The sequence below is a fragment of the Oncorhynchus mykiss genome, chromosome 5 (genome assembly GCF_057628025.1).
Source record: "Oncorhynchus mykiss isolate SJ-2025 chromosome 5, ASM5762802v1, whole genome shotgun sequence".
NCBI lineage: Eukaryota > Metazoa > Chordata > Actinopteri > Salmoniformes > Salmonidae > Oncorhynchus > Oncorhynchus mykiss.
The window spans coordinates 73,291,343-73,524,078 of NC_143026.1; the positions used below are offsets into that span (position 1 = coordinate 73,291,343).

A 232,736-nucleotide genomic window follows, 5' to 3' on the forward strand; every position below is an offset into this window, starting at 1 on the left:
GGAAAAACAATTCCCAGCCTCAGGTAAGAACACACTTCAGTTCTTCAAAGACTGAGACAACCATCCCGTTGTTCAAAGACTTTGTGCGTGAGCTCCAATGCACCTGGAGCAAGCCAAATTACAGAACCCCTGCCATGTCAAGCATATGCACTTGCTTAGCTACAGTTCATGGTGCAGATTAGAATGGTTTTGAGCATTTACCCTGTATGGACAAATAATTTGCTTTGCTTGTTCTGCCTGCTTCTCTCGATCACAGTTCAGACCAAGAGCAGCCTAACAAACGGTGCAGAGCATCTGATCGCTTCCTACGCAGGACACATGAAAGCACTGTTTCAGCCGCTAGGCTTAGCAATTCAGGTGCGACACTGGCCTTCTATCAGAAGGAGCTGCAGAAACGCCTCTGATGCTGAGACCATGAAAGAACTGTCTACATTTACAGACCTGCTCATCCAATGCTTTCAGGGCAATGCTCAGATGTTTGGAAAATATTTGGCAACACAGTGTTGCTCGGTGCCACTTATGGTTGGCGCAGTTCAAGCACCCTGACAAAGAGAAAGTTCCACTCCTAGGTGTACCCATAGCAAATGGCCGGACATTTGGCCCAGCAGTGGCCCTCCTCCTCCAAGTGTCTAAGGAAGAAAGAGAAACACAGATGGCGCTTCAGTACCTCATTCCAAAGCCTAGAACACATCAGCCAGCAAACCATTACTCCCGTACCAGGGCCCCAACTGGGATGCCAAGAAACCAGGCTCAAACTCACGCTGCCCCTGCTCAGGAGTGGAGGAACAGACACTCTGAGACCTACCAAAGAGGTGGAGCGCAGCATCGCCCAAGAAGCAGAAGCGCACCAAATGCAGGCCGTGTGCCGTCTGCACCACAGCACTCAGAGCTTCAGCCCTGATGGAACTGACTCTCTGGATCTACTCAATCTATTTTTTGGTACCAAAAAAAGGGCGGAGGCCTCCATCTGAGCTCTCCCAGACCTACTGCTATATTATCTAGCAGGTGTAATATCCAAGCAGTAAAAACAGCACCATATGATGGAGTAACTCCGTTAAAGAACTCCAAAGTTAATGTCTCAATGTAGTGGAAAGCCCACCACAATACTCTGCAGGGGAAAGAACAAGAGAAAAACCCTGCAGGGTAAATAGCAGAGAACCCGCGCCTTTCGCGCGGGGAACAGCATGTTATAGAAATTCACAATACACACATGCACAACTTGCCGACTGGCTTGTTCTAAGGTAAATTACAGTTTGTGGCAGCAAGAGCCACCATACTAATGGATGCACACGGAGTCGTAGTGTAACGCTAACGAAACACAAGTAGGACAAAACACGGGCGGAAGATACAGATCAACCATGAGCAGCAATTGGAGTACTCAAGAGGAGGGGCTGGCCATTTAGCCAGCTGCTCCAGGCTGCAAACAGCCAGTGAGTATACTTCCACTCAAGACATTACACTTACCAGTGTCTTACTTACCAAGCGAACTTCAGAAAGTTTGTACCTTAAACCATACAGACATCCGCTGAGAAAATGAAAGAGAACGTGTGTTGCGGCCATGGGGTCTATATATAGGGACGGAACCCAGCCGTGACACAGGTGTACATCTGTAAATCCTCCCCTCGGATGTATCCCTCCACCGCGTAACCTTTGTTTACTTGAAGTGCAGGAGGCAAATTAGTTTACGAGTCATCGAGGAACATTTATTGGTTGACGGGAATAACCAAAGTGATGAATTATTGCGGGGGTGAAATACTTGATGAATGTGTATTGTGTGACTTAAAGTTGAAGTTATGGCACAAGTTATTGAAGTGTGTTTATGTAAAACTGTTGTTTATTATTCTAGGGCTCACGAGTGGCGTATGGGTCACGAGTGGCGTAAGGCACTGCATCTCAGTGCTAGAGGCGTCACTACAGATAGTATCACAACTGGCCAAGTCCCATAGGGCGGCACACAATTGGCTGAGTGTCATCTGGGTTTGGCCAGTGTAGGCCGTCATTGTAAATAAGAATTTGTTCTGATCTGACTTGCCTAGTTAAACAAAGATTTAATAAAAATATATATATACAGTGCCTTGCGAAAGTATTCGGCCCCCTTGAACTTTGCGACCTTTTGCCACATTGCAGGCTTCAAACATAAAGATATAAATCTGTATTTTTTTGTGAAGAATCAACAACAAGTGGGACACAATCAAGAAGTGGAACGACATTTATTGGATATTTCAAACTTTTTTAACAAATCCAAAACTGAAAAATTGGGCGTGCAAAATTATTCAGCCCCCTTAAGTTAATACTTTGTAGCGCCACCTTTTGCTGCGATTACAGCTGTAAGTCGCTTGGGGTATGTCTCTATCAGTTTTGCACATCGAGAGACTGAAATTTGAGCTCAAGCTCAGTGAGGTTGGATGGAGAGCATTTGTGAACAGCAGTTTTCAGTTCTTTCCACAGATTCTCGATTTGACTTGGCCATTCTAACACCTGGATATGTTTATTTTTGAACCATTCCATTGTAGATTTTGCTTTATGTTTTGGATCATTGTCTTGCTGGAAGACAAATCTCCGTCCCAGTCTCAGGTCTTTTGCAGACTCCATCAGATTTTCTTCCAGAATGGTCCTGTTTTTGGCTCCATCCATCTTCCCATCAATTTTAACCATCTTCCCTGTCCCTGCTGAAGAAAAGCAGGCCCAAACCATGATGCTGCCACCACCATGTTTGACAGTGGGGATGGTGTGGGGATGGTGTGTTCAGGGTGATGAGCTGTGTTGCTTTTACACCAAACATAACATTTTGCATTGTTGCCAAAAAGTTCAATTTTGGTTTCATCTGACCAGAGCACCTTCTTCCACATGTTTGGTGTGTCTCCCAGGTGGCTTGTGGCAAACTTTAAACAACACTTTTTATGGATATCTTTAAGAAATGGCTTTCTTCTTGCCACTCTTCCATAAAGGCCAGATTTGTGCAATATACGACTGATTGTTGTCCTATGGACAGAGTATCCCACCTCAGCTGTAGATCTCTGCAGTTCATCCAGAGTGATCATGGGCCTCTTGGCTGCATCTCTGATCAGTCTTCTCCTTGTATGAGCTGAAAGTTTAGAGGGATGGCCAGGTCTTGGTAGATTTGCAGTGGTCTGATACTCCTTCCATTTCAATATTATCGCTTGCACAGTGCTCCTTGGGATGTTTAAAGCTTGGGAAATCTTTTTGTATCCAAATCCGGCTTTAAACTTCTTCACAACAGTATCTCGGACCTGCCTGGTGTGTTCCTTGTTCTTCATGCGCTTTTAACGGACCTCTGAGACTATCACAGTGCAGGTGCATTTATACGGAGACTTGATTACACACAGGTGGATTGTATTTATCATCATTAGTCATTTAGGTCAACATTGGATCATTCAGAGATCCCCACTGAACTTCTGGAGAGAGTTTGCTGCACTGAAAGTAAAGGGGCTGAATAATTTTACACGCCCAATTTTTCAGTTTTTGATTTGTTAAAAAAGTTTGAAATATCCAATAAATGTCGTTCCACTTCATGATTGTGTCCCACTTGTTGTTGATTATTCACAAAAAAATACAGTTTTATATCTTTATGTTTGAATCCTGAAATGTGGCAAAAGGTCGCAAAGTTCAAGGGGGCCGAATACTTTCGCAAGGCACTGTATATGTTCATGGGAAATCACACATTTATGGTAGAAATGTTTTTTTGGGGCTATCATGATGGAACATTCCTAGCTTTAGGCAGGTAACAGATTAGCTAGAGTAGTTATAGGTTGGCTAGAGTAGAGTTATACCTGGGAGAGAGCAGGCAGGGCAGGTAACAGGTTGGCTAGAGTAGAGTTATACCTGGGAGAGAGCAGGCAGGGCAGGTAACAGGTTGGCTAGAGTAGAGTTATACCTGAGAGAGAGCAGGCAGGGCAGGTAACAGGTTGGCTAGAGTAGAGTTATACCTGGGAGAGAGCAGGCTGGACAGGTAACACATTAGCTAGAGTAGAGTTATACCTGGGAGAGAGCAGGCTGGACAGGTAACAGGTTGGCTAGAGTAGAGTTATACCTGGGAGAGAGCAGGCTGGACAGGTAACAGGTTGGCTAGAGTCAAGTTATTCCTGGGGGAGAGCAGGCTGGACAGGTAACACATTGGCTAGAGTAGAGTTATACCTGGGAGAGAGCAGGCAGGGCAGGTAACAGGTTGGCTAGAGTAGAGTTAAACCTGGGAGAGAGCAGGCAGGGCAGGTAACAGGTTGGCTAGAGTAGAGTTATACCTGGGAGAGAGCAGGCTGGACAGGTAACAGGTTGGCTAGAGTAGAGTTATACCTGGGGGAGAGCAGGCTGGACAGGTAACAGGTTGGCTAGAGTAGAGTTATACCTGGGAGAGAGCAGGCTGGACAGGTAACAGGTTGGCTAGAGTAGAGTTATACCTGGGAGAGAGCAGGCAGGGCAGGTAACAGGTTGGCTAGAGTAGAGTTATACCTGGGAGAGAGCAGGCTGGACAGGTAACAGGTTGGCTAGAGTAGAGTTATACCTGGGAGAGAGCAGGCAGGGCAGGTAACAGGTTGGCTAGAGTAGAGTTATACCTGGGAGAGAGCAGGCTGGACAGGTAACAGGTTGGCTAGAGTAGAGTTATACCTGGGAGAGAGCAAGCTGGACAGGTAACAGGTTGGCTAGAGTAGAGTTATACCTGGGAGAGAGCAGGCAGGGCAGGTAACAGGTTGGCTAGAGTAGAGTTATACCTGGGAGAGAGCAGGCTGGGCAGGTAACAGGTTGGCTAGAGTAGAGTTATACCTGGGAGAGAGCAGGCTGGACAGGTAACAGGTTGGCTAGAGTCAAGTTATACCTGGGAGAGAGCAGGCTGGACAGGTAACAGGTTGGCTAGAGTAGAGTTATACCTGGGAGAGAGCAGGCAGGGCAGGTAACAGGTTGGCTAGAGTAGAGTTATACCTGAGAGAGAGCAGGCAGGGCAGGTAACAGGTTGGCTAGAGTAGAGTTATACCTGGGAGAGAGCAGGCTGGACAGGTAACACATTAGCTAGAGTAGAGTTATACCTGGGAGAGAGCAGGCTGGACAGGTAACAGGTTGGCTAGAGTAGAGTTATACCTGGGAGAGAGCAGGCTGGACAGGTAACAGGTTGGCTAGAGTAGAGTTATACCTGGGAGAGAGCAGGCAGGGCAGGTAACAGGTTGGCTAGAGTAGAGTTATACCTGAGAGAGAGCAGGCAGGGCAGGTAACAGGTTGGCTAGAGTAGAGTTATACCTGGGAGAGAGCAGGCTGGACAGGTAACACATTAGCTAGAGTAGAGTTATACCTGGGAGAGAGCAGGCTGGACAGGTAACAGGTTGGCTAGAGTAGAGTTATACCTGGGAGAGAGCAGGCTGGACAGGTAACAGGTTGGCTAGAGTCAAGTTATTCCTGGGGGAGAGCAGGCTGGACAGGTAACACATTGGCTAGAGTAGAGTTATACCTGGGAGAGAGCAGGCAGGGCAGGTAACAGGTTGGCTAGAGTAGAGTTAAACCTGGGAGAGAGCAGGCAGGGCAGGTAACAGGTTGGCTAGAGTAGAGTTATACCTGGGAGAGAGCAGGCTGGACAGGTAACAGGTTGGCTAGAGTAGAGTTATACCTGGGGGAGAGCAGGCTGGACAGGTAACAGGTTGGCTAGAGTAGAGTTATACCTGGGAGAGAGCAGGCTGGACAGGTAACAGGTTGGCTAGAGTAGAGTTATACCTGGGAGAGAGCAGGCAGGGCAGGTAACAGGTTGGCTAGAGTAGAGTTATACCTGGGAGAGAGCAGGCTGGACAGGTAACAGGTTGGCTAGAGTAGAGTTATACCTGGGAGAGAGCAGGCAGGGCAGGTAACAGGTTGGCTAGAGTAGAGTTATACCTGGGAGAGAGCAAGCTGGACAGGTAACAGGTTGGCTAGAGTAGAGTTATACCTGGGAGAGAGCAGGCTGGACAGGTAACAGGTTGGCTAGAGTAGAGTTATACCTGGGAGAGAGCAGGCAGGGCAGGTAACAGGTTGGCTAGAGTAGAGTTATACCTGGGAGAGAGCAGGCTGGGCAGGTAACAGGTTGGCTAGAGTAGAGTTATACCTGGGAGAGAGCAGGCTGGACAGGTAACAGGTTGGCTAGAGTCAAGTTATACCTGGGAGAGAGCAGGCTGGACAGGTAACAGGTTGGCTAGAGTAGAGTTATACCTGGGAGAGAGCAGGCAGGGCAGGTAACAGGTTGGCTAGAGTAGAGTTATACCTGAGAGAGAGCAGGCAGGGCAGGTAACAGGTTGGCTAGAGTAGAGTTATACCTGGGAGAGAGCAGGCTGGACAGGTAACACATTAGCTAGAGTAGAGTTATACCTGGGAGAGAGCAGGCTGGACAGGTAACAGGTTGGCTAGAGTAGAGTTATACCTGGGAGAGAGCAGGCTGGACAGGTAACAGGTTGGCTAGAGTAGAGTTATACCTGGGAGAGAGCAGGCTGGACAGGTAACAGGTTGGCTAGAGTAGAGTTATACCTGGGAGAGAGCAGGATGGACAGGTAACAGGTTGGCTAGAGTAGAGTTATACCTGGGAGAGAGCAGGCTGGGCAGGTAACATATTGGCTAGAGTAGAGTTATACCTGGGAGAGAGCAGGTTGGACAGGTAACAGGTTGGCTAGAGTAGAGTTATACCTGGGGGAGAGCAGGCTGGACAGGTAACATATTGGCTAGAGTAGAGTTATACCTGGGAGAGAGCAGGCTGGACAGGTAACAGGTTGGCTAGAGTAGAGTTATACCTGGGAGAGAGCAGGCTAGACAGGTAACAGGTTGGCTAGAGTCAAGTTATTCCTGGGGGAGAGCAGGCTGGACAGGTAACACATTGGCTAGAGTAGAGTTATTCCTGAGTTTTGTTATAGGCAGAGAGTTGTTGCCAGAATAGTTTATACTGAGAATATGTTTGATTTGTCTGTCTTTGTCAGCGACCTGTTAGTGATTTTCTGTGCAAAGTTTATGGGCCAATTAGTCCTGCACCTGTTAATATTGTAAATAAAAGCCTCTAAGAGAGGTGAGTGTCAAGTTAAGGTGAGCATCTAGAGACAGCACAGCACACGGTGTGTCCAGCTGTTGTGCTTCATGTATTACATGCATTGATCAATGAACATTGTCAGCTGCAAGGTGACCTTTCATAAAACCTGACTGGTACATGTGAACTTATCCAACTACTTTTCCATCTGTAACGCCAACACTTTTGATCTTTCCCTTTCTTTGGCAGTAGAGAGATTAATGCAGAGTTAGTGTGCTCATGAAAAAAAACCTGGTTGATGGCCGAATGAATTGACTCCAATAATACTGGTCCTAAAATGCCCCAAAAATGTAGTAACAGTTGAGGTGGAATGCCATCCGGGCCAGGTGATTTACCCTTTTTATCACCTTTCAGTGCTGACTCCAGGTCCTCTAATGAGATGGGTCGGCCTACATCCGCAGATCGCTTCTCATCCAAAACGGGCAAATCAAGATTATCTAAAAACTGTTTGCATTTGTCTGGCTCAAACTGGATAGAAGATTTCTTTAACTCTTGGTAAAAATACTGAAATGTTCCATTAATATCCTGTGGATCAGAAAGTAAGCCTTTAGAAGTGGGTTGAATATATTCTATAGAAGTACAAGATTCCCTTTGTTTACATTTTAAGGCTAGAAGCTTGCTTGGTTTGCCTCACTCTATGCATGATGAACTCAGCTCTCCTCCTTAATAAATCATTCAGTTCCAGTTTAACCAGCCTCAAATCATTGCTGACATTATTTTAGTCATTCCTTTTCAGGTTATGTTCAAGTGATAAAACATTTTTCTCCAATAACTTGATTCTGTGATTCCTGGTTTTATTGAGGTGAAAAATATGTGGTTAGTAGCCATCCATGTAAACTTTGGGTCCTCTACAGAGTCCTTGTTAATTTTCTAATTATTAAAAAAAATATATATATTTCACTTATTTAACCAGGTAGGCCAGTTGAGAACAAGTTCTCATTAACAACTGCGACCTGGCCAAGATAAAGCAAAGCAGTGCGACAAAAATAACAACACAGAGTTACACAAACAAACGTACAGTCAATAACACAATAGAAAAATCTATGTACAGTGTGTGCAAATGTAGAAGAGTAGGGAGGTAAGGCAATAAATAGGCCCTAGAGGCTAAAATAATTACAATTTAGCATTAATACTGGAGTGATAGATGTGCAGATGATGATGTGCAAGTAGAGATACTGGGGTGCAAAAGAGCAAGAGGGTAAGTAATAATATGGGGGTGAGGTAGTCGGGTGTACTATTTACAGATTGGCTGTGTACAGATATCAACCACAAACAATTCGTTTTTGAAGAATGGTTGTATTAAAATGAAAACATTTTGTTTTATTCACCTTAAAGCTCACATCCACGGGTAACCAGTTGATTATGATCTGAAAAGGTCGCAGGCAATATTTGTATTGGCGCGACGCACATACTTGCAAGAATAGAAAACATTCAATTCTACAGTATGATTTGTGATATGCAGAAAAAATGTTAGGATCTTTGATGCCAGAATTCTGAACTAGCCACGCATCAGAGATATTGAGATGTTCATTGCATTCAATGCTAATGGCTCCCGAGTGGCGCAGAGGTCTAAGGCACAGTGGTCCCTGGTTGGAATCCAGGCTGCATCACATCCGACCGTGATTGGGTGGCGCACAATTGGCCCAGCGTTATCCGCGTTTGGCCGGGGTATATCATTATTGTAAATAAGAATGTGTTCTTAACTGACTTACCTGTTAAATACATTTTTAAAAATACGCTGATTATTGGGCATGTGAAAAAGTTTTCGTGGATCTATCAAGCTTGAGATTCCAAACTGCATTTGTATCTGCCCATATGACCAATTCGTACTCTGAAAGTGATAATTATTTGGTAAGCCCAGGGGAAAATCTGTCCTCAGACAGCGGGTGCATAGATAGAGACATGCTCCTTTCTTGTCATATATAGACATGCAAATGTAAACTAGGTGGCGTGAAGTGTCCTTGCTAGTCTTTTCGATAACTTAAGTTAAATTATTTTTAATCAAAATAACCGCGCCTTTGGACTTAGAGGCTCCAATAGTCGAAGCAGAAACGTTAGAAATCTGTAAATTAGAATTATATTCTCCTCGCCAATGGGATTCCTTGATAAATGCAATAGAAATATTTTTTAACGGAGCATTAAGTCTAAACATTTAGATCTCTTAATTTTCACATTCAAACCATGGATATTCAGGCATAAAGGAGACAGCTTAACCATTGTCAAAAACAATCCTGACAATTACGAGTTGAACTGAAAGTGGTTCAGATTTACATCAGATAAGCAGTGACATGTAACTGAGATAAGTATCCTCCCCCCACCCGCGCCAGACACCCCCGCTGTTTCTGAGACGCATGACATCCACACAACGCAGCTCTTGTAGGTCTCCAGAACTCGGGCCTAGTCCCTCCTAAATCAAATATTTTCCAATCAGGTTATACAAACAAAAAAAGTAGAAAGTAGAAAAATTAAAGGCAATATAACCAAGAGGATTGACACTTGTGAAGCTGTGCAACCAAACTTGAAAACAAAACCTGGCTACAGTGGTTTAGGGAAATAGGGACACAATGAAGTGATTAACTTAATCAACCTAAAAGCTAGCAACATCAACACCTACTAATCATGTTCCAACTTCAACACCCTCATTTAAATATAGTTGAAACTATAGGTAGTTGTGATTGCTGCAAATCCATGGGTTCAAACAGTGAAAACATTACCATATTTTTTATAATCCGGTACTAAATAATAATAATGAAATCAAACAAAGCGTCCAAAATAAAGTCAACAGGTTGAACCAGCCTCCAGCTCTGCTAACCAACTAATGTTAATCGTTAGCTCCAACAGAGAAGGAAAGTGTCGTCCATTGTCGGTCCCGGTACTAGGAGAAATTCCTGTCCAAAATAAAGTTAGATAAGAGTTGAGTAGTCAACTAAACGTTAGCTAGCCGGTAGCTGCATCTTTAGCTCTCAGTTGATCCCATTTCACTCTGCGTCTCCTTATCATCCTGCTGTCCGGGCCCTTCGTCGGCATCTGTAAAGGAAAGCACTCTCTTTGTGGGGAGGGGGGGGCTTGTAGACCTGTCGCTGGGGAGACTTCTCCGAAATTCCTCTGCCTCTGTTGCCGAGGTGAAGGAGAGCTGCTCACCATTGACATATAAGTCGCAGGGTGGTGGGATAGATCAGAAAATAGGGTATGCACTGCGAGTACAATTCCCCCTGGGCATCTGAGAATGCTTTCCTTCACTGAATTGTGAAGGCACTGTAGTCCGCATAAAAATGTATGGTTTTCCCGGCATCTTGGACGGGCGCATTCTTCCTTGCTTCACGTGCTCCTTGTAGAATAGCGTTTCGGTCCTGGTATCTGAAAACCTTGAAGACCATGGTCTGGGGGTTGTCGTTCTTTTCATTTTGGTTGTAGACCCTGTGGGCCCTTTCCATTTGAATCGGAGTAGTACCAAGGGACGGAATCCATTTGGGAAGGATATCTTGCAGGAATGCAATTGCATCACCTCTCTCCCGGTTTGGAGCCATATGTTTCTTGACCCCAGACATTTCCTCTGACGTTTAAAACTAGAAAGTATACATTAAGTATAAATTAAGTAAATGTAGAACTAGATAACCTGAATCAAATATAGAATGAGGAAATATCAGCAGGAGCTTCAAAGTCTTCTGACCATTGCGTTTGTAGGTCACCTTCCCAAAGGTTGCAAGTTTGAATCTGGCAATATAACATTGTTGTTTTTTATATTTTTGTTTTAAACATATCCCAAACCTTAACCCTTACCTTAACCATTCAGAGTTAATGGCTAACCTTAAGAATTTGGGATTAATGCCTGAACTTGACACTTACCTTAAAAATGTGGAGTTAATGCATATACTTAACCATAAACACTTAGATTTGACGGTTGGAACGTTTGAGAAAAATGGATGAACGTCTAATTCTGACATGAGACTGTGAGAGCTGGTAGCAGCAACTAGGCCCAATGAATTACCTTTGGAATGATCCTCTTTAAACTGCCAGATCTGAATAAATGGGTTGGATGGATTGATTCGATAGTGCAGCAATTTAATTACAAGTTGTTCATATTGTCATGACATTGGCCTGGGTGGTTGGTTTATGACAGTCATAAATACCTCTTCCCCCCTTTTTCCTCTCTCTACCCTACTAAGGTTACATTTGCAAAACCCCTTGGTTAACATAGATTCTGGGAACATCAGAATGTGGGGGGAAATGAACTACAGTGCCTTGCGAAAGTATTCGGCCCCCTTGAACTTTGCGACCTTTTGCCACATTTCAGGCTTCAAACATAAAGATATAAAACTGTATTTTTTTGTGAAGAATCAACAACAAGTGGGACACAATCATGAAGTGGAACGACATTTATTGGATATTTCAAACCTTTTTAACAAATCAAAAACTGAAAAATTGGGCGTGCAAAACTACCCACCCCACCATTTGGAATTTCATTGAGGCATTGCAACGACAGCAGCAGAGGTAAAATGAGAATGGAGCAGTGACTTGCTGGTGCTCCACCGCCATGGCAACGACCCCGCTACCACAAGCAACAGAAGGATCTGAAGTCACTGGTTGAGAAGTACACCACTCAATGGCCGGAGACTTACCTGAAGAGATTTGCCTACACTTTCAAGTTGAAGTTTTGAATAGTCCAAAATCCATCTGAGAGAAATGAGCACCTAGTCTACTTGGACACTTCTTCGTGACACATCCATTTCTACCCTTTCAATGACTCCAAAATCCGTATGAGACTAGAACAAAAAGCACATTGGAGGATTTGTTTGTAAAGTTTTTTTTCATGGCTGTCACGACAGATTTCCTCCTCTTCCTCTGAAGAGGAGGTGTAGCAAGGATCGGACCAATATGCAGCGTGGTAGGTGTCCATGTTATTTAATAAGAAAACTCAACATGACCACAAATACAAACTAACACCGTGAACTGGCAACAAAACAATCCCGTGGCGCACAGACACAGGAAACAATCACCCACAAAATACCCAAAGAACATGGCTGCCTAAATATGGTTCCCAATCAGAGCCAACGATAAACACCTGCCTCTAATTGAGAACCAATCTAGGCAACCATAGACTTACATAAACACCTAGACTAGAAAACACCCCATAAACATACAAAACCCCTAGGCCAGCCAAAACACAGAAATCCCCCATGTCACACCCTGACCTAACCTAAATAATAAAGAAAACAAAGATAACTAAGGCCAGGGCGTGACAATGGCACTGCATTGTCATTTAGTCTACTCTTATTTTTTTACTTTTTTAATTTGAAATAAATGTTTTAGGCTTACTTATTTTTGATGATACATGTTTTATAGTGAATGATTGGTGTTAATGGATGGTGTCATTTTTTTTATTTTAAGTAAATGTTGTAGGCCTAAACTTTTTGGATAATAAATAAATGTTTTATAGTTAATGGTTGGTGTTAATGGATGGTGTAAAAATGTTTATTTGAAGTAAATGTTTTCGGCCTAAACTTTTTTGTTGATAAATAAATGTTTCATAGTGAATGATTGGTGTTAATAGATGGCGTAAAAACTAGATAAAACAAAAATACATTCTTTAAAACGAGAATACATTGTAGAAACTATACAGATATAGTATAGTCTGTTTTTAGCTTTCAGCCTTTATATAAACATATGAACTAATTTATATACAATATTCAGTCCATATTAACACATTTCCATAGGTCTAGGCTCCAACATCCTTCCCATATGAACACAATTATAACTTAACCAATTTCTGTAGGCTATGTATACAATATTCTGCCCATATGAACTAATGTACACTACATGACCAAAAGTATGTGTACACCTGCTCGTCGAGCATCTCATTCCAAAATCATGGGCATTAATGTGGTGTTGGTCCCTGCTTTGCTGCTAAAACAGCCATGTTATTCTCATGTTACTTTTAGTAGTTATTGTAATTCGTTATTCACTGTGTATTCATTCCCAGTGTCACTATTTCTATTTTGTATTTTATTTTGTATCTTTATCTCAAGCCTATGGAACACCGTTTGGGTCTTCGCGTGTCAAAAAAGATATACATCAAAGAACACTATCTGATATGTAAAATAACACTATTTGACTAGTCAAATAATCTTGTTGACCAATCAGGACTTGAATATGACTGCATGTCACATAATAATTTAACACATTTATAAATTTTTGACGTAGTTTTTACACATTGATTGCACTATCACTCGTATTTCATGTCACAATGATTCACCGATACGTATGCTATGATGGTGGTAAAGTTTTGTCTGGCGCCCATGCTGCTGCTGCACGTGCGCAGACACACTTCCCCGAGCTCTGGACAGCGCTGATCGTAAAAAAGCTAGCTAGCTGATGGATGCAAACAATGTTCTTCCCCAAAAACATAGCAAAACGACATAATCTGTTTCAGTAGCTATAGTCATCTAAAATGCCCCTAATTTATAAGACAGTTCTTATTTGATTAATGGTGATCGAACCCACCTATGTGAAGTTAACCACAATAATGATTACCCACAGTAGTGGCTAAAGCTAGCTAGTTACCCCAGAAGTTGCTGATAACCTCTGTATCAAAGATATTTGCAAACAGTTTTGATCCTGCTCGTTTATCCTGATCTAATTGCCTTTTTACCAACATGCTATTGTACAGCTTTGACAATGATCGTAATGGTGGCACTTGGCTTGCACGTGCAAAATCAGCACACACAACATTCCATACATTTCTATGATGAAATGGCGCCGGAGAAGAAGGCTGACGTTTTACGTGTCCCCAACCGATTGTGTTTTTTTGTTCGTTTATTTGCATTGTTTGTAACTTATTTTGTAACTTATTTTGTACATAATGTTACCGCTACCATCTCTTATGACCGAAAATAACTTTTGGATATCAGGACTGCGATTACTCACCACGGACTTGCAGAATCCTGTTTTTCCTTTAACGAGTCTGACGAGCGCGACATGATTGATATACTACTTTCTCGGGAAAAGGCTCAGATCCCCGTGATTTGTGTGAAGAGGAGGCGGAGAGAAAGGGGCCAGAGGGCGGGCTGCCTTCTGAGAATTCATAGGTGATCGAATAAACCTCCACTTCCTTCCATTCTGCTAGCAAACGTGCAATCTTTGGAGAATAAAATCGATGACCTGCACGGAAGATTAAACTACCAGCGGGACATTCAAAACTATAATATCTTATGCTTCACGGAGTCGTGGCTGAATGATGACACTATCAACATACAGCTGGCTGGTTATACGCTGTACCGGCAGGACAGAAAAGCGGCATCTGGTAAGACAAGGGGCGGCGGACAACGTTATTTTTGAAAATAACAGCTGGTGCACAATATCTAAGGAAGTATCGAGCTATTGCTCGCCTGAGGTAGAGTATCTCATGATAAGCTGTAGACCACAGTATCCACCTAGAGAGTTTTCATCTGTATTTTTCATAGCTGTTTACATACCACCACAGACTGAGGCTGGCACTAAGACAGCATTGAATGAGCTGTATTCGGCCAAAGCAAACAAGAAAACGCTCACCCAGAGGCGATGCTCCTATTAGCCGGGGGCTTTAATGCAAGGAAACTTAAATCCATTTTAACCAAATTTCTATCACCTGAGCTCAATAAGGCTATATCCTATGGAGAACTAGAAACATTGCTAAAGCTTAGCTCTGGATGAGTAAACTGACATGTCTTTCTGGTCTCTGACACCCAAAGTCAGTAAACCTACATTTTAATCAATAAAATGTAGGTTTTCGTATTGATATAGAACAAGACAAAAACAGCAATAAATCTCCCAAGGGCTTAAAACATGCTCAAAGGCATCTGTACTTATTTGTTTTTACCATAAAGAGTTTACGTTATTCCATTATTCTGAAAAAGTGGTGGGAAAAAAATCTAAGTAATTGAAAAAGAAGACCAGAACCTATAATATGAATAATTAAGGGCTTGTGAATGTCTTCAACATATACCGTTTTGAGATGAGTCCCAGATCTCAGAACTTTTTTTGTAATGTCCTCCTCTTTCATGGCTCAATAAGTATATCACCTTACTACATACAATGATTCTTGAGTGACAAACCTGCATTTCCAGAATTACAGCAAACCCATAAAAAAACACACAAAAAATATTCCCAAGAACAAGAAAAACAGAGAAAACTCACGTCACAATAATTGACTGAGCTGAAACCTCTCCCTCACTTCTCTCTCTCCTACGTTACCCCTCCTACTGTAATCTACAGCATGCATAACACTTCCCCACCAAAACCATCTATGGGCTTGCTAGTTTCATGCATAGGCCTCACCATGGTCATTACAACATCAAGCCAGATTATTTTTCTGGAACATTGCAACATTTGAAAATTGTTCACCTCCTTTGAATTCAGGTGTTTACTTAAATCGTTGAAGAGAAAAGAGTGAAACACACAAGCTACAAAAGTTTTGAGCCAGGCAGATATTAAGGTAACAATGGCCTCCATTGCTAATATCTATATATAAACAGTGCCTTCGGAAAGTATTCAGACAACTTTACTTTTTCCACATTTTGTTACGTTACAGCCTTATTCTAAAATGTATTAAATAGATTATTTATCTCGTCAATCTACACACAATAACTCATGATGACAATGCAAAAACAGGTCTTTCGAAATTTTTGCTAATTTATAATAAATTTAAAAAACTGAAATATGACATTTACATAAGTATTCAGACTCTTTACTTGTTGAAACACCTTTTCAGTGATTACAGCATAGATTATTCTTGGCACACCTGTATTTGGGGAGTTTCTCCCTTTCTTCTCTGCAGATCTCCCCAAGCTCTGTCAGGTTGGATGGGAGTGTCGCTACACAGCTATTTTCAGGTCTATCCAGAGATGTTCGATTGGGTTCAAGTCTGTGCTCTGCCTGGGCCACTCAAGGACATTCAGAGACTTGTCCCGAAGCCACTCCTGCGTTGTCTTGGCTGTGTGCTTAGGGTCGTTCTCCTGTTGGACGGTGAATCTTCACCCCAGTCTGAGGACCTGTGCGCTCTGGAGCAGGTTTTCAACAAGGATCTCTTTGTACTTTGCTTCGTTTATTTTTACCTCGTTCCTGACGATTTTCCCAGTCCATACCGCTGAAAAACAACCCCACAGCATGATGCTACCACCACCATGCTTCACCGTAGGGATGGTGCCTGGTTTCCTCCAGACGTGACACTTGGTATTCAGGCCAAATAGTTACATTTTGCTTTCATCAGACCAGAGAATCTTGTTCCTCATGGTCTTGAGAGTCTTTGGTGCCTTTTGGCAGTCTCCAAGTGGGCTGTCATGTGCCTTCTGTCTGGCCACTCTACCATAAAGGCCTGACTGGTGGAGTGCTGCAGAGATGGTTGTCCTTCTGGAAAGTTCCCCCATCTCCACAGAGGAACTCTAGAGCTCTGTCAGAGTGATCATCATGGTCTTGGTCTCCTCCCTGACCAAGGCCCTTCTCCCCGGATTGCTCAGCTTGGCCGGATGGCCAGCACTAGGAAGAGTCCTTGCGTTTCCAAACTTCTTCCATTTAAGAATGATGGAGGCCACTGTGTTCTTGGGGAACTTCAATGCTGTCTAAGAGCTTTACGGACAATTCCTTCAACCTCATGGCTTTGTTTTTGCTCTGACATTCACTGTCAACTGTGGGATCTTATATAGACAGGTGTGTGCCTTTCTAAATGTCCAATCAATTGAATTTACTACAGGTGGACTACAATCATGTTGTAGAAACATCTCAAGGATGATCAATGGAAACAGGATGCACCTGAGCTCAATTTAGAATCTCTTAGCTTAGGGTCTGAATACTTACGTACATAAGGTATTTCTGATTTTTTTTTATTCTACAAACTTGTTTTCACTTTGTCATTATGGGGTATTGTGTGTAGATTGCTGATTATTTTTTATTTATTTACATGCATTTTAGAGTAATGCTGTAACGTAACAAAATGTGGAAAAAGTCAAGGGGCCTGATTACTTTCCGAAGGAACTGTATCTATGCTAATAGTTAATGCTCCAGTGTCGTGCTAAGGTTAGACAGCTTGACACGCTACGGTCTTAGAAAAAGGGTTTCAAAAGGGTTCTTTGTCTGTCCCCATAGGAGAACCCTTTTAGGTTCCAGGTAGAAACTTTTTGGATTCCTTGTAGAATTCTCTGTGAAAAGGGTTCTACATGGACCCCAAAACGGTTCTAGTTGGAATCAAAAGGATTATCCTATGGGGACAGCCAAATAATCATTTTATATTGTGGATCGCACCTGGATAGAGTCTAGTGTCGACTTTCAAGAAAGATTTTATTATCATGAGGGAACGCGCAGTTCAGTCTCTGTACTTCCCCTGCTGTCATCCCACAGAGCTTAATAATTCTATATCTGTTCCTTCTAATTTAGATTCTAAGTGTAGCGAACAAGACTTTTCTTTCATCTAGTGAGAAAATCACAGCAGCTATTATTATCACTCCCTGACCTGACCTGCCCTGCCTGCCCTGATTGCCAAACACTTGCCTTTACCTGACTGACAACTATAAAGGGTTGTTTATATAGTAGTATCACTACAACGAATGAATGAGTGTGCGTACTGTCCTAGACACCCACTCATTACAGTACAAAGCTGATAAACAATCAGCCTGGTGTTCCATCATCATGTCACTGGTTAAATGGCTGTACTATAAAAATAGAGTGTAGTTTTTGTGAAGGCTTGGCTGCTTAGACCTTGCATAGGTGTGGCACACGTCAGGCCCTGGGCAGGCAGCCATGTGTAGCCAGCAATGAAACATTGCTTCATGACAATGATGACGACACACACACATTGCATCACATCCCTGCTGCATTTGAACTTTCACTTTCTGAACCGCCCCTGCAGTGAAACAGACAGTTATGCAATTGTCTCAGGACAAAGTATCACAGAACAAACACCCGGCCTTTGGCTGACAGAAAGACCAGGGCCATGGAAAACGTGAAAACTCAGTACTGATGACAGGGTATTTGATGTGAGGCTGTGCAGAGTTTTCATATTAAATAATTTATTTGATCTTGAAGGCAATGGAAATATTAGATACAAAAATAACCATCTTATTCACAAAATATTTGATTACATTCAATTTGATTACATTTGATCTTAAGAGCATTGGAAATATTCGGAACATTCCCTTTGACAGGAAAAGCACTGGGTTAAAATGATCATCTTATACACAACATATTGACATACAATCCTTTTCCACCATCTCTTTATTACATTCAATATCTTTGTAACTTTATGGTTGATCAATGCATCTTACAAACTAAATATTATAGAAAACAATCAGTTGCCTCTATACCTGTCCACGAACAGGAGATGCTACATCTATTGACAGAAAAATGAAAAACTATGCATGTAATGTACCAGCATACTTTACTGCCTGGTACTTTCAAGCAAACGTTACAATTTTAACAAACTTTTGAGGACTGGATCTCACTCTACTGAGTTTCACTGTTTATATTGGACGTAGACATTGGGTTTCAGTTTCCCAACTCCTCGAGAACCCACAACAGTACATATTATTGTTGTTGCCCTGGACAAACTCACCTGATTCAACTCATTGAGGGCTTGATAAGTTGACACGTTGAATCCGGGTTGCTTGTCCGGGGCTACAACAAAATGTGTGCTGTTGGGGGTACTCGAGGACTGGAGTTGGGAAACACTGGTATAGACAGCACACTAACCACCTGACCCAGCTTATGTGTTATAACAAGGGTCATAACTTTCATCCAGATGTAAACTGTACTGTACTGTACTAGTCTATACAGCCGCAGTATAAAGGAGTTAAACATTTGTTCACAGGTGTTGCTCTCATGGAATGTCATTCATTGAGCACTACAGATAACTTGTGGAATGAAATCTTTAATGCTATCTTACAGTGTGGCTCAACACTTCTAGACTGTACGCTTTTCAGTCCGGTCACTGCTCGACAAGCTCGTAGACTGTGAAAGTGCTCTCTTTCAGGTTGGGTTTGCCCTCGTTGAAGATGAGGTAAACTTCATCACCTTTGACCAACTTCTTCCCTCAGAGGAAATAGACAGAGGAAATACACTTACATTTACCAAGCTGGACACTGGGAAAGTTAAGGACCTGCTCTGATTCAAGGCCTCTTAATTTTTTTTATCCTCATAGTGCAAATTCATATTGGAATAAGTGTCCATGTGTATTGGATACTCAGTTGTTCTTGTCATAACCAGAACATTGCGTCTATTGCTGTGACTACTTATTTTTATTGCATTGAGAGACTGTTAACATACACTTGCATAAAGGATGTACATAAATACTGAGGTTGAGATTACTGTGTGATCTAAAGACCGTAGAAGAATAAAGACAGAAACATTCACCTTGAAGTTTGAAGTTCTGCTTGAATTTCTCTGTGCAATGTGATTGTCCAGTTCCTTAAAGAGTCAGATAGAGAGAACGAGATAAAGAGAGAGAGAGAGACATTGTAAAAGTTGTACACACATTTACAAATACACACACATACACTGGTCCTTACCTGTGTGACTCTCTGGGTGTAGAACCCAATGCAGAAACATGACAACCCCATGAATAAAACCATGATTACAAGCCCCATCACTGTTACACACCTGGACCAGGGACGGATGGCTGTAGGTGAGGGGGGCCCTGGAATGAACACAAGGGCTTCCATCTGTCTGTCTGTTCGTCCATCTGTAAGTTTACCTGTTAGTCTACCTGTATATCTATTATGTTGTGTGTGAGTTGTGTGTCTGTTTGTCTGACTGGCAGTTTTGACTGTGTTCCTTATTGATAAAGGGAGCTCCATATTTGTGACCAATTTCTCCCACACACAGGGATAAGCCAGGGATCCCGAGTCCGGACTCCAGTACACCAGGGGCATGGGTTTGGGCCGGCCCCCAGCCAGCCAGACAGCATGGTCATAGAGACTAGAGGAGAGAACAGAGGGAACCCGGGAATTCTCCCTATCGCCCACAAACTACGCTATAATTCTCCCTCCCTCCCTCCCGCCCGCCCACGCACTACACTTTATACTCTTCTCTTTGGCCCGCCTACAAACTGGCACATGACTGGCACATGCACAAACAAAGAGGAAGGAGTATCAAAATCCTAAGACATTTGTAAATCAGTTTTTTTAAGGGGGTGCAATCACAGATAGAACCTTATGGCTCTGAAATGTCCATCTGGGTTCAACCATAAGGTTTCATCTGGCACAGAATTATTTACATTTTAATAGAAAATAACAGACATGTTATGATGAAATAAAGAGAATACCCTTCCTTCTTTCTAATCACATCATCAAATATATTAATTCATGTTCATCACACATTTGTTAAAGTGATAGTTCCCTAAAACGACATACTGTATACACTGTATCAAATCAAATCAAATGTTATTTGTCACATGTGCAGAATACAACAGTTGTAGACCTTACTATGAAATGCTTACTTACGAGCCCTTAACCAACAATACAGCTCAAGAAATAGAGTTAAGAAAATATTTACTCAGTAAACTAAAGTAAAAAAACGAATACAAAGTAACACAATAACAAGGCTATATCCTATGGAGAACTAGAGACATTGCTAAAGCTTAGCTCTGGATGAGTAAACTCATATGTCTTTCTGGTCTCTGACACCCAAAGTCAGTAAACCTACATTTTAATCAATACAATTTAGGTTTTCGTATTGATATAGAACAAGACAAACCAGCAATAAATCTCCCAAGGGCTTAAAACATGCTCTAAGGCATCTGTACTTATTTGTTTTTACCATAAAGAGTTTACGTTATTCCATTATTCTGAAAAAGTGGTGGGAAAAAATCAAAGTAATTGAAAAAGAAGACCAGAACCTATAATATGAATAATTAAGGGCTTGTGAATGTCTTCAACATATATCGTTTTCAGATGAGTCCCAGATCTCAGAACTTTTTTTGTGATGTCCTCCTCTTTCATGGCTCAATAAGTATATCACCTTACATGCGAATATTCTTGAGTGACAAACCTGCATTTCCAGGATTACAGCAAACCCTTACATTTTTTCTTTTTTTTTCTTTCCCAAGAACAAGAAAAACAGATAAAACTCACGTCACTATAAATGACTGAGCTGAAACATCTCCCTCCCTTCTCAATTCAATTCAAGGGCTTTATTGGCATGGGAAACATGTGTTAACATTGCCAAAGCAAGTGAGGTAGATAATATATAAAGTGAATATATAAAGTGAAATAAACAATAAAAATTAACAGTAAACATTACACATACAGAAGTTTCAAAACAATAAAGACATTACAAATGTCATATTATATACCGTGCCTTGCGAAAGTATTCGGCCCCCTTGAACTTTGCGACCTTTTGCCACATTTCAGGCTTCAAACATAAAGATATAAAACTGTATTTTTTGTGAAGAATTAACAAGTGGGACACAATCATGAAGTGGAACGACATTTATTGGATATTTCAAACTTTTTTAACAAATCAAAAACTGAAAAATTGGGCGTGCAAAATTATTCAGCCCCTTTACTTTCAGTGCAGCAAACTCTCTCCAGAAGTTCAGTGAGGATCTCTGAATGATCCAATGTTGACCTAAATGACTAATGATGATAAATACAATCCACCTGTGTGTAATCAAGTCTCCGTATAAATGCACCTGCACTGTGATAGTCTCAGAGGTCCGTTAAAAGCGCAGAGAGCATCATGAAGAACAAGGAACACACCAGGCAGGTCCGAGATACTGTTGTGAAGAAGTTTAAAGCCGGATTTGGATACAAAAAGATTTCCCAAGCTTTAAACATCCCAAGGAGCACTGTGCAAGCGATAATATTGAAACGGAAGGAGTGTCAGACCACTGCAAATCTACCAAGACCTGGCCGTCCCTCTAAACTTTCAGCTCATACAAGGAGAAGACTGATCAGAGATGCAGCCAAGAGGCCCATGATCACTCTGGATGAACTGCAGAGATCTACAGCTGAGGTGGGAGACTCTGTCCATAGGACAACAATCAGTCGTATATTGCACAAATCTGGCCTTTATGGAAGAGTGGCAAGAAGAAAGCCATTTCTTAAAGATATCCATAAAAAGTGTAGTTTAAAGTTTGCCACAAGCCACCTGGGAGACACACCAAACATGTGGAAGAAGGTGCTCTGGTCAGATGAAACCAAAATTGAACTTTTTGGCAACAATGCAAGACGTTATGTTTGGCGTAAAAGCAACACAGCTCATCACCCTGAACACACCATCCCCACTGTCAAACATGGTGGTGGCAGCATCATGGTTTGGGCCTGCTTTTCTTCAGCAGGGACAGGGAAGATGGTTAAAATTGATGGGAAGATGGATGGAGCCAAATACAGGACCATTCTGGAAGAAAACCTGATGGAGTCTGCAAAAGACCTGAGACTGGGACGGAGATTTGTCTTCCAACAAGACAATGATCCAAAACATAAAGCAAAATCTACAATGGAATGGTTCAAAAATAAACATATCCAGGTGTTAGAATGGCCAAGTCAAAGTCCAGACCTGAATCCAATCGAGAATCTGTGGAAAGAACTGAAAACTGCTGTTCACAAATGCTCTCCATCCAGCCTCACTGAGCTCGAGCTGTTTTGCAAGGAGGAATGGGAAAAAATGTCAGTCTCTCGATGTGCAAAACTGATAGAGACATACCCCAAGCGACTTACAGCTGTAATCGCAGCAAAAGGTGGCGCTACAAAGTATTAACTTAAGGGGGCTGAATAATTTTGCACGCCCAATTTTTCAGTTTTGGATTTGTTAAAAAAGTTTGAAATATCCAATAAATGTCGTTCCACTTCATGATTGTGTCCCACTTGTTGTTGATTCTTCACAAAAAAATACAGTTTTATATCTTTATGTTTGAAGCCTGAAATGTGGCAAAAGGTCGCAAAGTTCAAGGGGGCCGAATACTTTCGCAAGGCACTGTATATACAGTGTTTTAACAATGTACAAATGGTTAAAGGACACAAGATAAAATAAATAAGCATAAATATGGGTTGTATTTACAATGGTGTTTGTTCTTCACTGGTTGCCCTTTTCTCGTGGCAACAGGTCACAAATCTTGCTGCTGTGATGGCACACTGTGGAATTTCACCCAGTAGATATGGGAGTTTATCAAAATTGGATTTGTTTTTGAATTCTTTGTGGATCTGTGTAATCTGAGGGAAATATGTCTCTCTAATATGGTCATACATTGGGCAGGAGGTTAGGAAGTGCAGCTCAGTTTCCACCTCATTTTGTGGACAGTGAGCACATAGCCTGTCTTCTCTTGAGAGCCATGTCTGCCTACGGCGGCCTTTCTCAATAGCAAGGCTATGCTCACTGAGTCTGTACATAGTCATAGCTTTCCTTAATTTTGGGTCAGTCACAGTGGTCAGGTATTCTGCCGCTGTGTACACTCTGTGTAGGGCCAAATAGCATTCTAGTTTGCTCTGTTTTTTTGTTAATTCTTTCCGATGTGTCAAGTAATTATCTTTTTGTTTTCTCATGATTTGGTTGGGTCTAATTGTGCTGCTGTCCTGGGGCTCTGTAGGGTGTGTTTGTGTTTGTGAACAGAGCCCCAGGACCAGCTTGCTTAGGGGACTCTTCTCCAGGTTCATCTCTCTGTAGGTGATGGCTTTGTTATGGAAGGTTTGGGAATCGCTTCCTTTTAGGTGGTTATAGAACTTAACGGCTCTTTTCTGGATTTTGATAATTAGTGGGTATCGGCCTTATTCTGCTCTGCATGCATTATTTGGTGTTCTACGTTGTACACGGAGGATATTTTTGCAAAATTCTGCGTCTCAATTTGGTGTTTGTCCCATTTTGTGAAGTCTTGGTTGATGAGCGGACCCCAGACCTCACAACCATAAAGGGCATAATTGGTATGTTGAAATTTATGTTCCTTTTGATGGCATAGAATGCCCTTCTTGCCTTGTCTCTCAGATCGTTCACAGCTTTGTGGAAGTTACCTGTCAAATACTCATTTTATATTGTGGATCGCACCTGGATAGAGTCTAGTGTCGACTTTCAAGAAAGATTTTATTATCATGAGGGAACGCGCAGTTCAGTCTCTGTACTTCCCCTGCTGTCATCCCACAGAGCTTAATAATTCTATATCTGTTCCTTCTAATTTAGATTCTAAGTGTAGCGAACAAGACTTTTCTTTCATCTAGTGAGAAAATCACAGCAGCTATTATTATCACTCCCTGACCTGACCTGCCCTGCCTGCCCTGATTGCCAAACACTTGCCTTTACCTGACTGACAACTATAAAGGGTTGTTTATATAGTAGTATCACTACAACGAATGAATGAGTGTGCGTACTGTCCTAGACACCCACTCATTACAGTACAAAGCTGATAAACAATCAGCCTGGTGTTCCATCATCATGTCACTGGTTAAATGGCTGTACTATAAAAATAGAGTGTAGTTTTTGTGAAGGCTTGGCTGCTTAGACCTTGCATAGGTGTGGCACACGTCAGGCCCTGGGCAGGCAGCCATGTGTAGCCAGCAATGAAACATTGCTTCATGACAATGATGACGACACACACACATTGCATCACATCCCTGCTGCATTTGAACTTTCACTTTCTGAACCGCCCCTGCAGTGAAACAGACAGTTATGCAATTGTCTCAGGACAAAGTATCACAGAACACACACCCGGCCTTTGGCTGACAGAAAGACCAGGGCCATGGAAAACGTGAAAACTCAGTACTGATGACAGGGTATTTGATGTGAGGCTGTGCAGAGTTTTCATATTAAATAATTTATTTGATCTTGAAGGCAATGGAAATATTAGATACAAAAATAACCATCTTATTCACAAAATATTTGATTACATTCAATTTGATTACATTTGATCTTAATAGCATTGGAAATATTCGGAACATTCCCTTTGACAGGAAAAGCACTGGGTTAAAATGATCATCTTATACACAACATATTGACATACAATCCTTTTCCACCATCTCTTTATTACATTCAATATCTTTGTAACTTTATGGTTGATCAATGCATCTTACAAACTAAATATTATAGAAAACAATCAGTTGCCTCTATACCTGTCCACGAACAGGAGATGTTACATCTATTGACAGAAAAATGAAAAACTATGCATGTAATGTACCAGCATACTTTACTGCCTGGTACTTTCAAGCAAACGTTACAATTTTAACAAACTTTTGAGGACTGGATCTCACTCTACTGAGTTTCACTGTTTATATTGGACGTAGACATTGGGTTTCAGTTTCCCAACTCCTCGAGAACCCACAACAGTACATATTATTGTTGTTGCCCTGGACAAACTCACCTGATTCAACTCATTGAGGGCTTGATAAGTTGACAAGTTGAATCCGGGTTGCTTGTCCGGGGCTACAACAAAATGTGTGCTGTTGGGGGTACTCGAGGACTGGAGTTGGGAAACACTGGTATAGACAGCACACTAACCACCTGACCCAGCTTATGTGTTATAACAAGGGTCATAACTTTCATCCAGATGTAAACTGTACTGTACTGTACTAGTCTATACAGCCGCAGTATAAAGGAGTTCAACATTTGTTCACAGGTGTTGCTCTCATGGAATGTCATTCATTGAGCACTACAGATAACTTGTGGAATGAAATATTTAATGCTATCTTACAGTGTGGCTCAACACTTCTAGACTGTATGCTTTTCAGTCTGGTCACTGCTCGACAAGCTCGTAGACTGTGAAAGTGCTCCTTTTCAGGTTGGGTTTGCCCTCGTTGAAGACGAGGTAGACTTGATCACCTTTGATTAACTTGACCTCAGTAGCGAAGGTGACCTCAGGGCAGGTTCCGTTGATGGTGTTGAAATTATGCCTGCTAATGTGTTTCCAAAACAGGTAGACTTTCCCCTTGCCGTCTGCTCTGTTCACCTGGCCATGGATAAAATAGATGGCGTCCTTCGGTGCGGTGAAGATGTCGTACTGTACTTCGTCTGGTTTTTCTTCTGACTTTCTGCCCTCTGCAGACAGAGGAAATACACTTACATTTACCAAGCTGCACACTAGGAAAGATAATGATCAGCTCTGATTCAAGGCCTTTTGATCCTCACAGTGCAAATTCATATTGGAATAAGTGTCCATGTGTATTGGATACTCAGTTGTTCTTGTCATAACCAGAACATTGCGTCTATTGCTGTGACTACTTCTTTTTATTGCATTGAGAGACTGTTAACATACACTTGCATAAAGGATGTACATAAATACTGAGGTTGAGATTACTGTGTGATCTAAAGACCGTAGAAGAATAAAGACAGAAACATTCACCTTGAAGTTTGAAGTTCTGCTTGAATTTCTCTGTGCAATGTGATTGTCCAGTTCCCTAAAGAGGCAGAGAGAGAGAATGAGATAAAGAGAGAGAGAGATTAGACTTTGTAAAGGTTGTACACACATATACACATACATATACACACACGTACACTGGTCCTTACCTGTGTGACTCTCTGGATGTAGAACCCAATGCAGAAACACAATAACCCCACGAATAGAACCATGATCACAAGCCCCATCACTGCTACACACCTGGACCAGGGGCGGATGGCTGTAGATGAGGGGGGCCCTGGAATGAACACAAGGGCTTCCATCTGTCTGTCTCTCTGTTTTTCCATCTGTAAGTTTACCTGTGAGTCTACCTGTATCACCATTATGTTATGTGTGAGTTGTGTGTCTATTTGTCTGACTGGCAGTTTTGACTGTGTTCCTTATTGATCGAGGGAGCTCTATATTTATAACCAATTTCTCCCACACACGGGGATAAGGCAGGGATCCCGAGTCCGGCCCCCAGCAACATGGTTTTGGGCCGTCCCCCAGCCAGACAGCATGGTCATAGAGACTGGAGGAGAGAACGTAGGGAACCCGGGAATTCTCCCTTCCACCCACGAACTACACTACAATTCTCCCTCCCTCCCTCCCGCCCGCCCACGCACTACACTTTATACTCTTCTCTTTGGCCCGCCTGCAAACTGGCATGACTTGCACATGCACAAACAAAGAGGAAGGAAGAAATGAAACTGATACTGACAGCCAGGGAGCTTACTGTTACAGGTGGTGACAAATCCATGAAAGCATATTTTTACTGCAGTGATGTTAATAAACTCATTAAGAGAACATTTGTTTTCTACTTCTCCAACACTAATATCCTGAAAACTGTATGGCAATATACACTTTCAATAAATGAAGCTGCAGTTTTTCACACACACACACACACACACACACACACACACACACACACACACACACACACACACACACACACACACACACACACACACACACACACACACACACATACGCACACACACTCACCTGTATAAAAGCAAGACTTGTTTTGATATAATTTTTAAAAAGCTTGAGAGGTCAGTGTAATGGGATTAGTGTGGTGTGTGAAGAATCCAATACTTTAACTTGTATGTGGTACAAATCACATTATTGTGGGAGCACCTCCTCTAAGAGTATGAATTAGGCTGTTTGAGAAGGTTTGAATTCGAAGCAACCTGCATACACATTGTTTGACGCACAAAAGACCAACCTAGCTACTGTAGTCGATCAAAGCTGTGTGCTCGAAAAACTTGGTAGAGCATGAGTGGAGTAGGCATTGTGATGCTCATGTGAATTTCCGACCAATGCCTACTTCTCAATGAAACGTTGTTTTTTGTTTTTAATGCCCATGGTTTCTACATAGGAAGGTGATTATGCAACATAAACTGGGTGGTCGAGCCCTGAATGCTGATTGGCTGACATCCATGGTATATTTAAGCAATAAGGCCCGAGTAGGTGTGGTACAGTGGCTTGCGAAAGTATTTACCTCCTTGGCATTTTTCCTATTTTGTTACCTTTCAACCTGGAATTAAAATGGATTATTTGGGGGTTTGTATCATTTGATTTATACGACATGCATACCTGTCACGCCCTGGTTTGGTCAGGGTGTGATTTGGGTGGGCATTCTATATTCCTTTTTCTATGTTTTTGTATTTCTTTGTTTTGGCCGGGTATGGTTCTCAATCAGGGACAGCTGTCTTTTGTTGTCTCTGATTGGGAACCATACTTAGGTAGCTTTTTCCCACATGGTTTTTGTGGGTAGTTGTTTTCTGTTTAGTGTTTTGCACCTGACAGGACTGTTTCGCTTTCGGTTATTCACTTTGTTATTTTTGTTTAGTGTTCAGTTTAAATAAAAAGTAATGAACACTTACCATGCTGCGCTTTGTTCCGATTCCTCTTCTTCAGACGACAAAAATCGTTACAATACCACTTAGAGGATGCAAAATATTTTTTATTATGAAACAAACAAGAAATAAAACAAAAAAACTGAAAACTTGAGCGTGCATAACTACCCCCCCTATAAGCTTGACACATCTAGCCACTGGAATTTCTGCCCATTCTTCAAGGTAAAATTGCTCCAGCTCCTTCAAGTCGGATGGGTTCCGCTGGTATACCGCAATCTTTAAGTCATACTACAGATTCTCAATTGGATTGAGGTCTGGGCTTTGACTAGGCCATTCCAGGACATTTAAATGTTTCTCCTTAAACCACGTGAGTGTTGTTGTAGCAGTATGCTTGGGGTCATTGTCCTGCTGGAAGGTGAACCTCCGACCCAGTCTCAAATCTCTGGAAGACTGAAACAGGTTTCCCTCAAGAATTTCCCTGTATTAAGCGCCATCCATCATTCCTTCAATTCTGACCAGTTTCCCAGTCCCTGCCGATGAAAAACATCCCCACAGCATGACGCTGTCACCACCATGCTTCACGGTGGGGATGGTATTCTTGGGGTGATGAGACATAGCGTTTACTTTGATGGCCAAAAAGCCAAATTTTTGTCTCGTCTGACCAAAGTACCTCCTTCCATATGTTTGGGGAGTCTCTCACATGCCTTTTGGCGAACACCAAACGTGTTTGCTTATTTATTTCTTTAAGCAATGGCTTTTTTTCTGGCTACTCTTCTGTAAAGCCTAGAGTGGAAGGCTTAAAGTGGGCCTATGGACAGATTCTCCAATCTCAGCTGTGGAGCTTTGCAGCTCCTTCGGGGTTATCTTTGGTCTCTGTGTTGCCTCTCTGATTAATGCCCTCCTTGCCTGGTCTGTGAGTTTTGGTGGGCGGCCCACTCTTGGCAGGTTAGTTGTAGTGCCATATTCTTTCCATTTTTTAATAATGTGTTTAATGGTGCTCCATGGAATGTTCAAAGTTTCAGAAATGGTTCGAACCCTGAATGTTGATTGGCTGACAGTCATGGTATATCAGACCGTATACCATGGGTATAACAAAACATTTAGTTTTACTGCTCTAATTACATTGGTAACCAGTTTGTAATAGCAATAAGGCACTTCGCGGGTTTGTGATATATGGCCAATATACCATGGCCAAGGTCTGTGTCCAGGCACTCTGCGTTGCGTTGTGCTAAGAACAGCCCCTAGCTATGCTATATTGGCCATATACCACACCTGTTCGTACAAAATACCATTGAGGGGGTCATAATAGTTTGTAGGCCAAACTGTTCAGACGATTTTGTGAGAAGGACTGCTTACTGTATTGATATTACATGACTTAATGGTTCATAATAGGAGATTTCTTGCAAGTGTTTGGCACATTTCAGTGATTCATTGTTTGCCACCCGTGATTTCATTGATTCAGTGATTGGCACCTGTTATTTTTGTGATTTTGTGTTTTACTAATTTATTTATTTTTACCCCCTTTTTTTCTCCCCAATTTCATGGTATCCATTTGGTAGTAGTTACAGTCTTGTCTCATCACTACAACTCCCGTATGGACTCAGGAGAGGCGAAGGTCAAGAGTCACTCTGAAACACAACCCAACACTGCTTCTTGACACAATGCACATCCAAACCAGAAGCCAGCCGCACCAGTACACCTGGTCAGCGTGCACTGCACCCAGCCTGCCACAGGAGTTACAAGTGTGCGATGAGACAAGGATATCCCTTACCCCTGCCAGCCAAACCCTCTCTAACCTGGATAACGCTGGGCCAATTGTGCGTCGCCCCATGGACCTTCCGGTCGCGGCTGGCTGCGACAGAGCCTGGGCTCGAACCCAGAATCTCTGGTGGCACAGCTAGCATCGCGATGGGAGGCCTTCACTAATTTAATTGACAGAGAATGTAGTAGTAGGACTTTCCTTGTGATGACAGGAAAGAGATCAGTAGTGTAAACTCTATACTGACTCATTCATCTGAGTAATTCATCCCTGCACCTATTCAGCATAAGTTGGAATGATACCAAGCACTCCCACACATGTCCAAACCCACCCTTGTCTTGGTCGCAACCAAACCTTGTCTTGTCGAAACCCAACCTTGTCTTGATTTAAATAGTTGTGGTGACTTCATAGGCTTTGTTTTCATTGGGGTTAGTACAGCTGGACACTTGGGCTAGTAACTGAATTGGGCTAGTAACTGAAAGGTCGCTAGTTTAAGTCTCTGAGCAGAAAAGGTGAAATATCAGTCAATGTGCCCTTGAGCACCCTAATAGCTTGAGGGTCGCCGTTGATAATGCCAGACCCTGGCCGTGACTCCTCTCTCTGAGGGTGTCTCAGAGAGAGTTCAGATATGCAAAACATTTGTTTTCAATTCAATATTAATAGACACTTTTACATGTGTGAATTAGGACCAATTAGGACCAATATAAGCACACACCAAATTATTACACACACACTCACACACACACAGTGAAAAGAGTTGGCCCTGGTCCTGCACATCTCTCTATTGTTCTTTTTCCGCCCATGTATCCCGACCCATGGGTTTGTCTCAATGAGAGGAGAGAGTGTGGGAATTACTCTCTCTAGCTGTGTCTGACTGTCTGTTTGTCTGTCTGTGCAGCAGGGGGATTGGATAGCTTTTCAGTGCTTCCATGATATTGCTTGCACGTATCCAATTCCTTCATCTACAAAGGGGTAAGGCCTTAGGGAAGGAGGGAAGTTAGGGAAGTATTTTATTGATTTTTATTTAAACTTTCATTTTAACAGTGAGGACATAATGCAACCTAGGTCTCTTTTTCAGATGTGCCTTGTATAAAACAACAGAAATATACACATTATAAACAACATATACACTGAATGTACGAAACATTAGGAACACCTGCTCTTTCCATGACATAGACTGACCAGGTGAAAGCTATGATCCCTTATGGATGTCACCTGTTAAATCCACTTCAATCAGTGTAGATGAAGGGGAGGAGACAGGTTAAAGACAGATTTTTAAGCCTTGAGAAATGGATTGTGTGTGTGTGCCATTTCAGATGTTGAATGTACAAGACAAAATATTGAAGTGCCTTTGAACAGGGTATGGTAGTAGGTGACAGGCGCACCGGTTTGAGTTTGTGAAGAACTGTAATGCTGCTGGGTTTTTAACGCTCAACAGTTTCCCATGTGTATGAGGAATGGTCCACCACCAAACGGACATCCAGCCATCTTGACACAACTGCGGGAAGCGTTGGAGTCAACCTGGGCCAGCATCTCTGTAAAATGCTTTGACACCTTGTAAAGTCCATTCCCTGACGAATGAGGCTGTTCTGAGGACAAAATGGGTGCAACTCAATTTTAGAAAGGTGTTCCTAATGTTTTGTACAGTCAGTATGTATATATATATACACACATTAAAATACAAAAATACAGTCACTGGAAGCACAAATCAAACATTACAAATCACCCATGACAATAGTTACATTCCTCCACAAATAAGTCCCCATCAATACATTAAATTGTCCAAATGGCACCAGAACATTAAGATTAAATGTATTTTTTGAATTTTGTTCCAGCAATACGGTTCACTAAAACTAAAATCAGGTTTACCTAGCTCAGTGGAGAGCCTAGGAACCTCAAGAGTTAACCAATACTGTGAATGGGTTAGGCAAATCAAATTAGGGGGTCAGCAAGGAACCCCACAGGAGGTGGGATTGAGGAACCTCTTTAGTTCTTGGGGGTTCTTGCTGTTACCTAACTGCCCAAATTAATTATTTAATTTAAAGGACAGCAGGTGCAGGCACTTAACTGAAAAATGTAAATATCTTCTCAATTTAAGGTAAGGTTTCTCCCTTTATGATCTAAATTTATATTATTTTATGATGATACCATCTGGGTTTTCATATTTGTGCAAATGGCTGTGTTATTTGACACTTTTTAAGAATTCTTACTGAAACAGAAAATGGACACAATTCAATAGATATGAATCAACAAAGAGGTAAGAATATGTAACAATATGTCATACTGTGTATACTTCAACAGAAAAGTTAGATAAGATGGAAGTTTGTAGTATGGAGTAATGTAGAGATCTTCGGGTCTTTAGCAAAGTCCAGCCAACCTTTTGATACAGGATGTATTGATGAGTATCAAAACTGTCACCTGTAACAAAACAAAGGGTGCTATTGTAGATGGCATCCAAAGGTTGAAGAATAGTAGCAGCTGTACTTTGATAAATAAAATCACCATAAGAAAGAGCAGATAAAAAGGTTGACTGAATAATCTGCTTTCTACTGCTGAGAGAAAGGCATGATCTGCTTCTGTAGAAAAAGCCCAATTTAAGTCTTAGCTTCTTAACCAGCTCATATGTATGTTTTTTAAACGTCAAATTGATATCAATCCAAATGCCTAAATATTTATATGCGGTAACATATGCGATTGGAGAACCATCTAAAGAGTTAACATGTACAGTCGTGGCCAAAAGTCCTCTTGAGGATTGACCACACGCTCTCAATGGGATTAATGTCTGGGGAGTTTCCTTGCTATGTTTCCTTGCCAAAATATCAATGTATACCACTTAGTTATCACTTTTGCCTTATGGCAAGGTGCTCCATCATGCTGGAAATGGCATTGTTTGTCACCAAACTGTTCCTGGATGGTTGGGAGAAGTTGCTCTTGGAGGATGTGTTGGTACCATTCTTTATTCAAGGCTGTGTTCTTAGGCAAAATTGTGATTGGGGTAGAAGCAACCCCACACATGAATGGTCTCAGGATGCTTTACTGTTGGCATGACATGCTTTTTCCGGATGCCCCAAACAATCGGAAAGGGGATTCATCAGAGAAAATGACTTTACCCCAGTCCTCAGCAGTCCAATTCCTGTACCTTTTGCAGAATATCTGTCTGTCCCTGATGTTTTTCCTGGAGAGAAGTGGCTTATTTGCTGCCCTTCTTGACACCAGGCCATCCTCCAAAAGTCTTCGCCTCACTGTGCGTGCAGATGCACTCACACCTGCCTGCTGCCATTCCTGAGCAAGCTCTGACCTGGTGGTGCCCCGATCTCGCAGCCTAATCAACTAGGAGACAGTCTTGGCGCTTGCTGGACTTTCTTGGGCGCCCTGAAGTCTTCTTCACAACAATTGAACCGCTCTCCTTGAAGTTCTTGATGATCCGATAAATGGTTGATTTAGGTGCAATCTTACTGGCAGCAATATCCTTGCCTGTGAAGCCCTTTTTGTGCAAAGCAATGATGACGGCACGTGTTTCCTTGCAGGTAACCATGGTTGACAGAGGAAGAACAATGATCCCAAGCACCACCCTCCTTTTGAAGCTTCCAGTCTGTTATTTGAACTCAATCAGCATGACAGAGTGATCTCCAGCCTTGTCCTCGTCAACACTCACACCTGTGTTAACGAGAGAATCGCTGACATAATGTCAGCTGGTCCTTTTATGGCAGGGCTGAAATGCAGTGGAAATGTTTTCTGGGATCCAGTTCATTTGCATGGCAAAGAGGGACTTTGGAATTAATTGCAATTCATCTGATCATTCTTCAAACAAACTGAGGCAGCAGACTTGTGAAAATTAATATTTGTGTCATTATCAAAACTTTTGGCCACGACTGTAGTTCATCTGAAACATTCTTACAAGATTTTAAAAGCAGCATGCATTTCATTTTGCCCGTATTAAGCACAAGTTTTTAAATCAGCAAGGGATTCATGCATAACTATGAAATCTGACTGTAGTTTTAACACAGCCAGATCAACAGCCGGGGCAATAGCATACAGTGGGGAGAACAAGTATTTGATACACTGCCGATTTTGCAGGTTTTCCTACTTACAAAGCATGTAGAGGTCTGTAATATTTATCATAGGTACACTTCAACTATGAGAGACGGAATCTAAAACAAAAATCAAAATGTTTAAGTAATCAATTAGCATTTTATTGCATGACATAAGTATTTGATCACCTACCAACCAGTAAGAATTCAGGCTCTCACAGACCTGTTAGTTTTTCTTTAAGAAGCCTACCAGTTCTCCACACATTACCTGTATTAACTGCACCTGTTTGAACTTGTTACCTGTATAAAAGACACCTGTCCACACACTCAATCAAATAGACTCCAACCTCTCCACAATGGCCAAGACCAGAGAGCTGTGTAAGGACATCAGGGATAAAATTGTAGACCTGCACAAAGCTGGGATGGGCTACAGGACAATAGGCAAGCAGCTTGGTGAGAAGGCAACAACTGTTGGCGCAATTATTAGAAAATGGAAGAAGTTCAAGATGACGGTCAATCACCCTCGGTCTGGGGCTCCATGCAAGATCTCATCTCGTGGGGCATCAATGATCATGAGGAAGGTGAGGGATCAGCCCAGAACTACACGGCAGGACCTGGTCAATGACCTGAAGAGAGCTGGGACCACAGTCTCAAAGAAAACCATTAGTAACACACTACGCCGTCATGGATTAATATCCTGCAGCGCACGCAAGGTCCCCCTGCTCAAGCCAGCGCATGTCCAGGCCCGTCTGAAGTTTGCCAATGACCATCTGGATGATCCAGAGGAGGAATGGGAGAAGGTCATGTGGTCTGATGAGACAAAAATAGAGCTTTTTGGTTTAAACTCCACTCGCCGTGTTTGGAGGAAGAAGGATGAGTACAACCCCAAGAACACCATCCCAACCATGAAGCATGGAGGTGGAAAGATCATTCTTTGGGGATGCTTTTCTGCAAAGGGGACAGGAAGACTGCACCTTATTGAGGGGAGGATGGATGGGGCCATGTATCGCGAGATCTTGTCCAACAACCTCCTTCCCTCAGTAAGAGCATTGAAGATGGGTCGTGGGTGGGTCATCCAGCATGACAACCACACGAAACACACAGCCAGGGCAACTAAGGAGTGGCTCCGTAAGAAGCATCTCAAGGTCCTGGAGTGGCCTAGCCAGTCTCCAGACCTGAACCCAATAGAAAATCTTTGGAGGAAGCTGAAAGTCCGTATTGCCCAGCGACAGCCCCGAAACCTGAAGGATCTGGAGAAGGTCTGTATGGAGGAGTGGGCAGATAGATTACATTTACAATATTTAACAGATTGACTTTTGAGCTATAGCAAATCTAACAGTGGAGTTCAAACAAATGGGTTTTTTGGGAATTTGTTTTTCTTCACATTTTCCACCATCTTGCAATCATATGAGGCAATATGTGTGCTTAAGCTGCACATACAGATGTAGGATCTTAATTTGAGCCAGTTTGCTACAGCAGGAAAAATAAGACTGCAGCAACGGGAACTGTTAATTATGTGGATTGTAATTATTGGAGGGGTTAATTAACAAATATTTCGTAACAAAAATTGAGACTGTCATTTCCACTTTGAAATGACAAACTTCAGAAGCCTTTTTAAACCTCAAATAGACTACAAGTTTTAATTCCCATCATTTCAGGAAAGCTCTCTTGCAACAAGGTGTAACGGCCATTGGTGGAAGAAGGTGAGGACCAAAGCGCAGCGTGGTACGTGTTCGTCATGTTAATTCGAAACTGAACACTAAAATGCAAAACAACAAAAAGTCAACCGAAACAGCTCTGTCAGGTGCAACACACACTAAACAGAAATGAACTACCCACAAAACCCATGTGGGCAAGAGCTACCTAAGTATGGTTCTCAATCAGAGACAACGATAGACAGCTGTCCCTGATTGAGAACCATACCCGGCCAAAAACAAAGAAATACAAAAACATAGAAAAAGGAACCTAGAACGCCCACCCTAGTCACACCTTGGCCTAACCAAAATAGAGGGTGATCAAATTAAGATCCTACATCGGTACCATTTCATCATGTACTACCATGGAACAGCCAGGATAAAACCTAGCCATGATGGCAAAAGTGTCAAGTGATGAAAGATAGTGAGAACCAATTGTGAGAAGCCACACCTGGAAAATGGAAAACCACAAAACAAGAACTGTTTGGAAATTCCTTCTGACACAGGCTTGATTACCTGCAGACAGAGGAAACAGGTAGGGAACCCTGGAAAAACACACCCTCGATGCTATTAACACACATGCCTACAAACCTGCTTCATTTGAAAAGCTGACAGGTCCATGCTAGTGTTCCATTTTGCCCTCAGGCAGGAGAATCCCACGCAAACACTGAAAATACAGTTTCCTGTGTGTATCTCCAGAGTCAGTTACTGACCCACTAGGAAGTGAAGATGAGTAGAACCAAGACTTGTTCTTGGCCATGTGACCTGCCCAGGTAAAACTCCTGGCCCTCTGAGGATCCTCTGTTCTGTTTAAAGGTAATACATTTGTGTGCCGAACATTAACTGATGCCATGTCGATGTGAAAGGATAAGACCTATGATGATGAGGAATTCTGAAACATGGTTTTCTTGAGAATAGCAAATATCAGAACCTCACAAAGCCCACTCATATATAATGTTTCAACTCAATGATTAATATCACTTTAATAATTCAAGGAGACCACTCATGTTTTAGGTTCTTGCCGGTGTATTGCCGACTGAGTCGCTCGCTTTACATTGCCATGGAAGCCTACCACCCAAGCTTGTGGGATTTTATTTGATTAGAATTATATTGTGTAATGTCTATGTCCATAGGGTGAGATGATAGGAGAGTTTGAGTCAGAATTAAGGATCTGAGGGATCATGAGGAGAAGCTGTAAGGTGGTAGATAAACATTGATTGTACTGGAGCATGGGACATCAAATCAAATCAAACTTTATTTGTCACATGTGCCGAAAACAACAAGTGTAGACCTTACAGTGAAATGCTTACTTACAAGCCCGTAACCAACAGTGCAGTTCAAGAAGAGTTAAGAAAACATTTACAGAATAAACTAAAGTAAAAAAATAAATAATAATAATAAAATGTTTTATAAAAAGTAACACAATAAATAACAATGATGAGGTAATATACAGGGGGTACCCGGTACCGAGTCAGTGTGCGGGGGCACAGGTTAGTTAAGGTAATTTGTACATGTAGGTTGGGGTGAAGTGACTATGCATAGATAATAAACAGCGAGTAGCAGCAGTGTACAAACAAATTGAGGGGGGCTCAATCTAATAGTCCGGTGGCCATTAATTAATGAGTGGGCTCTATGAATATCACATGACATATTTGATATTCCCTGGCAAACTGTCTCATCTGTCATGGTAGGCATATCTCCCTTATCTAGAGGTTAGAGCCGCAGGAAAGTAACCAGAGGGTTGTCGGTTCAATTCTCAGGTCCAGTATGAAAAGGTCTGGCAGAATGTAGCATATCCCATGTGACACCCACTTGCATTGTGCCATTGAAATTGTGCAACTACAGCTGTCCAGGCTGACCCGCTCGTGTGTGTGTGTGTGTGTGTGTGTGTGTGTGTGCACTGTAGAACACTCAGCTGAGACATCAGTGAAACAGAGGTTCCATCACCTCATTTTATTTATGAAACAAAAAAGGTACACAAAGGTTTCCCATAAAAAGAGGAGAAGTGCATTAAGCTCACAACAACAACAATCTTAATAGAGTAACAGCACAGTACAGGTTAGACCAGTATGGTCTCTGTTCCACAGTCAGACTCCACCGGCAGCCAAAACCAATAAAAACATTATAGTTGCTTTCAATTTCACAGCAGTCATATGCAATACTACCTGTCTGTACACTGACTGGTGAGAGCAATGGTGACGAAACCCAACAGAGAGAGAGGGAGAAAGAGTTTAAAGTAAACAATAAGGCAAGAATGTAAACTGATACTAATTTACCAGTCAGTGATCAGGTACAGGAAATACAGTAGTACTCTGATGTGACACACATTCTGAAGACATGCAACAATTCTTATCCTCACAATTTACACAGTATGACAATAAAGATAACAAATGCATAACAATATCACTGTCTACATTTCCACCACACACTATACATAAACTATGATTTATTGGCATTAAATAAAATAAATTATTACCATAAAAGTTGCATAAAACTGAAAACCCATGCAACTTATCTACTACTATAGTATCTACTATAAAGACCAATGGAATCATAATTTTCATGAAAGTTCATGACATGTCAGTTGATATCATATCAACGAAAATAAAGATTTGCATCATTTATACATTCATCATCATTCCCTGAATATCATCTTTAAAACAATTCTTACACTTTCTTGTTCAAGCATATATATGTGTGTGTGTGTGTGTGTGTGTGTGTGTGTGTGTGTGTGTGTGTGTGTGTGTGTGTGTGTGTGTGTGTGTGTGTGTGTGTGTGTGTGCTTGTTGTCCCCAGCCCCTCAGTGTTGACATTGCATCCCCAGCATGTAGTGTAGTCCCAGGGTCAGCTTCTTCACCACCAAGTTCTTCTCCTTGCCTTTCGAGGTGAAGTGTAGAGTGGCCTTCTCTCCATTCCTGAGGTACACCGTCTGGTGGAGGAGGAGAGACTCCCTACAGTTCTCCTCTGTGGCCTGTAGGCTGAAGCTGGCCAGCTCCCTTCTCCCCATCCTCAGCTCAAGTGTCCCGTTGCCTGCCTTCCCATCCAGACCCTCACAGCTGACGTCTATATACAGCATGTAAGGACCAATACAGCCGACTTGGATCTCACTCTTCTCGCTGAGACTCATATTATGGCCAACGTCGTTGGCCATAAAATTCACTGGTTCACTTTTTGGCATGACTGGAGAGTCTGAGAGGAAGTGAGAGAGGGGAGAGAGAGTGAGCAATCATATGGCGTATTCAGGATAACTAACCTCTTGCACAACTTTCATGTTATAACATATTTTTCAGCTGCTATAATGCATTATTCAACTGCTATAACACCTCCTCCTACTGTTATAAATGTGTGTATAGATGATGTCCTGTTATAAGGCCTAGTGCAATGAGATACAGTGTGATGAACAGGAGATAACTCACAACTCACTCGCAATAGAGGCAAAGATATAGATCTCACTCTCACTCTTTTCCGGCCTCTCAGACCCCTGGAACTGCAGAACACACATCGTTAGGAAAAAAAACACACACGCGCACACACACACACGCACGTGGTTGTCCGTCCTGCTGTCCTGTTATTAGTGTTTAGTAAGGCAGTGTGTTAGTAAGGGACATCCTTTATGTCTCCCTGACATCCTGTCAGAAAGGTCACAGAGCACTGGGGAGTCCGATGGTCTGTATTGTGGGAGAAAGCTGCCTCAATGCACTGATCTAAGGTCAGCTTAGAGTTTCACCCTTTAATGGTTATGGTTAGGATTGGGGGCGGGTAAGTTGATCCTAGATCTGTGCATAAGGGCAACTATTATCTAGATTGTTGGACAAACCAGTTAAACTCTTGGTGGTTAATGATGATTATGATACCATCCTTCTAACCACAACAGTCCACATAGATGTATACTCCTTATATTCACATATATATAAAAACTGACAGATAAATTATGTTTAACTTGCTATGCTTGCTCGTTTGTGATTAGTTTGTGCTCTCTGCTGTGGTAGTGGTTATAACGACATCTAGCGGTGTTGTTATATTGCTAGATGTCATTATAACCCCTACCACAGCAGAGCACACAAACTAATCACAAATGAGCAAGCATCGTTTGTGGAAATTCTATTCTCCCTAACTTGAAAAGTAAGTAAATAGGCTACTGGCTTAGTTCAACACTAACAGTAGCTTATCAATAGAATGTTCTATTTGTTGGTTATGTGAGATAAAGAGAAGTGCTTTTTATTTTCCCATTGTGTCAAAAAAACAACATTAATCTGCAGTTCAATTTCAGGTGTAGCCTAAGCATTTCACCTTACGGTTACACCTGCTGTGTCCTGTAGGTCCATCCTGGTCACATAAACTAGACAAAACATAGTAAACGTAAATCCAGGACACACAAATTGGTATGATATGTAACCAATATCCTAGCTAACGTTAGCCACCTAACTAGAATTCATAACATATCACACGCTTAGCAAATTCTTAACATATTGTACGTTTTGCAAATTCGTAACATATAACTCGAATTGTAATTTGTAACATTTCATATGAAATCGGTGATGGACATCCACAAATGTATACTTACCATACGAAAAGTAACATATCATACTAAATGGAGTGTGGGATTACAACAGAATAATATGAACTGCTCTGAGACCGGGTTGGTAGACCAGGGGGTTCCCAAACGTTTTTGTGCAGGGACACATTTTTTTCTAACAAATTCATCAGGAACCCCTCATAATATCAGAATAACTCCTACTTTAAAGTGTGATAAAAATAGTGTACAAGCAGTTTTACTATGACTTCTGCAGTTTATGGCCAACATTTTTGGGGAATACAAGAAGTTGAGTTGAAAAAATATATAATTGATGGATAACTGTGGATACCAACATCCCTGCAAGCTTCCCAGGCCCATGTTGTGCATCTAAGGGTTAAGAACATACATTGTGGATTAATAATACTTAAGTTGTTTTGTTTTGCACCCTCTAAACTTTTTCCACATAGGCTTAACCCTTGTCCAAAATTCGTTGAATGTGTTGTTGCTAGCAATATTAATAAAAACATTTAATTGTAAAAAATATTTTGAAATCTGGCAGCGGTACCTCCACGGACCCCACTTTGGGCACCACTTTGGGAACCCCTGGTGCAGGCTAAACGTGACTAATAAACTTTGATTTGATGTCTGTGTGCCGAGGTCTCTGGCACTTTTTGGTTATTAAAACAGATCCCAGATATAAGCCTGCATAAATAAAATCACTGTTGGCTTATAGCTATACTCACACGTCGATGCTCGAGATAGAGGCAGTAGAAGCTTAGAGTCAAACAAACTGCCACGAGCGCGCTCTGAACAGACAGGACCACCGCGAGCCTCCAGCCTCTCCCGGACCTGTGCGCCCGAACGTGAACCTCTCCATCCATTACTTGTTTGTAATGTCTTGATACACTGTATAATATTAAGTTTTAATGTGTCTTCTTTTACCTGTATTTTCCAGTCTAAACTAATATATTACATCGCATTTTATGTAGCCTATATTTATTCTATATACAATAGTGATCATCATGGCGCGGCTGTCAGAATGCTCATTGCGCGTCTCAGTTCTGTGTTTTATAAACCGGCGAGTGGGCACAAGAGAAGTGACTGGAAAACATCCCCCACAGACTAAAAAAACAACACATCAACTCTTCTCATCTGTTTCATGTTTTCAGTTTCTAAAATTGGACTGATCACTGGTGACAGTTTCAGCTCCTAAAATGACCAATACGCGCTTGTGTGTGTGTGTTTGCGCGTGTGTGAAAGTTCGAGCAAACGGAGAGATTAGCTAGGAAACTGATACTCCTGCCCTGCGCCCACATTTATGTCAGGAAAACACTGATGGAGGGTTGGATACCGACCTCTAATATTTTATATGTATATCCCAGAAAGGTAACCAATGTCAGAACCAGAACCATATAAATATATACTCTCTCTCTCTCTCTCTCTCTCTCTCTCTCTCTCTCTCTCTCTCTCTCTCTCTCTGGCGAAACTCCTTGACTAAGATTAGGACTTGATGAGGAAATCTGAAACAGGTGCCTTTCCCCCCCATCTCACTTTCTCTCCCCCTATATCTCACCTTTTCTTTCTCTCTTCTCTCTATCTCTTCTGCAAACCATATCATTCCATCCACCCAATTTCTCCCTCTCTGTTTTTTGTGAACAATTATTTGTATTATTATATTCTGTATAAGGCAATATACAAGCAGTAGCCTACACAGGGGGAGCAATATAAAACATAAAATAAAGAATAAATAAAGAGAAGAATCAAGAAGGAAAAAACAGAACACAAAACAAATACCTCATCTCTCCTCAGATCTTACCTCATCTCTCAGCCCAGCAACAGACCCAGGGTTAATATGACTGTGATAACCTACAGTGTGAGAGTGGAACAGTGGGACTACTGGAATCCTGGTCAGTTTCAAAGGTCACCTAAAGTCACAATATATTAACCTTACATTTACAATGTTATTATCAAAGCAGTTAGTTTCAGTGAAATGTCAAGTGAGGGGGAGGGCAGATAAGGGGAGAGATAAGGCTCTGGGTCTGGGCATCCTACATACAGGGGAATTCCAGACATTACAGTAAAACTGTACTGACCTGTAGATCATTATTGAGAAAGCACAGCAGAAGGGTGTTCTTTCTGAAGCTGAGGGTGCCTTGGACCTGAGCCTGCAGCAGGGTGAGTGAAACTGTAGGAGTAGGGTATTTTAAAGGAGAGGGGGTAGGAGGGGGAGAGAGAGAGAGAATGAGAGAGAGAGAGAGAGAGAGAGAGGCGGGTAGGTGGAGATGAGCCAGTGTGGTGATTCACTGGTTGACCCCAGCTCTAACAAACAAACAGCATTCAAATTCAATCAAATTATTTCTTTCCCTCTCTCTCTTTCCCTACAAGTCCATGGTACTGTTTGTTAGCACAAGGGCCTAGTCGCATTGAGGGTCCTTTATTATTTGGCTGTCATTTCATGTCGATCCTTTAGCTGTCATTTTCTATCTTCGCCTAAGCTGGCTGCAGTTTCATGTTTGACAGGCATATGGTGCCAGAGACTGAGAGACCGAGGAAACATGCTGCATTTCATTATGGATCCCCATTAGCTGCTGATAAGGAAGCAGCTACTCTTCCTGGAGTCCAGCAAATTACAATACAAATTGAACAATACATTAAGGGTGTGCCCTCAGGCCACTACTCTACTACCACTTATCTACAACACAAAATCCATGTGTACGTGTGTGTATAGTGTGTATGTTATCGTGTGTGTCTCTGTATCTGTGTTGTGTCTCTTCACAGTCCCCGCTGTTCCATAAGATGTATTTTTATCTGAGTCATGGATCTATGTGGTACTGTGCACCTCCCATAGTCTGTTCTGGACTTTGGCACTGTCAAGAGGCCACAAGTGGCCTGTCTTGTGGGGTTTGGATGGGTGTCCGAGCTGTGTGCCAGTAGTTCAAACAGACAGCTTGTGCATTCAACATGTCCCTCCTTGTGGCATCTGACAACACGACTGAATATTAGTCCAGGTGCGACAAAACTAGGGCCTGTAGGACATGCCTTTTTGATATTGCTGTTAATAAAGCAGCGCTTTATTATGGATAGACTTCTCCCAATCTTAGCTACAGTTGTATCAATATGTTTTGACCATGACAGTTTACAATCCAGGGATACTCTAAGTAGTTTAGTCACCCCAACTTGCTCAATTTACACATTATTCATTACAAGATTTAATTGAGGTTTAGGGTTTTGTGAATGAATTCTCCGAAATACAGTGCTTTTAGTTTTTTAAATATTTATTCCTTGCCAAACATTCTGAGACTAACTGCAGCTCTTTGTTAAGTGTTGCAGTCATTTCACTCACTGTAGTAACTGACATGTATAGTGTTGAGTTATCTGCAGACATAGAAACACTAACTTTACTCAAAGCCAGTGGCATGTCGTTAGTAAATGTTTAAAACTAGTAAGGGGCCTAGACAGCTGCCCTGGGGAATTCCTGATTCTACCTGGATTATGTTGGTGAGGCTTCCATTAAAGAACACCCTCTTTGTTCTGTTAGAAAGATAACTATTTATCCACAATATAGCAGGGGGTGTAAAGCCATAACAAATATGTTTTCCAGCAGCAGACTATGATTGATCAATAATGTCAAAAGCCACACTGAAGTCTAACAAAACAGCCCCCACTATTTGTTTTAACCTTTATTTAACTAGGCAAGTCAGTTAAGAACAAATTCTTATTTTCAATGATGGCCTAGGAACAGTGGGTTAACTGCCTGTTCAGGGGCAGAACGACAGATTTGTACCTTGTCAGCTCGGGATTTGAACTTGCAACCCGCTACCCTGCCGCCCCACTATCTTTTTGTTACCAATTTCTCTCAGCCAATCATCAGTCATTTGTGTAAGTGCTGTGCTTGTTGAATGTCCTTCCCTATAAGCGTGCTGAAAGTCTGTTGTCAATTTGTTTACTGTAAAATATTATGGCACCGTAGGGGACGGCGCTATATGAAGAAAATGGCACCAATAGAGAGGGCTGCCTTGCTTCTAGCTCTTAGGAAACTTTGCAGTATTTTATTTTTTGATGTGCTATTTCTTACATTATTAGCCCAGAAATGTTTTGGTGTTATTACATACAGCCGGGAAGAACTATTGGATATCAGAGTGGCGGTAACTCACCAGCACTACCAGCATTACGACCAGGAATACGAGTTTCCAGAATCTGATATTTTGTTCATACCCCCCAGGAAAATTGAACTTATTCCAGAGGCCAAACCAAAACCACGCCGGCAAAGGAGAGGTACTCGGAGAGGTCTTCTAGTCCAACTTAGGAGGCGCGCACACCACCCACCGCTTCCGAGTATATTACTTGCTAATGTTTAGTCTCTGGATAATAAAATTACCGAGCTCAGGGTAAGGATTTCTTTCCAGAGAGACATCAGTGATTGTAACATACAGTGGTTCCTCCTTTAAAAGTTGCGAGCTTGCACCATGGGACTTAGAGCTACCCACCAGCTACCCTTCATTGCTCCAGACCACCACAAGGGGGAGTTAGAGCACTCATTATGCATTTGGGTCCCAAGGTAGTGAAGTAGTGAAGACATCACAAATATGAATTAACACTGGTCTCCCACGTACCCTGCATTCTCTAGTACAGACATGGTCTGCTCTCCCTTATGTAAGGAATTAGGCACTTTCCCATGTTTACTATAGTATGTATTGTAAACTGCACAGTAGCCTAATAAACAAATAAACACATTTCGTTAATAAAATAATGATTAAAAAATACTCTTTCAAAATGCAGATCTTGATTGAGTTATGGATCCATAACGAATTGCTATAGGAATAAATGTCACTGATTTACAGAAATATTGGAACAAAGTTGTCTAATGAAGGCAAAAAATTTAGAATCCTCCAATCCTGTAGCCTACTTCCGACAATCACGTTGTACAGCGCCATATTTTCCATTCCATCCTTGAGGGTTTCGTTTTTCATTTTTCTCTGAATAGAAACACCATAATATTAATAAAATTAATTAAGCCACATTTCTTAAAATCAATCCCATATCAATGTATGTATATAGCCCTTCTTAAATCAGCTGATATATCAAAGTGCTGTACAGAAACCCAGCCTAAAACCCCAAACATATACTATGTCATTACAAAAAAGGTTTTACATTTTCTGGTAATGCCAATATGGAATACTATCAAATGCTTCTCAAATATGCCCTCTGGTGGTCAAACTAGCAATAACTTGCAGTAACAGAAATAATGTCTGAGAATTAAAGGACGTGCCACCGAATGCTGCAGCAGCACTCAAGGTGTGCCGCAGTATGACGCAACTTTTAAAAGGAGGAACCACTGTACTCTGTTTCATGGAAACATGGCTCTCTCGGGATATACTGTCTGAGTCTGTCCAGCCAGTTGGGTTCTCAGTTCATCGCTCATTCAGGAATAAATATCTCTCCGGGAAGAAGAGCGGGGTGTATGTTTCATGATTAACAACTCATGGTGGGATTGTGATAACAATCACCTCAAACCCTTTTGTTCACCCAACCTAGAATACCACACAATCAAATGCAGACCGTGTAACCTCCCAAGATAATTCTCTTCGGTTATAGTCAAAGCCGCGTATTTTCCCCCTCAAGCCGATACCACGACGACCCTGAAAGAACTTCACTGAACTTTATGAAAACTCGAAACCACATATCCTGAGGATGCATGTTGTAGCTGGGGATTTTAATAAAGCAAATTTGAGGAAAACACTACCGAAGTTCGACCAACACATTGACTGTAGTACTTGCGCTGCTAAAACAGTCGACCTGATCATGACTCCATTTTGCGCTCCCTGGTACCGTATAGAACAGAAACATTAAGTCATGCTCTGGAATGCGGTACCCCAAAGACATCATACATCTCCTGTCAGTGTTATCTCCCAGAGGCCCACTTTCAGTTCACACAGACAAAATAGAGTTATAAGAACCCTTTATTCTGTTTCATAAAACAACCATTTGAAGCAATACAATTATTTTAAAATACAATCTCTCCCTATCCCAGTCTACTGTCCCCACATGCTTCAAGATGTCCACCATTGTTCCTATACCCGAGAAAGTAAAGTTAAGCAAAGTTCTAAAGTCTAAATGACTATCGCCCGTAGCACTCACTTCTGTCATTATGAAGTGCTTTGAGAAACTAGTCAAGGATCATATCACTTCTACCTTACCTTGCTTCGAGGCAAGCAGCACTGAAGCATGCATGAGAGCACCAGCTGTTCCGGACAAATGTGTGATCACGCTCTCCATAGCCGATGTGAGCAAGAACTTTAAACAGGTCAACATTCACAAAGCCACGGGGCCAGACAGATTTCCAGGATGTGTACTCAAAGCATGCGCTGACCAACTGGCAAGTGTCTTGCCAGCATGCGCTGACCGAGTCTGTAATATCTACATATGTCAAACAGACCACCATAGTCCCTGCTCCCAAGAAAGCGAAGGTAACCTGCCTAAATGATTACTGCCCCGTAGCACTCACATCGGTAGCCATGAAGTGTTTTGAAAGGCTGGTCATGGGTCACATCAACACCATCATGCCAAAAACCCTAGACCCACTCTAATTCGCATACCACCCTAATAGATCCACAGATGACCAATCTCAATTGCACTCCACACTGCCCTATCCCAACTGGACAAAAGGAACACCTATGTGAGAATGCTGTTCATTGACTACAGCTCAGCGTTCAACACCATAGTACCCACAGAGCTCATCACTAAGTTAAGGATCCTGGGACTAAACACTCCCCTCTGTAACTGGATCCTGGATTTCCTGACAGGCCGCACCCAGGTGCTAAGGGTAGGCAACACCACAAGCTTTTTACTATCGTTCTTTATATCATGTATCTTTGTTTCATAGTATAGTTTCTTCTTATTTTTTTCAGTTTAGTCACATGATTTCTCAATTTGTAGTACGTTTGCCAATCGGTTGTACTTCCAGACTTATTTGCCTCATCCCTCTCATCCATACATTTGATTGATTCCTCATCAATCCAAGGGGATTGAACAGTTTATTATTTACATCATCAACATACGAATCACTACAACACTTATTGTATGGCCTCTTTTACACTATATTAGGCCCAGCCTAGATGTGGTTACTATATTGTGATCAATACATCCGATGGATTTGGATACAGCTATAAAGCAAATTTCTGCAGCATTAGTAATGATGTGATCAATACATGTTGATGATTTAATTACTGTGCTGTTTGTTCCCTCCCTACTTCCTTCACAGATCTGACAGGACTGGGTGAAGGTAATACAGTGGACACTAGATGGAGCTATAGCTTATATATACCAATCTCAAATCCATGAGTAAATTAGGTCCATGATTGTGCATTGATTTCAATCGCAGACTTGTAGGGGAGAGTGGGGTAAATTGAGCCATTTTTTACATTCAGCATCACTCTGTCAAGGGAAATATAGTACTCTTTCTAACAAAGACATCTACATATACACTACCATTCAAAAGTTTGAGGTCACTTAGAAATGTCCTTGTTTTTGAAAGAAAAACACATTTTTGTCCATTAAAATAACATAAAACTCACCAGAAATACAGTGTTGATTTTGTTAATGTTATAAATGACTATTGTAGCTGTAAACGGCAGATTTTTTAATGGAATATCTACATAGGCGTACAGAGGCCCATTATCAGAAACCATCACTCCTGTGTTCCAATAGCATGTTGTGTTAGCTAATCCAAGTTTATAATTTAAAAGGCTAATTGATCGTTAGAAAATCATTTTGCAATTATGTTAGCACTGCTGAAAACTGTTGTGCTGGTTAAAATAGCAATACAACTGGCCTTCTTTAGACTAGTTGAGTATCTGGAGCATCAGCATGTGTGGGTTTGATTACAGGGTCAAAATTACCAGAAACAAAGAACTTTCTTCTGAAACTCATCAGTCTATTCTTGTTCTGATAAATGAAGGCTATTCCATGCGAGAAATTGCCAAGAAACTAAAGATCTCGTACAACGCTGTGCACTACTCCCTTCACAGAACAGCGCAAACTGGATCTGACCAGAATAGAAAGAGGAGTATTTCTGATAAATTTTATGTTATTTTAATGGACACATTTTTTTGTTTTCTTTCAAAAGCAAGGACATTTCTAAGTGACTCCAAACTTTTGAACAGTAGTTTATTTCAGGATGTTGTGTATCCCTGGAAATAATCAGAATTCATGTAAACATTACAGTAAAAAAACAACAACATGGTATGGGGTAAATTGAGCCACAGGACAGGGTAAGTTAAGCAGACTACAAATGTTGTATTGAATGAAATATTACCACTACCTTTTTAAAACCATGTTAATATTTATTTCACAAACACATTTCAACACAATCACAATCGCTTTTTTATCTTTTAATAATTTTAAGCATCTTGTAACACAGGTTTAACACCTAAAAAAACGTTGTTGTTACTACATTTTCAAGCGATAATGCTTTGCATTACACCTGGGAAGAAAACACTTACATTTGCCTAACTTGCCATTGGCACAACCATTGGCTCAACTTACCCAAAAGCAAACATATATTAGCCCACACAGCTACAAGGATGCACTTTCATGCTAGGTTTAGGACCTCATATTGAAGCTTATAGAGATCCTAACGGATGTATTAAACAATCTTAAAAGTATCTACTTTGGTTTATATACAAGTATCATGAAACCTCTAACACAATAAATTAATTTGACTTAGTGAAAATCAGTTTTGGTGAAAACCATGAAATGATGAACTCTTCCTAAATATTTGTCAAATGATTCATTTTGTGTATGATTTCCTAGAAACAATGGAGGGTCAACTTACTCCTTTGGCTCAACTTACCCCACTGTCCCCTATGTCAGTGGCAGCATGGCATATAAAAGTGAATTCTTTCAGATGTTTGGTGCTAGCTATAGATCTGAAAACATGTGTTAGCTCACAGAGTTAATGCCTAGGCTTTAGCTCAGAGAGCTACCATGCTCTTTAGGCATGCAGACAACCTGAATTATTAGCCTGTTTGGTCACATCTTCAGCTAGCCTGGTCCCAGATCTGTCTGTGCCATCATGTCAACTCCTGACCATGTCAAGGTGTGGCATGATGGCACAAACAAACTGGTACCCAGGCTCATCTACAGTACAGTGGTGTTTCTGGTATTGATTCCTGCATTGGCAACTTATACTCTGTGTATGTAATGTGTGTGTTAATGTAATAATACTAGTTACATTGGATAAAAGAGTCTATTCAACAAGCTGGTTGATACCACAGGATCAGAATTGAATGTTGTCAGATAGATTGTGTGAGTCTCTGCCTGTCTTACAGCTGATGTTAGAGTACTGTATGAGCCTGTGGTTATCCTCCACTGTGGTAATTTTCCATTGTGGTTATCCTCCACTGTGGTTATCCTTGATATATAAAAATGTTCAGGCTTCATCATTTATAGACAAAAATAAGAGGCCTATCTAGGTGGGCCCATCCCGGTTAGGTATTTACCTAGGTGAGGTGCACTGTAATGAGGTGTTGAATGGGTGTGTGGACATGAAGCTAAGGTTAGGGTTAAGGTTAGGATTATGGCTAGGGTTAGAATTGAACTGGGGTCTGGACATGAAGCTAGGGTTAGGGTTATCCTTGACCTAATACGAAGTTTTCCAATATAATCAATTGCACTGAATTCCATCATGAATAGCAACATGCTCTCTCTCTCCTATGCCTTTGTAGTATCCTGAGTATGATGTATGCTACTGTATATGTGTGTCACGTTCTGACCTTTATTTCCTTTGTTTTGTATTTATTTAGTATGGTCAGGGCGTGAGTTGGGTGGGCAGTCTATGTTTGTTTTTCTATGTTTTGGGGTATTTCTATGTTTCGGCCTAGTATGGTTCTCAATCAGAGGCAGGTGTCATTAGTTGTCTCTGATTGAGAATCATACTTAGGTAGCCTGGGTTTCACTGTGTGTTTGTGGGTGATTGTTCCTGTCTCTGTGATTGCACCAGATAGGACTGTTTAGGTTTTCAAGTTTCTTGTTTTTTGTAGTCAGTTGTTCATGTTTACCTTTACGTATTAAAAGAACCATGGACACTTACCACGCCGCATATTGGTCCTCCGATCCTTTTCGCCTCTCCTCTTCGGAAGAAGAGGAGGAAATCCCTTACAATGTGTTTTACTGTAAAAGCTTGGCCCCTTTGCAACTGCAGTGAGATGAATGCGGAGGCAGTGCTGCAACATTTAAAGGTGCAATATCCAGAAATGCTCCGCCATTTCCTGGTTGCTAAAATTCAAATAGTTTGCCTAATTTCAGTTTATTTGACAAAATACGTGTTTGAAATCATTGTACCATCTAAACCGCTGTGCAATATATTTTCAATGACCAAAAATATAATCTTTTCAGCTGTTTGAAGCTGGTGTACAAAACCGAAAGTAAAAGATGCAAAAAACGTAACTTAAGAACGGGAAGCATAGAAATATAGCAATCGACCGCTTCTTAGACTTGCACATTTGTATGTGAATTCTGAGGGGTCACCCGAAAAGTCACACATTGCAGCTTTAACGTCTGCCTCTCCTGCACTGCGCGCATGCATGCATGTACAAAAACACTGAGGGGTGCATGATGGGCACAGCCAGACCTCAGAGAAGAACAGAGCGTTCCTCTGACGCTGCTCTAACTTCCTGTGTGACTGTCACGGGGGATGGAGTGTGATTTATGGGGGAAGAGAGGGGGGAGAGGAGACTAGGTGGGCCTGTCGGTCCCTGATGCAGATTCAATTCCCCCACACACACACACTTGCATGCATTGACACACATGAGCACCCACACATGCAGATCCAAACACATATTTAAACACACAAGCACACGGACAGTTGCACACATGCTCATTAGTTCACACACTTCTGGATTTTATTTATTTTTATACCTACACTAACTTTTTTCCCCTCTTTACATGAGAAGTTGAGACTCCACTTGGACTCAAACTCAAGTGAGTGTCAGGGTTAGTTTCACACATTGAGAGGTGCAGGTGATGAGAGGCATGGGGATATTATTCAGCACCGACAGACAAGTGTTTTCATCAACCTAACACCTGAGAGACATGTGGTCTGGCAGCTGCAACTAAACGGTCTCTCAGTTCGCATTCAGATATTGTTGCCTCTTTCTATTTAGACAGAAATTTCACCCTATAGTCAAAACTACAGTGCATTCGGAAATAATTCAGACCCCTTGACTTTTTCCACATTTTATAAATTTTATTATGTTTATTATGTTCTAAAATTGATTTTAATTGTTTTTCTCCATTCAATCTACACAGAATACCCCACAATGACAAAGCAAAAACGTTTTTAGAAAAGTTTGCAAATGTATTCAACATAAAAAACAGAAATACCTTATTTACCCTTTGCTATGAGACTCGAAATCAGGTGCATCCTGTTTCCATTGGTCATCCTTGAGATGTTTCTACAGTCGTGGCCAAAGGTTTTGAGAATGACACAAATATACATTTTCACAAAGTCTGCTGCCTCAGTTTGTATGATGGCAATTTGCATATACTCCAGAATGTTATGAAGAGTGATCAGATGAATTGCAATTAAATGCAAAGTCCCTCTTTGCCATGCAAATGAACTGAATCCCCCCAAAACATTTCCACTGCATTTCAGCCCTGCCACAAAAGGACCAGCTGATATCATGTCAGCGATTCTCTCGTTAACACAGGTGTGAGTGTTGACGAGGACGAGGCTGGAGATCACTCTGTCATGCTGATTGAGTTCGAATAACAGACTGGAAGCTTCAATAGGAGGGTGGTGCTTGGAATCATTGTTCTTCCTCTGTCAAACATTGTTACCTGCAAAAAAACACGTGCCGTCATCATTGCTTTGCACAAAAAGGGCTTCACAGGCAAGGATATTGCTGCCAGTAAGATTACACCTAAATCAACTATTTATCGGATCATCAAGAACTTCAAGGAGAGCTGTTCAATTGTTGTGAAGACGGATTCAGGGCACCCAAGAATGTCTAGCAAGCGCCAGGACTGTCTCCTAGTTGATTCAGCTGCGGGATAGGGGCACCACCAGTACGGAGCTTGCTCAGGAATGGCAGCAGGCAGGTGTGAGTGCATCTGCACGCACAGTGAGGCGAAGACTTTTGGAGGATGGCCTGGTGTCAAGAAGGGCAGCAATGAAGCCACTTCTCTCCAAGAAAAACATCAGGGTCAGACTGATATTCTGCAAAAGGAAGAGGGATTGGACTGCTGAGGACTGAGGTAAAGTCATTTTTTCTCTGATGAATCCCCTTTCCGATTGTTTGGGGCATCTGGAAAAAAGCTAGTCCGGTGAAGACAAGGTGAGCTTTACCATCAGTCCTGTGTCATGCCAACAGTAAAGCATCCTGAGACCATTCATGTGTGCTGTTGCTTCTCAGCCAAGGGAGTGGGCTCACTCACAATTTTGCCTAAGAACACACTCATGAATATAGAACGGTACCAACACATCCTCCGAGAGCAACTTCTCCCAACCATCCAGGAACAGTTTGGTGATGAACAATGCCTTTTCCAGCATGATGGGGCACCTTGCCATAAGACAAAAGTGATAACTACGTGGCTCGGGGAACAAAACATTGATATTTTGGGTCCATGGCCAGGAATCTCCCCAGACCTTAATCCCATTGAGAACTTGTGGTCAATCCTGAAGAGGCGGGTGGACAAACAAAAACACACAAATTCCGACAGACTCCAAGCATTGAATATGTAAGAATGGGCTGCCATCAGTCAGGATGTGGCCCAGAAGTTAATTGACAGCATGCCAGGGCGGATTGCAGAGGTCTTGAAAAAGAAGGGTCAACACTGCAAATAATGACTCTTTGCATCAACTTCATGTATTTGTCAATAAAAGCCTTTGACCTGCTTGTAATTATACTTCAGTATTCCATAGTAACATCTGTGTGAACATTTATATTTGTGTCATTCTCAAAACCTTTGGCCACGACTGTACAACTTGATTGGAGTCCACCTGTGGTAAATTCAGTTGATTGGACATGATTTGGAAAAGCACACGCCTGTCCATATAATGTCCCACAGTTGACAGTGCATGTCAGAGCAAAAACAAAGCCATGAGGTCAAAGGAATTGCCCGTAGAGCTCCTAGACAGGACTGTGTCGAGTCACAGTTCTAGGGAGGGGTAACAAAATATTTCTGCAGGATTGAAGGTACCCAAGAACACAGTGGCCTCCATCATTCTTAAATGGAAGAAGTTTGGAACCACCAAGACTCTTCCTAGAGGTGTCCGTCTGGTCAAACTGAGCAATCGAGGGAGAAGGACCCTGGTCAGGGAGGTGACCAAGAACCGATGGTCACTCTGACAGAGCTCCAGAGTTCCTCTATGGAGATGGAGGAACCTTCCAGAAGGACAACCATCTCCGCAGGACTCCACCAATTAGCCCTTTATGGTCGCTGTACATTCCGCTCATCATTCCCTTATGCTATAGTTTGTACATCCCAATTGTCAGTAAAAACCACATTGTTTAGGCAAGTCAGCCATATCAGCTATGTTTTCTAAAAAGGCAGTAAATGAGACTGAATGAACTGTTTCGCTGCCAGACAAGGCTCTGCTGATAGCCAGGTGTAGTGATGGTAAGGATTCACTCTATGGTGCTGAAAAGAAAGCTCTACTGTTGGGACAGCTTTAAGTAGGCCCCAACAGTTTATGGACATCGTTTTTCACCCTAATAGTGCAATTAATGTATTGTTTAGTGTTGCATAAAAAATAAAAATAAACAGTGTGACTGTTTGAGGTTGTGGACAGGTGTCTTTTATACTGATAACAAGTTCAAACAGGTGCCATTAATACATGCCTTGTTTCTGAATGATGTCTGAGTGTCGGAGTGTGCCCCTGGCTATCCGTAAATTTAAAAACATGATCGATTGTGCCATCTTATTTTTTACTTTTTTACCACCTTTTCTGCCCAATTTTGTGATATCCAATTGGTTGTTAAAGTCTTGTCCTATCGCTGCAACTCGGTATGGACTCGGGAGAGGCGATGGAAAAGCAGCCAACAAGTGCTCAGCATATGTGGGAACTCCTTCAAGACTGTTGGAAAAGCATTACAGGTGAACCTGGTTGAGGGAATGCCAAGAGTGTGGCTACTTTGAAATATCTCTAAACACTTTTTTGTTACAACATGATCCCATATGTGTTATTTCATAGTTTTGATGTCTTCACTAGTATTCTTTTTGTAGAAAATAGTAAAAATAAAGAAAAACTCTTGAATGAGTAGATGTGTCCAAACTTTGGACTGGTACTGTACATTGCTAGTTAACTTAACTAGCTCATCAAACTGTATTTTCTTTACTTATTAGAGCCTTGAATCTCATATGGACCTCACTGTCACCGCTGGTGATCTAGCTAGCCACATGGACTAGACTAGAGCTTGCTAGCTAGCTAGAGTGGCTAGCTAATGACAATTGGTGTGGGTCCGCAAAATGTAAATGGTAAATGGTAGGTCTACTAAATTCATGACAAAATCATATTTTGGTTGTTTGTTTCTTGCTCAGTGTAATTGCGAATATTATCTTGTTGGCATTTAACTCTGATTTAACTAGCTACAGTTGAAGTCGGAAGTTTACATACACCTTAGCCAAATACATTTCAACTCAGTTTCCTGACATTTAATCAGTAAAAATTCCCTGTCTTAGGTCAGTTAGGATCACTACTTTATTTTAGTAGAGAGATTGATTTATTTCAGCTTTTATTTATTTCATCACATTCCTTGTGGGTCAGACGTTTACATACACTCAATTAGTATTTGGTAGCATTGCCTTTAAATTGTTTAACTTGGGTCAAATGTTTCGGGTAGCCTTCCAGAAGATTCCCACAATAAGTTGGGTGAACTTTGGCCCGTTCCTCCTGACAGAGCTGGTGTAACTGAGTCAGGTTTGTAGGCCTCCTTGCTTGCACACGCTTTTTCAGTTCTGCCCACAGATTTTCTATAGGATTGAGGTCAGGGCTTTGTGATGGTCACTCCAACACCTTGATTTTGTTGTCCTTAAGACATTTTGCAACAACTTTGGAAGTATGCTTGGGGTCATTGTCCATTTGGAAGACCCATTTGCGACCAAGCTTTAACTTCCTGATTGATGTCTTGAGATGTTGCAACAATATATCCACAAAATGTTCCTGCCTCATGATGGCATCTATTTTGTGAAGTGCACCAGTCCCTCCTGCAGCAAAGCACCCCCACAACATGATGCTGCCACCCTTGTGCTTCACGTTTGGGATGGTGTTCTTCAGCTTGCAAGCATCCCCTTTTTCCTCCAAACATAACAATGGTAATTGTGGCCAAACAGTTCTATTTTTATTTCATCAGACCAGAGGACATTTCTCTAAAAAGTACAATCTTTGTCCCCATGTGCAGTTGCAAACCGTAGTCTGCCTTTTTTTGGGCGATTTTGGAGCAGTGGCTTTTTCCTTGCTGAGCGGCCTTTCAGGTTATGTTGATATAGGACTTGTTTTACTGTGGATATAGATACTTTTGTACCTTTTTCCTCCAGCATCTTCACAAGGCCCTTTGCTGTTGTTCTGGAATTTAATTGCACTTTTCGCACCAAAGTACGTTCATCTCTAGGAGACAGAACGCGTCTCCTTCCTGAGCGGTATGACGGCTGTGTGGTCCCATGGTGTTTATACTTGAATGCTATTGTTTGCACAGAGGAACGTGGTACCTTCAGGCATTTGGAAATTGCTCCCAAGGATGAACCAGACTTGTGGAGGTCTACAAAAATGTTTCTGAGGTCTTGGCTGATTTCTTTTGATTTTCCCATGATGTCAAGCAGAGTTTGAAGGTAGGCCTTGAAATACATCCACAGGTAGGTACACCTCCAATTGACTCAAATTATGTAATTTCGCCTATCAGAAGCTTCTAATGCCATGCCATCATTTTCTGGAATTTTCCAAGCTGTTTAAAGGCACAGTCAACTTAGTGTATGTAACTTGTGATACAATTAATTATAAGTGAAAAAATCTGTCTGTAAATAATTGTTGGAAAAATGACTTGTGCCATGCACAAAGTAGATGTCCTAACCGACTTGCGAAAACTATAGTTTGTTAACATGAAATTTGTGGAGTGGTTGAAAAACGAGTTTTAATGACTCCAACCTAAGTGTATGTAAACTTCCAACTTCAACTGTATGTATTTAATCTGGTTTCAGATCCTGCAAAAATATGCACACTCAGGGATATGGAGCACTGAGGTATAAAAATAACTGGAGACTGGGTCCAAGGGAATCTACTGAGGTTTACATACCCCGATACATATATCCAGGTTGCTTCCAGTATGGATAGCTGCAGCCTAATATGGCAACCGGAGTATGGGCAAGTGGGTGTGTTGAAAAGTGTGGGTGTATAGAAATCGAATCAGCTAATTGGGCAGATTTGTTGCCACTCAAGACTGTTTGGCGTGTCTGATTGGACTGTATGATGAGATAAGCCAGCGACCAGTGCACCAGTGCTTCCTAATGGGTATCACGGTCTTGTTGCCGGTGGTAGCTAACTTGGCCATTTTCTTCTCTCACACAATTTTTTTTCCAAATAGGACAGCAGCCTACACAAGAAATAACTTATAGTGATAACCATCTAGATGTCACCTTGATACAAAACTAACAGTGAAATACAACTCAGACTCATCATCTGGTTTAAAAGCAAAAGTCAAAACTCTCACGGTATGGTAACTCATTGTACAGCAGTCACCTGGTAATGGAAGAAAAACAACACAGCTCAATCTCAACAGTCTAACCAATAACAGAGTGCTTTCGACACAGCCACTCCTGTCCACACACCCACTCCTTTCCACATGCCCACTACTTTCCTTTCTACATACCCACTTGCCCATATTCTGGTTGCCATAATTGGGAGGCAGCTACCCCCTTCTCGGTTTATATGGACCAACATCACATGCGTACCAGCAGTATGTGTGCACAGGGCGCAGCGAGAGCAGAGACTACCTCGTCACCTCATCCAAAAACATGGCAGACATTGATTTTTTAAAAATTATTTAACCAGGCAAGTCAGTTAAGAACACATTCTTATTTACAGCCTACCAAGGAACAGGGTGTTAACTACCTTGTTCAGAGCAGAACAGACTTTCACATTGTCAGCTCAGGGATTTGATCCAGCAATCTTGCAGTTACTGGCCCAATGCTCTAACCACTAGGCTATCTGCCACCCCTATATTGCAGAATATAAAATGTTATTATCTTCGGCTGTGAGTGGTAAAAAAATCTGCCCCAGCGATAATTATTTGCGGAATTTTAATGGATGTTTTGTGTTCAAAGTCGATGACTAAAGTGTCTTATTAGAAAAGTTCAATTCTGCTGCACTGAAAGTAAGGGGGCTGAATAATTTTGCACTCCCAATTTTTCAGTTTTTGATTTGTTAAAAAAGTTTGAAATATCCAATAAATGTTGTTCCACTTCATGATTGTGTCCCACTTGTTGATTCTTCACAAAAAATACAGTTTTATATCTTTATGTTTGAAGCCTGAAATGTGGAAAAGGTCGCAAAGTTCAAGGGGGCCGAATACTTTCGCAAGGCACTGTATATTCCCTTTGTTCCCCCCCCATGTCTTTGTGTGGAATTGTTTTTGTTACGTGTTTTGTGTGATGCGCCAGGCTGGTTTTTCTCCGGGTACCATGTTCAACACATAGTATGTTTAATTGTTAAACATTTTGCATCATGGTGACTTTGTTGAGCTTTTGCTGGACGTTTGTTTGATACAGTTGCGTCTGTCTGTTTGCTTCTGCCAAATAAAGTGTGCGCCTGATCACAACTCTCTGCTCTACGGAACCTGACTTCTACACCAGTAGTGCACAACCTGACAATTACAGGGGAAAGTCTGCTTGCGTTTGTGGGTAAAATGACCCTGACCCCCTTTAGAGTAAAGTGAGCATTGCATTTCATGTCATTCAGGGCCAGACTCCAAGGTGCTCAGCGATAGAAACAATTCCCCACAGTTCTGTATAATCACTGGAAATCAGTTAGCCCTTTTCATATCTCAACCCTACCCTAATCTTAGTTTCATGTCCGCACCGGCTCAACCATAAACTTGGAGGTCTGCAAACTGTGATGAAATATTTAGGCTGTCATTGTAATAAGAATTTGTTCTTAACTGACTTGCCTAGTTAAATAAAGGTTACATTTTAAAAAATACAATTTTAATGAAGCAAGGGAGTAACAGATTGAGAGAACAAAATGTAAGGGACATAACAAAAAACACAAACAATAAAAGAACACTAATCATCCTCCTGTTATACAATCACTTCTGACAAAGATCTCAGTCTGAACTTTAATTTTTTTTAAATACATTTATTAGAATATAAACAATTGGATCCCTGTTGACGGATATAAAATCCCAAACATGCACCTGCAGTTGGAATCAGTGTCAGATCTTTATCATAATAAATACTACTTTTTTCTCCACCATTTTAGTGTTAAGGTTCTCTGAGTGAAATATCAGTTGAAACCAACTCCAGATTTCATCCTTTTTCGCTAGATCTTGTGGAGTCCAAAGAAGTTGGCATGATGAGTGTGGCTGAGCATGGCTGGGTGGGAGACGTTCACATAGACCCAGTCCTGCTTCTCCAGCTGCAATGTGGAGCCCAGGTAACTCCCAGAGGTCCAGACACGCCCATTAGAGCCCGAGCTGCAGTAGCCCTCCCTGTGCGCCTCTATCAAGGTGAGAGGCTTGGAGCTCCAGGGCCTCCTCACAAACACAGAGTGAATCAAGGCATCTGTAGGGGTGCAGTGATTGGCCTCAAACTGCACCCGGGAGTAGATGTGGTAGAGCCCAGTCTCGTTGACCTGCAGACCACCATCCCGATAGACCACGCCTCCCTCAGTGAAGGCCCGCCCTGCCTTGGGCTCCCAATGCAAGGTATTCTGGGAAACATCCTTCTCGATCCGGCCTGAAGGAAACAAAGGGAGACAGCAGGGAGAGTGGGGTTAGATATGAGACTTCACTGGATTTTACAGTCCCTACTCTACATCAGGGGTGCACACCTGATTCAGTTAATCATGGTCCTGATTAGCAGCCGATTACTAGAATCAGGTGTTTGAGAAGGGCTGGAGCAAAAGCCTGCACACCCCATTACTTACCTATGACGTGTGCTGCAGGTCTGCTGGCCTTCTTCCCTGTGTCTGGATCAGACTCTGGAAGGTCACCCCCTAGCTTCTCAGGCGCACAACCTTGGCTCTCAATGTTAACCTGTGAAATAAGAATAAAAAAAGACATCAATGTCACATCACGTTAACATGCACACAGGTTATTTTAAATTACATTTTGGGGTTAAGGGTTATAGAGAAATGTTGCGCTAATGTGCGTTGAACATCAGCTCCTTTCTGAACGTGTTCTTTGATATGAGTCAAGGATATCCTGTAGCAGCGCTGGACTGGTGACCACAATTCTGAACAGATTCCGGTCTTTAAATGTCATTGCTACTTAATAGTCTGAGATGCAGAGGCAGCAATAAAACCTGCACGAAAGTTAAAGTCAAACCTTTTCTCATCTACCCTTTACCTCAGTCTGTTTGTACCACCTACCTCTCACCAGTCTCCCACTCAATTTCCAGTGGTCACAATCATCTCTTTTTAGGTTCAGAGTTTTCAACCGTTGTTGCACGTTGAATTGCATTTTAGGGGAGGGGGGGGAAACAGACTACAGAGCTCGCCAGCTTGTAGTACTAAAAGCCAGAAGTGAATTATGTCTGTTTCGTCCAGCTATTCCTATGGGGGAAATGAATGTTGCCCCTATGGGGGAAATTAAAAATAGGATTTGGGATAAATGCCAAAAATGAGATCTGCGGTTATCACAGTCTTAGGGGATATTATGCATTTTGTTCTAGATAATATCAGTCAGTTAACATGACCTTTATGAATTATGAAGACTTTTTTGTGCTCGTTTTCAGCACATAAATGCTTAAACTCAAAAAGTGACGTTAGCTGATGAAGATGATCAAAAAAACAAAACATAAGATCTCCTAAGCATGTGTTTACCACAGACTATTTTCAGTGTTCATACAAAAACCCCATTCATTTCCCCATAGGAACATTTTTGCCCAGCGAGCCATAGTGGACTTAGTGCCTACAAAAGGTCGCCATTTCTATTGCTTTCTATATGCCTGTTTTCCTCATCAGTAAGTTAAGATGTTCCCAACAACAAAACAATGAAATGCAACAAGATGCTAAATATGAACTACCACAGATTCCTCCCTGCATCCATTTCATTGATATTTTTTTTGCAGAGGAGCAGTGCAGTGTCATTGCAAAGAGAGATGCTCTTATAATATCCTACAGAAAGAGCATTGAGACAGAAGTGACGAGATACTTTGATACAAATAGAAATCAGAGCGCAGACTTGCTCCAGGAGAACCCCACACAAACACTGAGCAAAACCCCTCACCTGTTGTATCCCATCCAGTTGAGTCTGTAACTTGTGTATCTGGTAGGCTCCCAGCCCCAGAGCCCCAAACACCAGCAGCAGCAGAAACAGCAAAGCCACAACCAGGCTCCAGGAGCCAACCCTCCTGCAGCCTCTGGCCCTGCCCTGCTCCCTTACCCTCTCCTGGGCAGGAGGGAAGGACCAGCAAGGTACCAGGCCTGGAGGTTGGACCGACGGCTGTGAACCTCCACTGTAGTCCACTAGAAACATCTGGGGGTATGTATAGCCCTGGGTACCGCTCATGGCGCAGTGTGTGTGAGAGGAGTGTGTGTTGCCTCTGTGTGCAGGAGGTGTGTGGTTCTATATCTGAGCCATGGTCTTAAAAAAATATATATACAAAAAAAATGTATCAAGGCGACTGGAACCCACAGCTTCCACCCCTACGCTGGGTGGGTGTGTGACAAGCCCACACCACCTCGCACTCTCTCGACATCCTCTCTCCTGTCAAAATGAAACTTAGACAGGTGACTGGTGCTCTTGCAGGGCAGGTAGATAATGACCTCAGAGTAGAGAAACTAATTTACACTTTTCGCACAGACTTTCATACATGCATGTGCACATGCGCTCACAGACTTAGAAAATGGAAGTTAAACACGCAGTGATAATTTATTACAGTGTCATTAAACACTGAAAAAGTGTCTCTTTAATATGCTCTCCAAACCACCTCTCCTTAGTGGGGTCTTTGCACAGTGCAAAGCTACAGAGAGAGGACGTGGGGTGTTTAGCTGACCTCCGCCCTTCTCACCACTTTGTTCATCTCATCGTGGGGCCAGACAAAGAGGACAACCTAGAAAGACTTCTTGAGAAAACCCCTCACTTGTACTCACAGCCCCACAGAACTACATGTGACCTATGAGGAAAGTTTGAGCTTTTGGGTAGAGTAGGGGGACTGCTGCACCTATATAATTAAAAATGAAAGTTAGAGAGGATTGTGCATGTATATTTTTTTATTTGTAAGTAGTGATGCAGCAGAAAATGATAGTTTCAGAAGCACACACACTTCTCAGTGGGAAGTAGGAACTGCCACATGAAAAAGCTTACAGCTACTCAGCCTGCTTTCATCAAGAGTCTGCTGCGCTTCGTGAGAACTGTGTTAGTGTGTATGGTGTTTGTGCGGTCTAACCAGGCGAAGGAAGACGTCATATCGACTCAGAACCCCCTAACGTTAACTAACCTGGGTTTACAGGAAAGTGACACTCTTGCACCTCCTCTCTGCACTCAAAGAATTGTATCCAGTAGTGTCTATTGTCCCTTATCTCTGGACAGCCTTTTGGAGGCCCTTAGCAAGATATGGTTGGGGGTTAGAGAGAAAATGCAATTCTACACATTTTCTAACGACTTATGCCATGTTAATTTGATATGAGTGAGAATGACTAACAAAGTTTTTAAATCAAGTTTAGATGGCTGGCTAACCTAACTACCAATCTTAAAATGGTTAACTGACATGGCTAATTGAGTGACTGTCAGTGACTGACAGAAAAACTGCTGATGCACAACTAAACATTTTGAAATGTACCTGGTGTATTCTACTATTCTTACTCTCAATAGTAAGTTGAGTGAGTTCCTAATGTACACAGTGCACAAAACATTAAGAACACCTTCCTAATATTGAGTTACACCCTTTTGCCCTCAGAACAGGTTCAATTGTTGGGGCATGGACTCTACAAGGTGTTGAAAGCGTTCCAGAGATGCTGGCCCATGTTGACTCCAACACTTCCCACAGTTGTGTCAAGTTGGCTGGTTGTCCTTTGTGCGATTGACCATCCTTTATATTTTGCACACACACACACAAAATATAAATGCAACATGCAGCAATTTCAAAGATCTTACTAAATTACATTTCATATAAGGAAATCAGTCAATTGAAATGAATTAATTAGGCAACAATCTACAGATTTTACATGACTGGGAATATAGATAGGCATCTGTTGGTCACAGATAGGGGTGTGGATCAGAAAAACACTCAGTATCCCCTTCTGTAGCTGCGGAGGTTTCAATCAAACGCTTCTGACATTTTCTGCACAAACCAACTTTACTGAAAATCTAAAGGGGAAAATTATTGATATAATATACTGTATGTCAACGGAACATACAGTTGAAGTCGGAAGTTTACATACACCTTAGCCAAATACATTTAAACTCAGTTTTTCACAATCACTGACATTTAATCAGAGTAAAAATTCCCTGTCAGTTAGGATCACCACTTTATTTTAAGAATGTGAAATGGCATAATAGTAGAGAGAATGATTTATTTCAGCTTTTATTTCTTTCATCACATTCCCAGTGGGTCAGAAGTTTACATACACTCAATTAGTATTTGCTAGCATTGCCCTTTAAATTGTTTCACTGGGTCGAATGTTTCGGGTAGGCTTCCACAAGCTTCTCACAATAAGTTAGGTGAATTTTGGCCAATTCTTCCTGACAGAACTGGTGTAACTGAGTCAGGTTTGTAGGCCTCCTTGCTCGCACACGCTTTTTCAGTTCTGCCCACACATTTTTTATAGGATTGAGGTCAGGGCTTTGTGATGGCCACTCCAATACCTTGACTGCTGTCCTTAAGCCATTTTGCCACAACTTTGGAAGTATGCTTGGGGTCATTGTCTGTTTGGAAGATCTGCGACCAAGCTTTAACTTCCTGACTGATGTCTTGAGATGCTGCTTCAATATATCCACATAATTTTCCTGCCTCATGATGGCATCTATTTTGTGAAGTGCACCAGTCCCTCCTGCAGCAAAGCACCCCCACAACATGATGCTGCCACCCCCGTGCATCACGGTTGGGATGGTGTTCTTCGACTTGCAAGCCTCTCCCTTTTTCCTCGAAACATAATGATGGTCATTGTGGCCAAACAGTTCTATTTTTATTTCATCAGACCAGAGGACATTTCTCCAAAAAGTATGATCTTTGTCCCCATGTGCAGTTGCAAACCGTAGTCTGGCTTTTATTTGGCGGTTTTGGAGCAGTGGCTTCTTCCTTGCTGAGTGGCCTTTCAGGTTATGTCGATATAAGACTTGTTTTACTGTGGATATAGATACTTTAGTATCTTTTCCCTCCAGCATCTTCACGAGGTCCTTTGCTGTTGTTTTGGGATTGATTTGCACTTTTTGCACCAGAGTACGTTCATCCCTAGGAGACAGAACGCGTCTCCTTCCTGAGCGGTGTCGTGTCTTTACTATCATTAAATGAAGACTTTCAGTTTTTATCAAAGATTCTCAGTAATTAGTATTACGCGATTAAACTGATTAATCATGTAACTGTAATTAACTAGGAAGTCGGGGCAGCAAGGAAAATATTCAGATTACAAAGTTATAATTTTCCTAATATAACTTTTCAGATATTTTCACATCTGATCAATAGTCTTCTGAATTAATGATTTATTTTACCTCACGTCAGACTCATTCCAAACGTTGTAAATTGTTGGTTATCTGCACGAACCCAGTCTTCACTATGAGCCATCCATACATCAATTGTCTTAAATAATTTATTTATTAACTTTTAATGGCCGCAGGGGCAGTATTGAGTAGCTTGGATGAAAAGGTGCCTGTTGTAAATGGCCAGCTCCCCAGTCTCAGTTGCTAATATATGCATATTATTATTAGTATTTGATAGAAAACACTCTGAAGTTTCTAAAACTGTTTGAATTATGTCTGTGAGTATAACAGAACTCATATTGCAGGAAGAAAAACTGACAGCTCAGCTCTCATTGAAATTACAGCGAGATATGGATGAGTTCACTTCCTACGCCTTCCACTAATGTCAACAGTCAATAGAACTTTGTCTGATGACACTAATGTGAAGGGGGGGGGGGGGGGGGGGTCGAATGAGACAGGAAATAGTCACCACCGCCACGAGTTGACCATGCACGTTCACAGGGGATGGACCTGCGTTCCACTGGTCATCTGAAGTCATTCTAATTCTCCGGTTGGAATGTTATTCAAGATATATGTAAACAACATTCTAAAGATTGATTCAGTACATCGTTTGACATGTTTCTACTGACTGTTACGGAACTTTTGGACATTTCGTCACGTTATAGTGGACGCGCTTTGTGACTTTGGAATTGTTTACCAAATGCGCTAACCAAAGTAGCTAATTGGACATAAATAACGGACATTTTCGAACAAATCAAGCATTTATTGTGGACCTGGGATTCCAGGACTGCATTCTGATGAAGTTCATCAAAGGTAAGGAAACATTTATCATGTATTTTCTGGTTTCTGTTGACTCCAACATGGAGGCTAATTTGGCTACTGTTCTGAGCTCCGTCTCAGATTATTGCATGGGTTTCTTTTTCCGTAAAACCTTTTTTGAAATCTGACACAGCGGTTGTATTAAGGAGAGGTATATCTATAATTCCATGTGTATAACTTGTATTATCATCTACATTTATGATGAGTATTTCTGTTGAAACGATGTGGCTATGCAAAATCACTTGATGTTTTTGGAACTAGTGAATCTAATACGTCAATGTAAACTCAATATTTTTTTATATAAATATGAACTGTATCAAACAAAACATGCATGTATGTATTGTGTAACATGAAGTCTTATGAGTGTCATCTGATGAAGATAATTAAAGGTTAGTGATTAATTTTCTCTATTTCTGCTTTTTGTGAATGCCATATTTCGCTGGAAAATGGCTGTGGTTTGGTGGAGACCTAACAAAATCGTTTGTAGTGCTTTTGCTGAAAAGGATATTTGAAATCGGACACTTTGGTGGGATTAACAACAAGATTAACTTTAAAATGATATAAGACATGTATGTTTTAGGAATTGTAATTATGAGATTTCTGTGGTTTGAATTCGGCACCCTCTATTTTCACTGGTAGTTGTCATATCGATCCCATTTGCAGGATTGCAGCCATAACAAGTTAACTAACTAAACAATCACAGAAGTGCACAAACAAGGTAAATATGGTTACAAGAAATGATAGGGGAATGTGCCCTAGTGGGCTAAACCGGCATGGCAGCTTGTTAGACAAAAGGGAAGTGGGGGTCTCTGTTGAAAAGTTTGTTTCTGTTGGAGAGTTTGTCCGTCCTCTCTGTCGTGGTTAGAATGGATAGTTCAGAGTGACATTCATTCATGTCGTTATGGAGAGATGTTTCTTCCCGTTCAATGATACTGAATTCCTAGCTGCAGTCTAGTAATTAATATCAAAGACTTGTTCTTATTCTGTCGGTATCGTTAGTCTAAGAGTTTAACCACGTGGTATGGTTAAAAGATTCAGCCATCTACTCAAACCTTGGCCCTCTCGTTATCGAGGTAAGCTGGTCTGCAACCTTTGTCCTCTCGTAATTGAGGGAAACATGGTCTGTTGAGAAATTCTCAAAGTGGGGGTTTTATTCGGGAGTTGCATTAAAGGGCCTGTCCCAAGATGCCCAACCCTAACTGGGCTCATGGGCGGTCCTCTGATTTAGTTAAACTCAAAATGGAATTGGAGTTTCCTTCATTAAACAGTCCAAAATCACATTACACAATTTTACAAACAGTATCATCCTCACTCATTCATCTTATACAACAATTAGACGTAAACCTCATATCTGAGGCTATTATATAAACAGCGTTATGGTAATGTGGTCATATTGTCTCCCATGAGTGTCACAAAATGGTACCAAACGGACCAGTTCGTAGCTGGATTCTTCACCTATCTTTCATACCTTCTCCAGAACATAAATGTTGTTCATACCTCAAGTTCTGTGAGGTGGAAGAAATTCCTTTGTTCTCTATGAAAATTCACTGTCTCTATACTGTGGCCATGAGGAGATAATCTCCTCCAGGAATTTACGACCTCTCTCTGACCACAGCAGCCTGGGTGTAGAAGAGAGGGAGAGGGGGATGGGGCTTGCTGTACCCAAAGAGGGCAACGTCGTGACAGCGGAATGACGGCTGCATGGTCCCATGGTGTTTATACTTGCGTACTATTGTTTGTACAGATGAACGTGGTACCTTCAGAAGTTTGGAAATTGCTCCCAAGGATGAACCAGACTTGTGGAGGTCTACAATTGTTTACTGAGGTCTAGGCTGATTTCTTTTGATTTTCCCATGATGTCAAGCAAAGAGGCACTGAGTTTGAAGGTAGGCCTTGAAATACATCCACAGGTACACCGCCAACTGACTCAAATTATGTCAATTAGACTTTCAGAAGCTTCTAAAGCCATGACATCATTTTATGGAATTTTCCAAGCTGTTTAAAGGCACAGTCAACTTAGTGTATGTAAACTTCTGACCCACTGGAATTGTGATACAGTGAAATAATCTGTCTGTAAACAATTGTTGGAATAATTACTTGTGTCATGCACAAAGTAGATGTCCTAACCGACTTGCCAAAACTATAGTTTGTTAACAAGAAATTGGTGGAGTGGTTGAAAAACGAGTTTTCTTGACTCCAACCTAAGTGTATGTAAACTTCTGGCTCTGCGCAATACATTCATTTGTAAGTATTAACCATTATCAATTGTTATGTCTCTTTATGTAATTAAAATCCTCCCCCCATCTCATCTCTACTCTGTGATTCCTGCCATCAAACGATTATCTGACATGTTCTGCATCAAGCAACTTCACTGAAAATGTTAAAATATATAGATTTAGCATATGAAGCTAAGATAATTACTGAAAGGAATAAGTAATTTTTCATTTAAATGGTCTTTCTCCAGTTCCCCTTCACAGCACATGGAATTGGTTTATAGTACACATGTTTGTGATGGTACTCAAAACAACATCCATAGTATAAATCTTAGACATCAAACTCTTTGATCATTATAACTTCTGGAAAAAACAATGCCCTAATCTCTTCTCTACTGTGGTTCTGGAGGTTTCCATGAGACTGCATGTCAGTGCTCAGGGAGGGTCTGAACATCAATGTCAGATCTCAGGGAGGGCCTGATTCCAGTGAAGGAATGAGTAATAGCGGTTACACTGAAACAGTCAGGCAGTGGTTAAACTGAAAGGGCATCACAATCCTCACAGTTCGGTTGACCAGATTAAAATCAACTGAAATTATGATAAATGGTTACGATGGTGGCACTCCTACACACCAGTAAAACTGCAAGCGAGAACCTCAGTAAATGTGCAGTTAGTGGCAGGAAAGTAAAATAAATAAATAAATATATATATATATATATATATATATATATATATATATATATATATATATACATACATACATACATACATACATACATACATACATACATACATACATACATACATACATACATACATACATACATACATACATACATACATACGATGCCTTCAGAAAGTATTCACACCCCTTGACTTTTTCCACATTTAGTTGTTACAGCCTGAATTGTAAATGGATTCAATTGTGATTTTTTTTGTTGTCAAATGCCTACACACAATACCCCATAACGTAAAAGTGGAATTATTAATACAATTTAATGAAATACAAAAAATATTAAATTAATAAAAAATGAAAAGCTAAAATGTATTGAGTCAATAAGTATTCAACCCCTTTGTTATGGCAAGCCTAAATAAATTCAGGAGTAAAGATGTGCTTAACAAGTTGCATGGACTGTGTGCATAACAGTGTTTAACATGATTTTGAATGCCTACCTCATCTCTGTACCCAGTGACTAAGGTCACTCAGTCGAACAGTAAATTTCAAACACAGGGAGATTTTCCAATGCCTCGCAAAGGGCACCTATTGGTAGATGGGTAAAAAATAAAAAAAGCAGACATTGAATATCCCTTTGAGCATGGTGAAGTTATTAATTACACATTGAATGGTGTATCAGTACACCCATTCACTACAAATGTACAGGTGTCCTTAACTGTTGCCGGAGAGGAAGGAAACCATTCTGGTATTTCACCATGAGGCCAATGGTGACTTTAATAAAACAGTTCATTTAATGGCTGTGACAGGAGAAAACTGATTATGGCCCAACAACATTGTAGTTAAATGTTGGAAGCTTGTACAGAATAAATATATTCCAAAACAAAAATTGTGGCAAAGCAAGAATACAGGACAAACGTGTGTTTGGGGCAAATCCAATGTAACACATTTCTGAGTACTACTCTCCATATTTTCAAGCATAGTAGTGGCTGCATCATGTTTTGGGTATGTTTGTAATCTTTAAGGACTGGGATGAAAAATAACTGGGATGGCGCTAAGCACAGGCAAATCCTAGAGGGAAGTCTACTTTTGACCAGACACTGGGAGATGAATTCACCTTTCAGCAGGACAATAACCTAAAACACAGGGCCAAATCTACACTGGAGTTGCTAAACAGGAAGACCATGACTATTCCCGAGTGGCCGAGTTACAGTTGACTTAAATCTACGGCAAGACCTGAAAATGGATGTTCAGCAATGATCGGCAACCAATTTGACAGAGTTTGGAGAATTGTGAAAATAATAATGTGTAGACATGTTGAATTCACGTTGTAACATAAAATGTGGAATAAGTCAGGGAGGAAAATGTTCTGATGGCACTGTAGATTAAGTAACATGGCAACATTGTATTGACTGTGATAATGTTAATGTATACACTGTGTGTTGCAATACAAAGAAAATCTCAGTATAAAACAGGCAATACAGTATGTCTCATATCTCCCGGTAACCAAACCAACTTTTTGCTCACTGACACTTACTAAACCAACAATTAGTCTGCTAATATTTTTGCAATCGCTAAGTCTAGGGGTCTTAGGTCTAGTTAACTGGTCTGTAACCTGATTTGATGTGTGTATTAATATTATAAGTAAGTGTATGTACCCAGGAGATAGCAACCTTACCTTGGTCCAGGGCCAGCTCTTGCTCTCTTGACGTCATGGTCAGCCAGCACAAATGGATTACTGTTGTTCAGTTGGTGGTGTGGGAAATAAATATATTCAAAAAAGAAACCACACACAGGCACGCCCAAATGACATTTTCAAAACCAAAACATGGTCAGCAAACAAACCAACAGCCTCATGGCTCGCCATGCTGAACCCTAATTGACAGCACCTGATGTGCTTATCAAGGCTTCCTGGCAGAGCACAGCCTTTGACCCGGTTGGTGTTGCCACCTCAGGGATGGAGTGTGGAAGTGTATCCTGGTAGTGTTGTCTAACTACCTAACTAACTGACTACAGAAAACCTTAAGTCTGAGATAGACATTCTAGAAAACCAGACAAACCATAAAATTCACTGCTCTGCACAGGAAATGTCTTCCTGCCAAATAGTCTAACTTGAACAAACAAAGGGACCGCTGTGACCCATCTGGTTCTAAATTGAGAGACCAACTTCCTTCACTAGGCCCATGGTCACAAGCAACAAGCTCCATCTGATATGTAGCCAGTGTTAAAAGACTTGGAGCAAACACCACCAGGGAAAAGTGAACATCGACTACAACTTCAGCCAACTCACACCATCCATCTTCCCAAACAACCCTTTTCTCCAGCCCCGAGCACTCACTGGAGGGGAACTGTTTTTTCCTCATATCCTCCTCACTCATCAGACAACCTACTGAGAGTGACAATACTGGTGGATCTGGCTTTTCCATCAAACTCAATTCTTCAAGCTCCTGATTCTCATCGCTAGGCAGCCATGTTACCCTGCAAAACACAGGCTGCGTCTTCCAGAAAATCCTCACAACATGACTGGAAAGTATCTCCTTTCCACAGCTCAGTAAGAAACGTGTCAGCTAAATCAATACCTGACACCCAAACAACCTCATGGTCAGCAATGATCAACAACCAATCTCCTCTACCATGGCAAAGAACGTGTCCCCAAATTGACACCTGAATCAACCTCATCCTCAACCTGCAGAGGGCACACTACATCATTACTCTGCCCAGGTCTCAGCTAGAGACACACAATTAATCACCTTCCTCACAAGGGAGAACCATTTCCTAGGAACCACTGTCTAGTTTGGCCAAGGAATGTTTCCCACACAAAAGTCCCCACACAAATCCTCCTCCTTCCTCATCTGGTTTGCCATCAGCACTTTTCTGAATGTGAGTAATTTCACAAACTGGGGATACCTCACCTCAAAACTCTCCTTGAGACTCCGGGCCCCGATTACACCTGACGTTTCACAAACCAGATCATTTGAGGAAACTAGCTCATCACTGATCACTGGCGGGAAACTGGTTTAGTGACAAGACTGTCTGACTGACTGGCAACACAACATGCAGTCTTCAATTATTCTGCTGTTTCAGCAGTGCCATCTCCTGTATACACCAGAACCGGCGGCAAGAACTCACTCCACTTCTCCCAAAACATCACTGCAACGTCTCACTTGTTAAACTCCTCTGCTATTTCAACCTCCAGCATTTCTGTCACCTGACATAACGATCCCTCATTAGCCTGAGAAAAAACCCAACTATCTCTACAAAACACACTGCCGGCTCAAATGCCCCATAGTCAAAATCAGTAGGCCAAACAGAACCAATAAATCGACTGGCAAAAGTTAGTTAGCCACTAGCTCACAGCTAACTAACCAATACCTGCACATGCTCAAAGCCCAAGAGATAACTCTAAACAAATGCTATAAACCATAGCCACAGTTAGCTACTACTAATATCATTATTTCTTCAACTTCACTAATTTCTTCCACTTTTCTCACCGCCTCCGGATAGGAGACATGCTGGACATTCTTGCCACCTCCGTCTCCTTCACCCTAATAGGACCATTCAGAAATATGGGTGCATTATCACCGCCACAATTGCAGCATTTAGACATAAGATATCCTTCCGTCTACATACACATGACCAAATAATTGCATTTATCACACTGCATGGGTTTGGGCATGAAGGCTGTCACAGGGTATCGCATAAAACCCAAATACATGTAAGAAATGAGAGACTTCATCAAAAAACAATAGAACAGATGGAGTGGGCTTCGGTGTGCACCGACCACTTGATCCAATTCTTCACATACAGTACTAGTCAAAAGTGCACACTCTAGGTATTTTCTCAACCAGCTTCATGAGGAAGTCCCATGAAATACATTTCAATTAATAACAGGCCTTGTTAAAATTTAATTTGTGGAATTTCATTCCTTCTTAATGTGTTTGAGCCAATCAGTTGTGTTGTGACAAGATAGAGGTGGTTTACAGAAGATAGCACTATTTGGTAAAATACCAAGTCCATATTATGGCAAGAACAGCTCAAATAAGCAAGGAGAAATGACAGTCCATCATTACTTGAAGGTCAGTCAATATGGACAATTTCAAGAACTTTGAAAGTTTCTTCAAGTTCTGTCGCAAAAACCATCAAGTCATTTGATGAAACTGGATCTCATGAGGACCGCCACAGGAAAGGAAGACCCAGAGTTACTTCTGCTGCAGAGGATAAGTTGATTAGAGATAACTGCATGTCAGATTGCAGCCCAACACATCTCAACTTCAACTGTTCAGAGGAGATTGCGTGAATCAGGCCTTCATGGTTGAATTGCTGCAAAGAAACCACTACTTAAGGACACCAATAAGAAAAAGAGACTTGCTTGGGCCAAGAAACACGAGCAATGGACATTAGACCGGTGGAAATCTGTCCTTTGGTCTGATGAGTCCAATTTTGAGATGTTTGGTTCCAAATGCTGTGTCTTTGTGAGACGCAGAGTAGGTGAATGGATGATCTCAGCATGTATGGTTCCCACCGTGAAGCATGGAGGAGGTGTGATGGTGTGGGGATGCTTTGCTGGTGACACTTGCTGATTTATTAAGAATTCAAGGCACACTTAACCAGCATTGCTACCACAGCATTCTGCAGTGATTCGCCATCTCATCTGGTTTGCGCTCTTCAACAGGACAATGACCCAACACACTTCCAGGCTGTGTAAGGGCTATTTGACCAAGAAGGAGATTGATGGAGTGCTGCATCAGATGACCTGGCCTCCACAATCACCCGACCTCAACCCAATTGAGATGGTTTGGGGTGAGTTGGACCACAGAGTGAAGGAAAAGCAGCCAACAATTTATTTATTAATTTTTTATTAACCCCTCCACTACCCGCCCTCTTCGGAGGACAAATATCTCAGTTTTTTTACAGCTTTTTTGCATAATATACATACATGTTACATATACAGTGCCTTGCAAAAGTATTCATCCCCCTTGGCGTTTGTCCTATTTTGTTGCATTACAACCTGTAATTTAAATTGATTTTTATTTGGATTTTATGTAATGGACTTACACAAAATAGTCCAAATTGGTAAAGTGAAATGAAAAAAATATGGAAAAGTAGTTTGTGCTTACGTATTCACCACCTTTGCTATGAATCACCAAAATAAGAATTACCTTCAAAGTCACATAATTAGTTAAATAAAGTCTGCCTGTTTGCAATTTAAGTGTCACATGATCTATCACATGATCTCAGTATATATACACCTGTTCTGAAAGGCCCCAGAGGCTGCAACACCACTAAGTAAGGGGCACCACCAAGTAAGCTGCACCATGAAGACCAAGAAGCTCTCCAAAAAGGTCAAGGATGAAGTTGTGGAGAAGTACAGATCAGGGTTGGGTTATAAAAAAATATCTGAAACTTTGAACATCCCACAGATCACCATTAAATCCATTATGAAAAAAATTGAAAGATTATAGCACTACAACAAACCTGCCAAGAGAGGGCCCCCCATCAAAATTACAGACCAGGCAAGGAAGGCATTAATCAGAGAGGCAACACAGAGACCAAAGGTAACCCTGAAGGAGCTGCAAAGCTCCACAGCGGAGATTGGAGTGTCTGTCCATAGGACCACTTTAAGCCATACACTCCACAGAGCTGGGCTTTACGGAAGAGTGGCCAGAAAAAATAAATTTCTTAAAGAAAAAAATAAGCAAACACGTTTGGTGTTCGCCAAAAAGCATTTGGGACACTCCCCAAACATATGGAAGAAGGTACTCTGGTCAGATGAGACTAAAGTTGAGCTTTTTGGAAAACGCTATGTCTGGTGCAAACCCAACAACTCTCATCACCCCAAGGACACCATGCCCACAATGAAGCATGGTGGTGACAGCATCATGCTGTGGGGATGTTTTTCCATCGGCAGGGACTGGGAAACTGGTCAGAATTGAAGGAATGATGGATAGCGCTAAATACAGGGAAATTTTTGAGGGAAACCTGTTTCAGTCTTCCAGAGATTTGAGACTGGGTCGGAGGTTCACCTTCCAACAGGACAATGACCCTAAGCATACTGCTAAAGCAACACTCGAGTGGTTTAAGGGGAAATGTACCTGTCTTGGAACGGCCTATTCAAAGCTTAAAGATTGTGGTACACCAGCGAAACCTATCCAACTTGAAGGAGCTGGAGCAGTTTAAAATGCAAGTGGCTAGATGTGTCAAGCTTATAGAGACATAGCCCAAGAGACTTGCAGCTGTAATTGCTGCAAAAGGTGGCTCTACAAAGTATTGACTTTGGGGGGGGGGGGGGGGAATAGTTATGCATGTTTGTTTCACAATAAGAAATATTTAGCATCTAGTAGACATGTCGTGTAAATCAAATGATACAAACCCCCCAAAAATCTATTTTAATTCCAGGTTGTAAGGCAACAAAAAATGCCAAGGGTGTTGAATACTTTCACAAGCAACTGTACATTTTATACACATTTTGCAACATGGTACTTTTATATAAAGCAATCACATAATAATAATACATTACAAAACATAAGCTATTTAATCCCAACCCTCAGCCACTCTCATCCCATACCACCTATCACATTCCAGACTGTTGGAAAAGCATTCCTCATGAAGCTGGTTGAGAGAATGCCAAGAGTGTGCAAAGCTGTCATCAAGGCAAAGGGTGGCTACTTTGAAGAATCTCAAATATAAAACACTTTTTTGGTTACTACATGATTCCATATGTGTTATTTCATAGTTTTGACATCTTCACGATTATTCTGCAATGTCTAAAATAGTAAAAATGAAACCCCTTGAATGAGCAGGTGTGTCCAAACTTTTGACTGGTACTGTATATTCTTTGCATTTCCTTCTACCGCCACCCCAGATATAACACCTTTGATATGCACCCTGCTTCGAAGATCCACACACCACACATTCCACTCTGATATCTTCTTTAGGCGCAGAGTATGTTCCTCCTGTTCCATAGATACACAACAAAAATTAGAATAAGCCCACTTCTTGTTACTCTCATCAACACTACCTCATCCAGCGCATCCACAATTTGTATAGACACTTCAAACGGATCTCCCAGTTCCAAAACCCTTACTTCGACCAAAATATTGTCAAAATTAGCCTTGGATTTACGAAATTCCACTACCGCTTTACTTCTCTTATTTCCTTTTGCATTCACCACTGTAATCCAATTCTTCTCACACTCATCTCCACTCAACACGCTTTCAGATTCCAACATAACATCCTCTTCCACTATTTTCCTCACTGAGTTTGGCAGCACCTGATGTAGTTATCAAGGCTTCCTGGCAGGGACAGTCCTTGACCCGGTTGGTGGTGTCAGCTGCGGGATGAAGTGTGGAAGTTTATCCTGGTAGAGTATGTTGCGTAACTGTGTGCTAACACTAAACTACCCCCCCCTCCCCCATATAATAACAGCACAAATCTGCAGGTAACAGGTTCTGCAGTAACTGTGCTCTGACTAAAAGGGCACCTCACCACCACCACGTCAGCCCAACCAGAGACACTGTTCTGGTTTCCTAGTTCCTACTCTCTCTGGGTATATAACACGCCTGTTTCCCAGAAGTGCCATGCTGATAGAGGTCCCCACAGAAATGGGGGGGGGGGGGGTTAGGGTCGGCCGTGGGCTGTGCATCGTCAGGGCTGTGAGTTTTTATATGAATAAGCAGTCTGGCTAACATTGAGTCAGCATGTCTTCACAGCGAGGTGTCTGTTGCATAAAGCTGCTGGAAGTGGTGGAGCCTGATTATGCAACAACAGAGACAGAAGCTGCAACCTGAGAGTGACAGCTAATATGTCACCCTGAAATATAGACATCCTATTCTCATCATCGCCTTAGCAGGTCATCTGTTGCACTTATTGTTTCATGTTCTAATCAAACAATCAGAATGGAGTGAAAGTCTGTCCTACTAATTATTAGTGGTTCTTATATTATTTCCAAAGTAGAATTCAGCACCATAATCTCAGAAGGGTCTGTCAGGTCACATTTGTTTTCTCTAGAAAAAGAAAAGCCCTTGAAGTACATTGTATCATTTCCCTTTTTATTGTGTATTTACATAATGTACAATAGGAAAAGAAAGAACCTGTGGTTCACAACAGCTGATTGGAGTTCAGGGCAAACTGGACAAGTACTGGAATGGCAGATTGAGTTCTGAGTAGTGATCAGGGATCACTAATAACAGAGCCATATCATGTGTCGGCTTCTTCGTCTGATGAGGAGTAGCAGCCTAGTCCCAGTACATGCCCTGTGCTCTTTTCATCATTAACGGTGCTATGGGCTCCTCCTGCCCCTGTGCTGTCTTGTCTCTCTCCCCCTGTATTGTCTTTGTCTTGTGAAGGTTGGGTTGCCCAGAGAGCAGCACCCTGGCCAGGCTCTGAGCAGTGGGCAGAAATAAGTTGATGGCAGGGCCAGCAAAAATGTAGTTGGGCCAAAATTTGGGCACTCAAATCATCATTAAATTATCATAAAACCATAGCCTACCCTATACCCTACTGTAACCGACAACAGTGGGTTGTTGTCACACACAACAACCCATCTAACATGTGATTTCACATTACAGACCAAATCATCTTTCAGGCCTACAGTACATAAATCCATGACTCTTGCATTTAACATGCGACTCACATAGACCCACACATAATAAATGAAATTGCAGAGCGCGAAATTCAAAATACAAAAATCGTAATGTTAAACATTCATGAAAATACAAGTGTCATACATCATTTAAAAGCTTAACTTCTAGTTAATCCAACCGCGTTGTCAGATTTCAAAAAGGCTTTCCGGCGAAAGCATACCATGCAATTATCTGAGGACAGCACCCCACATCAAAATACTTTTTCAACCAGCACAGGCATCATAAAATCACAAATAGCGATGAAATAAATCACTTACCTTTGAAGATCTTCCTCTGTTTGCAATCACAAGGGTCCCAGCTACACATTGAATGGTCGTTTTGTTTTATAAAGTCCTTCTTTATATCCCAAAAAGTTTGTTTAGTTTGCGCCAATGATCTCAGTAATCCAATCGTTCAACATGCATACAAACAAATGCAAAATGTTACTGGTAAAGTTCGTCCAAACAAGTAAAACGATGTTTCTAATTAATCCTCAGACACGCTAATATCCAAATAAATGATCATATTTAAGATGGTATGTTCAATAGGGAAGATAAATAACGAAAAGCGCGCACCTCATTCACGCGCCAACAAGACTACTTTTCTAATGAAAGACACCTTGGAAAAACTACAACTACTTGCTTATTTTTCAAAAAACAACCCTGAAAACTTTTCTAAAGACTGTTGACATCTAGTGGAAGCCATAAGAACTGCAATCTGGGTCCTACCTACAGTGGGGCAAAAAAGTGTTTAGTCAGCCACCAATTGTGCAAGTTCTCCCACTTAAAAAGATGAGAGAGGCCTGTAATTTTCATCATAGGTACACTTCAACTATGACAGACAAAATAAGAAAAGAAATCCAGAAAATAACATTGTAGGATTTTTAATGAATTTATTTGCAAATTAAGGTGGAAAATAAGTATTTGGTCACCTACAAACAAGCAAGATTTCTGGCTCTCACAGACCTGTAACTTCTTCTTTAAGAGGCTCCTCTGTCCTCCACTCGTTACCTGTATTAATGTCACCTGTTTGAACTTCAGTATAAACTGTTTGTGGGTGTATAAAAGACACCTGTCCACAACCTCAAACAGTCACACTCCAAACTCCACTATGGCCAAGACCAAAGAGCTGTCAAAGGACACCAGAAACAAAATTGTAGACCTGCATCAGGCTGGGAAGACTGAATCTGCAATAGGTAAGCAGCTTGGTTTGAAGAAATCAACTGTGGGAGCAATTATTAGGAAATGGAAGACATACAAGACCACTGATAATCTCCCTCGATCTGGGGCTCCACGCAAGATCTCACCCCATGGGGTCAAAATGATCACAAGAACGGTGAGCAAAAATCCCAGAACCACACGGGGGGACCTAGTGAATGACCTGCAGAGAGCTGGGACCAAAGTAACAAAGCCTACCATCAGCAAGGGCATTGAAGATGAAACGTGGCTGGGTCTTTCAGCATGATAATGATTCCAAACACACCGCCCGGGCAACAAAGGAGTGGCTTCGTAAGAAGCATTTCAAGGTCCTGGAGTGGCCTAGCCAGTCTCCAGATCTCAACCCCATAGAAAATCTTTGGAGGGAGTTGAAAGTCCGTGTTGCCCAGCAACAGCCCCAAAACATCACTGCTCTAGAGGAGATCTGCATGGAGGAATGGGCCAAAATACCAGAAACGGTGTGTGAAAACCTTGTGAAGACTTACAGAAAACGTTTGACCTCTGTCATTGCCAACAAAGGGTAAATAACAAAGTATTGAGATAAACTTTTGTTATTGACCAAATACTTATTTTCCACCATAATTTGCAAATAAATTCATTAAAAATCCTACAATGTGATTTTCTGGATTTTTTTTCGCATTTTGTCTGTCATAGCTGAAGTGTACCTATGATGAAAATTACAGGTCTCTCTCATCTTTTTAAGTGGGAGAACTTGCACAATTGGTGGCTGACTAAATACTTTTTTGCACCACTGTATTTGTATATCCCGTAGGCTAGCATTGAAATGGCCTGTCACCTAAAAAATAAAATATCCAGATGGATTTTCCTCTGGTTTTCGCCTGCCATATCAGTTCTGTTATACTCACAGACACAAGTTTAACAGTTTTAGAAACTTCAGAGTGTTTTCTATCTAATGCTACCAATGCATATATGCATATCCTAGCTTCTGGGCCTGAGTAACAGGCAGTTTACTTTGGGCACGTCAGTCATCCAAAATTCCGAACAATAACCAGTATGCTAAAGAAGTTAAATAGATTGTCATCATATGCGAACATAGTTTGGAAATATGCACTGGTGGCCAGGGAGGCATCTCTTTGTTTGAATGATGGCCCACATCAACTCTGACTTCTTTACAATAAAATACAATATACTTTGTCCATTAGTTACAGTGAACAATAAAAATATGTCTTCTGCTTTGTTCTCAAACAGCAGGCACAGGTTCAAGCTGAATGCAGTACCCCTGGATGGAGAGCATGTTGTGGGGTTAAGGGCCTTGCTTTTTATCCAGTGCCCAGCTCAAGATTCGAACCGGCCATCTTTTGGCCACAGGTCCAACTCCTTAGCCGCTGAGCTACCTGCTTGACTGGTTCCAGATAAGAAGAAAAAAAGGAGGAAAAACATGAGTTAAACCTCAGAAAAAGCATGAGTTAATCTGCAAAAATGAAGACATACTGTATAAATTATTATGATGTAGAAGAACAACTTACATGCAGTTGTGTTGTCAGCAGCAGCTGAAAGAGATCCTCTGCTGAGCAAAACATAATGTGTTAAAGTCATGTAATGATTAACTAGGCTTATGAATCACCAATACTTATTATACATCATTTATTATAAATAATTTATACAGTAGATGCCTCCTCTCAGTCCGCAACAGTCTTCGAATGGCTTCATGAAACACAAGCTAGTCCCCTCAATTTACTCCACACTGAAATAAAAGAAACAATTAGAATTGCAAATGTCAGGCTGGGTCTTTAGCTTTATTTGGCATACCCCATAATAAAACAATGATGTTTATTTGAAAGAGTTAGCTGGCTAGCCTAGATTTTTCTGTTTAGATAGTTGAGTTAGCTAGCTAAAATTGTAATAACGTTTAAACTTGATTTATCTAGCCTACAGTTTCATATGACTTTAGCTTCATATATTTGAATTAAATAATCAACATTGCTTACCTTAATACACTTAAAATAATGTACTCATTGGTAGCCTACTTGCAAGTTGGTTCAAACTAACTTAATAACCTAATTAAACTCTCGCTAAATAGTAGAAAGCGGATTATTCTGTCGAAGTTCCTATCGGACTATGGCGACATCATCTAAACGAACACAGCTGCCACTTCATTAAAGCCATTAGATGCAGTTTATCATAGCACACTGCACTTTATTACGGGCTACAATTTTAGTAATTACTGTATTCTCTACCAGAAAGTTGGTTGGCCCTCTTTGATGTCAAGTAGGTTGATAGATTGCTATGTTTTCATTTATAAGGCCCTTTAACAAAAAGTCCCACTGAACCTAACATCATTACTAAACTTTAGACATACGAGTTACCACACCAGTCTCAAGGATGGCTAACTCTGGACAATCATGAACTGACTTAGGTAAATCAGCTTTTGGTGTTCAAAATGTTAAATTTGATGTTGTGGTGCCTCTAGGGTAATTCCGAAAGCTGATTGAGGACCTTATTACTGTTTGCTTTTCATGGCAGTGTTTTCTTTCTGCTTATATTTTGATGTGTATTTTCTGTAATTTACAGTACCAGTCAAGTTTGGACACACGTACTCATTGAAGGGTTTTTATTTATTTGTTTACTATTTTCTACATTGTAGAGTAATAGTGAAGACATCAAAACTATTAAATAACACATATGGAATCATATAGTAACCAAAAAAAGTGTTAAACAAATCAAAATATATTTTATATTTTTGATTCTTCAAAGTAGCCACCCTTTTTCTTGACACCTTAGCACACTCTTGGCATTCTCTCAACCAGCATCACCTGGAATGCTGAGCACTTGTTGGCTGCTCCGTTGTCCTGAGTCTGCACAACTCTGCCAGGACCTAGGATCAAGAGAGACACTCAAGTGTTTTAGTACTATATCTCTTGACACAATAATGAAAATAATAATGGCCTCTAAACCTTCAAGCTGCATACTGGACCCTATTCCAACTAAACTACGGAAAGAGCTGCTTCCTGTGCTTGGCCCTCCTATGTTGAACATAATTAACGTCTCTCTATCCACCGGATGTGTACCAAACTCACTAAAAGTGGCAGTAATAAAGCTTCTCTTGAAAAAGTCAAACCTTGACCCAGAAAATATAAAAAACTATCGGCCGATATCGAATCTTCCATTCCTCTCAAAAAATTTAGAAAAGGCTGTTGCGCAGCAACTCACTGCCTTCCTGAAGACAAACAATGTATACGAAATGCTTCAGTCTGGTTTTAGACCCCATCATAGCACTGAGACTGCACTTGTGAAGGTGGTAAATTACCTTTTAATGGCATCAGACCGAGGCTCTGCATCTGTCCTCGTGCTCCTAGACCTTAGTGCTGCTCTTGATACCATTAATTACCATATTCTTTTGGAGAGATTGTAAACCCAAATTGGTCTACAAGTACTGGCCTGGCTTAGATCTTATCTGTCGGAAAGATATCAGTTTGTCTCTGTGAATGGTTTGTCCTCTGACAAATCAACTGTAAATTTCGGTGTTCCTCAAGGTTCCGTTTTAGGACCGTTTTAGGACCATATTGTTTTCACTATATATTTTACCTCTTGGGGATGTCATTCGAAAAGATAATGTTAACTTCCACTGCTATGCAGATGACACACAGCTGTACATTTCAATGAAAATTGGTGAAGCCCCAAAATTGCCCTCGCTAGAAGGAAGTGGATGGCTGCAAACGTTCTACTTTTAAACTCGGACAAAACAGAGATGCTTGTTCTAGGTACCAAGAAACAAAGAGATCTTCTGTTGAATCTGACAATTAATCTTAATGGTTGTCCTGTCATCTCAAATAAAACTGTGAAGGACCATGGCGTTACTCTGGACCCTGATCTCTCTTTGGACGAACATATCAAGACTGTTTCAAGGACAGCTTTTTTCCATCTACGTAACGTTGCAAAAAATGAATCCATGCTTTTGTTACTTCTAGGTTAGACTACTGCAATGCTCTACTTTCCGGCTACCTGGACAAAGCACTAAATAATCTTCAGTTAGTGCTAAATACGGCTGCTAGAATCCTGACTAGAACCAAAAAATGTGATCATATTACTCCAGTGCTAGCCTCCCTACACTGGCATCCTGTTAAAGCAAGGGCTGATTTCAAGGTTTTACTGCTAACCTACAAAGCATTACATGGGCTTGCTCCTACCTATCTCTCTGATTTGGTCCTGCCGTACATACCTACACGTACGCTACGGTCACAAAACGCAGGCCTCCTAAATGTCCCTAGAATTTCTAAGCAAACAGCTGGAGGCAGGGCTTTCTCCTATAGAGCTCAATTTTTATGGAATGGTCTGCCTACCCATGTGAGAGACGCAGACTCGGTCTCAACCTTTAAGTCTTTACTTAAGACTCATCTCTTCAGTGGGTCATATAATTGAGTGTAGTCTGGCCCAGGAGTGTGAAGGTGAACGGAAAGGCTCTGGAGCAATGAACCGCCCTTGCTGTCTCTGCCTGGCCGGTTCCCCTCTTTCCACTGGGATTCTCTGCCTCTAACCCTATTACAGGGGCTGAGTCACTGGCTTACTGGTGCTCTTTCATGCCGTCCCTAGGAGGGGTGTGTCACTTGAGTGGGTTGAGTCACTGATGTGATTTTCCTGTCTGGGTTGGCGCCCCCCCTCCCTTGGGTTGTGCCGTGGCGGAGATCTTTGTGGGCTATACTCGGCCTTGTCTCAGGATGGTAAGTTGGTGGTTGAAGATATCCCTCTAGTGGTGTGGGGGCTGTGCTTTGGCAAAGTGGGTGGGGTTATATCCTTCCTGTTTGGCTCTGTCTGGGGGCATCATCGGATGGGGCCACAGTGTCTCCTGACCCCTCCTGACTCAGCCTCCAGTATTTATGCTGCAGTAGTTTGTGTCGGGGGGCTAGGGTCAGTTTGTTATATCTGGGGTACTTCTCCTGTCTTATCCAGTGTCCTGTGTGAATTTAAGTATGCTCTCTCTAATTCTCTCTTTCTTTCTCTCTCTCGGAGGAGCTGAGCCCTAGGACCATGCCTCAGGACTACCTGGCATGAGGACTGCTTGCTGTCCCCAGTCCAACTGGCCGTGCTGCTGCTCCAGTTTCAACTGTTCTGCCTACGGCTATGGAATCCTGACGTGCTACCTGTCCCAGACCTGCTGTTTTCAACTCTCTAGAGACAGCAGGAGTGGTAGAGAAACTCTTCATGATCGGCTATGAAAAGCCAACTGACATTTACTCCTGAGGTGCTGACTTGCTGCACCCTCGACAACTACTGTGATTATTATTATTTGACCATGCTGGTCATTTATGAACATTTGAACATCTTGGCCATGTTCTGTTATAGTCTCCACCCTGCACAGCCAGAAGAGGACTGGCCACCCCTCATAGCCTGGTTCCTCTCTAGGTTTCTTCCTAGGTTTTGGCCTTTCTAGGGAGTTTTTCCTAGCCACCGTGCTTCTACACCTGCATTGCTTGCTGTTTGTGGTTTTAGGGCCAGGTTTCTATACATCACTTTGAAATATTAGCTGATGTACGAAGGGCTATATAAATAAATTTGATTTCATTGTGGAGGCCAGGTCATCTAATGCAGCACCATCTCTCTCCTTCTAGTGAGCATGGCTACCACAGCCTGGAGGTGTGTTGGGTCATTGTCCTGTTGAAAACCAAATGATAGTCCCACTTAGCGCAAACCAGATGGGATGGCGTATTGCTAAAAAATGCTGTGGTAGCCATGCTGGTTGTGTGCGTAAATAAATCACTGACAGTGTCACCAGCAAAGCATCCCCACACCATCCCACCTCCGCTTCCATACTTCACGGTGGGAACTATACATGCGGAGACCATTCGTTCACCTACACTGCGTCTCACAAAGACACAGCGGTTGGAACTAAAAATCTCAAATTTGGACTCATCAGACCAAAGGACAGATTTCCACCGGTCTAATGTCTATTGCTCGTGTTTCTTGGCCCAAGCAAGTCTCTTCTTCTTATTGGTGTCCTAGTAGTGGTTTCTTTGCAGCAATTCGACCATGAAGGCCCGATTCACGCAGTCTCCTCTGAACAGTTGATGTTGCGATGTGTCTGTTACTTGAACTCTGTGAAGCATTTATTTAGGCTGAAATCTTACTGTAATTACTGTAACTCTAATGAACTTATTCTCTGCAGCAGAGGTAACTATGGGTCTTCCTTTCCTGTGGCGGTCCTCATGAGTCAGTTTCATTGTAGCGGTTCTTGACATTTTCTGGATTGACTGACCTTCCTCGTGTTGTCATGCTGGAATGGATTGGCAGTTGGTTTTTGAATCGGAATGGCAGTTATCATTTTGAATTGAGAGATCCAAAAGGTTCTATATACAGTTAATTCGGAAAGTATTCAGTCCCCTTGACTTTTTCCACATTTTGTTACTTTACAGCCTTATTCTAAAATGGATTAAATACATGTTTTTCCTCATCAATCTACACACAATTCCCCCTAATGATGAAGCGGAAACAGATTTTTTGAAATATTTAAAAATGTATTAAAAATAAAAAAACATAAATACCTTATTTACATAAGTATTCAGACACTTTTCTTTGAGACTCGAAATTGAGATCGGGTGCATCCTGTTTCCATTGATCATCCTTCTACTACTTGATTTGAGTCCTCCAGTCGTACATTTAATTGTTTGGACATGATTTGGAAAGGCACACACCTGTCTATATAAGGTCCCAGTTGACAGTGCATGTCAGAGAAGAAAAAAAACGAGCCATGAGGTCGAAGGAATTGTCTGTAGAGCTCCGAGACAGGATTTTGTCGAGGCACAGATCTGGGGAAGGGTACCAAAACATGTCTGCGGCATTGAAGGTCCCCAAGAACAATGTGGCCTCAAATCATTTTTAAATGGAAGAAGTTAGGAACCACCAAGACTCTTCCTAGATCTGGCCTCCCGGCCAAACTGAGAAATCGGGGGAGAAGGGCCTTGGTTAGGGAGGTGACCAAGAACCCAATGGTGACTCTGATAGAGCTCCAGAATTCCTGTTTAGATGGTTGTCCTTCTGGAAGGTTCTCCCATCTCTGCAGCTCTCTACCAATCAGGCCTTTATGGTAGAGTGGTCAGATGCAAGACACTCCTCAGTAAAAGGCACATGACAGCTCGCTTGGAATTTGCCAAAAGGCACCTAAAGACTCTCAGACCATGAGGAACAAAATTCTCTGGTCTGATGAAACCAAGATTGAACTCTTTGGCCTGAATGCCAAGCGTCACATCTGGAGGACAAGTGTATGCTTTTATTAAAGCCATTCTTTACTCTTGCTTCCATGGGAGCATTTAGTTTGCAACAGCACAGGTTTGTATAAACCTAGCTGTTTGCCACTCAGACCTCTGCAACAATGTTGGAAAATATTCATTAGATCTTCCTCATGCCATAGAGCGAAGTGTCAGACGTCAGCTAGCCATTTTTCTGAACAGGAGAAATCATGCAGCAGCATGATATGGATATACATGTAACAGCTAAAACAAATTAAAAGGGAATGTTAGCTGTCATTTCAGAGTTTGATGTGACTGGGCTAACTTTTGTTAGCTATTGATTTCTAAAATCTCCATTACACTCTGGGGTAGGGATAGAACCCTCAAGGGTATTTGCTTTCACTGGGTATATGTAAGGGATAATCAACAAGGGGCTATGTGTTCTATGGAAAATAATGAATGACGTGGAAGGTGTGTTGCACGACGCGCTAGAGGAGTGGAACTGACCTTTCACAGAATTTCATTATTTTCCAGAGAACACAGAGCCTTGAGTTGATTATCCCTTTTATACCATTGCCAGTAGAAATGTGTTTATTTGCTGGTAGAAATGTGTTCAACGGCCACTGAAGTAGATAGTAATCTTACAGGATATCTACAGTAGTTGCTGTTTTAACCAAACAAACAGACTTGCTAGTTTAGCTAACCAAACCATACGTCCTAGCTTGCTATTCTGAAAATCTAATTCAACAATACCAATAAGGTTATCAATTGGACTTTTGCTTTCAAAAGCAGCTCAAACAAAACATGTAAAAATGTACTATAGCCATTGAATTCTACAGTGCAAATATACAGTGCCCTTCAAGCCAATCAGAAAGGAGTATTCAACAATGCCATGGTAAAAATATATTTATAGAAAGAGTGGGTCTAATCCAGAACTCTGACTGGTTAAAAACGCGTTCCAGACGGTGTCTATTCCACAAGTTACCACTGACTAAATCTATTAAGTTAAAATGCCTATCTGACTGCGCAATCCAGTGTCTCATCAGCCCAGCCAAGCAATTTATAAACTTGATCTCCACTATAAAAAGCATCTAGACATTATCTCACATTTCTTTTAGACTAACATTTAGTTTTCAACAGTGGAGATTTTTATAAACCTTGCTGTCTGTCTAGGGCATTTGCAACATTGTTTCAATATTCAAATTCGATCTCCAGCGGTCCCATAGTAATGAACGTGTCAGGAGTCAGGACAAGACAGACAGGCAGGCGCCATTTTTATGGCGATACAATGCATTCAGAGAGTAATCAGACCCCATGACCTTTTCCACATTTTGTTACATTACAGCCTTATTCTAAAATGGATTAAATATATATATTTTTTCATCAATCAACACACAATACCTCATAGTGACAAAGCAAAATCAGTTTAAAAAAACAAACATTTTTGCAAATGTATAAACAACTGTCCAGTCTGAGGTCCTGAGTGCTCTGGAGCAGGTTTTAATCAAATCAAATTTATTTATATAGCCCTTCGTACATCAGCTGATATCTCAAAGTGCTGTACAGAAACCCAGCCTAAAACCCCAAACAGCAAGCAATGCAGGTGTAGAAGCACGGTGGCTAGGAAAAACTCCCTAGAAAGGCCAAAACCTAGGAAGAAACCTAGAGAGGAACCAGGCTATGTGGGATGGCCAGTCCACTTCTGGCTGTGCCGGGTGGAGATTATAACAGAACATGGCCAAGATGTTCAAATGTTCATAAATGACCAGCATGGTCCAATAATAATAATAAGGCAGAACAGTTGAAACTGGAGCAGCAGCACGGCCAGGTGGACTGGGGACAGCAAGGAGTCATCATGTCAGGTAGTCCTGAGGCATGGTCCTAGGGCTCAGGTCCTCCGAGAGAGAGAAAGAAAGAGAGAATTAGAGAGAGCACACTTAAATTCACACAGGACACCAAATAGGACAGGAGAAGTACTCCAGATATAACAAACTGACCCTAGCCCCCCGACACATAAACTACTGCAGCATAAATACTGGAGGCTGAGACAGGAGGGGTCAGGAGACACTGTGGCCCCATCCGAGGACACCCCGGACAGGGCCAAACAGGAAGGATATAACCCCACCCACTTTGCCAAAGCACACCACTAGAGGGATATCTTCAACCACCAACTTACCATCCTGAGACAAGGCTGAGTATAGCCCACAAAGATCTCCGCCACGGCACAACCCAAGGGGGGGGGGGCGCCAACCCAGACAGGATGATCACATCAGTGACTCAAACCACTCAGGTGACGCATCCCTCCCAGGGACGGTATGAGAGAGCCCCAGTAAGCCAGTGACTCAGCCCCTGTAATAGGGTTAGAGGCAGAGAATCCCAGTGGAAGGAGGGGCACCGGCCAGGCAGAGACAGCAAGGGCGGATCGTTGCTCCAGAGCCTTTCCGCTCACCTTCCCACTCCTGGGCCAGACTACACTCAATCATATGACCCACTGAAGAGATGAGTCTTCAGTAAAGACTTAAAGGTTGAGACCGATTTTGCATTTCTGACATGGGTAGGCAGACCGTTCCATAAAAATGGAGCTCTATAGGAGAAAGCCCTGCCTCCAGCTGTTTGCTTAGAAATTCTAGGGACAATTAGGAGGCCTGCGTCTTGTGACCGTAACGTACGTGTAGGTATGTACGGCAGGACCAAATCAGAGAGATAGGTAGGAGCAAGCCCATGTAATGCTTTGTAGGTTAGCAGTAAAACCTTGAAATCAACCCTTGCTTTGACAGGAAGCCAGTGTAGGGAGGCTAGCACTGGAGTAACATGATCACATTTTTTGGTTCTAGTCAGGATTCTAGCAGTCGTATTTAGCACTAACTGAAGTTTATTTAGTGCTTTATCGGGGTAGCCGGAAAGTAGAGCAAGGATCAAGGATCTCTCTGTACTTTGCTCCGTTCATCTTTCCCTCGATCCTGACTAGTGTCCCAGTCCCTGCTTCTGAAAAACCTCCCCACAGCATGACGCTGCCACCACCATGCTTCAACGTAGGGATGGTGCTCGGGTCTCCTCCAGACGTGATGCTTGGCATTCAGGACAATTGAAAAAAGGTCAAACGAAACAAAGTGAAGATAGTTTGCAGTCTTTCCAGCTTTAGTTTGAAGTGATTGTGTTAGCTGTGTTGATGGATAGCTCCTCCGAACAACAGTGCCCTAATGAGTGAGCAAATTATCTATGCCAGGTGAAATTGCGCCTCATTAGCTCATTGTTATGGATGTATCCAAATAAATGTAACTAGAAAACAGCTTTAAAAAATGCAAATGCGTCTACTTTGCTGTTAATTTGGCTGCACTTTTTGACGTGACAATAAGTTAGCTGTAGTTGGCAAGCTAGCAAGCAACGGATAAGAACGTTGCCGGTCAGTATGGCAATGGAACATATATTTGTAACTAGTTTATAATAGCAATAAGGCACCTCAGGGGTTTGTGGTATATGGCCAATATACATGTGTCCAGGCACTCCAGGCAACATGCATTAGAACAGCCCTTAGCCGTGGTATATTGGCCATATATCACACACCCTCGTGCCTTATTGCCCAGCTCGGGTGGTTGTTGTCATTGATGATCTTTTTGGCCTTCCTGTGACATCGGGTGGTGTAGGTGTCCTGGAGGGCATGTAGTTTGCTCCCGGTGATGCGTTGTGCAGACCTCACTATCCTCTGGAGAGCCTTACAATTGTGGGCGGAGCAGTTGCCGTACCAGGCGGTGATACAGCCCGACAAGATGCTCTCGATCTGTAGAAGTTTGTGAGTGTTTTCGTTGACGAGACAAATTTCTTCAGGCTCCTGAGGTTGAAGAGGCGCTGTTGTGCCTTCTTCACCAAGCTGTCTGTGTGGGTGGACCATTTCAGTTTGTCCGTGATGTGTACGCCGAGGAACTTAAAACGTTCCACCTTCTCCAAACTGTCCCGTCGATGTGGATAGGGGGGTGCTCCCTCTGCTGTTTCCTGAAGTCCACGATCATGAGTCCACGAGTGTCGTCTGCAAACTTGATGATTGAGCTGGAGGCGTGCATGGCCACGCAGTCATGGGTGAACAGGGAGTACAGGAGAGGGCTCTTGTCCAGATGGGTTAGGGGACTGTACAGTGTGATTGCGTCGTCTGTGGACCTATTGGGGCGGTAAGCAAATTGGAGTGGGTCTAGGGTATAAGGTAGGGTGGAGGTGATATGTTCCTTGACTAGTCTCTCAAAGCACTTCATGATGACGGAAGTGAGTGCTACGGGTGATAGTCGTTTAGCTCAGTTACCTTAGCTTTCTTGGGAACAGGATCAATGGTGGCCCATGTGGGAATAGCAGACTGGGATAGGGATTGATTGAATATGTCTGTAAACACACCAGCCAGCTGGTATGCATGCTCTGAGGACGCGGCTATGGATGCCGTCTGGGCCGGCAGCCTTGCGAGGGTTAACACATTTAAATGTTTTACTCACGTTGGCTGCGGTGAAGGAGAGCCCGCATGTTTTGGTAGCAGGCCTTGTCAGTGGCACTGTATTGTCCTCCCCTCGACGGGGCTGGTTTTCTTTTTGTAATCCGTGAATCAAAGTGCATCAAAGCTGGGACCGAGAGACTGAAAAACAGCTTCTATCTCAAGGCCATCAGACTGTTAAACAGCCATTTTTGTATTTTTATTTCACCTTTATTTAACCAGGTGGGCTAGTTGAGAACAAGTTCTAATTTACAACTGCGACCTGGCCAATAATGACAATTTAGCAGATTAACACTGGAGTGATAAATTATCAGATGGTCATGTGCAGGTAGAGATACTGTTGTGCAAAAGAGCAGAAAAGTAAATAAATAAAAACAGTATGGGGATGAGGTAGGTAAATTGGGTGGGCTATTTACCGATGGACTATGTACAGCTGCAGCGATCGGTTAGCTGCTCAGATAGCAGCTGTTTAAAGTTGGTGAGGGAGATAAGTCTCCAACTTCAGCGATTTTTGCAATTCGTTCCAGTCACAGGCAGCAGAGAACTGGAAGGAAAGGTGGCCAAATGAGGTGTTGGCTTTAGGGAAGATCAGTGAGATACACCTGCTGGAGCGCGTGCTACGGGTGGGTGTTGCCATCATGACCAGTGAACTGAAATAAGGCGGAGCTTTACCTAGCATGGACTTGTAGATGACCTGGAGCCAGTGGGTCTGGCGACGAATATGTAGCGAGGGCCAGCCGACTAGAGCATACAGGTCGCAGTGGTGGGTGGTATAAGGTGCTTTAGTAACAAAGTGGATGGCACTGTGATAAACTGCATCCAGTTTGCTGAGTAGAGTATTGGAAGCTATTTTGTAGATGACATCGCCGAAGTCGAGGATCGTTAGGATAGTCAGTTTTACTAGGGTAAGTTTGGCAGCGTGAGTGAAGGAGGCTTTGTTGCGAAATAGAAAGCCGATTCTAGATTTGATTTTGGATTGGAGATGTTTGATATGAGTCTGGAAGGAGAGTTTACAGTCTAGCCAGACACCTAGGTACTTATAGATGTCCACATATTCTAGGTCGGAACCATCCAGGGTGGTGATGCTAGTCGTGCATGCGGGTGCAGGCAGCGAACGGTTGAAAAGCATGCATTTGGTTTTACTAGCGTTGGCCGAGGTTGGAGTAGCCAGGAGGAAGGCATGGCCAGCCGTTGAGAAATGCTTGTTGAAGTTTTCGATTATCATGGGTTTATCGGTGGTGACCGTGTTACCTAGCCTCAGTGCAGTGGGCAGCTGGGAGGAGGTGCTCTTGTTCTCCATGGACTTTACAGTGTTCCAGAACTTTTTGGAGTTAGAGCTACAGGATGCAAATTTCTGCTTGAAAAAGCTGGCCTTTGCTTTCCTGACTGACTGAGTGTATTGGTTCCTGACTTCCCTGAACAGTTGCATATCGCGGGGAGTATTCGATGCTATTGCAGTCCGCCACAGAATGTTTTTGTGCTGGTCGAGGGCAGTCAGGTCTGGGGTGAACCAGGGGCTATATCTGTTCTTATTTCTGCATTTTTTGAACGGAGCATGCTTATCTAAGATGGTGAGGAAGTTACTTTTAAAGAATGACCAGTCATCCTCAACTGACGGGATGAGGTCAATATCCTTCCAGCCATCACTAACATTGAGTGGCTGCTGCCAACATACTGACTCAAATCTCTAGCTACTTGAATAATTAAAAATTGGATGTAATAAATGTATCACTTGTCACTTTAAACAATGCCACTTTATATCACGTTTACATACCCTACACTACTCGTCTCATATGTATACACTGTACTCTATACCATCTACTGCATCTTGCCTATGCTGCACGGCCATCGCTCATCCATATATTTATATGTACATATTCCTATTCATTCCTTTACACTTGTGTATATAAGGTAGTTGTTGTGAAATTGTTAGATTACTTGTTAGATATTACTGCACGGTTGGAACTACAAGCACAGGCATTTCGCTACACTCGCATTAACATCTGCTAACCATGTGTGACCAATAACATTTGATTTGAAATATACAGTAACAGTCAAAAGTTTGTTAACACCTACTCATTCAAGGGTTTTTCTTTCTTTCTTTTTTACTATTTTCTACATTGTAGAATAATAGTGAAGACATCAAAACTATGAAATAACACATGGAATCATGTAGTAACCAAAAAAAGTGTTAAACAAAACAAAATATATTTTAGATTCTTCAAAGTAGCCACTCTTTGCCTTGATGACAGCTTTGCATAAATCATGAGCTGAAATAAAAGATCCCAGAAATGTCTCTCAAATGTTGTGCACAAATTTGTTTACACCCTGTTAGAGAGCATTTCTCCTTTGCCAAGATAATCCATCCACTTGACAGGTGTGGCATATCAAGAATCTGATTAAACAGCATGATCATTACACAGGTGCATCTTGTGCTGGGGACAATAAAAGGCCACTAAATTGTGCAGTTTTGTCACACAACACAACTCCACAGATGTCTCAAGTTGAGTGAGCGTGTACTTGGCATGCTGACTGCAGGAATGTCCACCAGAGCTGCTACCAGATCATTTAATGTTCAATTCTCTACCATAAACTGCCTCCAACGTCGTCGAGAATTTGGATGTATACCCAACCAACCTCACAACCACAGACCATGTTTAACCACGCCAGCCCAGGACCTCCACATCCGGCTTCTTCACCTGCATGATCGTCTGAGACCGACCATCTGATGAAACTGAGGAGAAAAGCCCCTTTGTGGGGAAAAACAAATTATGTTTGGCTGGGCCTGGCTCCTCAGTGGGTGGGCCTGGATCCCAAGTGCGTGGGCCTATGCCCTACCAGGCCTGTCCCATTGCCCAGTCAAATGAAATCCATAGATTAGGGACTAATTTGTTTATTTCAATTCACTGACTTCCCTATATGAACTGTAACTCAGTAAAATCATTGCGTTTATATTATGGTTCAGTATACATTTTTGCAGTGCTTGACTAGGACTGACATTAGTTCTGGTACTCATTTTGGGTGCCAGTATGTTTATATTGAAGTGCAGGAACTCTCGAGCAAATATTCTACAGGAGGTGCAGGAACTAAAGTAAAGCCGGTAATCATTTCCAGTTAGCTCCTAAAGAAATCAAGTACTGTGCTTAGGTAAAATTAAAAATGTCCCGTTTGCTCAATCTGATTTGGTGGGCCTGGCTCCCCAGTGGGTGGGACTGCATCCACCCACCCAGGCCCACCTGTGCCTACGCCCCTGGCTCTGAGTGTGAGATGACTCTGGTTGTACTGGACCTCTGGGTCAAGCTAGAGCCACTGCCAGATGTGTACGATTAAAGGTCAGAGGCTGGTCTTGATCCGGATTAGTGGACTGAGACTGCTAGGCTGGGGTTGGTCAGCTCAACTGGAAATGAGCTGAAGGTCCCTGGTTGGTGAAGGTGTCCATAGTTCTCAGAGGCTGAGGTTGCATCACTTCCTGTTCTTTCAACAACCCAGTTACTCTCTACTCTACCCAACGGACTGCTCAGATCACATGACTGGAGACTGCGTGTTTATTTGGATACAGACGAGAGATACAGTACACGTCATAAGTGAGAAACTCCCCTGACATAAGACTGAAACCAAGAATAGTATATTTGCCCTTTCTCTAGATCTGGGTTTCACAAAATGTTAGTCATGCCTGATATTTTTGGAGCCAAGGCTAAAGACAGGAACCTGGCTGTAATATTGGTTTGGTTTTGTGGGCCACAATACATTTAGGTTGGTTATGACTATGGTCATATTACAAAACTAATTGGGAACCTCTCTTCTTAATAGAAGACAACACATATAGCATATGAAAGCTGATTGTTTATGTTAGAGGTAAGACACCAAAACTGGTTGGAACTAGACAACAGAGCCAAACCCTGTTAAACTGGCTGGTATTGGAGGAGACTGATTATGCAACAGAGACAGAGCTGCAACCTGAGAGTGCCAGCTAATATGTTACCCTGAAATATAGACATCCTATTCTCGTCATCGCCTTAGCAGGTCATCTGTTACACTTATTGTTTTGTGTTATAATCAAACAATCAGAATGGAGTGAATGTCTGTCCCACTAATTATTATTGGTTCTTATATTACTTCTAAAGTAGAATTCAGCACCACAATTTCAGAAGGGTCTGTCTGTCGGGTCACATTTGTTTTCTCAAGAAAAAGAAAAGCCCTTGAAGTATTTTGTATCATTTCCCTTTTTATTGTGTATTTACATAATGTACAATAGGAAAAGAAAGAACCTGTGGTTCACAACAGCTGATTGGAGTTCAGGGCAAACTGGACAAGTACTGAAGCATGGGATGTCCATGAATGGCAGATTGAGTTCTGAGTAGTGATCAGGGATCCAGTGTTAATAACAGAGCCATGTCATGTGTCGGCTTCATCGTCTGAGGATGAGTAGCAGCCTAGTCCCAGTACATGCCCTGTGCTCTTTTCATCATTAACGGTGCTATGGGCTCCTCCTGCCCCTGTGCTGTCTCGTCTCTCTCCCCCTGTATCGTCTCTGTCCTGTGCAGCAATGGCCCTTCCCAGTGGGGAGCTGTGGAGGTTGGGTAGCCCAGAGAGCAGCACCCTGGCCAGGCTCTGAGTGTGAGACGACCCTGGTTGTAATGGGCCTCTGGACCCAGCTAGAACCACCGCCAGACGGGTGCGATCAAAGTTCAGGGGCTGGTCCTGATCTGGATTGGTGGACTCTGTGCTGGGATTAGTCAGATCAACTGGAAATGTGCTGAGGAAAGTCCCTGATTGGTGGAAGTGTACCTTGTTCTCAGAGGCTGAGGTTGCATCACTTCTTTTAACGACCCAGTTACTCTGTGCTCCACCCACCGGCCTGCTCAGATCACATGACTGGAGACCGCGTGGTTTCTTGGCTACAGATGAGAGAAACCAGGAATTACCTTTAAAAAAAAAAGTATTTCCTTTCTCTAGACCAGAGTTTCTCAAAATGTTAGTCATGCCTGATATATTTGGGATCAAGGCTAAAGACGGGAACCTGACTAAAATAGGTTTGGTATTTTTTATGGGCCACAATGTATTTTACGTTGGTTATGACTATGGTCATATTAAAAAACTAAATTGGGAACCTCTCTTCTTAATAGAAGACAACACATATAGCATATGAAAGCTGATTGTTTATGTTAGAGGTAAGACAACAAAACTGGTCAGAACTAGACAACAGAGCCAAACCCTGTTAAACTGACCGGTGTTGGGGGAGATGTGTGTGTCTGCACTCCTCTTGGTGTATGCTCTAGGTGACCAGGGCTGGTGTTTACAGGTCGGGTCCAGGGCTTGCAGTTTACAGATGAAGCGTTTATACTCTTTCTCCAGCCCCTGGATGCTCAACTGGAACTCTGCTATCTTCCTCTCAGGGTAGTGAGACAACTGGGACTGCTGAGAGAGAGGAGAAAAAAATAAAGTGTGCCATACTCACTTTAACATGAAACTTCAGTGTGGGTATCCTTTCTTCACACCCATAAACACACACAAGTCAATAAACAACAGCATTATTACTGTCTCATCACTTCACAAGCCTACCTGCAGATAATACTCGATTTCATTCTTGATGCTTGGGATCCACTTTTTAATGGATGAGGCTGAATTGAGTGTTGACTGTGGAAGAAAAAGAACATAACAGTTCGTAAGTGCAAATCATATTTATCCCCAATAAAGCATGTGTGAATTACTGTCAATTAGATTAAATGTGTAGAACTCACCAGTTTGGGTCTAGGTTCATGAACATCTTTGATACGGCCCTCTGTTTCAGGGCACAGAGAAGGAATTACATTTAGCTACACATTACAGTAATGTTCAACACTGGCTTTTATTCAAGCCCTGCATAACACACTGGATTCAACTGCTCACCCAGATCTGAATAAGTTGAAAGGTGTTTGGTTCTAGCTTTAAATATACTTATTCATGTTACCATACTAGAACTTATAGATTACTTTACATGTATAAGGAAGGTATAGGTTGGGGTCAATGAAGGATGTATAGGAATGTGGTGTATGGAACGTCACATTGCTGAAGATCAAGGCTCCTAAAAAAGGGAGGTAAAAGAAGAACTGTCTGGTTTCCGTCACTGATAAGGTAGGACAGTGGCGGATTAGGGAGTAGAGAGGAATTCGGCCCGAGGTCAGGTCAGATGAAGTGAGAAGAAACAGTCCAATTTCATACGCATACACTTCCACAAAGGTTCTAACATCAGGCAGGGCCATGACTACACCAGTGAAAATATCTAATTAAGTTCCTGCCTAACAACAGAGATGTATTGGCTGTCTAGATGTATAAGGAGTTGACCCCGAATAGTTGGAGGTAATAAATATATGTGCTTGTGTAATCATGCTTAGTCTTTTACAGCTGTATGACCCAGTGGGGTGAACAAACTTGGTTTGAGCTTTTTCTAGTTGTCCGTGAGTTTTTACTCTGTTTGTTCAGAACAGCTGTAACAAAAGTCTCTCCACCCAAGATCGATCTGTAGCTAGCTCTGGTCCAAGGCGTTACTTGCGGCTTAAGCCTTCTTCAACGCCCTGCTGCATCTTCACATGTAACTCTTCATATAGCTGACTAAACTCCATGGTGAAGGAATTGTCTGATGAACTCAAACAACGGAGTTGAGCAGGGACCAGGCTTTGTGGAATTCAGTTCCGACTACATTGATTCGCTCAAGGTCAAATATACACTGCTCAAAAAAATAAAGGGAACACTTAAACAACACAATGTAACTCCAAGTCAATCACACTTCTGTGAAATCAAACTGTCCACTTAGGAAGCAACACTGATTGACAATAAATGTCACATGCTGTTGTGCAAATGGAATAGACAACAGGTGGAAATTATAGGCAATTAGCAAGACACCCCCAATAAAGGAGTGGTTCTGCAGGTGATAACCACAGACCACTTCTCAGTTCCTATGATTCCTGGCTGATGTTTTGGTCACTTTTGAATGCTGGCGGTGCTTTCACTCCAGTGGTAGCATGAGACGGAGTCTACAACCCACACAAGTGGCTCAGGTAGTGCAGCTCATCCAGGATGGCACATCAATGCGAGCTGTGGCAAGAAGGTTTGCTGTGTCTGTCAGCGTAGTGTCCAGAGCATGGAGGCGCTACCAGGAGACAGGCCAGTACATCAGGAGACGTGGAGGAGGCCGTAGGAGGGCAACAACCCAGCAGCAGGACCGCTACCTCCGCCTTTGTGCAAGGAGGAGCAGGAAGAGCACTGCCAGAGCCCTGCAAAATGACCTCCAGCAGGCCACAAATGTGCATGTGTCTGCTCAAACGGTCAGAAACAGACTCCATGAGGGTGGTGAGGGCCCGACATCCACAGGTGGGGGTTGTGCTTACAGCCCAACACCGTGCAAGACGTTTGGCATTTGCCAGAGAACACAAAGATTGGCAAATTTGCCACTGGTGCCCTGTGCTCTTCACAGATGAAAGCAGGTTCACACCGAGCACATGTGACAGACGTGACAGTCTGGAGACGCCGTGGAGAACGTTCTGCTGCCTGCAACATACTCCAGCATGACCGGTTTGGCGGTGGGTGAGTCATGGTGTGGGGTGGCATTTCTTTGGGGGGCCGCACAGCCCTCCATGTGCTCGCCAGAGGTAGCCTGACTGCCATTAGGTACCGAGATGAGATCCTCAGACCCCTTGCTAGACCATATGCTGGTGCGGTTGGCCCTGGGTTCCTCCTAATGCAAGACAATGATAGACTTCATGTGGCTGGAGTGTGTCAGCAGTTCCTGCAAGAGGAAGGCATTGATGCTATGGACTGGCCCGCCCGTTTCCCAGACCTGAATCCAATTGAGCACATCATGTCTCACTCCATCCACCAACGCCACGTTGCACCACAAACTGTCCAGGACTTGGCGGATGCTTTAGTCCAGGTCTGGGAGGAGATCCCTCAGGAGACCATCCGCCACCTCATCAGGAGCATGCCCAGGCGTTGTAGGGAGGTCATACAGGCAGGTGGAGGCCACCCACACTACTGAGCCTCATTTTGACTTGTTTTAAGGACATTACATCGAAGTTGGATCAGCCTGTAGTGTGGTTTTCCACTTTAATTTTGAGTGTGACTCCAAATCCAGACCTCCATGGGTTGATAAATTTGATTTCCATTGATAATTTTTGTGTGATTGTGTTGTCAGCACATTCAACTATGTAAAGAAAGTATTTAATAAGAATATTTCATTCATTCAGATCTAGGATGTGTTATTTTAGTGTTCCCTTAATTTTTTTGAGCAGTGTATATTTTTAGATACATATTTTTTTATTATTATTATTATTATTATTATTATTATTATATAATTTTCCTTATTTCAGGTCAACATTGTGGACAGATTATACATACAGTAGCAGTCAAAAGTTTGGGCACCCCGTCATTCAAGAGTTTCTTTATTTTTACTATTTTCTACATTGTAGAATAATAGTGACGACATCAAAACTATGATAACACAAATGGAATCATGTTGTAAGCAAAAAAGTGTTATTATTCAAAGTAGCCACCCTTTGCCTTGATGACAGCTTTGTATACTCTTGGCATTCTCAACAAGCTTCATGAAGAAAGCTTTTCCAACAGTTTGGAAGGAGTTCCCACATATGCTGAGCACTTGTTGGCTGCTTTTCCTTCACTCTGCGGTCCAACTCATCCCAAACTATCTCAATTGGGTTGAGGTCGGGTGATTGTGGAGGCCAAGTCATCTGATGCAGCACTCCATCACTCTCCTTGGTCAAATAGCCCTTACACAGCCTGGAAGTGTGTTTTGGGTCATTGTCCTGTTGAAAAACAAATGATAGTGGGACTAAGCGCAAACCAGATGGGATGGTGTATCGCTGCAGAATGATGTGGTAGCCATGCTGGTTAAGTGTGCCTTGAATTCTTAATAAATCACTGACAGGGTCACCAGAAGGCACCCCAACACCATCACATCTCCTCCTCTATGAGTCATGGTGGGAACCACACATGCAGAGATCATCCATTCACCTACTCTGCATCTCACAAAGACATGGCGGTTGGAACCAAAAATCTCTAATTTGGACTCATCAGACCAAAGGACAGATTTCCACCGGTCTAATGTCTATTGCTCGTGTTTCTTGGCCCAGGCAGGTCTCTTCTTCTTATTGGTGTCCTTTAGTAGTGGTTTCTTTGCAGCAATTTGAACATGAAGGCCTGATTCACGCAGTCTCCTTTGAACAGTTGATGTTGAGAACAGTTGATGTTAGATATGGCTGTTAAAACATCCCCACAGCATGATGCTGCCACCACCATGCTTCACCGTAGGGATTGTGCCAGCTTTCCTCCAGACGTAATGCTTGGCATTCAGGCCAAAGAGTTCAATCTTGCTTTCATCAGACAAGATCATTTTGTTTCTCATGGTTTGAGAGCCCTTTAGGTGCCTTTTGGCAAACTCCAAGAGTGGCTTCCGGCTGGCTGGTTAAGTGCTGCAGAGATGGATGTCGGGTTGTGTCTGTAGGCTCCCATCTCCATAGAGGACCTCTCTGTCAGAGTGCATAGTGACCACCTGGTTTTGGTCACCACCCTGACCAAGGCCCTTCTCCCCAGATTGCTCAGTTTGGCTGGGCGGTGGTTCCAAACTTCTTCCATTTAAGAATGATGGAGGCCACTGTGTTCTTGGGGACCTTCAATGCTGCAGAAATGATTTGGTACCGTTCCCCAGACATGTGCCTAGACACAATCCTGTCGACCTCATGGCTTGCTTTTTGCGCTGACATGCACTGTCAACCTAACCTTTATTTAACTAGGCAAGTCAGTTAAGAACAAATTCTTATTTTCAATGAATTTGTTCTTAACTGACTTGCCTTGACAGTGCATGTCAGAGCAAAAAGCAAGCCATGAGGTCGAAGGAATTGTAGAGCTCCGCGACAGGATTGTGTCTAGGCACATGTCTGGGGAACGGTACCAAATCATTTCTGCAGCATTGAAGGTCCCCAAGAACACAGTGGGTTAACTGCCTGTTCAGGGGCAGAACGACAGATTTGTACCTTGTCAGCTCGGGGTTTTGAACTTGCAACCTTGCGGTTACTAGTCCAACGCTCTAACCACTAGGCTACCCTGCCGCCCCCAAGTTGTTAAAACATCAAGGATGATCAACGGAAACAGGATGCACCTGATCTCAATTTAATGTCTCAAAGCAAAGCGCCTGGATACTTCTGTAAATAAGGTATGTAAAAAATATATATACTTTTGCAAGAAGAAAAAAAGAAAAAAAACTTTTCGCTCCGTTATTATGGTGTATTGTCTGTAGATTGGTGAGTATTTAAAAAAACAAACATTTAATATATGTTTAAATAAGTCTGTAAAGTCACAAAATGTGGAAAAATGGAAGGGGGTCTGAATACTTTCCGAATGCAAAGGGGCCATCTGGAGAGGATAGAAAAGTCTGGTGAAAAATATTCCTTTTAAATCAGATTCATTCTAATGGCAGATACATCCATCTAGGTCTTCCTACCCCACTCCCCATTTTTATGCTGCTGCTACTTTCTATTTTCCATGTATAGTCTTCTTCCATGTATACTTTACCTCTACCTACATGTACATATTACCTCAATTACCTTGACTAACCGGTGACCCCCCGCACAATGACTCTGTACCGGTACCCCCTGTATATAGCCTCTCTACTGTCATTTTATGGTTTGCTCCTTAATTATTTGTTATTTTTAAAAATATATTTTTTACTTCAGTTTATTTTAGTAAATACTTTAACACTTTTTTCTTAAAACTGCATTGTTGGTTAAGGGCTTGTAAGTAAGCATTTCACTGTAAGGTGAACCTGTTGTAGTCGGCGCAGATTTTTTTTTTACTGTGTAGGACGAGTAAGTGCATGCCTCCATTAGCCTAGCTAGCTTCTCCCGGTTTGATGTAGTCAAGACCGGTTCTAGGTAATCATATTCTATAACGCAAGTCAGCTTGGTTGGTTTCTGTCTCTCCCTCCCTCCTCCCTGTTGCCAGTGTCACTCGCTCAAACTCACAGTAGCCTACAGACACAACCCGAAAGCAGCTAGAGCGCCACTTCGGTCTACCTCACTCTTAAAAGTAGCTAAAAATTTGATTTTTCTGCTGCTTCTCTCACTCTGCGCCGACCAGGTCTATATGGAATGGGTCTGTCTAGTTGTCCTGGGGTCCGTTCGGAACGGGTCTCTATATTGTTATTCATGCATATCAGGTACGGATGGGAAAGCCACATCCATTTCCGAACAGGTCCAACGTTTTGGACCTGTGAAGGCCTTTAACCTGTACTACAAGCTGACAACACATATGCATGGACCAGAGCTAGTTTGGTGGTAAAAATGTGTGTCATGGTGTTTTTAAAACAACTGCAAACTCTGGAAATAATGAGGTCAAATCATAACGTCGGTGATCTTCAGGTCGGAAAGTCAGAGTTCTAGAAAGATGCCTGAGTTTCTGACTTGGAATTCTGATTTGGATGACCATTTAAAATGGTGACCGACCGCCTTGATTCAGTCTTATGCATCAAATTTTGAAATTGTGTGTTTTACATTGGATAAAAGCAGAGAGACAGATCTACAAAATGGTATATCGTATACTGCATTTGAGGAACAATGGAAAAGTAATTTTGCTTTGAAAGTTGATACATTTGTAACCTCACTTTTCAGAAAATGCCCTTTGAATGGTTTGGTACCTACTGGAGAGCTCCTCTTTGCCTACACCCAGTCAGCATTGTTCACACCCTCTTAAGCTTTAGCCCCACCCATCTCTTTAATGGATGATCCGAGGGTTCTGTTCTAACAACGGCATTCAAGTACCCAAGCTAACTGGCTAGCTACTTCCAGACACATATGAGAAAACAGCTCACTGACCATTTTACTCATCCTAGCAGAGCTGGTTAGGCTGTTTTTATGTTATCCGGAGTGTTGGTGACTGCAACTCCAGAGCGTTGGAAACAATTTACGCTTTTCTGCCAACGTTTACTGACACCGGCCATATTCAACGGGTGTTGAGCGTTCGTAAATTCCTCATTTGTTCTGCGCTCTGGCACAGACGAGAGTGCTCTGAAATCAGGGTAGATAGCCAGACAGAATTTACCAGCTACGTCTGTCAACAGTTGTCGCAGTGACATTCTTGAAATGGATACTTACATAGTGGAGTCTTTTGTTAAGACACGTAGGTAGCTAGCTAGCTAAACAATGAACCATAATCCCAACTCATGACTTTACTACCATGCATGAATCTGGTAGCTAACCAACCAGGTTCAATGTTAGCTAGCTAACATTAGGCTATAACTAGCAAAGCAAATGGCTCTGAGATACAAATAATAAGATCATACACATAACATTAGCTAGCGAGCCAGCTAGCTAATGTTAGCTAGCTAACAGTACACTTCAACTTGAAATTAAAACGACTTTGTCAAAATTAGAAAAGTGTCATATCTGAAAATGTTGCTAGCTAGACTACTTTACCTGTATAAATTATGGATGGACACTTCTCCCTGCCACGGATGCCCATACTCTAATTCCACTTATTTCCCTACATACATGTTAGAATGTTTTAACTAGATAAAGCGTTTTTATCAAAAGCAATCACTTTTGCATGGGAAAACACAGAATCCTACTAATTACCACTCATGCTTAATTACGTCACATGGCTCATGCCCGGGAGTCAGTCTGGTTCTAAATCGAATGTAATCAACTTTCAGACACTAACAAGGCCAGGCAAGATAATGCCACGTTCTTGTGCTAGAACTAGAAAACTCATACATTTCCAATTTGCTAATTGTTGAACGCAGCACGTGATTACCTACAACCAATTAGCAAGTTGGAAATGTCCTAGTTTCCTAGTTCCCCTACTAGCAAACTCCCTCAATCTGTCAATTTATGACGTGGAGGGGCATTCCTGCAGATGGCCAAAGGCAGGAATGCTCGAATTGCGGGCTGCAGTGGCACACTATTGATCAAATCGGTGGGAATATAATTTTTGGAGCGATTAATGGAATGCTGCATGGCGTTGAAAAATACTCAAATCGAACATATCATCGTGGACCAGATATATAATGTAACTAGCTAGCTTGTTAAGAACAGGCTAGCTCGCTGATAGCTAAAGGCAGTGTGTGTTTCTAGCTATAGGCTAGTAGCAAGCTTGCCAGAGCGAAATTAACTTGATAGGACGTCTAACTAGTTAGCTAGATAATACTAACAATGTTTGCTAGCACTGCAAAGAGCCATAATTAACGTGTAACTAAAAATACAAACGGAATACTTAATCTACTGAAAGACGATTGATTGCCACTTGCCATCTCTTTCTTTTTGAAGCCATAATCTGTTCAATTTCCCCAGTTGTTTCTCCTCGTTTCTAGCCATTTGGGAGGGACACGCTAATTTACCAGCGACATTCTTCTTCTTTGGGTATATTGGCGAACGTTACACACAAAAAAGTGTATCGTCGTCACCAATTGGGTGGGGGTTAAACAATGAACTAAAGGAAAGTAAATTACACTACAGGGAACATAAACTACTAAATATATAAGTATATATTCCCACTCCTCTGTCATTCGAAACCTTACCAGCAACACATCAACAAAATGTCACATAATTGTCTAGCCAAGTCATGTGACACGATGGACGGACTCGTTCCAGGTTGTCTGCGTTCTAGCCGCACTGTGCATCTCAGATGTTAAAAATGAACAACCACGAACCAGAGTACTCCCTGGTGGGAGCGGCCATTCTTATTGACTTTGTATTTTATTGTATTGTTGTTTAAATAAAACAAATGTAACTATATATGTATATATTAGTTAAAAAAATCGGGGAGGCAGCAGTAATAGTAAACTTCATATTCATATTCAACGTCTTTGCACGCTAAGGAATACAGTACTGAAAACGTTAGATGAATTTAAGGTTAATATAGGCTATGAAACCAACCTTGTTATTGAACAATCCACATTTGTCTCTCATAGTGTCTGTGAAATTGAAAAACAAAATAGATGGCTGCTATGCATACTTATAGACGACACTATGCTACAGTTTGTGACCATCCTGAAAACTGTTATAAGCTGTTATAAGCTTCATAAACATCAGAAATGTCATCCTTTTTAAACAACCTTTTGTGGCCAATTAATAAACCTCATCTTTGCAAGGGTTAATTTAGAAATTGAATAATTGATTGGCCTATTCTTAAATTACTAACTTTTATATATTTAATTCTGCTTAACATTAGATTATATAATTTCACCATGTATTTGGCTCCCGAGTGGCACAGCGGTCTAAGGCACTGCATCTCAGTGCTAGAGGCGTCCAGGCTGTATCACAACCGGCCGTGATTGGGAGTCGCACAATTGGCCTAGCATCGTCTGGGTTAGGGTTTGGCCCGTGTAGGCCGTCATTGTCAATTAGAATTTGTTCTTAACTGACTTGCTTGGTTAAATAAAGGTTATGTCTTTAGTTATTTGCCTTTGAACAAACAAACAACCTGCTTGGAGGACAACGTGCAGTGAACGCTCATTCAAGTGCAACGCAGGATGCTTTGGTCTGTCCCGCGCCAAGATTAGAGAGTAATCTCCACTTCCAGTGAAACACTCATACTTCTTATGAAGATGGGGTGAAACTGGTTCTCCAATAGAAATACCCGATAACGCCTATAGGCGATGTCATGGCGACTTTGGCTATCTAAACTCATGCTCAGAAACACGTCATCGGGTCTAACGTTCGTCTTGCGCCAAACTGCGCATGTGCATGCCGTTAAAATCAAAGCCACTCCACCAATATAACTTTTTTTTTACAAGAATGAAAACGTGTCAGTTTGTCACTTTCACGAGGTTGGAGTAATAACATGTTCAACTACTTAAGACATTGGCTCGGATATTGGTTGTGTCTTTCGATTTCGAGAAAATTAACAACTAAGGAAGAATTGTTCACTTCTCTCACTGACATCTCAAACCCGGCCTGGTCTGCTTTGTCTGTTTCGCAAGCTTTCCCAGAACTGTCACGATGTTGCGCATCTGCGTTTAGAAACTCTTGTGTTTAAAAATGTTTCGACTTGCTAACTAGTTGAACGCAGCACGTGTATAACTACAACAATTTAACAAATCTGAAATGTACGAGTTTCCTAGTTCTGACTAGGACATGAACGCGGCATGTGTGCTTATCTGGCGGGGTGACGTAGGTCTTCCGACCGTACGCTGTCATATCGAACGGACCCCGCGTTCGTAAATTCCCTCTGGCTATCTAATCCGATTTAAGAGCACTCGTCTGAGTTTGCCAGAGCATAGAATAACTGATTAATTTATGAAAAGGCAACACCCGTTGAATGTGAGCACATCGGCAAAAAAAACGTAATTCAGTTGTTGCCAACAGCACAGTGACAAGCACCAACGCGCTAGATAACGTTAAAAGAGCCAAACCAACTCTGCTATGGGAGTAAAATGGTCCGAATGAGATGTAAGCTAAAGCTAGCCAACTTTAGCCAGTTAGCTAGGGTGCTTGACTGTTGTTGTTAGGTCAGAACGCTCAGATCAATCCTACTCCCCTGTCAGAGCGTCCAGTGTGCTCTGAGAGCTACAATTTGAAAATGCTCTGAAATTACGAAAGCCCATAGTGCAGTCTTCCACTCCAGAGTGAATTTACAAACACACCCATGGACAGGTAAGTTCCCCATGTGTTCCAATATGACGTCATATTTTCGCCAAGTTAGGGTAATCAAATTAGAGCAGACTGATAAAAATCAGTTTGAGACTCTGACCCACTCAAATATTGTGTAAATGATTATGTCTGTTTATCTGACTTAAAATACAGGCTCAATGTTCTTCTATAAGACTGTTATTAGTTATACTTTCTCAATTAGGTCTTATAAGTAGCCTACAGAATAAAACCTGAACAGTAATAATAATTTCTATAGCGCTTTTCATAACAATCTCAAAGCGCTTCAAAAGCAAATAATAAACAAGCAATACTCATCATCATGAGTAGCCTGGCTATAGTTAGATCAACCAATAGAGGCCAAGTCTTTGAGTGCATGCATCTTCCAAAGATGGAGAGGTACAGTTCATGGCTTTATCATAGGAAGGTGGTCAGGGAGATGGTTGATGAAGAGTCTGGTGACGATCAGGCCTGAGTCGTGCATCTACTGGACCTCCTTAACAATATGACACCCACTTGAGTGATGCATCAGCAGCTTTGGGTGCCATAAAGGACACCACACACAGTTCAGACTAGTAGTCAGTCATCCTCTCTATGAGCCCTCTCTCTTAGTACTGCATCTCCCATAGAGCCCCACAGTGGAGGTGTCATAATACCCATAAACCTTACGGTCAAACAGGGAAATGGTTCCAATCGTTTTTCCACCATTTATTTTTCCCATAGGGAATTTTAGGAACACTTCAAATAAGGGCTGTGTTTCTTGTGTGTTCATCCTGGCGTGATGTTTTGATAACAATGTACATCTCTCTTGGACAAAGTTACTTTTATCAATATATTTGGCTCTACTTTCTCTCTGATTCGAAAATGCTAATTTCCATCAAACTAAACATCATGCAAAACTACAAATCCTTGCAAGCTCCTGCACGTCATCTCTAGCTGACACCTTTGCTAACAGATATTGTGTCGATATGATATGATTTCAAAAGATCAGGAGCTAGCAGTCAGGTGAAACAAAAAAGCTGGTATAGTATCCAGATCCATCATTTGAACAAAAACAATTAGCCAGCTAAATAGACAAAAGAGTTGATCTGCCAGTCCATCTGCAAATCTGTGGGTCAAAACCACCAGAAATATGCAATAAACTCAATGTCATCAAAAACAAAACAGCTGATAAAAAAACTCAATTAAAAACACTTATTTGTACATTTACATGTTACATATTTAAAGGAGCTCTCTGGTTAGGCTGCTTCTAGGCTGACTATGTATTTTTTTCATGGGATTTTAAATCTTAGTTTGACCTACTTTGTAGTTTGTATATTTGTAGTACATTGTGTAGATATTACGTCTTCTAGATACTTCTAGATATTCCTGTTTTTAATTATAGGGAACTACTTGTTTCTTGAACATCAGAATATTTTCCTCTATGAGTACTGTTGTAATATAAACATGATTTTATTTGTTCTGTATTGTCCTAAACATGGTCTTCATCAGTAATAAACTACAGCCTTGGCCCTGGAGAAAATACCCTGATTTTTTAAAACTGTGCTCATCTCATCGGCAATGTCGCCCTCCTGTGAATATTTCAGAGTCCTACAGGAAATGAGACTTTCTGCTCATACAGTATGTTTTCTTTACTGTTTCTGTATTAGCAGGTGCTCATCTGCCATCTAGCTGGATAGTTATTATTAAAACGTTATGATTATGCTCTTATTTATTACAATTGTATGACTTTGCCCAGTGCCCACCCCTCAATATAACATGTCTACTAGATACAATGTAACCATAGGCCTATACTCAAATGTTTTGTTTGTAAATATGTTTGTTTACATTAGTTACCACCATGTTTCTTCCTGTCGCTTATTCCTCTGGTGTTATTGTTGTTTACAGTGATCCTGCTTGTGATGCTGCGTGAGCAACCCTATAGTCATGTTGACCAGGGCAACAGGAAGTTAAGTTTAGGATACAATATAGGGACAGAACATGTCACCACTACACACAATTCAGCTGTGCTATGAATTTACTAAACACTTTGGCTGCAATGCATTAAAAATAACTTTAGAAATGATTGAAAACGTATTATGATTGAGTAATTGAAGTTATAATCATGATTTACTTTATAGGTCCCTCAACCATAGTAGTGTGTCAGAAGCATTTGCCTTGGAGGCCTGTGAATGTAGACCACTTCAGAACATACAGAGTATCTGTGTTCCTTAAACCTTGTTAGATGGTGAGACTCAAGTGGAGCTGAGGTGTTAGGTGGTCCACTCATGTTGCACTCGAATCTACACTAGAGAGATAGAAGGGTCATTGACTGAAACTCAATCACTAACCTCAGGATCAATAAGGCATTCCCTGCTGTAGAGGTTGTGCCTATAACCACAGGTCTAGGACCAGATTACTCAGTCCCACAGCAATGTCTAACTAGTGTGCTGTAGAGAGATAAAAGGGTCATTGACTGTGAAACATCACTAACCTCAGGATCAATAAGGCATTCATGGTACAGATAACTTGCTTGCTCTCGTAACATGTTGCAACATGTTTCAGTGTACACACACAATACACACCCTTTCACAACACACACAGAGGCATTGTATTCAGTTCACATATGTTTTATTACATTTCTTAAATATTGATTTGTTTCTGAAGTGCTCAGAAAATGAACATACAAAATTATATTGTTTCTTATTACAAATTGTAAATGTAAGTACTCCAAGTCAATCTTATATACAACTAATAACAATGAGTGGAACCCCATTACACAACTTCAGAAAAAAACAAGTAACTAAGCTTTTTTCTAACTTAATTCAATACAATTAAGAATAAACAATACATTGTAACTCAAAAGTTAGGCAGCTTTTGTTAAACGGTTTCATCTGTTTAGACTAGGCTACACGCCTTCTCCTTAAGCGCCAGGAAGTTTTCAAATCTACTGTCTTTGTTTTTTATAATACTGAATCATCACGAAGGTCCATTCATAAAAGCACAGCTTGGTCAACGCCAACAAATGGCCAGTCAATAAAAACAACACGAAACAAAACATCCGTTTGTCTTGTTTGTTGCTGTTTCTTTTCCTTCACACGCTCTGCTCTGTCCGGAGCCCCAACTCCTGTGCGCAACGGTGGCGCGCGAAGCACCCGGTTAGGGGCAGCCAGCCAGTCACGGTTCCCTCCCACCATTCTCGTGCTGTTACTGTCCCATTCTACCTGTCACAATGCCACGGAGCCACGGAACAGCCATCCAGTCACTTATAAACGATCTGTCCTTTTCGTTCAAACTCTCTATTCTTCCCCAAGTGTCATCTCCTCTTCAGAAGGTCTGAAGCTGCTGCGTGAGCATGAGTTGACAGCCGCTGTTAACATGGTTCATCACCTTCTGTTTGAGCTGGGCTACCTGTTCCCTCAGCATGTTGGCTGTGGAAGCCAGGTCGGAGTTCTGAGTCTTCAGGTTCTTCACCTTGTCCTCCAACCGGGAGATGCGCTCTAGCTTCCGCTTCCTGCACTTGGAAGCGGCGACGCGGTTCCTCATGCGCTTCCTCTCGGCTTTGATCCTCTCCTGATTCTCCATGTCGATGGGAGAGAGTGGAGGGGTCTCCCCGAGCATCTCAGGTACCGTCTGGGGCTCCTCTTTCAGGGCTGTGAGCCTGGGGTGGGGGTGAGACTGCTGCCCATAGATGGGGAGCTGAGGCGGGGCAGAGGGGAAGCTCATAGTCGGCACTGAGGTGGTGTAACCCGGGGCTGAGTTGGTGGTGACAGCCGGGGTGAAAGTGTTCAAGTTTTCGTAGACAGGTGACTCAGAGCGCATGGCTACGTTGTTATAAACAGTGCTCCCAGCCACGGAGCAAACAGGTGGGAGTGTGGTCGAGTTGTTGATTCTTGTCTGCCCGGTGGAGGTGACTGGGACCCCAGGTGCGTTGGGCAAGACGTGTTGATGATGGAGCTCAGCCAGAGCTCTAACGAACCCCTCGGCAAAGCCCTCCTGCTCATCAGTCACGTTCCTCGGACAGAGGAACTGCGTCGGGGTAGGTGTGGTGGTGATCAGGCCGTTGCTGGACTGAATGATGAGTCGCTCCAACTCTGGGGAGGCAAGTTTGAGGAGCTGCACATCCGGAGAGGTGAGGATATCGCTGGCTTTAGCCTGGAGGTGAGGTTTGAGTGTGATGGTTGGGTCAGCCAGGTTCAGTGTCATGCTGTGTTTCAGAGCTTTGGGGTTGTATCCGTAGCCCGCGTTCTGCTGCTGGGAGAAAGCGTTATGCGAGTCGTCGTAGAAAGTAGTTTCCATCTTGGTAGACATAGAATATAAACCAAACACTCAGTTTGAAATGTCTCTAGTAGGCTACTCAAACATAAGATATGTGTGTTTCGGTTACCTCTCTCTCGTTCTTTCCGTTGTAAAACTCGGAGAAAAGTGTCATACTGTGTCAGACAATGCTTTCAACCTCCGAAGCCGAGCCAAGAGTCTGGAATAAAATCGTGTCCCGTACACACACTTCTAATTTGTAAGCGCACTCCTTGTCCCGAGAAAAAGTATTCTGTTCAGCTTCACTGATAGTCTGACTCAGAACGCTGTATAAATTCTTCAAACTCGTTCTTTCGCGTCTGTCCACAGTTCTTTGACAGTCTTCGAATGAGACGCGGTAAGTGCTATACGTTCTTATAGTTCAACAGCATTCCTGCTCAAAGCGCGCCTTTCTAGCTCTCTGTGTGTATACTGACTCTTCCAGCGTGGAGGCAAAGCTTATCTGCAGCCACTGCCTCTCTAAAAATACACATGATGTCACCTCTGGAGTCTTCCATTGGCTGCAGGCGTTTGCGGGGCGTTCCCTGTTGCCAGATAAGGCGCGTTGCCTAGACGACCACCCAGAAGATTCTTGGTCTCGCGTTGGCTGATGGGATGAGGTAATGCAAGTGAAGGGGCGCGGTGCATTGTGGAATGACGTGTGGTTTTTGAATATCTAGTTACCCGCGGCTTAGCGCTCACAGAGAGTAATAGCGGGATAGACAGTGTGTATTTGGAAAATTCCCTTGATATGTACAGTTCATAGATGTATGTTATCCAATATATAGGTCTATGCTGCATTATGTATTTTTCCACAGAAAATATACTCCCCATACGTTTTTATAGAGATTCAAATTATTTTCTGCCAGACAGACTTCCCCTGCTTCCAGAAACTTTGCATGATCAGCCCTGAGGTAACGTGTTACTGTTTTATTATCCATGATGCAAATAATGATGTGTTTGAATAATTGTCTTGATGAATGTCGTTGTTTGATTGAATGAATAATAGACTAACATTTGCTTATGAAGTTATACAGGACATCAGTTATTAGACGTTTTATCTGTATCTGTGTGTCTGTTTGAGGACAATGAGAGAAATTATATCCATTCACTACTGTGTTTATGTATTGGCCCAGGGCAGGCCTTTATTTAACCAGGATAGTCCATTCAGCAATAAGCACCGCTGTTTTTTAGGAGTCCTGGGATCCATGAAAACATTAACCTGCAGATGACATGATACGGTTGAAGTTGGAAGTTTACATACACTTAGGTTGGAGTCATTAAAACTTGTTTTTCAACCACTTCACAAATGTAATGTTAACAAGCTATAGTTTTGGCAAGTCGGTTAGGACATCTACTTTGTGCATGACACAAGTCATTTTTCCAACAGTTGTTTACAGACAGAATATTTCACTTATAATTCACTGTATCACAATTCCAGTGGGTCAGAAGTTTACATACACTAAGTTGACTGTGTCTTTAAACAGCTTGAAAATGATGTCATGGCTTTAGAAGCTTCTGGTAGGCTAATTGGAGGTGTACCTGTGGATGTATTTCAAGGCCTACCTTCAAACTCAGTGCCTCTTTGCTTGACATCACGGGGGGAAAAAAAATAATATTTTTTTGTAGACCTCCACAAGTCTGGTTCATCCTTGGGAGCAATTTACAAATGCCTGAAGGGACCATGTTCATTTGTACAAACAATAGTATGCAAGTATAAACACCATGGGACCACGCAGCCGTCATACCGCTCAGGAAGGAGACGTGTTCTGTCTCCTAGAGATGAACTTAATTTGGTGCCAAAAGTGCAAATCAATCCCAGAACAACAGCAAAGGACCTTGTGAAGATACTGGAGGAAACAGGTACAAAAGTATCTACAGTGAGGGAAAAGTATTTGGGGAAAAAAGTATTTGATCCTCTGCTGATTTTGTATGTTTGCCCACTGACAAAGAAATTATCAGTCTATAATTTTAATGCTAGGTTTATTTGAACAGTGAGAGACAGAATAACAAAAAAAACAAACATTTTAATGCATTTTAATGAGCGAAATAAGTATTTGACCCCTCTACAAAACATGACTTAGTACTTGGTGGCAAAACCCTTGTTGGCAATCACAGAGGTCAGACTTTTCTTGTAGTTGGCCACAAACACAGACTTTTATTTACCTGGACACCCAGTAAAACACTGTGATTATATTAGCCTGTGGTTCCCAAACAATTTAACTATACCGTATGGCCCACCTAAAGATTTAGGAGTTTTCTCAGGACCCACCAAGTGGCGAAGGCCAGGGTCTTTAGCCTGACTAAAGTAGGCAGCCCAAAATAATTAGTCACGACCCACCTGCCATAGATGCCCATGGTATAAGAGCTCAAACACTACATCTGGGTGGTCTTCTCTTCAATGGTTCCACACACAGAGGACAGTGTTGTGGTCTTACTGTGTATCTGGGGCACTGGGACACTTGGCTATGTCTATATTTAGATTAAACTGATGAATGATGAACAACTTTGATTTCTTATTCCTGATTTGGGTTAAAATGTTTACATATTCACAATAAACAGCACCACCCTTTCAGACCAAATAGTTAGTGTATTTTAAAATAACTGTCTGTAACCCATCCCACTCAACTATAAAACTAGAGTCTATCTATTCTCATAAAATCCTTTTGTATGCCCAGTGTCATTGCATTAAACATGACACAGAATGTATTTTATCCTTATAACTATACCATCTTGTACTGCTATCTCTCATAAAGTCCCAATGTACCTCTAGCTCTGTGTGTCAGTGTGTGTGTGTGTGTGTGTGTGTGTGTTTGTGTGCGTGTAAGTAATTAGTGGAGTTTAGACCACATCTTCCCCTAACCTCTGGACAGAAATCACTGCTGCTTTAATGACGTAGCTCCTTGATGACCAATTATATATACACACACACACACACACACACACACACACACACACACACACACACACACACACACACACACACACACACACACACACACCTCTCTCACTGCCTGGGTCACTATCTACCCCACCATCTTTACTACCTACTGTCTCCAGCGTGCCAAGCCTAAATCAGTCCCTGGCGCCAAAAGTAAATCAGTCCCCCGGTGCAACATTTAAATCAGGCCCCCAGCATTAGACCTGAGAAGGATGACCTGGGACATAAAAAAGAAAGACTGACTCTTTACAACTCCTGATGTTGTCTTTATGTACTGAGTGTGTCTGATATACTGTCTGCTGAAATAACATCACCCTGCAGGGATCAATAAAGTATCATCTTATACTATCTTTGTCTTCCTTTATGGAGAGAAAGAGGAAGAGAGAAACTATTGTTGATGGAGTTTGTTTGATTCATGTCCCAACACCTTCCTTCCAAGGCATGTGGTCTTCCTGGCAAGGGTTTAGGTTAGTGAGGTCTCAACTAGTTTAATGCTCCATAAAAGCTCTGTTTCAGTGATTTGTGTTGTCATTTTATTTCTCTGTGGCGTCTGTTGGGGATGGTAATGATAATGGTCTGTCTGATCAGTGTGATTAAACTGTTTGATGTCATCAGTAGTTGACTGGAGGTCAGTGCAATGCTTTCACCTGGTCTCAGTGTGTTTTTGATGACGATGATGATGTTGAACCATGGACAAAGTCTTTGAGATGCATGAGAAGGGGGGCTCGGCTGGTCTCTCTTTCTTTCTCTCTCTGTCTTTCTCCCATTCATTTTCTGATCGGTCATACTGTAACTCTTGCTCCAGGAAAAGACCAGAGACAAACCCAATGTTGTTTAGAGGCTTGTGTTTGAAATACTTAAATACTTCACTGAAGTTCTCTGAAAAATGTATCTTGTTTCCTTCATTCATCTGTTCATGGCTTCTTTTCTTCTGATTTAAAACACATTAATTAATGATAAGGTGGTTCTTAAGGAGGTCCAATTGCCAAACTACTGTCTACCTTCCCATTAATTTAATATGTAACAAGGCATCCTCAATAATCCATGTGTACTGTGTCCTTAAAACACATCCATTCCATTCAGAATTGTGCTGTTTTTGAATTAAATCACATTAAATAATCATAACGTTGTCCAAATGGGCACACTACAGTACACATCCTCATTCATAAACAACAAGGCATTCTCAGTCACTCCCTTGTCCTCGTAACAGAGACTGGGGACAACTTTACGCAATAAAGTATGGCTTGAGAGAGAGAGCAGTGGCTATGTGTGAAAAACTGTGATGTTGGGTTCTATCCCCAATCCACCATTCTCCGGTTGGGTTCTAGTCCCCACTCTCAGACTGTGACGTTATAGAGTCTAGTCCCTGTTCTCCCTATACAGCCTGTCTTGGACCTCATACTGTAGCAGTAACTGATGATGTTTAGAAAAGGGGAGTCTGTTTAGAAAAAACACAAATTTACAACCTCATGGTCAGACATGTGGTAGCCAGCGGGTGAAAAGCATGTGTGTGTGTAAAGAGGATACCTAGTCAGTAGCACAACTGAATGCATTCAACTGGAATGTGTCTTCCGGACCTCATTTAACCAGACCCCTCTGAATCAGAGAGGTGCAGGGGGTTGCCTTGACATCATCAGCGCCCAGGAAACAGTTGTTGTGCCTTGATCAATGGCAGAACGTCAGATTTTTCCACTTTGCTGGCTTGGGGATTCGAATACTGGCTCTTTCGGTTACTGGCCCAACGCTCTTAACCGCTAGGCTAACTGCCACCCCGTGTGTGTGTGTGTGTGTGTGTGTGTGTGTGTGTGGGGGGGGGGGGGGGGGGGGGGGGGTGTATTTATTAACCTTCTTCATGAGAGACTAAGTCAACACCACAGTACCACGATTCACGGACACCCACAGCTGAGCTGGCATCAGCCAAATCAGCAGCCAAACCTAGCACCACCTCTGGTCCAATAAACTCCCTGGCCACAGACAGACAGTCACAGGGCATTCAGTTTATGATTCAGCATTCTGAAGTATTGTATTTAGCCATGCTATCTTTGTAGAGGAGCTGGTGTGTGTGTCTGTTTGCATGTTAATCTTTCTGGTTTTATTATACAATTGTCTTTGATCCCATGAAAGCAGTTTTGCTTTGAGTGAAAATATCATCTTCAAGTAATGTTTGGTGTTTCAGAATGCTCAGGGCTCGTGGTTGTCCCACATCTATAGACTGGAGGCACTGGGTTATAAGCTTCATAAGTCTTTCTTTATCTCTAGACTCATGTTTGAACAAAACCCCTCTTTCTAAGGACTATTTCCCCAATGAAGTGCATTTTAGATGTTTGTATTCAGTGTTGCTCAATGTCAGCTTTTTCCTGACTGAAGGTATTGGAAATTCTGCTCCTTCTCTCTTCACTTACCCTTCCTCCATCCTCCACTCATAGATAAGTTCCAAGCTGTAACCAGTGCCTGCAATCTGGTTCAGGTCATCAGTCAACATACCAGGGTATTTACAAACAGAACAGGAACTAACTCATCCATGTGTATTCATCACAGCTTTACTAATGTTGCAGAAATCTGCTCTAAAGCAGTATCCACACCCATCGGATGCAGTGATCATAATATAATAGCCATATCTCGAAAAAACTACGTTTCAAAGACTGGACCCATACAAGATGTTTTGCAATGATTCCTACAGTACAGTTGAAGTCGGACGTTTACATAAACTAGTTTTAATGACTTAAGTGTATTAACCACTCCACAAATTTCTTGTTAACAAACTATACTTTTGGCAAGTCAGTTAGGACATATACTTTGTGCAGGACACAAGTCATTTTTCCAACAATTGTTTACAGACAGATTATTTCACTTATAATTCACTGTATCACAATTCCAGTGGGGCAGAAGTTTACATACACTAAGTTGACTGTGCCTTTAAACAGTTTGGAAAATTTCCAAAATGTATGTCATGGCTTTAGAAGCTTCTGATAGGCTAATTGACATCCTTTGAGTCAATTGGAGGTGTACCTGTGGATGTATTTCAAGGCCTACCTTCAAACTCTGTGCCTCTTTGCTTGACATCATGGGAAAATCTGAAGAAATCCTGACTTCAATCCTATAGAACATTTGTGGGCAGAACTGTAAAATTGTGTGCTAGCAAGGAGGCCTAAAACTCAGTTACACCAGCTCTGTCAGAAGGAATGGGCCAAAATTCATCCAACTTATTGTGGGTAGCTTGTGGAAGACTACCCGAAACGTTTGACCCAAGTTAAACAATTTAAAGGCAATGCTACCAAATACTAATTGAGTGTATGTAAACTTCTGACCCACAGGGAATGTGATGAAAGAAATAAAAGCTGAAATAAATCATTCTCTCTACTATTATTCTGACATTTCACATTCTTAAAATAAAGTGGTGATCCTAACTGACCTAAGACAGGGAATTTTGATTAGGATGAAATGTCAGGAATTGTGAAAAACTGAGTTTGAATGTATTTGGCTAAGGTGTATGTAAACATCCGACTTCAACTGTATGTTCGCATAGCATATTTGTGTGTCTGATGTGTGTAATGAGAAACATCCAGATGCTGCATTAATGAAACTGCTTCTTCCAGTTACTGATAGGCATGCCCCAATCAAGAAACTGACTGTTAAAACTTCCAAATCCCCATGGATAGATGATGAATTGAAAAACTGTATGGCTGAGAGGGATGAGGCAACGGGAAATGCAAATAGGTCTGACAACACAGCGGACAAGCAAACATACAGTAAATTGGGAAATAACGTAACTAAACTAAACAAAAAAAAGAATAAACTATATTATGGAACAAAGATAAATGACATAAAGAACGATTGTAAAAATCTCTGGGATACTTTAAATGAAATTCTAGGCAAAAAGCGAACTCAGCTCCAGCCTTCATTGTGGCAGGTGTCTTGTTAATAACAAAACCCTTTGATATTACCAACAATTGTAATAATTTTTTGTTGACAAGATTAGCTAATTTAGGTATGACATGCAAACAACAAATGCAGAGTCTTCATATTCATGCATAATGGACCAAATAATGAAAGAAAATCACTGTAGTTTTGAGTTCCACACCTACTTTGTGGAAGAGGTCATTATTTTTTGCTATCAATAAATAAGGACAAACCACCTGGTATCGACAACCTGGATTGTAAAATGCTGACGTTGGTTGCGGAATACTTCGTGACTCCTGTTTGCCACATCTTCAATTTAAGCCTAGAAGACAGGTGTGACCTCAAACATTGAGGGAGGCAAAGGTCATTCCACTACCCAAGAAATGCAGAGCACCCTTTAATGGTTCAAGCAGCCGACCAATTAGCCTGTTACAAGTGCTTAGCAAACTTTTGGAAAAAGTGATGTTTGATCAAATACAAAGTTATTGTACAGAAAACAAATTAACAACAGACGTTCAACATACTCAGCACTGATACAAATGACGGATGATTGGCTGAAATAAATTGATAGTAAGAAGATTGTGAAAGCTGTTTTGTTAGACTTCAGTACAGCTTTTGATGTCATTGATCAAAATTGCTGAAAAAAACGTAGGTGTTATGGATTTGCATCCTTTGCCTTATTATGGATTCAGAGTTACCTATCTAATAGAACACAGAGGGTTTTCGTTAATGGAAGCCTCTCTCATGCAAATTCAGTTGGGTGGTGAACCGCAGGGCAGTCAACTAGGGCCATTATTGTTTTCTGTTTTTACAAATGACCCTCCACTGACCTTGAATAAAGTCTGTGTGTCTATGTACGAGGACAACTGAACAGTATACATGTCGGCTGCAACAGTAAAATCGATAACTTAACATAGAGCTCCAGTCAGTTTTAGAATGGTTAACTAGCAATAGGCTGGTGCTAAATATAAAAAAATAAATACAAGTAAAATTTTTGGGGCAAATCACTTGCTCAGCGCTTAACTTCACTTAGCTCTATTTTTGAATAATGTGGCTATTGAGCAAGTTGATGAGACTAAACTTATGGGTGTAACCCTAAATAGCAAGCTGTCATGGTCAAACATATAGACTCAATGGTTGCTAAAATGGGAAGAGGTCTGTCCATGATAGGGCTTTGCTCAGCCTTCTTGACATCACAGTTGACCAGATAGGTCCTACAGACCCCTAGTTTTGTCTCACCTGGACTACTGCACAGCTGTGTGAGGCAAAGAAGGACATAGGTAAATTGCAGTTGGTCCAGAACAAAGCAGCGCGTATCGCACTTAGATGTACACGGAGGGAAATTACCCATAACATGCATGTCAGTCTCTCCTGGCTCAAAGTGAGGAGAAATTGACTGCATCATTAATGGTCTTTGTACGAGGTATTGATGTGTTGAAGATACCGAACTGTCTGTTCAAACAGTTGTCACACTGTTCGGACACTCATAGGTACAACACAAAACATGCTATTGTGTGTATGTACTAATATGTAGGCTGTGTGTGACATTTTACATTTATTTATTTAAGTCTTGACTAATAATGTTCTGTTCTGTGTATTTTGTCATGTTTCATGCGGACCCCAGGAGGAGTAGCTTTTTCAGCAGCTAATGAGGATCATAATAAATACCAAATAAGTACAAAACAACAAATCTCTCTTACCCCTAGCATTTCTCCCTTCCTCCAGCTCTCCCTCCACCTCTTCCTTCATCTGTCTCTCATTGCATCCACCTTTCCATCTCCCATTCCACCTCTTTGTTCCCCCACACCAAACGCGATCACGACACGCAGGTTGAAATACAGTGGGCTCCAAAATTACTGGCACCCCTGACTGGCAATGCACAAACAATACTTAAAAAAATATAAACAATATAATTATGGAGATAAACTCAAAATACCAACATGTGAGAAATACTGTACTTTATTAATGTTTCAATGGAACCCACCAAAATAATACAATTATTTAATACAAAATACATTTCACCAAAATCAAGGTTTCATAATTATTGATACTCCTCATTTAGTACTTTGTGCCACCACCTCTGGCAAGGCTAACATCATGGAGTCTTTTCCTGTAATGTTTGACAAGGTTAAAGAACACATCTGGAGGGATTTTGGACCATTCCTCTATGCAGATCCTTTCAAGATCCTTCACATTCTTGGGTTTGAACTTATCAACTGCCCTCGTCCACTCAGCCCACAGGTTTTCGATTGGATTGAGGTCCGGCGACTGAGAGGGCCATGGCAGAACATTGATTTTGTTGTCCCAGAACCATTTCTGTGTGGATCTTGAGGTATGTTTTGGGTCATTGTCTTGTTGGAAAGTCCACATACGGCCAAGTCCCAGCCTTCTGGCAGAGGCAACCAGATTGTCAGCCATAATTTCCTGATACTTGGTGGAATTCATTATGCCATCAATCTTAACCAGTGCCCCTGGACCTCTGGAATTAAAACATCACTGACCCACCACCATATTTCACCGTGGGCACGAGGTGCCTCTCCTTGTATGCATCTCTGTTTCGACGCAAAACTTGCCGATGCTGTATCTGACCAAAACTTTCAATTCTGGTCTCATCTGAACAGAGCACCTTCTTCCAGTCATAATTTAAATTACGTTTTGAAAACTCGATGTGCTTGCGTCTGTGTCTTGGGGTCAGAAAGGGCTTTCTTCTGGCAATCCTTCCAAAGAGCCTGTGGTTGTGGAGGTGGCGTCTGATGGTGCTTTTTTAAACCTGGTGACCCCAAGACGCCACTAAGGCCTGCAATTATTTCACAGTGATTCTTGGGGATTTTGTTGCTTCTCTCACGATCCTCCTCTCTATCTTGGGGGGGCAAAATGCATTTGCGTCCTCTACCTGTGAGGTTTTCGACTGTTCCGTATCTTTTGCATTTTTTTATAATTGCCCTGACAGTGCTCAGTGGCATAGTCAATCGTTTATGGATCTTCTTGTAGCCATTACCAGATTTATGAAGGTCTACCACCATCTGTCCCTTTTGAACTGCCAGTTCTTTTCTTTTCTTCATGGTGTTAGATGACAAAGGGATATTGCATGCGTGTTACCTCATTTTTATAATCTAGTGAAAAAGGAAGTGATGTAATGGCTCAATATAGTTCTTCAACACTTAAATAAACTTAAATAAGTGGAATTTAATTCATTGTTTAATTTTGGTAGATGTTATTTACAACAACATTTAAGGGTGCCAATAATTGTGAAACCTTGATTTGGAGGACATTGAATTATTTTGGTGGGTTCCATTGAAACATTAATAAAGAACAGTATTTTTCACATGTTGGTATTTTGAGTTTGTCTCTCTAATTATATTGTTTATATTTTTTAAGTGTTGTTTGTGCATTGCCAGTCAGGGGTGCCAGTAATTTTGGATTCCACTGTATAAAAACACATTCTGAACCAATAATATTAGGACGGGGACAGGTTGAAAAGCATTAAACATTTATGTCAATTTAGATAGCTAGCTTGTAGTTGCTAGCTAATATGTCCTATTTAGCTAGCTTGCTGTTGCTAGTTAATTTGTCCTGGGATATAAACGTTGAGGTCCTCTTCTCCGACAATTAATCCACACAAACGTTCAACCGAATCGTTTCTAGTCATCTCTCCTTCTTCCAGACTTTTTCTTCTTTGGACTTTATATGGCGATTGGCATCTAATTTTCATAATAAGGTGTATTACCACAACTGACCGACTGACCTCAGTTCATCTTTCAATCACCCACGTGGGTATAACCAATGAGGAGATGGCATGTAGGTATATGCTTCTATAAACCAATGAGAAGATGGGAGAGGCAGGACTTGCAGCACATTGAGCGTCACAAAAATAACTGACTTATATTTTAGTACTTGGCAACCCAGATGCTAGTTAGTGCGCGAGCAGTGTGGGTGCAATGATTGAATAACATGTATGTGTACATTAATTTTGCAACGCTCGCGCATGTGACGCAAGCGGTGTGGTCAGCATGTCACGCTCCTTCCATTTCTTTGTCTCTCTATCTTCTCTTTGTCTCTCTTTCTTCCTATCAGTGCCGCTGCAGGCAGGATTTCCTCTGCAACGGAAACTCCATTGTGTTGGTAATTCTGTTCCACACACTCACACGTGAGCTAAGTAGTTCTCTTCCTGTGCTCAAAGGCTGCATGGGGCAGAGAGCACACACACAATGAGGAACAGAAAGAAATATACATAAACCTGTGAACGCTCATACAGTACATTCACACACTTTCTCACTTGCACATTATACATACTATAACATATGAAGCAGGATGTGATTAAGAGGTAACTATCCTACCGAATATGAGAATGGCCCTGCTCACATGTGATGTGTGTGAAGGTATTCAAGGGAAAACCTGTGTTGAAAGGCTGGTCATGGCCCATATCAACACAATTATCCCAGAAACCCTAGACCCACCTAATTTGCATACAACAGATCCATAGATGATGCAATCTCTATTGCACACTGTCCTTTCCCACCTGGACAAAAGGAACACCTACGTGAGAACGCTATCCATTGACTACAGCTCAACGTTCAACACCATAGTGCCCTCAAAGCTCATCACTAAGCTAAGGATCCTGGGACTTAACACTTCCCTCTGCTACTGGATCCTGGACTTCCTGACTGGCCGCCCCCAGGTGGTAAGGGTAGGTAACAACACATCTGCCACGCTGATCCTGAACACGGGGGCCCTTCAGGGGTGTGTGCTCAGTACCCTCCTCTACTCCCTGTTCACCCATGACTGCATTGCCAGGCACGACCCCAACACCATTATTACGACACAACAGTGGTAGGCCTGATCACCGACAACGATGAGACAGTCTATAGGGAGGAAGTCAGAGACCTGGCCATGTGGTGCCAGGATAACATTCTCTCCCTCAACGTGACCAAGACAAAGGAGATGATTGTGGACTACAGGAAAAGGAGGACCGAGCACACCCCCATTCTCAACAACAGGGCTATAGTGGAGCAGGTTGAGAGCTTCAAGTTCCGTAGTGTTCACATCACCACCAACAAACTATCATGGTCCAAACACACCAAGGCAGTCGTGATGAAGGCACAACAAAGCTTATTCTCCCTCAGGCAACTGAAAAGATTTGGCATGGGTCCTCAGATCCTCAAAAAGTTATACAGCTGCACCATCGAGAGCACTGGTTGCATCACTGCCTGGTATGCCAACTGCTCGGCCTCCGACCGCAAGGCATTACAGAGGGTAATGCGTACGGCCCAGTACATTACTGGGGCCTAGCTTCCTGCCATTGGAGACCTCTATACCAGGCGGTGTCAGAGGAAGGCCCTATAAATTGTCAAAGACTCCAGCCACCCCAGTCATAGACTGTTTTCTCTGCTCCTCGCACGGCAAGCAGAACTGGAGCATCAAGTCTAGGTCCAAAAGGCTTCTTAACAGCTTCTACCCCCAAGCCATAAGACTCCTGAACAGCTAATCAAATGGTTACCGAGACTATTTGTATTACTACTACTTTACCCTCACTTTTATCTTAAGTATGAGAGAGCGAGAGAGAGAGAGGGCGCTTACTCTGTGTTTTGAGATCGTCTTTCTGACATACTGAACAATCTATTTTCTTTGGCTGAGAGTCAAAATGATGACCAATTACACACACACACACACACACACACACACACACACACACACACACACACACACACACACACACACACACACACACACACACTGTGACAGCAGTTGTTGTTTCAGCTGTTAGAGAGAAAAAACTCCTCTGTAGATTGAGTTGCACACCCGAACCCTCCAAGATCCCCCCACAGTTCCCCAATAGCTGTCTCTCAACCATTTGAGACTCCTTCCAAAGTCCCCCCCACCACGGAAGAAAAAAAATTAAAAATAAAATGAATTTCATTCCCCACCCCCAAGAACGCACCAATGCACCAACAATCAAGAGAATGAACTAAAGAGAAAAAAAGGAAAAGACAGCAAACACCAATGCAATTTAATAATAATAATACATTTAAAACAAAGGACATCAAGTACATTCAAATGTACTTTTATTATGTTTTATTTAGACTTTTTTTCCCTTTATCTTTTGACCATCATTCTCTCACACACAGCAACTCCACTCCCACTTGTCTCCAATTCCACAGACCAACCCCCAGCTTCCCTCAGTCCATCCCATCTATCTCTGCTGGCCACCCACTTCGTGTTTCTACGCAACACATCTCTTCAACTATGCTATGATGTTTAACGAACAATTTCAATCTATCTAACCGAATAGAATCTACAGATTGCGTGTTGAAGATACTTTTACTAAGAGTATTAGTATATTAGTAATTGACTGACCTGGTCTCTCCAGATCTCCTAACGGTACTATTTCTAGGGTCAATTTTAGATCAATGCCATGCATTTTCAGCCATTCCTTAACCTGAGACCAGAAACAGGCTACCTGAAGGCAATACCAAAATAAATGATCTATTGATTCTGTATCCTCACAACAAAATCTGCAGAGCTTCGATGGTTCTATGCCACAAATATTCAACATTTTGTTGGTGGCAAGAATTCTATATGATAATTTTAGCTGAAAAGCACGAAGTCTTGAATCTTGCGTTGTTTTATATATCAACTCATGCACCCTGTAACATGGAATCAGTACATCAAAAATCTCTTCCCAACTATTTTGCAATCTGTATGGCACAGTTGTCAACATCCTGGTCCTCAAATGAAGCTGGTATACTTTCCTATTTATGCTATTTTTATTCCTCCAACAGTTTTGATCCTTTATATTGGGCAGACAGACCAGTTCCCTACCTCCTCCCGCTGCCACCCGCCTCCTCCATTTTTGGGGCAATGCTGTAATCAATTGGTTGTACTCTTGGATTGAGCAGACCTTCCCGTACAATTCTGATAACTCCATGAAGGACATAACTCTACCATTACAATTTGCAATATAATTTAAGAACAAAATACCCTTTTCAAACATCTTTCCCGTAAATACAGGTATTTTATCAACCAGCACATTTGAGTTCAGCCATAATATTTGTTGTAATATTTGTCCTATCTTTTCAGGGGGATGAAATTGAAATTGTAGCCAGCTCTGCAATGCTTGTTTGAAAAAGACAGATACTTAGAAAAAATTAATCGAAAATGAGACATGGCAACCTGCACAAAGGCAAAAACGCAATTTTTAAACAATGGATGAGCTTTTCTTATTATGTAGACCCTGTTATGTGGCAGGGTCTACAGTCAATCACGGATTACAAAAAGAAAACCAGCCCCGTCACGGGCCAGGATGTCTTGATCCCAGGCAGACTAAATAACTTTTTTTGCCCGCTTTGAGGACAATACAGTGCCACTGACATGGCCCGCAACCAAAATATGCGGACTCTCCTTCACTGCAGCCAACGTGAGTAAAACATTTAAACGTGTTAACCCTCGCAAGGCTGCAGGCCCAGACGGCATCCCCAGCCGCGCCCTCAGAGCATGCGCAGACCAGATGGCTGGTGTGTTTACGGACACATTCAATCAATCCTTATCCCAGTCTGCTGTTCCCACATGCTTCAAGAGGGCCACCATTGTTCCTGTTCCCAAGAAAGCTAAGGTAACTAAGCTAAACGACTAAGAGGTAAATATCCTACAGAATATGAGAATGGCCGTGCTCACATGTGATGTGTGTGAAGGTATTCAAGGGAAAACCTGTGTTGAAAAGCTGGTCATGGCCCATATCAACACAATTATCCCAGAAACCGTAGACCCACCTAGCACTCACTTCCGTCATCATGAAGTGCTTTGAGAGACTAGTCAAGGACCATATCACCTCCACCCTACCTGACACCCTAGACCCACTCCAATTTGCTTACCGCCCAAATAGGTCCACAGACGATGCAATCTCAACCACACTGCACACTGCCCTAACCCATCTGGACAAGAGGAATACCTATGTGAGAATGCTGTTCATCGACTACAGCTCAGCATTTAACACCATAGTACCCTCCAAACTCGTCATCAAGCTTGAGACCCTGGGTCTCGACCCCGCCCTGTGCAACTGGGTACTGGACTTCCTGATGGGCCGCCCCCAGGTGGTGAGGGTAGGTAACAACATCTCCACCCCGCTGATCCTCAACACTGGGCCCCCACAAGGGTGCGTTCTGAGCCCTCTCTTGTACTCCCTGTTCACCCACGTCTGCGTGGCCATGCACGCTTCCAACCCAATCATCAAGTTTGCGGACGACACTACAGTGGTAGGCTTGATTACCAACAACGACGAGACGGCCTACAGGGAGGAGGTGAGGGCCCTTGGAGTGTGGTGTCAGGAAAGTAACCTCACACTCAACGTCAACAAAACTAAGGAGATGATTGTGGACTTCAGGAAACAGCAGAAGGAGCACCCCCCTATCCACATCGATGGGACAGTAGTGGAGAGGGTAGTAAGTTTTAAGTTCCTCGGCGTACACATCACAGACAAACGGAATTGGTTCACCCACACAGACAGCATCGTGAAGAAGGCGCAGCAGCGCCTCTTCAACCTCAGGAGGCTGAAGAAATTCGGCTTGTCACCAAGAGCACTCACAAACTTCTACAGATGCACAATCGAGAGCATCCTGTCGGGCTGTATCACCGCCTGGTACGTTAATTGCTCCGCCCACAACCGTAAGGCTCTCCAGAGGGTAGTGAGGTCTGCACAACGCATCACTGGGTGCAAACTACCTGCCCTCCAGGACACCTACACCACCGATGTCACAGGAAGGCCATAAAGATCATCAAGGACAACAACCACCCGAGCCACTGCCTGTTCACCCAGCTATCATCCAGAAGGCGAGGTCAGTACAGGTGCATCAAAGCAGGGACCGAGAGACCGAAAAACAGCTTCTATCTCAAAGCCATCAGACTGTTAAACAGCCACCACTAACATTGAGTGGCTGCTGCCAACACACTGACTTAACTCCAGCCACTTTAATAATGGGAATTGATGGAAATTGATGTAAAATATATCACTAGCCACTTTAAACAATGCTACTTAATATAATGTTTACATACCCTACATTATTCATCTCATATGTATATGTATATACTGTACTCTATATCGTCTACTGCATCGTTATGTAATACATGTATCACTAGCCACTTTAAACTATGCCACTTTGTTTACATACTCTACATTACTTATCTTATATGAATATACTGTACTCGATACCATCTACTGCATCTTGCCTATGCCGTTCTGTACCATCACTCATTCATATATCTTTATGTACATATTCTGTATCCCTTTACACTTGTGTGTATAAGGTAGTAGTTTTGGAATTGTTAGGTTAGATTACTCGTTGGTTATTACTGCATTGTCGGAACTAGAAGCACAAGCATTTCGCTACACTCGCATTAACATCTGCTAACCATGTGTATGTGACAAATACAGTTGATTTGATTTGATTACATGATAACCATTTAGGGTTCAAATAAAACTTTTGAATGAGTGAAGCTTCTAGGTTTAGGTTTAGTGCTTTTATATTTAATAATCTCAACCCACCCAATTTATATTCATTATATGGATAGGCTCGTTTTATTTTGTCAGGTTTAGCTACCCAGATAAAGGAAAATATTTTTTGCTCATATGATTTTAAAAACAAATCATCAGGAGTAGGCAGCACCATAAGTAAGTGAGTAAACCGAGATATGACTAAGGAGTTAATCAGGGCAATTTTTCCATAAATAGACAGGTATTTACCTCTCCATGGTTGCAGGGTCTTGTCTATTTTTACAAATGTTCTATTGAAATTCATTGTGGAGAGCTTATTTATATATTTTGTGATATGAATACCGAGTATGTCTACTTCACCATCAGCCCATTTCATAGGTAAGCTGAAAGCTAATGTAAAAGTTTTTTAAGGATCCAATACGTAATATTGTACACTTATCATAATTAGGTTTTAGTCCAGAGAGTACAGACAAGTTATATAGATCTTTAATGAGACATTGCAGTGATCTAGCTTGTGGACTTAACATAAAACTTGAGTCCTCGGCATACATGGACACCTTTGTTTTTAAGCCTTGGATTTCTAATCCTCTAATGTTGTTATTGGATCTGATTTTAATAGCTAGCATTTCGATGGCCATAACGAATAGATATGGTGACAGCGGACACCCTTGTTTAACTCCTCTTGACAATTCCAAACTCTCTCAGAAGTAGCCGTTATTTACCACATTACACCTGGGGTTGCTATACATATTTTTTACCCATTTTATAAGAGAATTACCGAAATTTTAAAAATCCAGGCATTTTTGAATAAAATCCAGTCTTACTTTATCAAATGCCTTTTCAAAATTCGCTATAAATACCATTCCTGGCTAGATATATGTTCCATGATGTTCTATTATTTCTAGTAGTTGTCATATATTATCTCCAATGTATCGTCCAGAAAAACTTGTATGATCAGGATGAACAATACCTGGTAAAACCCTTTTAATTCTGAGTGCTATGCATTTTGCTATTATTTTTGCATCACAACATTGAAGTGTAAGCGGCCTCCAGTTTTTTTTAGATAGACCGGGTCTTTATACAGTGCCTTGCGAAAGTATTCGGCCCCCTTGAACTTTGCGACCTTTTGCCACATTTCAGGCTTCAAACATAAAGATATAAAACTGTATTTTTTGTGAAGAATCAACAACAAGTGGGACACAATCATGAAGTGGAACGAGATTTATTGGATATTTCAAACTTTTTAACAAATCAAAAACTGAAAAATTGGGCGTGCAAAATTATTCAGCCCCTTTACTTTCAGTGCAGCAAACTCTCTCCAGAAGTTCAGTGAGGATCTCTGAATGATCCAATGTTGACCTAAATGACTAATGATGATAAATACAATCCACCTGTGTGTAATCAAGTCTCCGTATAAATGCACCTGCACTGTGATAGTCTCAGAGGTCCGTTAAAAGCGCAGAGAGCATCATGAAGAACAAGGAACACACCAGGCAGGTCCGAGATACTGTTGTGAAGAAGTTTAAAGCCGGATTTGGATACAAAAAGATTTCCCAAGCTTTAAACATCCCAAGGAGCACTGTGCAAGCGATAATATTGAAATGGAAGGAGTATCAGACCACTGCAAATCTACCAAGACCTGGCCGTCCCTCTAAACTTTCAGCTCATACAAGGAGAAGACTGATCAGAGATGCAGCCAAGAGGCCCATGATCACTCTGGATGAACTGCAGAGATCTACAGCTGAGGTGGGAGACTCTGTCCATAGGACAACAATCAGTCTTATATTGCACAAATCTGGCCTTTATGGAAGAGTGGCAAGAAGAAAGCCATTTCTTAAAGATATCCATAAAAAGTGTAGTTTAAAGTTTGCCACAAGCCACCTGGGAGACACACCAAACATGTGGAAGAAGGTGCTCTGGTCAGATGAAACCAAAATTTAACTTTTTGGCAACAATGCAAAACGTTATGTTTGGCGTAAAAGCAACACAGCTGTACACACCATCCCCACTGTCAAACATGGTGGTGGCAGCATCATGGTTTGGGCCTGCTTTTCTTCAGCAGGGACAGGGAAGATGGTTAAAATTGATGGGAAGATGGATGGAGCCAAATACAGGACCATTCTGGAAGAAAAGATGATGGAGTCTGCAAAAGACCTGAGACTGGGACGGAGATTTGTCTTCCAACAAGACAATGATCCAAAACATAAAGCAAAATCTACAATGGAATGGTTCAAAAATAAACATATCCAGGTGTTAGAATGGCCAAGTCAAAGTCCAGACCTGAATCCAATCGAGAATCTGTGGAAAGAACTGAAAACTGCTGTTCACAAATGCTCTCCATCCAACCTCACTGAGCTCGAGCTGTTTTGCAAGGAGGAATGGGAAAAAATGTCAGTCTCTCGATGTGCAAAACTGATAGAGACATACCTCAAGCGACTTACAGCTGTAATCGCAGCAAAAGGTGGCGCTACAAAGTATTAACTTAAGGGGGCTGAATAATTTTGCACGCCCAATTTTTCAGTTTTTGATTTGTTTAAAAAAGTTTGAAATATCCAATAAATGTCGTTCCACTTCATGATTGTGTCCCACTTGTTGTTGATTCTTCACAAAAAAATACAGTTTTATATCTTTATGTTTGAAGCCTGAAATGTGGCAAAAGGTCGCAAAGTTCAAGGGGGCCGAATACTTTCGCAAGGCACTGTATTTGCCATCTGGGTCTTGTTTTAATAATAGAGAAATCAGACCTTCCTGCTGAGTTCCTGACAGACTACAATTTCTATAGGAGTAGTTAAAACAATATAACAATGGAGCTTTTAGTATATCAAAAAATACTTGATATACCTCTACCGGTATGCCATCAAGCTCTGGGGTTTTTCCAGAATGAAAGGATTTAACAGCCTCAAAAAGTTCCTCTGTAATTTGGCCATCACACTGGTCTTTCTGTACATTTGTTCATTTTCCATTTTTTATATTATTTGGAAAGAATTCCTTTCCGTAATCTTCATTCAGTGGGAGAGGATGAGACGGAAAAGAGAACATCTGCCTAAAATAATTAGCTTCCTCTTTTAAAATATCATTCGGAGAATCATAGATGACTCCGTCTTCAGTAACGAGTTTCTGCAAATCATTTTTGTTAGTGTTCCTGTATCGGAGATTCAGGAAGGATTTTGTGCATTTTTCTCCATCCAGTTTGCTTTATTTTTTGTAATAGATTACATTAGATCGTTCTTGAATAAGTTCCTCAAGTTCTTTTTGTTTTTCCTCTAACTTATTTTGTATCTCTGTAGTATCGTTTTTATTGCTATCTACCTGTACTATTAGTTCATGGATTTCCCTTGTTAGTCTTGTCTCTTTAGCCAGAAACTGCTTTTTTATTATTGATGAATATTGAATTGAATGACCTCTGAAGGTACATTTAAAGGTATCCCAAACAATAAGGGGATTTGCTGAACCTATATTATACTGGAAAAATTCAGTTATAAATTATTTTGTCTTAGTTAAAAATAAGTTGCCCTCCAGTAAACTTTGATTAAATTTCCAATATCCCCGTCCACGTGGAAAATCTATAAGAGTTATATGAATGCCAATTAGATGATGATCCGATCGCATTCTGTCTCCTATTAAAACTTGTTTAACCTTTGATGCAAGAGAGAAAGAGACAAGAAAGTAGTCAAGATGACTAGCTTGATTAAGTCTCCTCCATGTATATCTCACTAGGTCAGTTTTTTTTAGTTTCCAAATATCCACTATTTCTAATGTGTCCATAATATTTGTGATTTCCTTAAGGGCACAGTGATGATAGTTGGTAAAGTGATTACCTTTACGGTCCATTGAGGTACTTAATACTGTGTTATAGTCTCCTACCATAATGATTAGATCATTTGTTGCCTGTAAGTTCAATAAATTGGTATAAATGTTTTCGAAGAAGTGTGGATCATCCTGATTTGGAGTTGGTCCCCCCTTTGCTGCTATAACAGCCTCCTCTCTCCTGGGAAGGCTTCCCTCTAGATGTTGAGACATTGTTGCGGGGACTTGTTTCCATTCAGCCATAAGAGCATTAGTGAGGTTGGGCACTGATGTTTGGCGATTAGGCCTGGCTTGCAGTCGGCGTTCCAATTAATCTCAAAGGTGTTAAGTGGGGTTGAGGTCAAGGCTCTGTGCAGTCCAGTCAAGTTCTTCCACACCGATCTCGACAAACCATTTCTGTATGGAACTTGCTTTGTGCACGGGAGAATTGTCATGCTGAAACAAGAAAGGGCCTTCCCCAAACTGTTGCCACAATCGTCTAGAATGTCATTGTATGCTGTAATGTTAAGATTTCCTTTCACTTGAACTAAGGGGCCTAGCCTGAACTATGAAAAACAGCCCCAGACCATTATACCTCCTCCACCAAACTTTACAGTTGGCACTATGCATTTGGGAAGGTAGTGTTCTCCTGGCATCCGCCAAACCCAGATTCGTCTGTTGGACTGCCAGATGGTGAAGCGTGATTTATCACTTCAGAAAATGCGTTTCCACTGTCCAATGGTGGCAAGCTTTACACAACTCCAGCTGACAGCTCTAGCAGGGCAGATATTTGACGAACTGATTTGTTGGAAAGGTGGCGTCCTATGACGGTGCCACGCTGAAAGTCACTATGCTCTTCAGTAAGACCCTTTTACAGACAATATTTGTCTTGGAGATTGCATGGCTGTGTGCTCGATTTTATACACCTGTCAGCAATGGGTGTGGCTGAAATAGCAGAATCCACTAATTTGAAGGGGTGTCCACACACTTTTGTTTATATAGTGTACACTACCGGTCAAAAGGTTTAGAACACATACCCATTTAAGGTTTTTTCTTTATTTTTACTACATTGTAGAATAATAGTAAAGACATCAAAACTATGAAATAACATATGGGATCATGTAGTAATCAAAAAAGTGTTAAAATCATAATATATTTGAGATTCTTCAAATAGCCACCCTTTTCCTTGATGACAGCTTTGCACACTCTTGGCATTCTCTCAACCAGCTTCATGAGGTAGTCACCTGGAATGCATTTCAGTTAACAGGTGTGACTTCTTAAAAGTTAATTTGTGGAATTTCTTTCCTTCTTAATGCATTTGAGCCAATCAGCTGTGTTGTGAGAAGGTAGAGGGGTATACAGAAGATAGCCCATTTTATGGCAAGAACAGCTCAAATAAGCAACGAGAAACGACAGTCCATCATTACTTTAAGACATGAAGGTCAGTCAATACAGAACATTTCAATAACTTTTGTAGTCGCAAACCCATCAAGCACTAAGATGAAACCGAATCTAATGATGTCCAACACACAGGAATAGAAGACCCAGAGTTACCTCTGCTGCTGAGGATAAGTTCATTAGAGTTACCAGCCTCAGAAATTGCAGCCCAAATAAATGCTTCACAGAGTTCAAGTTACAGACACATCTCAACATCAATTGTTCAGAGGAGACTGTGTGAATCAGGCCTTCATGGTCAAGTTGCTGCAAAGAAACCACTAGTAAAGGACACCAATTGACAGAAGTTGAGTGTAGCTGGTGCATGAAGTCCAGCGCAGGAGAGCAAAATGAGTGAGCAACGTACTTTACTCTAAAAATAAAGGCACAAGGTAAACAAATACACTTGACCAAAATCCCAACTGTAAATATAACGCACGGGTGAACACAGCACCTGTCAAAAAAGAGGGTTAAATACATGAACATGTAATTGGATAATGAAAACCAGGTGTGTAGAAAATAAAGACAAAACCAATGGAAAATGAAAGATGGATCAGCGATGGCTAGAAGACCGGTGACGTTGACCGCCGAACGCCACATGTACAAGGAGAGGGACTTCCTCAGCGGAAGTCGTGACACCAATAATAAGAAGAGACTTTCTTGGGCCAAAAACACGAGCAATGGACATTAGACCAGTGGAAATTTGAAATGTTTTGTTCCAACCGCCATGTCTTTGTGAGACGCTAACGGAGGATGGGTTAATTGTAATGGAGTCAAACGTGGTTTCCATATGTTTGATGTGTTTAATACTGTTCCATTTATTCCATTCCAGCCATTACAATGAGCCTGTCTTCCTATAACTCCTCCCACCAGCTTCCTCTGACACACTCATACAGCAGGTGAACAGGTGGCCTGCCTGAGGTGTGAAAGGCCTCCTTGATGCTCTGTAGTAGGTATGGAAAGCCTCAGCACACTGCCTGACATGTAACAAATAACAAGCCGGCGTGTGTATGTTTGTGTGTGTGTGTTGCTGGGCATAATGATCTATAGCTATTAAACCGCTGGTTCCTGAACCCAGATGGAGCTCTGTGTTTATACAGGTGGGAAACAAGATGGCCGACGCTCTAACCTGATCCACCCCATTTACCTCTGGTGTCGGATAGGGGGAGAGGGAGTTGTCAAGGGTTGTCAAGGGTTGGGGTTGTCTGCTAGTGTTTATATTCTGTGGTTATGCTAGACTGACTTTTCAGAGGCAATAAAACACGAGGGATAAGGGGGGGGGGGTAAAAAGAGGAGGCAGAGGGGAGAAGAGGAGGGGTGGTGGAGGGAGGGAAATAGAGTGTGACAGCAGGACTTGGCTCTTGTTTTAAGCTGACCAGTTGTTTTCTGTCATCTGTGAGGAGAGAGGGAGTGTGTATAGAGAGATGGGGGGAGGAAGAAAGAGGGGAGAGAAGGAGAGTTGAGGCTGTTTTATCTGGATGGAGGTAGAGGGTGTGTGTGGAGCATCACAGGGATTCTATATGACATCCTACCACTGCTGTAAGGGACTACAAAGGCTCTGTGATTTGGGAGAGAGTAAAACAGTACAATACAATCTTAGAGGAATCATACTTTGTGATCAGGCCTCTCTTTGAGCACTCAGATGTACCTCCCTGCATTAGTTATTGAGTGATCAGAACTAGTCTAAGTCGTTAGCCCTCAGCGGAGAGAGAGGGGCTTCTATTGATTTTGTCAATTATTCATGAAGCTATTTGCGTGAGCTAGCATTGGTTTGGCTGGTACCTAGAGCCTTGTGTTGGTGTGTGCAATAAAGACTGTGTAGCTCCGTCTGTGTAGCTAGATAAAGATTTAACACTCCTCCCCTCCATCCCCCCTCGGCATGGCAGCAATGAAACCCGACCACAGATCAATGCTTAGAGGTCTTAGGGGGGAGTAGGGTTGGTTAGGGGGTTTAATACTTGGCCCTGTGTGTGTGTGTGTGTGTGTGTGTGTGTGTGTGTGTGTGTGTGTGTGTGTGTGTGTGTGTGTGTGTGTGTGTGTGTGTGTGTGTGTGTGTGTGTGGACCCAGAGAGATCAGCCAAAGCAGCCTGATCACTCCACTCACACACAGCATGCCAGTACTACACCAGATATTACAGCCTGTTATTTGTGCACATGCTGTGCTTATGCGTGTGTGTGTGCATGTGCTGGTTGTGTGTGTGTGTGTGTGTGGAGAGGCGAGGCAGAGGAAGAGGAATCAGAATAGTTGAGTGACAGTCGTTTGATCTCTAAGCTGTGTCTGCCTGAGAAGAGCTGTCGCTGTGTATGGAAGACTGTGTTTCACAATGCAACGAAACTCCACATCAAATCAAATCAAATTTTGGTGGTCTCATACACATGTTTAGCAGATGTTATTGTGGGTTTGGTGAAATACTTGTGTTCCTTGCTCCAACAGTGCAGCAATATCTAACAATACTCAAAAATACACATAAATCTAAAAGTAAAATAATATATACAGTATATACAGTGCCTTCGGTAAGTATTCAGACCCCTTGACTCAGAAATCTACACACAATACCCCAAATTACATTGTGAAAACAGGTTTTTGTAAATGTTTGCAAATTCATTAAGAACAAAATATAAGAAATGCCTTATTTACACAAGTATTCAGACCCTTTGCTATGAGACTCGAAATGGAGCTCAGGTGCATCCTGTTTCCATTGATCATCCTTGAGATGCTTGTACAACTTGATTGGAGTACACCTGTGGTAAATTCAATTGATTGGACATGATTTGCACCTGACTATATAAGGTCCCACAGTTGACAGTGGATGTCAGAGCAAAAACCAAGCCATGAGGTCAAAAGAATTCTCCATAGAGCTCTGAGACAGGATGGTGTCGAGGAACAGATCTGTGGGGAAGGATGCCAAAACATTTCCACAGTATTGAAGGTCCCCAAGAATACAGTGGCCTCCATCATACTTCATTTTTTACCCCTAATTTAGATATTTTCTCATCGCTGCAACTCTCAAATGTGTCGAGGGAACACAGTTCATCAGACGACCAAGGTCAGCCTGCAGGCGCCTGGCCCACCACAAGGAGACACTAAAGCGTGATGAGCCAAGTAAAGCCCCCTAACCCGGTTGATGCTGGGCCAATTGTGTGCCGCCTTATGGGACTCCCGATCATGGCCGGTTGAGATACAGCCCAGGAACGAACCCGGGTCTGTAGTGACGCCTCTAGCATTGCGATGCAGTGCCTTAGACCACCTTAGGCCACTCAGGAATCCATGGCCTCCATCATTCTTAAATGAAAGAAATTTGGAACCACCAAGACTTCCTTAAGCTGGCCGCCCTGTCAAACTGAGCAATCGGGGGAGAAGGGTCTTGGTCAGGGAGGTGACCAAGAACCCAATGGTCATTCTGACAGAGCTCTAGAGTTCCTCTGTGGAGATAGGATAACCTCCCAGAAGGTCAACCATCTCTGCAGCACTTTATTATTCCTTTATGGTAGAGTGGCCAGATGGGAGCCACTCCTCAGTAAAATGCACATGACAGCCTGCTATGAGGCAGCTAAAGACTCTCAGACCATGTAAAACAAGATTCTCTGTTCGGATGAAACCAAGATTGAACTTTTTGGCCTGAATGCCAAGCGTCACGTCTGGAGGAAACCTGGCACCATCCCTAAGGTGAAGCATGGAGGTGGCAGCATCATGCTGTGGGGAGGTTTTTTCAGCGACAGGTACTGGGAGACTAGTCAGGATCGAGGCAAAGATGAACAGAATAAAGTACAAAAAGATCCTTGATGAAATCCTGCTCCAGAGCACTCAGGACCTCAGACTGGGGTGAAGGTTCACCTTACAACAGGACAACGACCCTAAGCACACATCCAAGACGACGCAGAAGTGGCTTCGGGTCAAGTCTCTGAATGTCCTTGAGTGGCCCCGCCAGGGCACGGACTTGAACCTGATCGAACATCTCTGGAAAGACCTGAAAATAGTTGTGCTAGTGACAGTGACAAAGTTCAGGACAGGGTACTGGGTGTAGGCCGGCTAGCGATGGCTATTTATAGTCTGATGGCCGTGAGATAGCATCTGTTTTTCAGTATCTCGGTCCCGGCTTTGATGCACCTGTACAGACCTCGATGCGTTGGGCTGACCGCAACACCCGGTTGGCCTGCAGTTGCGGATGGTGCAGTTGCCGCAAACGTTTCCCTCTCTCAAAACTGAGCTTGGAACCGCGTTAAGTAGCAATAATATCCTTCGCCACCGTCGTTTTACGACAGATGTCTCAAACCAGTCATGACTTTTCAACAAAACAATAAAACAATACATAATTTTCAAGTTTCTTTCCAGATAATTTCTTAGTTACATAATTGTATAACTAGAAAAGGAGTTTGGAAGTTGAGGGTGCAGTATTTATAAAGTTTGGCAATGAGAACGAAAACTAGCATAGTTCAGCTACCCAGCTAGTTTAGCCAGGGAAAACCGTGGAAAACGAGGTCGGACCTAGTGCGCCAGCGGCGAAAATCTTGATTTAACAATCCAGAGACTGAAATGAATGAATCAGATTACTTATATTTAAGGAGAGCAAATCGATGCCCAATCCCGAAATCAACTGTAACTGTCAATTGTAAAACAAAGCTTAAAACAATGTTTGAGTGAACCCTGTATACAGAAAATGAATGGTGAATTTGCTTCCGGACACGGTAGAATCCTCCTCAGCACTCTATTAAACCCCTTGGCTGCTCCATTGCCTTGACGATGGAAACAACAAATATTTGAAGCTATGTGCCACCTTCCACCAACATTCCAGAACCAAATGTTTTGGAAAGTTCTTCTGTCACTCCTCTCCCTCTCTCTATCATTTTCTATTTCCTCATCCCTCTCTCCCTCCCTTTCAGTCTTCTCTCTCCCTTTCTCTAAATCAATGGTCTCTTTGTATTCCGGTGAAATGAATTTGAAAACCATGTTGAGGGCAGTAATGCGGTCTTAAAACACACACACACACACACACACACACACACACACACACACACACACACACACACACACACACACACACACACACACACACACACACACACACACACACACACACACACACACACACACACACACACACACACACACACATATGGGTGTGTTAGAACAAGGCTGGAGCAAAAGCCTGCACCCAGTAGTTCTCAATGGGGAGCATTGTCTACTCCTACCCTACTGCATTATGTATAATTATAATTATACAGATATGGTATCTTAATTGGATCAGGAAACATGGAGTGTATTCAAGGTTTAAACAGGCTTTTAAAGTTAGTAATTTCAATTACTAATAAAAATGTCAGACTTGACATGCATCAACCCCTAGGAAAATGTCCATGAATTATAATCCACACAATCATTCACATTTCCTTTTGCTGAAGGATTATTTTCCTGCCGTGAGAAACTGGCCAAATTAAGATACTGCAGCTGTAGGTACTGGATATACAGATACTGCTCGTGAGAATATAGTTGGACATCAGTCACCGGCTTCATTAATGTGCATCGATGATGTCATCCCCACAGTGACCGTACAATTTGCAAACTATCATGGATTACAAAGTGGAAACCCAGCTGAAAGCTGCCCAGTGATGAGAGACTAACAGATGAGCTAAATGCCTTCTATGGTAACTTTGAGGCAATCAACACTGAACCATGCATGAGAGCATCAACAGTTCTAGACGACTGTGTGATCACGCTCTCTGTAGCCGATGTGAATAGCCTTTCTTATGTCATTCTCGCTGGCACCAAAAATGTTTAAAAAAGTGTTGATAAGGGATAGAATGTGGTCGGACCATCAACTAATTGGCATATACATTACTCTTACAGAATTTCCATGTGGGCGAGGATATTGGAAATCTAATCCAAGCCAACTTGTTTTTAACATGTTTTTAGCTAGGACAGAAAAATTTAAACATACTTTTTCTGACATAACATACAGTTGAAGTCGGAAGTTTACATACACCTTAGCAAAATACATTTAAACTCAGTTTTTCAAAATTCCTGACAATTAATCCTAGTAAAATTTCCCTGTCTTAGGTCAGTTAGGATCACCACTTTATTTTAAGAATGTGAAATAGTAGTAGTAGAGAGAATTAGTAGAGAGAATTATTTCTTTCAGTTTTTATTTCTTTCATCACATTCCCAGTGGGTCAGAAGTTTACATATACTCAATTAGTATTTGGTAGCATTGCCTTTAAACTGTTTAACTTGGGTCAAACGTTTCGGGTAGCCTTCCACAAGCTTCCCACAATAAGTTGGTTGAATTTTGTCCCATTCCTCCTGACAGAGCTGGTGTAACTGAGTCAGGCTTTGTGATGGGGGGGGGGGGGGGGGTACACAATGCAAATAGTCCGGGTAACAATTTGGTTACCTGTTCAGGAGTTTTATGGCTTGGGGGTAAAAACTGTTGGGAAGCCTTTTTGTCCTAGACTTGGCACTCCGGTACCGCTTGCCATGCGGTAGTAGAGAGAACAGTCTATGACTGGGGTGGCTGGGGTCTTTGACAATTTTTAGGACCTTCCTCTGACACCGCCTGGTGTAGAGGTACTGGATGGCAGGCAGCTTTGCCCCAGTGATGTACTAACCTGCACTAACCTCTGAATTGCCTTGCTGTCGGAGGCCGAGCAATTGCCGTACCAGGCAGTGATGCAACCGGTCAGGATGCTCTCGATGTTGCAGCTGTAGAACCTTTTGAGGATCTCAGGACCCATGCCAAATCTTTTTAGTTTCCTGAGGGGGAATAGGCTTTGCCGTGCCCTCTTCACGACTGTCTTGGTGTGTTTGGACCAATCTAGTTTGTTGTTGATGTGGACACCAAGGAATTTGAAGCTCTCAACCTGCTCCACTACAGCCCCTTCGATGAGAATGGGGATGTGCTTGGTGCTCCTTTTCCTGTAGTCCACAATCATCTCCTTTGTCTTGGTTACGTTGAGGGATAGGTTGTTATTCTGGCTCCACCCGGCCAGGTCTCTGACCTCTTCCCTATAGGCTGTCTCGTCGTTGTCGGTGATCTGTTGTGTCGTCAGCAAACGTAATGATGGTGTTGGAGTCGTGCCTGGCCATGCAGTCGTGGGTGAACAGGGAGTACAGGAGGGGACTGAGCACGCACCCCCGGGGAGCTCCAGTGTTGAGGAGCAGCGTGGCAGATGTGTTTCTACCTACCCTCACCACCTGGGGGCGGCCTGTCAGGAAGTCCAGGATCCAGTAGCAGAGGGAGGTGTTTAGTCCCAGAATCCTTAGCTTGGTGATGAGCTTTGAGGGTACTATGGTGTTGAACGCTGAGCTGTAGTCAATGAACAGCATTCTCACATAGGTGTTCCTTTTGTCCAGGCGGGAAAGGGTAGTGTGGAGTGCAATAGAGATTGCCTCATCTGTGGATCTGTTTGGGCGGTATGCAAATTGTAGTGGGTCTAGGGTTTCTGTGATAATGGTGTTGATGTGAGCCATTACCAGCCTTTCAAAGCACTTCATGGCTACGGACATGAGTGCTATGGGTCTGTAGTCATTTATGCAGGTTGCCTTTGTGTTCTTGGGCACAGGGACTATGGTGGTCTGCTTGAAGCATGTTGGTATTACAGACTCAATCAGGGGCATGTTGAAAATGTCAGGGAAGACACCTGCCAGTTGGTCAGCAGATGCCTGGAGCACACGTCCTGGTAATCCGTCTGGCCCCACAGCCTTGTGTATGTTGACCTGTTTAAAGGTCTTACTCAAGTCGGCTACAGAGAGCATGATCACACAGTCGTCCGGAACAGCTGATGCTCTCATGCATGCCTCAGTGTTGCTTGCCTCGAAGCGAGCATAGAAGTGATTTAGCTCGTCTGGTAGGCTCGTGTCACTGGGCGGCTGTGCTTCCCTTTGTAGTCTGTAATAGTTTACAAGCCCTGCCACATCTGACGAGCATCGGAGCCGGTGTAGTATGATTCAATCTTAGCCCTGTATTGACGCTTTGCCTGTTTGATGGTTCGTCGCATTGCATAGCGGGATTTCTTTTAAGCTTCCGGGTTAGAGTCCCGCACCTTGAAAGCGGCAGCTCTATCCTTTTAGCTCAGTACGAATGTTGCCTGTAATCCATGGCTTCTGGTTGGGGTATGTTCGTACAGTCACTGTGGGGACGACGTCCTCAATGCACTTATTGATGTGGTGTATTCCTCAATGTCATCGGAAGAATCCCGGAACAGGTTCCAGTCTGTGATAACAAAGCAGTCCTGTAGTTTAGCATCTGCTTCATCTAACATGTTTTTAATAGACCGAGTCACTGGTGCTTCCTGCTTTCATTTTTGCTTGTACGTAGGAATCAGGAGGATAGAGTTGTGGTCGGATTTACCAAATGGAGGGCGAGGGAGAGCTTTGTACGAGTCTCTGTGTGTGGAGTACAGTTGATCTAGATTTTTTTCCCTCTGATTGCACGTTTAACATGTTGATAGAGATTTGGTAGAACTGATTTAAGTTTCCATTTAAGTTTCCAAGTTTGCATTAAAGTCTCTGGCCACTAGGTGCGCCACCTCTGGGTGAGTGTTTTCCTGTTTGCTTATTTCCTTATACATCTGACTGAGTTCGGTCTTAGTGCCAGCATCTGTCTGTGGTGGTAAATAAACAGCCACGAAAAGTATAGCTGAGAACTCTCTAGGCAAATAGTGTGGCCTGTAGTTTATCAAAATATACTCCACTTCAGGCGAGCAAAATCTAGAGACTTCCTTAGATTCCGTGCACCAGCTGTTGTTTACAAATATGCACAGACCGCCCACCCTCGTCTTACCGGAGTGTGCTGTTCTATCCTGCCGGTGCAGCATGTATCCCGCTAGCTAAATATCCATGTCGTCATTCAGCCACGATTCCGTGAAGCATAGGATATTACCGTTTTTGATGTCCCATTGGTAGGATATTAATTATCTTACCTCATCTCGTTTATTGTCCAATGATTTCCTGCAGCTTTCCTAGTCTGCAGGTCCGGACGAGTCATCCTGCTCTACGTCCTCTGAGTCGCTTCCTTTTGCAAATCATTGGCATGTCTGCCCTGTGGGTTGTTTGGAGAATATCGTTTGAGTCCTGCTTGTTGTTGTTGTTTTTGAAGAAATCTTTGTCGAATCCGAGGTGAGTGATCACTGTCCTGAAATCCAGAAGCTCTTTTCTTCCATAAGATACTGTTGCAGAAACATTATGAACAAAATAATTTACAAATATCGCGAATAAAACACATAATAGCACAATTGGTTAGGAGACCGTAAAACGGCGGCCATTTCCTCCGGCTGCCACCCCCGTGCTTCACGGTTGGGATGGTGTTCTTCGGCTTGTAAGCCTTCCTCCAAACATAACAATGGTCATTATGGCCAAACAGTTATATTTTTGTTTTATCAGACCAGAGGATAATTCTCCAAAAAGAACGATCTTTGTCCCCATGTGCAGCTGCAAATCGTAGTCTGGCTTTTTTATGGCGGTTTTGGAGCAGTGGCTTCTTCCTTGCTGAGCGGCCATTCAGGTTATGTCAATATAGGACTCGTTCTACTGTGGATATAGATACTTTTGTACCTGTTTCGTCCAGCATCTTCACAAGGTCCCTTGCTGTTGTTCTGGGATTGATTTGCACTTTTCGCACCAGAGTACTTTCATCTCTAGGAGACCTTCCTGAACGGTTTGATGGCTGCGTGGTCCCATGGTGTTTATACTTGCGTACTGTTTGGAAATTGCTTCCAAGGATGAACCAGACTTGTGTAGGTCTACAATTTTTTTTCTGAGGTCTTGGCGATTTCTTTTGATTTTCCCATGACGTCAAGCAAAGAGGCACTGAGTTTGAAGGTAGGCATTGAAATACATCCACAGGTACACCTCCAATTGACTCAAATTATGTCAATTAGCATATCAGAAGCCTCTAAAGCCATGACATAATTTTCTGGAATTTTCTAAGCTGTTTAAAGGCACAGTCAACTTAGTGTATGTAAACTTCTGACCCACTGGAATTGTGATACAGTGAATTATAAGTGAAATAATCTGTCTGTAAATAATTGTTGGAAAAATGACTTGTGTCATGCACAAAGTAAATGTCCTAACCGACATGCCAAAACTATAATTTGTTAACAAGAAATTTGTGGAGTGGTGGATAAACAAGTTTTAATGACTCCAACCTATGTGTATGTAAACCCGACGAGCCGGCTGAGGCGTGGGAGCCTGACGAGCCAGCTGAGGCGTGGGAGCCCGACGAGCCGGCTGAGGCATGACGTGGCGTGGGAGCCTGCCGAGCCAACCGAGGCAAGGAAACCTCTCGAGCCAGCTAAGGCGTGGAAGCCTGACGAGCCAGCTAAGGCGTGGAAGCCTGACGAGCCAGCTGAGGCTCCCCGGTTCCTTCGGCAGTGGCACCCAAGCACAATGTCACCAACTAAAACAAAAAACAAATACCCAATATTGGTGTCAGCATTCTGTAAGGACAGACGCTGGGAGATGAAAAGCAAGTACAGAACATTTAATAAATAACGGACATGAAACTAAACACGGACAGCGTCTAGACAGTGGAAACAAAATGACATTAATGCTGACACCAGGAACAAACTTAAGAACAGACAAAGTGAAGAAGTACAGGTGAGTCCAATGAAGTGCTGATGCTCGTAATGATGGTAACAGGTGTGTGTAATGATGGGCAGTCTGGCGCCCTCGAGCACCAGAGAGGGGGAGCGGGAGCAGGCGTGACAGGCCTAGTTTTTGAAAAGGCTTTTGATAAACTACTACTGGAATTTATAGATAAATTCCTGGAATATTTACATTTTGTATAGTATAGTGACCCCAGGTCTGAAATAGTAAATAATGGATACTTCTCAGAAAGTATTAAACTGTCGAGGAGTAAAACAAGGTTGTCCATCTATTTATTGCGACCATCGAAGTGTTAGCTATTAAAATCAGCCAAATTATGATGAGTGTACTGTATTACGTATTGGATCACAAAAAAAATCAAATTTTACATTACATTGTAGTTTACCAATAAAAGGGTCTACAGTGAAGTGGACATACTTTGCTATCCCGAAAGAAAAAATGATCTCACTACAATACATTTGAATAGAAAGTTAGCAAAAGTAGATAAGATCTTGCTACCATGGAAAGGGAAATACCTGTCTATTTGTGGAGAAATCACCCTGATGAATTTCTTAGTCAGTTTACCTATTTGTTTATGGCCTTGCCTACACCTCGCGACTTGTTTTTTAAATTATATAAGCAAAAACGATTCCATTTCATTTGGAACAGCAAGCCAGACAAAATTAAATGGGCCTATTTATAGGGCACACCTCCCATTCTTCTCTGCAGATTCTCTCCAGCTCTGTCAGGTTGGATGGGGATGGATTGTTGCTGCAAAATTATTTTCAGGTCTCTCCAAAGATGTTCGATCAGGTTCAAGTCCGGGCTCTGGGTGGGCCACTCAAGGACATTCAGAGACTAGTCCCGAAGCCATTCCGGGGTTGTCTTGGTTGTGTGCTTAGTGTCGTTTTCCTATTGGAAGTTGAGTCTTCACCCCAGTTGGAGGTCCTGAGTGCTCTGGAGCAGGTTTTCATCAAGGATTTCTCTGTACTTTGTTCCATTCATATTTTCCTCATTGCCGACTAGTCCCCCAGTCCCTGCCAGTGAAAAATATCCCCAGAGCATGATGCTAACACCACACTGCTTCACCGTAGGAATGGTGCCAGGTTTCCTCCAGATGTGACACTTGGCATTCAGGCCAAAGAGTTCAATCTTGGTTTCATCAGACCAGAGAATCTTGTTTCTCATGGTCTGAGAGTCTTTAGGTGCCTTTTGGAAAACTCCAAGAGGGCTGTCATGTGCCTTTTACTGAGGAGTGGCTTCTGTCTGGTCATTCTACCATAAATGCCTGATTGGAGGAGTGCTGCAGAGATGGTTGTCCTTCTGGAAGGTTCTCCCATCTCCACAGAGGAACTCTAGAGCGAGGCCCTTCTCCCCCGTTTGCTCAGTTTGGTCGGGCAGCCAGCTCTAGGAAGAGTCTTGGTGGTTACTAACTTCTTCCATTTTAGAATGATGGAGGCCATTGTGTTCTTGGGGACCTTCAATGCATGTACCAATGCATTTTTGGTACCCTTCCCCAGATCTGTTCCTCGACACAATCCTGTCTAGGAGCTCTACGAACAATTCCTTCGACCTCATGCCTTGGTTTTTGCTCTGACATGCACTGTCAACTGTGGGACCTTATATAGACAGGCGTGTGCCTTTCCAAATCATGTCCAATCAATTGAATATACCACAGGTCGACTCCAATTAAGTTGTAGAAACATCTCAAGGATCATCAATTGAAACAGGATGCACCTGAGCTCAATTTCGAGTCTCATAGCAAGGGTCTGAATACTTACGTAAATAAGGTTATTTATTTTGAATACATTTGCAAAAATGTCTAAAAATCTGTTTTCGCTTTGTCATTATGAGGTATTGTGTGTAAATTGCTAAGGATTTTTATTTATTTAATCAATTTTAAATAAGGCTGTAACATAAATAATTGTGGAAAAAGTCAAGGAGTCTTACTTTCCGAAGGCACTGTATATATACAGTACTAGTCAAAAGTTTGGACACACTTACTTATTCAAAGGTTTTTCTTTATTTTTTGTACTATTTTCTACATTGTAGAATAATAGTGAAGACATCAAAACTATGAAATAACACATATGGAATCATGTAGTAACCAAAAAAGTGTTAAACAAATAAAAATATACAGTGCCTTGCGAAAGTATTCGGCCCCCTTGAACTTTGCGACCTTTTGCCACATTTCAGGCTTCAAACATAAAGATATAAAACTGTATTTTTTTGTGAAGAATCAACAACAAGTGGGACACAATCATGAAGTGGAACGACATTTCTTGGATATTTCAAACTTTTTTAACAAATCAAAAACTGAAAAATTGGGCGTGCAAAATTATTCAGCCCCCTTAAGCTAATACTTTGTAGCGTCACCTTTTGCTGCGATTACAGCTGTAAGTCGCTTGGGGTATGTCTCTATCAGTTTTCCACATCGAGAGACTGACATTTTTTCCCATTCCTCCTTGCAAAACAGCTCGAGCTCAGTGAGGTTGGATGGAGAGCATTTGTGAACAGCAGTTTTCAGTTCTTTCCACAGATTCTCGATTGGATTCAGGTCTGGACTTTGACTTGGCCATTCTAACACCTGGATATGTTTATTTTTGAACCATTCCATTGTAGATTTTGCTTTATGTTTTGGATCATTGTCTTGTTGGAAGACAAATCTCCAACCCAGTCTCAGGTCTTTTGCACTCCATCAGGTTTTCTTCCAGAATGGTCCTGTATTTGGCTCCATCCATCTTCCCATCAATTTTAACCATCTTCCCTGTCCCTGCTGAAGAAAAGCAGGCCCAAACCATGATGCTGCCACCACCATGTTTGACAGTGGGGATGGTGTGTTCAGCTGTATTGATTTTACGCCAAACATAACGTTTTGCATTGTTGCCAAAAAAGTTCAATTTTGGTTTCATCTGACCAGAGCACCTTCTTCCACATGCTTGGTGTGTCTCCCAGGTGGCTTGTGGCAAACTTTAAACAACACTTTTATGGATATCTTTAAGAAATGGCTTTCTTCTTGCCACTCTTCCATAAAGGCCAGATTTGTGCAATATACGACTGATTGTTGTCCTATGGACAGAGTCTCCCACCTCAGCTGTAGATCTCTGCAGTTCATCCAGAGTGATCATGGGCCTCTTGGCTGCATTTCTGATCAGTCTTCTCCTTGTATGAGCTGAAAGTTTAGAGGGACGGCCAGGTCTTGGTAGATTTGCAGTGGTCTGATACTCCTTCCATTTCAATAGTATCGCTTGCACAGTGCTCCTTGGGATGTTTAAAGCTTGGGAAATATTTTTGTATCCAAATCCGGCTTTAAACTTCTTCACAACAGTATCTCGGACCTGCCTGGTGTGTTCCTTGTTCTTCATGATGCTCTCTGCGCTTTTAACGGACCTCTGAGACTATCACAGTGCAGGTGCATTTATACGGAGACTTGATTACACACAGGTGGATTGTATTTATCATCATTAGTCATTTAGGTCAACATTGGATCATTCAGAGATCCTCACTGAACTTCTGGAGAGAGTTTGCTGCACTGAAAGTAAAGGGGCTGAATAATTTTGCACGCCCAATTTTTCAGTTTTTGATTTGTTAAAAAAGTTTGAAATATCCAAGAAATGTCGTTCCACTTCATGATTGTGTCCCACTTGTTGTTGATTCTTCACAAAACAAATACAGTTTTATATCTTTATGTTTGAAGCCTGAAATGTGGCAAAAGGTCGCAAAGTTCAAGGGGGCCGAATACTTTCGCAAGGCACTGTATGTCACACCCTGACCATAGTTTGCTTTGTATGTTTCTATGTTTTGGTTGGTCAGGGTGTGATCTGAGTGGGCATTCTATGTTACATGTCTAGTTTGTCCAGTTCTATGTTCGGCCTGATATGGTTCTCAATCAGAGGCAGGTGTTCGTCATTGTCTCTGATTGGGAACCATATTTAGGTAGCCTGGGTTTCACTGTGTGTTTGTGGGTGATTGTTCCTGTCTATGTGTTTTCAACAGATAGGGCTGTTAAGGTTTTCGTTACGTTCATTACGTTCTTTATTTTGTAGTGTTTGTATTGATTCGTGTTTTACGTTTGTTTATTAAAACACGGATCGCAATCTACACGCTGCATTTTGGTCCGACTCTCCTTCTCACCAAGAAAACCGTTACAATATATTTAATATTTTAGACTCCTCAAAGTAGCCACCCTTTTCCTTGATGCCAGCTTTGCACACCCTTGGCATTCTCTCAACCAGCTTCATGAGGAATGCTTTTCCAACATTCTTGAAGGAGTTCCCACATATGCTACGCACTTGTTTTCTGCTTTTCCTTCACTCTGCGGTCCAACTCATCCCAAACCATCTCAACTGGATTGAGGTCAGGTGATTGTGGAGGCCAGGTCATCTGGATGCAGCAGTCCATCAATCTCCTTCTTGGTCAAATAGCTCTTACACAGCATGAAGGTGTGTTTTTCATCAATGTCCTTGTCAAAAACAAATGATAGTCCCACTACGTGCAAACCTGATGGGGTGGCGTATCGCTGCAGAATGCTGTGGTAGCGATGCTGGTTAAGTGTGCCTTGAATTATAAATCACCCCCACACCATCACACCTCCTCCTCACGGTGGGAACCACACATGCGGAGATCATCTGTTCACCTACTCTGCGTCTCACAAAGACATGCTGGTTGGAACCAATAATCGCACATCTGTACTCCAGACCAAAGGACAGATTTCCACTTGTCTAATGTCAATTGCTTGTGTTTCTTGGCCCAAGCAAGTCTCTTATTATTATTTGTGTCCTTAAGTAGTGGTTTCTTTGCAGCAATTCGACAATGAAGGCCTGATTCACGCAGTCTCTGAACAATTGATGTTGAGTTACTTGAACTCTGTGAAGCATTTATTTGGGATGCAATCTGAAGTGCAGTTAACTCTAATGAATTTATCCTCTGCAGCAGAGGAAGCTCTGGATCTTCCTTTCCTGTGGCGGTCCTCATGAGAGCCAGTTTCATCATTTTGCTTGATAGTTTTTGCGACTGCACTCAAAGAAACTTTTAAAGTTCTTGAAATTTTCCGGATTGACTGAGTTTCATTTCTTAAAGTAATGATGGACTGTCGCTTCTATTTGCCTATTTGAGGTGTTATTGCTATAATATGGACTTGGTCTTTTACCAAATAGGGCTGTATTCTGTATTCTGTAAACCACTCCTACCTTGTCACAACACAACTGATTGGCTCAAACGCACTAAGAAATAAAGAAATTCCACAAAGGCACACCTATTATTTGAAATGCATTCCAGGTGAATACCAGCTATAAATACTAGGCCTGGTTTCCCATGTCTTTCATAGTGTTCTAATGTTACCAATTTTGTTTTTTAATCAATTAGTACATTTGAGTTTAGCCATAATATGTGTGGTATTATTTGTTCTGTCTTCTCTGGTGGATTAAATTGAAATTGCCAACCAACTTTCTATGGCTTGTTTTAAATATTAAAATATTTTGGAGATCATTTCAATTTCAAATAACTGAAAGTGAGAGGATGTAATCTGAATAAAGGGGAAAAGGCCATTGTTGAACAAAGGATGAGACATTCTTAATCTGCTAGAGAACTAGTTAAGTATAACTTTTGTATGACTGAAGTCTTTAGTGAGAGGTCTAATGCTTTAATATTGAATCATTTCTGCCCTCCGAATTCATATTCATGCTCTATGTAGCGTCATACCCAAGAAGACTCGAGGCTGGGATCTCTGCCAAAGGTACTTCAACAAAGTACTGAGTAAAGGGTCTGAATACTTATGTAATTGTCAAATTTCAGTAAATAAATAATAATAATACATTTACGTTTTATCTTCAATGCCCTTGCTGATGGAAGGAAGTTTTCACTCAAAATCTCCCGATACATGGCCCCATTCATTCTTTCCTTTACACGGATCAGTCGCCCTGGTCCCTTTGCAGAAAAACAGCCCCAAAGCATGATGTTTCCACCCCCATGCTTCACAGTAGGTATGGTGTTCTTTGGATGCAACTCAGCATTCTTTGTCCTCCAAACACGACGAGTTCAGTTTTTACCAAAAAGTTATATTTTGGTTTCATCTGACCATATGACATTCTCCCAATCTTCTTCTGGATCATCCAAATGCTCTCTAGCAAACTTCAGACAGGCCTGGACATGTACTGGCTTAAGCAGGGGGACACATCTGGCACTGCAGGATTTGAGTCCCTGGCGGCGTAGTGTGTTACTGATGGTAGGCTTTGTTACTTTGGTCCCAGCTCTCTGCAGGTCATTCACTAGGTCCCCCCGTGTGGTTCTGGGATTTTTGCTCACCATTCTTGTGCTCATTTAGACCCCACGGTGTGAGATCTTGCGTGGAGCCCCAGATCGAGGGAGATTATCAGTGGTCTTGTATGTCTTCCATTTCCTAATAATTGCTCCCACAGTTGATTTCTTCAAACCAAGCTGCTTACCTATTGCATATTCAGTCTTCCCAGCCTGGTGCAGGTCTACAATTGTGTTTCTGGTGTCCTTTGACAGCTCTTTGGTCTTGGCCATAGTGGAGTTTGGAGTGTGACTGTTTGAGTTTGTGGACAGGTGTCTTTTATACACCCACAAACAGGACCAAACCTGACTTGCTGAGGAGTGACGGACTCCATCCTAGCTGGAGGGGTGCTCTCATCTTATCTACCAACATAGACAGGGCTCTAACTCCTCTAGCTCCACAATGAAATAGGGTGCAGGCCAGGCAGCAGGCTGTTAGCCAGCCTGCCAGCATAGTGGAGTCTGCCACTAGCACAGTCAGTGTAGTCAGCTCAGCTATCACCATTGAGACCGTGTCTGTGCCTCGACCTAGGTTGGGCAAAACTAAACATGGCGGTGTTCGCCTTAGCAATTTCACTAGGATAAAGACCTCCTCCATTCCTGTCATTATTGAAAGAGATCATGATACCTCACATCTCAAAATAGGGCTACTTAATGTTAGATCCCTTACTTCAAAGGCAATTATAGTCAATTAACTAATCACTGATCATAATCTTGATGTGATTGGCCTGACTGAAACATGGCTTAAGCCTGATGAATTTACTGTGTTAAATGAGGCCTCACCTCCTGGCTACACTAGTGACCATATCCCCCGTGCATCCCGCAAAGGCGGAGGTGTTGCTAACATTTACGATAGCAAATTTCAATTTACAAAAAAATAAATTCCGTTTTCATCTTTTGAGTTTCTAGTCATGAAATCTATGCAGCATACTCAATCACTTTTTATAGCTACTGTTTACAGGCCTCCTGGGCAATATACAGCGTTCCTTATTGAGTTCCCTGAATTCCTATCGGACCTTGTAGTCATAGCAGATAATATTCTAATCTTTGGTGACTTTAATATTCACATGGAAATGTCCACAGACCCACTCCAAAAGGCTTTCGGAGCCATCATCGACTCAGTGGGTTTTGTCCAACATGTCTCTGGACCCACTCACTGTCACAGTCATACTCTGGACCTAGTTTTGTCCCATGGAATAAATGTTGTGGATCTTAATGTTTTTCCTCATAATCCTGGATTATCGGACCACCATTTTATTACGTTTGCAATTGCAACAAATAAACTGCTCAGGCCCCAACCAAGGAACATCAAAAGTCGTGCTATAAATTCACATACAACACAAAGATTCCTTGATGTCCTTCCAGATTCCCTCTGTCTACCCAAGGACGCCAGAGGACAAAAATCAGTTAACCACCTAACTGAGGAACTCAATTTAACCTTGCGCAATACCCTAGATGCAGTTGCACCCCTAAAAACTAAAAACATTTCTCATAGGAAACACAGAAAATACCCGAGCTCTGAAGCAAGCTTCCAGAAAATTGGAACGGAAATGGCGCCACACCAAACTGGAAGTCTTCCGACTAGCTTGGAAAGACAGTACCGTGCAGTACCGAAGAGCCCTTACTGCTGCTCGATCATCCTATTTTTCTAACTTAATTGAGGAAAATAAGAACAATCCGAAATTCCTTTTTGATACTGTCGCAAAGTTAACTAAAAAGCAGCATTCCCCAAGAGAGGATGGCTTTCACTTTAGCAGTGATAAATTCATGAACTTCTTTGAGGAAAAGATCATGATTATTAGAAAGCAAATTACGGACTCCTCTTTAAATCTGCGTATTCCTTCAAAGCTCAGTTGTCCTGAGTCTGCACAACTCTGCTAGGATCAAGAGAGACGCTCAAGTGTTTTAGTACTATATCTCTTGACACAATGATGAAAATAATCATGGCCTCTAAACCTTCAAGCTGCATACTGGACCCTATTCCAACTAAACTACTGAAAGAGCTGCTTCCTGTGCTTGGCCCTCCTATGTTGAACATAATAAACGTCTCTCTATCCCCAGGTGTGTACCAAACTCACTAAAAGTGGCAGTAATAAAGCCTCTCTTGAAAAAGCCAAACCTTGACCCAGAAAATATATAAAAAACTATTGGCCTATATCAAATCTTCCATTCCTCTCAAACATTTTAGAAAAGGCTGTTGCGCAGCAACTCACTGCCTTCCTGAAGACAAACAATATATACGAAATGCTTCATTCTGGTTTTAGACCCCATCATAGCACTGAGACTGCACTTGTGAAGGTGGTAAATTCCCTTTTAATGGCATCAGACCGAGGCTCTGCATCTGTCCTCGTGCTCCTAGACCTTAGTGCTGCTTTTGATACCATCAATCACCACATTCTTTTGGAGAGATTGGAAACCCAAATTGGTCTACACGGACAAGTTCTGGCCTGATTTAGATCTTATCTGTCGGAAAGATATCAGTTTGTCTCTGTGAATGGTTTGTCCTCTGACAAATTAACTGTGTTCCTCAAGGTTCCGTTTTAGGACCACTATTGTTTTCACTATATATTTTACCTCTTGGGGATGTCATTCGAAAACATAATGTTAACTTCCACGGCTATGCGGATGACACACAGCTGTACATTTCAATGAAACATGGTGAAGCCACAAAATTGCCCTCGCTAGAAGCATGTGTTTCAGACATAAGGAAGTGGATGGCTGCAAACTTTCTACTTTTAAACTCGGACAAAACAGAGATGCTTGTTCTAGGTCCCAAGAAACAAAGAGATCTTCTGTTGAATATGACAATTAATCTTAATGGTTGTACAGTCGTCTCAAATAAAACTGTGAAGGACCTCGGCGTTACTCTGGACCCTGATTGCTCTTTTGAAGAACATATCAATAACATTTCAAGGACCGCTTTTTTCCATCTACGTAACATTGCAAAAATCAGAATCTTTCTGTCCAAAAATGATGCAGAAAAATTAATCCATGCTTTTGTCACTTCTAGGTTAGACTACTGCAATGCTCTACTTTCCGGCTACCCGGATAAAGCACTAAATAAACTTCAGTTAGTGCTAAATACGACTGCTAGAATCCTGACTAGAACCCAAAAATTTGATCATATTACTCCAGTGCTAGCCTCCCTACACTGGCTTCCTGTCAAATCAAGGGCTGATTTCAAGGTTTTACTGCTAACCTACAAAGCATTACATGGGCTTGCTCCTACCTATCTCTCTGATTTGGTCCTGCCGTACATACCTACACGTACGCTACGGTCACAAGACGCAAGCCTCCTAATTGTCCCTAGAATTTCTAAGCAAACAGCTGGAGGCAGGGCTTTCTCCTATAGAGCTCCATTTTATGGAACGGTCTGCCTACCCATGTCAGAGACGCAAACTCGGTCTCAACCTTTAAGTCCTTACTGAAGACTCATCTCTTCAGTGGGTCATATGATTGAGTGTAGTCTGGCCCAGGAGTGGGAAGGTGAACGGAAAGGCCCTGGAGCAATGAACCGCCCTTGCTGTCTCTGCCTGGCTGGTTCCCCTCTTTCCACTGGGATTCTCTGCCTCTAACCCTATTACAGGGGCTGAGTCACTCGCTTACTGGGGCTCTCTCATACCGTCCATGGAGGGGGTGCGTCACCTAAGTGGGTTGATTCACTGATGTGGTCATCCTGTCTGGATTGGCGTCCCCCCCCTTGGGTTGTGCCGTGGCGGAGATCTTTGTGGGCTATACTCAGCCTTGTCTCAGGATGGTAAGTTGGTGGTTGAAGATATCCCTCTAGTGGTGTGGGGGCTGTGCTTTGGCAAAGTGGGTGGGGTTATATCCTTCCTGTTTCGCCCTGTCCGGGGTGTCCTCGGATGGGGCCACAGTGTCTCCTGACCCCTCCTGTCTCAGCCTCCAGTATTTATGCTGCAGTAGTTTATGTGTCGGGGGGCTAGGGTCAGTTTGTTATATCTGGAGTACTTCTCCTGTCCTATTCGGTGTCCTGTGTGAATTTAAGTGTGCTCTTTCTAATTCTCTCTTTCTCTCTTTCTCTCTCTCGGAGGACCTGAGCCCTAGGACCATGCCTCAGGACTACCTGACATGATGACTCCTTGCTGTCCCCAGTCCACCTGGCCGTGCTGCTGCTCCAGTTTCAACTGTTCTGCCTTATTATTATTGGACCATGCTGGTAATTTATGAACATTTCAACATCTTGGCCATGTTCTGTTATCTCCAACCGGCACAGCCAGAAGAGGACTGGCCACCCCACATAGCCTGGTTCCTCTCTAGGTTTCTTCCTAGGTTTTGGCCTTTCTAGGGAGTTTTTCCTAGCCACCGTGCTTCTACACCTGCATTGCTTGCTGTTTGGGGTTTTAGGCTGGGTTTCTGAACAGCACTTTGAGATATCAGCTGATGTACGAAGGGCTATATACATTTTTATTTGATTTGATTTATACTGATAACAAGTTCAAACAGGTGCCATTAATACAGGTAACGAGTGGAGGACAGAGGAGCCTCTTAAAGAAGAAGTTACAGGTCTGTGAGAGCCAGAAATCTTGCTTGTTTGTAGGTGACAAAATGCTTATTTTCCACCATAATTTGCAAATAAATTCATTAAAAATCCTACAATGTGATTTTCTGGAATTTTTTTTCTCATTTTGTCTGTCATAGTTGAAGTGTACCTATGATGAATATTACAGGCCTCTCATCTTTTTAAGTAGGAGAACTTGCACAATTGGTGGCTGACTAAATACTTTTTTGCCCGAGTGTATGTATATTTACACATTTTTTTTGATTGTGGCTTCCATCAATGTTATTGTCTGCATCATTTCCAATCCCCCATATATCTGCAAAATTAAATATAGTGATGATGCCTCTTACACACACACACACATACACACACACACACAAACCCATGCACACAGACACCCACACACAAACCCATGCACACAGACACCCACACACATGATGGGTCTCTGTTGTTGACTAAAAGTTCCTACTGTCAAAAATAACAGACCATCCATACTGGTCACGCTCCCACATTTGTTTGTCTCACATTACTGGACAGTCTGTAGATCTGTGTTTGTGTGTGTGTGTGTGTACATGCATACTTTGGCAGTGAAGCACGCCACCTCCCTAAATGTTTACTGTCTGAACACAGAGAGGAGAGAGGGAGGTAAAGTGTGTTAGAAGTGTGTTGGGAAAGAGGAAGAGAGGGATCCCTCTTCTTCACTGATCAAAGAGCTGGAAAACATCTGGAAAGAGAGACTAAATCTATTGTCTGAGGAGAGAGGGTAAAATAGATAGGTGCAATTGATACGTGTTTCCCAAATTCTTGGTCACAGCTCTGAACTGGCCTGAGGCTAGAAACATGATTTTGTTCATATCTAGGGTCACAATTCAATGAACTATGTTACAGTAAAGAACAGCCTGGAACGTAGAGTGGGTGAAATGGACACACACACGCACACCAGGGAGAGCCCAGAGTTCAGTGACCTAAGGGAGCAGGGGGGGGGGGGGGGGGGGGGGGCTGTCCAGAAGAGGAAAAACAAAACCAACGAGCTGCAGATGTTCTACTGCGCACACACACACACACAGCAGATGTTTTTAGACAAACACACATATATACATATTTGGAATCCCCAGTTCCTCTCCAAGATATGAATTACCACCACACCCCTTACACACACACACACACACACACACACACACACACACACACACACACACACACACACACACACACACACACACACACACACACACACATGCAAAGCTCACACAGTCACTCACTCATCCAAAAGGTCATCCTGTCTCAAGTGAAGTTGGGGAGGCCAAAAAAGAGAGAAGAAGCAGAGACTTATCCTCCTATCCTATACGAAAAGAGCAACAGAACAAGGATAGTATTTTCTCTCTCTCTGCACAGTCAATGTCAAATTCAGATTTGAGAGACAGAGACAGTGAATTCCAGTTTGGATTGACTTACCAGTCTTACTTACTAACAATAAACTTGAAATGAACCCTGAATTTGAACAGTTTATCTGTGTACTTGGGTTAGTATAACAACATGGCTAAAATGACTTGATACTTGATATGTTGCTTGATATGTAACCACTGGCCTATACGTATGTGTGCAGTGGCGAACTGGAATATAGGAAGTCAGTCATGTTACAAAAGCCACAGACAAGGACATAACCTAGGTTCTGTAATGGCCAGAGGAGACCCTTTGCTCTGTCAGAGTCTCATGTTTGATATGTTTCTAAATAGGATTTGGTACTAGAGAGTAGGCCTATGCGTGACACTGACAGAAGTATTTAGGCTGAAACAGACAAATGAGAAAGGCTGTGACGTTTCTGAGGCCACACTATAGTTTCACTTCTCTGCAGACCAAATCCACAACAGACAGAGGAAGACAGAAAGAACGTAATGGGCGAGAGCGGTTGGCTGTCTTAGTGTGTAATGGAGAGAGCGATGGCGGGAGGGAGGCTTTTCATCTGTTGGCTCCTACATTGACGGACTGTGACGTCTATCCTCTCCATCCCTCCATCCAACACTGAGAAACAAAGCAGAAAAAACGAGAAAGAGAGGGGGAGCAAGAGAGAAAGCGAGACTGATAGTCGAAGATAGAGAGTGAGAAAGACAATGCACAAGAGACATAGATGACTGAGAAAGGGTGTCACAAGGAGAGAGAGGCAAAAGCCAGTATGAGAGATTAACCCCTTACCCCCATTCTCTGTAAAACCAGGTCAACAGCCATGTAAATAGTTGGTAACGGTTGTCACAATGATTTTGTGTAACCTTTGTTATCTCCCTGTCTCACGCACAAACACAGATCAACCCACCTCAGCTTCATAGTGAATGTGTGTGTGAGTGTTCGTTACATAACAGTTCGCTGTTGTCTTTTAGAAGTGATTTAAATCCTTTAATCACTGAAAGTAAATGAACCCTAATAGTTTGATTAGTTGATTGATTGATTGAATGAGACTTTAATGACTAAATTGTTTGTGGTAGTGTCAAACATTTAACCATCTAAATGACAAACCTGGGGGTCTGAGGGAAGTCATAATGGTGTAATAGCTATGAAAACGATGTATGTATGTGACTGTGTGTGTGCACGCATGCATTTGTGTGTGTGTGTGACAGGTCATTGACTCTTAAGATAATAGAGCTGTGTGTGTGTGTGTCCCCAGAGTCTGGGAGTGATTAGTGGAATTGCACTGAATCTCTCTTTTTTCTCTCTCTCTCTTTCCTTATTTTACTCTCTTTTAACCTTAGTCTGCTTGGTGGTTAGAGAGTAGGGTGTAGACAAACAGACCAGTAGCCGCAGGGTTGCTGGTTAAAATCCCAGGCCAGAAAAATGTAAAGTGAGAAGACCAGCAAAGCAAACACGAAGCCCGTAAATATTCATAAGAGTAGGAGACTTCTCAACTGTGCCTCATGCTGACACACACACACACACACACACACACACACACACAGTGGAGGCAAAGGTCTTTTGGGATTTTCTACAACATTCTTACACACACACACACGCACGCACGCACACACACACACACACACACACACACACACACACACACACACACACACACACACACACACACACACACACGATCCAGACAGACAGAGGAGAGAGAGATGAGTGATAAGAGCTATGAACTCTAACCTCAGAAGATAACAGCAGAGCTACAGACCTACCACTCACTCAATCACCACGCATTCCTTTGTGAGAGAGAGTGAAACAGAGAGAGAGAGAGCAAGAGAAAGAATGGACTGGTTTGTCAGAAAGGGTGGAAAGAACATGAAGTCGAAACTGACCCAATGGTGCGAAATGTGAGAAACCAGCCAATCAAATGACAGACACTGAGTGTACAAAACATTATGAACACTTGCTCTTTCAATGATAGAGCTCAGATATTATCTTTGAAAAAAGGAAGTCTTTAGCCACGGCTTTAGACTCATTCAGCCATTCATTTTCAAGTGTTACAGTTATTCTAAAGCTAGTCTGCATGTTGTTGTTTTTTTACCTTTGCATTCCTTTATGCTGAAATTGAACACAGAAGGAAGGCTGTTGTATAAAACAACAGTCTCCGGAATACATCTTCAAACTAAGGGCAACCATGGCATCCATGACGGAGAGGGAGAAGGGTTCATCCATGTATGTGAGTAAGAGTCTAGCTGAAAGTTGTTTTCATTGCAAGTTAAAGCCTACTGTTAGCTAGCTAGCTAACATTAGCTGGCAGTTTCGCTAGCTAACGTTACGTGTATGATCTGAGTAGTAGTAGTGTTATTTGTTTCTCAGAAATCCATTTATATTGCTATTTATAGTCTAATATTATCTAGCTAGCTAACATTGAACCTAGTTGGTTAGCTGTAGCTACCTGTAGATTCATGCACGGTGCATGGTAATAATGCCGCTATCAAAACGACTGGGAACTCTGAAAACTACGAGGTTAAATCTTGATTGGAAAGTCGGAGCTCTAGGAATTACTTTTGATATAGTGTGTGTTTACCAGAGACAGTAATGTGAAGAACAACATGACCTGCACCAAAGTCAGATTAGGATATAGGCCAAGGACTAAATAACATGTATTTTTACTAATAGATTTTGCTACTACTTTCCCCACTTTTAGTCTTGAAATATTTGGTGTTTACTAAACTACCTTATTCACTGTGTTTAGCACATGTGAATCCTTAAAGAGATGGGTGAGGTTAAGGCTTAAGAGGGTGTGAACGATGCAGAAAGGGTGTAGATGAAGAAGAGCTCTCCAGTTAGTGTAACAAAAACATTCACATGCCATTTTCTCAAAAGTGGGGTAACAAATGTATCACCTTCCAAGCAGAATTACTTTCCCATTGTTCCTCAACCGCAGTGTATGATATAGCTAAAAAATGGTGTGAGTCTCTACTTTTATCGAATGTAAAAAACAGACTTTCAAATTTTGCTACATTGGACCGAATCAAGGTGGTGGGTCACATTTACGTATGTAATTACATTTTTGCTACATTTTCTGCTGCCTCCCTCAGGTCAGCATCAGTGTGAACATATGACCTAGGTTACACTTTGACATGTAGGCTAATTATTTGTGTACAGGTAATTGCCAAAAATAATGGAAACCAATATAAAGTGTCTTAAAAGGGCATTGGGCCACAACAAGCCTCCAGAACAGCCTCAATTCACCTTGGCATAGATTCGACAAGTGTCTAGAACTCTATTGGAGGGCTGCAACACCATTCTTCCATGACAAATTCCATAATTTGTTGTTTTGTTGATGATGGTCCAAAACGCTGTCTTAGGCACTGCTCTAGAATTCCCCATAAGTATTCAAATGGGTTGAGATCTGGTGACTGAGACAGACACACACAGAACACACACATCATGAGATGTTAACTGCTTAATTAAATCCAGAACCACACCTGTGTGGAAGTACCTGCTTTCAATATACTGTGCATCCCACATTTACTCAAGTGTTTCCTTAACATTTATGCAAAATCTATTTATATATTATTCCAATGTTGACCTTTTTAGAGGGACATGCTTGAATGTGAATGTAACTTTTGTCGGTGGAAGAAGGTGAGGACCAAAGCGCAGCGTGGTTCATGTTATTTATTTAAACTGAACAACATCTAACAAAGAAACAAAAAGCACAACCGAAACAGCTCCGTCAGGTGCAACACACACTAAATAGAAAGTATAATCACCCACAACTCAAGGGTGAAAACAGGCTGCCTAAGTATGGTTCTCAATCAGGGACAACGATTGACAGCTGCCTCTGATTGAGAACCATACTAAGCCAAACACAGAAATACCAAATCATAGAAAAAAGAACATAAACTGCCCACCCAACTCACGCCCTGACCATACTAAAACAAAGACATCACAAAGGAACTAAGGTCAGAACGTGACAGTGAATTTCTGGCTCAGTTGACAGACCCATTTATCTATTTCAGTAGCACTCTTATTAGCCTTTTCAATCACTGTGAATGACCTAGGTTCTAGAGTAGACACGTTGCCATATCAAAACATAAAAATAAACCAAGTATTTTAATAAAGGATGGTTCATCTTCAGTTTGGGACAGATTCTGGCACGGTGATGGAAAAAGTGCTCCAAAGTTTAAATGTTTGGAAGTTTAAAACAAGTAAAACAATACTTAATTGACAGAGTGAAAAGTAAGAAACCTGTATAGATTAAAAATACTCTAAATCATGTTTGCAAAAAAGGCACTAAAGTAATACTACAAACAATTTTGCAAAACAATTAACCTTTTATCCTGAATACAAAGTGTTATGTTTGGGGCAAATCTAATACAACACATTACTGAGTACCACTCTCCATATTTTCAAGCATAGTGGTGGCTGCATCATGTTATGGGTATGTTTGTAATCATTAAGGTCTGGGGAGTTTTTCAGGATAAAAAACAAACATAATGGAGCTAAGTGCAGGCAAAAACCTAGAGAAAAAACGGGTTCAGTCTGCTTTCCACCTGACACTGCGAGATGAATTGACCTTTCAGCAGGTGCAATAACCTAAAACACAATGCCAAATCTACACTGGAATTGATTACCATGAAGACCGTGAATGTTACTGAGTGGTCGAGTTTCAGTTTTGACTTAAATCTACTTGAAAATCTATGACAAGCCCTGAAAATGATTGTCTAGCAATGATCAACAACCAAATTGACAGAGCTTGACTAATTTTGAAAATAATAATGGGCAAATGTTGCACAATCCAGGTGTGGAAAACTCTTAGAGACTTACCCAGAAAGACTCAAACCTTTAATCGCTGCCAAAGGTGCTTGACTCAGGGGTGTGAATACTTATGTAAATTAGATATTTCTCTATTTTATTTTCAAGAAGTTTGCAAACATTTCTAAAAACATGTTTTCACTTTGTCATTATGGAGTTTTGTGCATAGATGGGTGAGGAAATAAATCTATTTCATCCGTTTTGAATTCAGGCTGTAACAAAACAAAATGTGGTTAAAATCAATGCTTTCTGAAGGCACTGTAGCTAGCTAGGTAGCTAAGCTAGCACCAACGCTGGCACAGTATCTGGATCTTCCCCTTTTCAATTGCAGTTTCAGATGAACAGCACTTAGTGAGTCAGTGGTCACCCTAGTAAAAAAAGTAGCTAGTGCCCTTAATGGAGATGCCAATGCCAAAGACAAGAAAAGTGCAGGAAATATTTTCATTCACCATCAAGTAAATAACATACACATTCAATAACAGTCAATAACCGGTTGCAACCTTATACAATGGTGGGCATTTAGTGGTACAGAGAGGGATCAGATGTTCAGCTTCAATTAACTTAAATGCACCAAATGCCTGTCACTGCCAGAAACAAAATTAGGGCATATTATTTTCCTATCTATGGCATCCAGCTTCTCCTGGTGGAAATGACAGACGACAACATGGTTCAATCTGCTTTGTGTTATTTTTGAGCCATGCTTTACCAAATTACCTTATAACTCATATTCCAAATTCTCACTTGGTGAACTGCTTGTCCTCTCCCTGTGGCTCAACATGGGCGGTGCTCTCCCACTCTCTACTGACTGTCTCTGACCCCTGTAATGACAACCAAATGAAATCAGAATGCAGGCAACAACTGTTTTGTTATAGCATTGGGCTACAGTCAGCAAAGATGTGGAGTTGAACTGATAGTGCCTACCTTATAACACAAGTTCTCACCTGATAACCTGTTTATCCTCTCCCTCCTCAACATGGGCGGTGCTCTCTCTATTGCCTGTCTTTGAATCCTGCCATAATCATGTGACCTAATAATGTGACCAAATACCATTATCATATAACAAAAATGGCTGGCCTTAACAATGTTTTATTTTTATTTTACCTTTATTTAACTAGGCAAGTCAGTTAAGAACAAATTCTTATTTTCAATGACGGCCTAGGAACTGTGGGTTAACTGCCTGTTCAGGGGCAGAACGACAGATTTGTACCTTGTCAGCTCGGGGGTTTGAACTTGCAACCTTCCGGTTACTAGTCCAACGCTCTAACCACAAGGAATAAAAATGGGTTGTTGCTATGTATTTTTAAAGTCTATTGTTTGATCCACATTGAAAAGTTATATTTTGAGTGTCACTGAATTATTTTATGAAATAATTAAATAATACTACAATTAAATTGTGTAAGTAAGATGTCTATGGACTTTTTTTCAACTCCTTTAAGTTAATTGGGTAGAAAGACTAAGTTATTCAAGACCATGTACTAGCCAAGCGTGGTGAAGAGTACACAAATAGAATAATGGATTTTGACCTTTAAAACGTAGATAAAGAAAGGCTTTGACGATGACTTTCTGATCTGTTAAGAGTAATCAAATCAAATCAAAATTTATTGGTCACATTCAGATGTTTAGCGAAATGCTTGCGTTTCTAGCTTTGCAGAAACATTGCAGTAATATCTAACAAGTAATATCTAACAATTTCACAACAAATACCAAATACACACAAATCTAAGTAAAGGAATGGAATTAAGAATATATAAATATATGGTCGACCAATGTCAGAGCGGCATAGACTAAGATACAGTATATACAAATGAGATGAGTAATGCAAAATATGTATGCATATTAAAGTGACTAGTGTTCCATTTATTAAAGTGGCCAGTGATTTCAAGTCTATATATATATACAGTGGGGCAAAAAAGGATTTAGTCAGCCACCAATTGTGCAAGTTCTCCCACTTAAAAAGATGAGAGAGGCCTGAAATGTTCATCATAGGTACACTTCAACTATGACAGACAAAATGAGAAAAAAATCCAGAAAATCACATTCTAGGATTTTTTTATTAATTTATTTGCAAATTATGGTGGAAAATAAGTATTTGGTCACCTACAAACAAGATTTCTGGCTCTCACAGACCTGTAACTTCGTCTTTAAGAGGCTCCTCTGTCTCCACTCATTACCTGTATTAATGGCACCTGTTTGAACTTGTTATCAGTATAAAAGACACCTGTCCACAACCTCAAACAGTCACACTCCAAACTCCTCTATGGCCAAGACCAAAGAGCTGTCAAAGGACACCAGAAACAAAATTGTAGACCTGCACCAGGCTGGGAAGACTGAATCTGTAATAGGTAAGCAGCTTGGTTTGAAGAAATCAACTGTGGGAGCAATTATTAGGAAATGGAAGACATACAAGACCACTGATAATCTCCCTTGATCTGGGGCTCCACGCAAGATCTCACCCCGTGGGGACAAAATCCCAGAACCACACGGGGGGACCTAGTGAATGACCTGCAGAGAGCTGGGACCAAAGTAACTAAGCCTACCATCAGTAACACACTACGCCGCCAGGGACTCAAATCCTGCAGTGCCAGATGTGTCCCCCTGCTTAAGCCAGTACATGTCCAGGCCCGTCTGAAGTTTGCTAGAGAGCATTTGGATGATCCAGAAGAAGATTGGGAGAATGTCATATGGTCAGATGAAACCAAAATATAACTTTTTGGTAAAAACTCAACTTGTCGTGTTTGGAGGACAAAGAATGCTGAGTTGCATCCAAAGAACACCATACCTACTGTGAAGCATGGGGGGGGGGAAACATCATGCTTAGGGGCTGTTTTTCTGCAAAGGGACCAGGACGACTGATCCGTGTAAAGGAAAGAATGAATGGGGCCATGTATCGTGAGATTTTGAGTGAAAACCTCCTTCCATCAGCAAGGGCATTGAAGATGAAACGTGGCTTGGTCTTTCAGCATGACAATGATCCCAAACACACCGCCCGGGCAACGAAGGAGTGGCTTCGTAAGAAGCATTTCAAGTTCCTGGAGTGGCCTAGCCAGTCTCCAGATCTCAACCCCATAGAAAATCTTTGGAGGGAGTTGAAAGTCCATGTTGCCCATCAACAGCCCCAAAACATCACTGCTCTAGAGGAGATCTGCATGGAGGAATGGGCCAAAATACCAGCAACAGTGTGTGAAAACCTTGTCAAGACTTACAGAAAACGTTTGACCTCTGTCATTGCCAATAAAGGGTATATAACAAAGTATTGAGATCAACTTTTGTTATTGACCAAATACTTATTTTCCACCATAATTTGCAAATAAATTCATAAAAAATCCTACAATGTGATTTTCTGGATTTTTTTTTCTCATTTTGTCTGAAGTGTACCTATGATGAAAAATTACAGGCCTCTTTCATCTTTTTTAAGTGGGAGAAGGAGAAGTTGCACAATTGGTGGCTGACTAAAAACTTTTATATATACAGTGGGGAGAACAAGTATTTGATACACTGCTAATTTTGCAGGTTTTCCTACTTCCAAAGCATGAGGTCTGTCATTTTCATCATAGGTACACTTCAACTGTGAGAGACGGAATCTAAAACAAAGATCCAGAAAATCACATTGTATGATTTTTAAGTAAATCATTTGCTTTCCACCTTTTCTACTGCGGTCCCGTCAATGTGGATAGGGGGGTGCTCCCACGATCAGTCCACGATCATCTCATTTTGTTGACGTTGTGTGAGAGATTTTTTTCCTGGCACTGCACTCCCAGAGCCCTCACCTCCTCCCTCGTCATTGCTGTCTCATCATTGTTGGTAATCAAGCCTGCTACTGCTGTGTCATCTGAAAACTTGATGATTGTGTTGGAGGTGTGCATGGCCACACAGTCATGGGTGAACAGGGAGCACAGGAGGGGGCTGAGCATGCATCCTTGTGGGGCCTCAGTGTTGAGGATCAGCAGGGTGAAAATGTTGTTTCCTACCTTGACCACCTGGGGGCGGCCCATCAAGAAGTCCAGGACCCAGTTGCACAGGGCGAGGTTCAGACCCAGTGCCTCGAGCTTAATGATGCGCTTGGAGGGTACTATGGTGTTGAATGCTGAGCTATAGTCAATGAACAGCATTCTTACATAGGTATTCCTCTTGACCAGATGGGATAGGGCAGTGTGCAGTGTGATGGTGACATCTGTGGATCTATTGGGGCGGTAGGCAAATTGAAGTGGGTTTAGGGTGACAGGTAAGGTAAGGTAAGGTAAGGTAAGGTAGAGGTGATATGATCCTTGACTAGTCTCTCAAAGCACTTCATGATGACAGAAGTGAGTGCTACCGGTGATAGTCATTTAGTTCAGTTACCTTTGCATTCTTGGGTACAGGAACGATGGTGACCATTTTGAAGCATGTGGGGACAGCAGACTGGGATAGGGAGAGATTGAACACACCAACCAGCTGGTCTGCGCATGCTCTGAGGACGCGGTTAAGGATGTCGTCTGGTCTGGCAGCCGTGTGAAGGTCAACGCGCTTAAATGTTGTTCTCACGTCAGCCACGGAGAAGGAGAGCCCAGTTTAAAGAACACAGTTTAAAGTAATACAGAACAATATTTGTGTTTCAGTTGTGATGGTGTGTATGGACCAAATTATCAGGACATTTTTGGCTGTATTTTCCCTTCAAAATTCACCTGAAACAACCATTTCACAGCTATTCAAAACAAAGAATATCACAGGGGATATGCCCCCGAACCCCCCTAGAGGGTTGTTGACACCGGAACCCATTGACTCTGACCTCCCCCCAATATCCAACACAAAGTTACGCCCTTCCACACACATGACCCACACACATACACACACACACACACACACACACACACACACACACACACACACACACACACACACACACAGGTCATACAATCTCCTCAGGCCCTGTTCTTTCCCTGAGTCCTGTGAGAAATGAAAAGTACTCAGCCCACTGACTCCTCAAATTCACCCTGAACAGGTGTAAGTGTGTGCTTTTGATTTTACTCCCTTTGTGGGGACCATGAGGCCTCACAAGGATAGTAAAACAAGGAACATTTTGACATTGGGACATTATATTTTAGGGTTAAGGTTTAGGTTTAGGGTTAAGGTCAGGAGTTAGGTTTAGGGTTAGGGGTTTGGAGTTATGGATAAGGTTAAGGTTAGGTTAGAGAAAATGGGATTTTGAATGGGATTAAATTGTTTGGTCCCCACAAGCCTTTTAATGCCACGCTCATAGGATTTATTAGTGTCTTTATGACAAAATAATAAGAACACAATGATTCATAAGTTTAATCTGATCTATCAGTCAGAGAACAAGGACACACACACACCCGCACACACACACACACAATCAGGGAACACACAGTACTTGAGCCATTGCCCAAATAACACTTTAGTGCTCAGGGACTCGCTTTGGGTTTCACTAGGTGCAGCTCACCTCACACACATCAGAGAGAGAGAGAGAGAGAGAGAGATGGAGGAAGAGAGAGGGTGTGTTTGCGTCTGTGTGTGTGAGAGAGAGAGAGAGAGAGAGAGAATGAGAGAGAGAGAGAGAGAGAGAGAGAGAGAGAGAGAGAGAGAGAGAGAGAATGAGAGAGACCTCTGATTCTGGGAGTTCTAGATTAATGAATCCTCTCCATTATTGATGGTCTGAAACTGAAACAAGAGCTGGTTTGGTGAAACTGACACTACAGCATTATCTGAGTCCATCTGGACCTATATTCACCCAGTACACTCTGGTCACTGCTCTTTCTGCCTCTAGCTGGCTGCTGTAGTTTGGTGATTGTGAGGAGAGATCAAGATTTCCATTTCAAATAAGTTATATTCTGAAGCTGTGATTGCCAGAGGTAGGCTTTACCTTAGAGGGCTAGCAAAGTCTTGTGGTTTAAACCCAGTTGCTCACAACAGCTTCCTGTGATCCATCCAGCCCAGTCCTGTTACCCACCCTACCCCAGCCTGAGTGGACCGGTTCAACCCACAAACCCACAGCACAACTCATCCGGAACTAAAAACAAATGCCCACAGGGAACACAAACTAACATGCGCATATGGAAGCTGTGCTACATCATTTCACGCTGTGTGTATTTTTCTGTCTCCCTCTACAAAGAGCAAGCACTGGGCTCTGGGAAGGACCATAAAGTCAGTCAGCAGCCTGACTAGTTATGGTTGCACACTGTTTGTTTAGTAACAGTCACCAAACGCTGAGGACTTTGAATGTTCCTCACCAAGTTCTGGGGTTCTACATGTGTTGATTATGAATTCTAGGATGACAATGATGGAGAGCTGTGAACTAAAGAAAACTGAACTGTTCACGATTCCCACAGAATGGAAGCATATAGTTCCATAGCAACAGTTTGCATTTGTCAAAGGTAATTTCCAAGAGCTCCATTTTCCATATTTACCCCTGGTGATGTTATTTTAACTATGAATGTGTTAGGCTATACTATGAAAATATCTAAACACTAATCACTGAATATGATGAATATGCTTGTTGAGACCTTTTGTCACGAATACCACCGAAGGTGGCTCCCCTTCCTGCTCGGGTGGCGCTCGGCGGTCGTCATCGCCGGTCTACTAGCTGCCACCAATCCCTTTTTCCTTTTAGTTTGTTTTTGTCTAATTGTTTTCACCTGTTCCTTGTTGGGGTTTTGGGATGGGTGTTATTTAAGTTTGTTTTGCCCGCTGGTGTTTGTGCGGGCTTGTTGTGTTTGTTACGTTTGTGGTGTATCGTCGGTTTTGGGTTTCCGCTGTCCGAGTTTGAGTAACTAGGTTTTTGGGTTTGTTTTGCACCTGTGTTTTAGGGCATTCACCCATGTTTGGACCTGTTACTTAGTTAAGGACATTAAAGCGTTTTTTCCCGTTTGCTTTGCTCTCTGCGTTTGACTCCTCACCCATCACTCACCCACAGTTACACCTTTCCCCTACTTTGGCTTGCAAGTCTTATAAAAAAATGTGTCAAATTCGTAATCTCAAATTGAATCCAATCTAGTCTGTTTTTAACATACAGGTAACTGCCTAAATAAAGGAAACACCACAATAAAGTGTCTTAATAGGGCATTAGCCACCACGAACCAGAACAACTTCAATGCACCTTGGCATGGATTCTACAAGAATTTATACATGACCCCAAGCATTGTGGGATGTTAATTGCTTAATTAACTCAGGAACCGCACCTGCTTTCAATGTACTTTGTATCCCTCATTTACTCAAGTGTTTCCATTATTTTGGAAGTTACCTGTACATTCAGATGTGTGTGGTGTGTGGGTGAATGTACACACTTTGATGTCTCAAACACACACACACACACACACACACACACACACACACACACACACACACACACACACACAAATACACACATACACACACACACACACACACACACACACAGTTCTGAAACATCCAGGTGGAATTGATCAAAAACTGCTTTAACACACGCCCGCAAGGCACTGAAAGGTTAGACAGAAAATCACCACAAAACATTAATGTGTACAATATCACACAGCAATGAAGATCACTGAAAACATTGTCTATCACCCAGCCAGTGAACCAAAGACAATCAGAGGTCAGAGGAGTTGGAGAGTGTGTTAAACAGTTCAACTGTCTATAACGGTTCAACCCTCGATAACGGTTCCAAACTCGATAACGGTTCAAGCCTCGATAATGGTTCCAACCTCGATAACGGTTCAATCCTCGATAACGGTTCCAACCTCGATAACGGTTCAATCCTCGATAACGGTTCAACCCTCGATAACGGTTCCTTCCTCGATAACGGTTCAACCCTCGATAACGGTTCCTTCCTCGATAACGGTTCAATCCTCGATAACGGTTCAACCCTCGATAACGGTTCAATCCTCGATAACGGTTCAACCCTCGATAACGGTTCCTTCCTCGATAACGGTTCAACCCTCGATAACGGTTCCTTCCTCGATAACGGTTCAACCCTCGATAACGGTTCAATCCTCGATAACGGTTCCAACCTCGATAACGGTTCAACCCTCGATAACGGTTCAACCCTCTATGACGGTTCAACCCTCTATAACGGTCCAATCCTCTATAACGGTTCAAACAACTATAACGGTTCAAACAACTATAACGGTTCAACCAACTATAACGCTTCAATCCCCTATAACGGTCCAATCCTCTATAACGGTTCAAACAACTATAACGGTTCAAACAACTATAACGGTTCAACCAACTATAACGCTTCAATCCCCTATAACGGTCCAATCCTCTATAACGGTTCAAACAACTATAACGGTTCAAACAACTATAACGCTTCAATCCCCTATAACGGTCCAATCCTCTATAACGGTTCAAACAACTATAACGGTTCAAACAACTATAACGGTTCAATCCCCTATAACGGTCCAATCCTCTATAACGGTTCAAACAACTATAACGGTCCAATCCCCTATAATGGTTCAAACAACTATAACGGTTCAACCATCTACTACGTTTCAACCGTCTACAACAGTTCAGCCATCAGGAAGTTACTGTAATGGTGGGAACATGTGGGTCTGAGCAAGTGTGATGTCATTAATGTTTGTAAAAATGTATCTATGTAAACGTTAACTTGTTTATTGTTTTTGTCTATGTATGTTGTTTGTTGTCCCAAAAAAATGCATTAAAAAAAGATGAAGGACGTTTCTGTAATCAACTGTAAATCAAACCATAGAGTTCGGTAACCCTAAACCGGCTGTGTCACTCTGACAACACATACAACACTACCCCCATGCTCCTGTCCTCTATGCTTTATTTATAAGCAGTTTAAAATTCAAACAGGAGTCTAGTAGGGCAACTTGCAAGACAGGGACTTTCCTGCCACTGCCCCTACAGACGGGAAGGGAGAAGAGTGTATGCCCCCTTCCTCGTGTGGGTGGGGGGAGAGTGGGGAGGGTTTGACTGGCATATATGGAGGGGAATTTACCCTTCACCTCTTTCTAACCCCCACCATTACAGTGTTCCAAACAAGAATAGGGAAATAGAGAAAGTAGTACTGTATAGTGGTGCAGGTCAGAGAGAGTGCAGTAGCCCACAGAGGGTTAATGACCCAGGGGTTAATAAACAGAGCTATGGGAGCCTTACTTGAGCACTGTGCCAATCACACACACCACATAGACAGACAGGGACAGCTGCACTGCCCTCACATACACACACACACACCCTGTCTGCTGTGTAATTTCTGGGAAGCGGTGTCTGTGACAGCAGGGAGCCGTTCCAGTCAGTCAGGTGACAGGGATCTCCCCATGGTCACATGACACGCTGTTCCCTGATTTATTGCCATGCCAACCGCTCTCCCTCCCCCCAACGCCAGCTCCTCTCCTCATCCTCCTCCTCCTCTTCGGGGAATTAGCCTGCTGCCTGTCCTGTTGGCTAAATAATTCAAAGCTGCTTTTTGCAACTGACAGCATAGTCTGTGTGTGCATGTGTATGTGTGTGAGACAGACAGAGAGAGAGAGAGAGAGAGAGAGAGAGAGAGAGAGAGAGAGAGAGAGAGAGAGAGAGAGAGAGAGAGAGAGAGAGAGAGAGAGAGAGAGAGAGAGAGAGAGAGAGAGAGAGAGAGAGGGGGCGGTAGCAAGAAAGGGAAACAGGTAAGTCAGGTATTCAAAACAGGGGACTTCTCCAGCTAGTGTACCATAGTTTCTCAGAACAGCAGGGGAACTGAACTGGCCCAGATTTTCCCAATTACGCCTGACTGGGTCCTGATTGGCTCTTTCAGTGAATCACGCCGACAGGAACCCTGCAGCTACAGTACTAAATCTCCAACAGAATGTGTTTACTGTAACAGCTCAATTCCCGTAACCAAATGTTATTTACCTTTCTCTCTCTCTTACTCACTCAAATCAAATGAAAGTTTATTGGATGCATACACAGATTTGCAAATGTTATCGCAGGTGCAGTGAAATGCTTGCGTTAATAGCTACGACAGTGCAGTAACATAGTTAAAAAATAAAGAAATGAAGAAATATCAGAACGACCAATATCAGAGTCTGGAATATACAGTATACAATACTGAACAAAAATATAAATGCAACATGCAGCAATTTTAAAGACTTTACTGAGTTACAGTTCATAGAAGGAAATGAGTCAATTCAAATAAATTCATTAAGCCCTAATGATCACAGATACATAAAAAAAGGCAGGTGCGTGGATCAGAAAACCAGTCAGTATCTGGTGTGACCTCATGCAGTGCAACACGTCTCCTTTGCATAAAGATGATCATTCTGTTGATAGTGGCCTGTGGAATGGTGTCCCACTCTTCAATGGCTGTGCGAAGTTGCTGGATATTGGTGGGAACTGAAACACGCTGTCGTACACGTCGCCAGTGTTGTAAAGTACTTAAGTTAAAATACTTTAAAATACTCTAAGAACTACTTAAATAGTTTTTGGTGTATCTGTGCTTTACTTTACTTTTCATATTTTTGACAACTTTTCTTTTTACTTCAATACAATCCTAAAGAAAATAATGTACTTTTTACGCCATACATTTTCCATGACACCCAAAAGTGCTCGTTACATTTTGAATGCTTAACAGCACAGGAAAATGGTCAAATTCATACACTTATCAAGAGAACATCCCAGGTCATATCTACTGCCTCTGATCTGACGGACTCACTTAACACAAATGCTTCTTTTATAAATGATGCCTTAGTGTTGGATTGTGCCCCTGGCTATCTGTAAATTAAAAAACTAGAAAATGGTGCTGTCTGTTTAGCTTAATATAAGGAATTTGAAATGATTTATACTTCTACTTCTACTTTTGATACTTAAGTATATTTTAGCTATTACATTTACTTTTGATACTTCTGTATATTTAAAACCAAATACTTAAAACCAGTTGAGTCTATGGGGGCGCTATTTCATTATTGGATAAAAAAACGTGCCCGTTTTAAGCGCAATATTTTGTCACGAAAAGATGCTCGACTATGCATATAATTGACAGGATTACAAGATTTCTTTCTTTGGAAAGAAAACAGTCTAACGTTTCCAAAACTGCAAAGATATTATCTGTGAGTGCCACAGAACTCATGCTACAGGCGAAACCAAGATGAAACTTCAAACAGGAAATGAGCAGAATTTCTGAAGCTCTGTTTTCCAATGTCTCCTTATATGGCTGTGAATGCACCAGGAACGAGCCTGCGCTTTCTGTCGTTTCTTCAAGATGTCTGCAGCATTGTGACGTATTTGTAGGCATATCATTGGAAGATTGGCCATAAGAGACTACATTTTCCAGGGGTCCGCCCGGTGTCCTTTGTCTAAATTGGTGCGTAATCTTCAGTTGCGGGCATTTTCTCCTGGGATTCAGGACAGAAAGCACACTTCCACGAACGATATATCATCAACACCTTGAGGATTGGTTCTAAACAACGTTTGCCATGTCAGTCGATATTATGGAGTTAATTTGGAAAAAAGTTCGGCGTTTTGATGACTGGATTTTCGTTTTTTTTTGGTAGCCAAACGTGACGCACCAAACGGAGCGATTTCTCCTAAACAAATAATCTTTCAGGAAAAACTGAACATTTGCTATCTAACAGAGTCTCCTCATTGAAAACATCTGAAGTTCTTCAAAGGTAAATTATTTTATTTGAATGCTTTTCTGGTTTTTGTGAAAATGTTGCCTGCTGAATGCTAACGCTAAATGCTACGCTAGCTAGCTACTGTTACACAAATGATTGTTTTCCTATGGTTGAGAAGCATATTTTGAAAATCTGAGATGACAGTGTTGTTAACAAAAGGCTAAGCTTGAGAGCTAGCATATTTATTTCATTTCATTTGCGATTTTCATGAATAGTTAACGTTGCGTTATGGTAATGAGCTTGAGGCTGTATTCACGATCCCGGATCCGGGATGGCTAAGTGCTAGAGGTTAAGGTATCTTTACTTTTACTTAAGTATGACAATTGGTTACTTTTTCCACCACTGCACGTCGTTCCAGAGTATTCCAAACATGTTTCATGGGTGACATGTCTAGTGAGTATGCAAGCAATGAAAGAACTGGGCCATTTTCAGCTTCTAGGAATTGTGTACAGATCCTTGCGACATGCATTATTATGTGGAAATATGAGAGGATGGCGGAGGATGAATGGCATGACAATGGCAACTCAGGACCTCATCACGAAAATCTCTGTGCATTCAAATTGCCATTAAAAAAAATGCAATTGTCTTTGTTGTTCATAGCTTATGCTTGCGGTTGTGAGGCCAGTTGGAGGTACTGCCAAATTATGTAAAACAATGTTGGAGGCAGCTTATGGTAGAGAAAATAACGTTAATTTCTCTGGCAACAGCTCTGGTGGACATTCCTGCAGTTTTTAAACAAAAATAAAGTGCTGCCTGTTATTTTGGCATTAAGACGTGTCACATATCAGTTTGCAAACAATGTATTAAAAAAATGGAGTTAATAAAGACATACAAACATTTTTTTGCTTTGTTTCAACCTACTGTAGCTCAGTGCTTTCTGTGGTGGTGGGGCAGCCAAAGTTTGATGAAAAAAATTGCCCACAAGAAGGACCACCGCGCCACAATCCATTTTAAGGGAGAGCAGCACAAGAATGTGAGTCCAAAAATGTATTGTATACTGCTGCATATAGGATGTAATATTCCAGGGAGATATGTATGTATACTGAAAGTAATACTAAGTGTATGTTGTGTAGTAAGATGCTAGTAGCCCATGTGTCTGACACTAAACATTTGGTCCCTTTCCTCTTCATACAGTGCATTCAGAAAGTATTTAGACCTCTTGACTTTTTTCAAATTTTGTTGGGTTACAGCCTTAATCTAAAATGTATTAAATTATTGTTTTTTTTCTCCATAAATCTACATACAATACCCCATAATGACAAAGCAAAAACAGTGTTTTAGAAATGTTCAGGCTAAAATCGCAACTCTATATACAGTGCCTTGCGAAAGTATTCGGCCCCCTTGAACTTTGCGACCTTTTGCCACATTTCAGGCTTCAAACATAAAGATATAAAACTGTATTTTTTTGTGAAGAATCAACAACAAGTGGGACACAATCATGAAGTGGAACGACATTTATTGGATATTTCAAACTTTTTTAACAAATCAAAAACTGAAAAATTGGGCGTGCAAAATTAGTCAGCCCCTTTACTTTCAGTGCAGCAAACTCTCTCCAGAAGTTCAGTGAGGATATCTGAATGATCCAATGTTGACCTAAATGACTAATGATGATAAATACAATCCACCTGTGTGTAATCAAGTCTCCGTATAAATGCACCTGCACTGTGATAGTCTCAGAGGTCCGTTAAAAGCGCAGAGAGCATCATGAAGAACAAGGAACACACCAGGCAGGTCCGAGATACTGTTGTGAAGAAGTTTAAAGCCGGATTTGGATACAAAAAGATTTCCCAAGCTTTAAACATCCCAAGGAGCATTGTGCAAGCGATAATATTGAAATGGAAGGAGTATCAGACCACTGCAAATCTACCAAGACCTGGCCGTCCCTCTAAACTTTCAGCTCATACAAGGAGAAGACTGATCAGAGATGCAGCCAAGAGGCCCATGATCACTCTGGATGAACTGCAGAGATCTACAGCTGAGGTGGGAGACTCTGTCCATAGGACAACAATCGGTCGTATATTGCACAAATCTGGCCTTTATGGAAGAATGGCAAGAAGAAAGCCATTTCTTAAAGATATCCATAAAAAGTGTCGTTGAAAGTTTGCCACAAGCCACCTGGGAGACACACCAAACATGTGGAAGAAGGTGCTATGGTCAGATGAAACCAAAATTGAACTTTTTGGCAACAATGCAAAACGTTATGTTTGGCGTAAAAGCAACACAGCTCATCACCCTGAACACACCATCCCCACTGTCAAACATGGTGGTGGCAGCATCATGGTTTGGGCCTGCTTTTCTTCAGCAGGGACAGGGAAGATGGTTAAAATTGATGGGAAGATGGATGGAGCCAAATACAGGACCATTCTGGAAGAAAACCTGATGGAGTCTGCAAAAGACCTGAGACTGGGACGGAGATTTGTCTTCCAACAAGACAATGATCCAAAACATAAAGCAAAATCTACAATGGAATGGTTCAAAAAGAAACATATCCAGGTGTTAGAATGGCCAAGTCAAAGTACAGACCTGAATCCAATCGAGAATCTGTGGAAAGAACTGAAAACTGCTGTTCACAAATGCTCTCCATCCAACCTCACTGAGCTCGAGCTGTTTTGCAAGGAGGAATGGGAAAAAATTTCAGTCTCTCGATGTGCAAAACTGATAGAGACATACCCCAAGCGACTTACAGCTGTAATCGCAGCAAAAGGTGGCGCTACAAAGTATTAACTTAAGGGGGCTGAATAATTTTGCACGCCCAATTTTTCAGTTTTTGATTTGTTAAAAAACGTTTGAAATATACAATAAATGTTGTTCCACTTCATGATTGTGTCCCACTTGTTGTTGATTCTTCACAAAAAAATACAGTTTTATATCTTTATGTTTGAAGCCTGAAATGTGGCAAAAGGTCGCAAAGTTCAAGGGGGGCGAATACTTTCGCAAGGCACTGTATATCAGTGGCGGTCATTGTCGTTTAAGATGAGGGAGGACGATTATTTTTTCATGAGCATGGCCTTATGTCTATTACAGCATATTGGATGTCTGTCATTCATATTCCATTCACCCAGTTCCATGTAATAGGTTTACGCCATTACATGATACTAAAATGTTCCCTATACCCATGAGGTTGCTATATCCTAGCCTATGAATGATTGTTTACAGCGTAGGTGAACACAGGTTGAGAGAGAATTTTGATGTGACAGACAGTGACGTTCTATACCGCCTTTCACACTCTTGCCTGCATCTAGCTGATATAGTCCAAGAGTTGCAAATGAGAGTTTCTATTGGACAAATTCAGGTATGTTCTTCCCTGTTTTGTTCCTTTTGCTTCCGTTTAAGAAGCGTTTTTCACTTTCATAGAAGCCACGTTGTATTCCTTCTCGCATCTATGCGCTCTCCTCCTCTCACCTTGTCCCTTCACTTGCCGACTTCAATGCACAACACATCAGCTGTATGTGACCAGGTCAATAAATCTTTCCAATACGAACCATATCATAACCCTACATTGTTGTCACCATATTAGATGAAGAATCGTCATAGTCAACATAGCTAATATAACTAACTCGTTAGTAAACCCGCTACAATCATGCAGTAAAGTTACAGTGTGCAGTCAGTAAGCGGTTTAGCACTTTCACTGGCGGGCCCCGGTGGCAATAAATGAGTCAAACTTAAAGCTTACCTTGACTTGGTAGTTCCAGTGTTCCACTGTTGTGTTGGATAGTCATAGCCAGCTAGCTAACATAGCATCCCTCTGTTTGAGTAGGCTAAACTAGCTATCTGCATTTGCTAACTAAGTAAGTGAAACTTAAAAATATGAAATCTCTCTCTATCGCTCCCTAGCTTCTCCTTCACTTGGGAAGAAATTAAGTTGTTCAAAACTATTGTTCAACTATTGTCTTTCTCTCTCTTTGAGTCAATTACTCACCACATTGTATGCACTGCATCTGTAGCTTATGCTTTCAGTATTCAATTAATTCTCTGATCCTTTGATTGGATGGACAACATGTCCATCCAATCAAAGTTGTCATAATTACTGTGTAAGTCAATGTAAGGTGGTAAGAACCATGAGCCTCCTAGGTTTTGTATTGAAGTCAATGTACCTAGAGGAGGATGGAAGCTAGCGGTCCTCCAGCTACACCTTGGTGCTACCCTACAGAGTGCTGTTGAGGCTACTGTAGACATTACTTGCAAAATAGTGTGTTTTAATCAATTATTTGGTGACATGATTATATTTAGTAGAGTTTTCTCTAAAAATGACACGTTTTAAAAGTTTACTGAGGAATATGGTCTTCCCCTTCCTCCTCTGAGGAGCCTCCACTGATATATATATATATATATATATATATATATATATATATATATATATATATATATATATATATATATATATATAAAATGGTATGGACAGTATAAGAATAGAAAAGGTGTGTACAGCAGCTGTTATATAGGATGAGCCATGACTAGAATAAAGTATACATATAAAGTGGGTAAAACAGTATGTAAACAATATTTAGGTGACACCCTCATACTCAGGGCCAAAGCTCTGGTGTTTGGCTCGGGAGAAATGTCACATAGAGTCTCTCTCTCTCTCTCTCTCTCTCGCTCTCTCTCTCAATTCAATTAATTTCAATGATGCTTCATGGGCATAAAATATGTGTGGATGACTTAGAGACCCCAACTCTCTCCCTCTCTTCTTTTCCACAGTGAAAGCAGCAGGTGTGTGTAACTAGATGTGACCTGGAACTTCCTTCCCACAGCCAGAAGATTGACAGTAGGGCTATAGGTAGATTCAAAGGGGAAAGTTCCTAACAGATAAGTAGTAAGGTCAACATAGAGACCCCTGTGTCTCTGGGAGGGAAACCCCTCATTATGTACAGCATGCAAATCCTTCAAGAGAAAACCCCACTCGTGGCTATGTAGCGCCTCAGTGAACACACTCACTCTCACACTCACAAACACAAATCTGTATAGCATCTCAGTGATCACAGAGAAGAACAGAGACACTAGTTCCCTTCAGAAGAACAGAGTGGCCTGACTAGAAAGAGAGGAACTTTGACCTATTCATTCATCCAACTTTCACTTTCAGTACGAGAGATGAAGGGTATCGAACTGCCAAACTGTGTGTGTGTGTCTCTGCTCTTGTTGGGGATGCTGAGTAAAGCTGGCTTGGGGGGTGTGCTGGGAATTCTTCCCAGGTCAGTCAGTCACAATGTGAGGGTAGAGGGCCAGGAGAGGGCATGCTGCTACTATGGGTCCCCCAGTGTTTTCCACAAGTACATAGATTAGCCAGCTAATTTGAAAAAGTAGCCATCCAGGTGCCCCCAAGCACACCCCCCGAGTTTCGAAATATATTGCAGAAGAACCTCTATTTTGGTGGCCCCTGGTACATTCTAATGGCTTGATTCCTTTAAAAAATACACGTTGTCTTCGTCTAGGCCTATATGTAAGAGAACATGAAACCTTTTTTAACATTTAACCTTAATCTTCTTTAGAAATTAAAGTCTTATTTACATTTTTACTGCAAGTTAAGAATTGCCACAATTATGTTTGTTCTTTAAATTATGTACAGTAAAACAGAAAAATGTAGTAAGTAGCCTACATTAGCTTAACATTAGCTTCCCAAACCACTTTTGACGTCTGGGAAAAATCTGAGAAATGTAGATTTTTGGAAGTAGTTACCCTTTAATTCAAGTGCACACCTAGCAAGAGCTGTTTAGCAGTGTTTTTGTAGGACACGTGACGATAGAGTTTGCTAAATAAATACCCACTGGATTGATGGAAATATATGATATCATTCTGCCAGGTAAGCAAAGGCTACTTTGTAGCTAGTTAACATTTAATTGAGAAAGGTTTTTGGGAAGACTGTTTTCATTAGTATCATCGCTAACAGACACGTGCACAGCACACACACAGATTGCCCCTTCATAAAGTTCTAGGAAATATGAATCACTGATGCATTCTGTTCATGTCTTATGTTACAATAAACTTAATACATTTTCAAATAATTTAGTTGATTCCTTACTAAGGTCAATGCTTTTTTGAATATTGCTGAAATCTGTTTTAATGCCTGGATTCTGGGCCCTAATTATCATATTTGGACCAGAATGAGGCTCTGCACTGAATATTGCCCCTGCAGTTATGATTCACTATCTTCATTGAATGTTTTCATAATTCATATGCAGATAATCGCAAAAAAAGCCTAGCCTAGGCCTACCAGTAGCCAATTCAAATTAGGGAGCCAAATGAAAAGCTCTCTCACCGATGCGATTTGGTAGGCTACACTGACGGAAGAGAAGAGAGCCCCTCACTGTAGCGTCACTGTCTGGCAAGCTCCAACATCCTAGGAAAGGAAACGCTTTGGTTGACTTGTCCCGATGTGATACCATGGACATGTAACCACGTTGTATGATTAATTATTATTGAGTCAGTTTGACACCTTTTCTAAACTAGTCAACACTTGCTTTTTAGTTGTCAATCAACGCACAGTATTTCACCTAAATAGACTCTGCATGGCTGGCTATGTGAAACGCGAAAGAAACTAAATGAATGTGTCAGATATCAATAATTAGGCTAAATTGTGGATTTCGACTCATTGTTACCACTTACAAATTCACGAGCATCATGCCCTCTCCCTCGTCTTTGTAAAGAAATTTGACTGTATAGGCCAAGTCTGACAGAGATTAGACAGACTTCTACAGACCTTCAGGGCTCTGCTCTGTCTCTGTCTCTTTCTCTTTCTCTTTCTCTCTCTCACACACACACACACACACACACACACACACACACACACACACACACACACACACACACACACACACACACACACACACACACACACACACACACACACACACACACACACACACACACACACACACACACACACACACACAGGCGTAACAGTGCTATGCGCCGCATTAAGACCCTTGGGGCCAGGAGAATGACTCTGAATTTAGCCTTCTTCTAAAGGGGGTATCAGGTTCAGTCCACTGTGGAATGAGATGGAGGTGTATCAAGTTCGGCCTTCACTGTTGATTCACTGACCCCCTACACGCCTAATCCAAGGGAGTAGGATGAAATTGCCCCTCGACACTGATCTAAGGTCAGTATTTGACAGACAGACAGAGAGAGATAGACAGGGAGCTTGTCTCGACTGTTCAAAGGGCTCTCAAACAGAAGAGGAACAGTTCTATGAGTGTTTAGATTACATTTTTACTCATGTAACAAGTCAGGAACTGTAAATGTTTTGAGATTTCGAAGGAGACAATGTGCCAGATTCCAACGCCTACACACACACACACCTATTTGTTTACTATTCTGTATTTTTACTATTTTTGACTTTGTAGAATAATAGTGAAGACATCAAAACTATGATATAACACATATGGAATCATGTAGTAATCAAATAAATGGTAACAAATCAAAATATATTTTATATTTTATATTCTTCAAAGTAGCCACCCTTTGCATTGATGACAGCTTTGCGCACTCTTGGCATTCCCTCAACCAGCTTCATGAGGTAGTCACCTGGAATGCATTTCAATTAGCAGGTGTGCCTTGTTAAAAGTTAATTTGCAGAATTTCTTTCTTTCTTAATTCGTTTGAGCCAATCACTTGTGTTGTGACAAGATCGGGGTGGTATACAGAAGATTTGGTAAAAGACCAAGTCCATATTATGGCAAGAACAGCTCAAATAAGCAAAGATAAACGACAGACCATCATTACTTTAATATACGAAGGTCAGTAAATCTGGAAAATTTCTTCAAGTGCAGTCTCAAAAACATTCAAGCTATCATGTTTTAGGGAAGACCCATGCAGAGAGTGTCGAAGTAACAAAAACAGGAGCAGGCGAGAGTGACAAGGTACGTTATAAAATCCATCTAAACAAAAATGTATTTCCACAAGGGTGTGGGGTGAGACAGGGATGCAGCTTGAGCCCCACCCTCTTTGCCATATATACTGTATAAAGGAATTGGCGAGGGCACTAGAACGGTCTGCAGCTCCCGGCCTCACCCTACTAGAATCTGAAGTCAAATGTTTGCTGATGATCTGGTGTTTCTGTCCCCAACAAGGAGTGCCTACAGCAGCACCTAGATATTCTGCCCTTTATGGTTGTGAGGTCTAGGGTCCGCTCACCAGCCAATAATTCCCAAAATGGGACAAACATCAAATTGAGACTGCATGCAGAATTTCGCAAAAACATTTTCTGTGTACAATGTACAACACCAAATAATGCATGCAGAATTAGGACCATAATGCTAATTATCAAAATCCAGAAACAGAGGCGTTAAATTCTTCAACCACATAAAAGGAAGCAATTCTCAAACCTTCCATAACAAAGCAATCACCTACAGAGAGATGAACCTAGAGAAGAGTCCCCTAAGCAAGCTGGTCCTGGGGCTCTGTTCACAAACACAAACAGACCCCACAGAGCCCAAAGACAGCAACATAATTAGACCTAACCAAATCATGAGAAAATAAAAAGATAATTACTTGACACACTGGAAAGAATTAGCCAAAAAACAGAGCAAACTGGAATTATATTTGGCCTTAAACAGAGAGTGCATAGTGGCAGAATATCTGACCACTGTGACTGACCCAATATTAAGGAAAACTTTGACTATGTACAGACTCAGTGATCATAGCCTTGCTATTGAGAGAGGCCGCCGTTGGCAGACCTTGCTCTTGAGAGAAGATTAGGTTATGTGCACACTGACCACAAAATTAGGTTGAAACTGAGCTGCACTTCCTAACCTCCTGCCATATGTATGACGATATTAGAGACACATATTTTCCTCTGAAATGACAAGATTTGTGACCTATTGTCAAAAGAACAAGGCAACCATTGAAGCCCAAATACCATTGTAAATACAACCCATATTTATGTTTATTTATTTTTCATTTTGTACTTTACAACACTGTACTTAGCCATAATTTAACATCTGAAATGTGTCTATTATTTTGAAACCTTTGTAATGTTTACTGTTCAATTCTGATTGTTTATTTCATATTTTTCACTTGCCTTGGCAATGTAAACATACTCTATGTTTCCCAATGTAAACATACTGTATGTTTCCCAATGTAAACATACTCTATGTTTCCCAATGTAAACATACTGTATGTTTCCCAATGTAAACATACTGTATGTTTCCCAATGTAAACATACTGTATATTTCCCAATGTAAACATACTGTATGTTTCCCAATGTAAACATACTGTATGTTTCCCAATGTAAACATACTCTGTTTCCCAATGTAAACATACTCTATGTTTCCCAATGTAAACATACTCTATGTTTCCCAATGTAAACATACTGTATGTTTCCCAATGTAAACATACTGTATGTTTCCCAATGTAAACATACTGTATGTTTCCCAATGTAAACATACTGTATGTTTCCCAATGTAAACATACTGTATGTTTCCCAATGTAAACATACTGTATGTTTCCCAATGTAAACATACTCTATGTTTCCCAATGTAAACATACTCTGTTTCCCAATGTAAACATACTCTATATTTCCCAATGTAAACATACTGTATGTTTCCCAATGTAAACATACTCTATGTTTCCCAATGTAAACATACTCTATGTTTCCCAATGTAAACATACTCTATGTTTCCCAATGTAAACATACTCTATGTTTCCCAATGTAAACATACTCTGTTTCCCAATGTAAACATACTGTATGTTTCCCAATGTAAACATACTCTGTTTCCCAATGTAAACATACTCTATGTTTCCCAATGTAAACATACTCTATGTTTCCCAATGTAAACATACTCTATGTTTCCCAATGTAAACATACTGTATGTTTCCCAATGTAAACATACTCTGTTTCCCAATGTAAACATACTCTATGTTTCCCAATGTAAACATACTGTATGTTTCCCAATGTAAACATACTGTATGTTTCCCAATGCAAACATACTGTATGTTTCCCAATGTAAACATACTGTATGTTTCCCATGCCAATAAAGTCATTTGAGCCTTGGGTGTTCCTGTAACACAAGCTCTCCACGTTACTCAATAACCACAATGGAATCTCACACCGGAACCTAGCTTCCTAATCTGACTTCGGAGTTTGCCATCGGAATGTCTTCCTCCTCCTTTCCCTGAGTCCTAAGAAGGAATGTCTTCCTCCTCCTTTCCCTGAGTCCTAAGAAGGAATGTCTTCCTCCTCCTTTCCCTGAGTCCTAAGAAGGAATGTCTCTGACTGACAGGAGGATAAAACACCCTTGCTCCCTCTTTCCTCTCTCCTCACAACATATCCTTTCCTCACCCCCTATCCCACCCTCTCGCCTCCCCTCTACATACCCCTTCTTCACTCCTCTCCTGCCCTCAGTCAGTTGTCAGTCAACTTAAAGTTTATGGAAAATATGGCCAAACACCAACATGTTTTCAATTAATTTTAAAAATGCATTTAATACATGCCACAATAAATTCCAACTGTGTCTGTAATGAGTAAGGTTTTACATATTTACCTTTTGAAATTATGCATTTGGTGGACAGCCTTCAAAGTATTGGCTGTAAAATGGTAGGTTTAATATGTTTGTGCATGGTGCATTAGACATATATGGAGGGCATAACACCATACGCTATGGACACAGCACATAAACACACACGCATATATTACTACTTTACGAGCGCTAAGTTATGACCCATTATAAAACTAACAACCCCCCCTGCCCTCTAAAACTGCAGTGAACACACACACATGCACACACGCTCAGAGGAACACACTCATTCACCTGGTTCGTGCTCTACCACTCAGATTAAAATTGAAAAAGTTTTCTCAGAGTTAATGTTTCCCTGACCTGCTCCTACAAGCACGCCTAAACCCAGAAAACAAGGTCACATATTCTAATCTTATCTTTGAAACCTGGCCACAGACATCTTCAGTAAACCACACACACACAAACACACACAGACATAAAAGTACAGTTGCGCACAAATGCACACACATGCACCAGTTAAGTAAACATTGATGTCTGCTGAAAAAGCCAAAACTTCTCCCAGTTAAATATTATTCCCAGAAATTGTGTGTGTGTATGTGTCTGTCTGTTCGTCTGTCTGTCTGTCTGTCTGTTTGTCTGTCTGTGTGTGTGTGTGTGTGTCAGTGGGTTCACAGACATCAACAGGATTCCTGAAAACCATCACCTGTTCCTGAGAGTAGTAGAAGCACTCCTCAGTGTATGTGCTGTGCCATGATAACAGAGGTTAGAGGTCAGGGGTTTGGGGAGCCACTCAGAGACAAAATAGCATCTACCTGTTGCACCCATTGTTATGGTGGTTTCGTAACCGACTCATGATCTGAGCCAAGTCAAACACACACGCACACACAGACATCCTGGACCCAGGCTGCTGTGTCTCTCACTTTTACATGAACTGTTTCTCCCACAGAATTCAAAGCATTAAACCATATAATTTAGACAAAAAACATGGAGATAAGGGTAAAAAAAAACATGATGAGCTTCGAAGAGAGGGAAAATTAAAAGGGCTACAAAGTTTTAATAGAACTACAGTATGTTTCCCCTGATCTTACAAGACATTGTTTCACTAGCTTTCTGAAACAGGCTCTTTCATTCTCAGGCCTTGGCCTGTGTTTTGTTTTTGTGGTAACCTAGCAACAGGCTGTTTCTCCTTATTTCCCTCTCCGCCCCACAACCCAAAAACGCAGCAGGCTGTCTCTCCACACTGTGTGTATGTGTGTGTGTGTATTTTTCTCTCACACATCTGCTTTGGATTGTTGAGGGATTCAGTTCTGACTGCACCCTAATCCCCCTGATAATGTTATACAGAGAGAGGGAGGGGTGGGGTGGGGGTGGGGGGGTAGTGTTTGAGAGAGAGGGAGGAGTGGGGGGAGTAAGAGAGAGAGAGATGGGAGTAGGAAAGAAGAAAGGTTTAAGTGAATAATGAGAGAAACGCTTGAAAGTCAGAACCACAACACAACAGAGAGCATCTGTCTGCACACAAGGTAGAAATGTTACTTTAAAACATAGCAATAGAGGGAGGAAAATAGAAAACATTTCAATTGTATGGCTTTACAAAAGTTTACTGTATTTCAGTATAATAGCCAAGGTCCCGTCCCTGCCTCCTGCCATGGAATTGGGTTTGGCTGTGGGAGAGTGAAAGAGAATGGGGGGAGAGGGGGTGATCAGGAGAAGGATAGAGACAGAGAAAGAGTATGGGAGAGAGCGAGGGGAGAGAGAGAGGGAGAAAAAGGGAGAGGGTTCAGTGGGTTTATTGGGCTGTTCTGCAGCTGCTGACCGAGGCACCACAATTTTAATGGACCTCTCTCTTTCCATGCACTGACCTTCTCTCCTCTCCTTCCTCCCTTCTCCTCCCTCCTCCCTCCCCCCTCCCCTCTCTCCTACTTTCTCTTCCTCTCCTCCTGTCCTCTGTACTGCTGTCCTCCTGCCATTGATCTGTTTGTCTTCATGTATTTTGTAATTTTGTAAATTGTATATTGTACTGTATGTATTTGATGTATTTATGCACGGTTCATCTGTAAAAAGAGACCCTAGTCTCAGTATGACTTCCCTGACAAAATAAAAGGAGAGGAGAAGGGTAGAGTGGAGTAAGGTAGAGAGAGCCCTATATTCCTCTAAACTCAATGAGTCACGAGTAGTACCGTTCACTTCTCCCCTCCACACACCCCAGTCACTTGCTCTGACATTTACTCTCTAAACCCCTAACTGAGATAAAAGGAATACTGACAAGAGAGCATTATGTTTGAATAAAACACAGAAACACAACACAACAGTTGCTATACTCCTTTGGAGTGTGTTCAATCCGACTAAAGTGGAGGAAAGTTAGATGGGAGAGCACTCACTCTAACACTGATGAAAACTCATGAGGGTAACCAATAATTTGTGAATCCTTCCCAGCCTGCATCTGAAGGTCATACACACACTCGAACACACACACACACACACACACACACACACACACACACACACACACACACACTACACACCAGAGCCATATATTTAGAGAGTTAGGGCAACTTTTTTTCTGATTCTATTACATAGCATTGTTTAAATATTCACCATGTAATGTTAATGGGGAACTAACATGGCTGCCATAGAATGTTGAAATGTCATGTAAATGCATCATAATGCAGACACTACATTGCCCCAACTCTCTAAATACATGGTTCTGCCACACACTATTCATAGAAATGTAATGTATTAGTTTAATATTGTAATGTAATAATGGAGCAAGGTAAATGTGTATAGTGCACAATGTACGATGTACGATGTAATGTTTGATCTCTGTTTGGACCCCAGGAAGAGTAGCTGTATGGGGGATCCTATTAAAATACTAATAATACTAAGTGTGTGTACTGTATACAAGTGTGTATGTGCGTGGGTGAATTTATGTGACTCAGTGTTACGTACGCCTCTTGGAGGAGGGAACGCAACACCCTTCCACATCTCACCTCAAAGTGAAAAAGTATGTGATCGTAGGTGCGGGGAAGGATGACAGAGGCAGAGAACATACCATTTACAGGGAATTTATTATTCCTAAACATGGTAAAGTGGGGAAAAGGTGTCTGGACGGAACCAAAGCAATGAAAGTAAAAGTTAAAGAGTCCCCTCTCCTACCTTACCTGCCTTCCCTCTTCTTACCTGACCTTTAGCACCATCTGGCGCACTAACCAACAGGTCTTACCTAGTGTGCATAGACAGATTAAATACTACGGGTTATGTATGCCCCCAGGTCTCTTGCCTAAACACTCCCAAGGTGCGTTCCCCTTCCTCCCCTCTGAAGGAGTGGCTACGAAATAATATCAACAAAACTTTCACTGACCGCCACAACAACAAACACAGGACATAAAAATAAGCTTTCCTCCTTGACGAAGGAACACTGGCTTTTATCAAGCTGGAGAAGGAGTTGGTAATGGAAGAGACATCTGTTTCCCCTGACGAGAGGGAGAGGTCAGAGCTCCAATCAGTGATGGGCCCAACCAATCAGCTGCTTTAGGATTCCAGGAAGCCATTTCCTGAAATACACACACATACAAACCCACAACAACACAGAAACCAGGGAACGTAACACTCAACCTCTGTAGACTGATGAATACACACAGACAGACAGACACACACACACCCTGCTTACACGTGTCAGAGAGCTGCCAAGGCCGAAGCTGTGTTTACAATCGCCCATCTTCCTCTTCCCTTGAACCAAACCTTTCTTTACTCTTCCATTCTTTCCCTTTATCCCGCATCTCCTCCTCCTAGCTCTACCTCTCCTTCTCTCCTATACACTAACTCCTCCACCTCTTTCTTACCATCTCCACTTTCTCACCTCTTCCACTTACTCTACACTTCTCGCCCCCCTCTCTCTCATACAGTATGTCTTGCTTAGCTTCGGCTCATCACAGACATTACTGGAGAATCTGTCTGCATAACCCTCGCTTAACCTCTACAACAGCTGTGTGTGTGTGTGTGTGTGTGTGTGTGTGTGTGTGTGTGTGTGTGCTTGTGTTTGTGTTTGTGTGTGTGTGTGTGTGTGTGTGTGTGTGTGTGTGTGTAGGGCGGTGGTGGTCAATACCTGGTAGTTATAACCTTGTTCCCTATTGACCTCTAGAGCCACCAAAAACACACGCATACACAGATCCGGCATTCTCAGACTAGAAGCCAGTTGGTGTTCTCCTAGCACTCGGTGGCCCAGTGTTGCATTAACACAGCAACAACCAGTATACCATTACCATGACAACCCCCCACCCAAACACACTGAGGCAGTGGCATGGGTTAAATTGAGTCTCAAACTCTCCAGCATGACAGGATAAGGTGGGGAGAGAGAGAGATTCTTCATCAATACAGCACATTAGGCATGTATACAACCATTGTATACAACCATTCATTAGATATCTGTAAAAATGAGACTCCCTATGGGACCACCCTTCCCTCTACTTCATCCATCTCACCCGTCCCTCCCTTCATTCCATTCCCCAGGGAGCGTCAGAAGAGGAGATGAGAGGAGATAAGATAGGAGTGAAGAGAGGAGGAGAGGACAGGAGCTTTCAATCAATAAACTAAATGGACAATATCCCTTTTATAAGACACAGACAATTAGTGTTAAATCTCAAATCTCATTTTTATTTCAGTACTGGTCATCTCAGGAGGACACACACACACACACACACACACCCCTGGGTCTTTATAAGAGCTGTAACGTCCAGTAATATACAAGCATCGCTCTGAGGAAAAAATGTATTCATTAGAGCTGCAGCAGCAGGTACTAAACTGCCATGTGCTTTACAGGAAACCTCTGTTCCTTCATCACTCTGATCTGCTGGGAAAACAACCAGGCCTGAGGGGAGAGGAGAGAGGAAGAGAGTAAGAGAGAGAGAGAGAGAGTGAGAAAGAGAGAGAGACAGGGAGAGAGGGAAAGGAAAGGGAAAAGTGATTTAATTGTGAACGGTACTACTCGTGACTCATTGAGTTTAGAGGAATATAGGGCTCTCAGAATCTCCCAGCTGAGTGTTACTGGATGTTGAGTTGTGACTGAAAACACTGTTTGGAACGTATTTCTTGAATTACATTTTCAGGGAAGTTAGGAACCAATATCCACAAGCAGTTAGGAAAGCAAAGGCTAGCTTTTTCAGACATACATTTGCATTCTGTAGCACAAACTCCACAAAGTTCTGTGACACTGTAAAGTCCATGGAGAATAAGAGCACCCCCTCCCAGCTGCTCACTGAGGCTAGGAAACACTGTCACCACCAATAAATCGAGAATTTCAATAAGCATTTTTCAACAGCTGGCAATGCTTTCCACCTGGCTACCCCTACCCCGGTCAACAGCTCTGCACCCCCCACAGCAACTTGCCCAAGCCTCCCCATTTCTCCTTCACCCAAATCCAGATAGCTGATGTTCTGAAAGAGCGACAAAATCTGGATCCCTACAAATCAGCTGGGCTAGATAATCTGGACCCTCTCTTTCTAAAATGATCTGCCACCCCTATTACTAGCCAGTTCAACCTCTCTTTTGTATCGTCTGAGATCGCCCAAAGATTGGAAAGCTGCCGCGATCATCCCCCTCTTCAAAGGGGGAGACACTCTAGACCCAAACTGTTACATACCTATATCTATCCTACCCTGCCTATCAAAGGTCTTCGAAAGCCAGGTTAACAAACAGATCACCAACCATTTTGAATCCCACCGTACCTTCTCCGCTATGCAATCTGGTTTCAGAGCTGGTCATGGGTGTACCTCAGCCACACTCAAGGTCCTAAACGATATCATAACTGCTATCGATAAAAGACAATAATGTGCAGCCATATTCATCGACCTGGCCAAGGCTTTCGACTCTGTCAGTCACCGCATCCTTATCGGCAGCCTTGGTTTCTCAAATGACTGCCTCGCCTGGTTCACCAACTACTTCTCAGACAGAGTTCAGTGTGTCAAATCGGAGGGCCTGTTATCCGAATCTCGGGCAGTCTTTATGGGGGTTCCACAGGGTTAAATTATCAGGCCAAATCTTTTCTCTGTATACATCAATGATGTCGCTCTTGCTGCTGGAGATTCTCTGATCCACCTCTACGCAGACGACACCATTCTGTATACTTCTGGCCCTTCTTTGAACACTGTGTTAACTAACCTCCAGACAAGCTTCAATGCCATACAACTCTCCTTCCGTGGCCTCCAACTGCTCTTAAATGCAAGTCAAACGAAATGCATGTTCTTCAACCAATTGCTGCCCGCACCTGCCCGCCCATCTAGCATCACTACTCTGGACGGTACTTACTTAGAATATCTGGACAACTACAAATACCTAGGTGTCTGGTTAGACTGTAAACTCTCCTTCCAGACTCACATTTAACATCTCCAATCCAAAATTAAGTCTAGAATCTGCTTCCTATTTCGCAACAAAGCATTCTTCACTCATGCTGCCAAACATACCCTTGTAAAACTGACTATCCTACCAATCCTTGACTTCGACGATGTAATTTACAAAATAGCCTCCAACATTCTACTCAGCTAATTGGATGCAGTCTATCACAGTGCCATCCGTTTTGTCACCAAATCCCCATATACTACCCAGCACTGCAACCTTCATGCTCTCGTTGGCTGGCCCTCGCTTCATACTCGTAGCCAAACCTACTGGCTCCAGGTCATCTATAAGTCTTTGCAAGGTAAAGCTCCACCTTATCTCAGCCTACTGGTCAACATAGCAGCACCCACCCATAGCACGCGCTCCAGCAGGTATATTTCTCTGGTCACCCACAAAGCCAACTCCTCTTTTGGCTGCCTTTCCTTCCAGTTCTCTGCTGCCAATGACAGGAACAAATTACAAAAATCACTGAAGCTGGAGACTCAAATCTCCCTCACTGACTTTAAGCATCAGCTGTCAGAGCAGCTTACAGATCATTGCACCTGTACATATTTTTTGCTCCTTTGCACCCCAGTATCTCTACTTGCACATTCGTCTTCTGCACATCTATCACTCCAGTGTTTAATTGCTAAATTGTAATTATTTTGCCACTATTGCCAATTTATTGCCTTAACGCCCTAATCTTACTTCATTTGCACACACTCTATATAGACTTTTCTATTGTGTATTTGACTGTACGTTGGTTTATTCCATGTGTAACTCTGCGCTGTTTGTGTCGCACTGCTTTGCTTTATCTTGGCCAGGTTGCAGTTGTAAATGAGAACTTGTTCTCAACTGTGTAACGGTTTTCTTTATCTGAAGGAGAGTCGGACCAAAATGCAGCGTGGCTATTGCGATCCATGTTTATTTAATAATGATGAAACACAAACTGTACAAAAACAATAAACATAATGTGAAAACCGAAACAGCCTAAACTGGTGCAAACTAACACAGACAGGAACAAGGACAATCACCCACAAACACACAGTGAAACCCAGGCTACCTAAATATTCCCAATCAGAGACAATGACTAACACCTGCCTCTGATTGAGAACCACATCAGGCCAGACATAGTAATAGACAAACAAGACATCCAACATAGAATGCCCACCCAGCTCACGTCCTGACCAACACTAAAACAAGGAAAACACACACGAACGATGGTCAGAACGTGACAAACTGGCCTACCTGGTTAAATAAAGGTGAAATAAAAATGTAAAACTAAATAAATAAATATGCTGTACAGTATGCACTCTGCATATTTTATTGCCCTGACACACAGCTTATTTAGCCTCACTCACCCACTCTCCTGCCTCCTCACCCTCTCCCCTCCCTCCTCCCCCTTCCTCCCCCCATTCTTCCCCCCTCCTCACCCTATCTCCCCCTTCTGCACTCCCATCTGGTCTATCATGAGAGATATGGAGGCAAGGGGGAGTTTTAGGCTTTGATAATTGATGATACTGATTATAGGAGGGGTGTCACCAGCTAGCGTAGCAAGATAGAGGGCAGAGGTGGGAGACTGACTGTCACTGAGGCCGCATCTCCTTTCACGGCTGGAGTCTGTTCATAACACGTCCTAATGTTTGGTAATAGTGGAGGGTGGAAAGACGGGTGTAGGAGGGAAGAGGAGGGGTTAGGGTAGAGGAGGTTAGGGAAAACCCCTCATTGACAGGGGTGTGTAAGCAACAAGCTCTCCAAGTCTCACATCAGAATTAGACATTCTTCCATGCTTCTCAATCCTCAAATTTCAAAGTTATTCCAAACATCACATTTCAAAGTGTTCAAGTTTAAGTTTAGGCATTAACTCAATTTTTTTAAGTTTAGGATTAAGTTTAGGCATTAACTCTGAATCGTTAAGGTCAGGGTTAAGGTTTGGGATAGGCTTAAAACAAAAACAAAACAATTGTTCTATTGCTGGATTCAACCATGCAAGAAGGGGAGAGAGGAGAGAGAGGGAGATGGGGAGGGAGAGAGAGAGAGAGAGAAATGGAGAGGAGAGGGAAAAGTTATTTGATTGTGATCGGTACTACTCGTGACTCAGTGAGTTTAGGGGAATATCGGGCTTTCTCAGAATCTCCCAGCTGAGTGTTACTGGATGTTGAGTTGTGACTGAAACACTGTTTGGAAAGTATTCCTTGACTGAAGTTATTATTGTACAGTATTGTCCTGACACAATCTGCTTAGTAAGCCCTCTATACTCTCCCCCCTCCTAACCTTCTCTCCTGCCTCCTCCCTATCTCCCCCTCCTAACCTTCTCTCCTGCCTCCTCCCCCTCCTTATCTCCCCCCTCCTAACCTTCTCTCCTGCCTCCTCCCCCTCCCTATCTCCCCCCTCCTAACCTTCTCTCCTGCCTCCTCCCCCTCCCTATCTCCCCCCTCCGCACCTCCATGTGGTCTATTGTGAGAGATATGGAGGGAAGGGGAGATATGAAAGGGCAGTTTGGTGCAGTTGGGGAGAAGAGGCAAGGGGAAGTTTTAGGCTTTGATAATTGATGATACTGATTATAGGAGGGGTGTCACCAGCTAGCGTAGCAAGATAGAGGGCAGAGGTGGTAGACTGACTGTCACTGAGGCTACATCTCCTTTCACGGCTGGAGTCTGTCCATAACATGTCCTAATGTTTGGTAACAGTGGAGGGTGGAAAGACGGGTGTAGGAGGGAAGAGGAGGGGTTAGGGTAGAGAGAGAGGTGGGAGAGGAGGTTAGGGAAAACCCCTCATTGACAGGGGTGTGTAAGCAACAAGCTCTCCAAGTCTCACATCAGAATTAGACATTCTTCCATGCTTCTCAATCCTCAAATTTCAAAGTTATTCCAAACATCACATTTCAAAGTGTTCAAGCTTAAGTATAGGCATTAACTACATTTTTTTAAGTTTAGGGTTAAGTTTAGGCATTAACTCGGAATGGTTAAGGTTAGGGTTAAGTTTAGGCATTAACTCGGAATGGTTAAGGTTAGGGTTAAGTGTAGGTATTAACTCTGAATTGTTAAGGTTAGGGTTAAGTGTAGGTATTAACTCAGAATGGTTACGGTTAGGGTTAAGTGTAGGTATTACATCAGAATGGTTACGGTTAGGGTTAAGTGTAGGTAATAACTCGGAATGGTTACGGTTAGGGTTAAGTGTAGGTAATAACTCGGAATGGTTACGGTTATGGTTAAGTGTAGGTAATAACTCGGAATGGTTAAGGTTAGGGTTAAGTTTAGGCATTAACTCGGAATGGTTAAGGTTAGGGTTAAGTGTAGGTATTAACTCAGAATGGTTACGGTTAGGGTTAAGTGTAGGTATTAACTCAGAATGGTTACGGTTAGGGTTAAGTGTAGGTATTAACTCGGAATTGTTAAGGTTAGGGTTAAGTGTAGGTAATAACTCGGAATGGTTACGTTTGTGTAGGTATTAACTCAGAATGGTTACGGTTAGGGTTAAGTGTAGGTATTAACTCTGAATTGTTAAGGTTAGGGTTAAGTGTAGGTAATAACTCGGAATGGTTACGTTTGTGTAGGTATTAACTCAGAATGGTTACGGTTAGGGTTAAGTGTAGGTATTAACTCTGAATTGTTAAGGTTAGGGTTAAGTGTAGGTAATAACTCGGAATGGTTACGTTTGTGTAGGTATTAACTCAGAATGGTTACGGTTAGGGTTAAGTGTAGGTAATAACTCGGAATGGTTACGGTTAGGATTAAGTGTAGGTAATAACTCGGAATGGTTACGGTTAGGATTAAGTGTAGGTATTAACTCTGAATAGTTAAGGTAAGGGTTAAGGTTTGGTATAGGCGAAAAACATAAATAAATAATACTTTCTAGTGCTGAATTTGAACATGCATCCTTTAGTCAGCAGAGGCAGATGCTTACGCCTATCCACCATCCCTGTCGACAACTCCCTAGCAAAGTCGAAACCTACTTGAAGGTAACAGCGCTCACTGTTACCCCTAGTGGCCGGTTTCCAAGTCATCTCCTGACGTCCTCAGACATGGATGGACGTTGAATACTACTAGTATCATGGGTGACCTGGCTGGTGTAAGCGCATCAGCCTGAACTTCACAGCACATTGCTAGAATATGGCACTGCAGCCAGGTTCAACACAGTTCAACAATCTCTCACATACACACACTCATAGTGAAAGTCTACACACCCCTTGCACCATCTTCACATTAATTAAACTAGATCTACACAACCTACTCCACAAATTATAGAACACTTTCCCAATTCATAAAATGTGTCTAAATAAAGATGTGTTGACTATCTAGGTCTTCACAGCCCAGAGTTAAAGGAAAAATGCACTCAAAACCACTAATTCCTATCATTTGCAGTGTTAAATAATAATTGTTTTTTTTACAGTGTTAAATCATTTTTGTGAACAAATCTTATATTTTGTCGTTATACTAATAAGGTTGGTAGAAACGTGAACATTTTTGTGGAAGTCAACAACAAAACACACATTGCAATGCTCTCTCTATGGGCTGGCTAGCTAGCTAGTTAAACTGAACCAAAATATAAGCCAACATGCAGCAATTTTAACGATTTTACTGAGTTGCAGTTCATATAAGGAAATCAGTCAATTGAAAAACATGTATTAGTCCCTAATTTATGGATTTCACATGACTGGGCAGGGGTGGGCCTGGGAGGGCATAAGCCCCCCACTTCGGCTCAGCCAGGCCCAGCCAACGAGAATGAGTTTTTCTGGCAACAGCTCTGGTGGACATTCCTGCAGTCAGCATGCCAATTGCACGCTCCCTCAAAACTTTGTATTGTATTGTGTGACAAAACTGCAAGTATTATCTCTGGAGTGTGAAGACATCTGCAATCAATACGTCTTCACTTCTAATTTTGTATTATTTTTGGAAAGTTTTTATAATTTTTCTTTCACTTACAAAATGTGTAGTAGGTTGTGTAAATCTGTAGGGAAAAAGATCAATTTGAATCCCTTTTTAGATTTAATTTTAAGGAAGCAAAATGTGAAGACTGGTGTGTAAACTTTCATTAGCGACTGTATCTCTATGGATGAATATCAAGTTTATACATTTTTCTCATGGGTTCATCCATCTTTTGTCTATTTCCTTCATGGGTTCATCCATCTTTTGTCTATTTCCCTCATGGGTTCATCCATCTTTTGTCTATTTCCCTCATGGGTTCATCCATCTTTTGTCTATTTCCCTCATGGGTTCATCCATCTTTTGTCTATTTCCCTCATGGATTCATCCATCTTTTGTCTATTTCCCTCATGGGTTCATCCATCTTTTGTCTATTTCCCTCAAGGGTTCATCCATCTTTTGTCTATTTCCCTCATGGATTCATCCATCTTTTGTCTATTTCCCTCAAGGGTTCATCCATCTTTTGTCTATTTCCCTCATGGGTTCATCCATCTTTTGTCTATTTCCCTCATGGATTCATCCATCTTTTGTCTATTTCCCTCATGGATTCATCCATCTTTTGTCTATTTCCCTCATGGGTTCATCCATCTTTTGTCTAATTCCCTCATAGGTTCATCCATCTTTTGTCTATTTCCCTCATGGATTCATCCATCTTTTGTCTATTTCCCTCATGGGTTCATCCAAATGTTTGTCTATCTCTCACAAATCTTCCATCTGGTAAGGGTTAGAACGGTCCATAATCCTGTTTTCTTGCATTCAGTGCAGGCCAGATACAACAGAAAGCATCCATTGAGTTGTCACTGTGTTTTCTGTCCTTCTTGTTATCACAAGCATTGACCCATGAAAAAACTGCATCTGTTTATTCTGCTGCTATGGTAATCTTATTAGCAGTTGGATGTAGAACTCTGCTGATATTTGCAAGAAGCCATTATGAAGTTATTAATAGACATTATTTCCTATCGCGAGGCAGTGAGAAAGAGTTGAGAGGGAAATAAATGCAATCTCTCATAGAAGTGCCGAACTGAAATCTATACATATTCATGGTTCTAGGAAGGTGATTCATTTTGGAATGCATTTTGGAATGCAAAGGTAAAAGACAACAACATGCAGGCTAGCTTTAGAATAACTGTAACACTTGAAAATGAACGGCTGAATGAGTCTAAAAGCCATGGCTAAAGACTTCATTTTTTCAATGATAACATCTGAGCTCTTAAAGATAGTGATGATGCCTCTTACACACACACTTACACACGCGCATGCTCTGAGGACGTGGTTAAGGATGCCGTCTGGTCTGGCAGCCTTGTGAAGGTTAACGCGCTTAAATGTTGTTCTCACGTCAGCCATGGAGAAGGAGAGCCCAGTTTAAAGTAATACAGAACAATAATTGTGTTTCAGTTGTGATGGTGTGTATGGACCAAATTATCAGGACATTTTTAGATGTATTTTCCCTTCAAAATTCACCTGAAACAACCATTTCACAGCTATTTAAAACAAAGAATATCACAGGGGGGCATGCCCCCGACCCCCCTAGAGGGGGGACACCGGAATCCATTGACTCTGACCTCCCCCCAATATCCAACACAAAGTTACGCCCTTCCACACACATGACCCGCACGCACATACACACACACACACACACACACACACACACACGATGGCTGGGATAGAAAGGTCTCTTCGTTGTTGACTCAAAGTCCACACTGTCAAAAATAACAGACCATCCATACTGGTCACGCTCCCACATTTGTTTGTCTCACATTACTGGAGAGTCTGTAGATCTGCATTCCCCTGGCTTAACCTCTACAACTGTGTGTGTGTGTGTGTGTGTGTGTGTGTGTGTGTGTGTGTGTGTGTGTGTGTGTGTGTGTGTGTGTGTGTGTGTGTGTGTGTGTGTGTGCGTGTGTCTCAGTCACCAGATCTCAACCCAATTGAACACTTATGGGAGATTCTAGAGCAGTGCCTAAGACAGTGTTTTGGACCATCATCAACAAAACAACAAATGATGGAATTTGTCACCGAAGAATGATGTTGCAGCCCTCCAATAGAGTTCCAGACACTTGTAGAATCTTTGCCAAAGTTAATTGAAGCTGTTCTTGAGGCTTGTTGTGGCCCAATGCCCTTTTAGCATGCTGACTAGACCGGGCACACGCGTGCGCTAATGCGAGCATGTTGATTTTGTCCATCCACACCTGACGCGATCAGGACACGCAGGTTGAAAGATCAAAATGAACTCTGAACCAACTATATTCATTTGGGGACAGTTCGAAACGCATTAAACATTCATGGCCATTTAGCTTGCTTGCTGTTGCTAGCTAATTTGTCCTGGGATATAAACATTGGGTTGTTATTTTAGGTCCTCTACTCTGACAATTAATCCACAGAGAAAATGGGAAACCTAGTTAGTTTATAGTAATCTGTGAAATAAAGAATAAAAAGGAACAGTAAACATTACACTCACAGAAGTTCCAAAAGAATAAAGAAATTTCAAATATCATATTATTTATATATACAGTGTTGTAACGATGTTCAAATGGTTGAAGTACAAAAGGGAAAATAAATAAACAGAAATATGGAGTTTACAATGGTGTTTGTCCATCACTGATTACCCTTTTCTTGTGGCAATAGGTCTCAAATATTGCTGCTGTGATGGCACACTGTGGTATTTCACCCAGTAGATATGGGAGTTCATCAAAATGAGGGTTTGTTTTCGAATTCTTTGTGAATCTGTGTAATCTGAGCGAAATATGTGTCTCTAATATGGTCATATATTTTGCAGGAGGTTAGGAAGTGCAGCTCAGTTTCCACCTCATTTTGTGGGCAGTGGGCACATAGCCTGTCTTCTCTTGAGAGCCAGGTCTGCCTACGGCGGCCTTTCTCAATAGCAAGGCTATGCTCACTGAATCTGTACGTAGTTAAAACATTCCTTAAGTTTGGGTCTGTCACAGTGGTCAGAATATTGTATTCTGCCACTGTGTACTCTCTGTTTAGGGCCAAATAGCCTTCTAGTTTGCTCTGTTTTTTTGTGAAATTTTTCCAATGTGTCAAGTAATTATCTTTTTGTGTTCTCATGATTTGGTTGGGTCTAATTTTGTTGCTGTCCTGGGACTCTGTGGGGTCCAATTGTGTTTGTGAACAGAGCCCCAGGACCAGCTTGCTTGGGGGACTCTTCTCTCTGTAGGTGATTGCTTTGTTAGGGAAAGTTTGGGAATCGCTTCCTTTTAGGTGGTTGTAGAATTTAATGGCTCTTTTCTGGATTATGGTAATTAGCGGGTATGCGGCTCTGCATGCATTATTTGGTGTTTTAAATATATTTTTTGCAGATTTCTACATGCAGAGTCTCAATTTGGTGTTTGTCCCATTTTGTGAATTCTTGGTTGGTGAGCAGACCCCAGACCTCACAACCATAAAGGGCAATGGATTCTATAACTGATTCAAGTATTTTTAGCCAGATCCTAATTAGTATGTCGAATTTTATGTTCCTTTTGATGTCATAGAAGGCCCGTCTTACCTTGTCTCTCAGATCGTTCACAGCTTTGTGGAAGTTACCAGTTGCGCTGATATTTAGGCCACGGTGTCTAGTCTAGTTGGAATTTGCATTGGTGGTCCTGGCCACTGGACCTTTTTTGGAAGACCATTATTTTTGTCTTACTGAGATTTACTGTCAGGGCCCAGGTCTGGCAGAATCTGTGCAGAAGATCTAGGTGCTGCTGTAGGTCCTCCTTGGTTGGTGACAGAAGCACAAGATCATCAGCAAACAGTAGACATTTGACTTCAGATTTTAGTAGGGTGAGGCCGGGTACTGCAGACTGTTCTAGTGCCCTTGCCAATTAGTTGATATATATGTTGAAGAGGGTGGGGTTTAAGCTGCATCCCTGTCTCACCCCACGGCCATGTGGAAAGAAATATGTGTGTTTTTTGCCAATTTAACCGCAGACTTGTTGTTCGTATACATGGAATTTATAATGATGTATGTTTTTCCCCCAACCATATGAGAGAGAGAGAGAGAGAGAGAGAGATTTCTCCCGAGCCAAACACCAGAGCTTTGGCCCTGGAGCCTGTCTCACACTCAACCTTTCACCTGTCACCCTCTCACCACCCTGTCCCACCCCCTGTATGCTCTCTAGGGGTCTCTAAGCCACTAAGACCTCTCTGTCAGGCTTACAGTATAGGTCAGTGCTTCCACACCTCAGCACTACTGGCCAAGACACCCTGTCTGCTCTCTAAGGCTGTGTATCATTCTCAACCTTTTCACCTAACATTCTGCCTGCTGTGCCACCTAAAGCTCTCTAGAAACATCCAAGCCAAAACTCTAATCCTCACTCTACTCACAAGTTTACGCTTTTCTCGACACTTTACAGGTTCATCAACAATGAGTAGAAATCCACTCTGAATAAACCCAGGATCTTGGCTTGGCATTGATAAATCAATATGTGATGTATCAATTTGTACATATGTATTAATTGTGTTCTGTGGTCAAATAGCAAGTTCTGCCAGGGTACGTGTGTGTAGATGTCATGCTCTCTGGCAACAGTCCGGTCAGTGGCATGAGGACAGTGGGGTGATGAGGGTGCTGGGTAACGGAGAGAGGGAGTGAAGGGAATTCCTGTAGATTCCTGTGGGGCAACTGCAGAAGCAGCACACAGCTCAGAGGGATCGACTAAGAATAGAAGCAGGGTGATTCAGCAGGGATTTCCTCCTTGTTGACTCCCTCCCCAACCTTACCCCTGCCTCCACCTCCCTCACCTCATCCCCATCACCTGATCCCTCTCCTCCCTCACCCCTGCCTGCCTATCACTCACCTCTGCCTCCCTCACTCCTGTCTCTCTCCCTCACCCCTGCCTCCCCCTCTTTACCCCATGTCCCTTTTTGTCCTTCATACCTCACCTGTCTTCTTTCCATTTCCTCCCTCCCCTTCTCTCTCCGTCTTATTTATGGAGGGATTAGAGGTGTGGCTCCACCTCACGTTGATGACATCACAGACGTGTTCCACTGAGGAATTTTCACACTAAATCCTGTCACTGTGGCCATTCTCTCTCTCTCTCTCTCTCTCTCTCTCTCTCTCTCTCTCTCTCAAACTCTAACCCAATGTGCTGATACTGATGCTAGTACTCCCCTCATCACATCTACCATCCCCCTTACCTCATTCCCCTCATCACCTCTTTCAGCTTTTTCTCTCTGCATTAAAAATGGGGCACTATCATACTCTCTCTCCTACTTCCCTTCCTCCTCCTTCTCTCCATGTCCATCTGAGAGTACAGAGAGAGAAAGAGAACCGTGCTGTGTTAATTAGGTAAGTGGACTACAGGCTCTGATGGCAGACGGGTCACTCTCTGGGTTCGACAGCTCTGGTCTGCAGCTGATTTATCATAGTGTTAATTTAATTAATTAACTAAGTCATTTTTTTCAGTTTGTTACCAGAGTCTCATAAAATTCAAGCATTAACCAATGTTTTCCTTTTCCAATGAATGCTGCTTGGAGCTAGTCTATTGACTTCACTGACTGAATTGTGTTAGTTTCATCAGTTTTGGCCAGGGAGCAGTAAGCACGGAAGGGGCAGGCAGACAGGCAGACACAGACAGGCAGGCAGACAGGCAGACACAGACAGGTAGGCAGACAGGTGGGCACCTTAAGAAAGAGAGACCTACAGAGTTAGATAAAGACACTTGTCTTTATCTAAAAGTCTAAAAGTCCTTTGAGATTCACATTCCAAGACCAGGGCATCCCCACCCACCACACATGCCAACGTGGGCTGAACCAACCACTAACCACCATCATGCCCAGCCCAGGCAGAGCTCTCTCACACTGTGAGGTCTGTCTGGGAAAGGCTGTCAGCGAGGTGCCCTACCCATCCCTGAGCTCTACGGTTACCAGGGCAGATCTCACAGGCACCACAACACTGTTTATGTGTGTGTGTGTGTGTGTGTGTGTGTGTGTGTGTGTGTGTGTGTGTGTGTGTGTGTGTGTGTGTGTGTGTGTGTGTGTGTGTGTGTGTGTGTGTGTGTGTGTGTGTGGCAACACCACATGTTCAAACAGCAAGGTATTATCTGCTGTAATTATAGAAAGTAATTATGTCATAATTATATATTCTATTAATTCTATATCTATTGTGTCTGCCTTTGCTGGCTTTTTAATGGCAATATTTTCAGACTGTGCCCTGTCAGTGCTGTGCTAACATGAGAAACATAGTTCTCCAGCATGACTCAGAGTGGGTAGAGGTGTGCCAGGCAGGGAACTGGGAAACTAAACCAAGGCTGAAGCATTGTTTGTCAATGGTAATGGTACATCTGGGAGCAGTAATACTGTGTCCACCATCATTACTATTCTCAAGCGTGGCAGAGCAGCCATATGTCTGTAAGGATCTCTTTTGTAATGGAGATTTAATTTAATTTAAACTAATCTTGGGTAAAATAAAAAGATACAATTAGCATGACTCATTTGTGCCCATTAAAATGTCCTGGAGCTGAAAGTTGCAGTACGACTGCTGTCACGGACCCTTCTGTTTTGACCTCTGAATCTGTACTGTTAACATGGCCAGTAATGTATATCACTGTGTGTTTATGTTTGGAAGTGGAACACAGGGGGGACTTTAGTCTACTGGAGGTGTTGAGGGCTGCGTGTGTGTGTGTGTGTGTGTGTGTGTGTGTGTGTGTGTGTGTGTGTGTGTGTGTGTGTGTGTGTGTGTGTGTGTGTGTGTGTGTGTGTGTGTGTGTGTGTGTGTGTGTGTGTGTGTGTGTGTGTGTGTGTGTGTGTGTGTGTGCGTGCGCAGGCTATACTAGGACTCTAGAGGCCCCACGGCCTGGTAGTAGAGAAAGACCAGAAGCAATTTTAACTTCCTGCATTGTTATTTTTTTGAGGAACAGAACTTCAAATGCTGTAAGAAGCCAGCTGCCAAGTACAGCTAAACACACACACACACACACACGCACACACACACACACACACACCCGTCAGTACATTTCCATGTAAATGTTGTGGCTCCAAAGGCTCTGAGGGTTTAGTTCTCCGCCCTTCCCAGAGTTCCCTGTTCCCACTAGCTCCATTCCAGTGTATGGTCATCTGGTGAATATCTCTCCTCCTGCCTCTATAATCAGGCATTGTGTGGACCATGGAGGGCTCAGAGAAGACCCTGAGTGACGCAGGCCTTTAAGGGTTTTCCTCCCTAGCTGCCAAGCTGCTCCCAGCAATGCCACAGAGAGAAAGGACTGCCTATTCCAACATAGATATCACACTCCAAAATTATAATACAGCTCTGCCAAACAGAGTTACGCACACACACACACACACACACACACACAATCTCCCAAACATCCCACCACAGAACTATATTTAAACCAAATAAAATAGATTGTTTTACACACATGCTAGCGCAACTACCTCTCAGTCTCTCTGCAGAATTAGATATTATCCACGTTTTGCCAAATGTCAAATTTAGAAGTTTCTCCAAACATCAAATTTCAAAGTGTTTTGGACACCCTGGGTTGCTCCTCCTGCTCGGCATTGTTCCATTTCTCCAAAACATAAAATATCAAAGTTCCTCCATATGTCAAAAGAGTTATGGTTTTGGATAGGGTTCAAACATAACGTTTAGGCATTCATTCCAAATGGTTAAGTTAAGGGTTATGGTTTGGGATAGGGTTAAATAAAAAGAAAGTGTGTCCACCACATGAGATTATGCTAAAACGCCACCCCCATCCACAACACCCAAGCAAAACCGAAGCCAATTTGATGGTAATAGCACTCACTGTTGCCCCTAGTGGCCGATTTTGAATTAATTTACAGATGTCCACAGGACATAGATAGACATCCAATTTCGAAGTCACTCTTGAGCAATCTGCCTGGCCAAGTCATGTCTTCTGTCCTAAGGAAGTGAAAGTTAGGAAAATTCTGCCAGTCCAGCAGAAAGAGAGGCCACTTTGGTCACGGGTAAGCATGTGTGGTGGTTTCACATTTTTATTGTGGTGTATTGGTGTGTCTGTGTGTGTGTGTGAAACGTTTGTGTGCGTGTGTGGCAATGCTTGCGTGTGTGCATAGGGCAGACCCAGGCTCTAAGCCATAAAGTGGTCACTCAGGCCCAGTTTGACTCTTTCCTGACTGGCTTTTATGATTCCTGCAGTATGTTTTCCTTCGGGATGCATTGTTCCACTGTTCTCAGTCTAGCTCAGTTCTACCAGGTGTGTTTCTGTGTGTGTGTGTGTGTGTGTGTGCATGTGCGTGTGCATGTGTGTGTGTGTGTTCAACAGGTTCAGAACACAATGTTCTTTTCATTCAACAAGATTTGTGTGTGTGTTCAACAGGTTCAGAACACCATGTTCTTTTCATTCAATAAGATGTGTGTGTGTGTGTGTGTGTGTGTGTGTGTGTGTGTGTGTGTGTGTGTGTGTGTGTGTGTGTGTGTGTGTGTGTGTGTGTGTGTGTGTGTTCAGAACATCATGTTCTTTTCATTCAACAAGATCCGCTCTCTTTTTATATTTTTACACATTGAACCACTTTGTGTCCTGTGGGTTTCAGATGAGCCCTGTAGGTTGTTCAACTCTGTTGAACAGGACCTCTCACCTACTGAGTACTTGTTGGGCCAACACTAAAATTTGAACCCCAGTACCCACTGGATAGATTGCAATGTGACAATAGATCACACACAAATATAAATATATATAGTACCCGTCAAAAGTTTGGACACACCTACTCATTCAAAGGTTTATCTTTATATTTAAAATGTTCTACATTGTAGAATAATTGTGAAGACATCAAAACTATAAAATATATGGAGTCATGTAGTAACCAAAAAAGCGTTAAAAACGAATCCAAATATATTATATTTGAGAATCTTCAAAGTAGCCACCCTTCGCCTTGATGACTGTTTTGCACACTGTTGGATGGGCCATTTTGGATGGGATGGGCCATTTTGCATTAAATGTTGACCCTTTAAAATGTGTTTGCCAATTACATTTTAAGAATGTATTCTGTGCTAATAGGTAACCATTGTGTAATGGCAATGAAGTGTTAAGAAACATTAATGCATCTGGTATTTCTGATTTTTGAGAACAAAGTCAAGTTTTTTTCCTTCTGCTCATTTGGGTCCTTCTGTTCTCACCTTCACTAGGCTAATAGAACACAAGATTGGCCCTCAATAATCCTTAACGAGCAGCTAATCTCAGTAAGGATGAACAAAATGCTTTGAAGGAACTGAAAATGTAAGGACCGACGCTGGAGAGGAGAAGCAAGTGTGGGGAGTAGAACATTTAATATGGAAAAGACATCAAACAGCGTGAAACAGCCACCTGGCTTCCCACCTGGGTGAGCCTGACGCGCCGGCCGAGGCCTGGGCGCTGGACCAGCCGGCATGGGCGTGACATCTCCACAAACCGGCAGGGGCATGGGAGCCTGGCAAACCGGCTGAGGCGTGGGAGCCTGACGGGCCGGACGAGGCCTGGGCACTGGACCAGCTGGCAGGGGCGTGACATCTCCACGAACCGGCAGGGGCATGGGAGCCTGGCAAACCGGCTGAGGCGTGGGAGCCTGACGGGCCGGACGAGGCCTGGGCGCTGGACCAGCCGGCAGGGGCGTGACATCTCCACGAACCGGCAGGGGCATGGGAGCCTGGCAAAACGGCTGAGGCGTGGGAGCCTGACGGGCCGGCCGAGGCGTGACAGCCTGATGATCCCGCTGGAATGTGGGAGCCTGATGAGCTGACTGAAGCGTAGTTGCTTGGTGAGCTGGCTGAGGCGTAAAACCCTGATGGGACGGCTGAGGCCTGACGTGGCCTGCCGAGCCAACCAGGACAACAAAACCTCCCGAGCCAGCTAGGAAGTGGAAGCCCGACTAGCTTCCACTTACAGGCCACCCCAGGTGGTGAGGGTAGGAAACAACATCTCCACCCCGCTGATCCTCAACACTGGGGGCCCACAAGGGTGTGTTCTCAGCCCTCTCCTGTACTCCCTGTTCACCTATGACTGCATGGCCATGCACGCCTCCAACTCAATCATCAAGTTTGCAGACGACACTACAGTGGTAGGCTTGATTACCAACAATGACGAGACGACCTACAGGGAGGAGGTGAGGGCCCTCGGAGTGTGGTGTCAGGAAAATAACCTCACACTCAACGTCAACAAAACAAAGGAGATGATCGTGGACTTCAGGAAACAGCAGAAAGAGCACCCCCTATCCACATCGTCAGGACAGTAGTGGAGAAGGTGGAAAGTTTTAAGTTCCTCTGCGTACACATCATGGACAAACTGAAATGGTCCACCCACCCAGACAGCATGGTGAAGAAGGCGCAACAGCGCCTCGTCAACCTCAGGAGGCTGAAGAAATTTGGCTTGTCACCAAAAACACTCACAAACTTTTATCACCGCCTGGTACGGCAACTGCTCCGCCCACAACCGCAAGGCTCTCCAGAGGATAGTGAGGTCTGGACAACGCATCACCGGGAGCAAACTACCTGCCCTCCAGGACACCTACACCACCCAATGTCACAGGAAGGCCAAAAAGATCATCAAGGACAACAACCACCCGAGCCACTGCCTGTTCACCCTGCTATCATCCAGAAGGCGAGGTCAGTACAGGTGCATCAAAGCAGGGACCGAGAGACTGAAAAACAGCTTCTATCTCAAATACATCAGACTGTTAAACAGCCATCACTAACATTGAGTGGCTGCTGCCAACATACTGACTCAAATCTCTAGCCATACACAACCACGTGTATGTAACCAATACAATTTGATTTGAGCTGGCTTAGGCATCCCCGAGTCCATCGGCGGCGGCCGCTGGACACAACGACACCACCAACCGGAAAGCCAGCACTCCCCGATGCTTCATATGATGGCTTCAGGATTCTGTAAGGACCGACACTGCATAGGAGAAGCAGGTACGAGGAGTAGAACATTTAACATGGAACAGACATCAAACAGGACAGCGCAAAGACAAATGGACATTAATCCTGAAACAGGGAATAGAGCTTGGGAACAGACAGATATAGGGGAGGTAATGACACAGGTGATTGAGTCCAGGTGAGTCCAATAATCGCTGATATGCGTGACGAGGGAGTGCGTAATGCTGGGGAGACTGGCACCTTTGAGGCCAGGGAGGGGAAGAGGGAGCAGGTGTGACAGAAAGACAAAACAGATATTTAGATTTGTTTTAATGATATTGTGGTAGTAAGCAGGGAACAATACGATAGTGAGGTCTCTGACAGAAGTTCTATGTCCCTCTACGTTCCAACACCATGGACAGAATAACAAATATTATAGATAACTTCATTGATAACGTTCTTTCAGAGGGTTGGATAACGGAAACGAAGAAGGACTTTCAATAATTGATCATAGCTTTCACCTGGATTCACCTGATCAGTCAATGTCATGTGTAATGTACTGGGTGTCTTGAGGGTGAAGTCAGGCGCAGGAAAGCAGAGAGTTCAATATAGTGCTCCTTTAATGCACACACGGTGAACCACGACCACCCCACTTTTGGGTGCTCAAACAAAATGCCCCAGACACAGGGAACGAAAACAGTCCAGCACTAAATACACGAACACGTTCGTCTGTAACAAACACCAGGGTTACAATGATCAATTCCGCACAAAGAAACGGGCGGGCCGGCTGACTAATAAAGCCCAACTAATACAACAAACTCAAAACAGGTGTAATCAATAAACACATAAGGAGGGGGAGAAAAGAATCAGTGGCAGCTAGTAGGCCGGCGACGACGACCGCCGAGCGCCACCCGAACGGGAAGGGTCGTGACACATTGAAAGAGCAGGTGTCCTTAATGTTTTGTATATTCAGTGTATATACAGTATATATACAGTGGCAGTAAAAAGTTAGGCCACACCTACTCATTCCAAGGTTTTTCTTTATTTTGACTATTTTCCACTTTGTAGAGTAATAGTGAAGACATCAGAACTATGAAATAACACATATGGATCATGTAGTAACCAGAAAAGTGTTAAACAAATTAAAATACATATTATATACAGATGAAGTCGGAAGTTTACATACACTTATGTTAGAGTCATTAAAACTTGTTTCTTAACCTCTAACAAACAAGGACATCTACTTTGTGCATGACACGTCATGTTTCCAGCAAATGTTTACAGACAGATTATTTCACTTATAAATCACTGTATCACAATTCCAGTGGGTCAGAAGTTTACATACACTAAATTGACTTTGCCTTTAAACAGCTTGGAAAATTCCAGAAAATTATGTCATGGCTTTAGAAGCATCTGATAGACTAATTGACATCATTTGAGTCAATTGGAGGTGTACCTGTGGGTGTATTTCAAGGCCTACCTTCAAACTCAGTGCCTCTTTGTTTGACATCATGGGAAAATCATAAGAAATCAGCACCCAAAAGTTGTAGACCTCCACAAGTCTGGTTCATCCTTGGAAGCAATTTCCAAACGCCTGAAGGTACCACGTTCATCTGTACAAACAATAGTACGCAAGTATAAACACCATGGGACCACGCAGCCATCATACCGCTCAGGAAGGAGAAGCGTTTTGTCTCGTAGACATTAACGTATTTCGGTGCGAAAGGTGTAAATCATTCCAGAACAACAACAAAAAACCTTGTGAAGATGCTGGAGGAAACAGGTACAAAAGTATCTATGTCCACAGTAGAACGAGTACTATATCGACCTAACCTGAAGGCTGCTCAGCAAGGAAGAAGCCACTGTTCCAAAACCGCCATAAAGAAGCCAGACTGCGGTTTGCAGCTGCACATGGGGACAAAGAAATGTCCTCTGGTCCTCTGGTCTGATGAAACAAAAATAGAACTGTTTGGCCATAATGACCATCGTTATGTTTGGAGGAAAAAGGGGGAGGCTTGCAAGCCGGTGAACACCATCCCAAGGTGGCAGCATCATGTTGTGGGGGTGCTTTGCTGCAGGAGGGACTAGTGCACTTCACAAAATAGATGGCATCATGAGGAGAGAAAATTATGTGGATATATGGAAGCAACATCTCAAGACATCAATCAGGAAGTTAAAGCTTGGTCACAAATGGGTCTTCCAAGTGGACAATGACCCCAAGCATACTTTCAAAGTAGTGGCGAAATGGTACAACAAATACAACAAATTCAAGGTATTGGAGTGGCCATCACAAAGCCTTGATCTCAATCCTATAGAACATTTGTGGGCAGAACTGAAAAAACGTGTGCGAGCAAAGAGGCCTTCAAACCTGACTCAGTTACACCAGCTCTGTCAGGAGGAATGGGCCAATTTATTGTGGGAAGCTTGAGGAAGGCTACCCGAAACGTTTGACCCAAGTTAAATAATTTAAAGGCAATGCTACTAAATACTAATTGAGTGTATGTAAACTTCTGACCTACTGGGAATGTGATGGAAAAAATAAAAGCTGAAATAAATCATTCTCTCTTCTATTATTCTGACATTTCACATTCTTAAAATAAAGTGGTGATCCTAACTGACCTTAAACAGGAAATTTTTACTAGGATTAAATGTCAGAAATGGTGGAAAACTGAGTTTAAATGTATTTGGCTAAGGTGTATGTAAACTTCTGACTTCAACTGTAAATGAGATTCTTCAAAGTAGCCACCCTGTCACACCCTGATCTTTTTCACTTGTCTTTGTGCTTGTCTCCACCCCCCTCCAGGTGTCATCTATCTTCCCCAATTTCCCCGGTGCATTTATACCTGTGTTATCTGTTTGTCTGCTGCCAGTTCATCTTGTCTCGTCAAGCCTAATAGCGTTTTTTCCCCGTACTCCTGTTAGTTCTTGTTTTCTAGTTCTCCCGGTTTTTGACCATTCTGCTTGCCCGGAGCCTGCCTGCCATCCTGTACCTCTTGAAACTGCCCTGGATTACTGACCTCTGCCTGCCTGATTACTGACCTCTGCCTGCCTCATGAAAAGCTAATTTCATAGTTCAGGTCATAAGCTGCTGCCATACAGCCTTCACCTTGCCCCCTACACCCTACATGTTGCACCCTACACCCTGCACCTTTCCCTCTGCACCCTACACCCTGTCTGTCAGTTTGATCAGAGGATAATTAGGGAAAATCAAGCAACATGTTTTTTGTTGTTGTAATGGAAGCAGAGCTGTGCTAATACTAACACACACTGTTTGAGTTTGGCGCAAAGCAGGGTCCATACTACTCCCCATGTCAAAATACCTTGACACACACACATGGCAGAATAACACACACACACCGTAGAATAACACGCACGAATGGCAGAATAACACACACACCACAGAATAACACACAAACACACAAACCCCAAAAGGTCAACGCTCCACCTGTGTAGGGCAGCGTTCTGCCCTCGCTGGAGTCGGCTGGAGTTTCCATATGATGTGATTAGAAAGCAATTAGCTGTCTGGCGGCTCTGACCCAAGACAAACCGCGGCTTTATTAAAACACAACAAATTACCTCATTTAGACACCAGGTGGAAAAGAACACAGCCCAATGGTTTAGAAACCCAAATATATTAACATGGGTGGATTATTATACATTTAAACTGGGTTTTGGAAGCATAACAGAGCATAACAGAGTATAACAGAGCATAACAGAGCATAACAGAGTATAACAGAGCATAACAGAGCATAACAGAGTATAACAGCAGAGAATTTGATCCTAATATTGATGTACGGCAGTGCTTTACCAAAACTCTAATTCGCTATTTTAGTTTAGTGACCATATTCACAGCTATTTTAGTTTGGAGTTAAAGGATCAGGCTAACAGAGATGGATGTGTGTGTCTGGCTTATCAGAGTATAAATATGAATGGTAATCCACTTTAGAGCCACTCTATCATTACTCACAGTATTACTCAGTGTCCTGCATGGTGTGAGAAATTCAGTCTAGTTGGCTAATAACACTGAATACTACTAAGGCTTTGATGTGTTTGGGTGTGAGTGGGCTGTAGGCCTACCGTATGATGCGGGACTGTATGTGTATACAGAGGTATGCCTGCACTATATGCTGGCGATCAGAGAGACCATGGTTTGTGAATATATTGTATTGTAGTGTCACCCAAATAAAGGCTGCAATATCTTAGCTAGAGCAAAAATGAAAGCATTTGATAATGAGGCAAGTAATACCGCTTGAGTGACTGTAAACAATAGGCACAACAAATATGTTACAAAGGAATTAGCATTATAGTTTGGACTGTAAATGACCTCTTTAAAAACAGTGCTATGGGCTTAGCCTAGCTAAGTTCTGTGACACACTTCATTGTGAAGGTGATTTTCCATCCACACACAGCCTCAAGCCTCTGGGAAATGGAAATCACCTTCCCTACACTTGGCAACCCAGCTAGTGTAGCTTACCATAATTTTAGCGAGAGGCAAGCCAGCACTAGGTTAGGGGTGTTAAGGAGAGAGAGCTAAACGCTAAGAGCTAATCACTAAGCTTTTGGGATGTCCTCTCAGCTTTGTGTTTTTTTTAGCATGAGTTTGGACGCTGCTGTGAAGTATTTTCAGATAGTTGGAATAGCTTCAAACATAGTTAAACATGTGTATTTTTTTCTCACTCCATGCATATATATGTAAGCCTCTTATTGTGATATTAACCTCTTAATTTCAATTGCATTTACACTTGTGGTTCTGCTGAACTGTAAGCAGGAAAGCCCCATTTAAATCTTTACTGGCATTGAAATCTTTACACGCCAGAGACCTACTGTATCTATACCCCTCAGTGATAAACATAACAGTGTAGGCCTGTCTGCTAATCTGCATTGGGCAGAAACTACCATTAAACTCATGCAGAATGCATAGTTTATATGGACTATTCCTGGTTAACTCTGGACTACCCCCACTTCCCCTAATCCTCTCCTCTTCTCTTCCCTTCATTATTTCTGCATTTGTCTATCGACGTGAATTGCAAAAACAGTTTCTCTCTCTGTGCACGGTTCACTGGATATTCACTTTCTTTCTCTCTTCTCTCCTCCCCAGACCTCCCTCTCTCTACATGGTTCACTGGAGATTTGCGTTCTCTCTTTTACCAAGGCTACAGGTGTTGTGTTGAATAACAACAATAATAAGTTGTTAATGACATCACTCTCTCTCCCTGTCCCTCATTGAATGTTGTGGCTGATTATCTTTTCCAGGTTTCAGAGGGTATCTCTGGGTTTACTGTATGCACACACACATACGTAAACAGACGCAAACACACAGACACACAAACACACAGTCTTAACACAATCATTAATCGGTCACTGTGCGTGAGGCCAAGGCCGAGAGCTGAGCAGAGAAGCAAGAGGACTTTGCCAAAAGCAGCAGTAGCTACCCATAAAAACATCTGCCAAAAATGTTCTGCAGTTGGCAAGTATTGTCCCTGTATCATTCCAGTATTGTCACATATTTTTCCTTGATGTTTTCCTACTTATAGCAGTGACTCATTTGGGGCCTGGGGGAGAATAGAGTGAGTTACATGTTAGTGTTTATGTAATTAGTGTATTATAACTGTGTGTGTGTGTGTGTGCCATTTGTGTGCCATTTGTGTGGCAAGTGTGTTATATCTGCCAAGCTTAGCAATGTTAAATAAGCAAACTGTGATAGAGATCCTCCATGAAGCAGAGGATTTGGATTGGACAGCTCGGGATCAGTAGAAGCTGATGGCTCGGAGATGGCTTTTTCTTTGTCCGTGCATGTGTGTGCTTGTCTGTGTGTCTGTGTGTTTGTGTGTCTGTGTGTTGAATTTCTGAGGGTCAGTGTTTTGACATGATTATGTATAGTCAGGTCCAGAATTATTGGCACCCTTGATAAAGATGAGCAAAAAAGACTGTTGAAAATATTTTATACAAATAGTGATCTATATCGTATGCTTAATAAAATGGTACAATTATATTAGTTTATACTAATACAATTGCTCAGATAAAGAGATTTAGTTTAACAAGTCCTGTTTTTTTTTTCTCAAAAAGGGTCAGAATTATTGGCACCCCTGTTTTCCTTTCAATACCTCACCTTGTGAGGATAACGGCACTGAGCCTTTTTCTAAAATGTTTTATGAGATTGGAGAACACATTGGGAGGGATCTTCGACCATTCCTCCATACAGAATCTTTCCAGATCCTTGATATTCTTGGTCTGCTCTTATGGACTGCCCTCTTCAATTCAAAACCACAGGGTTTCAATGGGTTTTAAGTCCGGAGACCGTGATGGCCATTGCAAAATGTAGATTTTGTGGTCAATCAACCATTTCTTTGGGGATTTTGCTGTGTGCTTGGGGTTATTGTCTTGCTGGAAAATCCTGGCAAAGGTAATAACGTCAAGATCCACCACCATATTTGACAGTAGGCATGGGGTTATTTTCTGCTCACACATCCCTATCTCGACATCAAACCCACCACTGTTATGCATGGCCCTTGAGCTACATTTTCATGTCATCTGGCCATAGCACCGGTTCCAATCCAATACCAATGCTGTTTAGCAAACTCCGGTGCTTAAATTTGACATGAAAATGGAGCTCTTTGACAACACACACCAGTGGTGGGTTTGGTGTCGAACCAGGGATCCTCTGACCAAATCAAGTCACCCACGAAGCATCGTTACCTATCGCTCCACAAAAGCCGCAGCACTTGTAGAGCTAAGGAAACAACTACTTCAATGTCTCAAAGCGAGTGACTTCACCGATTGAAACACTACTAGTGCGCACCGCTAACTAGCTAGCCATTTCACACCTGTTACACATAAGCAGAAAATAACCCCATACCTACAGTACTTTTGGGCTCCTGTTAAGGTCAACAGCATCATTCATGCACCAGTACCAGGGCATTTTAAACAAAAACCTGGTTGCCCCTGCCAGGAGGCTGAAACGTGCCCATAAATATAGAAGTTAAATAAGCGGAGAGGATATTTGGCTGGCAGTTCCCATAGCAGACTGACACTATTGCCCTTATAAGTCCTTCAAATGCCTGTTTCAGACTACAACCCCAGTTTGCTTTTCTAATATCTATTGGCTACTAACTGACATCTAAAGGTAAATGTGAAGCAGCTATTTGTCTTTCAGAGATATGCCCTGCTTAACCTAGAACACACACACAGACACTTGTGGACGTAATTATTGGCACTGTCGCTCGCACACACACACACACACACACACACACACCTCTTCCCCTCCACCTCGGTGTGTGTGTGTGTGTGTGTGTGTGTGTGTGTGTGTGTGCGAGTGACAGTGCCAATAATTACGTCCACAAGTGGCTGCTTCACATTTACCTTTACACACACACACACACACACACACACACACACACACACATACACACACACACCAGCTTTTCAGGCACACACATTTTTTTATAGAGGCAAGTCGAAGTTCGGATCCAAAGTCTTCATCCCTTTGTCAGATTGGTCAACAGTAGGGATTCTTCAATAACGTCTTTGTTGTCCTTCAACGAGAGACAACTCATTGTCTTGCACATTGTTTCATTGAGAAAAATACTGCACCAAACATCTTAGTTAGATGTAAAATTCTGCGACTAAGATCTCTTTGGCAAAAATGTCAATATTAATGATACATTTTCTTGAGTTATCTTAGATTAATTCAAACTATTTTGACAAAGTGTATACTGGCTACGGTGTCTCAAAATGGACAACAGAACTATTGCTGCTTTTTTCTTGTTTTCAAGCCAAAAGCTTGAAAAAAGTTTAAGGCTTAAGGGAGTATGTGACCACACTTGTTCGGTTCGCCTAGCCAATTTCAGCTAGCCGCCAGCTGAACTGAAACATGCTTACACCTTTAACCTGCCCATATAAAGATGGGAGCAGGATCAGCTTGGTTGCTCAAGATCCAACGTGAAATTTGATGTCCGTTGAGGTCCCCAGGACATCAGAAGCCTGCTTAAAAACCAAACACTAGGGGCAACGGTGAGCTCTATTACCATCAAGTAAGCTTGTGGAAAGAGATGGATGATGGGCGTAAGCTGCGAGCTCCGGCTCTGAGGCTCGCGTATTCAATTCCAGTGCTAGTCAATTATTTTTCATTTCTTAACCCGGAATTATTGCCCAAACTTAATTTGACGTTTATGGACAAACGTCACATTCTGAAGTAAGACTGTGAGAGGTTGTTGAGCAAGATATACTGTACTGTCCTCACACTGAAATTCCATATTAAACTAACAGCAACCGGTGGATGGCTGGAACTGTGTGTGTGCGTGCTTGCCTGCATGTGTGTTTGGGGTCACTTAGAAATGTCCTTGTTTCTGAAAGAAAAAGCACATTTCTTGTCCATTAAAATAACATCAAATTGATCAGAAATACAGTGTAGACATTGTTAATGTTGTAAATTACTATTGTAGCTGGAAACAGCATATTTTTATGGAATATCTACATAGGCGTACAGAAGCCCATTATCAGCAACCATCACTCCTGTGTTCCAATGGCACGTTGTGTTAGCTAATCCAAGTTGATCATTTTAAAAGGCTAATTGATCAGGGTTTCCTAATGATCAATTAGCCTTTTAAAATGATCATTAGAAAACCCTTTTGCAATTAAATTAGCACAGCTGAAAAGTGTTGTACTGATTAAAGAAGCAATAAAACTGGCCTTCTTTAGACTAGTTGAGTATCTGGAGCATCAGCATTTGTGGGTTCAATTACAGGCTCAAAATGGCCAGAAACAAAGACTTTCTTCTAAAACTTGTCAGTCTATTCTTGTTCGGCTATTCCATGAGAGAAATTGCCAAGAAACTGAAGATCTCGTACAATGCTGTGTACTACTCCCTTCACAGAACAGCGCAAATTGGCTCTAACCAGAATAGAAACCGGGAGGCCCCGGTGCACAACTGAGCAGGAGGACAAGTACATTAGAGTGTCTAGTTTGAGAAACAGATGCCTCACAAGTCCTCAACTGGCAGCTTCATTAAATAGTACCCGCAAAACACCAGTCTCAACGTCAACAGTGAAGAGGTGACTCCGGGACGCTGGCCTTCTAGGCAGAGTCTCTCTGTCCAGTGTCTGTGTTCTTTTAACCATCTTAATCTGTTTCGCTCTACGACCCTCACAAGTGTCTTGGCACTTGTCTGAAGCCGACCTGCCAACTTCTGTCTGTAGCGTCCAAACATTTTGGGCTACACACTAACGTGACCCCTCCATGGAAAGGTGAGATTCTCACGTACATGTCGGTTGTTGTCACAAGACTCGTGTGAAGGTCCTGCGGTACCAGTTGAAAAAAATAATGGAAGTACAGTGCTGTATATATGGACACTTCAGAACAAACTTCCTTTAGATTTTTGTGGGGGGACTATCTGTTGTTCCATTTAGTGAATTTGTTGTTCAATGTGCTTGTATGGGCTGAAAGACGTAAGGCCAAATACAAATTGTTTATAAAATAATGGTTTTAATATTTTTGGGAGATTCTTCAAAGGGTCTTAAAATTCTAAATCAAATAACAAAATTATCCTTGGTATGACCTTCTTAAAACAGTTCCATGTAGCTTAGTAGAACCCCCACCCCACCATGCCCTCTCTCCCCTCCATTTCTCCCCTCTCTCTCTCCTAACCTCCCTCCTCCTCCCTACCCTCTCTCTCCTCCCTCCTCCTCTTTCACCTCCCTTGTTGAAGGTCATGGTTCAGGTGGGCAGCATGTAGGAGTTTCACTCGGTCACCTCAGAACAGCTGACTTAGCCTGACCCCACAGGTATGACACACACACACACCCTACTTTCGCTTTCCTTCCACTCCACTGTGCAGTCTCAGACTCAGAGGTAGGCAGTAGCATCCAGAGCCCAGAAGTAGAGGCATACTGTGGAGAGCTAAATAAACAGGACAACTTTGTTATGTCTGTCTGAAGGCCATTGTTGTGTGAACCAGCCCCTGTGCAGTGTGTCTCATACACTTCCACTGTCCTGAGGGAGCACAATGGCTGACTATCCTCAGTGCTGGCTCTCCTTGAATAATGGCTGGAAGCATTGATTTGTTTATTTGGTGGGGCAGAAAACAATTTAAAAGACAGTAGTTATGTTACAATGTTACATTAGGTATGTTACAATATTATTTTTGGGAAACACAAGCTAGGAGGAATCTGTACAGAGAAAGAGGAAGAAAGAACCAGAGGAAGAGGTGTAAGGAGTATGTGTATGTATGTGTGCGTGAGTGAGTGAGTGAGTGAGTGAGTGAGTGAGTGAGTGAGTGTGTGGGACAGCAGGACTTTCACAATATGTAGGTCTGGCAGTGTGCCGACAGGGCTCTCTGGGAGGGGGACCGGGTACGACGTCATGGCCAGCCAATTTAAAGAGCCGCAGTTACAGTGCCTTTAGAAACTATTCACACCCATTGACTTGTCATAGCCTGAATTTAAAATTGATTAAATGGAGATTTTGTGTCACTGGCCTCCACACAATATCCCATAAGTGGAATTATGTTCAAAACATTTTTACAAATGTATAGAAAAAGAAAAGTTGAAATGTCTTGAGTCAATAAGTCAATAATCCAACCCCTTTGTTATGGCAAGCCTAAATAAGTTAAGGAATAAAAATATGCTTAAGTCACATGATAAGTTGCATAGACTCACTCTGTGTGCAACAATAGTGTTTAACATTATTTTTTAATGACTACCTCATCTCTGTACCCCACACATACAAATAATTGTAAAGTCCAACAGTTGAGCAGTGAATTTCAAACACAGATTCAGCCATAAAGATCAGGGAGATTTTCCAATGCTTTGCTAAGAAGGGCACCTTTGGTAGATGGGTCTAAACAAAATGGACATTGAATATCCCTTTGAGCATGGTGAAGTTATGAATTACTCTTCGGATGGTGTATCAATACACAGAGTCACTACAAAGATACAGGCATCCTTCCTAACTCAGTTGTCGGAGAGGAACGATTTCACCATGAAGTCAATGGTGACTTTAAAACAGTTACAGAGATGAATGGCTGAGATAGGAGAGAACCGAGGTTGGATAAACAACATTGTAGTTACTTCAGAATATTAACCTAATTAATAGAATGAAAAGAAGGAAGCCTGCATAGAATAAAAATATTCCAAAACGTGCATCCTGTTTGCAAAAAAAAATGTCAAAGCAATAAACTTTTTGTACTAAAGAAAAATTGTTGTGTTTGGGGCAAATCCAATACAACACATTACTGAGTATCACTCTCCATATTTTCCAGCATAGTGGTTGCTGCATCATGTTATGGGTATGCTTGTAATCTTTAAGGACTGAGGAGTTTTTCAGGATAAAAAATGTACGGAATAGAGGTAATCATAGGCAAAATCCTAGAGGAAAACCTGGTTCAGTCTGCTTTCCACCAGACACTGGGAGATGAATTCACCTTTTAGCAGAACAATAACCTAAATCACAAGGCAAAATATACACATGAGTTGCTTGAAAATCTATTGCAAAAGCTGAAAATTGTTGTCTAGCAATGATCAACAATCAATTTGACAGAGCTCGAAGAATTTAGATAATAATGGGTAAATGTTGCACAATCCAGGTGTGGAAAGCTCTTAGAGACTTACCCATAAAGACTCACAGCTGTAATCGCTGCCAAAGGTGGTTCTATAAAGTATTGACTCAGGGGTGTGAATATTATCTACTGTAAATTAGATATTTCTGTATTTCATTTTCAATAAATTTGCAAAAATGTCTAAAAACATGTTTTCACTTCATTATTATGTGGTATTGTGTGTAGATGGGTAATATTTTAAAAAAATCAATTTTGAATTCAGGCTGTAACACAACAAAATATGGATTACAGTGCCTTACGAAAGTACTCGGCCCCCTTGAACTTTGAGACCTTTTGCCACATTTCAGGCTTCAAACATAAAGATATAAAACTGTATTTTTTTGTGAAGAATCAACAACAAGTGGGACATAATCATGAAGTGGAACGACATTTATTGGATATTTCAAACTTTTTTAACAAATCAAAAACTGAAAAATTGGGCGTGCAAAATTATTCAGCCCCTTTACTTTCAGTGCAGCAAACTCTCTCCAGAAGTTCAGTGAGGATCTCTGAATGATCCAATGTTGACCTAAATGACTAATGATGATATATACAATCCACCTGTGTGTAATCAAGTATCTGTATAAATGCACCTGCACTGTGATAGTCTCAGAGGTCCGTTAAAAGCGCAGAGAGCATCATGAAGAACAAGGAACACACCAGGCAGGTCCGAGATACTGTTGTGAAGAAGTTTAAAGCCGGATTTGGATACAAAAAGATTTCCCAAGCTTTAAACATCCCAAGGAGCACTGTGCAAGCGATAATATTGAAATGGAAGGAGTATCAGACCACTGCAAATCTACCAAGACCTGGCCGTCCCTCTAAACTTTCAGCTCATACAAGGAGAAGACTGATCAGAGATGCAGCCAAGAGGCCCATGATCACTCTGGATGAACTGCAGAGATCTACAGCTGAGGTGGGAGACTCTGTCCATAGGACAACAATCAGTCAGTCGTATATTGCACAAATCTGGCCTTTATGGAAGAGTGGCAAGAAGAAAGCCATTTCTTAAAGATATCCATAAAAAGTGTTGTTTAAAGTTTGCCACAAGCCACCTGGGAGACACACCAAACATGTGGAAGAAGGTGCTCTGGTCAGATGAAACCAAAATTTAACTTTTTGGCAACAATGCAAAACGTTATGTTTGGCGTAAAAGCAACACAGCTGAACACACCATCCTCACTGTCAAACATGGTGGTGGCAGCATCATGGTTTGGGCCTGCTTTTCTTCAGCAGGGACAGGGAAGATGGTTAAAATTGATGGGAAGATGGATGGAGCCAAATACAGGACCATTCTGGAAGACAACCTGATGGAGTCTGCAAAAGACCTGAGACTGGGACGGAGATTTGTCTTCCAACAAGACAATGATCCAAAACATAAAGCAAAATCTACAATGGAATGGTTCAAAAATAAACATTAGAATGGCCAAGTCAAAGTCCAGACCTGAATCCAATCGAGAATCTGTGGAAAGAACTGAAAACTGCTGTTCACAAATGCTCTCCATCCAACCTCACTGAGCTCGAGCTGTTTTGCAAGGAGGAATGGGAAAAAATGTCAGTCTCTCGATGTGGCAAAAGGTCGCAAAGTTCAAGGGGGCCGAATACTTTCGCAAGGCACTGTCAGTCAAGGGGTATGAATCCATTCTGAAGGCACCGTAGGCGTTTCTTGATATCAAGTTACACCCAGTGAAGCTTGCCTTTGGTTCGTGGACTTTTATTTTGCGTCGGCGACAACAGTTGTTGACAACTGTAGCATTATAGCTAAGCCTAACCCTAACCCTTTTCCTAACCTTAACCTCACTATTTTACCTAACCTGTCTCCTAACCAGCATTTTAGTTATCCTAACCAGCTATGTAAACAAATCACTGAAATTACACCATAATCAATAGGCTTAGGTTTTGCTAGGGTGTTGTGGAGAGGGTTGGTGGATATGTGTAATACATGAGCTCCAGTTCTGAGGGTTGTGTGTTCAATCCCAGTGATAGGCACTCATTTTTTACACTTTTGACATTTGAAGGGGAGAGATGAGGATCAAGTCAGTGATGTTTATGTTTGTGTCTGGGTCTCCCTCTCTCCCTCTCTCCCCCTCAGACCCACAACAACCTACTCTCCTACAGGGGGATTATCAACAGTAGTTCTATGTACTGTATGAGTGAGTCTAAGAAGGTGAGAAACTAAGTGCGCGTCTGTGGTGTTATTAAACTGTTGGCCCATTTGAACACCTCCATTCCACTCCACCCTCTCCCTCCCTCCCGCCCTCCATCCCAATCTCTCTCAGTCAACACTCTCCCTTCTTCCACTCCTTCCTACTCCCCCTTCACTCCATCCTACCCTCTCTATACACCTGCCAACCCTGTCTCTCCCTTTCTCCCCCCAACCTTTAGGGTCTCTGTGATGGGAATATATGTTTGAGAAAACCCTCATATGTACGCCTTGCTTGGAACTGCACGCACTGCTATAAGCATCAAGGACCTCTATACCAGGCAGTGTCAGAGGAAGGCCCTAAAAATTGCCAAAGACTCAAGCCACACAAGTCATAGACTGTTCTCTCTGCTACCGCACGGCAAGCAGTCCCGATGCCGTCTGGAACCAATAGGACCCTGAACAGCTTCTACCCTCTAGCCATAAGACTGCTAAATAGTTTGTTCAATAATTAACCAAATAGCTACCCAGCCTTTTTGCATTGACCCTTTTTGACTCATCACATACGCTGCTCCTACTGTCAATTATCTGTCACTTTATTCTTAGTTATATGTACATACAGTATCTATCTCAATGTCCTCATATTGTACCCCTACACATCAACTCGGTACTGGTACCCTGTGTATATAGCCAAAATATAGCAGCTGTGTATTTAGTATTCATTTTATTATTACATGTTTTACTTTTCTATTATTTCTCTATTTCCTTTCACTCTACATTGTTCCAGGTACTTTTTGTGACAGTTTCTGTGTGTTTATTGTGTCAGTGGGACTTCTGTATATTTTCTGTACATTTTGGCCTTTGTTGTGCAACAGTTACGAAAGTGCCATTTTGAAAAGGCCTCAACCTATAACTGGGTGAGTATCCAAATGTCATTGTGTAACATTTAAATATGTATTGACTCATTATAAGGGGAAGAGGTGTAAGATGTGTGGGCGTCATGAGATAGGGAAACCCAGGGTAGAAGAGACATGGGCCAGTAGAGACATGGACCAGTGAAGCATCTCAGACATGCAGTGTGACGATTTTCTCTCTCGCCCCTCGGCTGTGGTGTGGCTGTGATACGGCTGGGTGACAGGGACACTCTCATTTCACTGTGTGTGTGTTTGAGAGTATGTGTGTTTCGAGTGTGTGTGGTGATTGTGGTCATCGGCATAGACGAGGGACCCGGGGAGTAAAGGGCTGGTGGTCGCAGTCCGTGTCACTCCGACACACTACTCTTTCACAGAGCCTGACATTTACACACCACACTCCTCTTTCCTGCTCTCTTTCTTTTCTGCTCACTCATTCTTTCTGTCCCCCTCGCCCTCCGGGGTAAAAGAGAATAGGGGTGCGTCTGTTTCTTGTGCTGCAGACCACAACACACACCCACTAGGGGGTTTCTACATGCTGTGCTCCATATCACATCTATACACACAATCAACACTCCTTCTTTTTATGTTCTGCTTTTAACTAGATTCTCACCAATGGTGGGTCCCCTCTGCTCCACCCAGGAATATCTGGCTTATGTTATGTATGGCAAACAGATCAGTCTTATTTCTGGACTTTGTTGTAACAGCATGCTCTGGTTTAGTTCAAACAGTCACAACAGTCCCATACTGTTATGCTTACAATATTAAGAGTTGACTGGATAGAAAAGCATACAGTTCTGAAGTTGACCAAAATCTCTACACTGTAGATGACTTCTCTCCACAGATTGTGATGCTGTGGTTAGAAGGCCAGAGTTAGGGTTTGCATTTATTAGGTCAGTACAATCCCCCTGGAGAGAGAAAGGACCCTGTTAAAACCCCACAGTCAAACACGAGCCTGATGAAAAGAAAACACTCACAAGACAAGTTCCACATGTCCAGGGAAGGGTGAAAATGTTTTTCTGATTTACTTTCTCCCTCTCCATTGTTTGATTCTCAGCTGGAAAGAAATAACCTCTTATAATACTCCTCGCTCTCTCTCACACAAACACACCTTGACATTTAGCAACTATCTTTTGTTTTTTATCTTATGTTTGTTGTGTAGAAAATATTTCAGCTTTTATTTTTCTTGTTTTTTATTATTTTTGTTCCTGTGAAGCACATTGCGTTGCATTCCATGTCTGACGTGCTGTATAGATAAAGAAGTGGTGTGATCATAACAACATACAGGAACTCAAGTCCTTTTGTTCACCTGACTTAGAATTCCTCACAATCAAATGCCGACCGCATTATCTACCAAGAGAATTCTCTTCGATCTTAATCACAGTCGTGTATATTCCCCCCAAGCAGACACAGACGGCCCTGAAAGAACTTCATTCAACTCTATGTAAACTGGAAACCACATATCCTGAGGCTGCATTTGTTGTAGCTGGGGATTTTAACAAGGCTAATCTGAAAACAAGGCTCCCTAAATTCTATTAGCATATCGTTTGCACAACCCGGGCTGGCAAAACCCTGGATCATTGTTATTCTAACTTCCGTGATGCATATAAGGCCCCCCCCTCACCCTCCTTTTGGAAAAGCTGACCATGACTCCATTTTGTTGCTCCCAGCCTATAAACAGAAACTAAAACAGGAAGCACCCGCGCTCAGGTCTGACGAATCGGATTCCACGCTTCAAGATTGCTTCGATCACGTGGACTGGGATATGTTCCGCAAAACGTCGAACAACAACATTGATGAATAAGCTGATTCGGTGAGCGAGTTTATTTGCTAAGTGTATCGGTGATGTTGTACCCACAGCATTTGTTATTTGTTTAAACATTTCCCAAACAGAAACCGTGGATTGATGGCAGCATTCGCGCAAAACTGAAAGCGCGAACCACTGCTTTTAATCAGGACCGGAAACATGGTGACCGGAAACATGACCAAATACAAACAATGTAGCTATTCCCTCCGCAAGGAAATCAAACAAGCTAAGCGTCAGTATAGAGACAAAGTGGAGTCTCAATTCAACGGCTCAGAGACGAGAGGTATGTGGCAGCCCCGTCGCGGACCACGGTGTCTTACTCCCAGACAGACTAAACAACTTCTTTGCTCGCTTTGAGGACAATACAGTGCCACTGACACAGCCCGCAACCAAAACCTGTGGGCTCTCCTTCACTGCAGCCAATGTGAGTAAAACATTTAAACTTGTTAACCCTTGCAAGGCTGCAAGCCCAGACGGCATCCCCGGCCGCGTCCTCAGAGCATGCACTGACCAGCTGGCTGGTGTGTTTACGGACATATTCAATCAATCCTTCTCCCAGTCTGCTGTTCCCACATGCTTCAAGAGGGCCACCATTGTTCCTGTTCCCAAGAAAGCTAAGGTGACTGAGCTAAATGACGACCGCCTTGTAGCACTCACTTCCGTCATCATGAAGTGCTTTGAGAGACTAGTCAAGGATCATATCACCTCCACCCTACCTAACACCCTAGACCCACTCCAATTTGCTTACCGCCCCAATAGGTCCACTGACGACGCAATCGCCATCATACTGCACACTGCCCTAGCCCATCTAGACAAGAGGAATACCTATGTAAGAATGCTGTTCATCGATTACAGCTCAGCATTTAACACCATAGTACCCTCCAAACTCGTCATTAAGCTCGAGACCCTGGGTCACACAAATGTACCCAAATGTACCCAAGGGGCCGAATTGGTACAGTGATACATTTTTAAGGAAATAACTATATACAAAATACATAAATGCTATTCTAACACACCCCAAAATAATTTATATATATATATATATATATATGAAAAAAAATATTAAATAATAAACAAACAAATAACAGGGGTAACTATTTACACATTTTCTATTTACAATATTGTGAAGACCCTCAGTCCTCTACACAATATTGTGCTGCTGGTGCCATGGCCCATAGCAGTCTCTTTCTGCTGTAAAGCAGAGGCTTATTGAACAGGTGGTGCAGGTGATGGGGCATTTCCTGTGACAAAGGGCACAACGACGTCTCCCTACTGTGCCCTTTTTGCCCTGTGAATCTGGACAGGTGAACACCACTGGTTGGAGCAGAAGGTGCTGCAGTGGACTTGCTGTAGCTAGCAAGCTCCTGGATGAGCAGCTCCCTGAAGGCTAGCTGTGAGATGAGGGGCTGTCCACAGCTCTTGGCCATTTCCTTCTGGAGGATGAAGGAATTCACCACAGCAATGTCAATGAAATGATAGAAAAATGTTTTGTACCATTTCATGGTCTTGTGAAGAACATTGTAGTATCCTATCAGTGCATCTGACAGGTCCACACCTCCCATTCTCTTGTTGTAGTCCTTCACAGCAGCTGGAATGGGGACATTTTTTGTGGTCCATGCCCCGGCACCGTCCTTCACACGCCTGACGACGTGATCTCCACTGAAGGACTTGTGGATACTGGAGCACATGACCACCTCTCTGGTATCCATCCACTTCACAAACAGCAGTCCATCTTCACGGATCCATCGCATGGCACCCCGCTCAGCCCGCTTAGGCATGTCGTTCACCTTGGTCTTTGGAAATCCCACCCTGTTGGTACGAATGGTGCCACAAGCCCACACCTCCTGCTTCCTCAGCTCTGTAAACAGGGTAGGGCTTGTGTTGAAGTTGTCCACAAACAGTTTGTAGCCCTTGCCCAGCAGTTGAAAATCCAATAACTCCATAACGGAATCATAACTCAGTCCATTACCGGTAGCAAAACTGTTTTTCCCCTCATAAACAAAATAATTGCAAGTGTAGGCACACACAGAATCAGCCAAAACAAACAGCTTGTAACCCCATTTGGTTGGTTTGTTACGCATGTATTGTTTGAGGCTGATTCTGGCCTTTGAGGCTACCATCCTCTCATCTATGGACAGGTTCTGGACGGGCTGAAAATATGTCTTGCAGGCATCAACGATGCTGGGGTAGAGAGGTTTTATTTTACAGAGCCTATCAAACCTTGGTGTGCCTCTCTTCTTGTCATTCTCCCCATCAACTTCTGGGTCACTGATGTGAAGCGCCCGTGAGATAGTCAGAAACCTTTTATAAGACATGACAGTCATGGGGAAAGGCAGTTGATAGAGAGCTGATGTTTTCCAGTAGTCCGTTAGAGTTTTCAACTTCACCAGCGCCATGTAAATGACCATTGACAATTAGCAGAAAAGGTCTGACATGGAAATGGTCTTCCATGCCTCTTTCTTTCCTGCCTGCTTCTTAGCCCCATAGTTATCGGTGTTCAACACCAGGGAATCAACAACTGACGAGGTGAAAAACAGTTGAAAAAGTTGAAGGGGGCTGTACTTTGCAGTCATGTCTAGTGGAGGTCCTGGCTGCCTTTTGGGTCTAAAAACTGGTGGATTTGGTTCCAAATCATCTTCTAACACAGAGTGCCAACGACCCTCTGGCCCTCTGTCTGCAGGTTTCTCTCTTCCCCACCTCCTCTTCTTTGTCACTGACTTCACAACTCTAGATGGCCAGGTAGGTGTGGAGCCGGAGACAGCGGGGGTCCGGCTGGATGGACCAGCTTCAGAGGGAGATGGACACTTAGACATTGGCGGCTCATAATCATAATCACTGCCACTGTGAAAGATTTTTTTTTAAGTAACAATACTTTCATGTATGAGCCCTGTACCAACACGTAAAATAAACAGATATATATATATATAGAGTACAGGGAACATAATCACTATGGTGAAGAGCTGTTCCATTCCATGTTAATGTAAAATAAAATAAAATAATATATCACACACACACAGTATTGCCAATGTGTACTTTATACATTTCATTACAGATTATATTTTTTATATATTGCAAATAAAATAAGAAAATCCCCCCAAAAATCTCAAATGAATAATATTTCATATTAATTTCAAACAATGACATTAGCATTAGAATTTACCAATCCAGCATGGCATCCTCGCCGTGCAGAAACATTTATTCTGCCTGGGAGTCAAAACTAGCAAAACTAGCTTCGCTGAAAGATTAATCTTCCTGAAGAAACTCTGTCTCGCTGTCTCGATCAATTTCCTCTATAATTTGGCTTTTCCTGATTTATTTGCCATAATTTAAATATATAAACGTGTTGAAAATGATATTGAATATGTACGCTATGCGTAACACTCGTGGCTCTGTCAAATAGGATTTGCAATGGCGAATGAACCTCTTTTACGCCAGAGTTTACGACAAAGGCTGGTCTTCGAACGTATAACCATTACATATTGCCGTTTACCTCAGCTCATTGGCTATCTTCCAAGCTAGATTTCAAGATGATCAGTGGTCCTTGGGCCAAAATACAGTCAATCAACGATAGACCGGTCCTACCATTGGTGCGCAATGAGGTCATTGATTGGTGTCTTCAAATCGGTTGGTTTCGGTCAATATGTCCCTGGAAAATAAACATCATGTATGGTTGTGTTAGTTAGAACCAGAGGATTGCAATGAACCCAACCATGACTGGATAAACATTTGTTTAGTGGGTGTAATTACCACGAACGCTTGGTCCAAAGTTGAATGAGATGGAAATCACGAAGCAACCGGTTTACAAATGTTTCGTGTTAGGCTATAAACATTTATTTTATCAAACAAAACGAACATTCACTGTGTAGTTAGGACACTTGGCATTGCCACCAGAGGAAGATCTTCAATGGTAAGCAATTTATTTTATTGTTATTTCTGACTTTCGTGACACTAATGCTTGGTTGGAAAATGCTAGTAATACTTGTGTGTGTGGGGCGCCGTCCTCAGTAAATCGCATGTTTGCTTTCGCAGTAAACCTTTTTGAAATCTGACACAGCGGCTGGATTAATAAGACGTTCATCTTTTAAATGATGTAAGATACATGTATTTACAAGAATGTTTAATACAACGAATGGTGTATTTAAAATGTTAGCTCTCTGCAGTTTCACCGGATGTTCGCCTGGTGGGACGTGAGCGTCTCACCTACCCTAGAGAGGTTAAACAATGCCACTTTATATAATGTTTTCATACCCTACATTACTCATCTCATATGTATATACTGTACTCTATACCATCTACTGCATCTTGCCTATGCGGTATGGCCATCACTCATTTAAATATTTAATGTACATATTCGTATTCATTCCTTTACACTTGCGTGTGTAAGGTATTTGTTGTGAAATTGTTAGGTTACATTACTTGTTAGATATTACTGCATGGTCGGAACTAGAAGCACAAGCATTTCGCTACACTCGCATTAACATCTGCTAACCATGTGTATGTGACAAATCAAATTGGATTTGATTTGAAGCTTGATTTGATTTGATCTGGTTAGTTGGAAAAGTTACAATGTTGTGCAACCAACACTAACTTTAAGTGTCTGATAAATTACTCAAATCTATAGGTCTCAATCTCCCCCACCCCTGTTGCTCTTTGACCTATCAAACATGGGTTGGGGTTTCTGTCAAGCAGCCAGGAGGGGAAGGGTGAGAGCATTTACTGTAATTTAGCTCTAACTTTTCTGTCTACCCCTGCACCAGGTTCACTCATCTGAATCCTCCCATGCAACCCTTCCTTTTTCTCAGCGGGCCTGTTGAGAGCAGAGGGATTCCCAGCTAGCAACACATTGCTCTGTCACACCTCATGGCCTCTCTTTCTTCTCTCTCTCTCTGCTAGTCCCCTTCTATTGTAGTTTTCTCTGCCCACATGTGGTTGTGCTGTGAGCGTCTGTGAGTCAGAGGGTCAGGAGCATTGTGGCACATCGTGTTGTTGTGGTTAGGTAACCTTTAGAGTCTCTGTGTTGAGAATATATGTATGAGAAGACCCCCATATCTATGTCTTGCTTGGAACTGCATACACTGCTGCAAGCAAGCATAGCTATGAAATAACTCTCTTGGAACTTTTGGTGGCACCATGCAGACATGATATACATTTTTGTTCTGAAACCAAACACCTGAGATCAGCCCGGCTGCTTTTAACAGAATATTGTTCCAGGTACTTTTTGTGACAGTTTCTGTGTGTTTATTGTGTCAGTGGGACTTCTGTATATTTTCTGTACATTTTGGCCGTTGTTGTGCAACAGTTACGAAAGTGCCATTTTGGAAAGGCCTCAACCTATAACTGGGTGAGTATCCAAATGTCATTGTGTAACATTTAAATATGTATTGACTCATTATAAGGGGAAGAGGTGTAAGATGTGTGGGCGTCATGAGATAGGGAAACCCGGGGTAAAAGAGACATAGGCCAGTAGAGACATGGGCCAGTGAAGCATCTCAGACATGCAGTGTGACGATTTTCTCTCTCGCCCCTCGGCTGTGGTGTGGCTGTGATACGGCTGGGTGACAGGGACACTCTCATTTCACTGTGTGTGTGTGTTTGAGAGTATGTGTGTTTTGAGTGTGTGTGGTGATTGTGGTCACCGGCATAGAGGAGGGACCCGGGGAGTAAAGGGCTGGTGGTCGCAGTCCGTGTCACTCCGACACACTACTCTTTCACAGAGCCTGACATTTACACACCACACTCCTCTTTCCTGCTCTCTTTCTTTTCTGCTCACTCATTCTTTCTGTCCCCCTCGCTCTCCGGGGTAAAAGAGAATAGGGGTGCGTCTGTTTCTTGTGCTGCAGACCACAACACACACCCACTAGGGGGTTTCTACATGCTGTGCTCCATATCACATCTATACACACAATCAACACTCCTTCTTTTTATGTTCTGCTTTTAACTAGATTCTCACCAATGGTGGGTCCCCTCTGCTCCACCCAGAAATATCTGGCTTATGTTGCACTGCATTCGGAAAGTATTCAGACCCTTTGACTTTTTCAACATTGTGTTACGTTACAGCCTTATGCTAAAATGGATTTAATTGTTTTACACACAATACCCCATAATGACAAAGCAAAAACAGGTTTTTAGAAAAGTTTGCAAATGTTTGTAAGAAACAGAAATACCTTATTTACATATGTATTCAGACCCTTTACTATGATACTCGAAATTGAGCTCAGGTGCATCCTGTTTCCATTGATCATCCTTGAGATGTGGTAAATTCAATTGATTGGACATGATTTGGAAAGGCACACACCTGTCTATATAAGATCCCACAGTTGACAGTGCATGTCAGAGCAAAAACCAGCCATAAGGTCGAAGGAATTGTCCGTAGAGTTCCGAGACAGGATTGTGTTGACGCACAGATCTGGGGAATGGTACCAAAACATTTATACTGTATTGAAGGTCCCCAAGAACACAGTGGCCTCCATCATTCTTAAATGGAAGGAGTTTGGAACCACCAAGACGCTTCCTAGAGCTGGCCACCTGGTTAAACTGAGCAATCGGGGGAGAAGGAACCCGATGGCCACTCTGATAGAGCTCCAGAGTGCCTTTGTTGAGATGGGAGAACCTTCCAGAAGGACAACCATCTCTGCAGCACTCCACCAATCAGGCCTTTATGGTAGGGTGGCCAGACAGAAGCCACTCCTCAGTAAAAGGCACATGACAGCCCATTTTGAGTTTGCCAAAAAGCACCTAAAGGACACTCAGACCACGAGAAACAAGATTATCTGGTCTGATGAAACCAAGATTGAACTCTTTGGCCTGAATGCCAAGCGTCACATCTGGAAGAAACCTCGCACCATCCCTGCAGTGAAGCATGGTGGTGGCAGCATCATGCGGTGGGGATGTTTTTCAGCGGCAGGGACTGGGAAAGTACAGAGAGATCCTTGATGAAAACCTGCTCCAGAGCGCTCAGAACCTCATACTTGGGCCAAAATTCACCTTCCAACAGGACAACAACCCTAAGCACACAGCCAAGACTGGGAGAAACTCCCCAAGCTTGTAGCATCATATCCACGAAGACTCTAGTCTGTAATTGCTGCCAAAGGTGCTTCAACAAAGTACTGAGTAAAGGGTCTGAATAGTTATGTAAATATGATATATCAGTTTTGTATTTTTGATCAATTAGCCCAAAATTCTTTAAACCTGTTTTTGCTTTGTCATTCGGGGGTATTGTGTGTAGATTTATTGGGGGGGGGGGGGGTATTCAATTTTAGAACAAGGCTGTTAGAAAATGTGGAAAAAGTCAAGGGGTCTGAATACTTTCCGAATGCACTGTATGTATGGCAACCAGGTCAATCCCATTTCTGGACCTTGTAACGGCATGCTTCAGTTTAGTGCACTCTGTCACAACATTCCCATACAGGCATGCTTACAATATCAAGAGTCGATTGGATAGAAAAGCACCCAGTTCTGAAGTTGACCAAAATGTCTACACTGTAGATGACTTCTCACCATAGATTGGGATGATGTGGTTAGAAGGTCAAAGTTAGGGTTTGCATTAATTGGGTCAGGTTAATCCCCCTGGAGAGAGAAAAGACCCTGTTAAAACCCCACAGACAAACACGAGCCTGATGAAAAGAAAACACTTGCAAGACAAGTTCCACATGTCCAAGGAAGGGTGAAAATGTGTTTTTGATTTGCCTCCTTTCCTCTCCTCCCTAGTTTGAATCTCAGCTGGAAGGAAATGTGTGTGTCTATTCCACATATCTTTTCCTTCCTTCCTCTGGGTCCGAGCTAATCCGTCTCTCTTCACAGAACAAGCCAGTCTAACCCCAAAAGTATCGTAACCCTCTAAAGAAAACAGAACACCTCCAACCGTCACCCTGTCAAGAAAACACAGCTCTCCAGCACCTTGGAAATTCCTCCATCTCTCGCATTAAAGAGCAGGATGAAAGAGAGGTTGATTTCCATTAGTCAATTTAGCCTCATGTAACCAGAACTGAGCCAGAATTTTCAGAGCGAGGAAGAGGGCCTGAGGGAGATGGAGAGAGAATGAAAATAATCCGCAAAACCTGTATCAACCCTATTGCCATCTGAATGTTTATTGCCTACAGCTATTCTGATGAGTGGTTAGTTAACCATACCTGTGTTTGGTCTTGTCATGGTTTAGGCTAATTGATCCTCCTAAAGTTAGGTGTGGTGTGTGTAATTAACTGTCTTTAAAATGAGACAACTCAATAAGCCTGTATAATCATAGACTGTTTGTCTGTGACCTGTGCATTGTATCCTCTTTTTTAACTAGGCAAGTCAGTTTTAAGAACAAATTCTTATTTTCAATGAAGGCCTAGGAACAGTGGATTAACTGCATTGTACAGGGGCAGAACGACAAATTTTTACCTTGTCAGCTCGGGGATTTGATATTGCAACCTTTCGGTCCAAGGCTCTAGTCCAACGCTCTAACTGCTAGGCTACCTGCCACCCCCCTAAGTGTGGCATGCAGGCAATTACTTCCCTAGTGGTATATACTGTAGTCTGGAACTGGGCGGACTTGTGTGCATGCCTGTTTTAGTTTCTGTGTGTGTGTGTGTGTGTGTGTGTGTGTGTGTGTGTGTGTGTGTGTGTGTGTGTGTGTGTGTGTGTGTGTGTGTGTGTGTGTGTGTGTGTGTGTGTGTGTGTGTGTGTGTGTGTGTGTGTCAGTGTTTCCACTAGGATTTCTATCAGCATCGGTGGCAAGGGTGAGGGGGGGGGGGTGCATTTGTCACGCTCTTCTTGCTCTTCTTCTTCCTCCTCTGACGAGGAGTAGTAAGGATCGGAGGACCAAAGCGCAGCGTGATGTGAAAACATTATTTTAATGTAAGACTAAATAACACAAAGTACACTAAACAAATGTGACCGCTATCAACACAGAGTGCAACCATGCACCATCCATAGACATAGATAATCACCACAAAATACTCAAGGAATATGGTTGCCTAAATATGGTTCCCAATCAGAGACAACAATAAACAGCTGCCTCTAATTGAGAACCAATCTAGGCAACCATAGACATACAAAACCCCTAGACTGGTAACAACCCCTAAAAACATACAAAAGACTTAGACAGGACAAAAACACATAATCACCCATGTCACACCCTGACCTAACCAAAATAATAAAGAAAACAAAGAATACTAAGGTCAGGGCGTGACAGCATTGCTTCTAGCATTAGTTCAATTACATGCAAGCTGTTCCCATAGACTTCCAGTCATTGACCCAACGACTAGCCATTTAGTGTGTCTCAGCAGAAATATATGTATACAGTGTCAGTCTAAAGTTTGGACACACTTACTCATTCAAGGGTTTTTCTTTATTTTTAATATTGTCTACATTGTAGAATAATAGTGAAGACAGAAAAACGATGAAATAACACATATGGAATCATGTGGTAACCAAAAAAGTGTTAAACAAATCAAAATATATATTATGTTCTTCAAAGTAGACATATGTATGTTAACCGGTCAAAAGTTTGGACACACTTACTCATTCAAGGTTTTTTTTTTATGTTTATTTTTTTCTACATTGTAGAATAATAGTGAAGACATCAAAACTATGAAATTACACAAATGGAATCATGTAGTAACTAAAAAAGTGTCAAACAAATCAAAATGTATTTACTATTTTATATTCTTCAAAGTAGCCATCCTTTGCCATGATGACAGCTTTGCACACTCTTGGTATTCTCTCAACCAGCTTCATGAGGTAGTGACCTGGAATGCATTTCAACTAACAGGTGTGCCTTGTTAAAAGTTAATTTGTGGAATTCCTTCTTAATGCGTTTGAGCCAATCAGTTGTGCTTTGATAAGGTAGGGTTGTATACAGAAGATAGCCCTCTTTGGTAAAAGACCAATTCCATATTATGGCAAGAACAGCTCAAATAAGCAGAGAAACGACAGTCCATCATTGCTTGAAGACATGATAGTTAGTCAACATGGAAAATTTCAAGATTTTTAAAAGTTTCTTCAAGTGCAGTCACAAAAACCATCAAGGGCTATGATGAAACTGGCTCTCATAGGAAAGGAAGACCCAGAGTTACCTCTGCTGCAGAGTTACCAACCCAAATAAATGCTTCACGGAGTTCAAGTAACAGACACATCTCAACATCAACTGTTCAGAGGCAACTGAGGAATTGCTTTAAAGAAACTACGACGAAAGGACACCAATAAGAATAAGAGACTGTATTGGGTCAAGAAACACAAGCAATGGACATTAGACCGGTGAAAATCTGTCCTTTGGTTTGAAGAGTCCAAATGTGAGATTTTTGGTTCCAACCGCCTTGTCTTTGTGAGACACAGAGTAGATGAACGGTTCATCTCCCTATGTATGATTCCCACCATGAATCATGGAGGTTGGGGTGTGATAGTGTGTGGGTGCTTTGCTGGTGACACTGTTGCTGATTTATTTAGAATTCAAGGCACACTTAACCAGCACGGCAACCACCGGCCTCCACAATTACCCGACCTCAACCCAGTGGAGATGGTTTGGGATGAGTTGGAACGCAGAGTTTTGGAAAAGCAGCCATCAAGTGCTCAGCATATGTGGGAATTCCTTCAAGGATGTTGGAAAAGCATTCCAGGTGAAGCTGGTTGGGATAATGTCAAGAGTATACAAAGCTGTCATCAAGGCAAAGGGTGGTTACTTTGAAGAATATTAAATATTAAATACATTTTGATTTGCTTGACACTTTTTTTTTGTTACTACATGATTCCATTTGTGTAATTTCATAGTTTTGATGTCGTAAATGTCATAATAATAGTAGAGAGAATTATTTATTTCAGCTTTTATTTCTTTCATCACATTCCCAGTGGGTCAAAAGTTTACATACACTCAATTAGTATTTGTTAGCATTGCCTTTAAATTGTTCAACTTGGGTCAAACATTTCGGGTAGCCTTCCACAAGCTACCCACAAGAAGTTGGGTGAATTTTTTGGGGCCATTCCTCCTTACAGAGCTGGTGTTACTGAGTCAGATTTGTAGGCATCCTTGCTCACTCACGCTTTTTCAGTTCTCCCCACACATTTTCTATGGTATTGATGTCAGGGCTTTGTGACGGCCACTCCAATACCTTGACTTCGTTGTCCTTAAGCCATTTTGCCACAACTTTGGATGTATGCTTGGGTTCATTGTCAATTTGGAAGACCCATTTGCGACCAAACTTTCTGACCGATGTCTTGAGATGTTGCTTCCATGTATCCACATAATTTTCTCTCCTCATGATGCCATCTATTTTGTGAAGTGCACCAGTCCCTCCTGCAGCAAAGCACCCCCACAACATGATGCTTCCACCCCCGGTCTTCACGGTTGGGATGGTGTTCTTCGGCTTGCAAGCCTCCCCCTTTTTCCTCCAAACATAATGATGGCCAAACAGTTCTATTTTTGTTTCATCAGACCGGAGGACATTTCTCCAAAAAGTACAATCTTTGTCCCCATGTGCAGTTGCAAACCGTAGTCTGGCTTTTTTATGGCGGTTTTGGAGCAGTGGCTTCTTCCTTGCTGAGCGGCCTTTCAGGTTAGGTTAATATAGGACTTGTTTTACTGTGGATATAGATACTTTTTTATTTTTATTTACCCCCTTTTCTCCCAAATTTCGTGGTATCCAATTCTTAGTAATTACTATCTTGTCTCATCGCTACAACTCCCATACGGGCTTGGGAGAGACGAAGGTCGAAAGCCATGCGTCCTCCGAAACACAACCTAACCAAGCAACACTGCTTCTTAACACAGCGCACATCCAACCCGGAAGCCAGCCACACTAATGTGTCGGAGGAAACACCGTGCACCTGGCGACCTTGGTTAGCGCGCACTGCGCCTGGCCCGTCACGGGAGTTGCTGGTGCGCGATGAGACAAGGATATTTTTAAATAGAACTATAGCTAATTAAACTCTACCCTGTTTTACAATATCTGATTAATACTGTTAGTTCCAAAACTGTCAAAATATTGTATGTGAGTACAACAGTAAGGCTTGGTTGGGATGTGTATCGGAGGATGCATGACTTTCAACCTTCGTCTCTCCCGAGCCCGTGCGGGAGTTGTAGCGATGAGACAAGATAGTAGCTACTAACAATTGGATACCACGAAATTGGGGAGAAAAAGAGGGTCAAATAACTCAAATTTAAAAAAAATATTAGACATTTTAAAAACAACCTGAGGATTGATTATAAAAAACGTTTGACATGTTTCTGTGGACATTACGGATATTATTTGGAATTTGTCTGCGTTGTCGTGACCGCTCTTTCCTGTGGATTTCTGAACATAACGCGACAAACAAATGGAGGTATTTTGGATACAAAAATAATCTTTATGGAACAAAAGGAACATTTTTGTGTAACTGGGAGTCTCGTGAGTGAAAACATCCGAAGATCATCAAAGGTAAACGATTAATTTAATTGCTTTTCTGATTTTCGTGACCAAGCTACCTGATGCTAAGTGTACTTAAAACTTGTTATGGCAGCAATCCCGCTAACGGGATCGATATGACAACTACCAGTGAAAATAGAGGGCACCAAATTCAAACCACAGAAATCTCATAATTACAATTCCTAAAACATACATGTGTTTAATATCATTTTAAAGTTAATCTTGTTGTTAATCCCACCAAGTGTCCGGTTTCAAATATGCTTTTCAGCAAAAGCACTACAAACGAAATATAGCATTCACAAAAAGCAGAAATAGAGATAAAATGAATCACTAACCTTGAATTATCTTCATCAGATGACACTCATAGGACTTCAGGTTACACAATACATGCATGTTTTGTTTGATAAAGTTCATATTTATATAAAAAAATCTTTACATTGGCGTATTAGATTCACTAGTCCCAAAAACATCAAGTGATTTTGCATAGCCACATTGTTTCAACAGAAATACTCATCATAAATGTAGATGATAATACAAGTTATACACATGGAATTATAGATATACCTCTCCTTAATGCAACCGCCGTGTCAGATTTTTAAAAAAGTTTACGAAAAAGCAACCCATGCAATAATCTGAGACGGAGCTCAGAACAGTAGCCAAATTAGCCTCCATGTTGGAGTCAACAGAAACCAGAAAATACATGATAAATGTTTCCTTACCTTTGATGAACTTCATCAGAATGCAGTCCTAGGAATCCCAGGTCCACAATAAATGCTTGATTTGTTCGAAAATGTCCGTTATTTATGTCCAATTAGCTACTTTGGTTAGCGCGTTTGGTAAACAATTCCAAAGTCACAAAGCGCATCCACTATAACGTGACGAAATAACCAAAAGTTCCGTAACAGTCAGTAGAAACATGTCAAACGATGTACTGAATCAATGTTGTTGACATAACATTCCAACCGGGGAATTAGAATGTCTTCAGATGACCGGTGCAACGCAGGTCCTTCCCCTGTTAACGTGCATGGTGAAAGCATGGTCAACTCGTGGCAGTGGTGACTTTTTCCTGTCTCATTCGACCCCCCTTCACATTAGAGTCATCAGAAAAAGTTCTATTGACTGTTGACATCTAGTGGAAGGCGTAGGAAGTGAAAACTCATCCATATCTTGCTGTAATTTCAATGAGAGCTTGGTTGAAAATCTGCCACCCCCAGAAAAAATACAAACAGGAAGTGGAATTTCTCAGGTTTTTGCCTGCAATATGAGTTCTGTTATACTCACAGGCATAATTTGAACAGTTTTAGAAACTTCAGAGTGTTTTCTATCCAATACTAATAATAATATGTATGTATTAGCAACTGAGACTGAGGAGCTGGCCATTCACAATGGGCACCTTTTCATCCAAACTACTCAATACTGCCCCTGTAGCCATAAAAAGTTAAGGTTTTGTCATGCGA

General features: G+C 42.2%; 5 protein-coding genes across 8 annotated transcripts; all 5 read right to left on the reverse strand.

The window, feature by feature from the left end:
* Positions 1 to 24,787: 24,787 nt before the first annotated feature.
* LOC149983571 (uncharacterized) lies at positions 24,788 to 26,793 on the reverse strand. The gene is made up of 3 exons (XM_090235836.1): positions 26,489 to 26,793; positions 26,325 to 26,379; positions 24,788 to 26,020 (listed from the first exon to the last, which is right to left on the reverse strand). The coding sequence occupies exons 1-3, from the start codon at positions 26,699 to 26,701 to the stop codon at positions 25,719 to 25,721; spliced, it is 570 nt and encodes a 189-aa protein (XP_090091962.1). The 5' UTR covers positions 26,702 to 26,793; the 3' UTR covers positions 24,788 to 25,718.
* A 10,848-nt stretch (positions 26,794 to 37,641) lies between these two features.
* On the reverse strand, positions 37,642 to 39,231 carry LOC149983572 (uncharacterized). Its single transcript, XM_090235837.1, has 2 exons — positions 39,127 to 39,231; positions 37,642 to 38,892 (listed from the first exon to the last, which is right to left on the reverse strand). The coding sequence occupies exons 1-2, from the start codon at positions 39,203 to 39,205 to the stop codon at positions 38,504 to 38,506; spliced, it is 468 nt and encodes a 155-aa protein (XP_090091963.1). The 5' UTR covers positions 39,206 to 39,231; the 3' UTR covers positions 37,642 to 38,503.
* Positions 39,232 to 58,397: 19,166 nt separating this feature from the next.
* faslg (Fas ligand (TNF superfamily, member 6)) lies at positions 58,398 to 61,488 on the reverse strand. Its single transcript, XM_021604209.3, has 3 exons — positions 60,658 to 61,488; positions 59,355 to 59,463; positions 58,398 to 59,164 (listed from the first exon to the last, which is right to left on the reverse strand). The coding sequence occupies exons 1-3, from the start codon at positions 60,937 to 60,939 to the stop codon at positions 58,749 to 58,751; spliced, it is 807 nt and encodes a 268-aa protein (XP_021459884.3). The 5' UTR covers positions 60,940 to 61,488; the 3' UTR covers positions 58,398 to 58,748.
* A 31,980-nt stretch (positions 61,489 to 93,468) lies between these two features.
* si:dkey-86e18.1 (uncharacterized) lies at positions 93,469 to 232,319 on the reverse strand. 4 transcript variants are annotated; one of them, XM_090235838.1, is made up of 5 exons: positions 231,999 to 232,319; positions 95,005 to 95,045; positions 94,826 to 94,900; positions 94,492 to 94,681; positions 93,469 to 94,188 (listed from the first exon to the last, which is right to left on the reverse strand). In XM_090235838.1, exons 1-5 carry the CDS (start codon positions 232,012 to 232,014, stop codon positions 93,659 to 93,661), a joined length of 852 nt encoding a protein of 283 aa, XP_090091964.1. In that variant the 5' UTR covers positions 232,015 to 232,319; the 3' UTR covers positions 93,469 to 93,658. The 4 variants fall into 4 exon arrangements, with proteins under 4 accessions (XP_090091964.1, XP_021459887.3, XP_021459886.3 ...); XM_021604212.3 differs by lacking the exon at positions 231,999 to 232,319 and adding an exon at positions 102,555 to 102,928 and having other exon boundaries at positions 93,469 to 94,161; XM_021604211.3 differs by lacking the exon at positions 231,999 to 232,319 and adding an exon at positions 102,555 to 102,882.
* Positions 107,490 to 109,599, reverse strand: LOC100136112 (Jun proto-oncogene, AP-1 transcription factor subunit). The gene is given in 1 exon segment (NM_001124411.1): positions 107,490 to 109,599. A coding segment is annotated over 1 exon segment (984 nt). The 5' UTR covers positions 109,186 to 109,599; the 3' UTR covers positions 107,490 to 108,201.
* Positions 232,320 to 232,736: the final 417 nt, after the last annotated feature.

What these genes read in the sequence shown, in the direction of transcription:
- faslg (XM_021604209.3), bottom strand. Translation starts at nt 60,939, where the DNA reads ATGAGCGGTACCCAGGGCTATACATACCCCCAGATGTTTCTAGTGGAC. An exon ending in AACTGGATGGGATACAACAG is followed by an intron (nt 59,464 to 60,657) that starts GTGAGGGGTTTT and finishes CTTATTTCACAG; the next exon opens with GTTAACATTGAGAGCCAAGG. An exon ending in ACCTGCAGCACACGTCATAG is followed by an intron (nt 59,165 to 59,354) that starts GTAAGTAATGGG and finishes TGTTTCCTTCAG; the next exon opens with GCCGGATCGAGAAGGATGTT.
- LOC149983571 (XM_090235836.1), bottom strand. Translation starts at nt 26,701, where the DNA reads ATGGTGATACAGGTAGACTCACAGGTAAACTTACAGATGGAAAAACAG. An exon ending in ACATCCAGAGAGTCACACAG is followed by an intron (nt 26,380 to 26,488) that starts GTAAGGACCAGT and finishes CTGCCTCTTTAG; the next exon opens with GGAACTGGACAATCACATTG. An exon ending in GCAGAACTTCAAACTTCAAG is followed by an intron (nt 26,021 to 26,324) that starts GTGAATGTTTCT and finishes CTCTGTCTGCAG; the next exon opens with AGGGCAGAAAGTCAGAAGAA.
- LOC149983572 (XM_090235837.1), bottom strand. Translation starts at nt 39,205, where the DNA reads ATGTGTGTTCTGCAGTTCCAGGGGTCTGAGAGGCCGGAAAAGAGTGAG. An exon ending in TATCTTTGCCTCTATTGCGA is followed by an intron (nt 38,893 to 39,126) that starts GTGAGTTGTGAG and finishes ACTTCCTCTCAG; the next exon opens with ACTCTCCAGTCATGCCAAAA.
- si:dkey-86e18.1 (XM_021604211.3), bottom strand. Translation starts at nt 102,621, where the DNA reads ATGGCTAGAAACGAGGAGAAACAACTGGGGAAATTGAACAGATTATGG. An exon ending in AAATCGAGTATTATCTGCAG is followed by an intron (nt 94,682 to 94,825) that starts GTAGGCTTGTGA and finishes CCTCTCTCTCAG; the next exon opens with CAGTCCCAGTTGTCTCACTA. An exon ending in ACACATCTCCCCCAACACCG is followed by an intron (nt 94,189 to 94,491) that starts GTCAGTTTAACA and finishes TTTTTTTTAAAG; the next exon opens with GTAATTCCTGGTTTCTCTCA.